The sequence below is a fragment of the Muntiacus reevesi genome, chromosome 22, assembly GCF_963930625.1.
Source record: "Muntiacus reevesi chromosome 22, mMunRee1.1, whole genome shotgun sequence".
Taxonomy (NCBI): Eukaryota; Metazoa; Chordata; class Mammalia; order Artiodactyla; family Cervidae; genus Muntiacus; species Muntiacus reevesi.
Window position 1 is genome coordinate 13,540,251 of NC_089270.1, and position 279,854 is coordinate 13,820,104.

General features: G+C 50.0%; 3 protein-coding genes and 1 non-coding gene across 5 annotated transcripts; 3 read left to right on the forward strand and 1 right to left on the reverse strand.

Moving 5' to 3' along the window:
- Positions 1-1,733: 1,733 nt before the first annotated feature.
- On the reverse strand, positions 1,734-150,248 carry JAKMIP1 (janus kinase and microtubule interacting protein 1). Its single transcript, XM_065914058.1, has 21 exons — positions 150,233-150,248; positions 71,263-71,527; positions 62,878-63,372; positions 55,031-55,240; positions 54,056-54,175; positions 50,069-50,215; positions 49,006-49,146; positions 47,264-47,323; positions 33,713-33,841; positions 31,464-31,592; positions 29,952-30,035; positions 27,160-27,222; positions 25,142-25,240; positions 22,214-22,315; positions 21,421-21,474; positions 20,828-20,893; positions 13,901-13,969; positions 12,430-12,507; positions 8,225-8,428; positions 5,230-5,295; positions 1,734-1,784 (listed from the first exon to the last, which is right to left on the reverse strand). The coding sequence occupies exons 2-21, from the start codon at positions 71,389-71,391 to the stop codon at positions 1,734-1,736; spliced, it is 2,496 nt and encodes an 831-aa protein (XP_065770130.1). The 5' UTR covers positions 71,392-71,527; positions 150,233-150,248.
- Positions 150,249-183,587: 33,339 nt separating this feature from the next.
- On the forward strand, positions 183,588-204,925 carry LOC136152724 (high mobility group protein 20A-like). Its single transcript, XM_065914118.1, has 10 exons — positions 183,588-183,620; positions 183,747-183,826; positions 184,837-184,960; positions 187,812-187,938; positions 191,181-191,239; positions 194,624-194,732; positions 199,445-199,648; positions 200,350-200,441; positions 201,778-201,907; positions 204,765-204,925. The coding sequence occupies exons 1-10, from the start codon at positions 183,588-183,590 to the stop codon at positions 204,767-204,769; spliced, it is 963 nt and encodes a 320-aa protein (XP_065770190.1). The 3' UTR covers positions 204,770-204,925.
- Positions 204,926-213,973: 9,048 nt separating this feature from the next.
- WFS1 (wolframin ER transmembrane glycoprotein) lies at positions 213,974-264,207 on the forward strand. Of its 2 annotated transcripts, none has more exons than XM_065914476.1 (8): positions 213,974-214,291; positions 239,297-239,529; positions 249,874-249,956; positions 250,432-250,576; positions 252,512-252,682; positions 254,375-254,455; positions 255,329-255,474; positions 261,445-264,207. In XM_065914476.1, the coding sequence occupies exons 2-8, from the start codon at positions 239,298-239,300 to the stop codon at positions 263,251-263,253; spliced, it is 2,667 nt and encodes an 888-aa protein (XP_065770548.1). In that variant the 5' UTR covers positions 213,974-214,291; position 239,297; the 3' UTR covers positions 263,254-264,207. The 2 variants fall into 2 exon arrangements, with proteins under 2 accessions (XP_065770548.1, XP_065770547.1); XM_065914475.1 differs by lacking the exon at positions 213,974-214,291 and adding an exon at positions 231,458-231,603.
- LOC136153134 (U11 spliceosomal RNA) lies at positions 249,036-249,168 on the forward strand. Its single transcript, XR_010660368.1, has one exon. It is a non-coding gene; the product is annotated as a U11 spliceosomal RNA (small nuclear RNA).
- Positions 264,208-279,854: the final 15,647 nt, after the last annotated feature.

Below are 279,854 nucleotides of genomic sequence, written 5' to 3' on the forward strand. Positions count from 1 at the left end.
TCCTGGCATCCACTGTCCACAGTGGGTGAGGCTCCAGCTGTCTCTCTCTGGCCTCCAGCTGCTGAATCCAGCTGCACATGGACCTGGAGGGCTTTGGTGACCGGGTCTTGACTTTGCGTTCAGATCACAGGGACATTTTCGAGTCACTCTGGCTGACAGACTCTGGGATTCACAGGGCACAGTTCATGGAGACTATGTATACAGTCAGTGTCTAGTCGGGCACACACACCACGGCTGGGGAGGCATGCCGTGTGGGGACAAGGAAGCGGGTCTGTCCCCAGACAGTGCAGCGGCTCTCCAATCAACCAGTTTCTAGTAATTGCACTTAGTTTCCTGGTATTCGGGTCTCTGCCCCTCGGGCTCTTGAAGGTGCCACAGCGGGGACTCAGATGTGGCCCTGAGCTTGACAAATTCCCCTTGGTCCCTGCAGAGCTCCTAAGCCCGACCCAGCCAGGACCCAGCCGTAGATCCTAAATGCCTCCCCTTTGGACTGTCATCAAGTATCCACAAGTTCTGGTTTCAGTCTCTGGGCTTGGAATAGCTTGTTTTGCTGTTGAATTTTGGTTCGAGTGGGGTCGGGGTTGCCATAGGACTCAATTTATTCCATAAGCTTTTTTTCTATCCTGGAAAATTAAAAAATAATTGGAAATGACAAAAGAATCCAGGGTTAGAATGGCTAGAGAAGTCCCTGCTTATCTGCCCTCGCCTGTCCCCACCACTGTCCTGAACCTTCCAGCTGAGCCCACTGAGGGACTTTCCCTGACAATCCAGGAAAGGAGGAAACGGGGTTCAGGTGGCCTGTCCTCCTGCACCCGCCCCAGCCTGCTTAGTGACCCCCCACTCTGGTCTGATGAGACCCGGAGTCTTTCCTTTACTTGCCACACAAGCACTGAATGAACATCAGCCACGTGCCAAGTGCGGTCCTAGGGCTGGGGCACAGAGGACCCAAGGAAAGGTCCTCGGGTGCAAAGGGTGGGCATCGGGCAGGGACACAGGGTCTGAGCTCAGTCTGCGGGTCCAGGCAGCTGGTGCGCTGTGGGAATCCCCGGAGCTCACAGGGCCCTCACCTGGGCTGGACTCGGGGGGCAGAACTCTAGATTCTAGGGCTCTTGGCAGTCCCCAGTTCGTGGTGGGCACTCAGAACAGGCAGGGTCCAATGATTAGAGAAGGACCAGCTGCTGGGATGGCATCAAAACCAGATCTGGGGTCAAGGGTCAGGGCAGGGGGAGAGGCAAGGGGCTTGGGATCTTTACACAGGCTTCCTGGGCATTTTGTATGCAGGCCATAGACTCCTGAGGACCCCTGACCTCACAAGCTAACTCTTTGGTGAATTTACTGGCCCACAGGAAATAGAGAGCCTATAGTGGGCCGTACGGTGAATTTACTGGTTCACAGGCAATAGAGAGAACCAAAAACCAAGGCCAAAACATTGAGGACCTTTGGATAAAACCATAACCACCTTTTCAAGATGAAATAACAATATGGCGACAATCAGGTCTCCACTGTCCAACCTCATTCACTGAGAACTCCCCAATCTCCCTCCGGGGTGGAATGTGCCAGCGGCCCCGGATGTCTCTAGCCCAGTGGGCCTGACCTTGAGCAATCTATCACAAGGCCACCTTCCATGTTGCCTAAAGGAATGTTACAGTCAGAGCTGGGAGGAAATCTCCTTTTTAGAAAATATGAGTGAAAATGAAAGGATACCAACCCGAGTTCTTGGCTCACTGAAGTCATCAAGGCCACAGAATGAATGCTAGTGAGAAAAACAAAAAAAGGAACAAAAACTATAAAATAAGACCAAAAGAAAATGAGGAGGGGGGGAAGAAAAGAAAGAAAGATGTAAGATATGTAGTATGGAACTCAATGACAGCATTTCACAAGAACTAGGGCACTGGGGTTGGGTTTGCAAAGAGACACAGGAAGTCAGTGGGCTTTAGAAGCTGCTTCCACCTGAGAAACCCGTTCTGTGGGATTCCTCGCCCAGGGTGGGTTATCCCCACACAGTCCGCAAACATCTGGCTAACACAGACGGGGGAGATGTACATTGTAGTGAAAGTGTTAGTCGCTCAGTCATTGCTGACTCTTTGTGACCCCGTGGACTGTGCAGCTTGCCAGGCTCCTCTGTCTATGGGATTCTCCAGGCAAGAATAAGGGAGTGGACTGACATTCCCGGATCAGGAATTTTTGGTGCTGGGGTGTGGCCTTCTTGAAGAATGTGGCAGGATAGTATATATCCAGGAAGAACCCTCTGATGGTCATGGTTGATGGTCCCATCAAAGGCTGGGCATGACATGCATACAAAGATCAAGGAAGATTCCACCCAGGTCCCAGGTCACCCAGTCCCATCAGAAGACAAAAAGAACCCTCCCCCCTCCCCCATTCCTGCCAGGGCCCACTCTCCCAAGAGATTCATTGTTTAAAATCTTTTATGCCATTGGTTTTTCTGCTTTAAAAAGAAAAAAAATATCAGGAAAAAAAGTGGCCCTAAAGGATTGAAAAATTGTTCAGGTCAGTTTGAAAGTAGAAATCTTCCTTAGCTTATTTATGACTTGACTTATTCAAAAAGAATGGATAGTGATTCTTTTTGGAGATTAGGTTAGGAGAAACGTGTCTGAATATTATCTGAGGTGTTTGAAAATAATTCATTGTTTTTTTCCCCCAAATCTCAAGGTAATAGCTCCCCTAAATTGTTACTGAAAAAATAAACATCCAGACAGCCAACAAGTTTTAAACACACTTTAGCATCACTAAAGTTAAAGCTAGAAGGGACATTTAGATTCACCCAGCTCTTGGTTTTCTACATGGGGAAACAGAACTGAGGATGGCAAGGTCCTGGCCAAGACCACCCTGTGGCATGTGGCGGGGAAAGAGTTCCTGACCGCTGACCACGGTGGTTGGAGTTATTTTTCCACCAGCCCAGGCCAACAGTGTCCGTGGGGAAGTCCTTGAAGTATCCTTGAGACCCCCTGGGCTGCTCCAGTCCGTGGGGTCACAAAGAGTCCGACAGACTGAGAAGCTGATAATTTCACTTCTACTTATCATTAGGGCTTCCCAGGTGGCTCTAGTGGAAAAGAATCTGCCTGCAATGCAGGAGATTCTGGCTCGATCCTTAGGTTAGGGAGATTCCCTGGAGGAGGGCATGGCAACCCACTCTGGTATTCTTACCAGGAGAATCCCCATGGACAGAGGAGCCTGGTGGGCTAGAGTCCATTGGACACGACTGAATGACTAACACTTTTGCTTTCACTGGCTGCTCAAAATAATCTCAGAAGTTGTGTGTGGGGAGTGGGGGGAGTGGTGAGCAGCTGTCTGATGGGGACTCTGCTGCGGCTTAGTTGCCTCAGTCATGTCCGACTCTGTTCAACTCTGTGAGCCATAGCCGCCAGGCTCCTCTGTCCATGGGGATTCTCCTGGTAAGAATACCAGAATGGGTCGCCATGCCCTCATCCAGGGAATCTTCCAGACCCAGGGATCAAACTCGAGTCTCCTGCATTGCAGGCAGATTCTTTACAGCTGAGCTGCAGGGAAGCCCTATGGGGACTCCAGTGAAAGTGAAAGTCGCTCAGTTGTGTCCGACTCTTTGCGACCCCATGGACTACAGTGCATGGAATTCTCCAGGCCAGAATACTGGAGTGGGTAGCCTTTACCTTTTTCAGGGGATCTTCCAAACCCAGGGATCAAACTCAGGTCTCCCATATTGCAGATGGATTCTTTACCAGCTGAGCCACAAGGGACTCTAGGGAACTCTAGGGGTCTGCTTAAACCAAATTCCTAGCGGGCCCAGATCCTCCAGCCATTACCCTCTGCTGCCCCCGTGAGGACACTGTCGGTTGTGCAGGCTGGGAGGCTCCGGGGCTCCAGGTGTGGGAGGGAAGACACTAGGAAGGTGAGTTAATCTGTGTAAAAGCTGACTTTTAGGAGGGAAAGCTGGTGTAGCATCTGAAGAGCTGCTCCATCTCTTTGGGTCATTGTGTTTGATTCCTTCTAGAAAGGGTGAGCTGTCATCCCATTTGCAGACAGCCCTGAATCTGCCCTCTGATGGCTTTCGTGACTTTGGCCCTACTCTGGAATGAGTCATGCTTCCTCTCTCCAAAGATCAGCCTCAGAAACCTGAAGCCCAGAAATAGCCTTTCTCCATCTCGTTTTCCACGGTGGCAGCACATCACCCCTCAAGCTTTTCTGTGGCACGTTGTTCCTAGTACACACCCCCCACCCCAAGTTGGTGTCAGAGTCCATCACCTATTCCCAAACACGAGTTAGCTCTACAACATAAAATATGCAATTGTGGATTTTCTGTGTGAGTGTGTTTGTGTGTGTGTATTAGTCGCTCAGTCGTATCTGCCTCTTTGCGACCCCATGGGCTGTAGCCTGCCAGGCTCTCTGTCCATGGAACTTCCCAGGCAAGAATACTGGAGTGGGTAGCCATTCCCTTCTCCAGGGGATTTTCCTGACAACCCAGGGATCAAACCCAGGTCTCCCATATTGCAGGCAGATTCTTTACTGCCTGAGCTACCAAGGAAGCCTGGGTTTTCTACTCATCTATTACTTATCCTGCAAACATTTGATGATGTCCTATTTCATGCAAGAACTGTCTTGGATAAAGAGATAAATAAAAGCTGGTCCCTGAACTCAAGGAAGTCCTGGCCACTGGGCAGATGAACAGGAAGTGGTGAGTGCCTTGACAAAGATGCCACGTATATGGACTCATTTATCTGTCTGGACCAGCAATGTGTGGTGGGGGCACTGGTGGGGTGACTGTGGAATCCCTGGAGATCTGGGTTATCCCCCCCCCCAGCTGTGGGATTGTGGACAAGTGTTTGAATCTTTCTCAGGCTCAAGTGTCCTCACCCGTAAAGTGGTGACAACCATAGGGGCCAGTGAGACTGGGCACCAGCCTCACTTCCTGCTGGAAGGAAGAGACGTCCCTGAAGGGAAGAACACTCACTGGTTCTGGGCATAAATGTCATTTAAGGGTAATGAACCCCATGTCTTATGGCTCATGAAGAAGGTCCCCTTGCCCTTCCCAGTGAGGTAGTGTCAGAGGGGTTCAGACTTTCTTCCCTAGTAAAGCACTTATTTCTCGGACTGCCAGTATGGGGGACACGGGCAGAGAAGAGAGGGCTGAACAGAGCCTGTTATTTAGGTTTCATGAAACTGACAGAAGAGAATATTCCATGTGAGTGGTTCATGGAAAGAAGCCAGCGGCTGGTGTGAGTTCACACCACCTACCTTTTCCTCCAGTTCTTTCAGGTGTCGCTTCTGGATCTCCAGCTTATCCTCCAGTTCTCGGACTCTCTGCAACACATTAAGTTCTGTATCAGAAAAAGTAAATTTTCCAGGTTCAAATCTTACTCTTTATCGTTTATCTGGTGTAGCGTGAAGCAGCGACTCATTGGAAAAGACCCTGATGCCAGGAATGATTGAAGGCAAAAGGAGAAGGGGGCAGCAGAGGATGAGATGGTTAGATAGCATCACTGACTCAATGGACATGAGTTTGAGCAAACTCTGAGAGAGAGTGGAGGACAGGGAAGCTGGGCATGCTGCAGTCCATGGGGTCGCAAAGAGTCAGACACAACTTAGCAACTGAACAACAACAACAGTAAGCAGCTTAACATACAAACACTAAGTGGGTAACTCGACTAACTCTTATACATGGACAGGCTTGTCTCTCCACCCCCTAAATCAAGACCAAGGGCCCCTTCAGCACTCAGGAAGCTCCCTCAGGCCCACATGCAACTCTATTCTGACCTCTCTCACTAAAAGTAGATTTTTGCCTGTTCTTGAAATGCATGGAAACAGACTGCACTCTTAAGGCAGGATCTTTAGAAAACATAAACATCAAGATCAGACCAAGACTCGGAGGTGCCTTTTGGGCAGGTCAATAAAGCTCATGGATTTGAAGCAGCACCAAATGACATGTCCAAGATTTATTTAGTTGGAGCCTGGGAGCTAGGGCAGAGGAGATGAGTGTTGATGGGGGGCATGGCTGCAGCATCCACCCAGGTTCTTAGAAGGTTTAAGGATGACAAACTGTCCCCGTGAGCCTGGGACATTCCTGGTTTTAGCAATGAAAGTCCAGAGTCTTGAGAACTCATCAGTCCTGAGCCAACAGGGAGAGCGGGCCACCTGCCTGGCTCTGCACCTGCCGAATGCTCCCTGGGCTGCACACCCACCCTCAGCGGTTTATCAATCTGCTCCTTCCAGTTCCAGGCAGCACCTCACCAGGAGTCTTGGCAGGTATGACCTTTCCCAGTTTGTCTTGTGTCCAATAGCGCTTCATCACCTGAGAGGGTTGATATGCCTGGACAGCTGCTAGAATCACCAGTCCTGAATGCAGATGGACACCTCATTCCTTGGGAGAAGGCTGTCAGACTGAAGGCCAGGCGATTCACATCAGCCCGAATTAAGCATGTAGACCCATCCTCAGGCCTGGAGAAACCTTCTGCCCAGATTCCTAAGCTCAGATCAGCATTACCTGGAGGCCCTGTGGATCCCCGGGGCCCTGCCTCAGGGTTGTCGACTCATCAGTTCCAGGGTGGGGCCTGAGAAGCTGTGTTCCCCACAGATTCCCAGGTGATGGGAATGCTGCTGGTCTGGAGACCCCACTCTGAGAATCACCACTGTGGGCACATGTGCCCACTCAACAGGTATGACTCAGTGGGCCCTGTGCCCACTCAGCAAGTATGGCTCAATAGAGGCATTGGACCTCGAGGGGTTTGTGGTCCATCAGGGTCCCCCGCATCCCTTTTTCACATGCAATGGGAATCCTCGCTTCTTAGTCCTAACCGGGGCCTCTGCTGCCTCGGACAGAAGGCACTTCACCGGCTCCTTCTGTTAGGGGAAGCACACTGACTGAAACCGCCCACCCTGGCCAGGCACCATAGTAACCATTTGCATGAGTTGTTTTATGACAGGAGATCCTGATAAGGAATACGGAACTAAAAAGCCACCACCAACCAGAAGAGTTCGGGAAAGGTCAAAAGGAGGCACCGCGTGTCTGTCCACTTCCCAGAATCCCTCTCACTAGCATCCACCTTGGCTGAGCGATGCATGCGCCACCAGGAAAGACTCTGAATTAGAATGATTGGCCAAAGACCACCCGGAAATGAATCCCATCACCATAAAACCCAAGACTGCGAGCCACGCGGCAGAGCAGTTCTCCTGGGTTCCCTTACCCTCCTGCTCTCCACCCGGGTGCCCTTTCCCAATAAAATCTCTTGCTTTGTCAACATGTGTCTCCTCGGACAATTCATTTCCGAGTGTTAGACAAGAGCCCAGTTTCGGGCCCTGGAAGGGGTCCCCCTTCCTGCAACACTTCCTCCAATTCTGTCTCCCTCTCCTTGGGTGCCATCGACTCCCACTGGTTATCCGTCCTCACTGGCAAGATTCCTTATGAGCTGTAGGGCCTTCAGGCACATCAGTTAACCTTCTTGAGTCTCAGCTTTCACTTCAGGGAAACAGAGGTAATCGTCCCACCCGCAGGAGTGCCATGGGGTAAGAGATCTAAAGCAGTGAGCCTCCAAAGACTGCCAGACCCTGGGGCCGCCTCAGCTCCATCAGCACCACAGGTTCTGGGAACCTGGCCCCCGTGTGCCTAGCAGCACACGAAGCTCACACAGGATGCCGCACACACTGAGGAAAGCATTAGGTGTTCAGAGGTAACAAGTGGTACAGCTTCCAGGTCCAGTCCTCAAAGCAGTCGTGGTCACAAAATACAGCCCCAAAGTAAACCGGCCAGCCGGCGCCCCTGGTTACAAGAACCCGAGTTTAAACAGAAGATGGATGCTGGAGGAAGCGGGGACGCCTCGCTTTGGTTTGTGTTACCATTTGGCAGGGTGGGGACTTTGTTCAAATGTATGATTCGAAATAGTGGGCAGTATAGTGTGCCCATAAGCAACCCCCCTTCATCACTGAGGGTTCGCCGGGCTACGAGAGTGTCCACGGGAAGACACCTCCACTTCACGGAAACCTGCTTTATGGCCAGCTCTCCAGCCAATGGGCCCTCAGAGGTGTCAGTGTGCCGACAGCGGGCAGGAGGGGTGGAGAAGTGGGAATGGTGGACAGGGTACCCGGCAGGGTGCCTACTCCTACCTGCCAGGTGCCCCTCCCCCTACCTGCCTGCCCCACCCCTACCTGTTGGCTCGTCTCCCTACCAACTGAGCCTCTACCCCTGCCGGCCCCGCCCCTTCCCTGCCGGCCCCTCCCCCCGCCGGCCCCTCCCTACCTGCTGGGCCTGCTGTAGCAGCTCCATGCGCTCCCGCAGGATCTGACTGTCGAACTCCCGGCTCTGCCGCAGGATCTGCCGGCGCAGCTTCTCCACGGCGGCCTGCAGGTCCTCCCGCTGGCCCTCACTCAGCGCCTCGCTGGCCCTCCGCCCCGGCTCCTGTTGCAGCGCGTCGTACAGCGTGGCCTCCAGCTCCTGGATTTTCTGAGCGACCCACATGACACAGACAGTGGGAGGTCACAAGGTGGCGGGGACAGGAAACCCCAGGACACTGCAGCTGAGCGAGGCTGAGCGGGGGATCTTGGGCCGCGTGGGGGCCGAGCAGAGTGGGGTGGGGTGAGGGAGCCCCTTCCAGCCCACTGCACACAGTTTTGAGAACGTGTCTTACTCTATTCAATCAAGATGCCCTGCTCTCTACATATAAAGAAAAAATAGTCATAATCTCTCCTTAAAATATCTGATTCAAAAAGAGGTTTGATTGGACTCATCTTTATTTTTATCCTTGGCTTCCAATTTACTGTCTCCAGCTTGGGAAACAAATCTCTCCTTTTATCTAGAGTAGCGTGGGAAAATGCGTCCCAAATTGCAGGCACTTGGCAGTTCAGCTGGCTCATTAGAAAAGCGACTGGGGGCAATGTCCTCATTGCTCCCTCCTCCCCGCAAAAAGCAAGGCTCCCTTGGTTAGCAAAGCACATGAGAGATTAGCAGCCAATAAAGGGGATCTTTGTGAAAGCTCAGAGTTTTCATCCTGAGAGGAAGTTATTTCTTTTCAACTTCACGGTGAGACACTTAAATACAGTTACCTTATAGGAATATCTAGGGATGAAAGAGAGAAAGAAGTATTTCCTTCTCTAAGTCCCCACCTGAATCCCTTGCTAGGAATAACCTCTTCTTTTCCCAAGATATTATCAACCAACAACTGGAATCAACCAACAATGGAAACTGCCAGGAAGAGACAGGAGGTGGTATGAAGCAGGGGGTCAACACAGGTAGCGCTCCGCGCCTGTGGCCATCTGCTCCTGTAGCCCCCTGCTTCAGCACAGCTGTATTAACTCCGCAAGGGAATTCCAGGCCCACCAGATCAATTTTAGCCAACAGGCACTGGCTTCCCCTCTCCCGATTCCAGCGGTCACCCCAGGAAACGAGAAGGTGGGAATGTGTCCACTGACATAGCCAAGGGGTCCCCATGGAGTGGGAGCTTGCCTGTGCCTGCCGGCTGCCCCCTTCAGCAGCCGAACTCCTAGGAGGCCCCCAAGTGGCCAGTTTCCAGCCAGGATCTCACCATCCAATTCCAGAAGCTCCACTGTGGCCCTGTGCCATCTTACTCTGCACGATGACAAAACAACACAGGTGTGCGTCTGGCACCTGATGTCCTCGCTTCTGCCTGGGCACATGGCCCTGCCACCCTCGGGAGCATTCTACTTCCTGACTCCTCAGGTCAGCCTCACACTGATCATAGCTCCAACCTCAACATGTGCCTGAAATTCCACGTGAGGCTTTGGAATAGTCTTTTTCCTTTTTTTTTTTTTTTTTTTGATGTGGATCATTTTTAAAGTCTTTATTGAATTTGTTATAATTTTGCCCCTGTGGTTTATGTTCTGGTTTTCTGGTCTTGAGGCATATGGCATCTTAGCCCCCTGACCAGGGATAAAACCCACACCCCACCCATAGAACCCACACCCCCTACAGAACCCACACCCCACACAGAATCCACACCCCCTACAGAACCCACATCCCCTACAGAACCCACACCCCCCATAGAACCCACAACCCCATAGAACCCACACCCCCTACAGAACCCACACCCCCTACAGAACCCACAACCCCATAGAACCCACACCCCCTACAGAACCCACACCCTACACAGAACCCACACTCCCTACAGAACCCACACCCCACACAGAACCCACACTCCCTACAGAACCCACAACCCCATAGAACCCACACTCCCTACAGAACCCACGCCCCTCATAGAACCCACACTCCCTACAGAACCCACACCCCACACAGAACCCACACTCCCTACAGAACCCACACCCCACACAGAACCCACACTCCCTACAGAACCCACACCCCACACAGAACCCACACTCCACACAGAACCCACAACCCCATAGAACCCACACTCCCTACAGAACCCACACCCCCTACAGAACCCACACCCCACACAGAACCCACACTCCCTACAGAACCCACACCCCACACAGAACCCACACCCCACACAGAACCCACAACCCCATAGAACCCACACTCCCTACAGAACCCACACCCCTCATAGAACCCACACCCCCTACAGAACCCACACCCCCCATAGAATCCACATCCCCTACAGAACCCACACCCCCTGCATTAGAAGGCGAAGTCTTAACCGCTAGACCACCAGAGAAGTTCCTGGAATGTTCTTTGGGTAAGAATGTTGCTTCTTCCAGCAACAGGATCAGCCTGCCCAGGGGTCTCCTCTACAGAACCAGGACTCGGGTAGGGCCTTTCTGTACACGGCACTTAGACCGCCACGGGCAAACACTGAGTTTCCCAGAGTGTTCTGGGGAACACCAGCCTTGGAAGATGTCCCTTGAGAAGAGGGCCCGAGAACCAGTGAACTTGACATATGACTTCCTCTGTTCCTCTTGAAGTCTGAGCCCATCCTTAAGCATATTAAGGAGCCAGAGGTCAACAAAATTACTCTCCCTCTTTTTTTGGCCACAGGTTTCCACGTTATCCCCTGAAATTGTATTCCTCAGAACTTACTGGGGAAGCCCAGGGGAGGACAAAGATGGTGTATCATGAAGAAAGGGTATTTGCAAAAGGATGGAGACTAGATAGAATCAAGGAAAACCCAAAAAAGTGAAAGAGAGGAAGAAAAGAATGAACATGTTCTCATTCTTTAGTAACCGTGACCACCATTACAACATTGTATGCCCAAAAATGACAATCAAGAGGAAAACGTCTTGTCGTGATGAGGCTCAAACCCTCCAGACCTTCTCCATCTGTAGCTCCCTGCCCTAGGGGTTCAAGCCTCGGAGCCTGGACATGAAGGGTCAAGGCTCACGGGGAGGTGGACCAGCCTTCACGTCCAGAATGTCCCGCCTGTGCTAAGTCCAGCCTCCTGCTCTCTGTCTTCATGCAAATGGGGATTGCAAGTTAATGTTTAGTTGTTAATTCTGCATTTGTTAGGTGGAAAGCCACAAATGATCTGGGCAAAGTCTTGCTCCAGATGTTGCTACTCACAGCTTCTTCCTGAAAAAGCAGCCTTGAACTCAAAGTTCCCTCTGATCGAGGGGACATCCAGGAAATGCCCCCTCAAAGCCATATGACCTATGAACCTGAGCATGGTCCCTCCTTACATTCATCATCTGGAAGCCCACAACTGATTCTGTGACCCAGGCTTGATGTTGCACAGAACCTCATGACAAATAATTCTTTTTCTGATGATCACCTGCCCTCCACTCGCTGCTTTACCTCTGTGTTCCTTCTTTAAAAAAATACTTTTGCCATGCCATGCAGCATGTAGGATCTTAGTTCCCCAACCAGGGATCGAACCCATGCCCCTGCAGTGCGAGTCTTAACCACTGAACTGCCTGGGAAGTTCCACCTCTGTGGAACTTCTTTGTGACTGTCTCTTTTTGCTACTTATGGGAAAACTTGCTCTGGGCTTTAAGCATGTAAATAAATATTAATAAAAATATTAATAAGCAGAAAGTTTATTTTCCTTCATCTCAAATGATTACTAGAACGGAGTGTGTGTGCTGAGTCACTCAGTGGTGTCCAACTCTTTGTGACCCGGAGGATTGCAGCCCGCCAGGCTTCTCTGGCCATGGGGATTCTCCAAGCAAGAATACTGGAGTGGGTTGCCATGCCCTCCTCCAGGGGATCTTCCCAACCCAGGGATCAAACCCAGGTCTCCCACATTGCAAGTGGATTCTTTACTGTCTGAGCCACCAGGGAAGCCCAGAAGTGAACAAGTATGCCCAGAGAAAATGATCAAGCTAAGTAAATATTTTGGAAAAATCATGACTGACTTGGAAAAAGTGACCATTTATCTGTACAGTCATTTGGGTTGAAACCAGTCAAAACGTGGAGGTGGCACTGGAATCTCACCCACGCAGCACTTCATGGACCCCAGATTCACCATCAGCCCCCAAGGGAGAGCAGCCTGTACTGCTGAGTCTAAAGAACCATAACATCCAACCCACTTCCGGTCCTACCAGGTAAGCCTGGTCTAGGGCTTGCTTCCTGTAGTCCAACTCCTCCTCCAGGTAGCCCTTCTGCCTGCTGAACAGGTCCTGAAAAAGAGGAGGTGCCCAAGGTCAAGATCAGCACAAGAACCCATCACCTGGCAGCTCTTCAGAGCCAGCCTACCCACACTCGCTGGAGAGTGACAGTCCCACCAAGGTGGGGACCCACCAGGTGCTCAGGTGAGAAAGGGTGTCAGGTCTGCCCTGCTCGCTCCTGTGTGAATCTCCAGCAGGAGCCTTCTGAGCCCAGGAACCTTCATCAAGCCTCTCCCCACTCCCCCCAGCTTTCTTCCTCTTGGGTGCCTGGCCTGGTTCCCAAGCCCGGGTTGCAAGAATCCTTCTGAAGACCATCTCAATAGTTCTCTGATGTGACTCTTTCTCCCCCTACCAGCAGCATCACCCACCTCCTAGGTACTCTTCCTGATGGACATGTCCTCCCCACTCTCCATCCCCCCAGGCATGAGATTTTCAGAACCCCAATATCTTCCTGTTACTAACTGGAAGGTTTCAGGGTTAGAGCTCAGCTATTGCAGCCACTTGGTTTTAGAGCTCAGCTGTTGCAGCCACTTGGTTTTGTAGAGGAGGAAACAGAGGGCCAGAGAGGACCAGTGCCTTGTTCTAGGTGCCACAGTTCACCAGTGATGGATGTGGACTAGACACCCAGGCCTGGGGATTCAGCCCAGGGCTCTTCCCATGCCACACGCTGCTTCCAGGCCTCAGTCTCTTCCTTCTTCCCCTCACTTCTACCTGGGGAAATTGGTCTTTGAAAGCTCAAGAACCACCTCTTCTGGGCAGCCTTCTCCAACATCCCCAGGCTGGGTATGACAGACCCTGCTCTACGCCCAGGGCCCCTGGTGAATAGCCACCATCACTGTTTATCAGGTGCCCACAGGTGCCAAGCACTATGTGAAAATGGGCTATGCGTCCAGCATCTCTCATCCCTCCAGCTCATCAAGGTGGAGATAGAAAACCCCGTTAGCCATGAGGAAACGGAGGTCCAGTGTGTCTCTCCCAAACTCATGTCCAGGAAGGAGCAAGCGAACACTGGAGTCCCTTCTCTGTGTCTTGGGAGCCCCTGGTCCATTTGCTTCCATATCACCGACCTGCCTCTCCTAAGGTTCTAATGCTGCACTGCGCCTGTCGGCTCCCACGCACATGTCCCCGTGGGCTTTCAGGCTAGACCCTCAACGTAGGGGCCCTGCTATTCATTACTGAACGCCTAATCCTGTCATAGTTTCCAGGATCACAGAGGCTTCAAAAATACGTATCAAGTGAATAACTGAGTGAATGGATGATGACCACACAGGATAGGGATGAGAGCAAAAGCAAAATTTAGAAATGCATGCAAATCATTATAAAACACACGTAAATCCTTCCCGGGAAGCAAGTTATCTGCGCTCTGTCAATCCCCTCCCTCCTGGGGTTGGAGTATGGCCTTTACCTTCTCCTTCTCCAGGTCTAGCATCTTCTGGGTCAGGGCTGCCTCCGTTCCCTCTATTTGCTTCAGCCACTGGAAAACAGCAGGGACACAGGGCGCAGCTGGTGAGAACCAGTGCCCGTCGTGGGGCCGCCCTCCTCGAGGAGGCTCCTGGCCCAGAGGGGTCCCCCCACATGTCCCACGGTGGTCCTCAAAATGGAATTTCACAGCCTGCACAGATGTTTCAGCTTCAACAGATGTTTGCTCAGAAGCCATGGGTACACATGTGTGCATATGTACGTGAAGGTGGGTGTGAGGTGTGTGCCCAGGTAAGCCTGTGTGTAGAGGAGGTGGTGGGTATGCACAGTGGATGCACGTGGAAGGTTGGGAGTGTGTGCCCTGAGAGCCCCCCAGGTGGGCGGGCGGGCCTCCCTGGGTTCTACTGTGCCGTGTACTGGCGGCTTCCCGTCTGGGACCTCATCCAGCCCCCTCACGACCACCCGCTGGAGGAGGCAGCGTCACTCCATGTTGCAGGTGAGGACACGGCAGCTGAATTAAGTCACTTGTCTAAGGTCACACAGGTGAGAAGCGGGGATTTTGAACCCTGCCTGCAGGTCTGCGCCCCCACAGCCGCCCCCTGCAGCTACCTGGGGCAAGTCTGAACAGCCAGGGGCACTGTGGGGTGCAGGAATGAAGAGGGGTCTGGCCAGGCAGGCTGTGATGGCCTGAGAGTACCGACCGGGGCACCTGCGTGGGCTGGCGATGGGGGTGTGTCTGCCCGTTCTCAGGTCTGGGCGGGCGGTGAGTGGGCACACGCAGCTGCCCTTTAGGTGTGGGCACGCAGGTGTCACTTTACGAGGAGCCCACCTGAGAGGCGGGGGGAGGCCCAGGTAACTGCGTGACACGCTGCGGGGGATGTTTTAGGGTGTCCAGGAGGGTCGGCTTTGACATCATGTATGAATGTTCACCTTCTTGTTGCTAAAGTCTACAGACGACCTCCTTGCCATGGGCCTGCCTGCCGCTCGCCTGTGGACTTTCCCCATCCCGACGCCGCAGACCTCTTGTCTCCTCGTTGCTAAGGCCAAGAGATGCCCTCCCTGCCGTGGGGCCTGCCGGCCAAGCAGCTGGGCCCCTCCCAGGCCCCTTGTCCTCTTCCTCGGGCCATGGCCGCCCCTCCTCGACTCTCGGGGCCCTCAGAGCCCCTGTCCGTGGTCATCCTCTCTCTCCTCGTGGGGTCCTCCTCCGGGGGTTCTCACCTCCCTTATGGGTTCTCCCTCTTTGAAATGTCTCTGAAATGCCCCCTTTAGTCCAGACACTCCTCCCACAGTCCGACGCCTCCAGCCCCTGGCAAAGGGCTCACTGGGCCCCCTCTATAGGGAAGAACTCCACCTCACCTTGACCCCGGAAGGGAACTGAAGCAGCCATAGCTCTTCACCTTGACCCCGGAAGGGAAAGCTGAGAGCAGGCATAGCTCCTCCCCCTTCACTTCCCGTTGTTGGTTCTACCTCCTCTTGGTTTCAAAACCCCGCCCACCACTCTCTATTGCCACCACCCAAGGCAGGTCCCCTCGCAGCCCCCAAGGTCACGTCTAACCCCAAATCCCCTTCGGCCAGTGCCTTCCCTCAGAAACACTTAGCATCTACTTGTGGACCTTCCCTGCTCCCACTGAAAGCCCACCAAGAGAGCCTAGCACTCCTGACAACGCTGGGGGAACAGCCCCGCCTTCCCTCACCTCAGGGCCTCTGCCCACCTCCTCTCTCTGCCCGGAACATCACCACTTCTCCCATCCCCAGCCTCCGCCCGGGTCTTTATAGAACTAACACTTACTCAGCCTGTGGACCTGTGTTAGGTGTCGCTTCCTCCAGGAAGGCTTCCCTGGTGGTTCAGACGGTAATTTGCCCACAATGCGGGAGACCTGGCTTCAACCCCTGGATCAGGAAGACCCCCTGGAGAAGGATATGGCAACCCACTCCAGTACTCTTGCCTGGAAAATTCCATGGACAGAGAAGCCTGGTGGGCTACAGTCCATGGGGTCGCAAGGAGTCGGACACGACTGAGCGACTTCACTTTCTTTATTTCTTTCCTCCAGGAAGCCTGCCCTGCTTCCTGAGTTTGTGGGGTCCGAGGCCTTCCACGGATCCCAGCACAGCACTCAGCTGACAGATTGCTTCTTTCCTTGTCCTGCCACATGGGGTGTGCTCTATTAAGTTTCCTCACCCAGCACGGGGCCTGGCCTGAAGCAAGCCCCTGATAGTCACTTCCTGAAGGAAGGGGGATACGGGGCTGTGGAGGTCTGTAGGCGCGTGCTGGCTCCATAGCAGGAATAAGCCTAGATAAAGCTGCACCCACAGGGCCTCCCACTAGAGTTCACGTTAGCTGGGCCCCCAAGAGTGGCTACAGAGGCAGCCACGGGAGCAGGTGCCCAACGCACCATTTCCTTCCTTAGACTAGGCTGAGCGGATGTGCAGTGTCTTAGAAACTGGGAAACATACTTTTGACAAGGAATGAAAAAAACTTTATTTGTACTATCCTAAGGCAAGCAGTCATAAAATGAATAAACCAAAATGGAAAAAAAGTTCAGTTTCGAAGCATTACAACAAGCTGCTCTTTGCTTTTATAGAACATGATGTCCAGTTTTTTTTTCTTATTGCTAAGAAAAAAGATTTGCTATGCACATTATGCATTAAAAAATTTTTTTAAATTTGCTTTGTACATTAGCTGTGCTGTACTTAGTTGCTCAGTCATGTCCAACTCTTTCTGACCCCATGGACTGCAGCCCGCCAGGCTCCTCTGTCCATGGGGATTCTCCAGGCAAGAACACTGGAGTGAGTTGCCATGCTCTCCTCCTGGGGATCTTCCCAACCCAGGGATTGAACCCAGGTCTCCCACATTGCAGGCAGATTCTTTACTGTCTGAGCCATCAGGGAAGGCCCAAAATACTGAAGTGAGTAGCCTATCCCTTTTCCAGGGGATCTCCCTGACCCAGGAATCGAACCGGGGTCTCCTGCATTGCAGGCGGATTCTTTACCAGCTGAGCCCAGGGAAGCCCACGCACATTAGTCACACACACAGAAAAACTTGACAGGTCCTTTCCAGCCACCAGGGGAGTAAAGTGAGGACAGAAAGTGCTGGCCCAGGGCACCCGGGCATGTGAGGGCATGGATTTCATATCAGAGTCCCACCAGATGTCTATGGGGCCTCACCGTGGGCGAGAACTTGGAAGTTCAGGGCTGTGCCACCCTCCAGGAGGAAGAGGTGTGGGGACAGGGCACCTGCTGCCCCCAAACCCTAAAGGAGAAGTAAGACAGCCCGCGGGGCACAGGGAGGGGGCCTCTCACGGGCCAGTGCACACCCCCACCCCAGTTGGCACTTTGCCCACCAGTGCAGGACTCTGGTCCCAGAGCCCAGGGGTGGGGAACTTCCTCCTCTAGGACCCAACCCTCCTTTTAGAGAAGGGTCCCAAGGCCTTAATTCTGGGCCTACTACTAGAAAACTTGCCTGTGACCTAAGCCACATTCTCCAATCTGTTGTTACCAGTGAGAGCCCGGATTTTTAAAAACTTCCATCTTTGACTGATTTTGACCTTGTGGGACAAGAGAAGTGACTTGTGATTGCTTGTATGCCCCCAGACATCCTGTGTTCTCTGCTCAGCCTCTGTGTGGTGATGGGCAGTGGGTCGCAAGGCAACACCCCTGATCTTGGACTCTGCTGACCAGAGGCAGGTCTGGTGGGTGCTGAGATGGGCCAGACCTTCCAGGAGGAGCAGGGCATCCCCAGGTGGTGATGGAAGAAGGGCGAGCTCCCCGGGCAGGACCCCATTTGCACACCCAGGTGACTCTAGTGTCCATCTACCAATGCAGGGGACATAAGCAATATGGATTTGATCCCTGGGTTGGGAAGATCCCCTGGAGGAGGAATAGCACCCCACTCCAGTATTCTTGCCTGGAGAATCCCATGGACAGAGGAGCCTGGTAGGCTATAGTCCATGGGTTGCAAAGAGTCGGACATGACTGAAGCGACTTAGCACCTAGCAACAGCACCCCTAGGAATGCCCAGGGCCATGCAAACCAGTTTAAGTGGCACTTCGCTCACAGGCTGTGAAAGGGGTTTCATGCTCTTAGAGAGAAGATTGAAGAGGACCTCAGTTTGGTCAGATACCAGAATGGAATGGCAATTTTCAAAATGACATATGACTTGGTTGAGAGGGGCTGGCTGAGGATGTCACTGGGGCTCTGGATCCCACTGCCAGCTTTCCTACAGCACCCATCAGCTCCAGGGTGTCCAGCTTGCCCCTGTTTGCCTGGGACTGTCCCCGTTTCAGCACTGAAATCCCACATCCCGGGCAAACAGGACACTTGGGCACCCTGGCTGACCTGTAGGTGCTTCCAGGGGTCCCACTGACCCACTTTTCCTCTGCGTGTGTGCTCTCAGCGCCAACTCTCTCTAAGAGGGAGACAAGGCACCTCCCAAACACTGGGCCTTCGATCACAGACACGCAGCAGAGAAAATGAGAAACGTCACTGAGAAAATGAGAAGACATCTGTCTCTAAGTCCAGTCTCCACGGACTGTCCCAAATGGGGATCTGGGCCCCTCTCACTGGCACAGAGTTCAGCTTTTAAGCACCAGTCCTGGATATTGTGCCAACCCTGGGTACCACCCCGCCTGCCGCCACCCTTGTGGGATGTCAGGGGGAGCTGGCAGGCAAGGGTGGCTGGCTCAGGTCTCTGCATTTAGGAAGCAGAGCATGGCGCTGGCCATCCATGGGACTTTAGGGTCAGTGACCAGCAGGGGTTGCTATAGGTGGGCAAGGAGTGGGCGACAGGGTCAAAGTAGATAGCAGCCTCATGCCAGGCAGGCCCCATGTTCTCGGTGTACAAGGGATCTATGCCGCTCACCTTGCACAACTGTTGAGGAGCCCTGAGGGTCTGAGGCGAGGCCAAGGCTGTGAGTCTGTAAAGACCACTGCTCCATGTGGGGAGGAGCTTATTGGGAACGGTCCGGGTGGGAGAATTTGATACCTGGCAGAGGCTGTTCTCAGTAGGGCTGGGGACTCCGGACAGCCTGCCACCCTCCAAGACGCTCGGGGGGTAGAAGAGAGGGAGACTCCCTCCGCAGGCCCACTGCTCCATCCCCACCCTGGTCCCTGGCGTTGCCTGCTCTTTGCTCACCATCCTTATGCATCAATCAGTCACCTCTCAGTACCCAGCCTGGTCCCAGTTAAAAGTGCGGTGTCCTGGAGTCCTGACGTTCACCAGCAAGGCTCAGGGCTCAGGGAGATGGAGGGGCCGGCCTGCAGCAGCGCCTGTAGTTAGCAGGTGTGGGGCTGAGAGCCAGCCTGGGAAGGGCCTCTGGGGGACCAGGAGGGAGTCCTGGGTGTGGTATCACCACATCCTCCAGGCGTGCTGGGCGCTGGACAGTCAGAAGCAGTGCATCTTCGAATGAACATGGAATAAACTGAAAGCGCCTGTCGGGTTCTCTCCGTGACCCTCAGGAGGCTCCACTGTCACATTTGGCTCTCCTGCTGAGAGGATATTTTCGAAATGCACGCCATATCCCTGTCACCTTCCATCACCTGTATCTGAGGGGCCAACAGCCAGCCAGGTGTGAGTCCTCCTGGCAGACTCAGCCAGGTACTGTGACAGTGATGTGGGCATCGCCACTTACCAGCTGTGTGACCTCAGCAAGGCTTAGCCGTAAGTCTGTTGCCAACATTTAGGGCCCTGTGCAGAGGGAAGCCTGGACAGGTGCTCAGGGGAAAACAAAAAGAACTATTTACATTTTAAATACCCTCCCAAAGATTCTGGAAGGAATCCTGATTAAAATCATTAAGACTTCATCATTACAAAAATAGCATTTTAAAATTTAACTCATGTTTACAAGAAAAAGATCCATAGACAAGACCACGTTGAAAAGTTGGGTATGTCTTAAAACACCCTAAATTAATGTAAAAGGCAAATCAGTAATGTATTTTTTAATAAATATGGCAAAAGTTATTATCTTTAGCATGTAAACTCACAGAGAAGTCAGCAACAAAAACCATTATTACGACCAAATTCATATTAAATAAGTGAATAGATGAAGGCATGATTGAATGAAGCTATGAATGAATGAATGAATGACAAACAAACGCAATGGAATGTAATTACAATTCTCAAGGAACAAGAAAATGGATAATACACACAAAATTCATTATCACTAGCACTTGAACAAATGAAAATTAAAATAATGACATCATATGATTTTTGCCTATCCTATCAACAGAATTCTTAGTGGCCACATATGCCTTGCTGAACAAGAAACTGGCAGAGATAGTGTTCATGTAGAAGGTGACTTGGTACCATTTTTCTGGAAACGACTGGACAGTATCAAAGCTCTTAAAAACCCTCGGCCCAGTGATCCCACTTGTAGAATCTATCCTGTGGAAGTATTTTAAAACATAGAAGTTTATGATTACAGATGCTTGCTCATCGCTGTATGATGATAAACAGAAAAAAAGAGCAGAAATACTCCAATATGTTGACAGCGAAAGAATATTTAGCTGAGGGCGTGGCTGTAGGTAGAATGATGCAGGGTCGTTCGATCTCATGAGGGGAAGCTTATGAAGCAGGATTAAAAGCTAAAGTCAAGTATGATCCCAAAGTTTGGTTTTTTTCTTTTAAAAAAAAGGGGGGGAGCATGGGGAAAAAAAACTGGAAGGAAATAAAACCAACTGTCGCAGATGGGTTTCCTCGAGGGAAGTTCTGATTTTCTTTCTCAGTCTCTAAGCTTTCTACCATAAGCATGAGTGACTTTCCCCTGGAAAATGAACAGGCGTGCACGTGCGCATGCAAACGCAGACAGGAAACCAGAACCATGCTTCCAGAACAAAGCGAGACGCCAATGTACAGTTTCTTGTATGGTGCCAGGAAGCTTGGACAAGGTGTATGGACAGAAATGCCGCTGGGCTCTACCTTTTCACACAGGGCAAGCACAGTTCCAGCCTGGATTATTGCAACCTGTTCTTCATTTCTCAAATTCTAAAACACAAAAATGGGCAAGGGCGTTTTACACTGATCCCACATCCCGTGCAGACAGTCAGCCCTACGCGACTCTGAAAGCAGCCTCCCCAGGGTCAGCCCCAACTCACAGAAGTGACAGGTCTGAGGACCGGCCCTTCGGGGGTGGGGACACCTCACACAGCATCCCCGAGCCTTTTAGAAACAGGGCCTCGCTCAAGCCCAGTCTCTTAAGAAGGCAAAAGTCTCACTTTGGGATTTCAGAGATCTTGAGTGCTTCCACTTTCTTTCCGGGCATTTATTTTTAGGCCTTTTTAACCCTCATCACTCACACGCTGTCAGGATGACCTAACTCCAGAACCCCACTTCTGACGGATGCGGACCCAGCCACCCACGCAGGAACATGGCCATACAAAAGCCTTACATTGTACTCAGTCGATCTCTTAAATCAGGAAGAAATTAAAACGGAAACGGAAACAAAAGCCACAACAGAGTACACCCGAATCAAAACAAGGACACGAAACCGGAAACCGATCGGTCATAGTTACCCCGTTATCGCCAAGGATATCTAATTTCTTCATAAGGTCAGAAATATTCACATCCTGGAAAAGATGTCAACGTTCATTTTGTGTGAGCTACAAAGGCCATCCACACCAATCTCTGGGGCCACAGCCCTCACTCCTGGAAAGACACCACTCCCTTCTTGTCTCTTAGTACATAAGGCCGGGCCGAGAGTTACTCTTGGTAGCCCCTTCAAGCAGAGAGGGCTGCTACCTGCTCTGTACTGGCTGAGTTTTACACCAGCACAAACAATGCTTTCTAGAAATTCTCATGGGATCCTGTGGGCCGGAAGGACCTCTCTGTGCCCGCGGGTCTAGCAGGATTCCAGGGTCACGGCCAACGGTTGTGAGAACCACCGCAGCTCCTGCCTCTAGAACACTCAGCGTGCTCTAAGCACTTCACTGAGTCTTCAGGTTCATTATCTAGTTTAAAAACTGTCACACCCCTTTCACGGTGTGGGTGTTGCCACTCAGATCTCCTAGATGGAGAGACTGAGGGGTCAGACAGGCTCTGAGCCAGAGCCAGGAAGTGGCCAAAGTGGGGTTTGCTTTCAAGGCTGTATCCCAAGGCTCTGCTTTTTTAACATGAATACAAATTTGGTGACCCGGCTGGAGTGATAAACTCTGACTTTCAAAACAGAGTGGAGCGACAGGGGGTTATCTTGTTAAAATCAGTTCTAGCCCTGGCACAGGCACACAATCCCCTTTCCAGCTGAGCCTGGCATTCGGGCGAGCGGGCCATGGCCGTAATAGAGTGGGGGCACCCCCCCGGGCACGCTACCTTAACTCCTTCCTGGCGACAGAACAGCTGGAGGGCGCTGCTGTTGTTCTCGGGAAAGGTGGTGATTTGGAGGTTAAATGCTGGCGACCTCCGCTCTCTCTCCTGGGGAAAAGATTTGGTTTAAAAACAGAACTTTATTGGATTATTTCACCACTTGTCATTTTCCCACGTTATTCAGCAAAAAACCAAGGAATTCCAGTTGGCAAAGGTGTTCCTAGTAAGCGCACACTCAGGCTATGGTCTCGTCCTTGGTGGAGATGCCGTCCTGTCTGCCCCGCAGCGGATCCCCTGTGGACACTGGGTTACTTCTTAGCCTAGTCAGCTGGGAAGAAATGGTTAGCAGAGTGTCAGGAGTGGACCTGTTGATCAAAGCCCAGGAAGTCACACAATCATCATTAAATACTTGAAGAATAATCGCGGGAAATTTCAATAGAAGTCATTGTTAGCTCACTTCATCCTCACACATCCCCAGGAGGTAGCCGTGAATGCTTCCGTTTTGTGGACAGAGAGAAGGAGGCTGTGAGACAGGGCCCCTCCGAGGTCCCATGCGATTGAGCGCCAAGGCCAGACCCCAGACCCTGGCTTCATATCTTTTTCAATACGATCTTCTGACTTTGTTCACGATTTTTTTTTTTCTGATCTGCACTAACCTTCTAATGATCATTCTACCCCTGCCTTAGATTGATAAATCAAATCTCAACTACTAAATAAGGAGAGCAAGCATTTTCCCAGAGGTGGTACATTAATCATACGTAAAGTGACATATTTTTAAAAAGGGACTGAGATGCCCAATTACTTACAGAAATAAAGGAGACCAGCAAAACAGTACTCTGGTCTCAAATGCATTTCCTACACAGAGCTGCCTTTAAACCCCGAGCAATGGACAAGTCAGCCAGCAGCCAAGGCCTCACCAAATGATACCTTGAGGTCAAACTGCTTTTATTTCCTCAAAATTACAGTCAGTAAGCTTGCTTTGGACCATGGATGCAGAATCGAGCCACAGAACCAAAGAGTTACTTTAGCCATTAACTAAGAAATGTCGCCAAGGCAGCACTGGATGGCAGGTCTCTAAGCAGATCCTCTAAAGGAGAGGGGAAGGGTGGGGCCATTAATTCAATCAATTTCCACCAAGCCCCAATCTGGCTAACCTGGTTTGAAACAGTTTAGATAGAAAACCTTATTTCCCTCATTAGACTAAAACAACCACATTCACAATGGTTCCGTGCTATAGATGTCTCTTCTACCTGTAATACTTACTTACAGGGGGTCTCCATAGAAAAGGTGACACAAGAAAGCTCATGTTTTATATGAATGAAGTCAGAAAACTGATTTCTAATGGGTCCTCCAAAGGATGGTGGAAACACTTGAAAGTTCTAGTAAAGTGACCAATGCTTATGGAAGTCTCATGAGAAATGGCGGGTAGCAAAGAGCCGTGAAAGGTTTTCTGACAGTGGTAGAAGTATTCACCGTAATCTTTCATAACTTCTACTTCTGCTGCCTGAATGAAGGACTCAGTTTATGTTCAGGCAAGAGCTGAATCGCACGGTAACACCTGGCTTTGAGACATTCAGGCCACGGTCCATACTGCACAACAAGGTACAGGATGAGATGCTCTAGGGAAGTGAAGTGAAGTGAGAGTGGTTCAGTTGTGTCCAACTTTTTGCAACTCCATGGACTATTCCATGGAATTCTCCAGGCCAGAATACTGGAGTGGGTAGCCTTTCCCTTCTCCAGGGGATCTCCCCAACCTGGGGATCAAACCCAGGTCTCCCGCATTGCAGGTGGATTTTTTACCAGCTAAGCCACAAGGGAAACCCTGTTCTAGGGAAAGCAGAATTTTAACTGAAGCTGAGAGGGGAAAATGAAATCTGAGAGACACCAACATCACCAAGGAGCTCACTTTTACCGAGGGTTCAGGACATGCAAAGTCTTCAGTCAAGGGAAAGGAGAGCTGTGTCTCCACAGATGCTTAGAGAAAAGCAGTCACAAACTCAGGCGATGTGTCACATGTAGATGAGTTTGAAATGGAAACAAATAAACGGAAAAGGATTATGAAGTCAGGTGGTAGCAAGGCAGTACAGTGACACACCCGAGGCAGGGTTCCAGTTGGAAGCAATAAAACCGTCCATGTCCTCACCCTGGACCCAGCTCTGTGTATCTGGGAAGTCACTGAAGGTTTGCAACAGGGTTTCTACAACAGTCACTCTCCCTTCACGCTAGGGGAATCATTCTGAGTTGCAGTTTGAGTTACAGACATATTTATCCAGTACTGCTCACGATGCCCAGGTTTGCATTCACTGCGTCAAGGAGGTGGAGTCATGTTACAAGCTTTCTCAACCACCTATTGCAAATACCTCCTCTTACCCTGTTTACTTACCTTGTGTTTACCTTTGCAAAGAGAAAACAGGCCAAACTAGCAGTAAACACATTATGGAGTCAGCCGCAGGCCAGGTCAGACCCCGCTCTTTCAAAAGGTGATATTCATGCATGCAAGGTCACTTTAAAAAGGTGTGTTATTAATTGCAACAGTGCTTCTGTTCGTGTTTGCAGAAGGCATACCAGGTGACTATGCATGCAGGAAAGAAGTAGTTATGGAAATGAAACACAAATAAAAAAGGCAAAATATTGCAAAAACAAATTATTTTATTAAGTGCAAAAACAAGCCGTAGGCAATAAATAGATTAGCTCTGGTACATGTCCAAAGACTTCAGTGAGCATTCTCTTCAGAACATATTAAGGCAGTGAAATTATTCTCAACGTACAGATTTAAAAAAAAGAAAAAGAAAAAGAAAGAAAGAAAAGAAAACAAGTGTCACACGTCCCCTTACACATGCTTGAAAAACATCTGGGACTTTACATGAATTTCAGTTTGGGCTCAAAGAGAATGTCTGCTCCGTTTGAGAGTTTACAACAGATAGAGTCTCTTACTTCGAGTTCTAGCACTCTGAATTCTAACAGCTCGTTCTGATCCTTTGCGTCTTGCATTTCATTCTTCAGCTGGTTCTCTTCCATTTCCAGCCTGTAAATCTAGACCAGAGACACCTGCGGGTTAATGGTGGGAGAACTACTGTTTCTCATCGGAGGTCATAAGAACATGTCCTGTCCCACGGACCCCCGGGGTGTTGACCTGGGGACACGGGGCCGTTACCAGAGGTAGGGTGGGAAGGGGAGGGTCTCAGTGGGTGTGCAAGATGGGCCCTTTCTGCTCCGGGAGCTGGGATGGCCCAGATCAGAGGCTGTGCCTGCTTTGTCCCTGCGGCCCAAGCTTGGCCCGGCATGGGGGCCAGGTATTTGCTGAATACACGAATGGTGGAGAAACTAAGGCACAGAGCAATTGAGTCCCTTTCCAAAGGTCAGTCCTGGGGAAGCAACAGTGATCCCCAAGCCTGTCTGAATTCCTTCTATCCCAATCTCCCAGAGTCAGCCCACCCAGGGTCTGGCTAGTTGCACTAGTAAGGTGCCCTGGACTCTCCAGAGGGCTCCTATGAGTAGGAGATCCAAAAGTCTGGGAAGTGGGGCTGCCTGGGCCCCAAACCCACTGGGAGACTCTGGGCCAGCTATGTAGCTCTTTGGATGACACAGAGGCACAGAGCAGCCCACACTTGGCGGCCTGCAGTGAGATCCAAGACAGTACATGGAAATGAAGGCCCTGATAGATATCAGTTGGTAAAGAATTCGCCTGCAAAGCAGGAGACCCCAGTTTGATTATCAGGAATATCCGCTAGAGAAGGGATAGGCTACACACTCCAGTATTCTTGGGCTACCCGGGTGGCTCAGGTGGTAAAGAATCCGCCCGCAATGCAGGAGACCTAGGTTCGATCCCTGGGTTGGGACAATCCCCTGGAAGAGGGAAAGGCTACTCACTCCAGTATTCTGGCCTGGAGAATTCCATGGGCTGTATGGTCACGGGGTCGCAAAGAGTCAGACACGACTGAGCGACTTTCACTTTCACTGGTGGGTCTTGGTCACCTTTACTCCGGCCTCCCCACCTCTAATGGGATAGTACTGCCCCCCAGGGGGACATCTGGAAATAGCATAAGAGTTCCCCGGGCCTCTCAGAATTTAGCCAGAAGGACCAGGGATCCGAAATCTCTCCCAAAGCCTGGAACTGCCTCACAGGAAGTGACCAACTCTGTCCCCAGATGCTGTGGGGGGACATGGGACAATGAACGGCCACACAACAGGTTAGCACAGGGCTGGGACAGGAGCCTGCTGCCCCCCAAGGGGGCAAAGCTGGGCTTGTCCAGTTGGGACATTTGAGGATGTTTAGAAGCTAAGGCCTAACACAGTCCACTTCCACCAGTACAGAAGGTGCAGAACGAGCAAATCTGCTGGGACAGAAAATAGGCTGCCAGGGGCTGAGGGATGAGAGACAGGGGTGACTACAAAGGGGCAAGAGAGATCCTAAAGCTGGAAATGATCTAAAAATTGCATGGTGGGGCTGGATGCACGACTCAGTAAATTTACAAAAAAAAAAAAAAAAATCACTGAATTGTTCACAAATAAGAAAAAAATAAAGCTGAGGTATTGTCCCAAAACATTAGATTTACCACTCAAGCCGACCCCCTATAAGTTCCATGACCACAGAGGGAAGGATGAGCTTGGCTCTGCCAGCACCACGGCCTCCAGTCGATGAACTGGACCATGATTGCCCGAGGATCTGCCCACCGACCCCTGCCTGGGGAGCAGGTGGTGGGGGTGGGGGGGTTGGGGAGTGGTCTGGAATCCAAGGCAACGTCAGAGGCAGCCTGGAACCTCGGCATCAGGAGGACTGGCAGCCCTCACCACGTCTGCAAACCAGCTCTGCGGGCCCCGACCCAGAGGACAGAGACAGGACCAGTGGGTGGGAGCCCTCAGGACGGGCGTGGGTGAGACTCCGGCGGCCAGAGCAGACCCCGGGCTCCATGACGCCCTGCGGCGGGGCTCAGGGTGTTGGTGCCACGTACCTTTTCCAGCAAGTCCTGGTTTGTTCTGATGAGCAGCTGCTTCTCTTCAACCCATTTGGAATCCTAAGGAAAAGTACTAAATATGTTCATACTCATTGAAGCAGACAGTTAAGTAACAAAGCATCAGTGGGAAAGGTTATTTCATATGAACCTTTCTATCAAAGGTCAGAGAGAAGGAAAGCAGTTAGAATGATCGATTGTCCCTCTAAACCAGGGGTCCCCAACCTCCAAGCCGCGGAACCAGACCTCTTGTCAGATCAGCGGAGGCATTAGATTAGGAATCAGTCAGTCCAGTCATTCAGTCGTGTCTGATTCTTTGTGATCCCATGTAAGCATGCCAGGCTTTCCTGTCCATTACCAACTCCTGGAGTTTACTCAAACTCATGTCCATTGAGTCAGTGATGCCATCCAACCATCTCATTCTCTGTCGTCCCCTTCTCCTCCCACCTTCAGTCTTTCCCAGCATCAGGGTCTTTTCTAGTGAGTCAATTCTAGTAAGTCAGATTAGAAATAGAGAGCACAATAAATGTAAGGTGTTGAATCATCGCGAAACCAACCCCCCCCCCCCCCGCCCCCGCCCCACACACACCCTGGTCAGGGGAAAAACTGTCTTCCATAAAATTGGTCCCTGGTGCCAAAAAGGTTGGGAACCACTTTGCTAAATGTTTAATCCTGAAAAAGAGAATTGGCAGGTCTGTGGTGCATTCCTCCTCCACTCATGTTCCCTAAATTTCAGGGAACTCATCTGTATCAAAGCTACTGCTGGTTTTTCCAGCAGTCATGTATGGATGTGAGAGTTGGGTCATAAAGAAAGCTGAACACCAAAGAACTGATGCTTTTGAACTGTGATGTTGGAGAAGACTCTTGAGAGTCCCTTGGACAGCAAGGAGATCCAACCAGTCCATCCTAAAGGAAATCAGTCCTGAATATTCACTGGAAGGACTGATGCTGAAGCTGAAGCTCCAATACTTTGGCCACCTGATGTGAAGAACCGACTCCTTAGGAAAGACTGTGATGCTGGGAAAGATTGAAGGCAGGAAGAGAAGGGGAAGACAGAGGATGAGACGGTTGGATGGCATCACTAACTCAATGGATATGAGTTTGAGCAAGCTCTGGGAGTTGGTGATGGACAAGTTCTGTCCAGGAACGTTCCACGAGCCGGGGGGCTAAGTCTGTCTTTATACCAGCATCTCCAGCACCCGACACGGTGCCCAGCACACAGCCGATGCTCAGTAAACGCCAGGGGATGGATGAAGATATAAACGAGGGAACTTTCTCCCTCCCTTCCTTCTACCCATCATGTATCACCCTGGGTCTTCCCAGGACTGACACACGTGCAGGCCCACGAGGCTGAGTCCAGAGCTGGGTCCATTCATCTTTTTTCCTGTGGGAGGTCATTGGCAATGTCCTTCCCATGGCTCTGCCCCTTTGCAAGGTGACTCTGCAGCTCCTCCCGAGGAGCAAACTCGCCGCTGGGTATGGCTGCAGCATTCTTTGGTGACTGGCATATTAACAAATGTGATGCAGGCAGAGGCATGGCCTACACTTGTGCTTTGGGGGCTGCCTTTTCTTCCTGCTCCAAGACCTTTAGTTAAAGGAGCCAGCTTCTTTGAGGACGAGAGACTATGAGAGCCTGGCCAACAGCTGGCATTAATGCACAGACACGACAATGAGGTTATTATTATAACCCTATTATTATAGGGACATCTAGCCCTAATCACCTGCAAAATGAAACCTCTAGAGTGACCCCAGGAGACACCAACAGAAGAACCACCCAAACTGCTGACCCATAGAACTGTAAGCACACAAAATTTCTGTTATTTGTAAACAACTCAGTTTTGGGGTGATTTGTTAGGCAGCAATAGCAAGCTGATACATTATCCCACATGCTGAGCACAGAGCCTGGCACAGGGCAAGGGCTCTTGGTAAAGTGCTCACTGAATGAATGGCCATGTGTTTTGTCTCAGACTGGTCCCTTTATTTAGCAGGAACTGGGGGCAGAGCATGCCCTAAAACAGGGCCTAGCACCTCACGTGGGAGGTTAACTTAATCGTAGACTGTGGTTGGGCAAGTTTCAACCTATGAGCTCAGCCTGAAAGAGGGAAGCTGAGGTCAATGGCAGGTGAGGACAGGAGTGTGAAAACAGTCTCATCTCTCACCTGGACTCCACCCAGGCTGAGTTGAGTCTCCCTCCTCCCCCATTCCCTATGTGTTAAGTACTATTACTAGCCCCATTTTAAAGATGAGGAAACTGAGGCACAAGGGATCATGTAATTTTCCCAGGGCTGTGCAACAGGTCAGGGGCAGGGCTGGCCTGTGGCTTGTTGGCCGCAGTGTATGTTCTGCTCTGCTCTCCTGCCTCTTGGAGAGTTTTGGACCAGCTCCCGAGGCCACCTCTGCCATCACTCAGAGCTAGCTGCAGGTTCATTTGCACAACTGAATTCTCATAGGCAGTGTCAGCTTTTCTTCCAGACTCAAGTCAGAAAAGATTCTGCTGATCACTTTACGTTTGGAGTTGTCTCCTATTCTTGTGCACTTGGCAAACAAACAAAGAAAAAGCCAAGTTAGATTCTCGTAAGTAATGTTGGATTTTTTAAAACCTGGTAAAGAGGCAAATGAGCTAGGCTAGGCCCTCATGAACTCTGCTAACATTTTTTTAAAATTTCCTCTCACATCTCCAGAGCAAATGATATAGATTGCCAGACCATCCCCCTGGGCACCAAGACCCCAGCGACCCCACCAAGGGGACAGAGATGCAAAGAGCTACAGGTCACGTGACCGTTTCTGCTCACCTGGCCCTTCTCAACCAGTAACTTCTCCAGATCCTCGATTTTGGCTTGACACCTCAGCAGATCAGCTTGGAGCTGTTCCCGAGTCTGAAATGAAAAGGACCAGGAAGTGAGCAGGTCACCCAGAATGATGACAGAGAAGGGGAAAAGACAAGGTGGAATCTGGTCCTGAGAAACGGGTCCTTTTTTTAGGAGCACACGTGTTGACTGGCCTGCCTGGTTCCTCTGTCACCTATGGGTGTGACACCTGGAAGAACTGCAAGGCCTTGAGAGGCCGTCAGCGCTACCCCTGCAGACTGCAGCCTGGAGAAGCGGCCAGCTTCTTCACGAGGGCAAGTGAGGGGCCAGCAGGTCAGCTCCCAGCTGCCCAGCTTCCCGATCCAGTGCTGTGGCTGTACCACCACCACCAGCCACACGTTCACCCTCGCTCAGCCCATCTCCTGACAAAGGTGTCACCTACAGCGAGGGCTGAAAACCAGATACCCCGAGGACCAGGCGGGTAGTATAAATTAGAGAGACTGACTGGGTGAGGAGTACTAGGGAGTGGTGGGGACTGTGGCAAACCAGGGCATATGTCTCAGCTCGGGGGGGCTGCCACTGAAGCCGCAGCCACTGAAGCTGCCACTGAAGCTGCGGCCAAAGGTGACTACACGGAATGGGAAGACTGGTGCTGCCAGATGCTCTGAGCTCTCAAGAGAAGCCAGGAACCCGGATTTCTACGTGAAATATCTTGACTTTTGAATGGTGCAAGGAGATGAAGTTTTTTAATAAGAAACCCATGCTTCAGCCCAAACCACCTCCAGCATTGTATTTCTTCTGACCTACAGGTTACAGGCTGACACTATTGTAGCTGAGGAGCTTCCCTGCACAGCCTCATTCGCCACCCCCTACCTCACAGGGCTGCTGTGGGAATGAAACGGGGGTGCGCTGGGGTGAAAAGTCACCCCAGCAGGAGCACTCCCAGGGGTCCCTCTTGCCTTCAGAGGGAAGGGCCAGCTGAGACTGGTCTGTGCGACTCCCGAAGATGGGCTAATGGCCAGTGAGTGGACGTTACTAGAAGGTGGAGGTCAGCCCAGCCATGAAGGCTGGTATGGTCCAGACCTGGGTGGCCAGCAGGGACCATAGCGAGCGTTGGGTGGGTTTCGAGCACTCGGACAGCCCTGCCTGCGCTCCTTAGGGACATTCTTGGGGGTTTCTCAGCCAGGAAACAGAGATGTCTATTTCACAGTGAGTCTGATTTCACCACCGAGTCAAATTTCTGAAACCCTTCTTGCCAACGGAAGGGGCACAGAACACTGGGAATGCAGCATTTCTTCTGCAAACCCCGCTCCCGCACGGAGGACGGGCAGGTAGCTCCCATCAGGTCTGCCAAACGCTGGAACGTCACTGCAGCGGAGGCTGCCAGGCACCCTCCCATCCCCTCTCAGCAGCCCTACAGAATCCGGCTGCCGGGAAGGGCACGCGCAGGACACCCAGCCTCTGTCCGACCCCCCAGCGCCTCCCCCTGGCACCTACCCGGGCCTCTCGCTCGGCGTCCAGTGTCCCGCCCACCTGCTCCTGAAGCAGGGCGTAGGCTCGCTGCAGCGCCTGGTACTCCCTGGTCAGCTGGCAGAACCTCAGGTCAGCCTCTTCTCGGGTTGTCGTCTTCACGTCATGGAAGAGAAAAGCGTGAGGAAGCCCGTGACTTGACGTGAACGGCGGTGCCAGGGTCAAGTCAGGCAAAGACAATGTCCAGATGTCACGACCGCTGCCAGCTGTCACGTAACGGACCGGCCGCGGCCAGGACCTAACTGGAGGGCTCTGGAGAGAGCTCTGGGGAGAAGACGCCCTTCTCTACCATCTTCCCCGGAGCTCCCCGAACCCCGGGAATCACTGAATTGTGTGCAGGGGAGCAAGGGTGCACCAGTCCTGACTGCACGCTGTAACAGGCGCCCCGCTCATCCCACTTCCTGCTGCTTTCAGACTTCCCTGGTGGCTCAGACGGTAAAGCGTCTGCCTATAATGAGGGAGACCAGGGTTCAATCCCTGGATCGGGAAGATCCCCTGGAGAAGGAAATGGCAACCCACTTCAGTATCCTGTCTGAAAAATCCCATGGATGGAGGAGTCTGGTGGGCTATAGTCCATTGGTTTGCAAAGAGTCGGACACAACTGAGCGACTTCACTTTCTTTCACTTTTCCCACCCTGCAGATCTCATTCTGGGGATTTCTCCTAAGGAGACAACCACCCAAAGAGCATCGCTGCAGTTGTGAAAAACTGGAATCCCCGTAACGCCTCTCATTAGGAGCCCGTGAGGCTGGACGCACAAGCAGATCCGTGGGGGTTTGCTCGGGACGGAGGATGACGACCGACACGGCATCTGGTGCTGAAAGATGCCTGTTACACGTTCTTGGTGAAAAAGGCAAATCAGAAAGTGTGTGTCTGACGTGATCGTGTTTGACTGGGGTTTCCGGAGTGAATCCCACGGGGCGGGGTGGGGAGGGGAGGGGGTGCTGCTCTTTGCCCCTGTGTGACTCAGGCTCTCGGGAACAGTGGGCAGGAAGGTGGATGCGCGTGCAGACGGAGCGTCAGGAAAGCATGAGAGAGGGGAGTCGGGGTGAGAGGCTCCAGCTGGGCCTCCCTCTGCTCTTTCTTGCTGCTCGCATCCTCTCCTACAGTGACACGCCATCTTTATATACACAGGTGTGTGTGTGTGTGTGAGTCGGGGTGAGAGGCTCCAGTTGGGCCTCCCTCTGCTCTTTTCTGCTGCTCGCATCCCCTCCTACAGTGACACGCCATCTTTATATACACAGGTGTGTGTGTGTGTGTGTGTGTGTGTGTGTGTGTACAAGCCTGGGGGCAGGCGTGGGCAGACCACCACAGGGGTGTGTGTGTGTGTGTGTGTGTGTGTGTGTGTGTGTGTACAAGCCTGGGGGGAGGCGAGGGCAGACCACCACAGGGGTGTGTGTGTGTGTGTGTGTGTGTGTGTGTGTACAAGCCTGGGGGGAGGCGAGGGCAGACCACCACAGGGGTGTGTGTGTGTGTGTGTGTGTGTGTGTGTGTGTGTGTGTGTACAAGCCTGGGGGGAGGCGTGGGCAGACCACCACAGGGGTGTGTGTGTGTGTGTGTGTGTGTGTGTGTGTACAAGCCTGGGGGGAGGCGAGGGGCAGACCATCACAGGGCTCTGTGTGTGTGTGTGTGTGTGTGTGTGTATGTACAAGCCTGGGGGGAGGCGAGGGCAGACCACCACAGGGGTGTGTGTGTGTGTGTGTGTGTGTGTGTGTGTACAAGCCTGGGGGGAGGCGAGGGCAGACCACCACAGGGGTGTGTGTGTGTGTATGTACAAGCCTGGGGGGAGGCGAGGGCAGACCACCACAGGGGTGTGTGTGTGTGTGTGTGTGTGTGTGTGTACAAGCCTGGGGGGAGGCGAGGGCAGACCACCACAGGGGTGTGTGTGTGTGTGTGTGTGTGTGTGTGTGTGTGTGTACAAGCCTGGGGGGAGGCGAGGGCAGATACCACACGGCAGTTTTAATGACAAAGGGCAAGCGGCACGGTCGTGGCTACAGGTCTCCGGTGTGAAATCCGTGCTGGGAAGGGAAAGGGTCTCCCCCAGGCTGCAGGCATCCCCTGCCCCATCACCACTCTCAGAACCCATGAAAGTGGGGACCCCCTCCCTGGGCACAGGCTGGGACCACACAGGTCCCGCGAGGTCCGTCCCGCAGCTACAGAGGCCGGGTGAGGCGGGAGGCACCCCTTTACAAGCACCCGGGGGTGAGGCCCGCTTACGTCGTCCAAGTCCTCCTCGGGCGTGGCCGGAGCCCTGTCCGTCCTGTCCGTGTTGCAGGACGTCTCTGACAGCGTTTCCGAGTCCACAGACTCCTCGTCAAATCCAAAAAATGTCTCCACAACATGCTTCTGTGAAAGGCAATTAGCACGGCATGAGAGAGGGACTCAAGCGTCGCCTGGATACCCCCACCCCGTCCTCCGCGGGCAGAGGGGTGACAGTGTGCACCAGGGCGACTGGGGCATCCCAGGAGGGGGGTGGGGGGGCGTGGCTGCTGAGGGGGAAGGAGGCGGCCAGAGGCGGTCAGAGGGTGGAGGGTGGCCGCAGAGGGTGCTGGCCCGACCCTGGCTCCAGGCTCACGAGCTGATGACCTTTTGCAAGGGAGCCACGTAGCCTGTCTGAGCACCAGCTTCCTTCTCCGTCAGAGGGACACAGGCCCCCCACCTCACCCACGAGCACAAAGTGAGGTCACCGAGCCACGTGCCCAGCGTGGTAACACATGGTGAACAGCATCCTTGCTGTACTGAGTTGGGAGAGGGGAGGGCGGGGGCAGGCCACGTGAGATGTCGGGTTCTCGGTCAGATAGAATGGTGAAAGGGGCAGAGTGGCCACAGGTGGACCTGGGGTTCTGACTGGTTGGGCAAGTTGGGGGGTGGGGGGCCCAAGTCCTCACTAGACGTGCCCTAAGAGGCAATTTTAGTTTAGTTTAACAAGCATATTTATAAAATTAGAAGGAATGGTGTAATGGACCCATATACACCAGTACTCAGATTCAGAGGCGATTTTGAGGCTGTGTGCTGGGCTTCCAGCTACCCTGTCCAGCACTTCTCTCACCCCAAATATTACAAGAGACAGGGCTTCATTCGCTCACTTATTCATTCATGCCTTACGTGAACACCTGACTGAGTGCCTTCTATGGGTCAGACCCTGGGTGGGGCCTGGGGGGCCACAATCGATCAAAACCAGGCCTGATCCCTTCCCCAGAGAGCATCTGTCCCTTGGGGCCTCAGACGCCAATGAGCAATCACCAGATCAACATCCCTTGTCCTAGAAACACTGGCTTTTCCCCCACCCACAAATAGCCCCTGAGAAGGATTTTTGTTTTTACAAATCAGGGGATGCTCTTGACCGTGAAGAAAGAACCATACCTAAATCCAGAGCCAAGCTCCCACTCGGTAATCTGAACCAGGTTCTCCCAGAGGTCCCTCCTCACCCGTCAACACACAGAGGCGCTCCCCACATGCTCAGGCACCTCCCGCTCTGCCAGAGCCAATGCCTGTGTGCAAGCTCGTGGGTCCAGATGGCAGGAAAATGTGGCTGGTGCCCCTAACGGGATTAGGAACTGATTCAGAAGCAGGAAGCAAGGGGAAGGGAGGCTCCTTTGTTATCCTGTACCGTTTAGCATCTCTCATGAGGCTGTGAGGGAGGCACCCGGCCACGGCTGTCGCCCACGATGGCCTTGCATTGGGCATCTGTGTTTCTGCAAACTGCTTTCGCCTTATGCTTTTTGTTTATTTAACACAGGTGGGGCATATACTGCCCCCTGAACTCCCAGGTCACATGTCAGCCACCTCCTCGACAGTTCCAGGGAGGCTGGTGCACGATGACCTAACACTCCCGAACCTGCTGTTTCCATGTTCGGACTAACCTGTGTTCACCACTGGCAGCTCCATCTTTACAGTTCCTCAGGCCAAAAACCAACCCCTTTCTCCACTCCATGCTCCACACCTCTGAGAGAAACCCTGCTGGCTCGATCTTCAACCCACGATCCAACCCTCCACGAACCAGCACCTCCCTCCTGGTCCAAGCCACCATCACCTCTCACTACTGGCCTTTCGGCTTCTGCCTTTGTCCCATAACCTGGTGGCCAGAGTGACTATTTTGCAACAAGAATCATGTTGTGTTGGTCCTTTGTTCAGAGCCCACTGGCCCTGCACTATACTTAAGCGGAAGCCAACATCGACAGTGCAGTCCACTGCCCGCTACTCTGCTCCAGCCTCATCCCCTCCTCACCACTGGGCTCCAGTCACACTGCCGGGCACACCTCCACCCCTTCCACATGCCTGCCACAGGGCCTTTGCACTGCCAAGATGCTGTCCCCCAGAACCCACATGACTCTCTCCTTCCCTTCCCTCCAGTTTTTGCACAAACTTAACTTATCAAAAGACGTCCCTGACCACCACATCAAAGTCTTAACTAGCCTGTCCCCACCCCCGCCTCTCTATTCTTCTTCCTTTATTTTTCTCCATAGTGCTCCTCACTGCCTAACATAAGACACATTGTGCTGATGTCAAGGCCTGACATGCTCGAGAAATACTGGTTGTTCAATGCGAATTTGCAAAGAACTCAGTGGTAAACAAACGTTCCCCCACAGTGGTTTTGGGTTTGCACGTGACGCCCCTCCCTTTGCTTCTGCAGCCAGCATCGGTGGGCGACCAGCTGGCTGTGCACCCAGCTGGGTGAGTCCATCAGGTAGGAACATGAGTCCCTACTAGACTCTGTCAAAGTCAAATGCAGTCCTCTCTGAGTGGAGGTTGGAGGAGACAATTCTATGCTCAACGGCACACTCCGACTGCCCCCCAGATTGAGAAACCCCCCCTGAGTTTGTGTCAATGATGCTCCAGACGCCACACCTCCAGGGAGCCGTGGCCATGACCTTCGATGGTGGACACATTCATAGCGCTCAGCTCCTCTGCACACACGCGGTTCACCTGAGCCCCAGGCTCCTTGTTTTTCTGGGCAGCCACTCAGCTGACCTTATTTCTCGTAAACACTGCTAATTGCAAGGCCTCCGGGGACAGGCCCGTTGTGCTCATCAGCAGGGAGCAGTGACGCAGTGAGGGCCCTGCTTGGCACACGGATTCAGCCCCAGGAAACATCAGACCTCACGGTCTCCACACGACCAGGACCCGAGGCCAGGCGGTGTCTCCCACTGCAGACATCGTGGGCCATTGTGGGGGGGTGATGACTCAGTGTTCCATACCTAGGGTGACCTGCTTTTTGAAACTTTGTGGGACTGAGAGTTAAATACTCAATTTCGTGCATGCTAAGTCACTTCAGTCATGTCCGACTCTCTGCGATCCTATGGATGGAAGCACACCAGACTCCTCTGTCCGTGGGAATTCTCCAGGCAAGAATACTGGAGTGGGTTGCCATGCCCTCCTCCAGGGGATCTTCCTAACCCAGGGATCGAACCCACGTCTCTATGTCTTGTGCATTGGCAGGCGGGTTTTTTACCACTGGCGCCACCTGGGAATTACTGAGCTCTAAAACAGAGTATTGGGCTTCCCAGGTGGCTCCGTGGTAAAGAATCCGTCTGCAATGCAAGAGATGCAGGAGATAAGAGTTTGATCCCTAGGCCAGAAAGATTCCCCTGGAGAAGAAAATGGCACTCCACCCCAGTATTCTTGCCTGGAAAATCCCATGGACAGAGGAGCCTGGCAGGCTACAGTCCACGGGGTTGCAAAAGAGTCGGATATGACTTACTGACTAAACAGCAACAGATAACAACGCAGGGTATTAACTACAGACGCAGCAGCTGTGCATTTAGATTGACCTGCTTAGACCCCAGTGGAGCACCTTGGAAGCATCATGTGGTTCCAGAGACAGAACCCAAGAAAGCACGCTGCAGGGAGGGCAGGAAGAAACAGCTCTGAAGGCGGGATCAAACTCACAAGCACATTCAAAATATAGAGAACTGACTTGTGGACACAGCAGGGGAAGGAGAGGGTGGAACAAACTGAGAAAGTAGCAGTGACAAACACACACCCTCATGCGTAAAGTAGATGGCTGGTGGGGAGTTGCTGTAAATCACAGGGACAGCAGCCTGACACTGATGACCTAGAGGCTGGGGGGGAGGGAGGCTCAAGAGGGAGGGGATATATATTATAATTAGGACTGATTCACATCGCTGTAGGGCAGAAACCAACGCAACACTGTAAAGCAACTTTCCTCTAATTAAAGAAAAAAAAACAAATAACCCTACAACCACAAAGGAGACGATCCATAAATCCACAGCACACATAATTTCCAAGGCAGCAGGGAGGTCACCATGACTCACCCCTACCTTGTATGACATATGGGTGGGGTTGGTTTGTTTCCTGAGAGTTAGGTGTTTGTTTTTTTTTTTAATTGTATTATATGGGAAGCCAAAATGCACCACGTAAATTTATGCCTTTATTAATGAAAAACAAGATTAAAAAAAAAAAGACATCTTAACACTTCAAGCGAAAATCTGGTGGCTGTCTTCTTTGGAGACCAAGCAACTCTGCCTTCCACTGCATGTTCATATACACGGAATTACACACAAGTCTCCAAGGAATGAAAGGAAAATCACCTGGAAATACTGTTTCTCAAACGGTCGGCTCACAATCAGCTTTTTAAAGAAAGGCAAGCACAATAGACACTGTCGACTTTTTGGAGCCTCCATCACTCAAAAATTCCCTGGGAATTTCCTAAGGAAAAAATAACTTTAGGAGCATAAGATTTCCATCTCTGCTCATTCCAAGTGCATCTTCTATGGAAAAGGGCCATCTCTCCGGACTTCCATTTTCTTTGCCACCAAAACCTTGCCTTGCAGACATCTTTCTATAAACCAACCCAAATGCTTGAAATGCAGTTTGGGCAACAATGACCAGAAAATAAACATTTCTTCTCCACTGACATGCTGAATGTACAGAGGTGCTCATTCTTAGCAGATCACGTGAACAGAGAGGAAAAGAGGAGGCACCCCCCCCAACACACACAAATAAACAGCCCCATGGCTGAGCCCAGCTTTGCACGGCCTCCTCTCTCCTCCTCCACGTCATTCCCAATAATCCCGGTCCCAGGAAGGAGCATTCCAATCACAGCCACTGATATTCACACGACTGCAACTGACCCCAAAGCTGGCCGCTTACCTTCATGCTTGTAGGTCATCTCCTGGCAGCCAGAGAAGTACAGACACACCAGGGTGCAGAGACAGAGGAAAAAGGAGAAATACAGGACAAGGAGGATGTATTCCATGGTGGGGATGGCGGGGTTTGGGGGGCGGAGAGTCTGGGACCTGCTAGCCCATGTGAGTCAGGGGAGCTGGAAGCCACATCACTGCCACCAAATTCCAGGCCTCTCTCGAGTCCTAGGAGGAAGCACCGATTCTTCTGCAGAGCACTCTCGTTTGCTCAACCACAGCAGGCCCACTGCCTTCCTTCTCCACTGCACCGTTCTGAGAACAACCAGGATGCTCCAGAAGGCGTGCCTTTATTAAAAGGGATGCCGACTCTGGGGCAGATTGTGGGCTGAGAGGAGTCAGTTTCCAGGGGCTGGGCCTGGGTGAATCAGTCACAGCAGATAGCCTTCAGGCTGGCTGATTCTCTGGGGGTTTTCCTCCCAGCCCCAGGCTCCCCGAGTCGCCCTGTTGTCAGGGCCCCTGGGAACAGCACTAGCAACCGTGATGCCGAGAGAGCCTTCTTCAGGACCAGAGCACAGAACAGGGAGGTGCCTCCTGTCTCATGTGCTTAGGAAATTTCTCTGTTCATCCCCTCACCCTGTGCGTGCCCCAGACTAGCTAAACTCATGGGTTCTCAGCAATTCTTCCATAAGCATTTGTTTCACCATTTATATCAACCGAAGCAAACCACCATCCAATAGAAAAATGCCAACTAGAGTGGTCCTCAGTTCCCATACCCATGTAGCACCTATGAAGGCACCTTCTTGCAGAAGCTTCTCTAGCTACAGATCAAATTTAAAAACCTTCCTAATGGGAAAAAAGGGTAGATTTTACCATTAAAAAGTAAACCTTTTTTATCTGAAAGGTATTAAAGCAACCCTGGAGGAGTGCATGGCAACCCACTCCAGTATTCTTGCCTGGAGAATCCCCATGGACAGAGGAGCCTGGCAGGCTACAGTCCACAGGATCGCAAAGAGTCAGACACGACTGAGCGACTAAGCACAAAGCAACATTAAGAGGCAAAGAATAATTCACAAAAGTGAGTGCTAAGACGCTTCAGTCATGTCCGGTACCGTTTGCAACCCTATGGACTGCAGCCTGCCAGGTTCCTCTGTCCATGGGGTTCTCCAGCAAGTATACTGGAATGGGCTGCCATGGACTCCCTGGACTGCAAGGAGAACTGAACTGAAGCTGCTAACGCTGTTTGGTGCTCTCCCACCACATGGGAGAGTCTGCTTGAGAAAGAGGCCAATCCAGAGGAAAGCACACTTGAAAGATGAAGATGGACAGTTCAGTTCAGTTCAGTCACTCAGTCGTGTCCAGCTCTTTGTGACCCCATGAACCCCAGCACACCAGGCCTCCCTGTCCATCACCAACTCCTAGAGTCCACCCAAACCCATGTCCATTGGGTCAGTAATGCCATCCAACCATCTCATCCTCTGTTGTCCCCTTCTCCTCCCGCCTTCAATCTTTCCCAGCATCAGGGTCTTTTCAAATGAGTCAACTCTTCACATCAGGTGGCCAGAGTATTGGAGTTTCAGCTTCAGCATCAGTCCTTCCAATGAACACCCAGGACTGATCTCCTTTAGGATGGACTGGTTGGATCTCCTTGCAGTCCAAGGGACTCCCAAGAGTCTTCTCCAACACCACAGTTCAAAAGCATCAATTCTTCAGTGCTCAGCTTTCTTTATAGTCCAACTCTCACATCCATACATGACCACTAGAAAAACCATAGCCTTGACGAGACGGACCTTTGTTGACAAAGTAATGTTTCTGCTTTTCAATATGCTGTCCAGGTTGGTCATAACTTTCCTTCCAAGGAGTAAGCATCTTTTAATTTCATGGCTGCAGTCACCACCTGCAGTGATTTTGGAGCCCAGAAAAATAAATTCAGCCAAGTCCCTGACAATTGTGTGTGAACATCTGGATCCAGCCGTACCTGAAACCAGTCCCCTAGACTTCTCAGTTATATAAATTTGTTTATTTGCTTAAACGACTTCGAATTTTTGGCACTAGCAACAGAAGAAAATCTCGGCTAATGGGGAGGAGGGAGATAATTCTAGAAATCAAGCCATCTGCAAACTGTTGAGTTCTGCAACAAACCTAAAGACTTGATTTCTCTCTAAGCTGCTCTGCAGTTGGACCCTCAAGAAAAACCAAAGATAGCCTCTGCCTGACAGAAGGATTCCTGGCTCTGCGGAAACCATGACATGTGTACAGTGTCATGACAGCCTCCTGATCTACTTAGACCCACTCTGCCAGAAATTCAAGAGTGAAATTTCCTCTGTACCCATCACCTGACGTTCTGTTTTGCCCAAGGCAACAAGATGCGCCAAGACAATGGTGAGAGGGACGGGGGGATGGAGGGGCTGAGAGCTGTTCTGCCTTGGCTGGATACGGGCTGCCACAGGGTCAGGGCAGGAGGTGAGCAGGACCAGGTCCCGGAAGGCCCTGAGGGCCCAGCCAAAGAGCCCTAGCTTCATGTGCTAAGAAAAGGAGAATCAGTGGAGGGATTTTTTAGGAAGAAGGTGGCAGGGTAAGACTTGTGCCTTAAAAAGACACCTCTGGTGGGAAGAAGATGCTGGAAGCAGGGGAGCAGCCAGAGAGCTGTGGCAATGGTCCCAGGGCAGCAGATGAGGACCCAAAGGAAGGATGTGGAGGCAGATGAGGCAAGGGCCTGGAGGGGAGGGTCTGGAATCGGGGAGCCTTTGCCTCAAGCCCCTTCACACTGGATCTAGGGTCCCCTCCTAACACCAGGCAGGGGGCCAGGAGCTGCAGACCTGCCTTTGAGCCAGGTCCTCTCTGAAGACTGAGTCTCACTCCCAGGCTCACTCCTTGTGTTGGGGTTTCCTGCCCTGCTAGAATACGTTGCCTGTGACCATCGTTACTTCCTGTCTATTCCAAAGTCTTTGGAAGTGATCTGGATGTCCCCATGGGCATTGCTATGTGAGATGAGGTGCCCCGGGCAGGCCAAATGGCCAAGTCAGGTTCCAATCCAAGCTCTGCTCTCCCTCCCTCCATGGCCCAGCAACCTGCGATGCTGCCCCAGGTAGGACAGTACAGATCGCACTTGTGTCTGAGTCACTCAGCTGCCTGAGTGGCCCTGTACCTTCAAAACTGCGCCCGTGTTCTATCTCAAAAGCCCCAGTCTTTTTCCGGGTCCTTTATCAAAGGGCCCACAAACCCAGCAGGCGGCCCTTGGAGCAGCTCCCGGGGTGGGGGGGGTGGGGGGCAGGCTTCACGTGCCTCTGATGCGAAGCTTAGCCAACTGCCTGGCCACTGAGGAGGGAACAAGGTGATGAGCTGCTGCCCAGCCTGGAAGGGCCAAGCCGTCAGCCCTTCCAGAGACCGAAACATGGAGCGAAAGCCCTTGGCTGCCTGCTGCCTGGAGGGGAACTCCAGCAAGACTGCAAGGATGAACAGCCCCCTTAGTCCATGCGATCAAGCTCCACAGAGTGGGCCGGGCACTGTGCTAGGGGCCGCTCATAACCCGGCAAATGAGGCAGGAGCTAGCCCTCCCCACGCTCAAAGGCTGATGACGGAGCCATGAGGAAAAGGCAGTCCAGGAACAAAGTCAACTGGAAATGACCAGAGATGGGAAAAAGGGTTTCTTTGGCTACTTAAAAATGGAGAAAGCGTGCAGGTGATGGCAAGCATTCAGGCGTGTGGCCAGGCTAAGGCATGGCGCCCCAGCTTCTGTCCCAGGGCAGCCTCGGGTGCCTGAATTCTTTCCCCCACAAGGCCGAGGGCTTGGCATCGGGGCGCAAGGTCAAGTTCGGACAGGTTTTAGGTGTACTGTTAAGAGTGAGTGAATGCAGGAGCCGCGGACCAGGAGTGACCTACGAGATCCCCAGGGGTGACCTGCGTCCTGGTGACAGCAGACCCCTGGTCCATTCAGGAGAGGGGACCACAGAGATGATGCTTGAATCCCAGGAAGGGCCTGTTCTCCGGTGGTGCTCTGATGTTTCCCAGCCTCCCTCAAAGGATGGGGATGTCACCTCGCTGCTGCCTGAGCCTCTCTCTCTCTTTCTAAAAATATAGTAGTAGTAGTGTTAGCCACTCAGTCGTGTCTGACTCTTTGTGACCCCGTGGGATGCAGCCCGCCAGGCTCCTCTGTCCATGGGATTCTCCAGGCAAGAGTACTGAGCGGGCTGCCATTTCCTTCTCCAGGGGATCTTCCTGACCCAGGGATCAAACCCAGGTCTCCTACATTGCAGGCAGATTCTTTACTGTCTGAGCTATAGGGAAGCCTCCTCTTTTAAAAATGGGGGCCATGAATTAGAGGGGGGTGGGGGGGTGAGGCAGGGCCTAGGAATCTGCATCTACCAGGCCCTCCAAAGGAAAGCTACTCATTTAAGATGAAGGAAGAAAGAAAAAGGATAATATAATTTACCGATCCCTGTCTACACTTCGGGCCTGGAGCTAGACGCTTCATTTGATCCCATAGATATGATGCCTGTTGTAAGAACCAGGAAACTGGGGTTCTCAGAGTTCAAGGCTACACAGCTAGGAGCTGGTCTGACTCCCTGCTGCTTCAGGCTGTGGTTCCTGAGCCTCGTCCAAGATCTCAGCAAACTGTACTCATTTTAGCCATTCTTAATGGGCCCAGCTCTCTCCTAAGACACATCTCTCCCTTGCGAGGCTGCATGTTCCAATGGCCGACACACTACCTCCTGCCACTTCAGGGCAGGGGCTCTGTTTCCAGTTAGGTCCTGATCACACCTTCCACAGAGCAAGCCCTGAACCCCGGACAAGGCCCAAGGAACCACTTGGGGTCCTTCTCCTGCAACCACCACTCAAGGCTGAAAAATCAACAGCAGGGTCCCCGGGCAGGGACAGCCAGCAGTCTTGTCCCCAGGAGCCCAGTGAGACAGGTCGGGAGCCGGTGGGGACATGCTGGCCCCTCTGGAAGAGGACCTCTGTGCCCTCAGAGCATCTCCAGCAGCTGGGCTGTGGTATGGAAATAGAGGAGCCCCTTTGCAGGGAACTACAGGGTCCAAAGAGGCTTGCAACAGCTGGAGAGCAGGGACGGAAAGTTCTGGAAACTTTGATGCATTCACTGAGACACTCTGTCACACAAAGACCCGGACAAAGTGATAAAGCGCATGGATGCATGAGGGACAGAGTGCAACGAAGGTCATTTAAGGAGAGAAAAGAAAGTACTGATCCCTCCGACATATGGGAAAGAAGGAAGTGAGGCCGCCCAGGCCTGAGAGGCGAGCCCTGGGGACTGAAAACCTGCCCAGGGCCCCGATGAATCCACATGTCCATCCCGTCCAGCCCTGGACTAGCTGGGATTAAGCAGGAGCATAAGGGAAAGAGCTATACATTGAATCCTGAGAAAAAGGAAGATGCTGGTGGGTCACAGTAAGTAGGAAAGACCCCAAACCAGGTCAGGAAATTTCCCTCGAGGTTCCAAGACTCTGCCTTCTAGTGGCATCAAATTCTTGTAATCACAGTGACCAAACTTCCGCATCCTGGAATGATCCACTGTTAGGTAAATGAGCTTTTTCCAGTAAGAGCAATTTGTTTATTCGGTCAACAACTATTTAGGGGCACCCACTCTGTGCCAGCCAGTGACCAGGAAGGACACAGTCTGCAGGACACAGCTCCTGCCCGCCTTGCCTGCAGTACATGCAAGCCTAGCAAATCCTAAGTCCAGTCTAGGCCTTTGTAAAGCTCTCTTCCCATAGACACATTCAGAAACAGGAAAAGTGGAAACAATCTCTTATGCCAGATGTTCTGATAACATTTAAAAAATATAGTCACAGCACAAAACTGGGGTTTCCTGAAACCCTTTCTGGGGTATATGAGGCCACAACACAGCCGGTTCATAATAAACTGAATTCCTTTAGATGGTTACTTTTTAAGCATGTCTTGTGGTTGAAAGTGCCCATCATGTACATTACTGACAACTGTGCAAAATGACACAACCCTTCTCTACTGCAGACAGAAGGGTGAATGTTCTTGGTTGAAGCCTTCACATCCACTGACCCGCATGTAGACTTCCGGGAATCTATCCATGAGAACTATACAGACCATGGACACAGTTTTCTGGACAAAAGGAGTTCACTGTGGTTACATTTACAGAAGCGGGGAGTCCAAGAAGACGGAAGGAGCGGTCACTCAATGAAACATTCAGCACTCAGGGAATCTAGCAGAACTGGCTGGTGAAGAGCGGTCTGCTAAGCGTAGACACACGTACTGCAGCATTATTCACAACTGTGAGGAGCTGGAAGCAGACACGCCCGGTGGACACAGAACATTAAACAAATTTATGGCCCATCCACTCAACAGATTATGTAGTCTTGAACATTCATATTTATGATGATAGCGTCGTAACATGGAAAGAACGCTTTATAGTATAATGGTAAGTAAAAACCCAGGGTACAAAAACATATTCCACAATTACAGCTACATTATCTAAAAATATTGAAGCAGAACAAGGATGGGGGGAGGAGACTGCATTAAAACGCCAACATTGATTGCACTGGGGAGGTACTGCCATGATGGACCACTTATATCCCAGATAGTCTATAATGTGGCTATACTACTTCCATAATAAAAATATGTCTCTAAATATAACCAAGTTCTGCTGAACCACTTCCCATTTCTGAGAGTCTAATGTCAGTGCATAGAGACTTGTACCTCGTTCAACTTGATTTGGTGGTATAAGATTGGGCCTTGGAGCTCCAGACTTGAGTTTAAATGTCAGTCTTTTACTTTTCCTCTTTGACTCATTTCTATATTTTATACCTATATACTTCCTGTAATTTTAAAAATAAAAAAAAATAACACCAACCTCACAGGGTTGCTATGACGATTAAATGAGATGTTATAAATAAACATTTATCCAAACGCACAAATTTGGTTCAAGATATATTTTATTTGGCCCACAGAGTGTACTATAAATGATTTGCACCAACATTCACAATCCTGAGATTTTACATAAAAGTGTTAGGGGTTGAGCTGAGCATCCCCCTCCCAAAAGGTTATATTAAGGTCCTAACCCCCCAGTACTTCAGAGTGTGACCTCACCTGGAAATAGGGTCATTGCAATAATCAGTTAAAATGAGGGCACAGTGGATTGGGGTGGACCCCTAATCCAATGGGATTAATGTCCTTATGAGAAGATGGCTATGCAAAGACAGAGACACACAGGGAAAAGAGCACACGACAAGAAAAGTAGAGACTGCAGTTGTGCAGCTTTAAGACAAGGAACGGATGGGGGGACAGGCAAGCCTGGCGTGCTGCAGTCCATGTGGCCGCAAAGAGTCGGACACAACTGAGTGACCGAACTGAACTGACTGAACTGAAGACAAGGAAGGTCTTGTCAAATGATACCAATTTGCCAGTAAATCACCAGAAGCTAAGAAGAAGCATTTCCCTAAAGGTTGGGATCTTGCTGCCAACACCTTGATTTTAGACTTTTAGACTCCAAAACCTTGAGCTAATTCATTTCTGTTCTTCTAAGATACCCAATTTGTGGTACCTTGTTACAGAAGTCCTAGGAAACTAATGCAGAGATTTCCTAGTCTCTCTCTCTTTTTTTTTCTTCCTCGTCTCTTGAATAACTGAAATATCTGACACCACCTGGCTCACTTTCTTACAGCAGCTGATATTCTGGACCCCGTTTTTCACAGTCACCACCACTCCCTATTGTCTCACTGACACCAAAGCCATATATCCGTGGTCATTTGGTAAGACATCTGCACGGCTGTTATCTTTATAGATGAGAAATATTTCTATATAGCCATATCTCTACCAAAAGATAAACCAGGAGAGTCATCTGGTTTAAAAAGGTGACCAGGCCCACATCTTAATGGAAGTGAAAAATGTTTGCAGATGTTAATGCAAACTAAGACTTTTTTAAAAATAGCAATTTGAAGGACTTCTGTGGCAGTTCAGGGGTTAAGACTTCACGTTCCAATGCAGGAGTGTGGGTTCTATTCCTGGTCGGGGAACTACGATACCACATGTTCCCTTGTCAAAAAACCAAAACATAAAACAGAAGCAATAGTGTAACAAATTCAATAAAGATTTAAGAAATGGTCCACGTCAAAAAAAATCCTAAAAAAAAAATATATATATATACCAATTTGCTCTTTTACTTTCCACCTTGGTCCCTGTGGGCATCTGAGTTTTCCAAGACAGCCTCTACTCATCTCACTGTACATTTGGACAATGTTTCTATAAAAAGGGCAAAACCACATTTTCCAGCAAGAATGCATTCTGCATCATTTCAAAAAAGCCTGAAGCTCCTGATTCTTCAAAACAGGATATATAGATGTTATAAACCAAGACCAGGTATCCTTTAAATCCTTCAAAAGGTCTAAGTATTTATGTTTTTAATTTTGGTCGCACATCCCCAGAGGTCTAAATACAGGATATGTCTGTAAATTTTCCATGAATAAATGACAGTAGCCAGGTCCAAGGCCTAGTTATTTATGTTGCTTGGAGAAGTAGTTATAACAGGTTTTTCCGCATCAAACTTGCAGAGACGCGAGGGTGTCTGCCTTCAGGGCCCCTCTATGGGTTGCTCACTCCCCTCCCCCACCCCTGAATACCCGCCTTGCAGACCCTGGCATGCAGCCAGAGCAGGGCAGCTGTGCCACCGCTAGCTCACCTTGGGAGGCTTCAGGCCCTTCCCGCGATGTCTTCTGGACCGCAAGAGCCGTTCTCTCTCCTAGAAGGAAGCACAACCGTTCACATCTTCAGCCAGTCTTCACATCACGCCTGCCGACCCACTGGCTCCAAGAGGGTGTAACTGACAAAGCTGCCGTGCCTACCTGTCTGCACCGGGCCTGGGTCGGCCCAGGTTCTGAGCACCCAAGGCACGGCTGCTTCTCAGAACTGACAGCTACAGAGCCACACCTTGAACTGGGCTTGACCCTCTCAGAAAAAAAAAAAAATGCCAAGGTTGGCCAGCACCGTAAAACTCCACCCTGGCTGCCTTTGGGGCTGGAAGCTATAAAACTTCAGGCGGTGTTGACTAGTTACCTACTGTCAGTAACCCCAACAGAAAATAAATAATCTCGTGGCTTCGATCTCACACAGAGCTGCGGCCAAATCCCCATGGGGCCTCCTCCTGGCCAGATGACACACACCTTGTTTCTCTGATTCTCAGCTTCTTCCTTTGCTGTAAGCGCTAGAACCTGCCCTGCAGGAGACTGTGATGACCTGTGGCTTCTGTCAGTAGAAATGGCACCCACAGGGGTAGTAGCAGGAGTAGCAGCGTTCTGCCCCAGAGGAAACCGGAAAATTCTCTCCTTCCTGATTATCTCCTTTCTGATAGGATGTTCCTATCCTCTTTGGCTGTCAGGAAACCCAGAGACAAAATTCGGTGCCTGGCAACAGCCCTTATGTTCCACCCATGTGTCCCTCCTGATCTTGACTGACGCTGCCATCTTTATTTTCTCTCGTCTTATCTGTTTATTCTTCTTTCGATCCTGTCATCGTTTCATTGGGTGTGTTTTTTCACCTTACATGGCATAAAGACTTTTATGTGTAATGAAATAAAGATGAATGGAAGGTTGAATGAGTAAATGGAGAGGGGTGGAATAAAGTCACGATGGAGAGAGGAAGGAATGGATGGGAGACAGGGAGGATGGGAAGGCGGATGGAAGGAGGGGAGGGAGTATAGATGGGTGAGCGGAAGGAGGGAGCAGAGATGGAGAGAGAGGCAAGCAAAGTGAATTGGACAACTTACAATCAAAGTCTTTTCTAGAGCTCTGGTCAATGGCTTTTCTATTTTTTGAAGTACTCTTTGCTTCTAAGATGCAACTAAAGTTCACTATAGATGCTCCCTACCTGGTCCCTAAGCTCCTTCCACAAAGAGCAGCAGAACTCTCTGGATGTCACACTCCACCTCCTTAAGACATACTCACACTCCTCCCTCCTTGATCTTACACACACACACACACCACACACACATATCTTAGCAAGTCCTTCAAATTCTGGTCTGATTATAAGGTTCCGGTTTTCGAGTTCACAGTCTGCAATAATAGGCTAAAAAAAACCATCAGACTTCTCCAGGACAGATCGATCACACCCACTCTGTAAAGGCCAGAGACTCTTTTCAAAAGAGGCTGATGCTGCTTCTTAAGGGCAGCAAACTCAGGAAAGGAGCTGAGCAAAAAGAGTAACCATGGAAACCGCTCCCGGATACCAGGTGATGTCGTGTAAAGCAAGTGGAGGCCGCCTTCTGGAAGAATGGAGCAGGAAGGCCCCATCACCAGGAGGAGCTCCGTGACACACTCCCCTGCCCGCCCTGTGCCCCCACATGCCTGCAGCCCTGACGCCATCCCGGAGGCCCATGTCTCCTGGCACCCCACGGAGGGCTTGGCACCGGCGCAGGCGCAGACATACCAGTGAGAGATCATCAATGACGTGCTGCTGCTCCAGCACCTGCAGCCTCAGGAACTCGATCTCCTGCTCGTCCCGTGTCAGACTGAGGTCATTCAAGGAAGTGTGCCTCTTCAGGGATGCCTGGGCTGACAGTTTCTCTTTCTGCAGCCAAGGGAAGGGAGGACATTGCAAAGCCGCTCATCCACAGCCCTGGTCAGGGACCCACCGTGCATCAGGGCATGGAGTGTGGGCTTGGGGATATGGGATGGAAGGATGGAGGGAGGGATGACTGCTCCCTGGTCCCCATACTGGAGGAGCGGGACAGCTGCAGACCAGAGCCAGGCTCGAGGTGGGGCTGACTGTGCCCACTGCCGACAGGAAGGGCTAGCAGGCAACGGGGTGGGAGAGGTGGACGTCTGCCCTGAGCCTAGAAAGCTTGGGTGCTGGGGAACGAGAGCACGCCACGTGGTAACAATGCACACTCACACCTGGACCTTCCAGGGAACAGGGAGAAGGGTATTCTATCTCCCGGAGCCTCAGTCTTCTTAGCTGTACAATAGGCATGCTTGAGACTACTTTGGACAATGAAATTCAGAGTATTCCTTAAACCATCAGCTGCAAGACACCACTCTGACCACAAAGACCAATCATTCTTACTGGAGCAAATGAAAGGCCCTGATTCAAAGCACTTGGAGCAAAACCGTAATCACTGACCCACTGAGCTGCCCCAATGTGCCAGGTCTTCTGTGAGAACCTTCTGTACCATCCTCCACCCTCTTCCTGACCCTACAGCACTGATGTTCTCAATCCCATCTCAGGGATGAGGAAGCTGAGAGAAGAGGGCTGGGCCTAAGGACCCCACATGGAGATGGCAGAGCGGAAGTGCAGACCCGCTGTCAGGCCACCTGGTACACGCTCCATCGGGCACAGATGCCCACAGCACTGTGAATACTGGGGACAGAGGCGGGGGGGACAGGTTGGGGTGAGGGGGCAGGTGGGAGGTGGCCCCGGAGAACTTGGGACTGCTTGGGTCCGAGGCTGGAGGAGCCCAGGTGGAGACAAGCGCTCTGGGTCCCTGACTCACCATCTCCACGTTTTCCCGCGTGAGGTTCTTAATCTTCTCTTCCATCCTCTGGATGCTCTGTAGCAAGTCCTCATTCTTCTTGTTCATCCGCTTGTTCTTCTCCACCAGGGGCTTCAGCTGGACCTCCGTCTCGCGGGAGCGTTTCAGCTGTGATCAGACAGGCACAGAGGGCAGCAGCTGTAAGACTCAGTTGTGGAGGCCAGCGGAGATCCCACCTGGCTGGAGCCGCCCCTGTGGGGACCATGTGGCCTGCGTGATGCAAACACCAGGAAGAGCCCACAGATACCTGGCTTCCAGACACAGGCTCCCACCTGAGCCTCACAAGGCCTCAGGCAAGGCAAGAGGAAGGGGTACAGCCCAACACGGAGACTCGGAGATCTGCCTCAGGTCACCCTGCTGGCAAGTGGCCTGAGGGGCATCTGCACTTTCCTTACCTCCAGGCAAAACCCCCAGAGGTCAAGGTTCACATGCATAAAGGTCAGTCCGGCCATCTAGCTCCTCCTGGCCAGCATTTCTCGCCGGGTACAGACTTAGCTGAGAGTTAAGCACTCTTCAGACAACAGAGGATCCCTGGGCCCGGCTCAGTGCTGCGGGTATGAGATAGATGGGATAGCACCCGGCTCTGAGCTGCTTCCCGAGTCTTCTGGGCATGGTCCCTGTGACTGGTGGGGTGTCCCTCCAACCTCTCATCTGGTCAGCATCTGGAGGGCCCTTCCTGGGCCCAGGTCCTTCCCTGGGGGCTGCGTCAAAGGGAAGACACCATGGGGGTGACTGTCCAAGAGATGGGGGAAGAGAGCAAAGATGGTAGCAGAGGTAAGAACACAGTGAGACAGGTCCTCATGGATGTTCCAGACAGGAGAGACACACTCTTAGGGGTTCAGAAGGGGCAAGAACATGGCTCGTCCAAGGAGCTTCATGGATGGCACTGGGAACACAGAATGTGGGGGATGGGAAGAGCTGGGCGGGCCTGGTGAGGCCTGATTTAGGGAGCTGAGAACTCTATCATTGGTTTCCACCCCCAGCTCACCACCCCTCCCCACCCACCCTCCTCTGGCCAAAGGCTTTGAGGCACAAGCATTCTGTGGTTGAATATGCCTTCTAGAACAATCCATCACTCTGACTGGTGTGTGCAGGCCAGTCCAGTGAGACAGAGACACGAGAAATGATGGTGGAGGGGGACACGGAGCAGGGACTGGGAGACTGCACAACTAGAAGCACCCACTCTTCTTCCTCCTGCATACAGTGTCCTCGGCGACACACACACTAGCTGCAGGACCACAGCCAAACTTTCAGCCTCAGTTTTCTCATCTATAAGATGGGAATAATAGCAGCAAACCCTGGGAGATAGTGAAGGACAGAGAAGCCTGGTGTGCTGCAGTCCATGGGGTTGCAAAGAGCCCAGCATGGCTGAGTGACGGAACAACAACAGTGGCAGTATCTGCCTCAGACACTTGTTGCGAAAACTAGATGCATGGGTATAGCTTCTGCAGGGTAATTTTAATGGATGAAAATTAGAAACACATATTTATCAATATGATGACAGTTACAAGACCCACTGCACCTATCAGGTATGTGTTCAGGCATCCCCTCTCCTTTAACCCTCACCTCGATCCCAGGAAGGGCTCCTTCCCATCCCCATTTCACAGACAACCTGGCCACAGAGAGGTGCGATGACGCGCTCAAGGTCACACAGAAAGTGCCAGAACCAAGAAGCAAACACAAGGGACTGACTGCAGACCTCTGCTTTGGGTCACCAGGATGTGAAAGCTAAGATGAAACACTGATGGTAGCCATCAAGATGTAAAACGTGCCTTGACTCATACATTGTACCTCTAGACATCGATCCTGCAGAAATAAAGGTTCAAGGGAGTAAAAGAAAAAGTGTATCGTCTGTGGGGCATTGTGTACAATAGCAGAGAAACTTGAAATGGCCTAAATCTTTACCAGTAGAGGAGTGGTTGAACAAACCATGGTTTGGCCACAGTCAGAGTTCAACACAGCTGTTACAAAGATGAAGGGAGATCTTCAGGCATTGCTGGTAAATGGGGTAATTGATACTCAAGGGGAAAAAGCAAGTTGCAGAACAATAATACACAGGGAAGCTATCCTGTGTGTAACCATAAAATAACAATAAAAAAAGGCTCTTCATGGGTGTCAAGACATTCACACAAACATTAAAAGCACGTCAGACATGCCTCAAACTATCAACAGTAGTTATCTCATGATTTTAAGATCCCAGTACTGTTATTTACAGTATGGAAACAACTTAGATGTCCTCTGACAAATGAATGAATAAAGAAGCTGTGGTACACATATGTAAAATGGAATATTACTCAGTCGTAAAAAGGAACGAATTTGAGTCAATTCTAGTGAGGTGGACAAACCTAGAACTTGTTATACAGAGTGAAGTTAAGTCAGAAAAAGAAAAACAAACATTGCATGTTAACGAATATATATTAATTCTAGAAAAATGGTACTGAGGAACCTATTGGTAGTGGAAAAACAGAGACGCTCACATAGAAAGCAGACTCGTGGACACAGCAGGAGAAAGAGAAGGTGGGACGAACTGAGAAAGTAGCGCTGACGCATATACACTACCACGTGTAAACAGATTTTTTAAAAAAAGATAGATTAAAAAAAGATAGCTAGTGGGAAGTTGCCATGTAACACAGGGAGCTCAACCTGGTCCTTTGTGACAGCCGAGAAGGGTTGAATGGTGAGAGTGGGAAGGAGGTTAAAGGAGGAGGGGACATACATACACATATGGCTGGTTCACGCTGCTGTATGGCAGAAACCAGCATGACACTGCAAAGCAACTATCTTCCAATTAAAAATAAATTTTACAAAAAGATCCCAGTTCTGGCAAGTTTATTGATTCTTTCTTTAAATACTTCAGAAGGTCTGAATTGTTTCAAACAAGGTATTTTTTCTAATCCATTTAGCAAACTATTTTGCTTCTCATGAGGGATTTTTTTTTTTTAAGCTCATGAATATTTACACAATAAGTGGAGACATAATATGAGATGGACTGTCTGATGAAAGCTATATAAAAATATGCCTTTAAAAATACTGGAAGGAAATGAAATTATTCTGATCCTGTTAAAACCATGAAGAAGTGACACTTCTTAACACTTTTTATCTCCATGTGTTTCAAAAATACAGATATACTTACTTTTATAATAAAGTTTAGAATAAAGAGAAATACTATGAGGTATTTGTCAAGAAGTTTATATATTGACTACCACTCCATAAAAATTAGTTTAACTGTTTATCCTGCAAATTTAAACATATTCAAGAAGTTACTATTTTTACTTGAGATTTTTTTTTAACCAGAAGCCCACATTGACTACTTTTAAAATTACAACTATGTGAACTTTTATGCAAAAGAAAGTAAGTAGATAAGCAAAAAATAGAAACTGTCCATAATCACACCACCTAAAACAACTTCCAATATCCAGAATGATGATAATGTATTTTTGTTCTGTAAACCGCTTTTATCATTTAATTCACTGTGGACAAATTTCCACGGCAGTTAAATATGATCTAAAACACCATTCTTAATGACTGCATGCAATTCACTGCATAAATGTTCCATAATTATTTTTATCAGTACTCGAGGATCGAACAACTGGGGTTTGGTTTCGTTTTGGTTTAGTTTTGGTTGCTGACTATAAAGAGACAACACTGAAATGAACACCCTCTCCATGGACCCCTCACTGAACTTCTCTGATTGTCAACTCAGGATAAATTCCTGCAGAACTAAAGGTACTAACAGGTTTCTTAAACAAGCATGTGGTAGTTGTTTTTTTTTTTTTTTTTTTTTTTTTATATATGTTAGATTTTTAATCAGGAAAAATCAGGGGTAAGTAGAGAAAATCAGACGGCCTGTGTATTAACTTCTTGTTTAAGGCTTGGTTTGTGGCTCCAGGACTGCTCTCCCGAAACCCACAGGCTCCATCTGCCTCTTGGGGTGGGGGAGCTGATTACCAGTTCATTCCTCTCGTCTGCCAAGAGGGTATTTCTGTCTTCCAGCTTCCGTATCACCGAATTCAGCTCAGCAATTTTTAGCTGAAATCGCCGCACGTCTCGCTCGTCCATATGTTGATCCTAAAATAGAATCAAGACATGAATGTACTTTGGAAAAGCTTAACTGAGTCAGAGTGCTTCATGGACCCTTCTTGGAAAACTCTCAGGACAGAGGTGAGCTCCTCATTAGGGGGACTGTCAGCCGTGCTGGGGCTCCCCTAAGTCAAGCAACATGTGGAAAGACCAGCTCCAAGGCAATGAGACTGCAAACCCTCCAGCGGCTCCCTAAGACCTGGGGACCTTTCATCCCAGCCCCTGCTCTCTGAGCATCTCTGATGAAGGCACATCACCAACATGCCAGGATGCTCCTCAAGGGCAGGCACTGTGCCCACCTCACTCACCACTGAGATGCCAGGACCTCATGTGGTGTCTGCACACAGCCTGCCCGACAGACACTTGAGTATTTAGTGAACGAATGAGTGAATGAATGAATGCCTGTAGCTTCGGCCTCCTCTGTGCCTCTTAATTACCACCTGTGGCCCCAGGTATCCTGTCTGCTGGCTGATCCTTCTCCTGGGCAGGGAGCTCTGCCTTTAAACCATGTCCTATCCTCACCGGGTCCCTTTCTGAGCTCTTACTGGATACTCAGCTCTCACGCTTTCCTTTCTTTTCAATTGAACTCTAAGACCACGAGAGGCAAGAGCAGCCCGTTCTTCACCTCCGCACTCCCTGGGCCTAGCACTGGGCCTGGCCGCAGTCAATGTCTGCACGTGTAGCGGGAGGGGTAAGGGTGAGAAGGAAGGGTACGCAGATGGATGGGAAGGAAGGAGGAGGGATGGGGGGAAGGCAGGCAGGCAAGTTCGCCAGAAGAATGACCAGTGGGAGGAATGGGTAGGAGGTCGGCTTGATGGCCCCAGTGGTTCGTGAGCCCCTCACCTGGACGCCCATGAGCTCGGCCATGTCCCCTATGCCGGGCGGGAGCTCTCTCTTTGGACTACCGTGGTACCGCTCAGCCTCTCTGACCTGAACCAGCTGCTCATCCAAAGCCTCTTTCTGAAGCAGCAGCTTCTGGGTCTGCCCAGTCTGCACACCGAGCTCCTTCTCCAAGGCCAGAATCACACGATCTTTCCCCTTGATCTCATCCATCTGAAAAGAGAAAGAACAAGCAGCTGACTGTAGGGGCTTGTGACCAAGGAGAGCTCTCCCCTGCTGGCCTCGGGCCCAGGGAAAGGTTCAGCAGCTCCGTGGATCCAGGGCGGCTGGACTCGGCAACATGGGGCAGAGTGATGCCGCAGGGCTCGGCCCAGGCCCCGCTCCCCCAATCACCGGCCCCAGTACAGAGAAGCACAGAGCGGAGGGTTCAACCTACACCATCAATCAGACACTTACCCCGAAACTGATCTATGTTTCTTTCTCTCTTACCTTCATGAAATAAAGCCAAATCCTGACCTTCCAGGGCCATCCAGCCACTCCCCCAGCTTGGTCGGGAGTTGGCTATCCTCCTGTCTCCCACTCCCGTCTGGCTGTGTCTCCTCCTGTTGCTAAGTCGCTTCAGTCGTGTCCGACTCTGTGCGGCCCCATAGAGGGCAGCCCACCAGGCTCCTCTGTCCCTGGGACACTCCAGGCCGGAACACTGGAGTGGGCTGCACGCCCCCAGTAAACAGCTCTCACTAGGGTCTCCAACCCTCTCCTGGCCTCCAAACTCACTGAACAATGTTCTGTCCTCTCTTCTCACCCCATCTGACACTCTCACCAACTCCCTGCTTCATCAACTCCTCCCGCTCTCCTGCCCTCCGTGGGACTGTCTCCATCTACTTTACAGACTCGTCCTGCCCCTGGTCACCATGGAAGTCTTTAGTTTCCAAGTAGTTTCCTCTTCCCATATGTAGCCTCTCCCCAACCAGCCAAGTCCTCACCCGTGACACTAACTCCCTGTATGCGGCTGGAGCTCCATCCTTCTCCCCCTGCCCTGACATCTCCCAGAGTCCCACAGTCAGAGAACCGACCGGCTGCTTCTGGGGGCCCCAGAGCACCTCGGTCTCCCCATGTGCGAGCCTCGGCGTGAGCCCCGGCTCGCCCAGCCTCGTCCCTCATTCCCCACGGGAAAGAAGCTTATGAAGTTCCCGGGAAGCTTCTGCCACACACCATACACTTCAGTTGTTTCTGGACACAAAAGCCAACAGCTGGGAAACTGCTCCAGGAAGGGTGCGGTGCTGGCGTGCCCGTTCCCCAGATCCATGCCCCTCTTACCACCTGAGAATGTGACTTCATTCGGAAATAGGGTCTTTGCAGATATAATTAGTTAAGATGAGGTCACAGTGGAGTCAGGTGGGCTCTAATGACTGGTGTCCTTATAAGAGGAAAGACAGACAAACACAGGGAGAAGATGACTGCAGAGAATGGGGTGATGTGGCCACAAGCCAAGGATACCTGGAGCCACCAGAAGCTGGAAGAAGCAGGAAGCACCCTCCCCTAGAGCCTCCAGAGCACAAAGTCCTACAACACCCTGGAGTTTCAATAACTGACAAAAATCATAATAGTTTCAACGACAGTGATTATCACCATGGGATTTAGGAATAAATTCTATCTGAGATAAGGTACACAAAAAAGGTTCTGAGAAGAATACGAATGCTTTAGTAAGAATGGTTTCACCAAACTCTGGATAGAGTCTTCACGCATGGTGTTATCTAACACATACCTGTGCATGCCCACTATGAGTGAGCCTGTATGTAAGGTGATAGAACGTGGATATTGCCTTGATTACCCAACACAGAGGTTAAAGCCGTGTGCTATAAAACAGCTTGCCACAGAGGGAAAAGCACTAGGCATGGAGTAAGAAGGTATGAACTGGAGACTAAGGCCCCACTGGTGGGCTGTGTGACCTCTGGCAAGGCATTTGACCTCTCCAGGCTTCAGGCTCACTTGTAAAATGGGGGAGGAGGCACCTCCACCTAGAAGTGGAACTGTGAGGGCAGAAGGGGACAGCAGGCAGGCAGGCTGCTTAGGAGCAAGGCCACTGGATTGCTGGGTTCTGGCCCTAAGGCCACCATTCACTGGCTCCATTACCTTGGTTTGGTTACCTGATGTCTTCCTATGCCTCAGTTTTCTCATCTGGGAAATGGGGATAATCACGGGGATGCTGTGAGGGTGAAATGAATACCTGGAAAGTGCCTAACACACGGTAGGCATAAAATAAACAACTCTAATTATAACTGCTGCAGGCACATAGTAGGTCTCGGTAAGAAGTTGTTCCTGTCCTTTTTAGACTTTTATCTCCTCTGGTGTGCAAATGTGAAGAACACTGCAGTGGTTTGAATTGTGGTTCCTAAAATGGTATGTCCACATCCTGACTTCAGATACCTGTGAACAGAAACTTGCTTGAGAAAAGGGTCTTTGCAGCTGTAATTAAGGACCTTAAGATGAGGAGATCATCCTAGATTAACTGGGTGGGTTCTAAATCCAATGACAAGCATCCCCACAGGACAAAGAGAAGATGCAGAGGAAGAAGAAAAACACAGAGGAGAGCTATGTAAGAGGGAGGCAGAGATTGGAGTGATGCAGGCAGAAGCCCAGGAACGCTTGGAGCCCCCAGAAGCCCCAGGAGACTTCAGTGGGGCACAGCCCTGCTTGAAACCTTGACTTTGGACTTCTGGCGTCCAGAGCAGTGAGGGAATAAACTCCAGTGTGCCTGTGGCCATTTGTTGAGGCAGCCCCGGAAAACAAATACAAATGCCCTTCTCACTCAGCACGCTCTCAGAGGGTACAAATTGAACTTGATTATAACCTGAATCAGAAGTTGAAACTCCTACCTCTGAATCCTAATACCTTGAATTGATTCACAGATTGCTAAAGCAGAGAATACTGGTTAAGAGCCCTGCCCTGAGGGCAGACAGAAGCCAGTTCAAACCCCCGTCCCCAGCAGCCATGTGACTCTGGGCAGGCTGGGTCACCTCTCTTAGCCTCAGCCTTTGTAACTCAGGGACACTGAGAACATCCTCTTTAACCAAGGGGAGATGTGGATCAACCACGGGAAGAATCTATCACAGAGCCTGGCATCTTACAAGCACACAATCAATGTTAGCTGCCATCATTAATCTAGTTTAGCTCCTGGCTATCTTATTTAAACAGCAGACCATGAATAACTGATAAAATATAACCGAGATTTACAAAGGAGGAAAATGGTACCCCTAAAACTCCAGACTGAGGTTTTCAACCTAAGTCCCAGAGTTCTGACACACTCTTTGAGTTGTCTTTCTTTGGAAAAAAAAAAAAAAAAAGGTCTCTCCCCTTCCTTCTGCATCCCTTCCCGCCCCCCAAGACAATCTTCTGGATCTCCAGCCAAGGATGCGCCGGGTGCAGTGTCTCCTTCAGCATCTGCAGAACATGCCTGCTGCTCCCCCTGGTGACGGTCCGTCTGCAGCTCCCCGCTTTGACTAAACCTGCTCTGAAGGTGTGGGGAGCAGCTCCCCGCTGTAGGGAAGAACTCTTAATGATGCGGGAAACATTGTTGCCACTGCCGATTTCAATCCAGAAACAGTAAGACTGACGGGAAAGGAGTTCATTAATTTAAACCACTTAAACTTGTTTTCGTGAATTCAACATTACTGAATTGAGTGCCATCAACAGATGCTGGGAAACACTGATAAGCAAAACAGATCAGAGTCCCTGCCGTCAGAGCTTTCATTCCAGAGGGGAGGGTAGCTGAAAGCAGAAGTCAATACTAGAGTAGACTAGAGCATGCTTAGTGCTAGGAGAAAAAAATAAAGCCAGGGGAATTAGTGGTGCGAGTTGTTATAAGTTAACAGGTAGGGTTCCAGTCTGTCCCCCTCATCATCCTGGCTGCACACTTCTAGAAGGCTTTGCTCTGGGGCCAGGAAGCACTCCCTTCCACCACCACATTACACTAGTCCCTTCCACAAGAGGGCACAGCATCACAAGCAAGATGTCTCCGGAAATTCTCAGCTTAGAAGAGCATCAGTTCCCTACTTCATTCCAGGAAGTGAACAAAGGGCTTAAACCCAATCACATGGCAGAGGTTCCTAGAAAACAGCCTCCACTAGTGGAGATGGCATCCAGGAATGGATGGACCGTGTGAAACAGATTCTGGAGCCAACATTTTCTAGGTTGTCACATTTCCCCAGCCAGAGTCCTGAGGTTCCAGAGGTCAGGAGACCTGCCAGCTCACACAGCTGTGCAGACACTCTTTATTTGTTGACTCTGGTCTGGTTCCCAGTCTGATCTTAATGGTCCTGCCCCCTGCCCTGAGGATGGTGATGAAGGGTGAACTTCTGACAGTGACCTTCTTGCGTGTCCCTGAACCCCATCACCTGAGTGTGCGGGACATTCCTGGATTGGTCCCTGCATCCATTTCTCCTCCTCCCACACTCTCATTCTCACCGTGTGGTTCAGGAGAGGGGTGGGGCTGAACCACTCCAAATTCCCAGGGCAGGCCCTGATTGGCTCACACCACCTGCATGGCCCCACCCCTTAATAGTAATTGGTTCAGGGATGAATAGTGACCCACTCAGAGCCAACAGCCTGAAGAGGGTGTTGCCAGGACCCTCCTATTTCTCCTTAGGAGCTAAGAAAGAGCTTCTCTCACTTTCTCTGGACTGTTTCTTGTGAGGAGGTAGAGTCTGACACAACGATGGCATCTCACCAGCTCAGTGAGAATCTAAAGTCTGAGAACAATAAAAGACAGGGCAGAGCCTAAGAAACCCAGGTCTTGGGTGATATCGTTAGTCCCACTGGGGCTGTGCCTGAGGCTAGTCCAGCTTCTTTAGTCAAGAAAACTGGTCTGAGGTAGAATTTCTGTCACTTGCAACCATAAGATTCTAACAGACAGGGGGAAAAAAACAGTCTGGATGATGGCTATCACCTCTTACTTACATGCTACTGTGAGCTCAAGACAACATTTGTACTTAAGAGACATGCTCTTTCTCAGTCTTTAAAGGACCCTCTATGTAGATATTATCCCATTTTACAAATAAGCTTGAGGCCCAGAGCAGTGAATGTGTCCGTACTCTAGGCAGCAGCAGATCCATAAATCAGACTCAAGCCAGTCTCTCCAGAGCCCTCCCTGTGCCCTCTCTCTGCCCCAGAGGCACAGAATCTAGCCACTTCTCAGCAAGCACATCCAGCAGCTCACATGTCTCAGTGAACACCTCAGTTTAGCCAGCTCCCAACAAATCCATCTATTTGGGGATAATTTTGTTAGCGCTTCTTCACTGCAAAGTCTGAGGAATCAAGCTGCTACCCCCAGACCCATTCTCTTCTCCTCCTTGGTACCTGTGGAGGAATGGTGTCCCCATCTAATTTCACATCTACCTGGAAAATCAGAATATGAACCTGTTAGAAATAGGATCTTTACAGATGTAACTTAAGATGTTAAGCTGAGATGAAGTCATAACAGATTGGGGTGGGTCTTCCCTGGTGGCTCAGATGGTAAGGAATCTGCCTGCAATGTGGGTAGACCTGGGTTCAATCCCTGGGTTTGGGACAATCCCCTGGAGAAGGGAATAAAAACCAACTCCAGTATTCTTGCCTGGGAAATCCCACGAACAGGGGAACCTAGTGAGCTCTTGGGGTCACAAAGAGTCGGACACGACTAACTAACACAACTAATGCAACTAACACAACACAGCTAGATCCACTAACGGGTGTCCTTATAAGTAGAGGACAAGACACAGCCACGTAGTGAGGAGAAGGCCACATGGAGGCAGAGGCTGGAGTAATACAGTGTGAGCAGAAGAAGGCCAAGGATTCCCAGCAACCACAGGATGGTGGAAGACTACACCCTCCTTCATCTGTCCTCCTACTGCCAACCCAGGATAAAGATGTGATGACTGGCACTCTGCGGCAGGTGGGGCCATGAGGAAAGGGCCGCCGTGCAGAGCCCCTTCTGAGGGGAGAGCTGAGTGGCCCTGTGGCCTGCACGCTCTCTGAAGCCCTTTCCAGACTCTGCACATCACAGCGAAATAAATTCCAGATTTTAAGCCCCTGTGTAACAGAGTTCTCAGACCTAATCCTAATTGATCTAAGAAATGAGTCCAATGGCCCCACACTGACCACAACTGCCTTTTTCTCCTCAATTGTTTCTTAAGAGGCATGTTAAATGTGTAAGCGGAAGCCTGGAAACCTTCCTGCATTTCTAATCCAATTCAGCTGACAAAGAAACAAAATGCAGGCCACCTTCTGAACAGTCTGCCAAGAGGCCTGTCTGCGGAGGGACATTTATCAAATGGGGGAATAGCTGGAGAAATGGACATTAATTCTTTTCACTCTATTCTCCTAAGAGGCCCCCACACACTGAGACAATCGGAACTGGGGATATTTCTACTTGGCACTGGAACAGAGACAGATACCAAGTCCTTGGGCTTCCCTGGTGCCTCAGATGGTAAAGAATGTGCCTGCAATGTGGGAGAGCCAGGTTCAATCCCTGGGTCGGGAAGATCCCCTGGAGAAGGAAATGGCAACCCACTCCAGGATTCTTGTCTGGAGAATCCCATGAACAGAGAAGCCTGGGGGGCTACAGTCCATGGGGTCGCAGAAAACTGGACACAACTGAGTGACTGACACACACACAGACACCAACTCCTCGGTACATTTTAAATTAAGCTCAGTCCATCTCTTGGGCAAATACTTGTCTTCTCCCCATTCTATTTCCCTTAAATATACATTTGCTGGGGCTTCTCTGGTGGCTCAGCCAGTAAAGAATCTACCTGCAATGTGGGAGACCTGGGTTCGATTCCTGGGTCAGGAAGATCCCCTGGAGGGAGGCATGGCAATCTACTCCAGTATTCTTGCCTGGAAAATCCCATGGACAGACGAGCCTGATGGGCTATAGTCCATGGCTATAGCAACTGAGCGACTAACACTTTCCCGTTTTTTTATACATTTCCTATGACAGAGAAGCATATTTTATATGTCTCCTATTACAGAAACTATAGGCTGTTGATAGAGGCTTAACTTAATTCTCAGCACGCTGGAACAGATATGGGATCATTTCTCCTTCTGCAGATGAGGCACCAGAGATTTAATGACCGTATGCAACCTGACTAGGGTCACACAGCTGACAAGTGAAGGAGTCTAGATTCACACCCAGAAGAGACCTTCTCCAAAGCCTTCTCTTCCTATTAGGCGACAACACCGCCTCCATACACGGAGGGGGAAGGGGCTGCGTAAACCTCTGAGACCTGAGTCCTGGTATGTGCTTAGATTTTCTATACATTAGAAATTGAAAATCAGTGCATCTCTTCTGCCATTCTTGGTAGTGGATTGTTAAGATGTGAACTGATGCTCTGTCACTGGCTGGTGACCAGTCTAGGGATGGGCAGCTGGACAGGACTTCAAAAGGACACCTGGTCCTTCCGCCTCCAGTCCTTCAGTTTCTTACGGTGTCTCCCACCAACAGGAGAGCCCTGCCAAAGCCTCCATTCCGCACCCAGGATGGGAGGGACTTTGCTGGAAGCCTAGGGCCAAGAGCCAGGCCGGGAGCTCAATGGCAAGTAAGTAAGTAAGTAAGCCCACTTACTTACTCAATGGTAAGTAAGTAAGTCCACTTACTGCTCCAAGAGGGGAGGATGGGGCACGTGCTTGCAGAGAGGTCACGCGCATGCGTCAGGGATGGATGAGGCGCGTGTGCGCGGAAGGAGGGGTTGTCTGTGGGCAGGGAGGACGGGGTGCCTGTGTACAAGGACAGGGTGCGCATGCGCGGGGAGCACGGGGATGCATGTGCAGCAGGACCGGCGCGCGCACGAGGCGGGGCGGGGCCGCGCACGTACCAGCCGGCGGATGTCGCGCTCGCACTCGCGCTTGATGCGGTGCACCTCGTCCTGGTGCGCCTGGTAGGCGGCGCGCAGGTCGGCCGCCTTGGTCTTGTCGGCCTGCATGCAGTTGCTGAGCGCCTCCTCCGCCTGCTTGCGCGCCGCCTTGAGCTCCAGGATCTCCTGCTGCAGCCGCAGGCGCTCGCCGTCGAAGGCCCTGCGCGCCTCGTCGCGCGCCTCGGCCAGCAGCGCCGTCTTGACCTTGTCGGCCGCGCCGTCGCGCAGCACGTTCAGCGTGGCCTGCAGCCGCTGCAGCTCGCCCTCCTTGATCTTGGCCGTGCGCGCCGCCTCCTGCTCGTGCTGGCGGATGAGCACCTCGCGCAGCGCCTGCAGCTCCTTGGTCTTCTCCTCGTGCAGCTTGGCCCTGAGCTCCGAGATGTAGGCCGTGTGCCGTCGCTGCTCCTGCTCGCGCTCCAGCTTGGCCTCCTGCAGCCGCTCGCGCAGCTTGCCCACCTGCGGCCAGAGCGGGGAGACTCGGTCAGGGTCAGGGCCAGGGCGGGGGGCGCCGGCCAGGCTCGCTGCCACCTCCCCAAGTCCCTGTTGTGTGACAGGCCCCTGAGACCCTCCTGGGCCCCCACCCTCCAATTCCCCCTGCGGCCACCTCCGTCAGCCCCGTCCAGACTCTTCCCTGCTGTTTTACTGAGATTTCCCCAGTCGTGGAAAGCCATCTGAAGGTGTTGGAGAGGAGGGTCAGGCTCTGACGTCTCCTCCGACTTGGAGTTTTTCCGAGGAAGGACAATTTATCAGTCACAAAATATGCCCTGCAGTAATCATCTGTCTCATCAAAGTGTAGACCAGAAATACATTTCCAGTGCTCCTGCCCTGAGCTCTGGAGTTAGAGGAGATGGAGCAGTTGGAGGTAGAAAGGGGTGGTGGGGGAGGGGACAGAGTGCCCTCACTCCCCAGCCGGGACTGGGGGGCTCCAGCGCCACAGCGGTATAAACCCCTCACTACCCCAGGATGGGGGCAACTGTTTTGCCAGGAAGCAGCCACGATTCGGACTTCCCAGGTGGCTCAGTGGTAAAGAATCTGCCTGCCGATGCAGGAGATGTGGGTTCGATCCCTGGATCAGGAAAATCCCCTGTAGGAGGAAATGGCAGCTCCAGTATTCTTGCCTCAGAAATCCCATGGAGAGAGGAGCCAGGCAGGTGACAAAGAGTTGGCTATGACTGAGCACGCATGCAACTAAGGCTCAGAGATGTCCCAGTGACCTGCCTGGGGTGAGGAGCTGCCAAGGGGCAGAGCCAGGCTTTACTCCAGGTCTCTGGCCCCAGAGAAAGTGTTCTGCAGATGCCAGGCTGCCAGTCCCACCAGAAAGTATTTGTCTATTCAGCAAACAACGTTATTTGTAAAATGTGCCAAGGGAGTGTTTTCTTCTCCCAAAGGCTTTATTCGATCTTTCCATTCCAAATATCACACAATTACACACATTATACAGGAATCCATTTGTTTTCTAAATGACACCAATCTCCAAAGAACCGAAACAAACGCGTCTCTCATGGACAGGCTGTTTCCATGGGAAGTGGCATCATTTCCCCTGGACCACACTGTTTATAGCACACCAACATGCTGAAATTAATTTTAGGTGAGGACTTTTACAATGTTACCTGGGGTGGACAAATCCTTACTTAAAACAGCAGGGAAAAGAGCAAATAAAACCTACCAGACAAAGACACGAGTCTCCTTACATCAAACACAATCACGGTCAAAAAACGAGGACCCAGTCAGAAGGCCCACCTTGCCTGAGAGAATGGGCCTCTTCTTAAGGGACCAAGGGCCAGGATGCCAGAACTTTAAATACTGAACATGATTTCCCAGGGAGGAACTAAGTGCTTCCAGCATGCTCCTGAGGGAGCAACTCTTTCCTGACTTCCTGGGTTAACACTGACAGTGATCTGAAGTCAAAAGGATGGGCTCTTGTTGGATTCTGAATCTGTGCCGATGAACGCATTTCCCTTGGCAAATTACCTAACCTCGAGATGGTTAATGGTTACGTGGTTAATGGTTACGTGTTCACTGGGCAGGGCTGTGGTTCCAAGTCATTCAGCCAGACACGAGTCTAGATGCTGCTGTGAAGGTATTTTTTAATGATTAATATTTAAATCAGCAGCCCTGGAGTAAAGCAGATGAGCCTCTATAATGTGAGTGGACCTCACTTAAGGCCTTAAATCAGCTGAAGATCTTATCAGAAAAGACTTCGATGCCCTGATGAAAAAGGAATTCTGCCTCATTACTGCGAGATCCATGCTCCCTGAAGCTTCCAGCCTGCCTACTATGCAGATTTCAGATTTGTCAGTCTCTGTGGGCATCACGGCCCAAGTGTAGCACGGTGAGGCGGGGGCGGCCCCCCGTGTGCACAGAGCACCCCCTCCTTACTCCATCCAGCTGAGCAGGTTGACAGAAGTCAGGGTGTCACTGTACTCGCCGGACACCTCTAAGCTGCCCCACAAAGCCCAGAGGGGCAGCAGGAGAGAGGGGACCCTACCAGCCTTGTCTCAGCACCTGGGCTCTATATGCAACAAGAGCAAAATGACCGAGAAAGGGCACGCATCGAGGCGGGAGGGGCTGGCAGGAAGAACGTTGCCCACCGGCCCTGAATCAGCACAGTGAAGTCAGCCTCTGCTTGGCTGTCTCCCCCGCTCCTCAACCCATCCCCGCAACCACCCTGGCTCAAGCGGGCAGCTGCAGCCCTCTTAAGAGACCAGGGCCGTCACCTCCTCACCAATCGCCCTGCCTCTGCCCCTGTGCACTCGCCCCTGAGTCGCCCCCTGGTGGCCAGCACAGGCCTCTGAACTCATATGTTAGATACTTTCCCTCCACTATCCTCTGAATCCACATGCAGGGTAATTGTTCTGAAACCCCTGTGTGCGCAGAGTGTTGAGTAACTAACTGGGTGGTGGGGTCAGGCTCTCTCTGCTGGAGAGAGGACACCATAAGCAAGGGGAGGAGGCCAGAGGATCCAAGTGGTAGTGGATTAGGCTGGGGACGTCAGGAAGAACTCACCTTTAACTTAACATTCATTTAGATGTTACATTTAGAAATATCTTAGATATGTATACATGCACAGTTAGTATATATGCATATACTTCCTTGCTCTTCTAGCTAAGCCCAGAAGTAACGGCATGCCAGCGGTGGTGAGCATCCCCAGTGCCCAGATCTTGGTTTCTCAAGCCATTTTCCAATAAAAGCGACCAGAGAGCCTTGGTGAGTGGCTCTAGGGATGGGGCAGGGAACATCCAAGATGAACCAGGAGCACCTTACAGGACCAGAAAGTAGGGGTGTGCCCGAGAATAAATTAACAATAAAAGGCCACAGTGGTGGGGGTGTCAAAGGGACACAGGAGCCAGCTAGAAGAGATCCAGTGGCCAAAGCTGGAAAGGTTTGAGCAAAATAAGGTATCAGGTTGGCTAAAAAGTCCACTCGGTTTTAAGTGAAAATAAAAGACATTTTTCATTTTCACCAAGAACTTCGTTGAACGATGTATTCATTAACCAAACAAACTTTTTGGCCAACCTGATAGTATTGGATGACAACCCAAAGTATAAAATGAGAGTTCGTAGTGATATAAATGATTGAATGAACACATACAAAAAATACAAAAGAACACAAACAGAAACCCTTGAGAGCTCTGTCGCATGCAACACACAAGCCGGAGTCCTCCCCGGCCCGCAGGACTGACCCTGGTTTATGGCTCTCTGGTCCTCTTCCCTGACCGCCCAGCTCAGGCCACCTCCCTGCCCGCTGCACCTCAAACACGCAGGCACCTTCCCACCTGCAGGCCTTTTCCCGAGCTGTTCCCTCTGCCTGGAGGGCTCGCGGCCAGGTCTCTGCAGCCTGCCCTCCCCCACCTGCAGTGCCCCTGTGTTGCCGACCACCTCCCAAAAGAGCCACCCCTACTCCAATCCCAGGCCACCTGCTTCTCCAGTCTTACTTTCTTGGCACTTTTCACTATGGAACAAATATCACATGTTCATCTCCCAGCCTTTGCTCCCCACCTCCCCCACTAGACAACAGCTTCGGGAGAGGGTCTCCAGGACAGCGCGGTTTCTGGGACAGGGCATGGCACACGGTAGATGCTCAATAACCAGCTGTGGACTGAGCGAAAGAAAGAATGAAAGGATGATGGGCCTGGCAGTTTGTAAATAATCATCCATTCCCCCGGGGGTCCCGGCTCCTAGGCTTTCTGGTCCCTCTGCCTGGTGCCTTCCCTCCATTCTCCAGGAGGGTCTGGAAGCCTTCCCTGACTGGGTCAGGGCCTCCTCTGGGTCCCTGGGGTGTGATTCCCTCCATCACCGCACAGAACACATCCCAGTTCCAACCCTCCCAGCATACCCACTAGGCCAGCCCCTGCAGAGCAGGATGGAGCCTGACTCGCTTCTGTATCTGGATTAGTCCCTGACACAGGGTAGATCCAGACAAGGATGGGCTGCTCACTGCAGGAATCACCAGCTGTTGAGTGGTGGGCAGCAGCTGGAAGCTCCATGGCCTGTCTTGAGCCCGTGTATTGACCACTGCCCTCTCTGCTCCTACCCACCCCAGAATGTGAACCTCAACAAGTCAGGGACTCTGCCCCCAGTGACCTGGTACCCCAGGTGACACTGAGGAAGCCCCCAGGTGATGCTGGATACTTGGGATGGTGTGAATCCTGCTCCCTTTCTCACCAGCTAGCAAAATCCTTCAGAGCTGGCTCCAGACCACCTCTGCAAAGCTTTCTCGGGCCCTCTGACCACTGCATGGTTTCCTAAGATCCCTGGTACCACAAGCCAAGTACTATCATCCGCCTAGCTCCCTGAGCATCTGAGCACCCGGCCTGTCTGAGAATGGGGTCATTTCTGAGTCACCTCCAAATGCCCAGCTCAGGCCTGGGACACAGGCCCAGGGGGGCTCAAAGAACCAACAGGTGTGTTCCCAACAACCCTTGATCCTATCAGCTCCTCTACTGAAGCAACAAGACTATAAATGTTGCAGCGTCAAAACTGGGTATCACGAGATCATATAAATGTAACAGTTAAATGCAGTTGTAAGGTTTATATGTATGTTTGTCGTGATAGCTTAGTTGGTAAAGAATCCACCTGCAATGCAGGAGACCCCAGTTTGATCCCTGGGATGGGAAGATCCCCTGGAGAAGGGAAAGGCTACCCACTCCAGTATTCTGGCCTGGAGAATTCCATGGACTGTATAGTCCATGCGGTCACAAAGAGTCAGACACGACTGAGCAACTTTCACAGGTTGTCATACCAGCCAGTAAACACATTGCTGAATTCTCCAAGAACAGAAACCCCTCTCCACACACCCTTGGAAGGTCCACGAGGTGGCTGGATTGAGAACACGGCAGCCAGGGCATATGATGGCAGGAGGTTCTGGGGACATGGAGGCTGGGGTTCTCGTAGGCCAGGCTTCCAACCACATGCCAACACTACCACTGGAATGTCCTGCTGTGATGGGCTGAATCATGTCCACCAAGTTCCTGTGTGGTGGTTCTAACTACCACCCCCCCCCCCAGAACCTCAGAATGTGACTGTATTTGCAGACCGTCTTAAAAGAGGTCACTAAGTTAAATGAGGTCATGAGGGTGGGGTCCTGGTCCGATACAACTGGTGCCCTTATAAGAAGAGATTAGAACACAGACCCACACGGAGAAGATCATCTGAGGACACAGGAAGAAGACAGCCATCTATAAGCCGAGGAGAGAGGCCCCAGGAGGAAACCAACTCTGCCTGAGCCCTGATCTCAAACTCCCAACCTCCAGGATTAGGAGGAAATAAATTTCTGTGGTCAGAGCCTCCAAGTCTGTGGTATTTTGTTTACGGCAGCCCGGCCACCTCTTCTCCCTGACCCTCAGCCTGCTCACCTATCAAGTGGGGAGAAGGTGGCTTCCCAGGTGGCCCAGCAGTAAAGAACCTGCCTGACAATTCAGGAGGTGTGGGTTCGATCCCTGAATCAGAAAGATCCCTTGGAGAAGGGAATGGCAACCCACTCCAGTATTCTTACCTGGGAAATCCCATGGCCAGAGAAGCCTGACAGGCTACAGTCCATGGGTTGCAAACAATCAGACACGACTTAGCAACTAAAGGACAACAAAGTGGGGAGAGCCTCATCTAACCTCACAGGTCACTGCGAGGGTCAGGAGGCCCTCCGCGGTACCTGGTGCGGCCTGCATAGCAGACACACAAGAAATGTCTGCCAACCCCTGAATAACTACACATGACAGGCGGTACCCTGGGCTCTGGATATGACTCTCATTCATTCCTTAGACAACCGAGGGAGGCAGACACATCAGATGTCCCCATTTAACAGATGGGGAAACTGAGGCATTAGGCAGCTACCTGGCTTGCCCCAAGACCTCAAGGCGGGTTAGGTGGTGGAGGTGGGATGGAGACCTGGTCAAATGACACCGGTCCCACAGACACAGCTGCTGTTGCTCCTTCCTAGTCAGCGGCTCAAGCCCAGCTGGGCAGAGGATAACCCCGGGGGATCCTGGCAGGAGAATCCTTCCTGGGCTGGGCAGGGTGTGGACAGGCTGCACCACCAGCAGCTGTGCTGAAAGACTGTGGCTGCACTGCCTCTGGAACCCGTGAGAGTCTGGGCACGGGAGGGGGCACATGTGTCCCCAAGCTCCAGAAGCCAGTCTTCATCGCCCCAGCTCGGGAACTCTGCCCCTGTTTCCCATGCAGCTGTCTTGAGCTGCACTCAGAGCCAAGGACCAAGCCTCAGCCCCCTCCCCACCCAGAAGCTGGACCCTGCTCAGCACTGTAGCTGCTGCCAGAGTCCCAGCTCTCAACCAGACACTTGCAGCTATTCCCGGGGCAGGCCCTCCCCGCCCTCAGGTCTATGGGCAGGGAGGGAGGGGACCTGCGGGGCTGAGGGTACAACCTTCGTGTCTCCAGCCAGACAAGGTCCTTAGATGGGTCCCCAGGAGCAAGCCCAAATCCCATCCTCTTTCTCTTCTCACACGAATGGCGGCTCCTCTCTGGGCTGGCAGAGCACCTCCCTCCTTGCCTGCTTTTGCCCTCAAACCACCTGGGTCAGAACCACACCAACATAAAGGACCGTGGCTGTGCAAGGTGGGCTTTCTTTGTTTCCATCACCTGAGATCTTTCAGTTCAGTTCAGTCACTCAGTCGTGTCCAACTCTTTGCGACCCCATGGACTGCAGCACACCAGGCTTCCCGGTCCATCACCAACTCCCAGAGCTTGCTCAAACTCATGTCCATCCAGTCGGTGATGCCATCCAACCATCTCATCCTTTGGCATCCCCTTCTCCTCCCGCCTTCCATGTTTCCCAGCATCAGGGTCTTTTTCAATGAGTCAGTTCTTCCCATCAGGTGGCCAAAGTATTGGAGCTTCAGCTTCAGCATCAGTCCTTCCACTGAATAGTCAGAACTGAGTTCCTTTAGGATGGACTGGTTGGATCTCCTTGCAGTCCAAGGGACTCTCAAGAGTCTTCTCCAATACCACAGTTCAAAAGCATCAATTTTTCGGCACTCAGCTTTCTTTATAGATCTTTGGTGGTGGTTTAATCGCTAAGTTGTATCTGACTCTTGCAACCCCGTGGACTGTGGTCCGCCAGGCTCCTCTGTCCATGGGATTCTCCAGGCAAGAATACTGGAGTGGGTTGCCATGCCCTCCTCCAGGGAATCTTCCCAACCCAAGGATCAAACCTGGGTCTCTTGCATTGCAGGCGGATTCTTTACCGACAACTACTATGGAAGCCCAAGACAACCTTAAATCGGGCAGTCATTATGATACCATATCACAGATGAGAAAATGGAGGTTCAGAGACTTTAGGTAACTTGTCTAAGATTGTGAAGTCAGTCAGGAGCCTAGGTGAGGTCTAAAGCCAGGTCTGCAAGATTAGAAAGCCTGGGCTCCTCCTACTGTCACTGGCTGCCCATCATGCCTGCCCTTTGACTGGCACCCACCTGGGCATTGTACTGACTGGCTCCAAAGCTCATACCTGCCTTACCAGAGCAAAGGCTCCCATCACAGAGCCAGGCTCCGTACTGAGCCCTTCATGTATGTGTATTTACACCCTCACTCCTGACCACCAGCCTATCAGGTGGTCTTATTATGATCCCATCTTGCAGGCAAGGGGAGTTATGGTATGGAGAGTGAAGTAACTGGCCTGAGATCAGAGCCAAAGGTAGGGGGTGGGACAGGATTCACACCCTCGTGGCCTCTATACCAATGTTATACCCATTTTATTGAGAGGCAAGTTGAGGCTCAGAGAGGTGGAATGACCAATCCCACCCCAGCCCGGGGACACACCCTCCCGAGGCAGTCTGTCCACCAGGAATTCACAGCCCACCCCTCACCTGAGCCGGGAGACCCGCGCCCCTCCCACCTTGCTCTTTTCCTGCTGGAACTCGATCTGAATGCTGGTCAGCTTGGCCCGCAGCTCCTCGTTGGCCATCTGCACCGGGTCCATCTCCATCTCGGGCTTCTCGCCCTTGCTCCGGCCTTTCTTAGACATGCTTCCTCTCGAGTTGAGACGCTGAGATCTCACGTTCACTCCCGCCAGCCAGCAGGCACCGCTCCCAGCTCCGCCGTGCTAACCAGTCTCGCAGGGCTCAGCTCCTCCTCCGTGTAAACCACCATCACTTGGGGTCCTGGGAGAAGGAGGAGACCAGGTCAGCAGAGGCGCGGGGCAGGGGGGTATTGTCCCTCTTGCCTGGGGCACTCTAAAAGGAGTGCAGCCAGCATTCACTGAGGCCTCCCTCCCTGAACTTGCACTGCTAACCCAAGGATGCCCTGCCATCCAAAACCAACCGAGCACTTCTCCAGCTAGGGCTGCAGCAGAATCACCTGGAAGCTTATTATGGTCCTGGGATCCGATTTGCATGTCTCCCATGCTCCCAGGTGAGGTTCCCCGTGACCACTCCTCACTGAGTAGCTCTGTCTGGTCCAGGCCTGGCCTCGTCCAGATGAGACTATGCCACCTACGCAACTGTAAGCCTTGGTCTGCAAATGTCACTGAGCCTCAGTTATCGGATGCCTGCTCCTAAGGCAGGAGCCGAGGGGGTCCCGTGGTATCAAGGTACAGCCCACATGGTATCACACTGTGCACCGGGAGCACAAAGCCGGAGCAGGTTAAGGACTGCACGCTGAAAACTGGGCTTTTAGACTTCCTTATGGAGTCTAACCTTTATGATTAGTGGTTCCCTCCGCACTCCCAGGACTAGCCCAGCACTGGTTGACGAGAACCGCTAGCTCTGGGCCCAGCGGAGGTGCCCAAGCCAGCCTGGGGCGAGGCAGCACGGGCTCCCAGCTCCCAGTGCTGTGCCCAGCCAACCCCAGGCTGCTCGGCGCTGTGAGCCTGACTCTGGGCCCCCTGCTCCTCGCTCTGCCCTGTTACTGCTTTCCATGTGACAAATGGACATTCACTTACTTCCTGTCTATTTCCCCCACCCCAGGATATGAGTTTCAAGTAAGCAGGGTCTACATCTGTTTAGTTCTCTCGGTGTTCTCCGCGCTTAGAACAGAGCCCAGCATGCAGGAGGCGCCCCATCAACACTTGCTGAGTGAATCAGAGAATGAATGAGTGACCACAGAAGACAGTTACAAGGCACCTATCACATGCTGAATGATGAGAGAAGGGAAGCGTGTCATCCTTGCAGGACCTGGAGAGGTAGGTAGTTATCAGACCCATCATAGAGATGAGGCAAGTGAGGCGCAGAGAAGCTACGTGAGCTACCTCAGGCCACACAGCTAGTTAGTGGAAAAGAAAGTTTAGTTGCTCAGTCATGTCTGACTCTTTGTGACCCCCATGGACTGCAGCCTACCAGGCTCCTCCATCCATGGGATTTTCCAGGCAAGAGTACTGGAGTGGATTGCCACTTCCTTCTCCAGGGGATCTTCCCGACCCAGGGATCAAACCCAGGTCTCCCACATTGTAGGCAGATGCTTTACCGTCTGAGCCACCGGGGAAGTCTTGGGAGAAAATGGAGAGAGGAAAACAAGAGAGCATTCCAGAGTGGTGGCAGACCAACCTTGGGAGGTCAGGGAGGAGATACAAAATCAGCAAGAAAAATGGTAAATAAGAGTCTGTAGACTGAAGGAGAAAAACAGAACCAGGGAAGCTAAGAGAAAAAAGTGCTTCTAGAAGAAGGAAGGACTCGACGGGCAGCTCCCGAGAGGTAAAGAGGAAGACTGGCCATCAGATTCAGCAGCATGGGGTCCGTGGCCTGGGCAGGGGCTGCTTGGTGGGGTGGGAGTTGGGAGGGGGCCAGGGGGCGGTGTGGGGCAGGGGGTAGGGGGGGGGGGCTCGTCAATGCCAGTGGGTCTGGTGAGCTAAGGATGTACAATGGCCATGAATTCCAGTCCAGCGTGACCTGCTAGCCCTGGGGACCCGGGATGTCCATCCAACTAGGAATCTGGGAAGGCAGTAATGGAGGCTGTCTCTCAGCATGCCATGGAGGTTTATTTGGAGTAATCAACCTCCCCTCCCGACCCCGGATCGATTCCAGAAAGGTACATTCTGTCTTCAGAGGAGGATGAACTCCATTTGCTCCGATTGGACTTAGGAAAGCACAAACCGTAATTCATTCCTCTCTCCTCTGACCTGCCTGCTCCTGCAACCACAGCGCTTCTCAGAAATCGGCCTGGGCCTCTGCCTGTGTCTCCCCCACAGCCCAAGGAGCAGGAAGCATCTTCCAGACACCCGGGAAAGGGGAGGCTGCCCCTTCTGTTCCATCCTGTGGCCCCACAACGCCCCTTCTAGGAATGCACTTTAGCTAAGCAGAGATTCGGTCTCTGGACGAACACGCGGATGTTCTTCCCAGCGACAAAACGCTCAGCCACAACAGACGGGGCAGGTAAATTACATCCAGGCAGTGAGAGCAAATCCCACAGGGAGAAAGGCCAGCATCGTAGAGTGGAAAAAGGCCGCGTCAAAGGACAAATATGATTTGTGATCACAATTTTCTGAACTGCGTTTGTTCATCTTTTTCGTTTGGTCATAACTATGTGTTGAGCAGTTGCTCGGCGCCGGGCCCCGCGTTCTGGGGACACAGAGGTGAGGAAAAGGTAGGCGCACCTCCCAGGTGTCGGCAGGGACAGCCAAGTGATGATGCGACAGCAGTTCCTTTTTCTTCTTATACTCTTCTGAGTAAATTGAATTTTCTATTACTATTTAACAGAAAAAAAATGATGCCGTTTTTCTTAAAGGAAGTGAAGCGAAGTGAAAGTCGCTCAGTCGTGTCCAACTCTTTGCTACCCCATGGACTATACAGTCCATGGGATTCTCCAGGCCGGAATACTGGAGTGGGTAAGCTGTTTCCTTCTCCAGAGGATCTTTCTGACCCAGAGATCGAACCTGGGTCTCCTGCACTGGCAGGTGGATTCTTTACCGTCTGAGTCACTGGTCCTGGGCAAACTCCTGAACTTCTCTAAGACTCAGTTTTCACATCTGTTTAACGGGACCCACAGCACTGACTTCACAGGGACCAGAATTTGAAGTGCTGGCAAGGTGCCTGGCCTGGTGAAGACACTAAACAAAACAAAGCTGAATCTATTAGGAGGGGCGATGCCAGCCTCCAGTTGTCTCCATGAAGGCCAAGGTGATCTGTGCTGGGACTGGGCACCGCTAGAAACCATGGTATCAAGGCAGAGTGTACCTGGTTTCATTTGTCACAGCCTGCCAGCGGCCTGACAGATGGGAGGACCCCTTTCCTTCCCAGCAGCCCCTCCCGTGATCACTGAAGGTGCTTGGGAAAAAGGAGGTTTCAGATGAGGCTCTGGGCTCAGGGAGGTAAAGCATCTGTCCGAGGCAGCGCAGCAGGCTGGACACAGGTAGCCAGACTGGACCACCACTCTCCGTGAGGCCCTGGGACGGCAATCTGGCCATGGACAGCAGTGGGAACGGGAATGGAAACCCAGGAGTGTCTGGGGGTCATGAGAACAGTGGCTATGAAGTCTCTGGGGCCAGTCCCAGATACCACCTTTTTATCAGACCCTGGACCGGCTGGACCCAAGGCCCCCTTGCTCAGGCTTTCCTGACCCCAACAGCAGAAGAGCCAAAGGGCAGAGACAGGAGGCCGTGCCTGGGGATGACCCAGTTTCTTTCCCAACCGCTTGGAAAAGTGCGTCATCTCATTAGAAGCTCAGCACACATCCCCCACTTTACAGATGAGAAAACTGAGGCCTCAAAAGGGAAAGTCACAGAGACGCTCCTGCTTAGAAGCCATCTGAGGCTCAGGCTGCCTCTGAAGAGAACCCTGACCCCTGGAGGGGTGCAAGCCTTCAGGGTCTGAGTCACGCCAATGCCCCACCCCACCACCTTTCCCTTGCCCACCTCACACTCCAGGCCCGATACACTCCCCTGCAGGCCATGGTGAATGCAGTTCTCTGACAGAGAAAGACAATTCCCCACCGCCTTTCACAGTCAACTCCCATTATGCCTCCTCCAGGAAGCCTCCCCAGATGCCCTCCACGGTAGTCAGGTGCCTCCTCTGAGCCCCCACAACTACAGATTGAAGCTGGCCTGTGTGTCTGCTCATTTGTCAGCCCCACCTGATGATCAACCGCTCAGGGACACGACTTGACTGCTAGCTTTGTCTGCTTCATCCTGGGCTCGGCCCAAAGTCTGAGCTCAGCCTTTCCAGGAGGAATAAACTCCAATAAGGCCAAGCCCACAGCTCTCAACACCCACCTTCAACATCTGCCAGGCCAGGGCCTCAATTAATGTTGAGATGAACGGGATACAAGAGGGGAAGGTACCCAGGGTTCTGGGCCCAGTCAAACTCGGCCTTGTGTCAGGGACACACCCAAGGCCAGTCCGGCCCAAGGCTTAGAGTGCCACACAACGTCACTGTGATCAGCCCACAGCCAATGACTTCTGCAAAGGCCTCGTCCCCCCACCAGGAGCAGCTGTGGGTCATGCTTCCACCTGAGATAAGCCTGGTGCCCGATCTGTGCCAGGGCTTTTCGTTTAGAGCTCATGGCGGCCTGCAGAGCCAAGCACAGCCCAGTCCTCACAGAGGAGCCCAAGAGTCTCAGCCAGGAGGTGTGACTGCTCGGCGCCACGCTGGGAAGGACAGCGGACCCGAGAAGCTACATGCCAGAAATCACGCTAGCCCTGGGAGGCAACGGTGGACCAGACAGGGTCCCGGCCGTCATAGGAGTTTCTAGCCAGGGAGATAACCAGGGAAATGAACACATAAATAACCCTGGATTGTGACTGGTGCTAAAAAGAAAGAGGAAACAGGGTATTGGAATCTATAACAAATATCACTCAAGTCATCAGTGGAGGGAGACAAGGGGTGCAAATGTGTCAGACCTCCTGGGGCCTGCAGATCACAGACTGGGTCAAGACCAGCTTTAGAATGTGCAGCCCAGTGCGAAATGGAAATGCAAGGGTCGGGGTTCAAAAGCTATTCAGACTTTCATGACGGTGATGCCGACCGTTAAACCAGGGGTGGACCCCCAGACGGCCTCTATGACCTCGCTGTGCACCGGTGACGCTGGCCCTGGAAGGAGTTTAACGTGACTCTGCGGGTGCTTGGTTGGGCAGCAGGTCCCAAGCAACGTGGGTCAGCTTTTGGCTGATGAGAACTAGAGTGGGCTGAACGGTGGCCCCCAAAAGATATGTTCACATCCTATTCCTGGCAGCCGGGAACATGCCCTGATTTAGAAAAAGGGTCTCTGCAGATGTAGTCAAGTTGAAGATCCCAAGATGAGAGCATCCAAGATTAGGGTGACCTTGACCTTGGACTTCTGACCTCCCAAACGTGTAAGAAAGTAAACTTCTGTTGTTTTAAGCCACTCCGTTTGTGGGAATTCTTTATGGCAGCCACTGGAAAGCAATACATTGGCAAGGAGGGGGGAAAAAGCTCAGGGCACACAGTCAGCACTTTGTTTAGTGACTTAAGATAACTTAGCTTCTTAGCGCTGAGTCCTGCCGCTTTCCCGGCTGCCTTTCACATCAGTCATAAGCCAGCACACACCACCCCGCAGGCAACCCTCCTGTCCTTCCCTCCTTCATAGCCTGCCAACTCATGATTTACACACAAGGTTAGCGAGCTGAGGGGTCCGCCCACCCAGCCCAGAGCAGAAGGGAGACAAATTCACTTCACCGTGCAGCAGAAACTAACATAACACTGTAAAGCAATTACATTCCAATAAAAAAAAATTAAAGATCAAGGACATTAGAAGGACAAAACAACAGCAGAACACACCACACAACTGGCAGATGGTATTCTGCAAGAGGCAAACAGATAGGAAAATGAAAAGAGAGCAGAGATTTTTCTAGAGAGCAAAGTTTTTTGGCCACACCCTCCCACCCCTTGGAAAAAAATAGAGTAAATAATAATTCCTTTAACACTTAAAAAGCCTGCAAGGCCTAAAATATTAACATTCTGAGGACATCTCGTTCTCCAGTTATAACAAATTAATAAGGTGCTCGTGCTCACCGTCCACGCTCTTTTCTTATACAACACGGGTGTGAAATAGTCAATGGAAGTTTCAAAACAGTTGTAAGAAATGATAAGGAAAGTCAACGGAGTCAGGGCTGTCCTGACACGTTTTCGCGGCTCAGGTGTGAAGGGCTGGAAGGGGGACCCAGAACGAGAAGCAGGGCTCAGTCACTCAGCCCAGCCCTGCCACCACCCTCTGTAATTTCCGAGGACTTTCCAGCCACAAAGTGGAGCGGGCCACGCCTCCAGTGTGTGGGGACTGGCATCACAGATACCTCCAGAGCAGACCGCCTGCAGCCAGGATTCCAGGGCCTCTGCGTCCCGTCACACATCCCAGGACCCCGGAGCTGGCGGGTCTCAGAAGTGATGACAGAACAGCCACCGGCCCCAGCAATCCGGGAGCGCCTGGCCGCCTGGGCCCTGTTCTACAGCCTCTGGGTGGCGCTCAGCCTTCACCTTGGCCCCCAGGGCTCCTGACCCTCAAGTGTCCAGGCCACCAAGCCTTGTTCTCACCGGTTCTCAGTGGTGTCCCCTCCCGTGATGGCTCTGGCCAGCCCTCACCCCTTCCTGCCTGACCGTAGCTTCCCCTGTCTCCTGGCCTGCACACGGCCCCCTCACCCAGGGGCAGTGGGGTGACCCTCCCCACCACCCCCTGGGCTGACCACCTATGGGGGATAGAGCCCTCGGGCACAGAGGGCAGCCCTTCATGCAGCCCCACGACCCAGCCCGAGCCAGCAGGAGCCACCGCAGGCCACGCCTGCCGTCCCCTCCAGTCCTCGGCACACGTCTCCCCTTGCCTGACAGAGCCACCCCCGGCCACCTCCTAACTGGCCCCACAGGACTCGACCCAGGCCAGGCCTCCTCCCTCTTTGGCCCCACAGGCAAGGTCGGAGTGTCCTTGCAGCCCAAGCCTCACCAGGACGACTCTCAGCCACCACCCGGACTAGGAGACCAGCGGGGTTGGGGCTGCCACAGGGGAACAGACCCATTCTACAGATGAGGAAGTTGAGGCCCAGACAGGTGCGAGCCTGCCTGGGGTCACTGGGAGTGGCGGCCCAGTGGGGAGAGGAGAACTCATCACCCCACCAACCCCACCAGGTGGTCAGCAGAGCTTGCCAGGCGCTTCAGAGGCTGTGGGGTGGGTCACCCACGCAGTCACCACGGGTGACTCAGATGCCCTCAGCTTGCATGGCCCCCACGGCTGGGCAGTGATGTCATTCATCATAGCAGCTGGGTGCCCCCTCCTGGGCTGGCTGACCCTTCACCTAGTACCCCCTCATTCCAGGGGCCACCAGAGCCAAGATTCCACCCTCGCCACAAGACTCTCCCTGCACCCAGGGCCACCCACTCCCACCGAGCTGCGACTTGCGGCCCTTGCTACGAAGTCTCCCAGCTGTGGACCTTCCCACCGCGGGGCCTGCAGCAGGCTGACCTCCTTTTGCTAGTCCAGGTTATACATTTTGTACCCAAGGAACCTCTGACGATCCCTCTAGTGATAGGCAGGGGTAGATTCTGTTGATGTTCTACAGACATCACGCAAACACACACACACACCTCACAATGCACACATTATACTGAAACACACACCCAACATACAAGCCACACATCCATGCAAAGAAACACACACACACACACACACACACACACACAACATAGATATACCACAATACACACATTGCCCTGAAACACACGTGCAATGTACACATCACACACATACACCACAAAGGACTGAGTACACACACACAGGATCATGACTGAATGCTTGTGTGTCTCCAATATCCATAGGTCGAAATCCTAATGTCTGATGTGATGCTATTAGGAAGGGGACCTTTGGGAAATAATAAGATCAGGAGAGTGGAGCCCTCATGAAGAGGATTAGCGTCTTTATGAACAAATAAGGTAAACAAAGATGAGGCCAGTGGGTGGGGAACCTGCGGCCTGTCATAGGAGCCCTCACACAGGCCTTCCAGCTTCTCTCCAAAGTCCTTCCAGGGACAGGAAGGCCCGCATGGGGTCATCTGCTCCCCAGGGCAACCTTACTTCAGAAAGCACACACACAAACTAAAAGGGCCACCCTCTTCTGTGAGTGCCTCAAGCATCCTGAAGCCGCCCCAAATGAGCCCACTTTCCCAGCCACACAGAAGGCTCTTTAGAGACTGAAGATGCCCATCACACATTTCACATCTTCCTCTCCTCCAGGTGATGAGGCATAAGAAGCGCGAGTGCTTACTGATGGGAAAGGCGATCCTGCCAATCCGCGCCCCTCATTGGGCGCTGTGGTCAGCCTTTCACAGGACAAACCCATCGAAGTCTCCCAATGATTATGCTGCAGGTGCTATTATTACCCCATCTTGTGGATCTCTCTTGAGAGTTCCTTGGACTGCAAGGAGATCCAACCAGTCCATCCTAAAGGAAATCAGTCCTGAATGTTCATTGGAAGGACTGATGTTGAAGCTGAAACTCCAATAATTTGGCCACCTGATGCGAAGAGTTGACTCATTGGAAAAGACCCTGATGCTGGGAAAGATTGAAGGCGGGAAGAGAAGGAGAAGACAGAGGATGAGATGGTTGGATGGCATCACCAACTCGATGGACATGAGTTTGAGCAGGCTCTGGGAGTTGGGGATGGACAGGGAAGCCTGATGTGCTGCAGTCCATGGAGTTGCAAAGAGTGAGACACGACTGAGCGACTGAACTGAACTGAACTTTGCCCCTCTACCAGAAAATAATCAAAACAACAACATTAGTTATAACAACACCATGCCAACCTGCTGTGGTCCCACTGCCTCAGAGGAAAGTCTGCACATAGTGGGGAATGCCTTGCAAGGCTCCTGCCATCGGGCCCAATGGCCACATCTCCTTGTCTGCTTGCCCAGCTGGATTCTCAACTCCTGTGAAACCATCTTATTTGCTTGACTCTCCAATACCACGCAACGTGCCTTCCCAGAGAGGTGCTTGGTGACACCAGGACCCCTCCTGGACATCTGCTGAACTGTGAAAGCATTACACACAGTCCTTTCACATCCAGCCTAGGCATGGCTTCACAGCTACGAAGTTCAGGCAGGACATACCCTTCAAGGGATGCAGGATTCCTGAGTCCGTGGTAAAAATAATCCCCCAACCATGAAGCCAAGCATCACTACATAAGAACAGACTTCTGTGTGGACAGAGATGCGAGTGTCCGGGATAGTGGGCTCGGCTCACTGGCCAGCTGAATCCACACCCACCTCCCATAGTCAAATATGGTTCCCAGCAAAATGACAAGCTCACAGCATCAAGGGCCTTGGTCTTGCCCTTGGGTAACCATGTTGGGTGTTGAGAGTGGCTTGGCAGGTTGAACACATCACTCCCTCATTTGCTCAGCACAAGCTCACGGCTTGCCTCCTACAGGCAGGCATTGTGCTGGGCATGGGGCCACAGTACTGAGTATCTGTTCTCCCCTCCCTGCCCTTGGGATGCTGACAGCCTCTCCAGCCCAAAGCTCTCTCCTCTCAGACCCCTTGATGCTTTCCATATGCAGAATAGGAGGAGACCTGTCTTTTGTACCTTAAAACGGTCGAAAGATTATCAGAGTGAAATTTCTCCAAGGACCACCACTCTTCAATCTCTAGAAAAGGAACAGGAGGTGAGGACAGCCCTCCCTCATGGCAGCATCACCCGCCACTGTCACTCCGGTCACAGAATCAGCATGTTCACCTCAGAAGTCAGGGTCATGGGAATGGCTGTGGCCTTCACAACAAAGGACACCACCTTCGACAAGGATAGGAGGGCCTAGGAATCTTTGGACAGCCTCGGTCACCTGGTTCTAACATGTCCATCTCGACATGTCCCAAAGAAGTAAAGTGCAGCCAGGTTCAGGGAAGGGAGGCCTTTCTGAACTCGGGAGACTCTGGAACAGCAAGACTCAGGCTCAGGGACCCACAGCGGGCACGTCTAAACTCGTGGGTACCACCTCCCCAAATACCAGGGAAACTGAACAGTAAGGTCACACTGCAGTTATTCGCCCTGTGGCCACTTTGGCAGAGTCTTGCCAAAGGAAAAGGGTGGAGGGGCCCTCCATAGGAGGAAGGAAGGGAGGAATGATGGAAAAAGTATGGGGGGCGGGGAAGAGAAGGAAGGGACGAACACAGAAATAATGGAATCAAACTTCCAGTTTCTGGTCTGGTGTGTAGGAAACTTGGGAGTCATCACTCTCATTCATATAATAAAAAAGCTGAACAGGTGGAAAATCAGTCACTTTTCTTGTATCCATCAGAGAACTGAGGTCATAGGGCAAATGGCTGTAGATAGGCAAACACAAAGAAAAACAACTTACCAGAACAGTAACCCAGGAACAGAGACCTTTGTGGGAACCAGTTCAGGTTCCTTTTACCAAATACTTCCTGTCCAGCTTTCAACAACAATAGCAACAACAAGAAAATGACAAGGCATAGTAAAAGGCAAAAAAAAAAAAAAAAAGGTTCGAAAAGACAGAAGGAGCATTAGAACCAGTCTAATATATGGCAGTGATGTTAGAATTATCAGACTGAGACTTTAAAATAATTCTGATCAATATGCTAAGGACACTAATGGAAAAAGTAGACAACATGCAAGGCTAGATGGCTCATGTCGGCAGAGACAGAAACTCTAAAGAAGCACCCAAAATGCTGGAGACCAAAAGTACTGTAACAGAGATGAAGAACGCCTTTGATGGGCTCCTTAGTAGACAGGTCATGGCTCAGCAATCAGTGAGTTTGAAGTTACATCAATACAAACTTTCCAAACTGAATGCAAATTTTTAAAAACACTGAAATAAACAGAACAGAATACCCTATAACTGTGGTATAATTGCAAAAGGTATAACGTATGTATAATGGGGGAAGAGAGAAGAAGGAGCAGAAGAAATATTTGAAGCAATAATGTCTGAGAATTTCTGAAAATTACTGATTACAATCACAGATCTGGGAAGTTCAGAAAACGCCAAACAGAATAAATGACCCCAAACCTACACCTAGGTGTATCATAGTGAAGCTATAGAAAATCACAGATAAAGAAAAATCTTGAAAGAATCCAGAGGGGGAAAAAATAACATATATACAGCAGAGCAAGGATAAGAGTTAAATAGGAATACTTTATTATAAGGTACAATGAAGCAATATGGTGCCATTTGAAAGGAGACTTGGGTTAGTTATGTTGTGTACTGCAAACTAAGGGTGACCACTAAAAGATAAATTTTTTAAAGAGGTACAACTGACATACTAACAAAGGAAAGAAAAAAATGGAAACATGTACAATGCTAAATTAAAACCACAGAAAGCAGAGAGTGGAAGGAAAAACAGAAACAAACAGGGTCAAAAATAGAAAACAATAACAAATATGATAGACATTAATCCAACCCTATCAATAGTCACTTCAAACATCAGTGGCCTAAGGGACATAACACACAGCAAGGTGACTATGGCTAGCATAGTTAATAATACTGTGCTGCATACTTTAAAGTTGCTAATAGAATGGATCTTAAAGTTCTCATCACAAAAACACTAATTTTTGTAAATTTGCCTGGTGACAGATGAAGACTAGATTTATTGTGGTGATCAATTTACAATATATAAAAATACTATATCATTTGTTGCCCACCTAAAGCTATTATAATGTTACATGCCAATTATACCTCAATAAAAAAAAAATCAATGGTCTAAATGCATCAATTAAAAGACAGAAACTGTTAGAAGGGCTCAAAATACAAGAGCCAACTATGGGCTACCTACAAGGAAACACTGATCTTGTAGGGCTTGCATGCGAAAAGCCAGTCAACTTCTATGCATTTATTGTCAACAAAAGGAAATGAAAGCTCAAATTGACACCCAGTGTTAATCTCTCAATGTTGCCACAATCTCCAAGCTACAACCAAAAAGGTACAACTCACTCCTTTTGAATTAAAGAAAGATCTTTGTAATACATTCAATAAGATTAATATCATATTATAAAAATAATACTCAAGAAGCACATATAAAATAATGTGACCCAAAAGAATACCAGCAATCATGATGGTCTAAATTAAATCACAAAGACAAAACTCATGTCAACTAGAATCGTGAAGTTACCTATTTAGGAACCTCAGTGCGTGCTCCTGAATAGTTTATGAGAAAATCTCACCCCCAGCATCTCCCACCATAAATGGGATTGGAACCCTGCTCACAACTCCTCTGTAAGGCTTCAGTTCAGTTCAGTCATTCAGTCATGTCTGACTCTGTGACCTCATGAACCGCAGCACACCAGGCTTCCTTGTCCATCACCAACTCCCGGAGCTTGCTCGAACCCATGTCCATTGAGTCGGTGATGCCATGCAATCATCTGTCGTCTTATGAAAGGCTTAGGAGACTCAAATACAAAGATTTTGTTTCCATATGAGAAAGCTTATTTATGTTTTGAGAGGGAGAGAGGGAGAGCAAGAGAGAGGCGGGGCCAATGTTACCCCAACTCCTTAAAAAATGTGTTGAAAGTCTACAAACAGATTAATCCTTGTATTTTGTGATCAGATTCCCTTTACTTTCTGAACTCTTGTTCTGTCCATGGGTCTCTTTTGCAACCATGATATAAATACTCAATATGGGTGGGGGAGGGGGTTAGTTTTATCGAGTTTCTTGCAGAGCTTAAAGCTCTGGGGCTGGAACCACATTCTCTGAGGCCCCGGCACCTGCGGAAGTAGGGTCCCTGCATGCTCAGCAAATCCCTCCATTCACTTCCCTCCATTTCCCAGATTCCCCTGCAACATGTGAGGGTCACATGACTGCCTGGTCAATGATGTGTGAGCAGCAATGTCCTCTCTCCCTTCTGTGCAAAAGCACATAAGAGCCCGTGTGTGTCCTCCTCTCTCTCTTCCTGCTGCACAGACCTCAGAAGCCATGTGTAGAGATGGTGGCCTGAGCAGACGGGGAGGGCTGGATCCCTGAATCGCTGCTGAGGAGAGCCCCAGTGGGCCTGCCCCAGCGCATGAGTGACCTAGAACTGACCTTTCAGGGTTCTTTTGTTACCGCAACACAGCCTCACAAACCTTGCTGATACTCTCCTCCTTAAATGCCTGTCCCCCTCATTTCCACCTGTCCATCTTCTTCAAAATTCAGCGCGGGCATCACCTCCCCAGGTAATCTCCCATGGGCGCCACTTCCTAGCCCCCCGGAAGGGTAGAGGGCTTCCTCTTCACACCCACAGTCCCCTGGTTCTCTTCCTCACAGCCCTGATCACACTGTGTTGGCACCGTCTCCGCCATCAGACTAGGCACTCTGCAGCAGCGAGACCTTGGCGTTTGCCTCGGAGCAGCCAGCGAGTGCCTGTGAAAGAGGAGATTGCACGTACACTCAGGTGACACTGCGGTACCCTCCTTTAGGCACACTGCACATGGCCCTGGGGCAGAAAGATAAACCTGATCCCCTGACCTACCAGAACTTCAGGTCCAGCAGGGAAGGGGTGATGTGTCCATGAACTACTGCAGCCCCAAACAGAAAATGATAATGAGGGATGACCCGCTGGGGAGACCCAGAGGCAAGAGAGGTGGCTTCCAGCTGGGGGCTGGGTGATGGAGGCAACGTCTTGAGCCCTGGCCGGACAGCAGGACCTGGGTAGAGGGAGATGAAAGATGCAGGCCCATCTGTTTGGAGTCTGGGGCTCGGGCAGGGCGGCTCAGCCTCCTCAGGAACCACTCCTCCCCATCCCCCAGCTGTGGGAGGTCACCAGGGCTGACCCATCCCATTCCAGGGATGGGCATTTCCCAGACGCAGCCTGGCCCATCCTTAATAAAAATGCCATCATGAACATAGTGCTTTTAAGAGTGAAACACTCTAGTGTCCCTAATATTCACTGCATTAAAACTCTCACAAACCCTCTGGGAAGTCATTTATGGCCCCATTTTACACGGAAGAAGAGAGAGGATCTGAGACCCACAGCCTGCCTGGATTTGAACCCAAACCTTCGACAGCCAAGTTCACTGGTTCCTCCCCAAAGCACTGCACAGTAGAACTGCTGCCTCCTACAAAAATGCTTACAAATGTTTTCAAATCATCACCTAACACCTTGATAGAGACCGGTGTCTTGGGGATCAAGAAATAATGGGAAGAGAAGAATCACATAGTGAATGGACCACTCCTTCAGCACTTACAAAAGTGTTCTGGCTTCCAGCAGGCACCTGTGAATCCATATTTAAGTCTGTTTACACCCAAATAAACAGAATGGCTGAATTTAACTCAGATGATCATTATATCTACTACTGTGGGCAAGAATCCCTTAGAAGAAATGGAGTAGCCATCATAGTCAACAAAAGAGTCCAAAATGCAATACTTGGGTGCAATCTCAAAAATGACAGAATGATCTGTTTCCAAGGAAAACCATTGAATATCACAGTAATCCAAGTCTATGCCCTGACCAGTAATGCTGAAGAAGCTGAAGTTGAATGGTTCTATGAAGACCTACAAGACCTTCTAGAACCTACAACCAAAAAAGAAGTGCTCTTCATTATAGGGGACTGGAATGCAAAAGTAGGAAGTCAAGAACTACCTGGGGTAACAGGCAAATTTGGCCTTGGAGTACAAAACGAAGCAGGTCTAAGGCTAACAGAGTTTTGCCAAGAGAATGCACTGGTCAAAGCAAACACCCTCTTCCAACAACACAAGAGAAGACTCAACACATGGACATCACCAGATGGTCAACACTGAAATGAGACTGATTATATTCTTTGCAGCCAAAGATGGAGAAGCTCTACACAGTCAGCAAAAACAAGATTGGAGCTGACTGTGGTTCAGATCATGAACTCCTTATTGCCAAATTCAGACTTAAATTGAAGAAAGTAGGGAAAACCACCAGACCATTCAGGTACGACCTAAATAAAATCCCTTACAATTATACGTGGGAGTGAGAAATAGATTCAAGAGATTAGATCTGATAGAGAGAGTGTCTGATGAACTATGGACGGAGGTTCGTGACATTGTACAGGAGGCAGGGATCAAGATCATCCCCCCAAAAAAGAAATGCAAAATGGTTGTCCAAGAAGGCCTTATAAATAGCTGAGAAAAGAAGTGAAAGGCAAAGAAGAAAAGGCAAGATATACCCATTTGAATGCAGAGTTCCCAAGAATAGCAACGTGAGATAAGAAAGCATCCTCAACGATCAATGCAAAGAAAAGAGGAAAACAGTAGAATGGGAAAGACTAGAGATCTCTTCAAGAAAATTAGAGATACCAAGGGAACATTTCATGCAAACATGAGCATGATAAAGGATAGAAATTGTATGGACCTAACAGAAGCAGAAGATATTAAGAAGAGGGGGCAAGAACACACAGAAGAACTATACAAAAAGATCTTCATGACCCAGATAACCATGATGGGGTGATCACTCACCCAGATGAGTGATCACTCACCCTAGAAAGTGAAGTCAAGTGGGCCTTAGGAAACATCACTATGAACAATGTTAGTGGAGGTGATGGAATTCCAGCTGAGCTATTTCAAATCCTGAAAGATGATGCTGTGAAAGTGCTGCACTCAATATGCCAGCAAATCTGGAAAACTCAGCAGTGGCCACAGGACTAGAAAAGGTCAGTTTTCATTCCAATCCCAAAGAAAGGCAATGCCACAGAATGTTCAAATTACCACACAACTGCACTCATCTCACACACTAGCAAAGTAATGCTCAAAATTCTCCAAGTCAGGCTTCAACAGTACATGAACCATGAACTTCTAGATGTTCAAGCTGGATTTAGAAAAGGCAGAGGAACCAGAAATCAAACTGCCAACATCTGCAGGATCATCGAAAAAGCTAGAGAATTCCACAAAAACATCTACTTTTGCTTTATTGACTACACCAAAGCCTTTGACTCTGTGGAACACAATTAACTGTAGAAAATTCTTCAAGAGATGGGAATACCAGACCACCTGTCTTGCCTTCTGAGAAATCTGTATGCAGGTCAAGAAGCAACAGTCAGAACTGGACATGGAACAACAGACTGGTTCCAAATAGGGAAAGGAGTTTATCAAGGCGGTATATTCATTTAACTTATATGCAGAGTATATGAAATGCCGGGCTGGATGAAGCACAAGCTGGAATCAAGATTGCCAGGAGAAATATCAATAACTTCATATATGCAGATGATACCACCCTTATGGCAGAAAGCAAAGAACTGAAAAACCTCTTGATGAAAGTGAAAGAGGAGAGTGAAAAAGTTGTCTTAAACTCAACATTCACAAAATGAATTCACAATATTCACAAAAAGATCATGGCATCTGGTCCCATCACTTCATGGCAAATAGATGGGGAAACAATAGAAACAGTGAGAGACTTTATTTTGGGGGGCTCCAAAATCACTGCAGATGGTGACTGCAGCCAGGAAATTAAAAGACAGTTGCTCTTTGGAAGAAAAGCTATGACAAATCTAGACAGCATATTAAAAAGCAGAGACAATACTTTACCAACAAGGGTCTGTCTAGTCAAAGCTATGGTTTTTCCAGTGGTCACATATGAATGTGAAAGTTGGACTATAAAGAAAGCTGAGCGCCAAAGAATTGATGCTTTTATAAACTGTGGTGTTGGAGAGGACTCGAGAGTCCCTTGGACTGCAAGGAGACCCAACCAGTCCATCCCAAAGGAAATCAGTCGTGAATATTCATTGGAAGGACCGATGCTGAAGCTGAAACTCCAATACTTTGGCCATCTGATATGAAGAACTGACTCATTGGTAAAGACCCTGCTGCTGGGAAAGATTGAATGCAGGAGGAGAAGGGGATGACAGAGGACGAGATGGTTGGATGGCATCACCGAGTAGACGGACATGAGTTTGAGTAAACTCCAGGAGTTGGTGATGGACAGAGAAGGCTGGTGTGCTGCAGTCCATGGGGTTGCAAAGAGTTAGACATGAGTGAGCGACTGAACTGACTGACACCCAAATAACCATGAGAATATTTAAGCACTTTTGAAATATCCTATTTCAGCACCCAAGTGATAATATCTCTTCTGGGAATGAGGGAAGTGCCAATTAGGGACTGAGGAGAATGTGCTAAGTGTGGGCACAGAGTCATCTCATCAAGTCTCGCGAGCCTGAGAGGGAAGGCCGTGTGTAATACTTCATACACGAGACAGCTCAGGCCCAGAGGGGCTCAGCCTCTGCCCCTGCTCACACAGCCAGAAAGGGACCCTGCCATCACCACTCCACCTTTTACTCCTTTCTTGCTTGTTTTTCTTCCTTTTGATGGTGCTTAAAACTAGTTAAGAGTCAAACTAAGGTAAAGAATCTCGATTTCCAAGAAATGACCAGCCCAGGAAAAAAACCAAACAAATCAGGTCTGCTCCCCCTCCGCTGTGGTCATCTGATTGGAGCCCATGGGGCAGCCGGTCCTGATCGCACCCAGAAAGCTCCTTCACCTTCCAGCCGTGCCATCAGCACTCACTGTCCTGTTCCACACCCCTATTTAGAAGAGCCCGACAGAGTTGCAACTGAACACAGATGGAGACGGGGGTGCCCCAGAAAGCTGAGTTAAAATGAAAGAGGAAGACAGAGCAGTGTTAAATGACACAGTAGAAAATCCAGTACTTTGTTCATGCTCACTATGAAAAGACCCTGCCTCACTCTCCCTCACCTTCACTCCACTGACACATCTCTTTCTAGAACCTCAGGATTGCAGTGGAGTGGAGGGTTCCCAAGGGCTAGCTCTGGCATCAGACTGAGTGAGCTATATTCCTCATTAGCTGTGTGTCTCTGAGCAGGTTACCTGCCCTCTCTGAGCCTCAGTTTCACCACCCAGGAAAATGCAGAAAGTAATAACCCCCACCTCACGGGGCTGGGTTGTTTTGAGTACAGCATGAGCTGCATTAACTTGTTAATTAAGTCACAATTTAATTTTTGTGATTAATATTAATGAGTATCAATAGTTAATAAGTATTACATGTTCATTGTGGAAAATATGAAGAAGACAAAGATAAAATTAAAGATCACTTATTTCCCCACCCCTCTGGGAACAGTGGAGACAATCAATTATTAACTAGTAACCATTTCATCAGTTAATATTAATAACTAATACTGTGACACCCGCACATACACACACATGCAGATACACACACACACACACACACACACACACACACACACACACACACACACACACGCTACAGTAGAGGCCAGTCCCACTCACCTCTGGACTCCTCTGAAACCTGGGTACCTCTATCCCTCCCCAACTTTAACATGAGTTTAAGGGTGCCATAGGGACTTCAACATTTCATTGTTAAAAGGGTTCCACTCTAAGTACAAAAACAGTTGAAAACCACAATGTCAGAACATTTCATGATACTGAGAAATGTTCTTGATGTATGTTACAGGTTAAACTCCTCATCCTCCTGTAAAAATCTGGATTAAACTCCTCACCCCCTGTAAAAATCTGGATGTTGAAGTCTTAACCTCCCAGCATCTCAGAATGTGACCTTATCGGGAAGAAAAGGTCTTTAACAGAGTAATCAGGTTAAAGTGGCATCATCAGGGTGGGCCCTAATCCAACATGACTGGTGCCATGTAGAAAGGCGACGTTCGGAGAAAAGGCACGCAGGAAGGACACGGTGTGAAGATGAGGCAGAGATCGGGGGGATGCATATAAGCCTGGGAACCCCAAGAAGGGCCAGCAAAGCCCCAGGAGCTGGGAGAGGCCTGGAACAGATCCCTGCTCACAGCCTCAGAGGGAGCAGACTCCAGCCCACAGACCTGGGAGACAGTAGGCTTGCGTCATCTCAGCCGCCCAGTGCGTGGGCCCTTCAGCCCGCAGGAAACCAGTGCAGACTACTGACTAAGTAATGGCAACAGCGCATGAACCGCTGTCCCAGTGTTTAAGGGAACCACTTTGTACACACGGGGAAAGAGGCCGGCGGGAGCAGGACAAAGGTGAACAGCGGTTCTTCAGCTGGAGGTTCAGCTAGAGGTTGGCCCCTGCTGTTCCTCTCCTTTCTGCGTGGGGGACGGGCTTGTTGAGAGACAGACAGCCTTCCCCACACGCCTCCCCCCAAGGAGTGGCTGGCTCGGCTGTGGGGGTGCAGCGCCCACCCCGCCCCCTGAAAGGCTGTACCGAGGGGCTTCGCTGGAGCATGTACCAAGGGCCTGCTCCATCAGCACGGGGCCTGACAGACATCCAGTCTCCCCAGGTCAATTTAAGGCTGTTCCGTGGGTGCAGACTGGCCTTTCTCAGGGTCCTCTGCTGGGTCAGAGACGAGCCCTCCTGCTGCGGTAAGAGAATGGACTTGACAGTCACTTTGCAGGGAAATCAGTGACTTTTAATCTCTTTGTCTCCTCCAAATTTTCCACATGAACATGCAATGCTTGTACATAAAAAGGGGGTTAAAAAATATGTACTATGGCTGATTCATGTTGAGGTCTGACAGAAAACAACAAAATTCTGTAAAGCAGTTATCCTTCAATAAAACAATACATTAAAAAGAAAAAAAAAATGCTCAGACATGGACTTCCCTGGTAGTCCAGGGGTTGGAAATCTGCCTGCCAATGTAGAGGACATGGGTTCGACCCCCAGTCTGGTAAGATCCCACCTGTGGCAGGGGAATTAAGCCTCTGTGCCATAACTACTGAAGCCCTTGCACCTAGAGCCCCGGCTTTCCAATGAGAAGCCTGTACACCGCAATTAGAGAGTAGCCACCGCCCCCACTGCAACTAGAGAAACCCACATACAGCAAGGAAGACCCAGTGCAGCCAAAAATAAAATTAAGTAGTTAACTTAAAAGGAGCTTGCAATGATGGGCCATACCTCCTCCCTTTAAAAAAAAAATGCTCAGACAATTTGATACAATACCATTTCTCAGATCTGACGGAAGGTATCCTTTGGGCAGGAGAAAGAAGTAATTAAATAAGAACTGCAATCAAGATAATTAGTGTCAACTGAAAACTCTTTAGGAGGGGCACCAGTGAGAATTACTTCAGCCCTGGTGCTGTAGCAGACACTCCAACACAGTGTCCTTCTTCCCCACCCTTCAGAGAATCAGAAACTGAGGGTTTGAGAGGGTGAAGCACTGTCTCAAGAGCCCAGAGCTGAGCCATGATGGAGCCGGAGGTGTGGGGCCATGATCCCAGCAGTGTGTGCACGGGGCCCGGCACTCATACTGAGTGGGACATTCCTGAATGGAGGGCGTCTCCCCACCTTCAAAGGTTGATGCTGAACCACGAAAGACGCCAGGATTCTTGGCCTCCGGAGGAGAAGAATTCAATCCAGGGCCAGAGATAAGGCTTGATCGCTCAGAGCTTTTGTGTAATAAAGTTTTATTAAAGTATAAAAGAGAGAAAGTGTCTGATATAGAGGCAGATATAGCCCCTGATATAGGGGCAGAAAGAGTGCCACCCTCGCTAGTGTTAGCAAGGGAGTTAGATACTTTTTAATTAGTTATTACAATGAATCAAAAGAATGTCTGGAGGTTGTAAAGATCTTCCTAGACCCACTCCCATAATTTACATTTTAAGATAACAGGATTAGCCACAGAGTTTTCAGGAAGGAGAAACTGTCCTCAAGCCGGATACATTGTTTTTTTTTTTATTTTTTTTTATTTTTTTTATTTTTCAGTTGGTTTTGTCATACATTGATATGAATCAGCCATAGAGTTACAGGTATTCCCCATCCCGGTCCCCCATCCCACTTCCCTCTCCACCCGATTCCTCTGGGTCTTCCCAGCCCACCAGGCCCCAGCACTTGACTCATGCATCCCACCTGGGCTGGTGGTCTGTTTCACCACAGATACATTGTTATTATATAATCCTTAGCACAGAGTTTACACTGAGTTGTTTGTTGTGTAATCATCAGGCTTAAAGATAAAAACATTTTATGTGACTAAGACTAAGGAATGTAGAGAAAAACCAGTCTGTCCTTTCCTCCACCTTGAGAACCCCAGACCCCTTTCTCCTTGGGGACCCCTGAACTTCTTATCAACCTGCCTACACCGAGGAACCGACTCTCTCAGCCTCAGACTCGACCACCCTAATCACACCATGTAGAATGAGAAACGGCCCCCAGGGTCAAACATGGTATATACACTAAATCCTTCCCTACAGTACACAGAACAAATACTGACTGTGCTCCTCACGACCCCTCCACAAGGTCAGTGCCTGGCCTGCAAGTCCCCCACCCCCCTATTCATGAGTCTCCTTCCTCTTAACTTGCTGGGAGCTATTTGTGCACCCAATGGAAAGTCCCCCAGGATATGGATGCTGAGGACTGCTATTGACCATCACAGCTCTAGGTGACCTTGGCAACCTGCATGATGGGGAAACTGCTCCAGGCTCTGTGAGGGAACATCCAGCCCTCAAGGCGTCTAGTGGAGTTTTAGACTTTGAAACAGTGCTGATCAGCCTTTTCCCTTCACTTTACAAGTCCATCTACTCCACTTAAAAAAGCATGCCCAGGGGTGCAGTGGTAAAGAATTCACCTGCTAATGCAGGAAACACAGAAGACATGGGTTCGATCCCTGGGTTGGGAAGATCCCCTGGAGGAGGAAATGGCAACCCACTCCAGTATTGTTGCCTTGAAAATTCCATGGACAGAGGAACCCGGCAGGCTACAGTCCATGGGGTCGCAAGGAATCAGACACAACTGAGCGACTGAGACCACTACTCCACTTAAGGGATGTGGGAAAACACAGAGAAAGAAGAAAAGAAACTTCTCTTTATCCCCACAACCCACCTTGAGCACTGGTAGCATTTTGATTTCTTCCTCCCAGTCTGTCTTGTTTTTCTAGGTGTAGAGTTTACTGTTTACTTATTTTTCAAACTTGCGTCCACTGATCATTTTCTATCTTGTCTTCACCATTTCGCATCATAAAATAAGCATTTGTGTGAGACTCTGCAAAGTGGCAACACCATAGAGTGTATCCATTGTGATTTTTGGACACTGGGTATTTCCAATGCTTCTTTGTTGACTGGAGCTGCACTGAACCTCCCTTTGCAGGCACTTTGTGAATATTTAGAATTATTCCCATCCCAGGAGTGGGTTCTGTGGCCAAACCTTGCAAACTTTCCAGGGGGCCTGAACCCATTTAGACCTGCACTAGCAACGTTAGCCAGCCCAATGTGGCAGTCCTATGTTTTCATAATGGTTTAGTTCTGCTGCTCAGTCGTGTCTGACTCTTTGCAACCCCATGGACTGCAGCACGCCAGGCCTCCCTGTCCATCACCAACTCCCAGAGCTTACTCAAACTCATGTCCATCAAATAGGTGATGCCATCGAACCATCTCAACCTCTGTCGTCTTCTTCTCCTCCTGCCTTCAATCTTTCCCAGCATCAGGGTCTTTTCCAAGGAGCCAGCTCTTTGCATCATGTGGCCAAAGTATTGGAGTTTCAACTTCAACATCAGTCCTCCCAATGAATATTCAGGACTGATTTCCCTTAGGATGGACTGGCTGGATCTCCTTATCATCCAAGGGACTCTCAAAAGTCTTCTCCAACACCACAGTTCAAAAGCATCAATTCTTTAGTGTTCAGCTTTCTTTATAGTCCAACTCTCACATCCATACATGATTACTGGAAAAACCATAGCTTTGATTAGATAGACCTTTGTTGGCAAAGTAAAGTCTTTACTTTTTAATATGCTGTCTAGGTTGGTCATAGCTTTTCTTCCAAGAAGCAAGCGTCTTTTAATTTCATGGCTGCAGTCACCATCTGTCAGTGATTTTGGAGCCAAGGAAAATAAAGTTTCTGTTTCCATTGTTTCCCCATCTATTTGTTATGAGGTGATGGGACTGGATGCCATGATCTTAGCTTTCTGAATATTCAGTTTTAAGCCTACTTTTTCACTCTCCTCTTTCACATTCATCAAGAGGCTCTTTAGTTCTTCCCTTTCTGCCATAAGGGTGGTGTCATCTGCGTATCTGAGGTTATTGACATTTCTCCCGGCATCTTGATTCAAGCTTGTGCTTCATCCCGCCCGGCATTTCACATGATGTACATCTGTATATAAGTTAAATAAGCAGGGTGACAATATATAGCCTTGATGGACTCCTTTCTCGATCTGTTGTTCTGTGTCCAGTTCTAACTGTTGCTTCTTGACCAGCATACAGATTTCTCAGGCGGTTTCTCTGATTCTGCTGAGTCTAGAGCTTTCAGTGTGACATTTCATTTGCAACTTCAGCCAGAGCATTGCACTGATCTGTCACACAATAAAAGTTCCAGGTAAACTTGGTGATACTAAAAGCTATATATTTTTATTTTATTTCATATGCAGATGACACCACCCTTATGGCAGAAAGTGAAGAACTAAAGAGCCTCTTGATGAAAGTGAAAGAGGAGAGTGAAAATGTTGGCTTAAAGCTCAACATTCAGAAAATTAAGATCATGGCATCCAGTCCCATCACTTCATGGCAAATAAATGGGGAATCAGTGGAAACAGTGGCTGACTTTATTTTTCTGGGCTCCAAAATCACTGCAGATGGTGATTGCAGCCATGAAATTAAAAGACGCTTACTCCTTGGAAGGAAAGTTATGAGCAACCTAAACAGCATATCAAAAAGTAGAGACATTACTTTGCCAACAAAGGTCCATCTAGTCAAGGCTATGGTTTTTCCAGTGGTCATGTATGGATGTGAGAGTTGGACTATAAAGAAAGCTGAGCACCGAAGAATTGATACTTTTGAACTGTGGTGTTGGAGAAGACTCTTGAGAGTCCGTTGGACTGCAAGGAGATCCAACCAGTCCATCCTAAAGGAGATCAGTCCTGGGTGTTCATTGGAAGAACTGATGTTGAAGTTGAAACTCCAATATTTTGGCCACCTGATGCGCAGAGCTGACTCATTGGAAAAGACCCTGATGCTGGGAAAGATTAAGGACAGGAGGAGAAGGGGACAACAGAGGATGAGATGGTTGGATGGCATCACTGACTCAATGGACATGGGTTTGGGTGAACTCTGGGAGTAGGTGGTGGACAGGGAGGCCTGGCGTTCTGTGGTTTGTGGGGTCGCAAAGAGTCAGACACGACTGAGCGACTGACCTGAACTGAAACTAACATAGCAAAATGTTGGTATCTGCATTCCAATCTTGAATTCTTAAAACATATCCAGAGTCATTGCCCTCAGACTTAGGAGGCAGCTGGCATAGGGGTCAAGTTCATGGCTTCTGGACTCTGACACGAGGGTTCCGGGAGATGACGATGGAAAGCTCCTAGCACAGGGCATGGGCCACAATCAGCATTCAATCTACAGGGGCTGAGATTAACCTATGACTAAACCACCAAGAGACACATTTTTCTAAATACTCCCAGTGCAAGGTTTCTATGAAGTGACAAATGAGACCGTGGGAGTTACAGTGACCTCGGAGATAATAACTCAGCGTCGCTGTCCACTGAGGACGCTGAGGATGGAGAAGTTGAACGATGCAGTGGGAAGTGACAGAGGTTAACCTGGGGTCCCGGTTCCCTCAGTCCAGCAGTGTACGAGTGTGTGTGTGCACGTGTGGCCTCCTGCCTGAGGCCACACAATCAACATAAAGAGAAAAACCACCCTGATACCGTAGGGGCGCTGGGAGACTCAGGTTAGCATACACTCTGGCCCTGCCTGGCTGGGTGACTCTGGGCTAGTTATTTAAACTCTCTGAGCCTTAGTGGCCCGTTTGTACAGACGGTGACAGCTCTCACCTGCAAGGCTTAGATGAACTAATACATGTAAGGCACTGTGTATAGCACCCTGACACCTCGTGGAGCTTGCAGAAAATGTTAAGTCTTTATTATTCTGTTTCTATTTGCCTTTGGATATGTTCTGAAAGCTTTCTGAACAGACTTAGGGACTTTGCTGCCTCCCATCTGAATTTGGATCTGCAAGTGGGAGACCTGCTTTTGCCATCACCAAGGCTCGAGTCTCAGCTGCCATAGACTCCTTCTGGGGCCCACTCTGAACTCAGGCTGATCAGAGTGACCAGGGCCCCTCAGGGGTCAGCCCCCTCATACTGCAAAACAAAGACAAGAGGTAGGCCTGCTGTATCCACCCCAGGTCCCTCTTAGCCGCTTGCAGTTTCACCTATGGCTAATGGATAATTTTTTTTTTAATATTAACTTTGGATGCCTCCTCTAGAAAAGCAGTTCTCAAAGTGTGGTCCTTGGACCAGCAGCAGCATCAATTGGAAGCTTGTTAGGAATTAAAAGTCTTCGACCCCAACTCAGACCTACCAAATCCAAAACTGGGGGTGGACCCAGCAATATGAGCTTTAACATGCCCTCCAGAATATTCTAACACTTGCTGCTCTGGAACAGCAAGCATTATTTATTATTTTTATTAAAATGGAGAAGAAAAAGAATACTCTCACAGTGACTGTTTCCAGTCATGAGGACAACAGAAAGTCTGCGGATGTGGGGCCAGGCTAGCCTGCTCCCTAGCCACTTACTGACTCGTGGATCTGGGCTGGCACCTTCCTTTCCACACAGTCTCCTCATCTGAAAATGGAACCACAGTGTCACTTCACACACCCATTAGATCAGAGGGGAGATGCTGACCCAGGCTCAGACAGAGGCTGGCATGGGTAGACAGGCTCAAGAGGAAGGGGCTTTATCATGATGCCAGCAAAGGTCTGATTTGGACAAAAAATCCACTACTTCTGCCTATGCATTTTTATAATGCATGCGTGTGTGCTCAGTCGCTCAGTTGCATCTGACTCTTTGTGACCCCATGGTCTGTAGCCTGCCATGGGATTCTCCAGGCAAGAATACTCGAGTGGGTAGCCATTCCCTTCTCCAGGGGATCTTTCTGACCCAGAAATCAAACACAGGTCTCTTGCATTACAGGCAGATTTTTTATCATCTGAGCTATCAGGGAAGTGCTAAAGGGTGAAAATCTGATGTAAATTTATCCTTTAAAGCTCTGGACAGAGAAGTCTGGCAGACTACAGTCTGTGGGGTCGCAAAGAGTCAGATACGACCAAGTGACTAAACAACAATAACAAAAAAGCCCTAGCCATGTCAGCCATTCCTTTCCAACCCAGGGAAAACTGTAATGCCACAATAAAGATGAAAACTATTATATATTAAACACACTTTACACCTAGATACAAAGCAAGTCCAAGCCTAGATGGCTTCGTGGGTGAATTCCACCCAACACTGAAGAAGAATCAATACTTTGCGTGCATGCTCAGTTGTGTACGACTCTTTGTGATCCATGGACTGAGCCCGCCAGGCTCCTCTGTCCATGGGATTTTCCTGGCAAGAATACCGGAGTAGGTTGACATTTCCTACTCCAATACGAAACTCTTCCAAAAAGTAGAAGAGGAATGAACAGTTCCCAATTCATTATATGAGGACAGCATTACCCTGATACCAAAACGAGGCAAAACCATTACAAGAAAACAAGCCATTCCCTTCTCCAGAGGATCTTCCTGACTCAGGGATCAAACATGGGTCTCCCACATTGTCGGCAAATTACCGTCTGAGCCACCAGGGAAGCCCCACAAGAAAACATTACAACAAACTAATATCCCTTACAAATATAGATGCAAACATTTTCAACAAAATATTAGAAAAATAAACCCAGAAACATATAAGAACCATATACCATAACTGAGATTAATCCCAAGAAAGCAAAGTTGGTGTAACATCCAAATGAATCCATTTAATAACTATATTAATAGAATAAAGGACAAAATCCTCATGACCATCTCAATGCATAAAAGGCATGTGGCACAATCTCTCACCCTGTCATGATTGAAATACTCAACAGGCCAAGAACAGAAGGGAACTTCCTCAACCAAAAAAAAGCAGCCATCATACTCAAAACCCACAGTCTAAATTACTCTCAATGGTGAAAGACTAAAAGCTTTGCCTCTAAGTTCAAGGACAAGTCAAGGATGTCTATTCTCATCACTTCAATTTAACACTGTACTAGAGATTTATCCAGGGCAATAAGATCAGAAGAAAGAAATAAAAGGCATCCATATTAGAAAAGAAAAATTAAAACTACCCTTACTTGCAAATGACATGAACTTCTGTATAGAAAATCCTAAGGAATCTACAAAAACCTCCCCACAAAACTCTTAGAACTAGCAAGTTCAGCAAGGTAGCAGAATACAGGATTAGTATACAGCAATTAATTGCATTTCTACACATTAGCCATGAACCATGAGAAAACACAATTAACAGAACAGTTACAGTGCAGAAGACACAGGTGTATCTGTGCATCCCACTGGACTGGCAGGATTGTTAACAATTAATCATAAAAGCAGCCACAACAGCACACGTGCCTGCTCCATCCCAGGCACTAAACCAGGCTCTTCCCGCGCGGAATCTCCTTCCACTCTCACAGCCCTGCAAATGGTGTTTTCCTCATTTGACTGATGAGGAACCTGAGGGTCAGAGAGGTGAAGGGACCTGCCCAAAGTCACACAGTGGAGAGAGGAGGCACCAGGCACTCTGGCTCTCAAGCTCGCGTCTTGTCCCTCTGCTGGACCCCCACTGCCCTCATACACCAGTGGTTCCCACGCAGAGCGCCTGGCACATCAGAATCTCCCAGGACTCAAAAACACCCATCCCTGGGCCCCACCGGAAAGAATCTGATTGAACTGATTTTGGAAAAGACCCTGATGCTGGGAAAGATTGAAGGCAGGAGGAGAAGGGGACATCAGAGGATGAGATGGTTGGATGGCATCACGGACACAATGGACATGAGTTTGAGCAAGCTCCGGGAGTTGGTGATGGACAGGGAGGCCTGGCGTGCTGCAGTCCATGGGGTTGCAAAGAGTCGGACATGACTGAGCAACTCAACTGACTGAGCGGGTAGGGCACAGACATGGGCATTTTTCTAAACTTCCAAGGAGATTCCAGCGTGTAGCCTGGGTGCCGGGGTTGAGGCTCTGCTCTGGACATCCACAGAAGTGGAGGCTTCTCCAGGGTCTTCTCCCACGTGAAAGTGAAAAAGTGAAAGTGAAAGTCACTCAGTCATGTCCGACTCTTTGCAACCCCATGGACTATATAGTCCATGGAATCCTCCAGGCCAGGATACTGGAGTGGGTAGTCTTTCCCTTCTCCATGGGATCTTCCCAACCCAGGCATCAAACCCAGGTCTCCTGCATTGCAGGCGGATTCTTTACCAGCTGAGCCACAAGAGAAGTCCCACTTGACCCCACCTGAAAGACACAGGCTGCCCTGGGGCAGCAAGTATGCTTCCTCCCAGATGCAACACCTAGAATTCACATAGGGAGGGAGTTTGGACAAGCTCAACTTAGGCACACATTTGGCACCTTGTAACTTGTAGAAACCTACCGTAATAACAAATCTGCGTGGTGACTGTTGTAAGCAGTCATTCTTGGCTTTTAAGCATCAGCGTAAATGGAACGTCTAAAAGACATGCAATTGTTATCTCAAAAACGCAGTCCAGGTAAATAAGGTGGAGGTTGCAAGACCCGGAATCAGAAGACTCCTGGCCAGCTCTCAGTTTTGGACTTCTCATCTCTGCCCCGGCTCTCATGAGATGGAAATTATCACTATGCCCAGTTCCTAGGCTAGGAAACTAGAAACTCAGGCCCAGAGACATCACACGGTTCACACGTGGCAGCACAGTGATTCAAATATGGGGCGGATTCATGCCAAAGCCTGGCCCTGCCCACCAGGCCCAGCTGCCCTCTGTGCAAATGGCAGTCCAGTATGTGTGAAGGAAATGACCTCCAATCACTGGGTAACCTCTTCCCTGAAGCCAACTTTAATTAGAAAAGCCTGATCAATACAGACAACACTGACTCCATCGGATCAGATGTATCATCTCTGGTGGGCGGGGCTTATGGCGGACATGCTCCAGGCGTTATCCCTTGTAACTATCACCTCACCTGCCACCTCCCGTATCTCACAGCTCAGGACACTGAACCGCAGAAAGGTCAGCAACGCCCCCCCACCCCCCAACCCAGGTCACACAGCTAGCACGTCATGGGAGCAGGATTTAAACCCTGATCTGAGTTCTTCCCAACATAAGCTAGAGGTGATGCGAGAAAATGACACTTCACTTAAATAATGGCGTAGGGATTCCGAAAGGATCAACCCCTAAAACTCATTCACTGATGGGACCTAATTTCGAGTTTTGTTTTTTTTTAAGTACACATCGGTAAGTCAAAAAGAAACACGGACTGGCTGTCCCAGAGAACATATTTGAGCCAGTCACAGAAATGTGAAAGAACATTTTGGCAATGCCATGGTGAACTGACAGCTGAGGAAGGCTGGTCTCTGAATGAGGGTCTAGTCTGTTCCCCAGGCTCTGGGGGCCCCAACTGTCCTCCAGGTTCCCATCACGTCATCCCACTGCCTAGAGGACTTCACAGGGTCTTCCAGGTTTGGGGTCCAGCCTCAAACCAACAGTCAAGGCTCCACCCACCTGCCTCCACTTCCTCTGATGCCACGGTGTCAGCTCTCCAAATGCCCACCCCCCTCCACGCAGTTCACCCCAAAGCTCCCAGGTCCCACCGGGCGTGGCTTCTGCCTCCGTGCCTCCCTCTGACCAGGGGTCCTGTTCTCAGTCTGGACACTATCTTCTCCTGAGCTCAGAAGTCTCCTCCCCTAGAAGCTTCCATAATCTGCTTCAGGGCACCCACAGCTCCTGTGCTTCCTTCTGACAGGGCCACTCTGGCCATGCCCGGCTGGCATCAGCTACTGCTTGTTCCCATGTAGTTACTGGTCTGGTCGGCAAAGGATTATTGAGCCTCTACTCTAAAGGACAAGGTTCTCGGCACTGAGATCATGAAACAGACAGAAATCCCTGCCCTTGCAGAGCTGACCTGCTCTGAACATCCACTCCTTAGGTGCTAGGACCTGGGCAGGTCAGCTCTATGCTCCAGGATCGACCACAGTGCATGTGGGCAGAGGAGGAACTCAGAGAACAGTGAGGGACAGTAAGACAAGTCAGGCAGCATTTCCATCACCGAACGGCTTTCCGGAACTGCTGTGGGTTGGGTAATACATACATGCTAACTGAACTCTGGCATATTCCAAGTTGAATGCAGGCTGGAGTGGAGTGCGATGACGTGATGGCTACGGTGTGGCAGGGCTGGTGTATTTCCTAATGAGATGCTCCATGCAGCCGCCTGACTTACTGTCCCCAGTACTGGCTCACACCCAGCAGATTTTTCCAGAGCAGAAGACGGGTGCCACTTTGCATTTGTTTCTTCCTAAGCAAATGAGGGTTTTATTCAAGCTTCAGCTCCTGGACTGCAGGAAAGGCATGTGAACACCTGGTTTTGCAAAGATGTGTGCATGATCATTCACTCAGTTGTGCCCAACTCTTTGCAACTCCATGGACTGCAGCCACCCAAGCTCCTCCATCCATGGGACTTTCCAGGCAAGAATACTGGAATGGATTGCCATTTCCTCCTTCAGGGGATGTTCCTGACCCAGGGTTCGAACCCCGGTCTCCTGCGCAGGCAGATTCTTTACCACTGAGCCACTAGGGAAGATTTGGAAAGGTACCAGGGTCCAACCAAGTGTCTCCCTTCCTCTGGGTGCCCGGGAATTTTCAAAGCTTTGGAGCGGCACCAGGGCATGGGGCCTCCTGAGTTCCACACCTGCCACCACTGGGCATAGGGCCAGTCTGCAGAGGCAAAGGCCCAACTGAGCAGATTGCCTGCTGGGGCTTTTCTTTGTCAGTCATATTCTTCATTATAAAAGCAAAATCATGCTAATCGAAGAAAAAAATTGAAGGGTTCAGAAAAGAAAACAAAATTAATTTACAATCCCATCCTCTCCCCAACACATGGTGTCTTTGCAGCTTTTCTTCCCAGAAGGAAAGGACTGGCAGTGAATGGGCCCGGCTCTGGGAGGCCATCCCACTTGACCCTCAAGCCTTCTGTTCACAGAATGACTCTCACACTTTACAAATGGGAGAAGAGAGTTTCCGTGAAATTGTGACATGGCCTAAGGCCACCCAGGTAAGAAACGCTGAGTCGAGGATCTGAAACCAGAACTGACTGGGAAGCACTGTTTGTGCCATACGTGCTCAGGATGGAAGGAAAGTTCATTTCATCTCTCCTCCAAGTTAAAACAAAATGGCAAAAAAAAAAAAAAAAAATCACCTAACTTAAAATTCAATATTTATATATCTGCTCACAAATTCCAAATGATATCAAGCTCTCTTTCTACCTGTGGGATCTTTTTCTCCTGACCAGGCTGTAAACTCGGGGTATGCGGCAAGGCTGCGCCTCTCAGCTCCCAACCAGCATGAAGCAGGCCTCCTTTTGCCACCAAGCTGGAGAAGATGAGGATACACATCTCTTGTTGTTGTTGTTCAGTCACTAAATCATGTCTGACCCCATGGACCATTGCCCGCCAGGCTCCTCTATCCATGGGAGTGAGTGCCATTTCCTCCTCCAAGGGATCTTTCTGACCTAGGGATAGAACCCACATCTCCCACATTGATAGGTGGATTCTTTACCACTGAGTCACCTGGGAAGCCTAAACAACTCTTCCCCAGGCTCAAAAGACCAACTCAGAACCTCAGAGAGTATCCAGCTGGTGGTCAAGAGCTGCAGTGCAACCCAGCTGATTTCTCCCACTCCACTTCCAACTCTGAAACCGTTCTCCAGCCAGGCCACTCTCCTCACCCCCCGCCCAGGCCTCGGGGTCTCCCAACCCCTGCACCTCTGCTTCCTCCATTTAGAACCCTGCTTGTCCCGAACACACCCTCTCTTCCCAGGTCTCCACTCGCCTAAACGCCAAACCTCCAAGGCCATAATCACGTTCATTCTTCCAATAAACACACCACAAAGTTTGCTGTATGCCAAGCTCTGGAGATAAACAGGTGAGTGAGATGGTAAGGGCCCCCCACCCTGCTTCTACAGCACAGAACATTCTGGAGAGAGAGAGAGGAGCAGCTCCCAAGAGCAGGCTCCTGCTACGTGCTCAGTGATCACCATAATTCTTTGAAAGAGATGCTGTCATTCGCCCCACCCCACTCCCATTTCAGAGAAGGGGAAACTGTGACCCAGAGGAATGAAGTAACCCGCCCAAGATCACGGGCTGGGAAGCCGCATCCACCCATCAGGGTTTGGTCCACCTAAACCTTGACTGTCGTGCCCTGAGCTTCAAGGACAGCGTGTACGCTCATCCACCTCTGCGTCTCCAGGGCCCTGCCCAGCGCCTGACACAGCAGAGACATGGCCCCGCTTGCTGAACTGAGTGGTTTCCACGTCCAGGAATAGACACATGCTTCTACTCCTGGCTTCTGAGCAGCATTCCCCTAAACGGCCTCTCTCTGGTGATGAATAACCCAGGGAGCCGACAGCGCCTGGATCAGCGTCTGCCTGGCTTCCCCCCTGAAACCCGACAGGCTCCATCTGGGCCCCAGAAAAAGCCCCTGATGCTGCCGATGAGAAGCAAAGTCATTGCAAAGCACCTTTGAAAATGCCCGTCTCTAAAACCAGCTCCCTAGACTGACGGTCAGGGAACAGTGACCAGGGAAACAGGTTCCTGTTTGTCTAAACCCCAGTCTCGTGTTCCTCTGTTTTATCGGGGCAATTGTGTCTCCAGTCAGAAGACTCCCAGCTCGCCACCTGAAGCAGGTGGTCCTTCAGCGAGCTCAAGGGGATGCACACCTGAAAGATGGGATTCTTAAATAACCATACCCAACTCTCACTGTTGTTGTGAGAAGTAAACGGAATAATATAAGTAAAAGCTTAACACAGTGCTGGGCGCCTGACACACCCTCGCAAATATGAGCTGACGTTACTGTGATAACACGGTACCCATTATAGTCCTCACCACTCTGGCTGAATCGCCGTGAACCGCTTCAGAGAGGAAGGGAGGGAAGGAGGAAGGAAGAATGAGACCAATCATTCTGCCGGGAATACAACCACGTAACCAACAGACAGTGCCCCAAAGGGCAGCGAAAAAAGGCAAACTTCTTCGAATTCTGGCCATGACACCCCACAGCTGCTTTGATGAACTATCCTCAGCCTGGTGGCTCAGAGGGTAAACAGTCTGCTTGCAATGCAAGCGACACAAGAGCCGCAGGTTCGATCTCTGGGTCGGGAAGATCCCCTGGAGGAAGAAATGGCAGGCCACTCCAGTGTTCTTGCCTGGAGAATCCCACGGACAGAGGAGCCTTGTGGGCTACCGTCCATGGGGTCACACAGAGTCAGACACGACTAAGTGACAAAGCGCACACACAACTTATCCGAGCCTGACTTTCATCCTCTTTGGTGAAAACGGCATTACCTGAGCTGGGAGCCTCTGCTCTCAGTGACCCTCCCACCCCGCCCGCTGCACCCACCCTCGCTCCAACCTGCTGAGGAATGCCACGTGCCATGAATGAAAAGATAAGACCAGGCACCAGAGCTGGGTCAGACCACAAAACGCAGGAGGTCAAGAAGAGGGAGCCGTAACATCTGAGACCTGAGAGTGTTTACGTGACGCTTTAACTCCCAAGTTAATCTAAACTCTGGTTCTCTGGTCTTCACTCTTGCCATGGGAATGTCTTCAGAATCTTCTTGAAGAAGCAGTTATTCCTAAGCAATTCTAATAACCCACACCACCGCCCTGCTCATCTGAGGACCACCTGTTTTGCTATAACCAGCCACACCCAGGCACATCCACCACTCCCGCCCTCCTAGACAAATAAGCAGGCAAATCCACCCTCCAGGTCTCAAACTCGAGCCCCACCCAGACTGTTGTGCACCTGCTCCGCGTCCCCAGCACTCAGATTCCCCCGCCACGGCAGCCTCCACTCCGGACATTGCTGCACTCCAGACTCCAGTGATCGCAGGCCTTGGAGGCAGGGCGGATCTGGGGTGAGAAAGGGAAGCCTCTGAGCTGAACGCCATCAGCCCTGGGTTTTGATTCCCATTCTTCCCTCATAGGCCTCTGTTGACTCAGACAGTAAAGAATATGCCTGCAAGGCAGGGAGACCCAGGTTTGATCCCTAGATTGGGAAGATCCCCTGGAGAAGGGCATGGCAACCTACTCCTGGTATTCTTGCCTGGAGAATTCCATGGACAGAGGAGCCTGGTGGGCTACAGTCCATGAGGCCACAAAGAGTTAGACACAACTGAGCAATTTACACTTCCTTCAAAGCACTGTGTGACCTTGGGCCATGAATCGCCTCTCTCTGAGCCGCAATTTCATCCTTTGAAAAATGCACATTTGGGCTGGACATTGTTTCAAGTCGTCCAGTTGCAGCTGCTGTAATTTTTGCATAAAACACATACAACGTGTACTACTTTTAAAAAACCAACTTTAAAGTGGACGCCTCAGAGGGCTTTTGCCATTGAGATAGAGAATATTTGGGGGAACCTCTGCCAAAATTCCCTCATGCCCATTTGCAACTTCCCTTTAATTGCTTAATATTTTTCTTTAAAATGACTGATGTCTTAAAAACATAACACTGCTTCAGCTTGATTCTAAGCAATAATATCCACAAAATCACAAGCTTGATGGGCTAGGTATATTTTCTCTTATACACACAAAAATAATTCCTACTAAAATAAAATGTCAGGACTCCCCTGGCAGCCAGGTGGTTAAGACTTCACCTTCCAATACAGGGGGTGCAGGTTCGATCCTTGGTTTCAGAGCTAAGATCCTACCTGCCTCTCGGCCAAAACATACAGCAGAAGCAATACTGTAACAAAGTCAATAAAGACTTCAAAAATGGTCCACGCCAAAAAAAAATCTTAAGAAAAAAATACCCAAGTGCTACCTAAAATCTTCTCACATATCTACAGAGCCATGCGTGCCCCATGGAGAAATACTCAATGAAACGACCACTCCCTCCCGAGGCCTCTTTAGCTCTGAACGTCTGGATTCCATTTCTTGTCACTGAGTCTGGCCTCATGTCCTGTATTCAGAATGCATGCATGCACGCATGCATGTGCAGATACTCAGTCACGTTCGACTCTTTGCGACCCCATGAACTGGGAGCCACCAGTCTCCTCCGTCCATGGGATTTCCCAGGCAAAAATAATGGAGTGGGTTGCCATTTCCTTCTCCAGGGGATCTTTCCAACCCAGGATCGAACCCGAATCTCTTGCGTCTCCTGCATTGGCAGCTGGATTCTTTACCACTAGCGCCACAGCATGCATGCTAAGTCACAGCAAGTGCTTGCTAAATACTGGCTGCCCAACACAAGGGAAAATCCACGGCCCATCTCTTTTCCATCTCTGACCGACGTGACCGACATCCACCACCCCCGGTGGGAGGCAGCAGCTGGTATTCCTCAGAGCTGATAAATGCTGCATTCAGAGAGATGGCCACCCCGGAGGGAGAAGGGTGCAGATGCAGAGCCAGGCAGGAAACCAGGTGGGCGAGGAAAAGAAGCAAATCAGTGAAAGTGCGGAGGCTGCGTTCGGGGAAGCTGCTCCTAAGTCTCCACCCTCTGCTTGCATGTTTTTAGCCCACGAAGTTATTTTAATAACTCGGTCGCTTTCACAGCAAAACCTTTTGCTAGAAAAGCCCTCCAAGATGTTGCATCTGCATTCCCAGAAGGGATTTACCACAAAGAGCGCAAAGAGAGACTGGTTGCCTTCCAAAGCCCCAGTTTCGCGACGAGCTAAATAATTGAAGGGAAGCCTTCTGTGTCCTTAGCAACAGAGCAAGGAGTTTGTCAGACGTTTACAGCCCTTTAAATACTAGAAATAGAAGATGAACGGAGAGGTGACTCGCAGCTCAGAAAAAGGCACTAATGAAAAGGTAGGCAGGGAAACTTAACATGATTTCAAGAGCCCTGGCATGGCAGGTCCACTGCGTGTAGGAACCATGCCCCAACTCTGCAACCCAGCAACTGGAGCGCCTTCCGATCCAGCTCATAGCTGCAACCTTCTCAATATACTGATTATCCAGCCCCATCCCAACACCCCACACTGGGCCGCAACGATCTACTGACATCACCCCAAACATTCAGTTACACCCTTGCATGTGTTGGTTCAGCAGCCAGGATGGCCCTTCTTCCTTCCTCCACCTGGAAAACTCCTATTCATTCCTCAGAGGCCTAGGAATGATGGCCAACCATCACCTCCCACCGGAAGTCTCCCCTCAGAGCGTCTCTCCCTCCACAGAGCAGCACAGAGTGAATGGGACGGGGTGGGGTGGGGGTGTTCCTTGGGGCTGGGGCCAAGTTCTAAGGGCCTTCCATCACTGTCCAGTGTGGAAGGAACTTACAGGTCATTCTCACGCAGGGTGGGAAGTCAGGGAGGAGCCGTGAGCAGAAAAACACATCCAGACCAACGTGGTAGGGAATTTCTGGTGACAATGTGGGAGACAGACTGAAGCTGGATCTAGGATGACAAAGTGAGTCTCCAGCATCACATCGTAGCTGCTTGGCTGCTGGTATCCAGAGCTTCCTTCCAGAGTCACTGCTGTGCCCAGACAGGGGCAGAGAGAGCAAGACCCCTCCCTCACTCCAACGTGGTACCACCACCACCATAGCTCAGACGCACATAGCATAGCCTTGCCCTTTATCAGCCCTGCTCTGAGTACCTACACTGACTCCTTACAATAGCCCGAAAATGTAGCTACTATTACTGTCCTATTTTAGGGATATGAAAATCAGGGGAAGATTCAAGAAGCTGCTCAGAAGTGCCCAGCTAACAAGTGGGAAAGGAAGGCAGGCAGTCAGGCCAGAGTCAGATATGGTGGCTGGGAGAACTACGGCAGACCCAAACCTCAGCCTTAGAAAGTCAGCCCAGGTACCCGATGTACCCGAAAGAAACTATGGGGGATTCAGCTCCAAGGACATTCACGGATGTTCAATTCACCAGAGGAAAACCAAGAAACAACTAAGTATCTGCCAAACATCCAAATATTAGCAAATACTCTGAACTACTGTGGAGCAGTTACTCAGCGGGCTGCTGTGAAGTCCTTAACGTGCTAATAGACTTGTAAACTCTATTTCTCACATTTCGGTTTGAAGTCCTCCTGATCTCCCAGGGCGCCTCTGAAAATGCAGATTCCTGGGTCCGTCCTGGACCTGAGGGCCCCCCTGGGTGGCTCAGTGGTAAAGAACCTGCCTGCCGATGCAGGAGACCCAAGAGATGTTGAGTTCGATCTCTGGGTCGGGAAGATCCCCTGGAGAAGGAAATGACAACCTCCTCCAGCATATTCTTGCCTAGAAAATCCCACACAGAAGCATGGCAGGCCACAGTCCATGGGGTTGCACAGAGTCAGACACGGCTGAGTGCACACACATCCTGGACCTCCTGACAGGCCATGCCTGGAAGTGGGGCCGGGTAATCAGACTCTTGGCATGCAGACTTTTCTGCATGGTAATGTCTGAGAACCGCTGCTGGAGATGAATACTCACTGCCATGGAAAGGGTCAGCTCCGTGAGCAGTTTTGTTCACCTCAGCATCTCCAGTGCCTAGAACAGGATCTGGCACATAGCAGATGCTCACGAAGACTTCGGTGACTGAATGAACCCATCAATCAATAAACGATTCTGCCATGAGCTGCTGGCAGATCTAAGTATCTGACCAGTCTGTGTGCCTCAGAGGAGCAGGGCCTGTGCACGTAATTTCACCCTGCTGTACCCAGCGCAAAGTCAGCCCTCCGGCACGATCCGCCAGCACGTGAACACGTGAACACTGTCGTGTGCCTTGCTTCTGAGCTGCATGCTCTCTCACTTTAGACACGGAATGTGTCTTATGACCTAGCCCTGTCGTGGTTTAGCTGGCAGCACTGTTTCTTCCCTTTCCTTAGTGGTACAAAAAACAATAAAGCACCTCTCAATTGGTGTCATCTTAGATTTATTCAAATATGGGAACTGAGTACATCATTCTGATTTCACAAAAAATTCAAGTCAGATGCCAACACGGCTAACAGATTGCTGTGCATTCCCTTTCTCATGATTTGCAAAAATCTACCCAATGCCATCTGTCCTGAGCTTTTGGCTGCAGGAGGCCCCAGTAGTCCTGGTCATCCAACCCTTCGCTGCTGAGGTGCAAACCCATAATCTGATACGAATGACAGGCTCTCATCTGTCTTCACCTGGGAAACTTCTGACAGCATCGTTTGGAAGGCTTCTCAACATCCCTGGAGGCCGCAGGATGTGCCAGAGGATGGTTCTGGCCCATTCTTGTGTTCATCCCAGCCCCACCACTCTCCGGAGGTTCATCCTGGCACGTGGTCTGTCCACAACAGCTACTGGTCCTCTCGTGACTTCTTGGCACTCGGAGGACTGACGCCCCTTGGCCAATGCTATACAGCCCTACATGTGCTGTAACTGGTCCCAGGATTAGAAGAGAGCCGGATGCCCTAGGCTGGTTACCCTCATGTGCAAAAAGAGGGATGGGGATGCGAATCTGGCCCACTGCACAGGGTCGTTCTGAGAACCAAATGAAGTTCATCTGAACATTCTCTAGAGAGTAGCAATGTCTATACTGGGTGATTCGTGACATTTAGAAAGATACAAATGTGTAGAATATCTCAAATTTAGAGATGAAACTTTAGCACCTAATTTCCATTGTACCTGCCTTCTTTTGACTAAAATATACCACTGTCTAGACCTTTTTATGAGCCAATGGCCCAAACTGTCAGAGCATCGAAGGGCCAGGAACTCAGACCAGAATGCCACACTGTCGCCCTGGGCTGCCCTGGACACCTAAGCTCCCCGAGGCGCCGCCTCCTCGTGCATAGATGGGCTCACTGTCTACGCTGACCCTTTCCCTGTCCAGTTAGAGCCGCCTGTCTGTAAAGCACCCGCAGGGAGCCTCCCACAGTGCGTCTGCGTGAGGGAGTCCACTCCCGGGATGTCCTCACTTAAAGCAACAGCGCTAGGGTGGCTCAGCTTCTCTTCTATGGAGCATTTTATTCCCCCAAAGAACAAAGCTCAGCCGGTAAAGAATCTGCCTGCAATGCAGGAGACCCAGGTTCGATCCCTGCGTCGGGAAGATCCCCCGGAGGAAGAAACGGCAAACCACTCCAGTATCCTTGCATGGAAAATCCCATGGACAGAGGTGGGCTGCAGTCCATAGGTTGCAAACAGTCGGACACAACTGAGCGACTAACACTTTCTTTCAACCCAAAGAACAAGAGCTAACTAAGCTTCTACAGCTTCGCAAGTTATTTGGGCCACATTTCCAGGGCTACGGCAACAGAGAACAGTGCTATGGCATAGGGCCCCAGTTGTAGGCTGGCTCCGCCCCTTCCTCTGTGGGGAACCCTGACCGGCTTCCTCTGTCCTCGCTTCCCGGTCTCCATCCCGCAACCTGGAAAGTGAGGATGAGGGTGGAGCACCTCCCAGGGATGCTGTCGGGACTGCGGACAGACAAGGGTAGCACAGAGGGAGTGCTCCAGACACCCCGGCTTCCCACAGGGATCTGCCAGCTTCCCACAGCCTCACACACGAAGCACTTGAAGGCCAAGAGCCTTCCGGCACAGGGTCAGCAGTGGGGTGGTGGTGTCTGCCTGCCCACCTGCTGCCAGGTAGGAAGTGTCAGAGGTGCTGCGAGTGAACACAGGCCCAGAGGTTTTGTGCTGGGTGAAGCAAGTGTGCAGGGGTCATGGCTTCTGAAGCCCCTGCTTAATTCATGTGGCTAACCTAGTACAGGGTCTAGCGGAGGAGGTGGCAAGTCAATGTTTGTAAGTTCAATAAAAATTTAGTTTTGGAGCCACTGGTGAGATATGATTAGGCAGAAAGAAGGTATGAGAACATTTCAGAGGGTCGGAGGTATACGGGTGATCACCTTCACAGGGTCTTCTGGGCTCCTCCAGACTGGCTCAGTCAATAAAGAATCTGCCTGCAATGCAGAAGACCTGGGTTTGATCCCTGGGTCAGAAAGATCCCCTGGAAAATGGAATGGCAATCCACTGCAGTATTCTTGCCTGGAGGATCCCATGAACAGAGGAGCCTGGTGGGCTACCATCCATGGGGTTGCAAAGAGTCAGACATGACTGAGCGACTTTCACACACACATACACACACAAACACACACACCCCACACACAGAGTTGTCATCCTCAGACAGGAAATCTATCTGTTCTGAAGGAGAGACAAACCTGGTTTGAAAGCTTCAAGCTGTGCCTCTTTCCTAAGGGATGCCATGTGGGTTGATCAATAGATCAGTGAGATAGGAGAGAAAGTCCAAAAAACAGATCCAAGGACAGACACAGGAATTTAACCCACACAAATGGAGAGAGACAGAACAGCTCACGCACTACCACTGGACTGGGAGAGAAGACAAGCTATTTGGGAAAAATAAAACTGGATCTATCTAGGTCCTTATAGTAAAACAACTTTCATGTGGATTATACACTGAGATAAAAACAAAGCCCCACCGACAGATGAATGGACTAAGAAGATGTGGTACACACAGATGTGTACGTACACATACACATATACATACACATACACATATACACACATACACATATACATACACATACACATATACATATACATCTGTGTATATTCACATACCCATGTGTGTATACCACACCTTATATGTATATATATGTACATATACACACTGGAATACTACTCAGCCATAAAAGGAATGAACTGATGTCATTTGCAGCAACATGGATGGACCTAGAGATTATCATCCTAAGTGAGGTAAGTTGGACAGAGAAAGACAAACATCGTATGATATCACTTTCATGTGGAATCTAAAATATTAATACAGATGAACTTAGTTACAAAACAGGAACAGACTTACAGACTTAGAAAACAAACTTGTGGTTACCAGTGGGGAAAGGTGGAAGAGGGAGGGATAAATTAGGGATCTGGGATTAACAGATATTTACACTACTATGTATAAAACGGATAAACAGCAAGGTCCTATTGTATTGCACAGGGGACTATATTCAGTATCTTGTAACAATCTATAATGGAAAAGAATCTGAAAGAATAGACCTGTGTGTGTATATATATACCGAATCACTTTGTTTCACACCTAAAACATTGTAAGTCAACTATACTTCAATTTAAAAATACATTAAAAAAAAGAAAAGAAAAGAAACCACGAAACAAAGAAATCTCCTAAAAACAAGTATTAGAGAAGGCCAACAGTTTAAGCATCCACAGAGGGCACTAAGGTTAAACTTCTGTTGGGGAAAAGCATCCAAGAGCGAAAACATCAAGAGTCCAAGATGGGGAAAAAATTATTGTAACATATTAAAGAGCAGGGGTTAATATCCCTTTTAGGTTATGAAGCTTTACAAATCAAATCTGCTTTAAGCAACGTGCCAACAGAGAACTAAGTATAAATAATGAAGAAGCTATTCTCCAAAAAAAAAGCACGTGGCCTGTACACAGGCGACAAGATGCTCAGCCTCACTGAAATCCAAAAACGGGACAGGGGATGAGAATCCTCACTTATCACGCTGGCGAAGGTCTGCACTGTCGGCAAGGTCCTGGGACATGGCTATTCCCATTCAGTCCTGGTGGGTACAAACTGGTGCAACTCTTGTAGAGTGCCATTTGGCAACTCCTGTGAAAAATTTTAAATACGGATTGCTTTCGCTTAGTAGCTTCACTTCTAGAATCTTTCCTAAGGGAACAATCAGGCAGGGAGATAATCCATAAAGATGGGAATAATAAGGGACTCGTTAAATAAAGCCAAGCAGCAGAGGCTGTGGCAAGATTTCTTTGTGTGAAAAGCTGGTCACAAATCGAGTGATCCCTTTTCTCAGGGGAAAAGCCCCATGTCGAGACACTCACTGGCATCACAGCTCTAATGAGCAGGATAAGCCAAGAAAGTATTTCCATTTAGGGGCAGGGAAGGCGGCTGTGTGAACAAAGAGGATTCTTAGAAAGACAAGGTGGAAGGCTGCTGTCAACGGTGGGGAGGGAGAGAAGAACCAGGAAATGGAGTCAGGGCAGGGTAGGTTTGGGCCAAGAAAAAGAGAGGGAGAATAAATTAGGCTGCAGAGAAGTGACAATGGCACCAAGAAGATGAAATATACTAAATATCCAAATGGGACTAAATATGCTAACGGGACTTTTAGAATCTCCCAAAGTAGATGAATACGTCTAACTGACAAAAACAATAGCTTCCTTTCCTATATACCAGCAATAACCAATTCATGGATAAAACTGGAAGATGATTCCGTTTGTAACTGAATCAAAATGAGCTAGGAATGAACAGCACAGATTGTTCAGGAGAAAGGAGAAAATGGTATTTTTCTATAAGGGACAGAGCAAGCTGAACTGAGAAGCAGACAGTCACTCCCAAGCCTGCACTCCCAAAATCAACACCTGCTTCTTCTCTGGCCTTAGACCCCTTCTCATTCCCATCTTCTCTGAAACCTCCCTCCTTTGTCCTAGAGACTACAGTGTCACCTCCCTCCAGGGCTCCTCACCATCAACTTTAGCTACTCTAGTCATTTCCATTAAAATAAACAGACCTCTCTCTGTCCCCAACACCCCTAACCTCTGCCTCTCTGTCTTTGAGGCTGTCATCTAGACTGCCTCCGCATTTCCTGCTGACTATGAGCTTCCTGGGGGCAGGGACTGGGTCTAAGTCACCTCAGTCTCTATCCCTCAGCACAGAGGGACATGTGGGATACCCTGGAGATGGGGTTAAAGAGGGGGGAGGGTGAATGGATGGAAGGATGGATGGATGGATGGATGGACAGATGAACACAGAAATAAACAAAAAAAAATGACTCAGTTCAACTCAGAACTTCAATACAGCCCAATACAGGTGTCAGGGTCCCTGAGATTCCTTCCAACCTGAGCTTCTAAGACTTTATGAAGCAGTCCCCCTGATGCCTGGGGTCTGGACCTCAATTCCTAGGCTCAGCTTAGAAGGAAAGTCTTCAGATGAAACAGTACTCAAAGGAGAGAAACAATCATTTCTCAAACTGGAGGAGTCTCTCCCAGTGGGAAATTTTGTTTTGGGGACAACCTCTAAAAATAAATAATATTTAAAAGAATAAAATGGATCATATGGCAGTTTTATTCCTAGTTTTTAAAGGACTCTCCATATTGTTCTCCATAGTGACTGTATCAGGGGGAGGTGGGAAGGAGATTCAAGAGGGAGGGGACCATACGTATACCTACGGCTGATTCATGTTGATGTGTGGCAGAAACCAACACAATATCATAAAGTGACTATCCTCCAATTAAAAACATAAACAGAATAAAATGGATTTGGTAAAAGACTGAAAATATAAAATATTGTGGAGAGAAATTAAAGATGACCTTAATAAATGGAGAGGCATCCTATGTTCATGAATCAGAAGACTTAATATAGTTAAGACCAGATTTACGTACTGATTCTACACAATTCTTATCAAAATCCCACTGACTTCTTTAAGAAGCTAGTCCTGAAATTCATGTTGAATATTTTCACATTTCAATGTGAACCACCTCTAAAACAAACAACAAAAAAAGTTTGAGGACACAAATTTCCTGATTTCAAAACTCACCACAAAGCTGCAGTGATCAAGATAATGTGATACCTGCATGAGGACAGACATAGAGATAAACGGAATAGAACTGAAAATTCAAATATAAACCTTTACATTTATGGTCATTTTTATTTTTGACAAGAATATCAAGATAAATTGATAGAAATAATAGCCATTATAACTAATGGTGCTGGGACAACTAGATATTCACAAGCAAAAGAGTGAAGTTGAACACCCATTTCATGTCATATACAAAAACAAAAACAAAAAACCCTTAGAAGAAAACACAGGAATAAATCTTCATGACCTTGCACTGGGAAATGAATTCTTAGATAAGATATGAAAAGCACAAATGGCAAAAAACAAACAAACAAACAAACAGATAAACTGAACTTGACCAGAATTTTAAAATTTGAAGGACCCTGCAGTGTTTTGAACAGTGTCCTTCAAAAATTCAAGTCCACCGGGAACCTCAGAATGTGACCTTATTTGGCAATGGAGTATGTGCAGACATAATAAGTTAAGGACCTTGAGATGAGATCATTCTGGAACTGGTGTCTATAAGAAGAGAAGAGGACACCAGAAAGGCACGCAAGGAAGAAGGCCATGTGAAAACAGTGGTGAAAGTTTGGCGTGATGTGGCCACAAGCCAAGGAATGCTTGGGGCCACCAGAAACTTGGAAGAGGCAAGATGAGACTTCACAAGGAGCATGACCCTGCTGACACCCTGGTTTGAGGCTTCTGACCTCCAGCACTGGGAAAGGAGGGATTTCTGTTGTTTTAGGACCATACCGCCCAGTTTGTAGGTATTTGTTATAGCAGTCCCAGGAAACTAATACAGACAGCACAAAGAAGATTAAAAGAAAACCCACAGAAGAAAACATTTGCAAGTCACATATCCAATAAGGGGCTGTCAACTACAAATTGGCACTTACCAAGGGCATTGCCAATGAGTGAACAACAGAAGCATTCGCCATCTGCCTCTAAGAAGACTGAACCCCATGCTGCTGCAGCTGCTGACCTTCAACAACCCCTGAGGGAGTTCAGGCTGGGGTGAGGCACTCTGCTCCAGGGAACCTGGTGGGACAGGTCTTTAGATTCTGGATGTTTTTAGGAACAAATTTCATGATCTCAATCCTTGCATTGCCTCATATCCAGAGAAGCACTAAATCCCTTCATCAGATCAGTGACTTCATCAGATCCTCATGACTAACAAAAAACTTCTGTAAAATACTGAACTCCCCCTTCACCAAAAACTTACATATTGGCCTTCCCCCACTGACGCTTTGAAACACTCTCCCAGAGCTATCCGAGGTGCTGCCTCCTGGGCTGCAGTCCTCATTTTGCCCCAAATAAAACTTAACTCGCAACTCTCAAGTTGTACATCTTTTTTCAGTCAACAGGGCCTATATCCAGGACATAGAAAGAACTCTTACAACTCAACAATCGAGACGAATAATCTCATTTTTAAACAGGCAAAGGATTTAAATAGATATTTTTCCAAAGAAGATATACACCAACAGCCAGTAGACAGATGAAAAGATGCTCAGCTCGTGAGTCATTAATGAAAATCAAAACCACAGTGACACTGCACTTCACACCCACTAGAGAAAAAATATGTGTTTTAAGCCACCCAGCCTGTGGTATTTTGTTACAGCGGCCCCAGGAAACTGAGTGTGTGTGCACACACATATATATGATTTTTTTAATATTGAAGTTTGATTTACAATATTGTGTTCATTTCAGGTACACTGCAAAATGATTCACATATACATATATGTACATATATATTTCAGATTTTTTTCTGATACAGGTTATTACAACATATTGAATATAGTTCTCTGTGCTATACAGTAAATCCTTGCTGTTTATCTAATTCATAGAGACACGGATTCGATCTCTGGGTCAGGAAGATTCCCTGGAGAAGGAAATGGCAACCCACTCCAGTATTCTTGCCTGGAAAATCCCATGGACTGAGGATCCTGGTGGGCTATAGTCCATTGGGTCGCAAAGAGTCGGACACGACTGAGTCACTTCACTCACTTAGTGTATATCCATTAATCCTGTACTACTAACTTCTCCCTCCCCACTTTCCCCTTTGGTACTTGTTTTATTTCTATGTCTGTGAACCTATTTCTGTTTTGTAAATAAATTCATTTGTATTGAATATTATTTTTTAGATTTCACATATAAGTGATACCATATAACATCTGCTTTTCTCTATCTAACGTCACTCAGCATTAGCAATCTTCCACACTGAAGCAAATGGCATTTCATTCTTTTGTGGGGGGAGCAGTATTCCATTGTCTGTATGGACCACATCTTCTTTATACATTCAAAAAATAGACATATAGGTTGTTTCCATGTCTTGCCTATTGTAAACAGGGCTGCAATGAACTTTGAGGTGCATGTATCTTTTTGAATTATGGTTTTCTCCAGATAAATACCCAAAAGTGGAATTGCTGGATCATATGGTAACTCTATTTTCAGTTTTTTAAGGAACCTCCATACTGTTCTTCATAGTGGCAACACGAATTTATATTCCCATCAACAGTGTGGAAGAGTTTCCTTTTTTCCACACCCTCTCCAGCATTTATTTGTAGACATTTTGATAATGGCCATTCTGACCAGTGTGAGATGGGACCTCATGGTAGTTTTGATTTGCACTTCTCTAATAATTAGCAATGTTGAGTATATATGATTTATTTTTAAATTGACTTTTAACCATTAGGCAAGGGGAACCAAACAAAACCCTCAAGACTGAGAGGAGCCATGTCCATGCCCAGAGCCTACCAAGGACAGCTGTGACCAGGCCTGACCCAAGACATTAAACCATTTACCGTGGCCTCCAAGAGGCAGCCTCCGAGGGGGTGTCGGGGGAGGGAAGGGCAGAGAAAGTGAGGCAAGGGGTTGACAGTGCTCAGGGGAAGCAACAGTCAAAGTGTTGAGAGCCACGCCTGAGGCCCAAAGCAGGCCGTAAGCAAGACCCAGAGCCAGTTCATGGCACACAGCAGCCCATCAGATTCTGCAAATGCATCTCGCTCACATGACCAGCTGTCAATGTCACAGCGCAATACAAGAAGCTCTAAGTGCTGAAAAACCAGAGCCTTTCCTTAGAGATGGTGGGAATACAGCCCAGGACTGTCTCATGTGTTTCAGACTCAAGTCTCCAACTGCCATCCGTACCTTCCCGCTGGCCCACAGATACCTCAAAATAAGCAGCCCAGAACAGGGCTCCCCACGTGCCATCCTTACCTCTGTGCTTCTCTCAAGTTTCTCACCCCAGGGAATACCCCACCAGCCCCCCGGGCCAGAAATCTGGGTGTACTTCCTGGGCTTCCCTAGTGGCTCAGACAGTAAAGAATCTGCCTGAAATGCAGGAGACCTGGATTTGACCCCTGAGTCAGGAAGATCCCTTGGAGAAGGACATGGCAACCCACTCCAGTATTCTTGCCTGGAAAATCCCACGGACACAGGAGACTGGCAGGCTACAGTCCATGGGGGTCACAGAGTCAGAGGCAACGAGCGAGTCCTTCTTAGCTACTAGCTAATAACCACCACCAGATTATTCTAACATCGGTGGTTTTCAAACAACTGTGCGCCAGAAGCCCTGGAGCCTAATGAATCTCACAGAAGCCTAAAGTTCCCCCATGATTCTCCTGCCCCTCATGTTTCAGAGCCGCTCCATTTGATGTATGACTCCAACCTCATTTAATAAATAAATGATAAATAAATAGAACACAGCTACTGATCTTGAGGGGCACTCCTGGGTGTCGGGTGCTGCACAAGCCATTTATAAACATTATTTCTCAGGCAACTCCTTGGAGCAAATAGTTCATTTCCCTCACTTTATAGATGAAGGCAGAGTTCCGGAAGCTCCAGGAGGTCACACAGTCCAGTGGGGAGCAGCAGAGGCGGAGACTCTGCAGAGTCTCTTTGAGAGCAAGGCGCTTCACCTCGCCAAGGGCAGAAGCTGGAGGCCTGGAGCGCGAGGCCAGTCCTCAGGACCTACGGCCAGCAGCACAGGAGCCTCAAGGGGCCAGGCACAAGCTGTCAGTCCGGGGCAACTGCTCCCAGCCCTGCTGACCACTGGAAAAGCCCAGAGAACTGATTGCTCATACCTGTGCCCGGCTCCACCTGGCCACTGTATTTCAGAACTCTCCAGGGGCCAAGATGGTATCATAGTCTCATCTCCCCAGGAAACTAGGCTTAAAAAAAAAAAAAAAAAAAAAAATTGGCTCCAGCAGCGGTTCTCGACCTTGGCTGAAAATTCCTGACGCCCAGGCCCTGCTCCGTCCCAGCGACTCAGCATCGTGGGGTGGGGTGCAGGTCTCAGTGGTTCCTTAAGGTCCTCAGGTGATTGCAACGTGCAGCCAAAGCTGCAGCCGCTGGCATCGGGCCTTGCCTGTTCCAGGTGTGGCCTCCAGGTCCAGAGCACTGGCACAGCCAGGGAGCTTGTTAGAAATGCAAGATTTCAGGCCCAACCCAGTGCTGCTGAATCGGAAACGTGGGGGTGAGTTCAGCCACTCCTTCAGGAGCCGCTGATGCTAGTTCAAGGGGGAGAAACTCTTGTAACTCAAAGTGGGTCCACAGGCCAGTAGCGACAGCATCCCCGGGATCTGGTGAGAGATACAGGGTCTCAGCCCCCCATCCCCAGACCCACTGACTCAGAACCTGCTTTTTAACTAGATGCCCAGGTGAGTCAAGCACACAGTAAAGACAGGATCCGCCCTTCTTCCCATTTCTCTGCTCCCTTCTGCTTTGGATTAGCTCTCATCTCACCAGGAAGGAGGCCACGGTCCTGATGCTCTGGTGCACGCAGGCCACTCAAAGGTTAAGGCCAGAGACGCGTGAGCCTGGGTTACACACTCACTGGCTGACTCAGCCACTGAGAGCAGTTTGCTTCTCAAACTTTAACGTACTTGAGGACGACAGGCTCCCTGAATGTCCCTTAGCTGGCTCATCCCCAGCAATGCTGATCAAATGGGTTGGGCCCATGAGTCAGCATTTCCACAGGCGATGTCATGCCGGAGGCCCCAGGATCACACGTGACTAACCCTGATTGAGTGTCAGCTCTGAAGCCAATCTATCAGGGTTCGAATCCAACTTTTGCATGCACTAACCGTGCAGCCCTGTGTCTCGCCTGGCAGAGGAGCCTGGTGGTGACTCCAACCTCATTACTTGTCATGAAGCGGCAGCAGGTTGACAACTAAAGCGCTTACATGAGTGCCGAGTACAAGTGGACCCATAATTTTAAGTTTTACTACACACACAGGGCTTCCCTGGTAGCTCAGGTGGTGAAGAATCTGCCTGCAATGTGGGAGACCTGGGTTCGATTCCTGGGTCAGGAAGATCCCCTGGAGAAGAGAACAGCTACTCACTTCAATATTCTGGCCAGGAGAATTTCATGGACCATCTAGTCCATGGAGTCACAAAGAGTCAGACATGACTCAGTGACTTTCACTTTCACACTACCACCAAAACCACAGCCACCACCATTCCCACCATCAGCAACTCCCACCACCAACCCCACTACGACATCACCCTCACCACCACCACCATCCTCACAAACACCATCATCACCATCACCACCCTCGTCATTTCCACCACCAGCACAATACTACCATCACCGGTAACACCCCCACCTCTCTCCCCACCCCCATCACTACCACCACAAGTAAATCCTGTGCAGCTCCAGTCCTGGCCTGGGCTTCTTCCTCACCCGAAAGACCCCGAGGGGGCCAGCCTGTACTGGGCCTGGGGGACGAGAGAGGACCCAGCTCTGCCTCACCCGTGGTCACTCACGACCCATCCCACCAGCCTGGCCCACACAGGGCATTAGTGCTAGGACAGCCAGCCAGGGCACGGGAGCCTCAGGGTGACAGTGGCCAGGGTCCCCAGAGTGACTTTCTGTCCCAGATGCCCGGGGCCCTGGGACTCTCTTCCCTGGGGCTAGAAGGAATGTTTGAAGGAGGAGGCATCTCTTACCTTATCAGTAACCAGTACCCATCACCACAACCACCCTCATACCACCACCACCAACACCATCACCATCACCAGTATCACCACCATCACCAGTCTCCCCACCACCCCACCACTCTATCAGCATCATTTCCACCATCACTACCATCACCACCACCAAATCATCATTATCACCAACACCCATCACCACAACTACCCTTAAACCACCACCACCACCGATACCACCACCATCACCAGTATCATCACCCTCACCACACTCCCCACCACCCCACCACTCTATCAGCATCATTTCCACCATCACTACCATCACCACCACCAAATCATCATTATCACCAACACCCATCACCACAACTACCCTTAAACCACCACCACCACCGATACCACCACCATCACCAATATCATCACCATCACCACTGTCCCCACCACCCCACCACTCTATCAGCATCATTTCCACCATCACTACCATCACCACCATCAAATTATCATTATCACCAACACCCATCACCACAACCACCCTCACACCACCACCACCAATACCACCACCATCACCAGTATCATCACCATCACCACTGCCAGCACCAAAGCCGCTTTCACTGCCACCTCCATCATCAGCATCACCACAATGACCACCAGCACCATCACCCGTACCACCACCACCCTTATTACCACAACACCATCACCATCACCACCCTCCCCAACACCCTCTCAGCATCACCATCACTACCACCATCACTGGGTATTCACAATACAGTCCCCATCATCAAAGACTGTCAGCCTAGGTGGACAGGCAGACAGGAAACAGAGAGAGAGAGAGAGAATATAGAACCTACTGTCATGCAGACCATCGGTCCCCAACCATTTTGGCACCAGGGAGTGGTTTCATGGAAGAAAACTTTTCCACGGACCTGGTAGGGGGATGGTTTGGGGTGATCCAAGCACATTACATTTACTGTGCACTTTATTTCTACTATTATTACATCAGCTCCTCCTTGGATCATCAGGTGTTGGATCCCAGAGGTTGGGGACCCCTGCTTGGTTAGACCAACTCATTTCAGTTCAGCATTTGTTCAGAGACAAATGCCAAGGAAATGAATGCAAAATAGTGATGGGTGTAGGAAGGTGGAAAAGGAATCTTTACATGTCCTGCATGTTGGTGATTCAACCTCAGAAACCACCTAGGCCAGATGAGATTAGGGCTGTACTTCTTTCATCTCCAAATGTCAACTCCCAGTACAGGGCCTGGCCAAGGAATCAGGAATGAATCCACAGACTTGACTTTTCAAAGTCACTTTCCTACTCAGTTTATGCTTCCATTAAATAGGGAAAATGCTAATTTTGAAGTTGCTGAAGTGTATATTCTTACAGAGCTATGAAGATATCTAAAAATTAAGCATTACTAATATTCATCATTAATAATTGAAACTAACAGAGAAGTTGAATTTCTCACTTCTCCACAGGCTCCCCAATTGATGCTGACCACTCTTCCCAGGACACACCATGCCACTAGAGAATTCTCAGCCCACTCTCTTCCAGTAATGCAAATCCTCTGAATTCTCAGTCCTGGGTTCTAATGTCTATAGTCCTGCCTTCAGGGGAGCTGAGACCCCTCTGGCCTGAACCGGCGGGAGAGCTCAGGACAGCTGCCCAGAGCAAGAGATGTTCCCGTCTACACTCCCCAGCACACTGGCTGAGACGCCAGCCCCTCAGCTTTACATCCTGCTGATCTTTCAACTTCCTCCAGCTGGCAGTGCCCTGGTCCCTTGGTACCAACTGGGCGATCTGCAGACAAGATTAATAAACCCCAGCTGCAGAAAGCAGTCCCTCCTCTAATGAGGACGGAGCCGGGACAGGGCAAGATAACGAGACCCAGGCCAGGCCCACGTCTAAATCCTGTGCTGCTCCAGCCTTAGCCTGGGCTTCTTCCTCACGCCCAAGACCCCCAGCGGGCCAGCCTGTACCGGACCTGGGGGAAAGGAGAGTCACCCATGGTCACTCATGACCCATCATCACACCAGCCGGGCCCACACAGGGCATCAGTGTTAGGACAGCCAGCCAGGGCACGGCAGGCTCAGGGCGGCAGTGGCCAGGGTCCCCAGAGTGACTAGATTCTGTCCCAGATGCCCAGGGCCTTGGAACTCTCTTCCTCAGGGCTAGAAGGAATGCTTGAAGGAGGAGGCGTCTCTTACCTGCAAGGCTCTGCTCAGGCAGCATCCTTGCCCAGGATGTCAGCCCTGCCCATCTCTTCACTCCACAAACACTGACTGTACATCTCCTGGGCTCCCGGCTTGAGCACAGACAATGAAATGGAAACAGCTGCTGCCCTTGCATTACCCACGATTTGGCAGGGGCGGTGGCTTATAATCAGATGACTGCAATGAAGTAAGGTCAGTGCTCAGAGCCTGGAGGGCTTCTTGGAGAAGGAAACCCTTAAGTCATGTCTTCACGGAGAGGTAGGGATCCCAGGTTAGCAAAGGATAAAAAAACAAAACAAAAAACAAAGACACCAAGCCCTACTAGATGTGTGGGTGAATTTCTATGTGTTCCCACAAGCACAGGGGAAAGTTCTGGGGTTCCACCTACCACAGGTTACCCCACATGAGATGCAGAGAATTTATTTATTTCTTTATTCTCCTCTTTGTTTGAATAGTTACGATAAAAATATGACTTCGGTAATTTTAGAAGTCAACACAATAAACATGTAAAGGCAGAAGAGAAGTGAAAAATTTAAGGAAAGTTGACCCAAAAGGAAAGATTCTGAAAATGAAATGATTTTTCTAAAGGTTGAATGAACTTTGTCAAAAGTCTGTGTCTCTAATTCAAGACTGGTCCCCAAGAGGCTGATCAGAATGGAACTGTGGAGTGAGTAGCTCTCTCCACCTGGAGGTGATGGAGATGCCGAAGAGGCCGGAGACCAAAGGGTGGATGGTGAACATAGCTGAGCCTCCAAGCCTCTCCCGCTAGGAGTACAAATTGAAAAGTACAAACTTTTCAATTTACAAATTTTCAAAACTGCAGAAAAGTCCCAAGAATAGTATAGTGAACTCTTCACATCTTCCCTAGACTCACCAATTGTTCATAGTTTCCCTCTGCTACTTTATCTATAAAGATGTTTCTATACATAAAAGTCTATTTTTATGAACCACTTGAAAATAAATTGCAGACACCACGAAAGCTCACCCTCAGTGCTGTAGCTTTCATCTTTAACATCAAAGACATGATGTGATCACAACACAATTACCAAAACCCGGAGATTTTATCACTGATACGTTTCCCACTCCAATGTATGACACCAATTGCTGCAGTGATGTCCTACTTAGCAAAATAATTATTTTTCTTGACCCAGCACTTTAATTAAAGAGCAGTTGTATTCAGGATGAGGTCGTGTCTCTGTCAGAGGTTCTCCAAACCACAAACTTCCCTAAATAATCAAGTGGAAAAGCAAAACATAAAGACAGTTAAGAATAATAAGCCTCAATAGAATAATCTTTGACAAGTAGTAGGACAGGGCAGTGGGAAAGGCACCGTGATCGAGGATGATGAACCCTCAGGTGATACCAGCCCTGGTCTTCAGCTCTATGTCTAAGAAACCACATACCTGCAGGCATGACAGTGGGGTCCTTGTGTCCTTGGGAGCTGGCAGCCTTGGTCAGGTGGGCCACAGTACAGAAAAGCAGGGGATCTGGGCTCCCACCTCTCAACTCCTGAGTCTACCTGGAGAAGTCACACAGACACTGTGGGCCTCAGTTTCCCCATCTGCAGGGATGGAGTCTGGCCACTTCCTCACCCTCTGCCCCCTCATTCATGGCCACCCTGAGCCCTGCTGAGTTCTGATCCAGGATCCCTGATCTGGGTGTCCACCACTACGTTTTTGAGAATCTGAAACAGTAAAATATGTTCGCAGACTGTCGTTGGCGCCTCACTGCCCTCAGGGTGAAAACCAAACTCCTTGGCTTGGATAAAGCCCTTCCTCATCTGTCCCCTCCTCCTCCTCCTCCCCATGAATCCCCTGAGGCTGTCCTCACCAGTATCCCAACCAATGTCAGAAAGCAGCAGCCCTAACCAGCAGGGGTGTTTTCTCCAGAGGACTGATTGCTAAGGCCATGGAGGCCCAGAGACGTTGAGGAACTGGCCCAAGTTCAACAGCTCACGAGTAACAGAACCGAGGCACCAAGAAGTAAGCTCCAAACTAGAGCCCTTCTGCCCATGTGAAAAGCAAAAGGTTTCATCGACACAGGTCTCGACCTGCATGCTGCCTCTGGACAATGCTGGAAAAGACACTAAAACAGTGGCTCAGAAGGTGCTGGGAATAAAGGTGAATGCTGATGGCTTTTTTCTTTATGAAATGCTTTCACTACTTCTGTATAGCTTTAAATTTCACAGTGGAAAAATAATAGTAACTAAAACTTCACAAGCACTAAGTGATGAAGACTCCTACAAGCACTCACTATCACTACATCACTGACACGCTATGCACAGGAAGCGGGACTGGTGTCCTGATGTCAGCTAGGAGCTCATCCCAGCATAGTGGACACAGGCAGACTTTCCCACTCAGCTCTGCCCAGGCAGGTGAACGTTAGACCAGGACCCGGCCTAAACTGGAGCATGCCTACCAATCCTGGATTCTCTCTGCACCTGGAAAAGATTTCAGATCCTCATGTGTGTGTGTGTGCTCAGTTGCTCAGTTGTGTCTGACTCTGAGACCCCTTGAACTGTAGCCCCTCAGGCTTCTGTGTCCATGGAATTTTCCAGGCAAGAACATTGCAGTGGGTTGTCATCTCCTACTCCAGGGGATCTTCCCAACCCAGGAATCGAACCCACATCTCTTGTGTCTCCTGTTTTGGCAGGTGAACTCTATCACTGTGCCACCTGGGAAGCCCCAGGAAATGCCTCATGGCTCCCTCTAAAGAGCTTAAGAGATTAACTGTGTATTTATTTAATGATCATTTTGAATTCTGTCAAGACCCATTATCCTCTCTGAACCCCAGATTCTTCATCTGTATAAGAAATAGGAACACTGGCATCCAAAGGGCCATAAGTGAAACTCCTAATAGCAGAGGATGTGTTCTGCTCAGAAGGTAACAGTGCCAGGCAGCATCACTACCACTTCCTGACAATCTACTCAGTGTCAGATACCAGGCACTAAAGGTACACAGAAGGCACAGTGCTCCCCTGGAGTGATTAGAGGCCTAATGTTGGGGGTGGGGGGGGTGGGGCACGGGGGGAGGACAATAAATTCCTAAAGGGCTAGTAGTTGACCTTAAGCACAGCAGGAAGCCACTGGAGAGGTTTATGGCCAGGAGGACAAGGTCAGACACCCATGCATTTCTGACTGCTTACTCAGGGTCAACAGGGAGGGCTGCCTGGAGGGGGGGCCCCCAGAGGCAGAGACAGTGTCCTGAGGCTGTGTGTCTTTACCTGGTAGGGGATGAAGAAGCCTGAGGGGACGTCATGGATGTGAATATTTCAAGAGGCAAAACCTTAGGAGTATAGTCCAAGTGAATGAGGACAAAGAATTACTAAAGCTTGAATTGAGCTGTGTTTTACATTTTGAAAAGTGATTTAAGTGAAAGTTGCTCAGTTGTATCTGACCGACCCCATGGACTGTAGCCCACCAGGCTCCTCTGTCCATGATTCTCCAGGCAAGAATACTGGAGTGGGTTGCCATTCCCTTCTCCAGCATATCTTCCTGACCCAGGAATCAAACCTGGGTCTCCAGCATTGCAGGCAAATTCTTTACCATCTGAGCTGCCAAGGAAGCCCTATATTTTACATTTTAATCTAATTTTAAATCTCTTCAAACATTTACCAAGCTCCTTATCACTCCTACCCCAGGGCTACTTTTCTACAGAAATGGGAAGCAGCACAGTTTCAAGAAAACCAAGAGGACTGGGGCAGGGGTAGGGGGTAGGGGGTGATGGGCGGGGGTGTGGGGTGGGGAAGTTAGGGGATTCGGTGAGATAACACTTCCCTGTTCACAAATACGGAAATGGATGTTCTCTGAGTCAAAGAACTGGCATAAGGTTCCACTGAACATGCAAGAAGGTTGGGATCTGAACACAGGTCTGTCAGGCCCCAGGGCTTACTCCATAACATCACCCAGTGGGTGAATCTCCTAGTATCACTGATAGCCTGTGTGGCCAGCCAGAGTTAAGCATCTTTGAAAATGGCGGGCAGGGCACAGTCTTGTTGTCATGAACAGGGACACCCACCTGGACACCCACTGACATCCTGCAATCAGGAAGGGAGCTCAGGAAGGGAGGCTGTGTTGGCAGTCAGACATTAGGTTTCCTCAAGAGAAAACTATTTAGCAAACACTTATGTAGAGAAGGAGTGAGCCCCAACTCAGAAGGGATGCTGAGAAAGGCCATCTGGTCCTACTTCCCCATTGTACTGACAGGTCATGGAGCCCAGAGAGGGTGTGTCTAATGCAAACGTACACAAGGAGGTGGGAACTGAACCCAATCCTCTGCTCTCCTTACCCTAGCCTCATGCTTAACCAAGTAAAGGTGTATAAGCCACATTACTGCCTGCTTCAGGAAGTCCTCCATGGTTGCTAACGCTCCTGCCCCTGAAAACCTGGGCTGCCCTAAAAAAGCCTGGACTTCCCTGTCAGACCCCAAGTTGAATCCTGGCTCCATTTCTTACAGGCTGTAGGACCGACATCAACTCCTGTTACCTGAGCCAGAGAAAACTGTCTCCGGAGAATGCTCCATGGATTACGAGAATTTAGGCCAGCCCTGTAGGGTCTGCTAAGAAAAGCAACCCCTTCCATGGATGGACCCAGAGAGCAATCACACAATAATGGCAGCCTTCCCCTGAATATCTATGCCAAGCCCGGTGCTCTCCCATGCCACTACCTACATCAGAGCCACCACCTTATCTTCTCATTGGCCTGGGAAGCACTCGGCTCTGTCCTGACTAAGCGTCTCGCACGCTGCAGGTCGTCCCTCTATCCAGGCTCCCCTCCTCTGCCCCTGCCAAGCCTCCTCAACTCCAAAAGCAAATATCTGCACTAAAGCGCTGAGGCTACCCCTAGCACCCCAACTCCGACGCCAGCCTCTCCCACTTCCGGCCAGTCCAACATCACTTCCTGCCACTGACTTTTAAAGTTGAACCTGACTCCTCCCCTTCCGCTTCCTGTCAGCTCCTCACCTCCTTGGCCACGCCCACCACCTGCTTCCTGACCCTGTTGCAAAGGAATATTATGATGGGGATATCTTCAACACGGATTTCTCCACTTAAAAAGGAGGCAGGCTACAAAGTTGGTGCAGTATGAACTCCAGTAAAATATAAAGCTAGCATATGTGTTTAGAGGGCAAAATACATACATACATACATATATATATAAAGATGAGAGGTACTTTTCAAATACTTTTAGCTTCTTTTTTTTTTCAGGAAATGAAATCTTTTTGTGCAGTCCACATGAATCTGCTCTGGAAGGACCCACTCCCAAACCTCAACCTGTTATAATCCCCTTGCTGAGCCCACCCAGAAAGGTCCAGCATGGGTGGAGAGAAGGCAAGGCTTTCCTTCTTAGGGTCCACCATTCACTAACTCTGACGGTTAATGTCTTATGTAACCTCCCACAGCATCTATTTCTTCCTGCCTTCTCCGAACGATGGTTCAGAGACCCATAGAGGAGCACAAAGCATCCATCCAGGGGTTACTCAATAAATATCACAGCTAAGAGGTAGACTGGATGGATCAGGACAGGATGGTCCAGACCAAGTCCAGGGTGACTGGCTTGGAGACCTCGTCCCATCTACCACCACCTGCTTCCTCCACCTTCCAGAAACCCGCAGGTGCCATCAACAGGACAGTGCTGCAAAGCCACAAACCCACAGGAAACCAGGCCTCTCGCCCCACACACAGCCACCTCCTCTGCAAAAGGTGACCCTACCCATCCTGCAAGCCAGAGAACAAGAGAAAAGTGACTGAGGGTGGCCCGGAGTCAGGCTGCATGGGTCTTTTGAGGCCTGACTTCTTTCCCTGAACCCTAAAAGCAGCAGTTAAACCAAGAGCTGCCACATGTGGGAGCCTGCTCTATGCCAGGCAGTGTATTGGGGACACTCATCTCAATCCATCCTCAAAACCTCCTTGTGAAACAAGTAACAGTATGATCCCCATTTGACAGATAAGGAAACTGAAGCTCAAAGAGGTGAAGTCGCCTGCCGAAGGCCCACAGCTTGTAAGTGGCAAAGCCAGGACTGAACCCAGGTGTGTCTGACTCTAAGGACACTTTTCAGGTGCCCAAAGAATTGTCAGTTTTGTCTTCTATCCCAAGGACCCAGCACGATGCCTGGCATGTTCTTAGAAGGCATCTAAGACCATTTTTAGGAATGAAGAGCAAGGCGCCTTCCTGCAGATTGTGCCATCCCCTCGAAGAACAAAGAATACTGACAGCATATCAAACATCACCAAATTAATACCCAGGTAGTCTGGGTCCAATGTCCACGTTTGTACATGCTCTGCTGTGAAGATTCCAGGTATCAGATATTGTGCTAAGTTGTGAAGATAGAGCCACAGGCTAGCCTGCGCACTGCCTCATCCACAAAAGTCAAAGAAACTATGTTTAGAAGACTAAAGAAGCCACAGCTATTCTGCATACCTGGGGATAGATGGCTGCCACTCCTTAGGCAGCAAGAAGGCATCAGGTTTTTACATACATAATCCTGGTTCTCACGAGGTCCTGGAGAAGCACAGGTTATTTTCCTCATTTAATAAGGACACAATTTCAGCTGAAAGCAAGTAAAGGACTTGCTCAAACCCCCACCTGAATACAAAGCATTTGCTCTTTCTGCTGCTACTTGCTGACTCTTCACAAACTCCCTACACCATTTTGGAATCTCCCCTTTATTAATGTGCAAGGGCCCCTTAACAAGTCCCAGAAAAGGCCCCAGCCTTTTCTCAGGCCATTTCTCTCTCACCTCTCTTGAAATGAATCACATAATCACACCGCTGAGAACAAGCAGGGTGACTGGTGACCTCCAAGCTAAGAGCAACTTCTTTTGTGGTTTCCACATCCTTTGTACACCAGCCACTGAATGGGGCTCGATATGCCTAGGGCACTCCTCACCAGCCAACTACAGAGCACCTGCTGCGTGCGCAGGCTTGGAGGAGGGCTACACAGAGCTCATCCACATCCTGGCTTCTCTCAAGAGAAGGACTCCGAGCTGCTGCACAGCAGTGAGCTGAAGCAACCAGGCTGAGACCAGGGGTTTGCTACAGGGCTGGGGTGCCTGGACCAAGATGAACGTATGGCCAGATTACTAACTACCAGGTTACTGCCATCACAGGGAAGGAAGATGCTTAAGGATGATGTCACCTGGTGCAGATGTTTGCCCAGTCCCTTAAACGTGATGGCTCAGGACTGTGTCCCCCAGTGGTGGGCCCACCCGCATGAGGAGTTCCAGTTGAGTCAGGGAGGCAGGCGAGGAAACAGAGTGTAGCAAGCTCAGGTGATAACTGAAGACCTAGAGCTGTGGATCCCAGGAGAATGGGAAGAAAGAGACATCTGAAATAGACCCTGGCAGGAGCGAAATGCAGACATGCAGAAAAGGCAGCAGGGGTCTAAGGAAGGTTGAATGGCACTGAGGCAGCAAGAGAGGCAGGAGCACAAGCTCCATTCATTCATTCATTCATTTGTTTATTCATTCATTCATTCAACATCCCAGTGGCTGTCCATTTTCAGGCTCTGTCCTGGGCACAGAGGCCTCAGACACGAATCCCACCCAGGTGCTGGACTCCCACCAGTGTGGAAGAAAAACTATGAAAGACAATAGGCTCAGAGTTTGGCCAAGTTTGGGACAGAAAAATATGTAGGGCCTAGGGAGTCAAGAAGTACCCGAGGATATGAGCCTGAGCCACCTTTAGAGGGGGCATAAAGGGCGTGCTGTGGCAAGGAAACAGATGTACAAAGATAGGAGGAACAAGGGCAAATTCAAGGAAGACAGATTGTTCCATAAGGCAGGGAGCAGTGTTATGGACTGAATGTTTGTGCCTCCCACAAATTCATATGTTGAAACCCTAATCCCTAACATGATGGTATTTGGAGATGAAGCCTTTGGGAAGTGATTAGGCTGACATGACAGGATCAGTGTCCTAATAAGCAGACACACAAGAGAGCTTATTTCCTCTCTCTGTCCACCTCGTGATTGCACAGTGAGAAGGCGGCCACCTACAAGTCAGAAGAGAACGCTCACCGGATCAGCCAGCACCTTGATCAGCCCTAGAATTGTGAGAAATAAACTTCCGTGGCTTAAGCTGCCCAATCAATGGTATTTTTTCTTACAGCAGCCAGAGCAGATGAAGATAAAGGATGAAAGCAAGAGCATCAAGAGATGAGGCCACAGATGTGTTGACAGGGGGTGTAGGCTTCATCCTAGGACACGGGGAGCCCACTGAACAGAGGGGTGATGCAGCCAGGTGTGTGGTTTCTGAAAGACATCGGCCTTTCTTGGTATGATTGCTCATCCTTCCAAACACTCCCAGTAACCCACGATCCGTTTTGAGGAAGAAGTGGGTGGGTAGCACCCTTAGATTCTCCTTGGAGAGCACTGGACACTCAAGGTCTGTTCACAGAGACCTGGGAGGTGAGTGTGGTTCTAATGTGGCTCTTTCTCCAGCCCGGCTCAGCTCCATCAATGACAGTCCTGGAGGCTCTTCCTTCCCAGGACATGGTCCTAGGGATGTGAGGACATTTGGAGGCTGAGACAGAACAAACAACCCAGTGTGATATACTGAGGAGCAGATGGCAACACAGAGACACAGGTGTCTGTGAAGAGATGGCGGCCGGTATTGATCCTTTTTAACTGTGGTGCTGAAGAAGATGCTTGAGAGTCCCTTGGACTGCAAGGAGATCCAACCAGTCCATCCTAAAGGAAATCAGCCCTGAATATTCACTGGAAGGACTGATGCTGAAGCTGAAACTCCAATACTTTGGCCACCTAATGCGAAGAACTGACTCATTGGAAAAGACCCTGATGCTGGGAAGGATTGAAGGTGGGAGGAGAAGGGGACAACAGAGGATGAGATGGTTGGATGGCATCACCGCCTCAACGGACATGAGTTTGAGCAAACTTGGAAACGGTGATAGACAGGGAGGCCTGGCGTGCTGCAGTCCATGGGGTCGCAAAGAATTGGGCAGGACTGAGCGACTGAACTGAACTGAGCGACTAAACTACAACAACAACAACCACCTAAAACAGAGCAGACGATCAGGACTGAGGGGTACCGGGAGATGGTGACCAGGCCTGGGTTTCAAACCACATTCCATGGAGCCCTGGTGCTCCCTGAAGGTGCTTCAGGATGTCAAAGATCAGGGTGCTGGAGCAACAATGTTTGATTCTATTTTTTTAGGTGCAATAATTTTAAGCTACAGACAAGAGCATACAAACTCAAATGAGATGCACGCCAAAAGACTCCACCACATGGGCCTGAGCTTCTCGGTAAACACTCAGCTTTGTGTACCTCTTAGGGTTGAGACGCTCCTGTCCTGTCCAGGAAAATGGGTCCCCAAACGGCAAGACGAGTTGTTGACAAAAACGCTACCATTAGCAAATGTGGTGGGTAAAAGATTCTCAAACCAGAGTAGCTTCACACCCACAATAAAGCCCAAGTAACACTCCAAACTTAATTTTGAAAGTTATATTCATCAGACCAACCTCCCTGTTCTCACGGGCTGACTCATAACTTGAAACGCTGTTAAGTTTAAAGTCATAAAATAAATGTGATGGTAAATTAGTGCCTCCCTGTTTTGGGTATTGGGGGAGGAGAGTAGCTGTTAAAACAATTAAAAAAGAAAAAAACCACTTCATTATTATAGATGGGGAAGCAGACCCAGACAGAGGGAAGGGTATTGTGTCATTCTATGATTATCTTTGATTATCACTCCTGTTCAGTGGGCTTCAGGAGGGCAGAAAGCAAATGTCCAGCACAGAGCAGGCAGAGGAAGGACCCCTGCAAAGCATTACAGGCAGGGTGTGGGCAGAACCCAAACCCAAGCCTTGTGACTTCTGGCTCAGGCTTGGTTTTACACTCCGCTGCCTTCACTCCTTTCCTAGAAATGATGAAGCAGTCCACGCCCAGCACCCTGAGAGACAGAGCATAGTGTAACAGGGCCAGGTGGCCCTCCTTCTCCTGCAGGAAGCCACGGACAGCTGACACACCCTTCACTCTGAGCACCAATTTGAAATGTGTACTGTTTGGGTGGTTTGTTGTTATTCAGTCGCAAAGTCACGTCTGAACACAGCAGCACACCAGGCTTCCCTGTCCTTCACTATCTCTCAGAGTTTTTTCAAACTCATGTGCACTGAGTCTGTGATGCCATCCAAACATCTCAACCTGTCGCCCCCTTCTCCTCCTGCCATCAATCTTTCTCAGCATCAGGGTCTTTTCCAATGAGTCGGCTCTTCACATCAGGTACTCAAAGTACTGGAACTTCGGCTTCAGCATCAGTCCTTCCAATGAGTATTCAGGGTTGATTTCCTTTAGGATAGCTTCCCTAGTAGCTCAGTTAGTAAAGAATCCGCCTGCAATGCAGGAGACCTCAGTTTGATTCCTGGGTTGGGAAGATCCCCTGGAGAAGGGATAAGCTACCCACTCCAGTATTCTTGGGCTTCCCTTATAGCTAAGTTAGTAAAGAATTTGCCTGCAATATGGGAGACCTGGCTGCGATCCCTGGGTTGGGAAGATCCCCTGGAGAAGGGAAAGGCTACCCACTCCAGTATTCTGGCCTGGAGAATTCTATGGACTGTAGAGTCCATGGGGTCACAAAGAGTCAGACATGACTGAGCGACTTTCATTTCATTTCATTTCCTTTAGGATTGACTGGCTTGATCTCCTTGCAGTCCAAGGGACTCTCAACAGTCTTCTCCAGCACCACAGTTCAAAAGCATCAATTCTTCAGCACTCAGCCTTTTTATGGTCCAACTCTCAAATCTGTACATGTTTGGGTGGAGAACTATCCTTTACACTCTATGAATCAAGGTCCCCTGCTGCTGCTGCTGCTGCTGCTAAGTCACTTCAGTCGTGTCCGACTCTATGTGATCCCATAGATGGCAGCCCACCAGGCTCCGCCGTCCCTGGGATTCTCCAGGCAAGAACAATGGAGTGGGTTGCCATTTCCTTCTCCAATGCATGAAAGTGAAAAGTGAAAGTGAAGTCACTCAGTCGTTTCCAACTTTTCGCGACCCCATGGACTGCAGCCCACCAGGCTCCTCCATCCATGGGATTTTCCAGGCAAGAGTACTGGAGTGGGGTGCCATTGCCTTCTCCGAAAGGTGCCCTAGTCTCACCTAAAAGATTCAGCAAGATGATATATGCGATTCATCCTTATTGGAGGGAATCAACAGTTGTCAACTATTTTAGGAAAAACCAGATTGTGTAACTATAAGAGAAGTGGAGGACCAGTCCTGCCTACTCTGATTCTCAAACTGGAGGGAGGGAGGGTATCAGAATTCCCCAGACAAATTTAGTTAAAAGCCAGATTTCTGATTTTTAACACAGTGTTTCTGATCCAGCAGTCCAGGGTGAGGCTTGAGACAGTGCATTTCTGAAATGTTCCCAAGCAATGATGCTACTGCTGGTCCAGGACCCTACTTGAAGAACCACTGCTGTAACCTATTCATTACAAAGTCTCCTTAGTGTGGCTCATTAAGGCAGGTGGTCATGTAAACCTGGACAGGTAGGTCCTCCTAAGACAGGGAGGGTGGAGAAGGCAGAGGACGAGGCATTCCAGGAAGTGAGCAGCGTGAGCAGACACACAGCAGCTGGAAACAGTGGGTAAGGAAGTCAGTAGTTCACTGCAGTCCAAGGAGTGACAAGGAACACTGGAGGATGAGGAAAAAAAAGTGGGGCCTGGAGATGACAGGCTGACAAGGGTGAAAGAGCATCAGCTATGAACCAGGCCCTGTGTTTGCTGCTATTGATTTCTAATTTCATTGCACTGTGGTCAGGGAACACCCTCTGTATTATATCTACCCTTTAAAGTTTATTGAGTTATTTGACAGCAAAGCATATGGTCTATCCTGGAGGTTGATCCATGGGCACTTAAGAAGTATATTCTTGGTGAAGAAGTGGAGAAAAGGGAAACCTGTGCACTCTTGGTGGGAATGTAAACTGGTGTAGCCACTATGGACAACAGTATGGAGGTTCCTCAAAAAATTAAAAATAGAACTATCACACACACAAAAAAAAGAACTATCACATTTTCTGCAGCATTTTCTGCTTCTGGGTATTCATCCAGAGAAAATGAAAAGACTAACTTGAAAAGATATATGCACCTCTATGTTCACTGAAGCATTATTTATAATGCCCAAGAAATTGAAAAATCCTAAGTACCTACTAGATTGTCCACTAGGGTTTCCCTGGTGGCTCAGATGGTAAAGAATCTGCCTGCAATGTGGAAGACCTGGGTTTGATCCCTGGGTTGGGAAGATCCCCTGGAGAAGGGAAAGACTACCCCCTCCAGTACTCTTGCCTGGAGAATCTCATGGACAAAGGAGGCTGGCGGGCTACAGTCCATGGGGTCGCAAAGACTTGGACATGACTGAGCAACTTTGACTTCCAAGTGTCCATTAGTGGATGAATGGATAAAGACAATGTAAAATAGATAGATATAAAATGGAGTGTTATTCAGTCAAAAAAGAATGAAAGCTTGCCACTTGTGAAACATGGATGGACCTCGAGGGTATTATGCTAAGTGAAATGAGTCACACAGAGAAAGAAAAATACTGCATGACCTCGCTTATATGTGGAATCTTAAAACAACAACAACAAACTCAAATTCACAGACACAGAGAACAGATTGGTGGTTGCCAGAAGTTGGGAGGGTGGGTAGGAGAGTGGGCAAAATGGGTTAAGGAGGTCACCAAGCACAAACTTCCAGTTGTAAAATGTAAAAGTCGTGGGGATGTAATATACAGCATGGTGACTATAGCTAATAAGACTGTTTTGTATATTTGAAACATGCTAACTATAGTTTGTAATACTGTGTTGTATATTTGAAGTTTGCTAAGACAGTATATCTTAAAAGTTCTCATCACAAGAAAAAAATTTTTTGGAATTATATATAGTGACAGATGTTCACTAGACATTGCTGTTATCATTTATCATTTCACAGTATATACAAATATCAAATCAGTATGTTATATACCTGAAACTAATATATTTTGCCTCAATTATACCCCAGTTAAAAATATGTTATTTATATATATATATACACACACACACACATGGAAGTTTTCCTGGTGGCTCAGATGGTAAAGAATCCACCTGCAATTGCTGGATTGATGAGTTTGATCGCTTGGTTGGGCAGATCCCCTGTAGGAGGGCATGGCAACCCACTCCAGTATTCTTGCTGAGAAAATCCCACAGAGAGAAGCCTGGTGGGCTACAGTCCATAGGGTCACAAACAGTCAGACATGACTGAATGACTGGACACAACACATATATACACATACATATTCTGATGCTGTTGGTGGAGTATTCTATTGCTATGTGTTAAGTCTGATTGGTGTATAGCATGGTTCAAGTTTTCTATTTCCTTACTGATCTTCTGTCTAGTTGTTGTATCCATTATTGAAAGTATCCAACTTTCAATAATTTGAAAGTATATTTTTGAATAGTATTTGAAGTATTTTGAATAGTATTTTTCAAATAGTATTTGAAGTATCCAACTATTACTGTTGAATTATCTATTTCTCCCTTCTTTTCGATTAGTGTTTGCTCCATATATCTGGGTGTTCTGTTGTTAGGAGCTCATGTGTTTATAATTGTTATATCTTCTTGTTGAATTTACCCTTTTATCATTATAAAATCTAATTAAACATAATTATAAAATATCCCTCCTTCTCTCTGCTTTTTTCTTTTAAATCTATCTGGTATGATAGCAGTGAGTAGGGCATGGCAACCTAATCCAGTATTCTTGTTTGGAGAATCCCCATGAACAGAGGAGCCTGGCGGGCAACAGTCCATGGGGTTGCAAAGAGTTGGACATGACTGAGTGACTAAGCGTACACATGGTATCAGTATAGTCACTGTTACTTTCTTTATGATGTATCTTTTTCCATTCTTTTACTTCCAATCTATTTGTATACCTGAGTCTGAAGAGGTATATCATCTGTAGACAGCATAAAGCTAAGTCATTTTTAATACAGTCTAACAATCTCTGCCTTTTGATTGGTTTGTTGAATCCATTCACATTTAATGTTATTAATATTATTGATATAGTTGAGTCTACATCCTCTGCGTTACTTTTTGTTTCCTGTATGTCCCATGTCATTTTAGTTCCTCTATTCCTCCTTTACTATGCTATTTTGCATTAGATGAATCAGACCAATGTCACAGCAAGAACTTCAAAGAGCTAACTCTTTTTAATTCAAATACAAAATCACCTCTCCAACAATTTTTAGGTTCTTAAACTGTTCACTTTCTAATCAATCCTGATTTTTCGCTCTGGTTCCAGTAAACAGGAGCAAATCAATTATTCACCCAATAGCCATGGAACACCAACTACAATAATGTCCATTACCAGCTTCCTGGGGTGGAGAATTTGAGGCTACAATTTGACCTTCCCACACAGAGGAGGGATAGAGCCATTCACAACATTTTGAGGATCACGTTCATGACATGTGATGATGAGAAGTGTCATAACAGTTCAGTGCTTCAGACCAAGGTGGAAAAGGACGGTTCCATGGGTATCTTCAGGTGTTATGGCATTGCTTTCACAGACACCTGGCACAGATGCTAACAAAGATCTAATGAGTAAGGACTTTTCTGTAGCTGCTACAATGAACAGGTAAGACACCACAAAATGATCAGTGTACATGTCTGCCTGGGAGTGTTAACACCCCTCCCCACCAATCTCCTTGTCACTTGACCTCTTAGTTTACCTACAAAGCCCTCTGTTCCAGAAAGCAAAACTACAATCCAGGAGTTTGTGAATAATGAAGTCCAAAATTTACAATTCATGTTGTAAACACCTGAGGTTTGGGGTACCCAGAACTCCTCCCTTATTTTCTAGCACGGGGCACGCCCGATTTCTGATATCCTCTCCAGCTACAGGACTTGTTCACTTATTTTCGGTATGACGTGTCTTGCATCCATCTTGCTAGTGGTAAAGAACCCACTTGCCAGTGCAGAAAACATAATGACATGTGAGTTCCATCCCTGGGTCAGGAAGATCCCCTTGAGGAGGGCACGGCAACCCACTCTAGTATTCTTGCCTGGAGAATCCCATGGACAGCTATAGTCCATAGGGTCACTAAGAGTTGAGATACAACTGAATGGACTTAGCACGCATGCATGAACGTCTTGCATGTGCCTTTAGCCATGTTTATAGAAAACTCAGGGGATCTGTAATGCCCAAGCCCTTATAAACTGGACTCGTCCTGGGTATCTGGAAAATTTCCAGGGAGAGACAGATCATGTAAGTAAAACATCCATTTGCCCAATAGTTTAAACAGATTAGGCAGAATCCAGGGGGCATCCGGGCCTTTGTTCAAAATAAGGTGTCTGGTGGGCAAAAGAACCTCTTCTGGCCCTGATCCTGAAAGGCTCCAAGACTTGCCACAGAAACTCAATTGCTGCCAGGCTTAGTGAGCTCACTTGCCCAGCTGCCCTGGCCCACAAAGCAGCCCTGCCAATTTCCAAAGAGATGTGCCTTCCACAGCACGTTCTGAGGTGCAGCTCTGGAGAAATGGAAAAATCAGACCACTTTAACAAGAAGTATGACCTGTGAACACAAGAACATGGCTTGGATTCTGAAGAACAGCTTTCCAACGTTTTTTTTTCTGCCCTAAAATAAAAGCAGGCTGCACTGCAAGGCAATGAAATCCCTCTGTGCAGAAGGAAAACTTTATTAAGTTACATAGAAGCTGTGCTCAAGAAGGAAATGGCAACCCACTCTAGTACTCCTGTCTGGGAATTCCCATGGACAGAAGAGCCTGGCAGGCTACAGTCCATGGGGTCACAATGAGTTGGACATAACTTGGACATAACTTAGACATAACAAACAACAACAATGGAAGCTTCACAACTGTCATCTCAGGACTAATGGGACAACCAGGGGTGTTTCAACCACGAGTACTGAGGCATCGAAGTTTTGGAGAGTTGATGTCACTAGAGGTGGCCGCTGACAAGGAAGGAGTGGGGCTTATTAAGGGCAGAATGGACTCAATGCAAACAACAGAGAGAACCAATAGCACACGGATAAGGTCCCTCCCAACACTGACATTATAGGCAGATGAAACATACTCATTTTTCATTTCTTGGCTCAGAAGTGAAGGCAAATCAGTCATAATACTATCAACACCAAATACTGAGGCTAAAGGCCAAAAGCTATTGACCACCCACTGTGGACCGACCCTGTGCCAGGCTGTGGGAGCCCCCCTATGGACCAGGCAGCACCTCCACTTCCTGGAACCTTCTGTCTAGCAGAAAAGTCAGGCAAGTCACTCGAAGCTGGAATACAGAGCCCTGGGGACACACGCGACGTAGCCTGCAAATGTGGAAGTGTTGTCAAGGAAGGTTTTCTGGAGGAAATAAGGCTGATGATGAACTCTCAGCCCATGCAGAGGATGTTCACCAAGTGAATGGGGCAGGGAAGGCTAATGGGCAGATCTGCCAGAGGGAACAGCATGTGCAAAGGCCGGACTCACTCAGGAACGGCGGGCAGATGGTATGGCTGGACGCATGCTCCGGTGAAGACCTGGCAGGACAGAGGCAGGGGCAGGCCACGACACCCTGGGCAGAGCAGGAGGAAGCCTCTTTGGCCTGCTCCTCTGCCTCCAGGCTCTTCCTGTCTTAATCCAGCCCCACTGACTTCATTCACTGTGTCTTCACTCATAGATCAAGCTGATAGGTCCCTCCTGGGGCCCCACCATCCAACCTGGGCTTTGGAGCCTGCAGGGTTTCACAAGTTGGGGTCGGTGAGAGGTGTTGCATGCAGAGGGAGCTGGCAAACAAGGGTCTGGGAGGAGGGACAGTGCTTAGGAGAGGGGTACCATTCACTGGGGGAGATACGGGAATTGAGTTGGAAGCAGGCCATGGGGGCCTTGAACGGAGGTGAAGGTGGCTGCACTCTTTGCAGAAGTAATCAGCAACTGTCAGAGGAGCCAGAGATCTGACCCCCACCCCACCCCCACCACTGCGACTTCCCCGTGGGCAACCTCGGGTAAGTCACTCGTTCTCTAGCAGTAAGTGCAGCCCAGTGAGGGCTGGACAGGAAGACTGACTGTCGCCCACAATAACCCATTTCCACTTACACATGAGCAAGGCCCACCCCTAAGCCCCCACCCAGCAGGTGCACAAGATCAGGCACCTGCTGGCAGGTGTGTGTGTGTGGAAGATGAGAATGTCCCTGACCCGTGAAAAACCGGGACAAAGCCTCCCCTGGCATCTCTCCACGTGAAGCACACGCATCCCTGGTCAGGGTCCGGGTGTGAACGTCACCCCAAACGCCAGAGCTCCCAATGGTGAAGTGATTTGTCTCCTTCGTGGCTTCTGGCAAGATGGAAAGAAGCTCAATACAGTCTCCCTCCCAAGTCTGGCAGAAAGCAGAAAAGATGCGGTCTCCAGCAGAGAAGGTGCGCAACACCAGAAGACAGCCTTGCCACGCCCAGAGCATCAGTGACCCTCATCCAATCAGCGCTGACCATGGGGCAGCGCCACCCACGAGATGCTCAGGAGAGATCTCTGTGTTCCACGGTGAGTGAAAGTTGCTCAGTGGTGTCCGACTCTTTGCGACCCTACGGACTATACAGTCCACAGAATTCTCCAGGCCAGGATACTGGAGTGGGTAGCCTCTCCCTTCTCCAAGGGATCGTCCCAACTAGGGATCAAACCCAGGCCTCCCGCACTGCAGGGGGATTCTTTACCAGCTGAGCCACAAGGGAGGCCTGCATTCTGGGGGACCCTCTGGGAAATGAAATGCAAATTCTTCACAGGACATAAAAATTCTGGTGCAGTTATATGCAGAGGGATTAAAAAGGCCAGAGCCGCTGAATGGAGGCAACTCTGAGTAGAGTGGCCCAATGTTCCAGAGCTCTCAGATCATCCCAAAGTGTCCATCTTGGCTGCCAGTTATGCAGAGCTTATCCTGCTTCAGGCTGTAGGTGGATCCACCCCAGCTCTCCTCTCAGTTCAGTTCAGCAGTCGCTCAGTCATGTCTGACTCTTTGCGACCCCATGGACTGCAGCACGCCAGGCTTCCCTGTCCATCACCAACTCCTGGAGTTTACCCAAACTCATGTCCATCGAGTCAGTGATGCTATCCAACCATCTCATCCTATGCCGTCCCCTTCTCCTCCTGCCCTCAATCTTTTCCAGCATCAGGGTCTTTTCAAATGAGTCAGTTCTTCACATCAGGTGGCCAAAGTATTGAAGTTTCAGCCCTGATCGCTCAGAGCTAGAGACCCAGCCCTCTTTACTCTATCACTGTTTGCCAGGTACCCTTACTTAGACACTTCAGAGGCTTAGTGGCGGGGTTTGTGTTTTATTTGGGTCTCTCCTCTCTCAGATTGAAAGTTGCCATGGGCAGGGACCTAGCCACTCGTGTTCATGGGGTTATAGTTCCTTTCAGGGGCACACAGGAGGCCCTCAAAAGTGCACTGTCATTCTTTGTCATCAGATTGAGCTTCTTGTTTACAGAGGAGGAAACTGAAGCATGGAAAACATGTGACTCACTTGCCCAGGGCCACACACTTCACAAAGGCAAACCCACCAACCTCTGGAACAGCACTGTCCCCCAAAATACAATGGGAACCCCACATGCAATTTTAAACTTTCTAGTAGCCACATTAAAAAATGTAAACATAAACAAGTGACACTAATTTTAATAATACATTTCATGTAGCCAATATATCCAAAATGGTTCTGTTGTAATAAGTAATCAGTGTTCAAGTTATTACTGAGATCTTTCTCATTCTCTTTTTCCTACAAAGTCTTTGAAATTCAGACTATGTTTTCCACTCTCCAGGGCACGCGAGCATATGACTTAGGAGACTCATTCACAATTATTATGAGCACTACTTTTGGCACCACCACCAGCAGCAGCGCTAACTAACATCTGTTGTACACTGACAGGCTCTGGGCCGTCTGCACGGTTACTTCTGACTTCCACTCTAACCCCAAGGGCTTGGGACACAGGACTTTTCTCCATACTGAGCAGAAGAAAAAAGTGAAGCTCGGAAAGATTAAGAAACAGGCTCAAGATCACCAAGCTAGCAAGGTGAAGTTAATAAATTAACTCACATCTGACTCCAAGCAGTAACACTTATTTCCTGGGCACCTACTGCATGCCTACATCCTGCGCTGGGAGACAGAAAACATGCCAGATGAGGTTCCTGCCCTCGAAGTGCTTTCGGTCTAGCTTATGAGGACCAGGGCAATGATCACAAATGGGGAAACAAACCCACTTCAGATCTTGATGTCAGAAGCAACAGGGGGACGAAGGGGACAGTAACAGTGGAGGGGGCAGATGGGCATCTCCCAGGGAAGGGCAGGGAAGACCTCTCCAAAGAGGGGCAATTTAAGCTGACATGAAGGATGAGAAGAAGCCAGTTCTGGAGAGGGCAGGAGATGAAGAGGCCAGGAAGCAAGGGGCAGACCCAACTGCAAAGCATCTGGCACATTCCAGGAACACAGAGAAAGCTGGCTGGGCTCCCTGTGTGGTGCCAGCTGCCTCTCTGGGCCACTCGGGTGCCCCGTGCCGGCCCTCCTGCCTCTGGGTACTCCCACACTCTGGCTTGGAAAATGAGACATCAATAAACTGTTCTCCAGATGTCAAGAGCAAGTCAAGGCTGGAGGTCCCCAGCGCAGAGCTGGGCGTGGAGGACACGAGTGTCCGAACAGATGAATCAGTGAGTAATGGGAAGAGAGTGGTAAACACCAGAACAGAACCTTGGCAGCCAAGGCCCCAGGAAGAAAGTTTTTTAACACTTTAAGCCAGGCTTCAAACAGTCTGCACAACAGCCAAAAGGTGAAAACCACCTAAGTGTCCATCTGGAAACAATGAATGGGTCACAAAATGTGGTCCATCGGAACATTACTCAGCCTTAAAAAGGAGTGAAGTACGGATGCATGCTATGACCTGGATGAATCTTGAGGGCATCACGCTGAGTGAAAGAAGCCAGACCCAAAAGGCCACACACTATATATTAGTCCGTATATGTGAAATTCCACAATAGGGGAATCAGACAAACACAAGGCCGGTGGGTGGTTGCCAAAGGCTGCAGGAGGGGAGGGGTTTTCCTTGGGGGTGATGAGTGTTTTTAAACCCACAGAGGTGTTGGCTGTACAACACTGTGAATATATTAATGCTAAATGCCACTGACTTGTATATTTTAACATGGCTAATCTTGAAGTCCAGCTCAGCTTTAAAAAGGAGAGGGGAAAGGAGGAAAAAAAGAATTATTTTGACAGAAGAGTCAGGTGGTGATTCTGTTAAATAAAATAAAACCCCATGTCTCAGAAAGCAGGCAGGAGTGATCAGCCTCCAGAAGTACCAGAATAGAAATGGAAAAAAGAGAAGATGGACTTTCCGAAGCTAAAAGAAGCAGAAAGCGACTTTACCGGATCACTCTCGCCTCCACTATTTGTTGCTGTTCAGTCACTCAGTTGTGTCCGACTCCACGACCCCATGGACAGCAGCACGCCTCCACTGCAGATGCCTGTAATCCTCAGGGTCTGTCCCGCAAGGGAAACAGGACACTCCTGGTGGTGTGCCCCACTCCCCCCAGCCCTGAGGAAGGGACCAGGGCCCAGTCCAGGGCTCCTGTATCAAAATGCAGCCGAGATGGAGGCTCGGGGGCCAGCAGGCCGAGCCAGTGCATCCCCTGACCTGGCACACACAAGGGCATTACTGCCACGATGGGCGGCCCTTGGCAGCCCTGGGATGGCCGCAACAGAACCTCCTTTCATTCCCTAGAGTGGCCCTTCAGCCAAGTCTGGGCCACAGGGGAGAAAGGACAGCAGGAAACCTGCATCCACACAGCACACAGGTCCCCTGAGGTCTAGTTGGGGGCTTTAGGATACACCAAGGGTCCTGTGGATGATTCCAGGATCTGGAGAGGATAAAGGAAACACCATGAGCCACGCAGAGAGGACAGACTGACCTCACACCTGTTTCAGGTGTGGCTGTTCCAGGGACAGCATCATAGATACTATCCAGAGCATGAGGCTCTTCACCTCTGTTCTTTATTTCCTCCTCGCACCCACGTGGTCGGCAGGGACAGGGACTGGGGCTATGCACATTTCACAAATGAGGCCACTGAGCCCCAGAGGGTTCAAAGGGTACAGACGATCATCCACGGTCAGTATGTTGCAGAGCCAGCATTCATTCAATCCCAAGGCTTCCAGCAAAGCCTCCTGTGCTAAATTATAATGCTGCTGATGCTTGCTTTATTCTACAAAACTCCCACAAGGCAGGAGGGGGTCATGGTTAAGAACGTGACCTGCCAGTTTGGGAAGACAGAAAAGTGCTGAAGATGGATGCTGATGGTGGTTACACAACACTGTGAGGTATTCAATGCCACTGGACTATATGGACATATTTTAAACAAAGATATTTTAAGAAGTCATCAGGTACCGGGACATTAAGAAATTGTGGGATCGAAATTTTTTAAAATAGGTATCATACAGAACCACATTCTCTGAACATGTGTAAGATTCAATTAGCAGCTAACAAAAAACATAAATTATCCCCCTCTTCAAAAAAAAGAAAATAACATGGGCTGCCAGTTTTGTGACCCTGGGTAGGCTTCAGAGCCTCTATGTGCCCACCAATAAAATGAGAAATGTAAACATCTTCCTCTGGGGTTGTGTCCAAGTGAAAATCACTCAGTCGTGTCCGACTCTGTGGCCCCATGGACTATACAGTTCATGGAATTCTCCAGGCCAGAATACTGGAGTGGGTAGCCTTTCCCTTCTCCAGGGGCTCTTCCCAACCCAGGGATTGAACCCAGGTCTCCTGTATTGCAGGCAGATTCTTTACCAGCTGAGCCACAAGGGAAGCCCAAGAATACTGGAGTGGGTAGCCTATGCCTTCTCCAGTGGATTTTCCTGACCCAGGAATCGAACCGGGGTCTCCAACATTGCAGGCAGATACTTTACCAACTGAGCTATCAGGGAAGGCCCTGGGGCTGTGTCCAGGACTGGGTGAACTCAAACCAGGGAGACAGCACAGACCACGGGCAGCAAACTTCTGCAAAGGGCCAGGTAGTAAATGTTTGACTTGACAGATGTCTGCCCCAACTGCCCAACTCTGCCAGTACAGGGCAGAAGCAGCCATAGACGACAGGTACACAAACTGGCATGGCTGTGTGCCAATAAAACTTTATTTACAACGTCCAGCACCGGGTGGATGAGCCGGAGCTTGCGGATAGTCTGGCACTTGGTAAGTACTCAGGCAATGTTAATAGCTACCATTAAGGAAAACAGCATTTGTCTCAATTCACGTCCGTAGACCTCAGTGAGAGGAACAGTATTCCCTGTGGTTCTGAAAATAAATACTATCACCAAAGACAAGAGCAGAGCCCTGCTCCCCACTAGGGAGCTGGCTCCTCCCTCACTCTGAGAACCCCAGTGCCCTTCCTCTGCCGCCCCGTGCGGGATAAATGGCATCAGTCCTGTTTGACTCTTTGCAACTCTATGGACCATAGCCAGTCAGGCTCCTCTGTCCATGCGGTTCTCCAGCCAAGAATGCTGGAGGGGGTTGCCACGCCCTCCTCCAGGGGATCTTCCCAATCCAGGGATTCAACCCACCTCTCTTATGTCTCCTGCATTGGCAGGCAGGTTCTTTACCACTGGCGCCACCTGGGAAGCCCCGCTGCTGGGTACCAGCACGTTAATTCTGTCCTGGTAATTAATCCCTCTTGGGCGATGCCCTGCAAGTGCTAGTGCCCCTTCCCACCCGCTACAGGCGAGGCTCCTGACCCCTGCCCCTCACACCATGAGGACCCCAGGACCCCCTTCCTGGCCCTTGCCCCTCACTGCTGACCCACAGGGCCTGGGCTGTCCCTCTGGCTTTGGAAAGGCATAAGCCAGAAAACATTTCCCAAAGGCATTGAGCGCTAGAGTGACAAGCCAAGGTCCCTCTGGTGGCCAGCCTGCAGGCCTTTTTCTGAGCCTCAGGCTACAGCAACACCAACAGCTACTACTGGCTTTAAGGTAACGTGTTTCTATTAAAAGCACTAAGAAGGCTCTTCTGATCGATTTCTCACACCAGTCCTGTAGGAAAGTTGTCTTTCTGTTATAGGAATCGGCGTGCTTCATGGAGCAACACCTAAACTCTGGAGGGAGACCATCCCCCACCCCCACCACTGCTTAATTCTTCCAGCTCCATCTCCAGATACAGCCCCTGACAAAGGGTTTCACGCAATCCTGACCTTGCCTGCTGCTGGGCAGTTTAAATTAAGATAATTCATGGCAGGAGTGGGAGTTTAAGCAACCACAGAGAGCTGTTTTCCTTCAGGGAACATCACGAGAAAGGAACTGAGCACAGAGAGGTTAAGTGACTTGCCCAAGGTCACACAGCCAGTAGGATCTGAGCTGGTTCTCAGGGCAGGTCCTCTAACTCAGCCCTGTTCCTTCACAGCCCACCTCACCCAGCTGGTAGCCGCAGCCTACGACCACTATTTTCATTAAGGGTTTTCCCTAAAACAGGGAACCAACCAACAAGGAACTACTATACAGCACAGAGAACTAGGCTCAATATCTCGTAATAACCTAGAATGGAAAATAATCTGAAATATATATAACTGAATCATGGTGCTGCACATCTGAAACTAACATAACAATGTAAATCAACTGTATTTCAATAACTTTTTTTAAAAAAAGAGTTTTCTTAAGAATTGGATGGAGATGACTATAACCGCTACACTCCAGCAGTGAGCAGGAAAAAGTCCAGACAAAAGAGGCATCGGAGGATCTTCTCTGGGGCCAGTGGCCTCTGAGTTCAAGATTTTGGCACCACTGTCAGCAGCTTCTCACACAAGTCTGCACAGTTGGAATGTCAACATGGCACCCATCCCCTTCATCTTTCATTCCTGCTTATTGAATATTTAGTTTATTGGCCTGATGATGTTAGCTTGGGAAGGACAAAGAGGGTGAGGGCCTTTAACCAGGGCATTTACTCTGTGACAATGCTAAAGGGTTTATTTTTCCAAATCACGTATCACACATTCCTTCATCATCATATTGTGGCTGTTCAGTCACTAAGTCGTGTCCAACTCTTTGGGACCACATGGACTGCAGCATGCCAGGCCTCCCTGTCTCTCACCATCTCCCAGAGTTTGCCCAAGTTCATGTCCATTGAATTATCATCATGAACACTTATTTAAGTGACTCGGATGCCCAGAGACCACACTTCTGACCCCCACACCAATTCAGCCAATGACGGACCACTGCCCTTATTTGCATAGGAAATAGAGGCTCAGAAGGTTAATCCTCTTGCCCAAGATCACACAGTTGTCAACAACAGGATACCGATGAGCACAGCTTCAGGAGCCCAGCAGGTTGGTCCAACCACAGTGGGGAAGGAGGCAGAGAAAGAACCAGGATACACCCCAGACTCTTATGTCTCCTGCATTGGCAAGCGGATCCTTTAACACTTAGAGAAACAAATCACAGCACGCAGGGGCAACTGCTGCTGGTTGATGCCGTCCTCAGAAATGGTTCCTTCTGCTGCTCATCTCCCAGCCCCAGCGTGCTCTGTGCACTAAGGAATCAGGCTCCAGGGGCCTCCCTGGTGGCTTGGTGGTAAAGAATCCACCTGCCAACGCAGGAGACATGGGTTCGATCCCTGGACCAGGAAGATTCCACATGCAGCGGAACAGCTAGGCCCAGGCGCTACAGCTATTGAGCCTGTGCTCTTGAGCCCAGGAAGGAACCGCAACTACTGGAACCCACGCACCCTAGAGTCTGTGCTCCACAAGAAGAGAAGCCACTACAAGAGGTCCGTGCACCAGAACTGGAGAGTAATCCCAACTCTCTTCAACTCGAGAAAAGCCCTCACAGCAATGACGACCCAGCACAGCCAAAAATAAATTTATAAAGAAAAAAAAAAAGGGCTCCATCCTGCCTCCTCCTCGTGAAGCCTTCAGGTCGGGGGAAGGGAGCTGTCATGCTCTCTCTGCACGTGTCTCTCTTATAGCGCTGACAGTACAGGTACCTCCCCAGAAAGACAGAGCCCCACCAAACAGGTGCTGCCTCTCACATCTCACTGTGCCTCTCATCTCTGATGGGCAAGGTCTTCTTAAGGAAAAATGACATAAATATTACACAATGTACGGATATAAGGTTCTGCGAGAGCTAAGTGTGTGTGAGTCGCTCAGTGGTGTCCGGCTCTTTACAACCCCAGGGACTGTAGTCAGCCAGACTTTTCTGTCCATGAAGTTCTCCAGGCAAGAATACTGGAGTGGGTACCCTTTCCCTTCTCCAGGGGATCTTCCCAACCCAGGGATCAAACCCAGGTCTCCTGCACTGCAGGCGGATTCTTTCATCGCCTGAGCCAGCAGAGACGTGAGAGATAAGAGACCCACACAATCTGAGCAGAATCGAGGAACACCACAAGACGTAACATGAGAGCTGGGCCTTGTCGTATGAATAGGAGTTCTCCAGACACACAAAGGAGGGGAACCTTTTTGGAGAAAACACAGCCCGTGGGGAAACACTAAATGTGAAGACACACCAGGGGACACAGAGGTGGCGTGTGTGCCTGAAACAGTGTGGCAGGGAGAGAGAGAGGTGGTCCAGGCAAGCTGGGGTGGGAAGAACTTGTGAGGGGGTCATGGAGGCAGGGGGAGCTGTAGGTGGTTTGTGGAGGAGGAAAAATGGCAATGAATTCATTTGCTGGACCCACATTCTGACCCTTTTGAGCTTCTCACTAGGATAAGACTCAAGGCAAGAGTGACCCCACCCACCCACCCCAGACTCTGAACAGGGATGTTTAACATTACAAACCACATGCAGGAGTCTCAACAACAAAAGCTTTGCAATCATCCATTAGCCTCCATCGAGCTGTACAAAACAAAAAGATTGCTCAGACCAGTGGGTCTCCAGGAGTTAACAAATGTCCTGCTGGACAAGCATCCTAGGGGCAGGAAGGGGGAGGGGGGGCTCCTAACCACCCCATCCCATCTCCAAATCTGCCCCTCCTCCTCATCCATTCCGGCTCAGGGGAGAGCCACCCATCTGCCCAAGGCCCTGGAGAAGAAACCAGCCCCTTCCTATAGCCTCGGCCCCCACCAGTGGGTCACCCTGAGATGGGAGGCGGGACGCCCTTAGGCCTGATATTTACTCTCGGTGACTCCCCCTGTGAGGGGCTGAGGCTGCCTGCACCCCACTCCAGGACCTCTTCGTCTGATCAGGGAGGCGGAGGCTATCGGATAGGACGGCAGCGTGTCCAGCCCTGTCATACAGGGACACTCAGGCGGGTGATGGGGGGGGGGGGTCAGCCCGCCAGACTCTCCCTGCCTTGTTCTAGAACTGTCTAGTTGAAGGAAGGATGTTCCCGGAGAGGGAACAAGCAAAGGCCAAGGACAGTGTGCCTGTGAGTGTGCAAGAAAGGGGTGGGGGTGGCGGAGGAAGACCAGGGTTAGATACAGTATCTCTGGAGCTTACAGAACTGGGCAGAGGCTGGCGCAGAGCCCAGGCCGCCCCAGACGTCCGGAGAAGGGCAGACCAGAGTGTGTGGGGAAGGGTGGTGCTGGCGGTGTGTACGCGGGAGGTGGGGGTGGAGGGTGGGTGGTGGCTGCTTTTAGGTAAAAGGCTCCAGCGTGGGAAGCAGCCTCTATCAGGGATGACAAGACCGGATCCTCAGGAGGGTGGAGTGATGGAGCGATGGAGCGAAGGGGCCAGGGGGTGAAGGCGCGGCAGGCCCGAGAGGCCGCTGGCCTGAACGCAGGGCATCCGGCAAGGTGCCGGGCCCCGCGGGAGCCAATCCCTGTGCGCCATCTCCGGAGGCCGAGTGCGCCCAGGGCGCGCCGGCCAGGCGGGAGGGTGGGTACCAGCCTTTCTTCGCGTTTCTCCAGCCTCCTCCCCGGCGCCCACGTGGGCGGAGCAGCGTGGGGGTGTGCAGTGCGTGGGGTGGGGCTGCCTCGCCCTCCCGGCCCCCAGCCTCTAAGGCGCGGCCCCGGGGTTCCATCCTCTGGGCCATCTCTCCCGGCTGAGATCCGGGGGACCCAGACCTACTCAGTGGGTGGGACATCCAGGGAACCGGCCGACCACGCCCCCCCATCCCCCGCGCCACTCCCGGGAGGCACCCGGTGGGTCCCCATCCCCCTCCACAGATTGGGGGCGGAATGGGAAGAGGAGTGGAAATGGGGGTGGCGTGAGGAAGAGAGGCGGGGGAAGCGTCTGTAGGGAGGCGACGCAGAGTCCTCCGGACGGGATACGCCGCAGGGGGATTTGGAGGGGAGTGGGGGATGGGAAGGAAAGGGTGGGGGACCTCGGAGGTGAAATGCGAAAGTGGCAGCGGTATCAAAGGGGGCGCGAAGGCTAAAGGAGGGGAGAGGCAGGTGGGTGACGGGGCGGGGCGGCACCGGTCACTGCCTCCCTTGCCACTGTGCCAGCCCCATCGATCGCGGGGTCCGCGGGTTCCCTTTGGCCAGCGCGCGCCTCCCGCCCCCCGGCGCACCTGTACCCACCTGCTCGGTGCTCAGGCCCGAGCCGGGCAGCAGCAGCAGCAGCAGCAGCGGGCGTAGCGAGCGCAGCCCCGCACCGCATCCTCCGGCCGCCCCCTCCCCGCCCTGAGCTTACGCTGCCACCGCCCCCGCCTTAAAAAGGACAAAACGGAACGGAAGAAGGATTCATGCAAAATTTAAAAAAAAAAAATCGAAAGAAGCAAATGAGGAAGAGGGGCTGATGCGCGCGTGGCTCGGCTGGGCGAGGGGCGAGGTGCAGCGACGCCGGGTGACCGAGCTCCGGGCAGCCGGCCGGCGCGTGCCGCACACTCCCGGCTGCAGCTCGCTCCGCCGCCAGCCGCCAGGCTCGCAGCGCGGCCCCGCCCCTCACCCGGGGCGCCCCTCCGGTTGGCCCGTCCTCCTGCCAGTCAGAGGGGAGGCCCGGCGCTTGCCCCGCCCCAGCCTGGGGCCGTTGCCGGGAGCTGTTCTGCCGCCAGGAGGAGAGTTTCGAGGAGGCCTGAGTTTGCGCAGTGGACCCGGCTACTTGTGCCCCGGAGGGGCCGGGGTCCCGCTGCTGAGCTCCTCCAAGCGAGCAGCTCTGCCGCCGGCTGAGTCGAAGGTGCTGTTGCAGGCAGACGGCTCCGCCTAGAGCTAAGGGCCCCGGGAAACTCGTCCCTGGCCTCAGGGGGTTCACACCCATTTTGGAGGGGGTGTACATCACCTGGAACTGCGGCTGTCTGCCATCCAGGGTCTGGAAGACACAACCAGAGATAGCAATCTGAAGGTCAGGGGTTAAAGGGAAATACTGACGGTGTCACAGCCAGCAGGTGGCACAAACTTCGCGACTAGGCAAAAGAGCATCACCCAACAGTAGTAAAATGGACCATGTGATGTCCAGCTGAGGCTTGAAGGAAGGGTAGGATTTAGTTAGGCAAAGATTCATTCATTCGCTGTCGTTTTATCTCCTTTCGTTCATCTCCTTTCGCTTGATCTCTTTGCAGTCGAAAGGGACTCGCGAGGGTCTTCTCCAGCACCACGATTTGAAAGCATCAGTTCTTCGGCGCTCAGCCTTCTTTATGGTTCAACTCTCACATATTGTTACATATCTGAGAATCCAGAGTGTGTGGGATGGGAAGGTGGGCAGAAGCCAGCACATGCAGGTTACAAGAAAGAATTTGTTTATCCTGAGACTATCTCACCAGGGAAGGTGGTCTGTAGGACCACTGTCAGATTTGTGCAAGTATACACATCAGGATAAGCTATGTGAAGCCCAAGTAACAAATGAACCCAAATATCACCATCTTATTTCTTGCTCACATCCTACCTGAACCAGCAGGATGCTCTGCTGGCTCTAGTCAGTCAGGAGCCCAAGCTGAAACCGTGTACCCATAATATTCTTGGCACTTTGAATGAAACGTGGCAAATTTTACCAGCTTTTAAAGCTTCCACTTGGAAGAGACATATCACTTTGCCTTATGGCTCATTGGCTAAAACAAGTCATCAGCCATGCCTGACTTGAATCAGGGTGGGAAGTGCAGACCTCCCATGTTCCCAGTAGACCTGGAATATCTGTGAACAGATCTAAGACTCATTAACAGATACACTGGCTGTCTATGAATTTCAGACTGAAAAGGCAAGTGGAGATCAAAGAGGTGCGTGGGCATAGCTTCCTGACAAGGGAAGAGGAGCATCAGAGAGGGTCAGGCAGTTCTTGGCAAGACTTACTCAATGCTTTGTCAAGAGGCACCCAGAGAGTGGAGGTACTGGGGTAGGGCTTGGTGTTATGAGTTGAATTGAGTTCCAAAAAAACCAAACATCGAGGTTCTAACTCCCAGTGTCTCAAAATGTGACCTTTTTTGGAAATAAAGTCATACAGATTCATTAGTTAAAATGAGGTTGTCCTGGACTTTCCTGGTTGTCCAGTGGTTTGGGAATCCATCTACCAGTTCAGGGTACACAGGTTCGACCCCCTGGTCCAAGAAGATTCTGCATGCCAAGGGGCAATTGAACCTGTATGCCACAACTGCTGAAACCTGTACACTCTAGAATCTGTGCTCCACAAGAGAAGCCACTGCAGTGAGAAGCCTGTGCATCTGAACTAGGTAAGGAACCCACCTGCAATGCAGGAGACCCCAGTTTGATTCCCGGGTCGGAAAGATTCGCTGAAGAAGGGATAGGCTACCCACTCCAGTATTCTTGGTGTTCTCTGGTGGCTCAGCTGGTCAAGAATCCACCTGCAATGCAGGAGACCTGGGTTCAATCCCTGAGTTGGGAAGATCCCCTGAAAAAGGGAATGGCTACCTACTCGAGTATTTTGGCCTGGAGAATTCCATGGTCCATATAGTCCATGGGGTTGCAAAGAGTCAGACACGACTGAGCAGCTTTCACTTTCACTTTCTTGCCTGCTCACTGCAGCTAGAGAAAGTCCGTGTACAGCATCGAAGACCTAGCACAGTCATACATAAATAAATAATCTTTTTTTAAATGAGGTTGTATTGAGGTGGAGTGGTCCTTAATCCAATATGTCTGGAGTTCTTATTCAAAGGAGGTTTAGATGCAGAGACACACACAGGGAGAACGTCGTGTGAACGTGAAGGCAGAAAACGGGGTGATGCATCAGTATGCCAAGGAACGCCAAAGATTGACAGCAAGTCCCCAGAAGCTAGGAGAAAGCCCTGGAATAGACCTTTCCCTGGCACCTCCAGAGGGTGCATGGCCATGCTGACACCTTGATCTCAGACTTCTAGCTTCCAGAACTGAAAAACAATCAATTTCTCTTGTTTAAGCCATTTAGCTTGGGGTACCTTGATACATGTATATTAGTTAGGGGTCATGTTTGACTGTGAGTAATCAAAATGCGGATATACAGTGGCTTAAACAAACTAAGTATTTTTTTCTCACTCAGGAAGAAACCCAAAGGTAAACCTCCCTGATTTTATCCTCTTTCACTCCTTCATCCTCAACACATACTTTTCTTCCTCAGAGTATCTTCATGGTGGCAAGATGGCAGCCCTTCCCCCAACACTAATAAGTCAAGACCAAAGGGCAGGGCAAAAGGCATATCTCAGCTGAGCTGGCTCCCTTTAACCACTTTCCTGGAAACTCTTCTCGGAGACTTCTTTTTTTTTTTAATTAATTTTTTAATTGAAGTATAATTGCTTTACAATTTGTATTAGTCTCTGCTATACAATAAAGTGAATCAGTTATATGTATGCATACACCCCCTCCCTCTTGGGCCTCCCTGCCACCCCTCCAATCCCACCCCTCTAGGTTATCGCAGAGCCCCGAGCTGAGCTCCTTGCCCTGTATGGTAACGTCCCACTAGCTAGCTATTTTACACTTGTGTGTTAGTTGCTCAGTCATGTCCGACTCTCAGCGACCCCATGGGCTCCCCGCCAAGGCTTCTCTGCCCGTGGGATTCTCCAGGCAAGATTACTGGAGTGGGTTGCCATTTCCTCCTCCAGGGGATCGTCCCGACTCAGGGATTAAACCCGGGTATCCTGCATTGCAGGCAGATGCTTTACTGTCTGAGCTGCTAGGGAAGCCCAGTAATGTCAATACTACCCTGTCAATTCATCCTACTCTCTCCTTCTTCACTGTCCACAGTCCATTCTCTGTGTCTGTGTCCCTACTCCTGTCCTGCAAATAGGGTCATCAGTAGCGTTTTTCTAGATTCCATATATATGCAATAATATTCAATATTTGTTTTTCTCTTTCTGACTTGCTTCACTCTATAGGACAGACTCTAGGGTCATCCACATCACTACAATGCCCCCAGTTTCATTCCTTTTTGATGGCTGAGTAATATTCCATTGTCTATATGATCTACCAGGTCGGTATCACAAGGCCACCCCTGGCTTCTTGAAAATTAGAAGAAAAAAAAATTAAGGAAGGTCCATTGTTGCCTGAAACAAAATCAGGGTTCCGTTGGTAAGGAATTGGGGAGAGGATTCTGAGTGGGCAGCTAGCAGTGGTGGACCAGGTTTCATAGCACCTGGAGCTTTCACAATTTTGGAGGTTCTCTTTAAGAAAAAGAAATTTTAAAATTATATAACAAAACTAGGTACAAGAGTGAACATTTCTTTAGAATAAAAAATCAGAACAAATGTTTAAATGTTTTATGTTGTCAGTTATCACATGCAATATAAAATCCAGGAAATAAGATAATAATTTTTTATAAATTTATTTATTTTTAACTGAGGATAATTGCTTTACATATCATGTTGCTCTCTGCCACACAGCATCATGAATCCCATAGGTATACATATGTTCCCTCTTTCTTGAACCTCCTTCCCATCTCCCACTCCTTCCCAACCCTCTAGGTTGTTACAGAGCGCTGGTTTGAGCTCCCTGAGTTATGTAGCAAATTCCCATTAGCTATCTCTTTTAGATATGTTAGCGTATATGTTTCCATGTTACATTCTCCATTTGTCCCAACCTCTCCTTCCTCCCCTCTGTAAGTTATAATAATTTTTAACTAACTAATGCTCACCTTTATAATATCTTTCTCTACATTTTTTAATTTTTGATTTTTCATCCTTTTGGATTGTGTCTTCATAAGACAATTTTGCAATATTTTTTTCTACAGAGAAAAAAGATAATTCAGAGTACTACTCTGATGATGGATTTTTTTAAAAGTGTTAATTAGGAAATTTTCTTTCATCTTCATAATTCACCACTAGTAGTCATGGACATTTTTAGGATTGTTGTCAAATTTGGGACAACCTCTATCATTCTTTCATAAGTAAACACTAGGATTTGGAAGAATTGCTTTTTCTCTTTTTTTCACTTTCTCCTTGTGATTTTATTAATTTGGGGGATAAAAGGCAGTTATCCAAATTCAAATGAATCTTCTGGAAATCGTATAAATCTTCCAGAAGATGACTCTGCTAGTTCTTCCAAACTTCAGTGCCCCTCACAGGCACATGGGAAAGCATATAAAACTGCAGATCCTGGCTCTTCTGCTCCACTCTGAAGTGGGGCCTCAGAATAGAAGGGCCCAAGAATCAGTATTTTTAAGTGCCTCAGGTGATTCCAGTGTCTGCTGAAGCCTGAGAGGCCCTGGATTAGGTGATTCCAAAGTTGTCTTGTGACTCAAGTTCTGCAAATCCAGGTCACCCTATGGGAAGGACTCCCTTTTAAACATCATTCCTCCTTTACCCATATTCTCAGGCAAGGTGCCCCTGGACTGGCACAGTGGAGGGGAGGGCACACTTGGCATTCATCAGAGTCGCTCAGGGAGCAATAACTCAACCTACACGTATCGGCTGAGGATATAAATGTGGCCCACGAAATGCATATCAAGTCATCCTCCAGTCAACTTCCCTTCAGCTACATCCCCAAAATGCCTTCAGCCACCCCAGCACTTCCCAATAGGAGAAGTATGATGATGGGAAATCGGTGGGAAAGAGGGGGAGTTGCAGGCTGAACTGGTCCCCCCGCAAATTCCTATGTTGTAGTCCTAGCCCCCAGCATCTCAGACTCTGACTGTATTTAAAGATAAGGTCTTTAATGAGCTAATTAAGGTAAATGAGGTCTTCAGGGTGGCTCCTAATCTGTATGACTGGTGCCCTTATAAGAAGAGGAGATTAGAGACACAGACACGCACAACAGGAAGGCCATGTGAGGACACAGGGAGAAGACGGCCATCTGCAAGCCAAGGGGAGCGGCCTCGGAAGGGACCAACCCTGCCGACACCTTGATCTTGGATTTGTAATCTCCAGAATTGCGAGAAAATGTTTCTGTGCCATCCGGTCTATGGTACCTTGTTGTGGCAGCCCTAGTCGTGGTCTTGACCAATTGCAGCTAAAATATCTCATGTTTGCAAAATTTTTAAGACTGTGTGACAACCTGAACCCATAGCTCAGGCCCCCTCAGGGCTTGGAGGCACCTGCACCTTCACCCTCCTCAGTTTTGCAGTGAATCCACACCCTTCTGCCACCCTGTGCTCACTCCACACCCTCAGGACAAACCCACGAGGCAGGTATGATCACTTCCTTCTCACTCGTGCTGAGGGTCCCCAGGACATAGCAAGCATCCACTTGGGGGCAGGGAACCCATCCTCTCCTCCAAAAAGCAACCCCCCTGGCACATGGACTTGTGGTATGTGACCCAGGCCAGGCTGTCACGGGGGGTAGGTCTCAGCTCAGCATCATAAGGACATCATGCCTGTGATGACCATGAACTTCAGAGAGGATTCTGCCAGGGTGAACTTGAGGCTCCTGCTCGTCTCTGCGGGAGCCAGGCTGCCTGCTCTGGATCCTGGTTCTGCCCCTTCCTAGCTGGTGACCTTAAGCAAGCCATTGCCCTTTGACTTTCCTCGGTTTCCCCATCTGTAAAGTGGAGCTTATAATGGTAATAACCTCCTAGCTTTGAGTGGAGATTAAATAAGTTAACATATTTACATCTCTATTGGTTTCCTAAGGCTGCCATAAACTGGGGGGCTTAAAAAGGTAGGACTGCCACAAACTGGGAGGCTTAAAACAACAGAAATCTATATCATTGTTTTAAGCCTCTCAGCTTATCGTAATTGATTATGGCAGCCCTAGGAAACCAATAAATGTGTAGATGTAGAGGGTAGGGGAGTGGGATGAATCAAGAGGTTGGGACTGACATATATATGCTACCATACATAAAACAGATAGCTGGTGGGGACCTGCTATATAAATATAGCACAGGGGGCTCAGCTCAGTGCTCTGTGATGACCTAAAGGTCAACAGTAGTGGGATGGGGTGGGAGAGGGAGGTCCAAGAGGGAGGAGATATGTGTATACATATAGTTGATTCACTTCGTCATTGTACAACAGAAACTAGCAACATCCCAAAGCAACTATACCTCAGTAAAAAATGAAAACAAACAGAAATGCAGGCTTCCCAAGTGCCGCTAGTGATAAAGAACCCGCTTGCCATTGCAGGAGACATGAGAGATGTGGGTTCGATCCCTGGGTCAGGAAGATCCCCTGGAGGAGGGCACGACAACCCACTCCAGCATTCTTGCCTGGAGAATCCCATGGAAAGAGGAGCCCGGCAAGCTACAGTCGATGGGGTCGCAAAGAGTCGGACACGACTAAAGCGAGTTATTATGCACCCACAGTGTTGTAAGGTGGAAGTGTCAAATGAAGGTGTTTACAGGGGTGTGCTCCCTATGGAGGCTCCAGGGGAAATTTCTTTCTTGTCTCTTTAGCTTCCGGAGGCTCCCGGTGTCCCTTGGCCTGTGGCCACGTTGCCCTGATCTCTGCCTCTGTCTTCGAGTGGTTCTCCCCGTGTCTTGTCTGTTTTATAAGGATACTGGACATTGGATTTAGGGCTCACTCAGATAATCCAGTATGAGTTCATCTCATGATCCTTAATTATATCTGCAAAGACCCTTTTCCCAGATAAGTTCACGTTTACAGATTCCAAGATGTTGTTATAAATTATACAGTTGTTTAACTACATTGTGATCATTCCTAAGAAGGAGGAAAGGGTGCTAGAAGATCATGTAACATGGAGCTTGGCCTGTCTGAGGGTCAGAGAGTCTTCCTCAAGGAAATCAGCTCTGAGTATTAGCTAGCTAGAAGAGGAAGAAAAAGAGAGTGAATAGTGGCATGAAGTCTCCAAGTTTGGACTTGACCTTGCAGTTGAAAGGGAACCACTGAGAGTTCTTGCTGCTGCTGCTGCTGCTGCTGCTAAGTCATGTCATTCGTGTTTGACTCTGTGCGACCCCATAGACGGCAGCCCACCAGGCTCCCCCGTCCCTGGGATTCTCCAGGCAAGAACACTGGAGTGGGTTGCCATTTCCTTCTCCAATGCATGAGAGGGAAAAGGGAAAGTGAAGTCACTCAGTCGTGTCCGACTCTTAGTGACCCCATGGACTGCAGCCTACCAGGCTCCTTTGTCCATGGGATTTTCCAGGCAAGAGTACTGGAGTGGATCGCCAGTGCCTTCTCTGGAGAGTTCTTGAGGAAGGACTTTGGTGACAGAATTAAAGGCGGCCTGATGAGCATGTGTAGAAGGGCAGGCCAGCCCCACCAGCTCCACTGATGATTCTGCAGACACCCATGGGCATCTACTGTGTGCCCGTGCTCTGCCTGGGTGACTGGGACATGTTGTGGAAACAGCTCTGCCCTCAGGGCTGATGGACCAGATGGAGAGACAGAAGAATACATGGACCACTATTGTGGGGTAGCCCAGAATGACAGGAGTGCAGGAAAAGGAATTCTTAGGGCCACTTAGGCAGTCAGGAGGGGCTTTCTGGAGGAGGAAGCAGGCATTTCAGGTAGGGGACAGCATGTGCTGAGGGATCACAGAGGCATGAAGATCAAGGCATGGATTTCAGCCCACTGGCCCCTAGAGGACACTGAAGGTTAAGAGACTCCAGATGGGGGCTTTCCAGGTGGCACTAGTGGTAAAGAACCTGCCTGCCAATGCAGCAGACGTGGGTTCAATCCCTGGGTCAGGAAGATCCCCTGGAGGAGGGCATGGCAACCCATTCCAGTGTTCTTGCCTGGAAAATCCCATGGACAGAGGAGTCTGGCCAGCTACAGTCCACAGGGTCGCAGAAGACCCTGGTTTGATTCAAAGGTCAGAAAGATCTGCTGGAGAAGGGATAGGTTACCCACTCCAGTATTCTTGGGCTTCTCTGATGACTCAGCTGATAAAGAATCCTCCTGCAATCTGGGAAACCTGCTTTTGATCCCTGGGTTGGGAAGATCTCCTGGAGAAGAGAATGGCTACCCATGGAGAATTCCATGCTCTGTGTAGTCCTTGGAGTCACAGAGAGTTGGACACAAGTGAGTGAACTTCATTTCCATCCCTGCAGGGCAGGTGCTGTGGTTCCCATTTTCTAACTGAGACAATGGAGACTCAGAGAGGCCAAGTCACTATAACAAAAAAGATCTGGAAACTACAGCCAAGTCTCTGCAATCCCAAGGTCATGCTCTTCATCAATTCACTTTAAAATCCAAAGGATGGTGATGAGAACTATGCTGAGTAAAGGCAGCTTCATGATTCCATATATATAATTGTATCAAAATGATAAAATTCTAGAAATAGAGAACCGATTAGTGGTTGCCAGGAGTTGGGGAAGTGCATGTGACTATAAAGGGTTAGCAGTGGGGATCTTTGTCTTTAACTGCTCTGTATTTTGACCATGGTAGCCGCACACAGAACTGCATACATAAAATTGCATAGGAGTTCATATAAACCCAGGGAAATCTGAATAAGGTGGATGGCTGGTACCAAGGTTAATTGTGATACTGTGTTATACTTTGGCAAGATATTACCATGGGGGAAACTAGGTGAAAAGTACAGTGAACGTTGCTCTGTATTTTTTCTTACAACTGCATGTGAGTCTACAATTATCTCCAAAAGTTTGCAAAAATCACAGTGGTGACCATTAAAGTAGCTGATCAGGGCTATTGCATTGGACAGGGTTCTTCTCTTTGGCAGGCATATGGCACAGGGTGGGAGGGACTCTCCTCCAGAAAGAGGGTGGAGCAGCCTTGGCGGGGGCAAGGCAGGAAAGCACCCTAGTTCTCCACCACCGTCAGTGTGGGGGCTCCGGCCTTCTCAGCCACAAGGTCCCTGGGCCAGGACAGGCTTCCTTCATCTCCCTTCCCCCTTTCAATGAAAACAGCTTTCTGTGGGCTATTTCTGGTTCTATGAATAATACATGCTCATGTGAAAAGTTCAAACAGTACAGGCAGATATAAAGAGGAAAACAAAGTTCACCTTGAATCTCAATGCACAGGGCAACCCTCCTGGGCCCTCGGAGACTGGTCTTCATGCAGCTCCCCCAGTACAGATACATGTGACTAATTTACATGAACGGACTGCTTTTATGCAGCATATTTTATTATGGAGGCTTGTAACTATATGCTATATACATCCAGATGTACACACATGCACACACACATACAGGGATTTGGGGAGTCATTGAACCCATCGTAATTACATTTATCTGCTTCTAACTTTTCATGCTCACCAACACCTGGTGAAAATCCCTTCCAGCATCTAGAGGGAATGAGACTCACCCTTTTGAAAGGTTGAAAGGATGGCTCCCATGATTGCAGACATCCTTTTTGCCCTTGCCAGCTAAGAACTGTGGACAATAAACACCCTTGCGTGTGTATCCTCACATAGCTTTCTACAGATGGATTCCCAGGCATGGAATCACTGGTTTAAGGTTTCAACTTTTAGAAGACATTGAGAGGTCACCTTACCAAGATTCTGTGACACCTTACCCTTCTGTGTCAATGTGGTTATTTCCCATCATAAACCAATGCTGATGCTACAGCATACTATAATTGTTGCCATTGATGATGAGTGTAAAGTGATATGTCTTTCTTATTTTAGTTTTCATTTCTCTGTCTATTGGGAAATTTGGCAGAATTTGAATATATACATAACTTTAAATTTGTTCTTTTGAGAATTGTCTGTTCAACTCTTTTTAGTTGGGGCTTTTTTCTTTTCTTTTTTTGGGGGGGCGGCTTTTTTCTTTTGTCAATTTTTAAGAACAGTTACATCTTTGCCTGTCATGACTATTCAGGCAATTTTTCCGAATCCAGTCTTCATTGCTGGATGAACTGTGAGTTTTTCTTCACCTGTGGCATCTTTGTCACATAACAATAAACTTTTTATATAATCAAATATATAAATATTTCTCACTTTACCTTTCTTATTAAATATAGTTTCTGAGTTTTATTCATGATTAGAAAGTCTCCAAGATTTCTAGACTGTACATGCAGCCTCTTAGATTTTCCTGCAAGAAAAAAAACTGATTTCATTAACAGTTATTAGGTAGTGTTTACTCACAGTACAGCAAATTGAAAAGTGCTTGACTGGCAAATGTGACCCTATAAAATACTAAAATAGAAGTTTCCTATTATTACAAAAATATTTTCAACCTGAAATATTGCAAGAATGCCAAATAATATATATAACGTATATATTCGCCAAAGCTCAATAGAAAAGTTTCAGGAAAAGTCAGTTGCATTATATTCTGCCTTAGAAAGAAAGATTTCTTGAAAGAAAGAATGAAAAGAAAGAAAGGAGGGAAGAAAGAAAAGGGGAAAAGGTACACACAAAATCCGTGATGATGTACATATATGTATATGCATGTATAAAAGAATATATACGCACATAAAAGGAGAAGGAGGCAGCAGAGGATAAGCTGGTTAGATAACATCACCTACTCAATGGACATGAATTTGAGTAAATTCTGGGAGATAGTGGAGGACAGAGGAGCCTGGTATGCTACAGTTCATGGGATCCCAAAGAGTCAGACACAACTTAGCGAGTGAACAACAACATACACACACACACACACACACACACACGCACAATGTAATATTACTTAGTCATAAAGAACAAATTTTGCCACTTGCAGCAACATGCATGGAATTGGAGGGTACTATGCTAGGTGAAATAAGTCAGGCAGAGAAAGACAAATACCATATGATTTCACTTATATGTGGAATCTAAAAAATAAACTAGTGAAAATAACAAAAAAGAAGCAGATCTAGAGAACAAACTTGTGGCTGCTGCTGGGGACTGCAATATAGGCGTAAGAGAGTGAGAGAGATTAACTTTTGGGTGTAAGACAGACTAGAAGGATGTATTGAATAAAATGAGCAATAGAGCCAATATTTTGTAACAACTATAAGTGAGGCGTAACCTTTAAAAATTATATTAAATTTTTTTATTTAAAAGAAAACGTGCAATTAAAAAAAACAGTGACATTATACTGCACATAAGCAGTGTAGCCCCATAAGGACTTGAGCGAACTTCAGGTGACCATAATCTTTCAAATAGTAAGAAATTTTGATTGCCCCTTCTGAGAATAAGAGATGAACAGAGGATTCAATCCACAACTATTAAGCAGAAACTGGTGTGATCATAGGATTCATTACTTTAAGATTTTACTATAGTCAAGGAATACAAATATTAAAAAAATAATTGTCATTGTACCCACCACTCAACTTAAGAAATGGAATGTTTACCATGTCACGTAAGCCCTTACCCAGTTGGTAACCAATCTTTTCAAGCATGTGTTCATCTCTTTCCTAACTTCATACACATGGTATCATATATATTAATATCAGTATATATATTAATATAGTGTTTCCCAGGTGGTGATAGTAGTAAAGAACCCACCTCCCAGTGGTGGGGGACATAAGAGACTTGGGTTTGATCCCTGGGTCAGCAAGATCCCGTGGAGGAGGCCATGGCAATTCACGCCAATATTCTTGCCTGGAGAATCCCATGGACAGTGGAACCTGGTGGGCTGCAGTCCATAGGGTCGCAAAGAGTCTACCGTAAGTTGTGCTGAGACAACTTAGCACATATATATTAATATATGTTCTACAAAGCTTTACTTTTTACATGACATTGAGTTTTTAAAATTCATCCATTTTGACACAGGTGGTTGAACTGTATATAGATAGTCTGGTGATTTTTTTTCCTATTTAAACAGTGCGTCAGAGGACACAAGGATTCATATCTCCTGAGGCAAAAAGAGAGATTTCTAGAGCAGGGTTTCTCAACAGCAGAACTATTGACACTTGGGGTAGGATAATCTTTGGGAGGAGGAGTTGTCCCTGGCCTCTGAATACTAGATGCCACTAGCATCTTCCCACTGACATGAGACAACCAGAAAAGCCTCCAGATAGAGACAAATGTCCCCTAGACAGCAAAGTCACCCCAGGTTGAGAAGCACTATTACACAGTATGTACCCTAGGGATGGAATTGCTAGGTCATGATGACCATGAACATCTTCAACTTTACAAGATAACTGCCAAATAGTTTTCCAAAATGTTCATGCCAATTAATTTTCCAACCCACCTTCTACAAAAAATTCCAGTTCCTCCTCATCTTTGCCAATAGATACTATTGGCTAAACGTTAAGTTCTTGCGGATCTAGTGAGAGTAGAGTGGTGTTTCAGACCCATTTAATTGTGAATTTCTCTGACAGCAGCTCTTCCTGTGTTTCTGGCTTCTCACACTTTGTCTCAATGAACGTGCCTTTCCATGTATCCTGCCTATTTTTCTACAGGGTAGTCTTTTTCATATTATCTCAGGGAATGTTTATACTTTGTATATACTAATGTCTTGTTGAGCATATGTTTTACATATATCTTCTTTCAGTTATGGGTTTGTCATTTCATATTAATATAGTTTACTTGGGGTGAATAAAATATTAATTTTAATACAGTCCATTTTCAATCTTTTCATGTATGATTTGTGCCTTTTGCATTTTAAGAAGTTCTTCCATATCTTGAAGCACTAAAAATATTCTCCCATATTCCCTTCTAAATGTTTTAAAGTTTTACTTTGTCGTTTTAAGAATTAATGCCCTTGGAATTGGGTTCTGTGCGCATTGTGAGCTAGAGATCCTATTTCAATTTCTTCCCTGATAGGAATAGCCAGTTGTCACATCATCACTTATTTAAAACTCCATCCTTCCTCACAGTGAACTGCAGTGCAACCTGTGATATATATCAAATTTCCATGTATTCACGGTCTGCTCATTTTGTCCCATTTGTCTATCTCTGTGTCAATATCACACTGTCATAATTACTTTAACTTTATAGTAAGTACTAATATCTGTCAAGGTTAATCCCACATCATTTGTACATCTTTTAAAGGAGCATTTGAGAAAAAAAAAAAAAAGGAGCATTTGAGCTATTCTTAGCCCTTTGCACTTCCATATACATCTTGGAATTAGCTTGGCAAATTTTGCAAAGAACCTTATTGGGATTTTGATCAGAACTGTGTGAAACTACACAATTTGGAGAGCGATGACACTATATAAAGTCCTTCTATTGATAAATACCTCTATTTATTTGGATCTTCCTAAACATCTTTCTATATGAAATTATAATTTGCCACGTTGAAGCCTTGCAAATTTGTCAGTAAATATGTTTCTCATTTTGTTTTGCTATTGTAAATGGTATCTTTCATAAAATGACAAATGTTCTCTATATGATAAGTTGAGGATTCTCTATGTGTTCATTAAATAAAGCTGATTATAAATGTGTAGTTTAGATCTTCTCTATGTTTACCTGCTCTTTTTTTTTCCTCTTTGGCTTACAAATTATCAAGAGGTACATTGAAAATTCACACTCATTTTGGATAGCTACTATCAAAAAAGCCCAGAAAACAACAGGTGGTAGGAGGATGTAGAGAAACTGGAATTCTTATGCACTGTTGCTGGGAATGTAAAGATGGTGCAGCCATGTGGGAAATGGTACAGTGATTCCTCCAAAAGTTAAATACAAGATTGCCATGGTGGTGGTTTAGTCACTAAGTCATGTTGGACCCTTGCAACCCCACGTACTGGAGCCTGCCAGCCTCCTCTGTCCATGGAATTTCTTCAGGCAAGAACAGTGGAATCGGTTGCCATCTCCTTCTCCAGGGGACCTTATCGACCCAGGGACTGAACTTGTGTCTCCTGCACCATAGGCTGATTCTTTACTGCTGAGCCACAGAATTACCACATGAACTAGCAATTTCACATTTATACACAAAAGAAGTGACAGTAGGGCCTTGAACAGATATCGGCACACTCATATTCTCACAAGCATTAATTACAACAACCAAAGGGCCGTTGTTGTTCAGTCACTAAGTTGTGTCTGACTCTGTGCAACCCCACGACTACAGCATGCCAGGCTTCCTGTCCATCACCATCTCCTGGAGCTCACTCAAACTCACATCCATCGAGTTGGTGATGCCATCCAACCATCTCATCCTCTGTTGTCCCCTTCTCCTCCTGCCCTCAATCTTTCTCAGCATTAGGGTCTTTTCCAATGAGTCGGCTCTTCACATCAGGTGGTCAAAGTATGGGAGCTTCAGCTTCACCATCAGTCCTTCCGATGAATATTCAGGATTGATTTCCTTTAGGATTAACTGGTTGGATCTCCTTGCAATCCAAGCTACTCTCAAGAGTCTTCTCCAAAACCACAGTTCAAAAGCATCAATTCTTTGCCACTCAGCTTTCTTTATGGTCCAACTCTCACATCCATACATGGCTACTGGAAAAACCATAGCTTTGACTGGATGGACCTTTGTTGGCAAAGTAATGTCTCTGCTTTTCAATATGCTGTCTAGGTTGGTCATAGCTTTTCTTCCAAGGAGCAAGTGTCTTTTAATTTCATGGTTTCATTCACCATCTGTAGTGTGATTTTGGAGCCCCCCAAAATAAAGTCTATCACTGTTCTCATTGTTTCCCCATCTATTTGCCATGAAGTGATGGGACCAGGTGCCATAACCTTATTTTTTGAATGTTGAGTTTTAAGCCAGTTTTTTTTTCACTCTCCTCTTTCACTTTCATTGAGAGGCTCCTCATTTCCTCTTCGCTTTCTGCCATAAGGGTGGTGTCATCTGCATATCTGAGGTTATTGACATTTCTCCTGGCAATCTTGATTCCAGCTTGTGCTTCATCCAGCCTGGCATTTTGCATGATTTACCCTGCATATAAGTTAAATAAGTAGGGTGACAATATACAGCCTTGACATACTCCTTTCCCAATTTTGAACCAGTCAGTCATTCCATGTTTGGTTCTAACTGTTGCTTCTTGACCAGCATATAGGTTTTTCAGGAGGCGGTAAGGTGGTCTGGTATTCCCATCTCTTTAAGAATTTTCCACAGTTTATTATGATCCACATAGTCAAAGGCTTTAGCATAGTCAATTAAGCAGAAGTAGATGTTTTTCTGGAATTCTCTTGCTTTTTCTATAGCCCAATGGATGTTGGCAATTTGATCTCTGGTTCCTCTGCCTTTTCTGAATCCAGCTTGAACATCTGGAAGTTCACAGTTCGTGTACTGTTGAAGCCTAGCTTGGAGAATTTTGAGCGTTACTTTGCTAGTGTGTGAGATGTGTTCAACCGTGCGGTACTCTGAACATTCTTGTCATTGCCCTTCTTTGGGATTAGGATGAAAATTGATCTTTTCCAGTCCTGTGGCCACTGCTGAGTTTTTCAAATATGCTGGAATATTGAGTGCAGAACTTTCACAGCATCATCTTTTAGGATTTGAAATAGTTCGGCTGGAATTCCATCACCTCCACTAGCTTTGTTTGTAGTGATGCCTCCTGAGGCCCACGTGACTTTGCACTCCAGGATGTCTGGCTCTAGGTGAGTGATCACACCATTGTGGTTCTCTGGGACATTAAGATCTTTTTTGTACAGTTCTTCTGTGTATTCTTGCCCCCTCTTATTAATATCTTCTGCCTTTGTTAGGTCCATACCATTTCTGTCCTTTATTGTGCCCATCTTTGCATGAAATGTTCCCTTGGTGTCTCTAATTTTCTTGAAGAGATCTCTAGTCTTTCCCATTCTATTGTTTTCTTCTATTTCTTTGCATTGTTCACTTAGGAAAGCTTTCTTATCTTTGCTTGCTAATCTATGGAACTCCGCATTCAGATGGTATATCTTTCCTTTTCTCCTTTGCCTGTCACTTCTTTTCTCAGTTATTTGTAAGGCCTCCTCAGACAACTGTTTTGCCTTTTTGTATTTCATTTTCTTGGGGATGGTTTTGATCATCACCTCCTGTACAATGTTGCGAACCTCCATCTGTAGTTCTTCAAGCACTCTGTCTATCAGATCTAATGCCTTGAATCTATTTGTCACTTCCACTGTATAATCATAAGGGATTTGACTTAGGCCATAGCTGAACAGCCTAGTGGTGGTAGCAACCACATATTTAGGTCACACCTGAATGGTCAAGTGGTGGCAGCAACCCAAGTATCCATCCATGGATAAATGGATAAATAATATATGACTGATACACACAGACACATGCACCAGGGTATTATTCACTCTTAAAAAGGAGGAGAATTTGACACATGTGACAACATGGATGACATTATGCTCAATGAGATAAGACAATCATGAAAGGACAAATACTGTGTGATTACATTTATATGTGGTCCCTACGGTAGACTCATTGGAAAAGATGGCTGGGAAAGATGGAAGGACACAACAGATGATGAGTTGGTTGGATGGCATTACCGATTCAATGAACATGAGTCTGAGCAAACTTCAGGAGATAGTGAGGGACAGGGAAGCCTGGTGTGCTGCAGTCCATGGGGTTGCAAAGAGTCGTAAACGACTTAGTGACTGAACAGCAACAACAAGAATAGTCAAATTCATAGACACAGAAAGTAGAATGGTGGTTATGACGGGATTAGGGAGAATGAAAAATGGGAAGTTATTGTTTAATGGACGTAGAGCTTCAGTTTGGGATGATGAAAAAGTTTTAGACATGGATGGTGGTGATGGCTGCACAGTGTCAAAGTGAATATTCTCAGTACCACTGAACTGTACTCTTAAAATGGTGCAATTGGTAAACTTTATGTTATATTTCACCACAATAAATAAAAATTTAAAAAGAGGTATGGTGAACTGCCCCACTAAGACAGTGGATTTGTCCATTTCCCCTTCTAGTTCTCTCCATCTTTGTTTCGTATACCAAGCATGTAATTCTAGCTTGTGGCCTCCTGCTGCTGAATTCATTATGTGATAGTAATCTTCTTTATCCGAATGATGGCTTAATTTAAGGTTTATTTTGTTCAATAGTAAAAGCTACCACAGCTTTCTTTTGCTTCATAGATTTTGTTTCATCCTTTGACTTCCAAACTTCCTGTGTCCTTCTCACACTTCAGGTGTGGCTTGTGTACTTGGGTTTTGAATTTTTACAACAATAACACTTTAGCCTAAGCCAATCAGCTTGTTCACCTAAGCATATCATAAGTGTAGGTCTTTTTGAAGCTATTTCTACCCATCTAATTTTGTCTTGCTTTTTTTTTCCTTCTCCTTTTTCTCTTTTTTCTTCTTTTAGATTACATGAACTTTTTTCTTATTCTATTTTCCTCTCTTTGAAAGGTTTAATTTATTTTCATCTTTTCAGTGATTAACCTGAAAGTTCTACCATATTTATTTTGCAAAGCCTAAATTAATCAAACCTTCAGTTGTCATCTCAAATGACAAGTACTTTAACCTCAGTCACTTCCCTTTCAGGTTACATAGTTTTGATCCAGTAATTTAATTATGGCTTCTATTCTTTTAAACTCAATTAAGTAGCTCACTAATTTTATACATATAATATGTATGATTCAATTTTAAATATTTTGTTTCCCCTTGTTTCCAGTCAATCCCTTAATTTCTTCTTTGACCCACATATCAATTACAAACGTGTTGCTTAATTTCTTAATATTTGGGGGATTTTACATACATCTTCTTGTCATTGAATTCTAATTCTGAATTCTAATTTAATCCTACCATTGGTGAAGATCATACTCTGTATAGCTTTAGCCCTTTTAAATGTATTGAGATGTATTTTATGGTCTGGCACAGGATGTATCTTCATGAATTTTCCATTTGTACTTGAAAAGATCCAATAGCTGCTTTCAATGGGTAGAGAAGTCTGAATGTCAATGAGGTCATGTTAGTTGATAAGGCTGTTCAGATCTTACACACTTACTGATTTTTGTCAATTACCAAGACAAATGAGTGGTGTCATTTGTGAGTGGTGTCAAAAAATCTACAACTATAATTGTGAATTTGTCCATTTCTCCTTTCAGTCCTGTCACTTTTTCATTCGTGTATTTTGAAGCTTTGTTATTACAAATATACATAACTAAGGTTGTCATGTCTTCTTCATGAACTGATCCTTTTATCATTTTGAAACCTCTCTGGTAACAGTTTTTGCTGTAAAGTCTGTTTTTTTTCTGATATTTGTATATCCTTATGAAATTTCTTATCCTTAAGAATATTGAATGGTCTATTTTTTGAAAGACTTTTACTTTCAGCTCAATTTCTTCATATTTAAAGAGGATTTCTTGTAAACAGCATATCATGGGTCTTCCTATTTATTCCTCTTCCATGCAGTGGTAAATCCATCCATTTTTAATGTAATCGTTAATACATATGGGCTAAAGTCTGCCTTCTTGGTATATGCTTTCTGTTTTTACCACTTATTTATTCCTTTTTTCCCCCCTTTACCCTTCTTTAATTTTAAATTAAGTGCTTTTAGTATCCCATTTTCTATCCTCTAGTAACTTTTCAGCTATATCTTTATTTTATTTCTTATTCCTGGCTGACTTAGGATTTATAACATGCACCTTCTATTTATCACAGTCCAGTTCAAATAACACATATCACTTCACATATAATGTGAACCATAGATTTCAGTCTTCTCCCATCCTTTCCTTTGTGCTAATGTCCATTATTTTACTTCGATATTTCTTATAAATTGAAAAAAATGAAAGTCACTCAGTTGTGTCCGACTCTGTGATCCCATGGACTCTAGCCTGCCAAGCTCCTCTGTCCATGGCATTCTCCAGGCAAGAAGAGTGGAGTGGGTAGCCATTCCCTTCTCCAGGGAATCTTCCCAACCCAGGGATCAAACCCAGGTCTCCCGCATTGCAGGTGTGGTATAATTATATTTGCTCAAAGCTGTCAATTGTAATTTTTGTAACAGCTTTATCAAAGGAAAATTAGTAAGGATAAGCTGCACATACATAACATGCTGATAAACATTGACACATGTAGATACCTATGGAGCCATCACCACAAACCAAGATAATGAACATATTCATCCTTTGAAGGCTTCCTGGAGCCGTTCTATGAGCCCTCCTTCCTGCCTCTACCCCTCCCCCACACCCACCTCTCATTTCCTGATGTTTTCCTGGTCTTCTTTCACTAGGCAGTTATTTCGAGATTCATGCAGGTTGTTGTACCAGTGAGTAGTTCACTCCTTATCTTGCTCAGAAGGATCCTGTTGGATGGATACACCACCGTTTGCTTGTCCATTCACATGTTAACATTTGGCCTGTTTGCAGTTTTCAGCTGTTATAAATCAAGCTGCTGAGAACACGTATGTATAAATTTTTGTGTGAACATATGCCCTCCTTTCTTTTGGATATGCATCAAAGACTGCAAGATCCAGGTCAGGTAACAAATGAAGCTCCCCGGTGGCTCAGTGGTAAAGAACTCGCCAGCCAAAGCAGGAGACACAGGTTTGATCCCTGGGTTGGGAAGATCCCCTGGAGAAAGAAATGACAACCCACTCCAGTATTCTTGCCTCGGACATCCCAAGGACAGAGGAGCCTGGTGGGCCACAGTCCACAGGGTCACAAAAGAGTCAGACATGACTGAGCGGCTAAACAACAGGTAACAGATGTATGTTTAACAGTTCTAAGAGCTGACAAACTGTTTTCTAAAGTGGTTGTACCATTTTACATTCCCACCAGCAGTATATGAGGGCTCCAGTTCCTCCACATCCTGGCCAAAGCCTGGCATGGTCTGACTTTTTAATTTTAGAATTCTCGTAAGTGTGTAGTGGTAGGGCATTGTACCTTTAATTTTCATTTTTATTTGCATGATTAATGCTGTGACATCTTTTCATGTACTTACTTGCTGTCAATATGTCTTCTTATAAAGTGTCTATTCAAATCTTTTGATATTTTTAAATGGGTTTGTTTTCTTGCAAGAGTTGATACACATTTATTTATATAACCATACAGTTTCTCCTAGTATGTCATTTGTCTCTTCCCTGTTTTATCAACGTCACATGCTTTTGGTATCGGACTTTCCTGGTGGCTCAGTGGTAAAGAATCTGCCTGCCAATGCAGAAGACTTGAGGTGCCAGTTTGATCCCTGGGTTGGAAAGATCCCCTGGAATACAAAATGGCAACCAACTCCAGAATTCTTGCCTGTAAAACTCCTTGGACAGAGGAGCTTGTTGGACTACAGTCCATGGGGTCTCAAAGAGCCAGACACATCTGAGCAAACAACCTCTCATGCATTTGGTATTGTACCTAAAATCTATGCCCAAGCCTAAATCACAGCAATTTTTTCTGATGTTTTCTCCTGGAATTTTTATAATTTTTAGTTTTACGTAAGTCTATGATCTATTTTGAGGTAATTTTCACGTGGTTCAAAGTATGGATCACAATTCATTTTTATATAGATATCCAATTGTTCTGGCACCATTTGTTGAAAAGACTGTCTTCTCTACAGAATTTTCTTTGCACCTTTGTCAAAAATCAATTGACCACATAATGTGTCAGTCTATTTCTGGAGTCCATTCTGTTCCATTGACCTATTTGTCTGTCTTTGATGCCAATACCACAGACTTCACACTGAATCTTGAAAATTCAGGTAGTGTAGATCTTCGACCTTTGCTTTTCTTTTGATGTAATATTTTCTCTGACCGCTTTTAAGATTATCTTTTTTATTAGTGATTTTCAGCAATGTCAGACATGGGTTGGTGTGTGTGTGTGTGTGTGTGTGTGTGTGTGTGTGTGGTGTGCGTGCTTCTTGGAGTTTGTTGATATTTTTGGATCTTTGTGTTTGTAATTTTGATCAAATTTAAATTTTTTACTGTTATTTCTTTACATATTATGTCCTGTTGTACTTCTTCCAATACTCTAATTATATAGCCATTTGATAACCCACACGTCACTGAGGCTTTTTCATTTTTTTCAGCTTAGACTTTTACATTCTATCATGTGTGTCTTCAGAACTCTCTCTCCTATTTGTCACTTCCTTGTCTTTGAGTTGCATTTGGGTAACATCCTGAAATCTGTCCTTCAGTTAACTAATTGTATCTTCAGACAAGCGATCTGCTTGATCCATCAATTGAGGTTTTTATTCTTGTGATTATATTTCTTATTTCAGCTTGCTTTAGTTGGTTCTTTTTCAAATGTTCTGGATCATTTTGTTTGATTTTGATCTTTGAACTCTTTTTATTTTGTTTTTATTTCTTTTAAAATTTTATGTTTATACATGACTAATTTTAGTCTGAGATTTAATTGTCTGCTCTCAGAAATGCTTGAGGATCCTAAATTAATGTTAGGATCCTAAATTAATGTTAACTGCAGACTCTCTAAGATCATGGCATCTGGTCCCATCACTTCATGGCAAATACATGGGGAAGCAATGGAAACAGAGAGACTTTATTTTCCTCAGCTCCAAAATCACTGCAGATGATACTTTGGCCACTTGATGAGAAGAACTGATTCATTGGGAAAGACCCTGATGCTGGGAAAGCCTGAAGGCAAGAGAAGAGGATGACAGAGAACAAGATGGTTGGATGGCATCACCGACTCAGTGGACATGAGTCTGAGCAAGCTCCGGGAGACCGTGATAGACAGGGAAGCCTGGTGTGCTGCAGTCCATGGGGTCGCAAAGAGACAGACATGACTGAGCTGAACTGAACTGCAGACTCTCACTTATATTGCATTATTTTTTTGTGTCTGGTAATTTTTATTATGAGCTCATATATGGTACATGGTGAAGGGCCCAGATTGGAGATGTCTCTTCTCCAGAAAGCATTTGTACCTGCTTATTTTGTGCTCCAGGGGGTGATGTGCGTTTGTGCTAGGTTCACTCAGTCGTGTCTGACTCTGCGACCCAATGGACTGTAGTCTGCCAGGCTCCTCTGTCCATGGGGTTCTCCAAGCAAGAATACTGGAGTGGGTTGCCATGCCTTCCTTCAGGGGTCATCCCTATCCAGGGATCAAACCTGCATGTCTTACATCTGCTGCATTGGTAGTCGAGTTCTTTACCACTAGCGCCACCAAGGGGCAATACTAACTTACAACTATTTTAATTTAGTTTGATAGGTGTTTACCTTGGGGTAAGGGCAAGTTTGAAACTCAGACACACAGGGGAGCTGTCCTCTGGCTTCAAATTATCAGGAGAGACTATCATTTGTATCATTTGTGGTTTTTCCTCCCAAACGCAGCAGATAGGAGCAGATTTTTTTCATTGGTCCACTGTACCAGCATGAGTCCCTAAAACCTGACGTTCATGTTGTAGGTGGTTATACCCAGTGGAGCTCAGACGTCTGTGTTAATAACCACTCTAGCCTAGGCTGATTATTCTTTTCTTGTGTTGGAGACGTGGTTGTTGGGTATTTCCCTGTGGGTTCAGGAGAGCCTTTTGTTAGAAATAATCCTCCATCTCAGTACTTTCATCTGGGAGGGTATTCCAGTTGAGCTGTCTAGCTGATCATGCTATTGCGATCCCAAAGTCTTGTATTATTTTTATTGTTCACTTTATTAATTTAGGTCTATAATCCATCTAGAATTTACTTTTGTATTTGAAATTAGATTGAAGTCAATCCTTTTTCTTCTCAGATGGCTAGCCAATTAATAGTATTGATTAATAATTCTATTTTTCTGAATTAATTATGTTTGTCATAAATTAGCCTAATATGTGTTCTTGGATTTAACATATTTAACCATTCCTCTATCAACACTTTACTGATTAGATTCCAGAGACTTTATGTAGTCTAATGTATGAAAATATAAATCTCATTTGAATGTTCTTCTGTTTCATAGTTTTCTTAGCTAATCACAAGGATTTAAGAGAATATTCTTAACTCAGTTTTGCAAGGAGGGGAGTCTCATCCTGCATTTACTGCATTTAATTAGACTGAACTGAGAAGATGCATGGGGAGGTGGAAGGACCATCACTTAGGGAAGCCACGTTCCCTGTCCAGGACTCAGTTTCCTCCACTGGTGAAAGAAGGACTGGCACTCTGGATTCCTGGACTCCTTTCCTGCTCTGGAGTCCCAGCCCAGGTTCACTCAGCCCTGGGGCTTCCCTGTGGACATGGACAACACCAGCTAAGAGTAGCTATTTATGTCATTAGCTAGGAAATACTCACCAGGCTTGGTACTCAGCAAGTCTATATACTCCTCACATCATCTCATTTAATCCTCAAACATCCCTGTGATGCTATTAATACTATCTTTATTCCCTATAGGAAGAAACTGAGGAACAGAGAGCTTTAGTGGCTTATTTGTTGAAGCCACTGGTTGGTTAAAAATAAAAACAAGGGAATGGAGTGGGGAGCTGTGCAGAGTATGAAAAGACCAAATTATGTTTTTACACAGTTATTGCTCATTACCCTTGATACATGCAGAGGAAGGACCTCAGAAACAACAACTAACACGTTCGTTGAGTGCCTCTGATGTACTTTAGGAATATTAACTCATTGATCCCTACAACCATCCTATATAATGGGCACTATTTATTATCCCCACGTCTCAGATGAAGAGAGTGAGGCCCAGAGAAGTGAAGTAACCAGCCCAAGATCACCCAGCCAGAGGTAGGCTGGTGAACCCACATCCTTCGACTCCAGGGATCGTGCATTCCTATAAGTAACCTCAAAAGTACACACAGAGTGTGTTGAACTCATGACTGCCTTCAGGCCACCTGCCACAAGCTGGATGGAGACATGTGAATGTGAAAGGGTTGCCACTGAAGGGGTGGAGCTCGTAGCCAGATCTAAATGTTTAGAATTATCTTTGAAAGTGTATTTTGATTTTTTTTTTTTTTTTAACGTAAAGGAAGCACTCCCGTAGATTAACAGGTTGTTGGCTTTGAGGGGCAGGATTCAGGGAGACGGGGCTGGCTGCTTTGAGCTTTCTAATTTCGCCACAGTGCTAATACAGTATGTATTCCTGCGTGGCTTAAAAATATTCAGAGACGTATAAATAGGGGCACTTATGTAACTGAGGGGGCGGGTGGAGGGACCCGCAGCAACCGAGGCGGGGGTTCGGTAGCGGGGCGGGGCTGCCCACTCCTTCGCCCCGCCCACTCCCCGCCCCTCCCTCTCTGGCCCCGCCCAGTCCCCGGCTACTCCGAAAGCCCGGAGCCCGGAGCGGGCTGCGCAGCTGGAACTCTAGCCCACGCGCCCGCCCACGTCCCGGCGGCGCGATACCGTCCAGTGCAGACAAAGCCCATACCCCGGGCACTCTCAGCGGCTCAGCGAGTGACGCCTCCAGAGGGCCCGCCTACGGCGCACGGGGCGGGTCGGAAACTGAGCCCCGGGCGCGGGGTGGAGCGGCCGGCGCTGGGCGGGTGCACCTGGTGGGCCGAGGCCGGGCGGCGGCCCGGGCGGGCGGGCGACATGCAGCGGGACAGCGGCCAGGCTGCGGGTCAGTGGCTGGCCTTGCGGCCCCTCCCCTCGGTCGCGCGCGCCCCGCTCCTTGGGAGTTTGGAGGGTCTTCCCCGGGACGGGGTGGGCGCGGCGCGGGTGTGGATGCCCGAGGCGGTGCCCAGGGCCTAGCACGTGACTCGGGCCTGCGTCCGGCCGGTCCGCTCCCCGCGCGTCCCTAGGAGCAGGTGCCCATCTGTCCGCCCCCTGCTGCCGTACCCGTCGTCCCCGCGCCGATGACCTCCTCCCATCCCCAGCGCGGCCCCAGAGCGGTCCGGCGCCGTCTGCGGCCGCCGGTGATGATGGAGGGGCGACCCCGGCTCCCGTGACAGTCTGAGATCCCGGCCCCCTCCGCCGTCACCAGCCGCTGCTGGGGCCGGACGCGCGCGCGTCAGCCGGCGACTCTGCTCATAAGAGCTGTTGCGTTGTTCGGCGATCGGGCAGGTCCCGGCTCAGCGAACCTGTTCTCACCTGTCCCGCGTAAAGACCCGGCGACCTGGGGGAGGGGACTGTGCTCCACAGGGAAAAATAGAGGACATTCGGTGACTCAGACGCGGCCCCACGGGTCCTTACGTAACCAGAATTCGAGCCCAGGTCGGTGGGTGTTAGAGCTTCGGAGTCTACCGCGCAAATGTTGACACTGATGCTGGAAAGATCTAGGTCTCAGTCCAGAACCTTCCTTTATGCAGAAAAAGCCCGTTTCCTGCCCTTCATGATAAGCCCTGTGATTTGCTCCTGGGTAATGTGTTTCTGTCACCTGCGGGCAGGTGGCATTTGAACTTAAAGTTGAACTGGCACACCGGATTATCACGTTCCATTGCGGACTTTGAGAACGGTTAGGCTACCAGCAGTTCTTAACTATAGCCCGATTCCTGGGTGCCAGGCACTATAATAACCAGTGCCTCTTAGTAGCCCAGTCCTGCAGCTGAGAAAACTTGAGGAACAAGAGACCATGTGGTTAACAGGTGGCAGAGCTGGCTCTGAGATCAAAAGTTCTAGTTGAGGTATAGGTGTGACCACTGTACTGTCCAGCCAGTGGGGAGGCCAAGGACCCAGGACAAGCACCACTTGTCTCAGAATTGGAGATCTTGAGCAGGTCACAGAACATTCTAGAGCCTCAGTATTAGGCAAAGCAATCACCATTGCAACCACTTTGCCCACTTAGGAGCTGGGACTTAATATGGACTTAGAGCTCCCTGAAGTCTGCGTTGTCAGTCACTACTGTTTCTGCAGCTGCTGCCTCTGGCCTGGCACTCTGTCTGAACCTGGTCGTAATGCCTGTCCACTGAATAAATGAATCAGTTGAGAGCTGTTCCCCCAAATGAGCTCCTTCCAGCTGAGCCTGGATCCTTGGACGAATGGGAGGGGGGAGGCAGGGGAGATTTGGGGCTGGCCCAGCCAGATGAGGGTATCTGAAGTCGGGCTGTACTGGATAGGAGAGGATTACTGCTGTAGGGAGATGGCTGGAGAGATGTAAAGAGTAGGCAACCCAACTGGGGGTCCTATCTGCCCTGCCCTGCTCTGGGCACTTGGGAGAGTCACTGACCTGAACTTCTTTCCCTACCTGTGGGTGTTGCCATGGCAACTAGAGTCATGCTGAAGATTAAATAGGATAACATGCATAAAGGCTCTGATTATCACCCATTTTTATCACCACCTTTTGGAGTCAGTTATATCATTTGGATGCATGTGAGACTAGTTGAGACATGAGGGCCCAGCCTCCTGGAGCTTTGAATACCAGGCTAAGGGGTCTGGACTTCATGCCAAAGTCAGGGGAAGCCATAAAGAGAGATGAACAGAGAGGGAGGTGGTGGGATTCTCACCTGTGGGTCCAACGGCAGGGATCCTCGAGAGGAAGTTGAGTCCTGCACTGCTGGTGGTCATAAAATGGATCCAGCCCTGTGGAGGGGTATGTGCCATCCAGAGTCTATCTGAATTAGAAACACACATGCCCTTTGACCCAGCAACCCAATTTTCTAGAGAGCCCGCTGCATGCATGAAATGCTATGTGTGCAAGGCCAGGAGGAACATGCATTTCTTACTGGGTCTGCTAACTGCTCTGTGACGCCTCCTCACAGCAGAATTCCAGGCCACCTTCACCAGAAAATGCAGCAGCTCTAAATGGGCCGGTGCAGAAAGTACTCAAAGACATAGTCAGCAAAAGAAGTAAAGGAAGTTCAGTGCACCCGGTTTGCCATTATGCAGGGTACAGATGTGTTTGTGAATGCACAGACTAGCTCTGGAAGGGCACATGAAGAGCCTCCTAATGTAGCCTCCAGGGAGGGGGCTGGGTGCTGGAAGACCAGGGAGGGATGCTCTCTGCCCTTTACCATCACCCATGGGAATGCTCCCCCCCCATCCAGTTCTGAGTCATACCCACAAGTTATGATTCAAAACAAAAATACCATTAAAAAAACAAGAATAGTCCTAGTGATGAATTGCAAGACTGGATCAGACTTGGCCATGTGGATACAAGCCAAGGAAAGTTCCAGAATGCTGGGTTTTATCATCACTCTTTGCTGCGTTTCCCCTTGCCAGGAAGCCGAGAGGGAAGTCAGTGGATACCTTCTTGTCTTTCCTCACCCTCAGACAAGTCAGCATCCAGAACTGTCTGGCAGGGTCTGTTTCCTGCATTGTGGTTGGTAAGTAATACTTACCAAGACAGAGGATGAGATGATTGGATGGCATCACCAACTCAGTGGGCATGAGTTTGAGTAAACTCCAAGAGTTGGTGATGGATAGGGAGGCCTGGCGTGCTACAGTCCATGGCGTTGCAAAGAGTCAGACACGACTGAGCGACTGAACTGAACTGAACTGAACTGAACCGGGATACCACTTCAGAATGGTAACTTGAAAGTTGTTACCGCCACCTCCCCGTGAGGAAGCACAGGGGTTGCAGGTTGAAGGCAGAGGACAGACCTTGGACTGGCAGCCAGGAGGCTTGGGTTCAGTCACACCTGCCTTTCCCACCTATGTGATTCTAGGCGTCTTTCTGGAACCAATCTGCTTCCGGGTACTTCATCTACAGTCATAGCTACAGTCAAGTGTGTGTTTGCGGGGGGGGGGGGGGGGTGGGGGGGTGGGGTGGGGTGGGGGGGTGGGGATCATGCATACATCTAACAGATTTGAGCTGTTTGTTGTTCAGTTGCTCAGTCTTGTCTGACTCTTTGCGATCCCATGGACTGCAGCACACCAGGCTTCCCCCTGCTTCACCATCGCCCGGAGCTTGCTCAAACTCATGTCCATTGAGCCGATGATGCCATCTAACCATCTCGTCCTCTGTCATCCTCTTCTACTCCTGCTTTCAATCTTTCCCAGCATCAGGGTCTTTTCCAATGCGTCGGCTCTTTGCTCTTTGCATCAGGTGACCAAAGTTTTGGAGTTTCAGCCTCAGCTGAAGCTTCAGCCTCAGATCTGAGCTGTCAAGGGTCCCATTCCCACCTCCGATCTGTAAAATGGGATCATAATTACCATTCTGCCTCCTTCACAGGAGGTCAGGAGTTTATTTGACTGCAGACAACATCCTCAACATTCTCAGAGGATAGATTTCTGTAAACGCACCGATTTAAAATGTCGGTAAAATAAGTGACATTACTGAGAGCCTATTAAGGGCCATGTGCTGCTCTGAGGACTGTATAAGTTTGGGTTTAACCACCCCCCCCCACCCTCACAATGTAAACTCCAGGGGGTCTGGTTGTCAGTTCTACACTGTTGTCTGCCACACCCAGCATACAGTTGGCACCCTGTAAATACCTGTGGTGTGAATAGACCTTTCAATAACTCTGTCAAGTTGGTCTGAAGTTTGCCCTGACTTTGTGAAGAGGAACCCATGGTCCCAGCAGGGGATTGTGTTGCTGATGGTGTGAAGCTAACTCAAGGGATTTGGGGGCTAAACCAAGAGAAATGACCATCGACTCAGGTTGTAGGCATTTGGTATCACTTGTGGGCATTTGAAACACAAATGTTCACATCACAGAATCCCTGTGCTGGACAGACTCTCGGTGGGATGGTGATTTCCGTATCTCAGACCTTATGTGGCTGTTTCTTGCTGTTTTAGTGCCCACAGAATTCCTTTTCCCACCTCCAAGTGGGACGGGCAGCCTACTACCCGGGAGCTCTGCGATCCAGACCTCTTGCCGGGACCTGGCATCTCTGCCCACGCCGCACATTATGCTGACTGACCCGGGGGACCCAAAGGAACAGGACTCAGAGGAACCAAAGGCAAGTGTGGTCCAGGCCAGGTTGGAGGGCCTCCCATGCTACGGTGTTGTGGCATCATAACACAAGTGGTAACACCTGCGTGTTAAACATGCTCTGTGCTCCAGGTTCTGGGCTGGCACTCCTGGGCATTATTTTTTCAAACCTTCACAGCACTGCAAAGCACAGAGAAGTCAAGGAACCTGCTCAGGGTCACAGAGGAATTGGCAGAGCAGGACTTGACCTCAAAGAGTTTGGCTCCTGAGCCTGACTACTCCAGGAAACTTGGGGGTTTGGTGAAGATTCTGGGGTGAGGTGAGCAGTTCTTACCTGGGAGGATGACCTAGTCCATTTTCTGTGCGGGAAAGGCAGTTGGTGAGGGTTGGCATGGAAGGCACTGTGGTGATTAAGTGGTGGCTAAGTGGGAAGAAGGTGGGCTTGGGAGGCAGACAGATGGGTATTGGAAGCATGGCTCTGCCATCTTCGAGCTGTGACACTTTGCACAAGGTGTATTATTAACTCTTCAAGACTCATTTACTTTTTGGTGAAACAGGGATAACATTATTTGTGTGCATGCTCAGTCGTGTCTGAGTCTTTGCAACCCATGGACTGTAACCCGCCAGTCTCCTCTATCCATGGGATTCTTCACGCAAGAATACTAGAGTAGGTTGCCATGCCCTCTTCCAGGAAATCTTCTTGATCCAGGGATTGAACCTGTATCTCCTGCATTGCAGGCAGATTCTTTACCCCTGAGCCACCAGGGAAGTCCTAAACATTACCTACTTCAAAGGAATTTCTAAAGACTAAACAACCTATCGCATACTGAAAGGTCTGGTCCATAATGGGTGCACAACAAAATTTTTTTTCTTTTTCTTTTTACTTTATTATTGTGAAAGTACAGCAAGAGATAACCAGGTCTGCTGAGAAATACTAAAAAGAAGCAGTACCCTGCACCAGTTAGGATCAGGCTCAGCTTCACATAACGAAAACTCCCCAGATAATAGTAATTTGGGCTTCCAAGGTGGCTCAGTAGCAAAGAATCCACCTGCCGATGCAGGAGATGCAAGAGACATGGGTCCAGTCCCTAGGTTGGGAAGAGCCCCTGGAGAAGGAAATGGCAACCCCACTCCAGTGTTCTTGCCTGGAAAATCCCATGAACAGAAGTCTGGTGGGTAAGGTCCATTGGATTGCAGAGGTGAATGAACTAGAATTTTAAGTTAAGACCATGGTATCTAAAGGTGGGAAGCCAGCCTTTGACAGTTTACCTTTTCTTGTGGTGTCTAAACATGTGATGCAGATAACATCTTGTAATAAACATCTTCAGCATCCAGGTGAGGGTGGGGGATGCTGCATGCCCTCAACAAAGCTCTGCCCACATGAAAATCACCAGGACTTTTCTGGGCGAGTTGTAAAGCCACCGGGGCCAAGATCCTTTTTCTAACCATGATTATAATCATCAACTGAGCTTTGGTCTGGTTCCCAAATGATTGACATGATTAGTTACATACAGGAAAATATTCTTCTCCTTGAGACCTGCTCAACTGCCTTGTAGAATCCGGTTCACTGATTTGTTCTTGAGTTTCTTCTACCTTACAGGTAAAAAGAACACATGCACTGAACCTGTTGTATGCTGAGATGTCCTGGCCCTTTACAAACGTCAGCTCACCTACTGCAGTGCCACCTTTTGTTGTGTCGGTTAGGAGCTGCAGAGGTAAAGGGGTCTCAGGTTCATGGTGTGTCCGACCCAGGGACTCAGCCTGTCACTCAAGCCCCCACACTGTACCTTCTGCTACACCCTGCTGACTCCCAGTGGACATTTTCTTTGTCATAGAAAATTTGGTGTGTAAAACTAAGTATCCAAAATTCACTGTCTGTTGCAATCTGAACATGAAAGGTCCATGCTAGTCAAGAATCCTACTGAGATGGATTTTATTTCCCCCTTGAATTTTGCCCGTCCATTGATCTTCTGCTCTGCTGACTGCACTTTTTTGCAATGTCTGTCCTTGCTCAGCCATGTTCTACTTCTGCTTTTCCTTTTAAACTAACGTACTCAAGTGTGTGGGAAATGTTCTCCACATAGTAACACCCGGTGCTAATGATCAGCTCACTGTGGACGTGGCTCTATTTAGGGCAGAGTCAATTTGGTTTAAATCCTGTGTGAGAAATTCAGCAAGAACAAAAAAGCTTCAGAGAAAAACATCCCCGCAGCCTTTCCAAGTGTCTTTGTCTCTGTAACTATGGTTTCTGGACAAACGCAGAAAACGCTCAGGAAGGATTTTCTTTGAATAAAGAAGCTGAAACAACGGGCCAAGGATGGCAGTAAAATGATAAGCACTTTTATTTTGATATTTGATTTATAAAACTAGAGTATAGAGAAGTAACAATAAATATATGAAAGTGTTTCCTCCAATTAGAAACAAACAACTTTCCCTGTGTCCTTCAGCAGAGGAGCCGAGCAGGCAGACAGGAGGAGGCCGCTGTGACGCAGGGCGCAGGTGACCTGGTCTGCCTCCCATGTGACTCCAGGCAGCTGTGGGGTCTCGCTCAGAAGGCACAGCTCTAACAGAAGCCGTGGTGTACTCTGACTCTCAGCCTGGCCATTCGGTGGCCAAGTCACGTCATCTTTCTGAGAGTCTTCCTGTGTTTTGGGGTGATTAAAAGAGTTCCTTTGAGCAGGCAATGTGAGAGTCAAATTCAGGAACATGTGTGTTGGAAAGTTCCTGGTGAACCAGACTGTAGAGGTGGTTTCAGCTTTTATTACCAGAAATCAATGCTGATCAGAGGACCCGGGAGCTCTCCAGGGTCCTGAAAGACTTGTCATTCCCTTTCTGACTCCGGGGCTCAATCACGTTGGAGTAAGCAAAGGAGAGTGTCATTTATTGTGCACCTGCTGCATGCCTGGTGCCTTGCTAGGTGCTCTGCAGAATTCTCTCTCTAACATGTGTGGTTCCTAGCCTGGCTCTTTGCCTCTGCATGGCCTGAGCTCTATGTTCTTGTTCCATAAGTCCCCAATGCCAGGCGCTGCCCTGACCTCCTCTGTCCTGTGGCCCCCAACACATGTGGCCTGCCTGTGGTGGTATCAGATCCTCTCCCAGCCAGCCTGCTGGGTCACTGACCAGCTGTGTATCTCCTGGCGCTGGGAAGGCTGAAATGGGCACATCTGGGAGGCAGTTTTGAAAACTGGAAAACTGGAAAGCTGAAACAGAGGATTTTAGGCCACATTTGGATTATTTGCCACCATTTTTGGCACCTGTGTGTGTTTGGTTTAGGGAAAATTTGAAACTGAGCCCTGAATGCAAGGGTGTTCAGACTGTCATTCTATAACCCTTAGTCCCTGAAATGAGTTGTTGCCGTTATTTATATGCCCCAGGCCTCCTCCATCAGACTGAGGCACTTGAGGGCCAGGCCTGCATCTTATTCAGCCCTCTAGCCCCCAAACACGGCCCAGCATCCCAGTGGCAGCAAGGGTGCAGGCACTGTTGATGAACCAAGAAACACACTCCACAGAGGAGAGAGCTGCAGCTCGGGTCTCCCTCCTGAGAGCTGGCTGCCACAGGAGGGGCTCTGCATGTGACCGTGGCAGCCTGCATTTAGTGAGCACCTGCTGTGTGCCTGGCTCTGCTGTAAGAACTACATGATTGTTTCCACATTTAATCATCATTACAACCCACAAGGTTCAGGCTATTATGATTCCCATTTTACAAGTGGGGGAAACAGAGGCACAGGGATGTTACTAATTTGCCTGAGGTCACACGACAGAGAAGTGGCAGAGCTGAGATGGGAACCTAGGCTGAGCTAGTCAAGCTCAGAGGTTAACGCCCTGCCTCCAATACCAAGGCCTGGCCCCATCCCCACCCCCTCACCTTGAACCTAGTCACCCAAACCTCGTTTTGCTTTCTTGTGTGCCCAATCACGTGGCATATGCTTCCTGGTGACTGGGCTTCCCTGGTGGCTCAGATGGTAAAGAATCTGCCTGCAATGTGGGAGACCTGGATTCAATTCCCGCATTGGGAAGATTTTCCAGAGAAGGACATGGCAACCCACTCCAGTATTCTTGCCTGGAGAATTCCCATGGACAGAGGAGCCTGGTGGGCTATGATCCATGGGGTCGAAAAGAGTTGGGCACGTCTGATCTACTAAGCACATACGGTCATAACACTATGGGAGGGAACATCCCTGGTTCCTGCACCTACTGGGGACACCCAGGCAGTGATTGCATTCCTCCAAGCCTTGGTTCCCTCCTCTTCGGGGCATGACCATCTCTCCTCTGCAGAGCTGCCAGGAGGTCAGAGGCCACGTGGGGCGAGTGTGGCGAGGACTCTTTAGCGTGTTGCCGTATTATGGACTGTTATTCAAATATGGTCAATCATTGTTGACAATCCTGAGGTCTTCCTGTGTATTACTCTTTCAGAAAAGGAAAGGAGGCTGGCCTAAAGGCAAGAAAAGGAAACCCCCGAAGGATCTTGCTGTTCCCCGTGCTCCTACGACAGGGTAAGATGGGGAGATCACCTGACCCACTGTTAAGGTAACATTTTGGGCTCTCCAAATGGCCTGCGCTATGTGCCGAGCCTGGATGGCCTCTGTCCCTTCTCAGCCTTTATCTGTTGTTCAGGACCCTTGATTGTTATGGGGTCTCACACCACAGGGAGCGAGAGAGGGTTGTTTAGTTCTTTAAGCTGGAACAAGGTTCTGATACTCAAAGGAGAGCTGGGCTTGAGTCACAGACAGGAAAGTGGGTGACTGTGGGGCCAGTGTGTCTGGTTTCCCTTCCAGGCTTGTGATACCTGCGGCTCCACGGCCTTGGGTGAGCTAGTGATCATTCATCAAGGCTTAAAGTGCAACCCCCAAGTGTCCTGAGACCTGTCCCTTACCCCCTGGCATCTTGGGCTGCAGAAAAGAGGCCCAAGGACAGTCACTTCCCACTGCTCTGAGGGTCACCTGACTCTTCTGGAAACTTGAGTGTTTTTCTCTTTATCCTCAAGGTTCACACATTTCAAAGGGTGAAGTTCTTTTCTCAGTTTTCCTATAACTCCAGTGCACATGACTTTTGGTCCAAAGGCTGGTCTGTCTCACTCCAACACCTGCAGACTTTCTCCCTCTGCCTTGACACAAATCCCTCGTCAGGCGGGTGGGAGAGCTTGTACCTGGAGCATCTGAGCCACACAGCAACCCCATGAACAGGTGATATTATGTCCATAACACAGAGGGGGAAACTGAGGCTCAAGTAGGCTTGAGTGAGTTGCCCACCCATGCTTCAGCCCTTCCTGTGGGAGGGGGGGGAATCCCTCTTAAGTCTCCCATCAGTCTCTGGATAAGTCAGCCATTCGAGTATTTCCCCATCTTCAAATAGCCCCCATTTCACTGGTTAGAATGAAACATGGGCAAACTCATGACTATTGATTTTCATGAAAACCTAAAAGTGGGAGTCGCTGCAGCAGGCCCCAGGGCCTCCCCTCCAGCAGCAGCTCAGCACTGTTGTGTGTGTCCCGTTCCCGGTGCAGTTACGTGATATTCCTGAACGAACAGAGGAGCCAGCTGAGGAACCAGCACCCCAATCTGCCTTTCCCGGAAATCACGAAGATGCTGGCTGCTCAGTGGGCTCAGCTACCACAAGAGAAAAAGCAAGTAAGTCTTCTTCTGCGTGGAGTGAACAGAGAATTGGGTCTGGCTGTCTGCAGCCTCGATTAGGGGCTGCTCCCCCCGGGCCATCTTTTCATACAGGAGCCAGAGGGAATGTTCCAGAAGGCAGGCATGCAGTGCCTCCTACCTCACCCCTTAAAAGCAATTACTGGTCTCTGTGGCTTTGGCATCCACTGTCTCCCAAACTGTCAGGCAGAATGGTGAATCCATGAAAAATGGCTAAATTGTCCAGTAAGTTTAGGAAATTCTGGAGCAGATCAAGGGAAATAGATTTTTCCCTCTGCAGGGCTTTTTTGGAGCCTTTTGGTATAATTTGATTCACTTCAAATATTTCAGACGAGGTCCATGCTCTCCTGGAATGAGGTGTGGAGGGAGAGATGGAGAACAGCCCGCTAGGGCACGAGAATCTCTGCTACCTCTCGTGAAAGGCTTTCTCAGACTAATCCACCATGGAGCCCCTTATGCACAGAGCTCCTGTTAACCTCCTATGGAAGTATGTTCTGGGGTCACAGAGGAAGCAACACCAAGTTAGAGGATAGAGTCATGCTTTTATCACGCCATTTATGTCCAATGTCAACTTCTGCCACCTTGTCCCCACTACATTCCAGTCACCCTGATCAAGCCATGCCTGCTGTGGCATCACCTCCTACAAGAAGCCCTCCCAAACTCCTTCTAAGTATGTCTGACCCCAAAGCCCATACTTTTCCCAGAATAGCCTGTGGCCTCCAAAGCGTCATTTCTTTGGGTCAAATGCAAAAACTCTGAGATGAGCTTCTTTAACCCCTGCACTTCCAACTTTTTTGCCATGGAAAACCTTTGGTTCAAATGAACTATTACAGAGAAATCCTAATTTGAGAGCATGGTATCAATTAATAGCATCCCTCCCTTTGCTACTCAGATCTGCAACCACTCAGGAAGTAGTTCCAGTAGCCAGTCAGACAGTTGGACAAGACCTGGCCATCACAGTTAGGGCAGGCCCCTGACTCTGGCCAAGAGCAGCCTGGGGCCCTGGCTGTCTCTCTCCATCAGGTCTCAGGGGAGGAGAGAGGAGGGGCTCCATGGAGCATCTCTGGTTCTGGCTCCCAATTTACCCTTCGACAAGCCTCTCCTCCCACCCGGAGGGGAGGGTGATCCTGGAGAGGCCAGCAGGATTCAGCTTCCCGCTTACAGAAGGAAACATCAGGAATGGGGAAGAAATGTTCTCACCACACACCCCCGCTAACATGTAAAAGAGATGAAGGCAAAACCACCGTGGTTAAGTTGGGTGAAGATGGTTAGGGTTAGTCCCCACCTGTCAAGTGGCTTAAGCTGCCAACATTTCAGCCTGAGTGGCTGAGACAAAAATGACAATTGTCTTTGGAATAAGCATGGTAATTACAAAGCATAGGACAGCTCTTATGGGTCAGGGAGGGGCAGAACCTGTGATCCAAGATTTTAGGGAGTCTCTGAGCTACTTGCACGATTTCAGAAATCCTTCCCTCTCTCCCTGCCCCGGCTGCTGTATCTGGAGCTCCTCCAAGTCGTAGTTTGAAAAGCCCTGCTGCAGCATTGCCAGCTGTCTCCTTGGTAGAGTCAAGTCCCTGCAGGAAGGGACAGAGGCCGTGCACCACGTGCCCAGTGGAAAGAGGGTCCAGAAGCCCGAGGAAAGAGGCCATGCTCAGCTCCATACTTTGTTAGGACCAGTTCAACCTGTGTGTGCTGTCACTTCAGTCATGCCCAGCTCTTTGCCACCCTATGGACCATAGCCTGCCAGGCTCCTCTGTGCATGGAATTCCCCAGGCAAGAATATTGGAGTGGGTTGCCATGCCCTCCTTGAGGGGATCTTCTGACCCAGGGATTGAAGCCAAATCTCTTACATCTCCTGCACTGGCAGGTGGGTTCTTTACCACCATGCCACTTGGGAAGCTCCTAGTTCAACACATCAAAGCTTTAAGCTTTTTGCTTAACATGATAATTTATTTCAAATTACCAGGTGCATAAAATAAATAGTCACTGTGAATAATAACTACTTCACAAGCATTCTTAGAGTGAATTTTGGCTACACACACACACACACCAGTCCCTGGGTTACACCAGTTGGTGCCAGCCTCTGTGGCTGAAGGTGAGTCCAAGTCCCTGCTTTCAAGGAGTTCGTAGTCTAGGGGGCCAGGACCCCCAAAGTGGACACATACAATCCATGGTGAGGAGTGTCTGGGACAGAGGTTTCTACCAGGGTCGGGGGGTGGTATCCAGGCGGCATCTAATCCAATGTGGAGGTGCCCGAGCCAACCTGGGGGCATCAGAGAAGGATTCTCCAGGAGGTGAATGTTCTGTGATAGATCTTGAAGGATAAGTAAGATTTGGCCAGGGGAGGAAAGCTGAGACAAGTGTTCCAGATGGAGGGAAAACAATAGTAGATGAGGTAGCCTGGGGCTGGATCTGATTCCCCTCTTTATCACCTATTCTCCACCCAGCACCCTGCAAAAAGTTAAGCCCAGATGTCTTAAGCACTGCCATAATTGAATAGAAGTGTAAGGTCCCACAGTGAGGGTGGGGGCCACTGATAGAGCTACCCTCCCCTGCAGTCATCAGACCACACCAGTTGTGGTGAAAGCCACAGGGAGGCAGGTTCTAGTTGATTGGAAGGAAGACCTTCCGTAGGGTCTGCATCATTCGAACGAGGCGTGAACTTGCTGTTAGGTAGTGAGGTTTCCATCCCTGGAGGTATGCAAGTAGAAGATGAGCGATAGCTTCTTGGTACCATGCTAGAGAGACCAAGGCAAGTTGGACAAGGGGACGCCACCGGTCCCCTCCAGATGAGGGGAGTCTCACAGGATCTCTGTGCTCCTTGTTCCAGAGGTATGTCTGTGAGGCGGATGAAGACAAGCAGCGCTACATCCGCGAGCTGCAGGCCTACCAGAACTCTGAGGCTTACCGAGCCTTCCTGCGGAGGCAGACCGAGCTCAAGGTGCAGGCGCTGTGCGGTGAGTGAGCTTGGCCAGGGTGGGCTGCAGTGGCTGTCTCCCAGGCTCGGGGCTGTGAGATGGATGTTCTGCTGCAGATGGAGGTTTGGAGAGCCCTCTGGGTTAGTCCCAGCCTCTGTCAACATACACATCCTTATGTATTTGGGGTATTAACCCCTTGGGAGATGTACGGTTTGTAGGTGTCTTCTCCCATTTCGTAGGTTGCCTTTTCACTGGAGTGTGCAGCGCAGAAGCCTTTTAGTTTGATACAGTCCTAACTTGTTTGTGTTTTGCTTTTGTCGCTGTGCTTTTGGTGTGCTATCCAAAACACCATTGCCAAGACTGGTGTCTAGGAGCTTTTTCCTGACGTTTCCTTCTAGGAGCTTTTTTTCAGCTTCAGGTCTTACATTTAAGTCTTTAATCCATTTCATTTTTGTGTGTGGTGTAAGATGTGTCCAGTTTCATTCTTTTGCATGTGGTTATCCAGTTTTCCCAGCATCATTTATTGAAGAGACTGTCCTTTCCCCATTGTGTATTGGATTTGCTGAGAGTAGATCATAAGTACCCACTCAGGAAACACAGGTTTGATCCCTGGATCAGGAAGATCCCCTGCAGGAGGAAATGGCAACCCACCCCAGTATTCTTGCCTGGAGAATTCCATGGACAGGGGAGCCTGGTGGGCTACAGCCCATGGGGTCACAGAAGAGCCTTAGTGACTAAACAACAAGATCACAGGTGCTCTCACCACAGATACAGAAAAGAAGACTATGTAAGATGAAGGGTGTGTTAATTAACTTGATTGTGGTAAGGTATACTATATCCAGTCATCTGCTTTGAACACTTGAAGTATAGACATTTTTAAATTTGTCAATTACACCCGAGCAAACCTGGGGGAGGGGAAGGAGCCATGCCCCCACACAAAGCAGCTGGCATCATCCCTTTGTGGCTTTTTCTGGGGGGGTTGAGACACCTTGTACCTAATTACGGAGGAGGCACCCCACTCCCTCCTCCTCCTGGGGAATGTCAGAGTGATGCTGGGCCAGTGATTCCATTTTAATCCTCAGGAGGAGGAAAGGAACCCACAGTTACGAAACTCAGTTATGCCAAGTGCCCTGGATCACCCCGAGGCCTTTTAAAATGCAGGTTCTGACCCAGCAGGTCTGGAGTCTGCATTTCCAACACACGCCTGATTCAGTCCATGCTGCTGGTGAAGGGACTCAGCCTGGCCCAGCCTGAGTCACGCCTGATGTACCAGGAAGTAAGACACTGAACGCCCCTAAACCAGCGCACGCAAGAAGGGCAACAATGGCGGGTAAAGACCTCAAGTCGCCCCTGCCCGCCTTGCTGGAGTGTGTCCCATGCGCCCCCTAGAGGCTCCTGGTGGGACTGCGCCCTGTTGACTGGGCCTCGGCTCAGCGAGCGCCAGCCCCACCCCACCCCTGCACGACTGGTTTTCCCCTCTCCCCTGACCCACTTCCCCTCTCCTCTACCAGCATTTCTTGGGATCACTGTGCAAAAAAAAAAAAAAAAAAAAAAAAAATGCTTGCACCAAAATCCTTGTAGTGTGCCTCTGAGGGGTGCAGGCCTAAGGCAGAGACAGGAACTCCACCCTACTTGTGGCACGTTCCCCACCAAGCGGCCCATGACCTAGAGCAGCACTGGGCATTCTCACCAGGGCTCATCACTGTCCCTCCTAAGGGTTCTTCCTGCATTCCCCATTCTAGGGGCTGACCGACATCCCAACAGAACCTGTCAGTTCTCCACTTTGCTGCTTCTCCTTTCCACCTGAGCCTGGCAGAACACCGTCTCCATAGTGATCAGGTGTGGGCTCAGTGGGCCAAATGCCTGGGGTCAAATTCTGGCTCTGTCACCTTGCCCAAATCATTGAAGCATTCAGGGCCTCAGTTTCCTCATATGGAAAGTGGGGCTGTGATAGGACTTCCCAGGTCCCAGCATCGGGCCTGGTGCTCATTGAGCAGGTTAAACCATTGGAGCTTGGCATATAGTGAGCTCAGCAAATATTCATGCTTTGTACCCTTTGTTCTGGGGCATGAGCCCCCCACCATAGCTTCATCCAGAGCAGGGATCTGTGAACTTCTGTAAAGGACTAGATAGTAAATGCTTTGCTCTTTATGGGTGCCATGGTCTCTGTTGCAACCACTGAACTCTATGGTTGTAGCAGGAAAGGAGCCATGGAAAATATGTCAACAAATGGGTGAGACTGTGTGCCAATAAAACTTTATTTACAAAAACAAGCAGAGGGCCGGGTTGGTCCACAGACAGTTCCACTCTGGTCCATTGTACTTCTTGGGTTTCCACTTAATATGTGTTTTCAGTGAAGCACCTCCAGATAAAAATAATCCTCTAAAAACTACTGGTCTAGCTTATAATTGGCATTAACAAAGTGGGGTGTTGGATGGTTCCAAGGGAATTGTGAAACCTCTGGTCCTCATGTGCAAAGTTAAGCAGATCATGCCCTGAGACCTCTAGCTAAGGATCCCCAGAGGGCAGTTGTCATTCTCTGTTCATGTATTTCTCCCTAAAAATGCCATTTGTCAGACTTAGCAGAGAACACCTCATCTTGTTTCATTCTTCAGCCATGTTGGTCTCCTATTGCCTTCTTATTTTTGTGGTTATTTGTAGATTGTCATCACATGACTAGTTGCCATGTTACAAGGAAAGGCTACTCCAAGAGAACTTGGTTTTTAAACAAGATGTATTTCTACCTTATTGCAAACATAGTATATTTTAAAAGTTTCCTATATAAAAATTTAATAATTATAATGAACAATTTTTTAAAAGACCGCCTAGATTCTGCCATGCTAATAAAAAATGAATTGTTTATATTTCTCCTTGTTTCTCTTTAATCTTCATTTCATACCTGGCTGGCTGTTTATTATAAATTGAAATCAGAGGTATCTGGTGTTTCTTCTTGGTTTATAATAAGGTATTTTAAGACCTCTTTTTAAAAAAAAAATTTTACACATTTTCCCTGAGGTTTTTAATTAATTGATTCTTAATTGAAGGATAATTTCTTTACAATATTGTATTGGTTTCTGCCATGTATCAACATGAATCAGCCAGAAATTGAGCAACTGAAGTCAAGTACTGATCCTCCAGCAGGAAACATGGAGACCTCTTAGGATAAGTGTTTTCATCCTCAGAAGGCACCTCTGACCCTTGAATTGATTCTCTCCCAACATGGCTGAGGCCTATTCTGACACAGATGTTTTGTAAAATGATGCTATTTGTTTTTCTATCAGGAACAGGTGTGCCAGGACGTGAATTTGAGGGCAAGGGCCTTGACTTCTCGGCAGTTGATGTAAGTACTGGGGGAGTGTGGTTTTAAACTAATCAGCCTCATTTGGTGTGGGCCTCCGAGAAACAGTGCCTCCCAAAGGAGATCTGAATTCTAATTCCTGCGGCCTGTGAATGTTACCTTATATAGGTAAAACTGGGTAGGTCCTTGAAGTTGTGATTAAGTTAAGGATCTTAAGAGAGGGGTATTATGCAGAGGATGAGAGGGTTAGATAGCATCACCGACTCAATGGACATGAATTTGAGCAAACTCCGGGAGATAGTGAAGGACAGGGAAGCCTAGCATGGGGTCGCAAAGGGTTGGATATGACTTAGCGACTGAATGACAATTATGTGGTCATAAGTGTCCTTACAAGAAGGAGATGGAGGGAGATTTGACACCAAAGAGGAGGAGGCCACATGACCACTGGCAGAGATTGGAGTGATGTGGCCCCAAGCTAAGGAAGGCATCAACCACCCCAGAGGCTGGAAGAGGTAAGAACAGCTTCTCCCAGAACCTCCAGAGGGAACTAGGCCCTGCCCACATCATAATGTTGTACTAGTCAGGTTGATTTCAGACTGCTGGCCTCTGGAACTGTGAGAGTGAACTTCTGTTATTCTAAGCCACTCAGCTGGTGGTACTTGGTTATGGCAGCCCAGGAAACAAAACTTCTGGGCACAGGGGTTCAAGCATCGCTGGAGTGTGGCTCACACATCAGTCCCTTATGGAGGCCTTTCTTTGAGGTTCCTTGGACAAGTATGTATGAAGCCCAGCTCAGTGGGAGGCAGGGCAGCAGACTCAGGACGCAGATGTGGATGAAGCACGGCCCCACGACTCCGGTCCAGGGCGAACTGGCAAGTGTGCAACACGTGACACTAGGATCTGCTGTGATCGGGATGCGTGCACAACGAGAGGGACCCCGCCCGAGGCTGTCTGGGCCAGTCTCAGGGCAGGTGATTCTGAGATGATGCTCATGAAGAGGAAATGGGAAATTCCTGGAGAAAATACTGGCCAGATGGAAATGAAGCAAAGAGGGAGCTCTAGGCTAGGGAACAGGACGTGCAGAGGCCTGGGGATAGGAAGCAGCTCAGGGCATGTGGGGAACCGTGAACAGTTCTGGATGCCTGGAGCAGACAGTGTGCGTATAGGGTCAAGGACTGGGCGGTGGGGACCTGGGTTGTCAGATGTCCAAGCTAAGATATAATTCATAGGTGCTTCCCCTTTGAGTTTTGAGTAATGATGAGATAGATATTTAACAAATGAAGAACAACTGAAAGTAAATCTTAAGGGGCCAGACAGATGCATTTATGGGGCTTCCCAGGTAGCACTGTGGTAAAGAACCCGCCTGCCAATGCAGAAGACCCAAGAGATGTGGGTTCCATCCCTGGGTCAGGAAGATCCCCTGGAATAGGAACTGACAACCCACTCCAGTATTCTTGCCTGGAAAATTCCTTGGACAGGGGAGCCTGGTGGGCTACAGTCCATGGGGTCACAAACAGTCAGACTGAGTGACTGAGCACAGACACACACAAATGAGTTTATATCGAAACTTTCTAGAAGGCTCCCCAAGAAGCTCTTGCCTACAGTGAGTAGAAATGGGATGTTGGATACCTTTGACTTTTTATGCATCCCTTTTCTATTACTTTCAATGTGCATTCATAATAACTTTAAACATTGTTTTAAGTATAACATTCTTTATCATTAGAAGATAATTCGAGACTCAGAGGGCGAAGGACTTCCTGAGTTAATTGTCCACCTGGAAAGGCCAGCCCCTCTATGACCCAGGCTGGAACCTCTATGGCAGGAGCCACGTGAGTGGAGTTTACCTCCCCCGCCCAGCAGCCCCTCCGCCATCCAGCTACACCCCCACCAGCCCAACCATCCTCTCCCTGGAGCCCGCACTGGCTCCTAGTGCCTGCCGTGACTTGGCCTCCATCTCCCTGCTGGGCTCACATCACTACCATTTTCCCCACCCGCCATGGATGAATGCCAGCAGGGACCATGCTGTTCCAGAACCTCATTTTTTTCCCCTACCCACCCTATAACCTTAGTCCAGCACCTGGTAGTCTGAGGCTGGCCTTCGTCATACCTTATGTAGCTTAAAGCTTGATTATGAGGGGATGTTAAGAGCTGACACTTCAGGCCTTTGCTAGGACCCATCTCTTGTCAGATCTTGGCAAGTTTTTATATCTCTGAATTAATACATGTAATCAAATATGTATACCTCTTTTAAAATTATTTTTCTGTTAAAAATAATACATGTGCCTGGTTTTAAAAATGCAAACAGTGCACAGAGGTTTACAGTACAAGGTGGGTTTCTGCTCAGCCAGAGACCCAGTCCCTCCCTCACCCACCCTGTCCTTGCATCCCCAGGTGTCCACTATGGTCAGTTTCTGGTGCATCTTCCAGAGGTAGCCCATGGATAGGCAAGCACCTACAGGTTGGTGCATATGTGTTTTGATAAAAAGACACATCTTTGTCATTTAGCCATTTAGAGTTTGTTCAGGATTGCGACGTAAACTGAACATATGAAAAACTCAGAATTGGTCGTGGACTCAGATAATACCACTGTCTCACTAATCGATGAACCCAAGGTAGGCAAGATGCGTGCAGGGAAGCTGGAAGAAAATTCAAGGAACTGTCGGAACTGCAGACGTACTCTGTTCACTCATGGCTGATGCAGCAGCAAGGGATGTTCCGGGTGGTGCTTATATAAGTATACAGGAACAAAGGCGGCACGTGGCTAAGCAATTACATCATGATGTATGTGCACAGTGCTATCGATGATCTCAGCCATTACATAACCATGCAGTCATTGTTTATAGGATGTAGGCTGAGAGGGAAAGGACATAGGGCCAGAAAGCCTGACCACCACTGTCGTGGCTAATTGCTAGCCCTCTATAACCGCCAATTCTCAAACACTCCTTGTTGTACCCACTTTGCCACATTCCTAATATTCTCTCTCCCACCCAATGACACAGACCTTGGGATGAATTGAAATTCTCAGTTGTGCTCAGAAAAGCCCCAAACCAGCCGGTGATTTCACAGGTGGAAAAGGGACTAGCTGGACCCGGCTGGACCCACCTGAAGCCCATCTGCCACTTTAAGCTAATTTTATGTTCAAAGAGGGGGCTTCCCTAGTGACTCAGATGATAAAGAGTCTTCCTGCAGTGTAGGAGACCTGGATTCAATCCCTGGGTTGGGAAGATCCCCTGGGAAGGGATTGGCAATGCACTCCAGTATTCTTGCCTGGAGAATCCCATGGACAGAGGAACCTGGCGGGCTACAGTCCACAGGGTCGCAAACAGTCAGACATAACTGAGTGACTAACACTTTAACACTTATGTTTGGAGAAGGCAGGATCCCTGTGCCTCCCCCCTGCTCACCAGGAACTCTCTCTGTCCACAGGGCGATGAGAACGATGACCTGTACTGTCGGACCTGCAGGCAGTTCTTCAGTTCGCTGCATAACAAGAGGGAGCACCTGCTGGGGAAGCCCCACCTGCAGAACCTCACAGGTAACCAGCTCAGCTGTTGTTTAGTCGCTCAGTCGTGTCCGACTCTTTGCCACCCCGTGGACTGTAGCCCACCAGGCTCCTCTGTCCATGAGATTTCCCAGACAAGAATACTGGAGTGGGTAGCCATTTCTTTGACCACCTGATGCCAATACTTTGGCCACCTGATGCGAAGAGTTGACTCATTGGAAAAGACCCTGATGCTGGGAAAGATTGAGGGCAGGAGGAGAAGGGGACGACAGAGGATGAGATGGTTGGATGCCATCACCGACTCAATGGACATGGGCTTGAGTAAGCTCCAGGAGTTGGTGATGGACAGCGAAGCCTGGCGTGCTGCTGTCCATGGGGTCGCAGAGTCAGACGTGACTGAATGACCGAACTGAACTGAACTGAAGCCGTTTCCTTCTCCAGGGGCTCTTCCCAACCCAGGGATCAAACCCACATCTGCACTGGCAGGTGGATTCTTTACCACTGAGCCACTAGGGAAGCTCAACCAGCTTAATGCGGCAAGGCAAACCTTGACTCCATCTATGCTAGGAGTTCACCAACCCACAACCCAGAGACTCCTTGTCATTTAAATTTAATTTTAAGGCAGGGTCTATTCAAACACTCTTAATGCTAGGTGGGTGTGTGGGAGGGGAGTGGGTCTTCCAAGGAAGTGCAGATAGACTTGCCTCTTAATTGACAAGGGCCCTCCTGCTCTGGCCGTGCCCCGCAGGGGCCTTAGAACCTCCTGGAGCCCCGCGTTCCCCTTGACGGCTCCCAGACCTTGCTGCCGCCCTGTGTGGCCTCCAAGCCTGAGCACAACATCCTCTCTGCCTGGAGCACTCAGCCTGTCCCTGCAAGGCTCGCCTCTCCCCTTGACCTTTGTCTTGTTTAGCTGACCTCTTCCCCAGGAGGCCGCGTCTGCCTACAATACTGGAGATCCAGGTTAAATCCCTGGGTCAGGAAGATCCCCTGGAGAAGGAAATGGCAACCCACTCCAATATTCTTGCCTGGAAAATCCCATGGGCGGAGGAGCCTGGTGGGCTACAGACCATGGGGTCTCAAAGAGTCGGACACAACTGAGCGACTTCACTTTCCCCAGGAGGCCAGCCCTGGCCTTGCTGCACACCTCCCGCCCCTCCCTGGGTCCCTCTCCAGCTTTCTCTCCCTCCCTGATTCCATCATCTCCTATCAGCCTCTTTCATCTGTCCATCTTTGTTATTGTTTGCTGTCTCCCACCAGCATACAAGCCCCTCATGTTTGGGGATTTATTGCCCGTTTTAATCACTGCATTATCCCCTGGATCTACAGGCTTGCCTGACACTCATAGCCAGTACTCACTGTGTATCTGTAGAGGCATGAATGAATGAATATGTTCAACAAATAACTCCTGGGTACTTATTCCCTCCTGGCACTGAGCCAGGTGCTAGGGACACAGAAAGAATAAGGCAGAGCTCTGTCCCAAAGAAACTAAAGTATTAAAACGTCTTGCACTGAAGTGAAAGGAGACTCACAGAAGACAGAGACCCTGCAATGGTTGGAACTACGTGAAGTCAGAGGTGTGCTCTGGACTAGGGAAGATCCTCAACCATCATGTCAGGTGCAGGACTAGGGGGTGAATCTTTTCCCACCTATTCTTTAACGTTGTTAAAACAGAAATAGATCTGACTTAAGCCTCTTTTCTGCACCCTGCTTGCTGAGTGGCCTGGGGCCAATCACTTAACCTCTCTCTGCTTCCACCACTGCATCTGTAACATAAGGATGAACTGCTCGCCTCACAGGGCTCTTGTGAGGATGGACATCAGAGCCTGAGCCCACTTCATGCCGCTGAGATGCCGCCTCCCCTAGGAAGGTTGTTCCTGGTCCCAAACTTGGGGGAAGGGGTGCTCCTGAGCCTCCAGCATGTACCCTTTGGTTAGAAATTATCTTCCTCTTCTACTGTTCCATCACCCTGTACACACGTGTGCACATGCATGCAGACACACAAGACACGCTTACACACAGACATGCTGACACACACAGACACACCCACATAGACACACACACACGTCTGCTGTCCTGGAAGGAGGGAGCCATGTGGTTTAGGACATATCTCTTGCTCATAGTAGATTCTCGATAGACATTTGATGAAGGAATGCACAGATCTACAGGAGGCTGACCTTCATCTGGGGTTTGTAAGGCAATAAACTATCTTCAGTAATGTCTTGTTGAAGGTGAATAATGGCAGTGAAGGTGAAAATGCATCTCAGTACTTGTAATTGAGTATAATGCGTGAGCTCAGACACCTAGAGTTATGCCGTGTAAATTACCCGCTGGAGAGGATTACGGCTCGTTTCAAAATCAATAAAATCATGTGCTGGGAGACGTGAGGCTGTAGATACATGTGGCTCTGATTCCGTGTGACTCTCCGAGGACCTCTCAAGTTATTTAAAGGGAAACAGACATGGGCACACTTCGCTTAGGGTTCCCTCTAAACAGCCTGCAAGTTTTATGTTAACAGTCAAGCTCTCGAGAGCGTTTCCACATCTGCCTTTACTGCTGTGATATTGCTGGAAATCAGGGTCTCGGGCAGCTGCACTGTCTGAGTCTCAGTGCTGATGGGAGGGGGCATGAGCCATGAGTCCCTTTGGAGCTGGATCTCACGTGGTTCACGGTGCCCTTCGAGGCGAGTGTAAGCCCAGGAATCGCCTGCTCCAGCCCTAGAAGAGGCTGTCTCCTCCCCAGCTCTCTCTTTCCTCTCACCAAAACCAAGGCGTGGCACAGATGGGAAGCCAGGGCCCAGAGCTCATTGTTTTAACTGTGTTACTGGGATCTTATTCACACACCATAAAACGCACCCACTGAGAGTGGTTTTCCGTATATTCCCAGATATGTGCAACCACTTTAGAACATTTCCATCAGCCCAGACAGCACCGTACCCGTGAGCAGTCACGCCCCATTTCTGGGCAACCACTAGGGTGCCTTCTGCCTCCACAGGGGGCTCTGGAGGTTTAATTCTTGCTGTCTCCTTTCTGTGATGACAGTAGGCATCCCTGCCTTTCTGATATCTTAGATGGGCAGAGCCATGTCACCACAAATGACCTGAGTTTGCAGCCCTCCTCTGCCACTTACTGCCTTTATCACCTTGGTTGAATTTTCTACCCACTGCCTTCTCTTTTTCAAGTGCAAAATTGGGAATAATGATAATACTACTGACCTCAAGGGGCTGCTATAAGGAAACAGGATAATTCTGTGATGCTCGGCACACTCTGGGGTCTACTATTATTATTATGAGCTTGGGGGCTGTAGCGGATGAGCGGAGCAGTTCCCTACCCCACTTACCTCCCAGGAATCTCACACTGCTAATGGTCCCCAAAGTTCTGTTCTCTGCAGTCTCCTTGTCTCTCCCCTCAAGCTGCCCTTCTCTAGGAATGGTTTTTCCCCCCTCTGTGCACCTGGTCTCCCTCCTGTTCACCCTCCAAAGTCCTAACAAAAAGGTGAATAATAGCAAGTTTTGGAGAAGATGGGGAGGAATTGTAGCCCTGATTCACTGCCGGTGGGAATGTCAAGTGGGGCAGCCACTTCGGAATGTAGTCTGACAGTTCCTCAAAAGGCTAAGCATAAAGTTACTATTGAGTTGGTGAAAAAGTTTGTTCAGTTTTTTCCATAAGATGTTACTGAAAAACCCGAATGAACTTTTGGCCCACCCAATATAGGATCCAGCAATTCCACTCCTAGGTATGTACCTAAGAGAGCTGAAAATGTATGTTCACACAACACTATGAATGCGCGTAACAACATTGTTCATAGTAGCCCCAAGGTGGAAGCAATCCAAACATCCATCAACTGATGAATGAATAAACAAAATGTGGTCCCTCCGTGCAGTGGAATATTATTCAGCCATGAAAAGGAGTGAGATACTGATTTGTGCTGTAACATAGATGTTCTTTGAAAACATGGTAAGTTAAAAATCCAGTCACAAAGGACCACATATTGTAGGATTTCCTGTATATGAAATGTCCAGTATATGGAAATTTGTAGAGACAGAAAACAGACAAATGGCTGCTTAGGGTTGGGGCTTCCCAGGTGATGCTAGAGGTAAAGAACCTGCCTGCCTAATGGAAGGAGACATAAGAGATGCGGATTTGATTCCTGGGTTGGGAAGATCCCCTAGAGGAAGGCATGGCAACCCACTCCAGTATTCTTGCCTGGAAAATTCCATGGACAGAGGAGCCTGGTGGGCTACAGTCCATAGGGTCACAAAGAGTCAGACATGACTGAAGTGACTTAGCACATATGCACAGTGTTGAGAGAGTGGTGGGGGATGGGAGGTAATGGCTGAAAGGAACCAAGATTTTCTTGGGGTGGTGATGAATATATTTTAAAAATGATTGTTGTGGTGATTGCACATATATACTAAATATACTAAATATTTTAGAGTATACTAAAAACCATTGAACTATATCCTTTTAATGGGTAAATTGTATTGTATGTGAATTAGATCTCAAAATTGTTTAGAAAAAAGATACCAATCTCAGCCAAGGAACCCCTCCTCCAGGAAGTCTGCCCGCTGGCCTCCACTCAGCACCAGTCCCAGTGCATTCTTCTTTTACATCTGGGGACCTGGCACAGGGAGGGGGGTTCGGAACGGACAGGCTTGCCCACATCTGGAGAGAGGGCCGGGTCCAGAAGAGCCACTCATCTTGTACTCAGGGGCTGACCTTTGACATGGGGTTTCTTTGCTTTTTAAGGGGAATTTGAAAAAGACTCTGCTGAGTGCTTGAAGCATCTGGAGCTTCTGGAGGGAGAAGAAGGACAGAATTTGAACAAAGGGGACCCAGAGGAGGAAGCCGAGTATCCTGACCCGCTTCTTCTCGGAGGCCTGATTCCTGAGAAGGGTTTTGCTTCATTTGACTTGTGTTTCTTGCAAGAGTTCATTTTTAAGCTTCTGCAAAGTGAGTAGTCAAGTTCCACCACTCGCTAGTAACTTTGGTGACTGAGGGTTTTATAATCGTAGGAAGAACAGCCTACCTAATAGGTTATATTATAATATTAAGTGGGAAAAATAAAAGGTTGGTATTAACATTAGGAGAATAGCAATAAATAAAGATAATCAGATGGGAAATAACTGAGGGCTTCCAATGAGCCAGGTACAGGTCAGAAGTTTATAATAATTACCTTTTAATTGTCATAAAGGTACTGTGAGGTCGGTTATTGTATCCCCTCCTTTTAAAGATAAGAAAAGTGTGCACAGAGAGGTTGAGTAACTTGTGCGTGGTTGCACAGATAGTGAGCTGAGATTTAAATCCAAGTCCTTGGGTTCCAAGACCCATGTTCTTCATAACTTCCTTATGATCTCAACTATATAAAACTACGCATGCGTGAATCCATGCAAATGTTAACAGTGGTTATCTCTGGCAGGCAAGAGGAGGGTGTTTTTCTTCATTCCTTTTTGTATTTGCCACATTTCCTCCAATGGATAGATGTCCTTTCTGTTATCAAGGGACAAGATTAACTCAATTTAAAAGGGTTTTGACGTCACCTGCACATATTAGGGTCCCAAATGTTGCCCATGTGAGGTGTGGTTCAAAGAAAAGGGGAAGTTTTGGATGGAAAGGAACAGATAAAGTCGGTCTTCTCTCCGCCTTCCTCCCAGTCAGAGAATCTGAGCTCAGAGAGCTGAGGAAGACTCTAGAAAGAGCGCAAGCGGAGCAGGAGGCCCTGCAGAGGCAGCTGCTGGAGGTCCAGGTGAGGCGCCTCGGAGGGAAGCAGCCAGTCCCCATCTCTGCAGCCCGCTGCTCAGCTCGGCCCGGCCTGGTGGGCCAGGAAGCTGGAGAGGAAGACCACGTGGTCCGATTAAAAGAACACATCGAAAGCCACGGTGCCGCTTCCCTCCGCACGGTTCCTGCTAGAGCACACTTGTTGCGTATTTTTGTAAAATACGGAGTGTCTGTCTGTAACATACAGAGTATTTCCGAGGTGCAGAAATCATGCCGTGGGCCTTCTTGTGCTGCCTGCTGGCTTCACTCAAGGCTCCGTGGCCATCCACGCTGCCCCGTGGCATCTGGCCTGCTATTTCTGCATGTCCCTGGCCCGCTGCCCATGTTGGGCCCCCTGGTTTGCCACACTCCTTTGAGTGTAGTTATTAAAGAACAGTGAGTGTTTAAAACAAAAAAATAAGAGGGAACACCCCAGTTATTGTGCAATGGCCCATCTGACGCAGGTCCCTGGCTGTCAGCCCAGCCAGGGCCCCTGGCTCAGCAGCCTGGCCGGTGGGGAGGGCGTGAACCGTGGGGCTGGGAGGGGGTGTCCCTTACGGTCCGGGCCCTTCTTAGCAGAGCGGCTCGCTGAGCTCCCAGGCCACATCTTAGAGGAGGACAACCACGTCTACCTCGCCAGGGATGTTGAGAGGGGCTGAGGGCCTGGCTCACAGTCATACTTGATCTGCAAATCGTGCCCTCGCCCTGGGGCTGCCCCATCCCGGGGCATCCTGGCTGGGGGCCCTGCAGATGGGAGCCCGAGAAGGCCCGACTTGAAAATCAGGCCCAGCCGTGGGTCTGGGCTCCTCTCCCTGGCCGTGGGGCTGGGGCAGCTCCCTGACCCTCAGGGAGCTCACTCCCCAGGCCTACTTATATAATAGGAGGCAGGGACACCGCCTGGGCAGGCGGGCAGGTGAGATACTGGGAGACATGAAGAGTCCAGCCCCAAGTAGTATTTTTAACAAAGGGGTGGTGCTCTGTCACTGGGACAGCTGTTTATTCCTTGGACTCAGGGAGGGGAGACTGACTATGTTCATGGCTTCTGTGTGTGCCTTACAAGAGCAGCTGCAAGACCCTTTTTGTCTAATTGTTTGCTTATTTGATTACTTATTCACTTGGTGCCTATTTATTTACATGTGGACTTATTTCCTTATAATTATGTACTTATTTATTGGTTCATTTATTTACTTCCTCACTTAGATACATAGTGATGTACTTATTTATTCACTTGCTTATTTACTCATTCATTCAGCTACTCATTCATTCATTCATTCCATTGGAAAGTTTTGGGGCTAGCCATACGAACACCTTGGTGTTCCTTTCAGAACCGACAGCAGCGGCTGGAGGTGGAGCTGGCCGGCCTGAAGACCTACGGGGTCGTCCTGGAGAAGGAGTTTGAGAACCTGAACACGGTCATCATGCTGTCCCACTTCGGCCTGCGAGTAATGGACATGGGTGAGCCCGCCGTCCGGGGCAGACCCTCTCCCCCTCCTCTGGCCTCACACATGCTTCCTCCAGGTCCTCACTGGTCCGTGAAACTGAGGCCCAGAAATTCCTGTCTGTTCACTTAGTCATGCCTGCATTCCTCATTTCTTCACTTAGCCTACGTCTTGCATGGCCAGCATATCCAGTCTTGGTGATGAATGGTGATACTGTCATCCTAAGTCCAGCACCCACTGGGGGTCAGCCCCTGATCTGGGTGCTTCCAGGGGATGAAAATATGGAGAAGTCCTTGGCCTCCAGCTCTAACTGCCTGGACAGACCCTCAGTCACTAGACTGTTGGGGTGCAATGTGTCCCAGAGGAGAGCTGCCCCCCATGGACAAGATGCCGTGGGCACTCAGGGGCAAGGCAGTTCCCTATCTGTGGAAGGTGGGCTTCTAGAAGGACTTGACAGAGGAAGGACCCAAGAGGACAGTTCCAAACTCCTGAGACAAAGAACGGCCCAGAGGTCCACCCGGTGGGGAGAGGTGAGGGAGGGCACAGAGCGTGTTCATGGCTGTATCTCATGCAGGCCTGGTGCCTACACCCTTCTCTGAAGAAAATGCCATGAGTACCACTTCATTATAAATATCTAAACATGACTGTTGGGAGGAACATAAAATGTGAACATCCCTCTTCACTCCCCACACCCCTGCCCATTAGTTTCCCTAGAAGTTTTTACTGTTCACATCTTGCCATGTTCTGTTTATGAATGAGGTGGTGGTGAGTGATGTGTCCTAAGTCACTTCAGTCGTGTCCAGCTCTGCAACCCCATGGACTGTAACCCGCCAGGCTCGTATATCCATGGGGTTCTCCAGGCAAGAATACTGGAGTGGGTTACCATGCCCTCCTCCCGGAGATCTTCCAGACCCAGGGATTGAACCCACGTCTCTTATGTCTCCTGCATTGGCAAGCAGGTTCTTTACCACTAGCACCACCTGGGAAGCCCGAGGTGGTGGTAAAAGTCATTAACAAGGGGGATCTTCTCGGGACATGGCTGCCATGTTGCTATAATGAGGCAAGGGGAAGGGGGCAGTTCCCAGGCACTTACGGGCCCTAGGACAGTGGCTGTGTACCAATCAGTCTGGCAGATTTCAGTACTTTCAGACCTGTTACCACCTCACTGGTGCATTACTGGCTAACCACCAGCACGGTGCTGGCAAGAAACAGCTGGACTTGTTCATTGTCAGCTTATCTGTTTCCTACAAATGGGACGGCACCCCAGCCCCCTGCTAATTCACGCTGAGGTGGGGGACCCCCGGGGTTTCACCATCATGGTGAAGCAGTGACTCCAGAACACACCACATCAGGTACAAGGTGCCTGTTCCATAAATAGCTCCATAATATCCCTGCTCCATAAATAGCTAAGCCTCAAGGTCAAGGGTCCTGGCAATGAGAGGGATGGAACAGGTCCTGCTGCTTCAGGAGCTTGGAGGCCCCTCCCCTTCTTCCTTCCGTTCTCCTCTCCTCCCCATCCTTGCTTGAAAGCATTTGCCTGGCCTGCAGAGTCAGACACCACTGAACAACAACATGTAAGTATCAAAATTCCCATGGAGTCAGGCCGGGGCAGATGCTCTCAAGCAAGGATGGGGAGGAGGGGGGGAGGGAAGGAAGAAGAGAAGGTGCACAGCCACTGTCCAAGGGCCCCTCACTGCCTAGGACCTGCCCCACTCTCCCCGCCCCAATCCAGCAACCTGGCAGCCCTGTCCCAAGAATCAACTAGACAAGTGAGATTTAGGGAGGGAGAGGTGCCAGGTGGTGAGTGCTCCTAAGGGAGAAGGGTTACCCAGGCTCAGGTTCCAGCTGGATGCGGGAAGCAGGTGGGAGGCGCGTGTTCTCTAGTCTTGATAAGCCCATGGGCCCCTATTCTTTCTCCCGCCCTGTGGCCTCTTCCTCACCTTGTGAATCGGATCCTCTTACTGCAATCGTGACACCGGCAACTCTGGGGAACAGAAGAAAGATGCTGCGGGGGTTGGCTAATGTCGAGGTGTGTTCACATGGGTGTCCTTCCCAGGGAAGGCATGCTGGAAGGCATGGCATGTGGTGCCTGTGTAATGTGTATACAGCATACAGTATAACATGAAAGAAGGTCACCTTTCAGACAGCGTTTCTTGATCATTGGGTCCAAATTTGTCAATTCAGCTGGCATCAGGTAATGTCCAGGAAGCAGTTTTGAATGTTCAGCTGCTTCTCTGCTCCTGCAGTTGGGTACTCTCTACTTCCTGAAGTTCCCCTCAACCCACTCAGTTCACTCCATCCTGAGATGTCCTTTGAGCCCAGGGCTCAGTGCTGGGAAGCCAGAAATTCAAGGAGATGTTTTACAATCTCAGAGGGTGACACTGGGGAGTAAATCAGGGCTCATGGTGTGACCTGCTTCCCAGGTGGCCCTGTGGGAAAGAATCCGCCTGCCAGCACAGGAGACATGGGGGGTAGGGGTTTGATCCCTGGGTCAGGATGATCCCCTGGAGAAGGAAGCGGCAACACACTCCAGTGGATTCTTGCTTGGAAAATTCCATGGACAGAGGAGCCTGGCGGGCTAAGTCCACGGGTTCACAAAGAGTCGGACACGACTAAGCAAGCATGCAGCATGATGTGACTCAGCCATCCTATCTGAGCCTGAGCTGTGTGCGTGGGGTACCAGGCAGGCCCTCCTCTCAGGGCCCTCTCTTCCAGGATCCTGTCCCACTTCTCCATCCAGGACACAGTTGTCTCTCCAGGAGCATCTGGGATAAGCAGAGCAGACATGGATTGGGCTCCATCTGAAGAGGCCCTTGGGCTCCACAGCTTTTTCCTGGTAGTAAACTATCTTCTCTCCCTTTCCAACTCTGCAGCATAAAGCAGTGCCCACCTTTCACCAGTGGGGACCCCAGGATGCATCCCGGGCGCACAGAGGTTAGCTTCCAAAGAGCCATCTCCCTTGGTAGAAGAAGGGTGGAGGAATCCTGGGCCCTGAGGATGGGACAGCAAGGATGAGTCAGGAGAGCTGTCTACTCTATTGACCCAGAAGAAAATAAACCATGCGCGTGTGTGTGTTTGCACAACAGACTCAGTCTGTCTTTTTGTCTCGGGCTTGGCAGTGTCTGCCCTGTAAGTACTGCTCCCAAGAACTGTAAGTTGAGTAGCTTTGATCTGGGAAGATGTTGGTGGAGTGTGTGTGCCTCTGCAAGCACAGAAAGTGAGTACCACACACACCTGCTCTTGGAGCCCTCGTGCCGAGCATCCCTGAGCCCATACCCGCCCCTCCCTCTCATGGTGAGTCTCCGTGGTACACGTATGCTTTGGTTTCCTCTACTGAATTATAAGGACACTAGCGCTGCCCATCAACCACAAGGGGTGGGGTGAAGATGAAGTAATACAGCCAGACCCCAGAAGCTGACCTGCAGGCAAGCACGTTGTTTGGGAGGTAACCCCAGGTAGAGGAGTGGGGAAGTGAAACAGGGAGGGGAGGACAGACATGAGGGGGCACATTGTCCAAGCAAGATACTGTGGCTGGGCCCCTGGGGAAATTCTGGGAGCCAGGGTGGGACACACCCCTGGGAGCATCACACTCAGTGGCCTGGGAAATGGGGGTAGTTATCCACCAACTCCCCTCAGACTCTGCTAGAGGATGACTTCTGGGAGGGGTTAATTCCTTTTCCTTCCTGCCTGCTGTGCAGATGACATGGGGAACACAGGAGACCAGAAGAGCCTAGGGCAGGGAAGGCTAAGGTTGGAAGGCTGGCCAGTGTGCCCCTTGGGGTGGCAAGGACAAGGGATGAAATTGGGACCCAACTGTGTTTGTTACAGGGCTGCTGTGGGGCTTTGTAGGCTATTAATCAATATACATCTGCAAAATAGGGGTGAGCATGGTGGTTCCTGCAGACAGAGGTGTAGACGTCAGGGATTAGGTCTGCCTGCCTGCAACAAAGACGTGACCACAATGGCCTCAGCACATAACAGATGGTCCCGGGGTGAGCAGTGGGGGCTAGGACAGCAGTTCTTGTGTGTGCATGCATTGCCCACAAGGTCTCCCCCCAACCTCCAGCATTGCTTCTGTGCTCCAGGCAGGATGGGGGCAAAGGGGGGAGGGTAACAGCTGGCCTGCCTCTTTTTACAAAGAGCTTCCAGAAAGTCCCCATTTCTAGAAGGAATTTCCAGAAAGCAACTTCTATTTGCATCTCAGGGACCAAGGTGACAGCATTTAGTCAAGAGAGCTGCAAGGGAGCCTGGGAAATGTAGTTTTAGCTGAAAACAGGGCTGCCCAGAGCAAAGATGGGTTGGGTTAGTGAGGAAGAAGGGGGTAGAGAAGAATTGGGGGGGGGGGCGGGGACAGAGGGCAGTATCTGCCCCAGTGAACACTGTTTCTAGAGGAGGAAGCCAGCTTGTAACCCTGCAGAGGTCTGTGTGCAGTCTGGCTGGAGTCCTGGCAGAGGATCCCAGCATCTTTCTCTCTGCTCAGCAAACATTGATGGGGTGTCTCTGAGCACTTTTATGGCAGGTGGTCAGCCAGAGTGATGCTGAAGGCCTGCTCTGTACTTGGTTTTTGTACACACTTGATGCTTGGCAACCCACTCCAGTATTCTTGGCTGGGAAATCCTATGGACAGAGAAGCCTGGTGGGCTACAGTCCATGGGGTTGCAAGAGTCAGACACAACCTGACAACTAAGCCACCACCACCACACACATCCAATCTCGTTGCGCGGCAGGTCCACTTGAGCTACTTACAGATGGAAAGAGAGAAGCCCAGTAATTGGCCAGAGATGCCATCAGCGAGGAGATCCGATTTGGTTTCCATGACAACTGTATCCTATGGAGATTCAGCTCTTTGCTTTGACCACATGGGCCTACAGGACTGGTAGCTGCTTTGCAGGAGGACAGTCGTCTTTCTCTTTCAAACCAACACGGCCTCTCCCTCCCTATAGTGACCCTGTCCTGCACCAACCTACAGCCAAGGTTACTCTCGATGACGTTTGCTGAATAAGAATACCTGGATTATCCAAATTAGACCACAAAGAGAACTTTCAGATTTGGCAAATAAAAATACAGAACACTAATTAAATTTGAATCCAGATAAACAAGAACTTTTAGTATGTCACATGCAGTATTTAAGACACGCTGGAAAAAAAAAAAAAAAGACACGCTGAAAGTGGTTTAAAAAATTTTAACTGGACACCCCATATTTTATCTGGCAGCCCTAAATACAAATGCCTCAATGGCCATGTAACTCATCAAGCTCAGCCCTTTATTCCATCACAGGACAACCTGGATTTCTCCCGGAAGGGTACACAGCAGCCTGATGGTGAGCCCTGAGCTGTGTCCAGGTCCCAGGGTCTCAGGCCCTGACCTTTGGACCAAACAACCATGAGAAGCAGGTAGTAGCAGGTTCTAAGTGAGGCGAGGTGGGCCCAGGTGTCTAGGAGGTGAGGGTGAGTCTTCTCAGGTTCAGGTGGAAGACTTAACCATGGCGGGCAGGGTTGATCCTCGCCTCAGCTCTGCTTCCCAAAACCTATGGGGCCTGAAATTCATCCCTCCATCTCCATTTCCCCATTTGCCGCAAGGGAGCTGGACTAGCCCGCGTCTAATACGTCGAGTCTGAATGTCCAAACATCCCTAGACATATGTTATCTCCACTTAGCTATGGGACTCTGAGCAAGGCACTGCCTGCATGAGCCTCAGTTTCCTGCTCTGTAAAATGGGATGCCGACACCTGGTGGGGTCATTGTCAGGACTGAGGAGCTGTGCCTTCTAAGTCACCCTGCCCAGGACTGCATGCTGCGGGGGGCGCTGGACATGGGTGTGCCTGTTGTTCCTGACAACTGTCCTGCCGGGATCCGTCCCGTGGCGACAATAACACCTGCATCAGCTGACAGGTGCTGAGGGGATGCCTGTCTCATGCTCATCCCCACAGCCGGGCCTCTTTGCTGGAGTGAATCCATTCCCCAGGCACCGTGGGGACCGGCTTGGGTTTGGGTTTCTCATGCCCCTCATAGGAGCTGAACCCCATGCCACTGTCCCAGGTGGGATGTGGGGACCGGGGTGGGAGATGATGCTGTTGGGGTGGTCCTGATGCAGAGAGGCAGGGTTTCAGAGCTCAGTGATGCCTCCTTCAAGAAGCCCTGCCCTCCACAGCTGAAGCCTCATCTGTGAAATCTGACTCCCTCCAGATCCAGTTACCTATGCTTCTGGGCAGTGCCTCCACAGCTCCCAGCCCAGCCTTTGCAGAATGTACCCAGGGAAACCAAATCGCTGGGGGTGCTGGGGCTCACAGGGGGGCCACGGTGCCCGCAGATGGCAGGAGTGGCCACTGCACTTCTGTAGGTGCCTAGGTGGATCCCCTGGCCAGAGGAGCTGAAACATAATTATCTGAGATGGACTTGTTCAAGGAGGCACAGAAAGAAACAAAATTGCCGTGTGACCCAGCGCATACAAACAGAATTAAAGCCAAACTCATGCAAAGCAATAGTCAGTCTACTTCAGAGGTGCACTCTGACACTTGGTCTTCTATTTCATGTTTTAAAACTGCTGGGCACAACCCCCTAAGTTGATTTCAGGGCTTCCTAATAGGTGATGACTATAGTTGAATAAATCTTTTTCAGATATCCTCACTATAGGCACTTTATGTTTGATTATTGGGGTCTATGACTGAGCAGGTCGGAGTTCTGACCTGAACTTCTTCCTCTCTTCATGCTGGGAGATAAGAAACCTGGGCATCTAGCTCTGCCTGCCTGCAGAGATGGGCCAGAGTGGGTGAGACGCTGAGGACTCTAAGAGTAGAAATGGTGGATAATCCTCCTGCCCTAGAATGAAGTAGAGTAAACTGTCCAGCTGATGTGTTAGGAGCACTGGCTCTGGGGCCAGACTCGGTGCCCGGACGCCACTTGCTAGCTCTGTGACCCTGCATAAATCACTTTACCTCCGGGATGCTCAGTTTCCCCATCTGTAGCATGGGGGTGATAGCAAGACCTCATCAGATTATTGTGAGGATTGCATGGGTTCCTAGACCAGGTCTGGCATGTGGGGGACTCAGTAAATATTGGCCAGGATGGTCACCAGGGCTGGCTTCACAGGTGTGCAACCTCTCAAGTCTCAGAGCGCTGCTCTCAGAAGGACTAGGTTTAACGCTTTGCTCTTACCATCTTAAAAGTCCTAATAATTTTTTCTTTGAACCTGCGCTTTATAATTGACGTCTGACAGGACGACAGAGCATGCTCAGGGGATGTGCCAGGTGGTAACGCTGTTCTCCAAGCAGTTAGGTTGGTTGCTGGGCTACCAACCCACACATGTGCCTGCGGTGGCCTGGGGCACTGTGGGGTCCTGGGGAGGTTGTGACCGGGGCTGGGACCTAAGCCTGGGCTGCTGGTGGTGATCATGGTGGCCAGTGGGAGACCCTGGAAGAGAGGAGGAACTTCATGCCAGGAGTCTGTCCCAGGGGGACCTCTATAAATATCAACTCTCAGGCCTGAGGGCTGGGGTAGGAACTGCTGGGGTTCTGGCAGTAATCTTTGTCAGTAAATTATTACAGAACTGAAGTGTACACATGGACATGGCCACACAGCGTGCCAAGAATTATTAGAATGCTTCAGGGAGCTTAGAATCTCTGGCTTTGACAGCTATTGCAACACTGAAAATGTTCAAGGGCTTATAAATAGAAATTAAATGTAAAGATGGTCACTTTTGATGGAAAAAAAGCATTATCTCCATATCAAGTTTTGATGAACCAGTGATTAAAGAGGAAGACAGTTTTAAAATAAATTTTCCTTATAATTAAGATATAGTGAAGAAATGCATAAATAGGTGATTGAACTATATACAAGTCATGAAGTCACTTTTGGTTTCTGTTATAACCTCCACAAATCGGGAAATGAGTATGTCAAGGCTGTATATTGTCACCCTGCTTATTTAACTTACATGCAGAGTACATCATACGAAATGCCGAACTGGATGAGGCAGAAGCTGGAATCAAGATTGCTGGGAGAAATATCAATAACCTCAAATATGCAGATGACACCACCCTTATGACAGAAAGCTTAGAAGAACTAAAGAGCCTCTTGATAGTGAAAGAGGAGAGTGAAAAAGTTGGCTTAAAACTCAACATTCAGAAACCTAAGATCATGGCATCTGGTCCCATCACTTAATGGAAAATAGATGGGGAAACAATGGAAACAGTGAGAGACTTTATTTTCTTGGGCTCCAAAACCACGGCAGATGGTGACTGCAGCCATGAAATTAAAAGATGCTTGCTCCTTGGAAGAAAAACTATGACAAACCTAGACAGCATGTTAAAAAGCAGAGACATTCCTTTGCCAACAAAGGTGTGCCTAGTCAAAGCTATGGTTTTTCCAGTAGTCATGTATGGATGTGAGAGTTGGACTATAAAGAAAGCTGAGCGCCAAAGAATTGATGCTTTTGAACTGTGGTGTCAGAGAGGACTCTTGAGAAGTCCCTTGGATGGCAAGGAGATCCAACCAGTCCATCCTAAAGGAGATCAGTCCTGGGTGTTCATTGGAAGGATTGATGCTGAGGTTGAAACTCCAACACTTTGGCTGCCTGATGTGAAGAACTGACTCATTGGGAAAGAGTGATGGGAATGCAGGTGAAAAGCACCGTATAAGCTGTTAGTGTGCTTAATATTTTCTAACATGTTGCTATGGATGTGGGGGCTGCTGGCTTTCCAAGGTGCTCAGTATAAGTCACCACCACCAACAAAAGGACTAAACTCAAGGGACAAAGAACTCAGACAACTTCCCCAAACAGTTTATCTAAGGTTGTGACGCTAAGACTCTCACATGCTTGTAGATTCTGCATTTGTGACGAGCTCTTGGGTGATGTTTATGCAGCTGGTACCTAAGGCAAAATTTTGAGGAGGGAAGAGATGGGGAACTTTGATATACTCACCTCTGAGTACAGAGGTGCTTCCATGTCCTACCTCACCACCCTGATATCAGAGAAAAGGCAGAGATGTGACTCCCCTGAGGATACACAGCTGGTGAATGTGGGACTTACACTGAGGACCTTGGAAAGCCAGCGGCCCCCACATCCATCAGTTTGTTGTAAGCCTGAATCTAGTTTTGAATGTAATTGTATACAATGGTATCTTAATGTTTACTGTCTGACATTTCCTGTAATTTGTGGAGGTTATCAGTTCAGTTCAGTTCAGTCACTCAGTCGTGTCCGACTCTTTGCGGCCCCATGGACTGCAGCACGCCAGGCTTCCTTGTCCCTCACCATATCTCAGAGTTTCCTCAAACTCGTGTCCATTGAGTCGGTGTTTCCATCCAACCATCTCATCTTCTGTCCTCGCTTTCTCCTCCCACCTTCAAACTTTCCCAGCACCAGCTTTTAGGAATTTAATCCTAAATATTGCTATTAAAAGTGTGTCCACTAGAGGTCACCAGAATCAAGTGGTTAATTGATTTGCCTACCGTTTGCTGGGAAAGATGGACGGCAAAAGGAGAAGCGGGCAACAGAGGATGAGATGGTTAGATAGCATCACCAACTCAATAGACATGAATTAGAGCAAACTCTAGGAGATAGTAGAGGACCAAAGAGCCTAGTGCTGCAGTCCATGGGGTCACAAAGAGTTGGACACAACTTCGCAACAGAACAACAACAACCATTTGCTTGGAAAAAGAAAAAAAATGTCAGTAACAAGGCTGGGAGTAACCAAGAAGAGTTAAATCCTCCTGCACACCCACCTCCCTCAATGCAGAAACGTTCTGCCCACCTCCTCAAAGGCAAGTTTAATCAAAAATGTGCTTTTGTAGAGAGCGAGCCATCAGAGGTCAGAGCACTGGTCTTCAGGTGAAAGCCCTTCATGGGGGCCAGCCTGGTGGGATGGTGGGCCCAAGGGCTGGCATGCTGAGTGCTTATGCTGCCCCCACTGCCATGGGGTGACCCCAGGCAAGTTGCTTCCGCTCTCAGCCCACAGGACTCCATCCATAAAGTGTAGGCAGTCAGACTGTGAGATTCCCGGGGTCCCCTGAGCTTGGATGATGTGGGTCTCTTCCTGATGCAGCTTTCTATATTATGCCCCAGAATTTGCCAAGGAAATAGAACCCATCTCCAAACTCCTGTGTCTACCCGTAAGCTTTCTTTCTGGCTGTCAAGGACGTGGCATCCAGGGTGTCTGGCCAGCCTGGAGGTTTAAGGCACCTAGCATTCTAGAGGTAAAGACACATTCTTCTCTGTGCTGAGTGGAGTGGGTTCTGAGTGTGGGGAGAGACGTGTAAGATGATGGCGGGACAGAGCTGGAGGCTCCAACCCAACCATTTCACAGATGGGGACTCTGAGGTCCAGGGAAGCATGTAACTCTATACCAGGTCCCAAGAGCTCAGAGTCAGTGGTGGAGCTGGGACTGGAACACAGGAATTGCAGGTTGAGAGGGCTGAAGGATGCTTATTTTCATGGCTCACTTCTGTCTTTCTGGTCTCCTCTCAATAACTATAAGCATTCCTTTTGGTTTGTTTTTAGAGGTTTAGTTACTCAAGTAATATCCTAGTCTGCCCAGGAAAACCCCTATGAGGATACATGTAGTCTTGGGCCTGTGGCCATGAGGGCATGTGGCCCAGAGCAGGAAAGTGACAAAGATTTGTTAGGTAACCTGAGAAAGGTACTGGGTTTGGAAGGGGAGGGAGTTGACTTTGATTAAGGCTACTTAATGGATGCCAGGTTTTGTACAAATCACTTTACATGGTTTAGTAACCTTTTACACTCTTCACAACAACCTCTGAAGGCAGGTATTACTCCTGTGTCATAACCGAGGCTAGAAGAACAAGAGATACTTGTGCAAGCCTAGGTGGCCAGCAGAGCATTAGAATCAGGTTTGTCTGTATGTCAATTAAACAATGCTAGCTGCTGTAACAGATAATCCCTGGATCTCAGTAGTTTAACCAGTAGAAGGTAGTTTTTGTTCTCTGACAGTGCAGTCTGGTGATCCTGATTGGTGGACAGCCTTCCTCCACAAGGTGATTCAGGGACCCAGGCTCTACCAGTCAGTGACTTCACTATTTCCCTGGCTTCACGGACCTCCTGCCTGGCTGGCTGTTGGTGAACGAGTGTGTAGAGACGGCACATGCTTCTTTATACCCACAGCCTGGAAGTGACATCACTTCTCATGCAGTTCATTGGTGAGAAGTAGACCCATGACCACATGCAGAACCAGGGGTGCTGGGAAATACAGTCCTTGCCTGAGCAGAGGTACTATGGAAAGAGGGGTACATGTTTTTGAAGGATAGTTCATCATCGCTGCCAGAGTGTGACACCAAAGGCCATGCCCCACCGTACCTCCCCGGGCCACCATGCACTGGGCTGGAAGGAGTGTCGGCACTGCCCTCTGGGTGTGACTGGCCCTGCAGTCTTGGTTGTGATAATAAATCACACAGCGTCTGGATTAGAAAGGCTCTTAGATTCTGCTCATCCATCTGAAGCTCCTCAACAGAGTCCCTGGCAAGATGGTGATGCAGCTGTTGTTGGGCAAGAGGCACAGATGCCCAGTGACCTGGAGCTCCCTGCTGATGAGGCAGCCATCCATGACCAACGTTCCTGGGACACTCCTGTCCTCTCTCCACCGGCTGAACCGAGGCCTGACTGCCAAGCCTACTGGGTCAGTGAAATAAGGAAACGTGGGCGCACGCTGGCCCCTCTCAGTCACCACTAGCCCTTACTCCTTTTGAGTTGAAATCTTCCTCCTTGACTCTTGCTCCATGTCCTGTCCTCTAGAACATTCCAGAACATATATGCTCACTCTCCATCTGCAGAAAATGGTCATCTGGATAATTAATTGATTGAGTCATTCATTTGTTTAACAAATACAGTGGACTGCTAGCCAGGGATAGTGGGTGTAGAGGATTGAATAGCATTGCCCCCTTCAAAATTTATGTCCACTTGGAACCTCAGAATGTGACCTTATTTGGAAACAGTCTTTGCAGATGTAATCCAGTTAAATTGAGGTCATCCTGGAATAGGATGGGCCCTAATCCAAGGATTTACGTTCTCTTATAAGGAGGGAGAAATCTGGACACAGACACACAGAAAAGAACACCATGTGAAGATAGAGACACCTGGGGAGAAAGTCATGTAATGACAGAGACAGGGACTGGGTGATGCCACCACAAGCCACGGTCACCAAGGACTGCTGGCCGCCACCAGAAGCTGGGGGGAGGGGAGGGTGGGTGGATGATGCCTGGACTGGATCCTCCCACTGAGCCCCCAGGAAGACACCTCCCTGCCAATACCTTGATTTTAAACTTCTGGCCTCCAGAACAGTGAAGGAAGAAAATTCTGTGTTTTAAGTCCCCTCGCCCCAGCCTTTTGAGGGACTTTACTAGGCAGATACAGTGGAGTAACTGAAGTTCAGCTCTGACCATCAATCTACCTACAGGTGAGTAAAGAAGAAAGATTAAAAATATGGTTCACAAACAAATAAGGGATACTTAGAAGAGCCTGCATCAGGGTCAGTAATGGGCGGTGTTGGTGGGAGAAGCATGTTGTGAATAAAATGGTTTGGCAGGAAGGAGAGCATGGGGCAACCGCATGAAGAGTAGGTCAGGGAGGGCGTGGGGGTGGAGGGAATAGCATGGGCAAAGGCCCTGGGGTAGGAAGGGCTTGGTACCCTCTCAGAACAGAAGGGAAGCCAGAGTGGCTGAACAGGTGGGAACCAGGGAGATGGGTGTGAACTCAGTGGGGCAGCATCACTGGGGGGCCAGGAAAAGGCGTGAATTTTTTCTTCTAAGTGGAGGGGCAAGGAGGTCTTTGGATGGTTTTCAAGGAAGAGGATGATATGACCAAACATGTCATTTTGACTGGTCTGTGGAGAATTTGAAAACATTTCTCACTCCATTCATTTATTCATTCAATGATTGATAATACAAATAAATAATCTGGAACCATTTCATCTTCAGGTTGCAGATGAAATTAAGTGGCCAAGAGATGGGTGGTCAGGGTGGTCAGAGATCCCCACAGTGGTGTAGATTTTAAAAATATCCACAACCTAAAAGTTGAGAGTGGTGTTTTATTCATTGGGAATTTGGGGGACTTCAAGCAGGAGAGGCAGCATCTGAAGTAACCCTGAGAGAACTGCTCCAAGGAGGGGAGGGGAGGAGTCAGGTTATAACAGAAGTTTTGTAACAAAGGACAGGTAATCTGAACATCAAAAGATTATTGTGAATTAAAGGAAAACCAGATATCTCAAGTTAAGGAATTTAGTGAATTTAGTTAGAAATTTTCTATTATGGGAAGATGCAAATGGACTCAATGAAATCATTCCTTTGCTATGCACCTCAGCTACCTAGGGCCAGTATCTGGTGTTTTCACATCCTGAGTTTCCTTAGGGCTCACTGTGTGGAGTGGCTGCAGTCTGATGGCTGCTAGATGGCAGGTGTTCTTTTCCTTCCTGCGTTTCCTCTGAGCTCACTGGCTCACGTGGAAGGCTGCAATTGCTGATGGTTGTGACATTCTTTGTTACTGATTTGGCAGGAAATATTCCATTTCTCGATGGTGAGAGGAGCTTCAAGCAGAGACCTGCTCTGCCAGGAGAGGGTCAAGAGACGGTGGCGCTGGCAGCAGGCACAGTGGGTCAAAGTCTCCACAACCTGCTCTTGCTTCCACAAGCCATCTCTTCTCCAGGCTGGATGTGGCAATTCTTGCAATTATTTCTCAAAATGCCTTTTTCATATTATAATAAATTCCTGAAATGGCACTGTCAGCTTGCTATCCAAGAGCTCAACTGTTCCACAGGCCTTACTAATCAGAAAGTTTATCATAACAAGTTTTTATAAACACTTTATAATTTGCAGAGCCCTTTTGCAGTTCTGATCAACACATCCCCCTGTGTCCTAAGGTGTGGGGAGAAGGAAGACATGCAGACAGATCTTATTTCACCTCCAGAGAAGTCTCATTTCATTCCGTCATGCAAGATAACTGCCTGCAAGCTCCAGAGAGAGGCATAGATAAAGACACACACCCAGAGGCTCTAACATGAGGGTTCAATTGTCTCTGAGTGATAACAGCCACAGTGCCTAAAAGGCAGCAGTCTTTGAAGACCTTAAAATCTGGCAGGCTGGGTAGAGAGCTGGCTCTCAGGGTGTGGACTCAGGCACAGAGCCCCCAGCCAGGAGGAAAAGACAAGATCTTGTCCCTGGCTCAGTGGCCTGGAGCAAGTTTCTTAACCTCTCTGAGCCTCTGCTGTAAAAGAAGGATGCCACTTGAATCTCACAGGAGGACCAGAGGGAAGCACTGAGTGGTTGAGAGTGAGTCAGGCTTGCCTCTGCCACCAGGATCTGCACGACCCTGAACGTGTTGCTTAAAGACTCTCTTCCTCCAATCATAAAATGGGGGGGGGGGGGGGGAATACCAGCGCTTGTTCCATGTGGCTGTTGAGAAGAGCAAATGAGACAATACGTATTAAGTGCTCAGTGAATGCTAACTAGCACTATCCTGGTTTTGAGATGAAGACAGGTGAAGTCCCTAAGTTACTTGGGTAATTTTCTGCTCTATTTCCTTGTTGATGATAAATGGTGATGAAAGTGGTGGTGGTGATGATGGGATGGTGGTGGAGATGGTGGTGATGATGGTGGGATGCTGGTGGTGATGATGGGATGGTGGTGGTGATGATGGGATGGTGGTGGTGATGGTGGGATGGTGGGGAGGTGATGGGATGGTGGTGGTGATGGTGGGATGGTGGGGTGGTGATGGGATGGTAGTGGTGATGGTGGTGGTGGTGGTGGTGATAGTAATGGTGGTGATAGAGATGGTGGCCATGGTGGTGATGGTGGTGGTGGTAATGACGATGGTGATGGTGGTGATGGTGGTGGTGATAGAGATGGTGGCCATGGTGGGATGGTGGTGGTGATGGTGGGATGGCGGGGTGGTGATGGTGGGATGGTGGTGGTGATGGGATGGTGGTGATGGTGGGATGGTGGTGATGGTGGGATGGTGGTGGTGATGGTGGGATGGTGGTGATGGTGGGATGGTGGTGGTGGTGGTGGTGATGACGATGGTGATGGTGGTGATGGTGGTGGTGATAGAGATGGTGGCCATGGTGGTGATGGTGGTGGTGGTGGTAGTGGTGGTGGTAATGATGACGGTGGTGGTGATAGAGATGGTGGCCATGGTGGTGATGGTGGTAATGATAGTGATGGTGGCCATGGTGGTGATGGTGGTGGTGATAGTGATGGTGGCCATGGTGGTGGTGGTGGTGGTGGTGATAGTGGTGGTTGTGGTGATGATGGTGGTGGTAGTATGGATGATGATGGTGGGGTAGTGATGACAGTAGTGATGGTGGTGGTGGTGGTGGTGGTGGTGGTGATGACGATGGTGGTGGTGGTAGTGGTGATGGTGGTAATGGTAGTGATAACAAATGGGTTCCTGTGTGCTGGAGTAGTGATTTCCTCAGCGCTAGGATCCACTACGGCCTGGGATGCCTGGAGTCTTTGAGTCCAGTGAGCTCCCACAGGAGCAGCCTCACCCCTTTGCTCTAATCTGCACAAGTACCATTTTCTCTGTGAGCTGTGACTTCACAAAGGCTGGGAAGCCCTATTTAATTTGATGCTGTTCATATCATTCTGCCTTATATTTGTTGCTTGGTAACACTGACTCCCACTTCTTTTCTTTTTTTTCTCTAAAGACAAAGACTTCCCCTTTTGCTCTTTTCATTCATTTCTGCAGACTCTTTAAAAGGTCTCTGGGCACTTGGTGGAAGGAGAAAATCAAAGCCCCAATCCCAACAACTTGCATCTTTAGATGGAATATTTTCCTTTTGTGATAAGTACCTTTGAAGCCTGTGTGTTGAGGAAAGACCTCTGGCCGGGAGCCAAGGACTTGAACCTGAGTTCTGATTCTCCACTATGTCAGCCTGACCCTGAACTGATTACTTAACTTCCTGGGGGTCCCATGCTGCAGCAGATTTGAAATGACTGAAATCTCTTCATCTCCCATCATGTGGAATGTGGGCTGACTCCCCTGTGACTCATTTTGAACAATAACTTGTGAACATATGATGCAAAGAGATGCTCATTTCTGAGGTTGGGTCTTAAGGGATGTTCAGCTTTCTTCCCCATCTTGGACCCTTCCCCTGTAAACCAGCCGCCATGTAAGAAGCCTGACTGCACTCGGCCATCACGCCAGGAGGAAGCCAAGCAATCACGTGGAGAGACAGAGGCCACGTGCAGGAGCCCAATGTTCACTTTATATGAGTGAAGCTGAGGTAGGAGATCAATGGGTTCCAGGCTAGACATTTACAACTGGCCTCCTGGTTGCATTTCATGCAGCACGAAGAAGTGGGCTTCAGGCTGGATCCTTAAAGTTGTTAGCATCTCCTGAGACAGCGTTCTCCAGTTAAAGCGTTTACAATCAGCCTCCTGCTTGCCCTCTGAAGTAAAGACAGAAACGGTGAAAAGCCGGTCTTTGTCTCCTATAAGTACCTTAAGGTAATAATCTTGGCAAGGACAAAGAGGGGCAAGATCCTGTTTGAGTGAAGGATTAAGGGACCTCTGCTCTCCCTCTTTTTGAAACAAGGAAGACACTATATATGTGCAGAAGGGCTCCTTAGGGGTCAAAAGTCCCAGAAGCCTTCCCTTTGAGATCTATCTTGACTTGGGCATGCAGGCGCAGCCAGGGAAGGGTCCCAGGATAGGCCAAGTGTGGAAAAAGAAACCAGATAACTGGCTAAAGGTAAACAAAGAACCGGAAGAACTGACCTACATAAACGAGTTAACTGCCTGTTCACTGCTCTCCTCCTCACTAGGGGGACACTCACACCCTTTCTCTCTGGGTGTGCATCTCTGCCTTCCTGCTGTCTCAACCAAGCAAACCATTTCTCAGTGTGTTCTCCTACTTGTTACTGTGCTATATCTCTAATAAACTTTGTAGCTGCATTCACAGTTTCTGCCTCCATGATAAACCCATTTTTCACTGAGGACTGATGCTGAGGCTGAAACTCCAATACTTTGGCCACCTGATGCAAAAAACAGACTCATTTGAAAAGACCCTGATGCTGGGAAATATTGAAAGCAGGAGGAGAAGGGGACAGCAGAGGATGAGATGGTTGGATGAAATCACTGACTCAATGGACATGAGTTTGGGTGAACTCCGGGAGTTGGTGATGGACAGGGAGGCCTGGCATGCTGCAGTCCACGGGGTCACAAACAGTTGGACACAACTGAGCAACTGAACTGAACTGAACTGAAAGATCCAGGAGAAAAGAGCTTCTAGCCTCTAGCCTTTGCTGGTCAGGTGACTAGGATTCCTGGTTTTCATCCAGGCTACCCAGGTTCACTTCCTGGGCAGGGAATTAATATCTTGCTTCATGTCACAGCTCACTACTGCCTCGCTGAGATCAACGCCTTCTTGGACCTTCCAGCCCTGCTCAGCCGCCAGCAGAATGCTGCCAAACGAAGGACCCCAGCTGACCCCTCACTGCCCCCTGCAATGAAAGAACCACCCAGCTGATTCCTGCCCATATCCCTGACCCCAAATCAAGGGCAGGTGAACAGGTTGTTTTCAGTTACTGAGTTTGGGCATAGATTCTTACCTAGCAGTAGATAACTGATTATCATGAAACATGCCTTCTTCCTCTCCAGGGGACCACTTTGGGACATCGGGTGTTGGGGAAGGGGTTGCTATTCCTTCACCAATTGGGTAATCTGCAAACTCCTCCGAACTCTTCACCATGCAGCCCTCTACAGCCTCCTGGGCCGCTGCTCCCACCCCCTTGGCTTTCATCAGCCCAGATCTCTGCCTGGCCCAACCCTGCTCTGTCTGTTCTCCATCCCTTGCGTCCATCCTGACTTCTGCCAGAAGAGCCTTTTCCTCCTGCTCTCCTACAGCAACTCTGTCCCTTTGGGATCTAGCTCAAATGTCACCCTTTCTCCAGCTGCCCCCAGGCTACCTCTGGACTCCACAGGCCCTCACGAAGATGTCTGAACCTTATTCTGATAATAACACTGCTGCCCTTGGCGGGGCACATCCTGGATCCTGGTGTGTCTCCAGGCACTGTATGTGCTGACATCAGGCCAGACTGTCCACTTGGCTCAGGGACCAAGATGGATGTGCTCTGGAATGGCAGCTCATAGCCTCTGCGTCGGGGCAACTCAAAGACCACCTGAACCATGGCTAACCACCGATACTCTTATTTTCTCCAGGAAAAAAAATTTCAACACATTCATGCATTTCGTGTACCACACAGTCTCAAAGAGCCAAGAGAATCTCCTGTACCCAGGCTCCTTCTCCTTTCTTGTTCTCAAAGTTCTTTTTGCAAGTCACAGAGCAAGTTGCAACCAGAGTCTGACAGCTTCCATTGTATCAAAAACTTCGGGAAAACAATTATCTGCGATCACAGTAAGCTCTCCAGGTAACTTATATTTCTAACAATTGTCAAAAACAATATCTCTTTTTTTCTAAACTGTCCAAATTGCTCCCACAAATATCAAAAGTGCTTTTTTTTTCTTTCCGCCCAGCTTTCTCTGCCAGTCTCCGCGTTGACACCTATCTATGGTGTTCCTATCGCTGCTGCTAAGTGGGTGTCTGGAAAGTTTTGGGGAGGATTTCGAATCGTGTAATGTTCAGCACTTCTTGACATTGCTTGAGTGCGGCGCGCCTAAGTTTTCTTCTATTGTTTTGTGCTAAAGTGAGTGATAAGTTCCCTCTCCCACTAACTCTGGGTATTGTAAAGATGACAGCAGGGACTCAGACTGAGAATGTGTCGCTTCGGAAGGGAGGGAGGAAAAGCTGAACCCCTTCTCCCAGGAAGGTACACGAGGAAGTTGGGAACTCACAGACTGGGGGTGTTTGTTCAAAAGGGCGCTTTTGGTGACACGTTTTATCTTCCCTAAAGCCACCTGAACCTCTGCCCAGGTGAGCTTGTTAGGGTTCAGACAGGGGGTCTGGGGGTGGCATGACATCACAGCAGGGATTGGGGACAATCAAACCAAAGAGCTGTCATGGCGTGACCCTGGGCAGGTCCCTCCACCACTCAGAGCTTCTGACTCTCTGTCTATAGCCTGGGGATAATACCCACCCTCAGGGTCAAGTGTGGATTTAATGAGCCACCAGGTGTAGTGACCCTTTGCAAGGGGTACTGATCATTTCTGGGATGATGTGCAGGAACCAGAATCCACTGGTCTGGCCCTGTACTGGCCACAGGTTAGTTCATGGACCTTTCCAGCAACCCACGGGTAAAGTGTGTGCTGAGCTGATGCTCAGAGAGGTCCCTGAATCTCCTGTGCCAGACTCACCTAAGGACCCTCTCTGCTGTGTTCTCTGATGTCAGGTCTGCACCTCTCGGGATCAGCCATGATGTCCTTCAGTAGGTGATGGATAGATCAGCTGATACATCCTTACCTGGAACACCATACAGTGCTAAAAAGAGATGAGCTATTGCGGGAGGAAAGGACACGGAAGGACCTTACATGCATATTACTAAGTGAAATAAACCAATCTTATGAAAGATCCCTACTATGTGTTTCCAATTATATGACATTCTGGAAAAGGCAAAACTATGGAAACAGTAACAAATCAGTGCTTGCCAGGTTGATGACGGGGGCCGGGGGATGAATGGATGGGTACAGAGGATTCTGAGGGCAGTGAAACTGCTCTGGTGTGATGCTCTAATGGTGGATACACGTCGTTTTGCATTTGTCTAAATCCACAGAATGTATAAGACCAAGAGTGAACCCTCATTAAACTATAGACCTTAAACAATATAATGATGTCACACTATAGGTTCCCATGTGGCATTAGTGGTAAAGAACCCACCTGCCAAAGCAGGAGATACTAGAGACATGGGTTAGAGCCCTGGGTGGGGAAAATCCCCTAGAGGAGGGCGTGGCTACCCTCTCCAGTATTCTTGCCTGGAGAATTCCATGGACGGAGGAGCCTGGCGGTCTACAGTCCATAGGGTCGCTAAGAGTCGGACACGACTGAAGTGACTTAGTACAATGCAGGTTCATTGATTATAGCAAGTGTACCACTCTGCCGGGTGGGGGTGGGGTGGCTATTGACAGTGGAGGGGGCTCTGGGTGTTGAGGAGTAAGGGGTATATAGTAAAACTATCTGCACTTTCTGCTCAGTTTTACTGTGAACCTGAAACTGCTTTAAAAAATAAAGTCTACTTTTTAGAAAAAAGAAGAACCAAAAAAAGGAAAGAAAAAAACCAAAAAAAAAGTATGTAAAGTCAGCACCTCCTCCAGGGAGCCTTCCCTGACTGCTGTAGCCAGTGGCGATGTCTTCCCAGGCTGGGAATCTGCATGCCAGCATCACTTCTCGCTAGTTACCTGCTCATTTCTGTTCTGTAGCAGGTGGCTGGTGTTTTCCAGCTTCTGCACCAGACCAGTCCATAAGCCCCTCCAAACAAGGAAGTGGCTATGCCTCAGACTCTTCCATCTCAAGCCGCAGTGCCCAGGAAGGGAAGAAGCGGGAGGTTCTTGGCAAATGCGGCCGCTGCTGGTGCCACAGAGCGCTGTGGCTTGTTGGCCGAACCATCAGTGGCCCCTGAGCTGCCCTCAGTGACGCCATGGGGAGGCCCCGCGTCGGTGGCTTTCGCGGTCACCTCTCCCCGCCCATCGCAGGGCAGCAGGCTGGGCCCGTTTCTCAGGAGAAGGAGCCGGCGCTGGGGGAGTGGGTGTGCCCCCTCCCGGCGCCGCAGTGGCTGTGATGGTTAAGTTTATGTGCCGACTAGCCTGGGCCAAGGGGTGTCAGAGAGCTGGTAAGGCCTTCTCTCTGAGAGTGTACATGAGCTTGAGTTGGGACTGAGAAAGTCAGACCACCCTCCCCAGTGTGAGCAGACACCCTCCATCTGTTTAGGGCCTGAACGGAAGAGAAAAGGCAGAGGAAGGGCGAATCCACGCTGCCTGAGCTGGGCCGTGCATCTCCTCCTGTCCTTGGACCTTGGCTCAGGCCTTCTGACTTGGGTTAGAACTACCACCAGCCTTCCTGGGTCTCCAACTTTACAAAAGGCAAACGGTGGGACTTCCCAACCTCCGTAATTGCATGAGAATCTCTCTAAGGCATTTCTCTCTCTATGTCCATATAGGTCCTATTGGTTCCGTCCCTCTAGAGAACCCGCCTAATGACCTAGGGGGTGATGGGGAGTCGGGGGGGAGGCCTGGGCCTTGCTTCTCCCCTGCGCAAGCATTTGTCTGTCTTCTGCCCCAGAGCTACCTTGGCATGTTGGGAGGTCTTTTTTCCAGTATGAAACTTCTCCATGTGCTCGGTGACTCACCCATCAGAAGGCCCTTAAGAGCGGCAGTCACACTGCCTTCAGAGATGAGTAAATCACGACTCAGACTCATGGGGGCTCAGAGCTCCCCGGCAACAATGCAGTGTAGGGGGGTGGAAGTGCAGGCTGGCGTGGGTAGGTGAGGTTGGGGGGGCCCTCGTGTAGCACCCGGCCCTGGTGACACAGCCATGTGACTGGCGCCAGCCCTCTGTCACAACTCTGGACACTTCTGCTGCAGTTTTAAGGACTCTGCAGAGTGGACTCTGAGCTCAGACTGATAAAGGCACAAAGGAAAGGAGGGTGGTGGGGGATGGTTAGAGCAGTGGGGATAGAAGGGGCGGGGCTCGGGAGCCCAGAGATTCTGCCACGGACCCGCCCTGTGATGTGTGATCCTGGGGAGCCTCCACCTCCTTGGGGATGGAGGGGGGCAACCCTGTCACGGTGTCAGGAATATCCATTGAGATGTAGCACCAAGAGAGCTTCCTGTCTTAGACATGGTCAAGGGTGGGGGGAATGGCCTCCAGCAGGGAGGCTGGGAAGGGGTTGGAGGGAGCATGGCTGGAGTGTGCTCCTCAACTTGCTGAGTGCCGAGCGTGGCCCCTCTGCTTCTAGCTATCCAGGACCCCCCATAAATCCAAACTTCTGACTCCTTTGACCCGGGCAAGGTGGGCCTTCCAGGTGGTTCTTAGATGCATGCAACCTGGGCTGGGACGCTGCAGCCCAGAGCATGACGCCTGCTACTTTACCATCCACACGAATCACAGGGTTGTCTCTCTGAAATGAAGACTCTGACTCAGGAGGTCTGAGGTGGAGTGGGTTTTTGCATCTCTAACAGGCGCCCAAGTGAAGGACGAAGATCACACTTTCAATCATGCACCTTTACAGTCATGGGCCTTAAACTTCCCTGCACATCAGAATCCCCCATGGGAATCTGTGAAGCAGGGCACTCAAAGCCACAGCCCAGAGGGATGGAGTGGGGAGGGAGGTGGGAGGGGGGTTCAGGGTGGGGGGACACATGTGCACCCATGGCTGATTCATGTTGATGTATGGCAAAACCCACCACAATTATTAATAAAGGAATTATCCTCCAATTAAAATAATTAATTAAAAGAAATGTGGATACCTGAGTGGCTCTAGGGTCTCACAGTCCTAGACACCAAGTGTGTGGCTGACATGCCTCTGTGTTGTTCTGATCTCACTAGCCCAGGGGGCTACACACTCAGGACCTAGGTCACGGGGTCTGTGGAACTCTCAGCCTGGTCATTCAACGGCACTACCCAGCTCTCAATACAGCTTCTTTATCTTCCTGGTCCCTTGATTCCGTGATTTTGATGAGTACGGATTTGAATGCCAAGGGGTTGGTTCAGTGCTCTGGTTATGTTTATCCCAAGGCTGTGCTTGCAAAGGTTGGAATTTCCATGCCTCACTCCAGCTCATCTGCAGGACCCTGGTGGACAGCAGGTGACAGCAAGACCATAGAAGTAACATAACATCAGGATTACATTAGTTTCCTGAGGCTGCTGTGAAAAATTGCCACAAACTCAGTGGCTTTAAACAACAGTTCTGGAGCCAAAGGTCGGAAATTAGTGTCACTGCACTGAAATCAAGGAGAATCCACTTCTTGCTTCTTCCAGCATCAGTGGCTGCTGGCATTCCTTCACTTGTGGCTGCATCACTCCGATCTCTGCCTGCTTCATCTCCACATCACTTTCTGTGTGTGTGTGTGTAATCTCCCTTTGCCTCTCTCCTTCAAGGGTATCTGTGACAGTCTTTGGTGCCCACCTGGACAATCCAGGATAATCACCCCATCTCATGTAATGACATTACATGTCACTTGGTCACATCTGCAAAGACATTATTTTCCAGATAAGGTAACATTCACAGATTCTAGGAGGTAGGGGCTGATATCTAGGGGACCATTTATGACCTAATAATGATCTGAAAAAGGCTCCAACTCTGCTGTCCTTCAGATGATAACTCACCAATGTCCTTCCTTATTTTTCCTTGTATACTTGACACGTAGCCCAAGGCCTAGAGGTGGTTCAGTTCAGTTCAGTTCAGTCATTCAATCGTGTCTGACTCTTTGCGACCCCATGAACCGCAGCATGCCAGGCCTCCCTGTCCATCACCAACTCCCGGAGTTCACCCAAACCCTTGTCCATCGAGTTGATGATGTTATCCAACCATCTCATCCTTTGTTGTCCCCTTCTCCTCCTGCTCTCAATCTTTCCCAGCATCGGGGTCTTTTCCAATGAGTCAGCTCTTCGAATCAGGTGGCCAAAGTATTGGAGTTTCAGCTTCAACATCAGTCCTTCCAATGAACACCCAGCACTGATCTCCTTTAGGATGGACTGGTTGGATCTTCTTGTAGTCCAAGGGACTCTCAAGAGTCTTCTCCAACACCACAGTTCAAAAGCATCAATTCTCAGGCGCTCAGCTTTCTTTATAGTCCAACTCTCACATCCATACATGACCACTGGAAAAACCATAGCTTTGACTAGACAGACCTTTGTTGGCAAAGTAATGTCTCTGCTTTTTAATATACTGTCTAGGTTGGTCATAACTTTACTTCCAAGGAGTAAGTGTCTTTTAATTTCATGGCTGCAATCACCATCTACAGTGATTTTGGAGCCCAGAAAAATAAAGTTAGCCACTGTTTCCACTGTTTCCCCATCTATTTGCCATGAAGTAGGACATCACTGAATGTTTGCGGAGTAAACTGAAGTGGTCTTCCCTGGTGGTTCATCAGTAAAGAATCTGTCTGCCAGTGCAGGAGGCCTGAGTTCGATCCCTCGTTCAGTAAGATCCCCTGGAGAAGGGAATGGCAACCCACTCTAGTATTCATGCCTGGAAAATTCCACGGACAGAGGAGCCTGACAGGCTACAGTCCATGGGGTCGCAAATAGTCAGACATGACTGAACAACTAACAATATCTCAATATCTTAAATAGGAAGGAAGTGGGCAAGCACATGAATTCAGAATCTGAAAACAGTGAGGCATCAGAGAACTGCAGTTAGGGAAGTAAGAATGAAGTGTGGGAGGACTTTTTTTTTTTTTGGCTGCATCGTGTGGCATGTGGGATCTTAGTTCCCTAACCAGGGATCAAACCCATGCCCCATACAGGGGAAGCATGGAGTCTTAACCACTGGATCACCAAGAAAGTCTGTGGGAGGCTTTTTTTAGATATTCCATTAAAGAGTCTGGACCTGAATGCAAGAAAGAGCTCCTTATGAAGCCATTCATTCATTCAATACTCAACAACAAGGCACAGAGTTATTTCGACTTTGTGGGGAAGTGAAGACAGGCCTCCTAGAGAGATGGCATTGAATTAGGACAAGAGCTGTGTTTCAGTAGGTTCTCTTAGTAGGTCTAAGTTAGTGCCCTATGAGTTTGGGTGCTGCATCAGTCAGGGTTCACTAGAAAAGCAGAACCAATGGGAGATATCTATATCTATCTATATCTGTATCAAAATCTGCATCTGTGTTTAATATATGTATGTTGTTTAGTCACTAAGTCTTGTCTGACTCTTTGTGACCCATGGACTGCAGCACACCAGGCCTCCCCGTCCCTTACTATCTCCTGGAATCTGCTCAAATGTATGTCCATTGAATTGGTGATGCTATCCAACCATCTCATTCTCTGCCACCCTCTTCTCCTTTTGCCTTCAATCTTTCCCTTGGTGAAAGCACCAAGGTCGTTTTCAATGAATTGGCTGTTTGCATCAGGGGGTCAAAGCATTGGAGCTTCACTTGAGCATCGATCCTTCCAATGAGTATTTAGGGTTGATTTCCTTTAGGATTGACTGGTTTGATCTCCTTACTGTCCACGGGACTCTCAAGAGTCTTCTCCAGCACAATTCAAAAGCACCTATATATATATATAGAGAGAGAGAGACAGAGACAGAGACAGAGAGAGACTGAGATTTCGAGGAATTGGCTCATGTGATTGTCGGGGGCTGACAGGTCCAAAATCAGCAGGGAAGACTGGAGACCCAGTGAAAGGTTGATGTTGCAGCTCAAATCTGAAGGCCATCTGCTGGCAGAGTTCGCTTTTCCTCAGGGGACCTCAGTCATTACCTCTTAAGGTCTTCAACTGATTGGGTGAGGCCCACCCACATTACAGAGGGTCATCGTCTTTCCTCAGAGTCTACTGATATAAAATGTTACTCGCATCTAAAAAATATCTTCACAGCAACACCTACACTGATGTTTGACCAAATCTTGGCCCAGTCAAATTGATGCATAAAAGTAACCATCGCAGCTGCTATATTTTCTGGTGAATTAAGATTTATAACTATTGAATCTCTGCAGATTGTATCTTGCTGCATTACATAATAGCCCTCTTTGTTCCTGTGAATGCTTTCTGCCTTGAATTCTTTATGCAACATTAATTTGTCACTCTTGTTACATTTTAAATTTCAGTTTTCAAATGTAGTCCACTTTGGACCTCTGTCAACATTTTGGGTACAGTTCTTGGAAATAGCACTTAAACTGGATTTTTATTTATCTCCCCAGTCTAATGGACTTTAGATAGGAAATACAGCCCATTCATATTTCTTATGAAAGTTGATGTTCATGGTTTAAAATTTTTCATCTTTTATTATGTTTTGTTGTTACTGCTGTTTCTTTTTTCCCTTTTCTTTTTGTCTCTTTATGCATAATCTCCCAATCCTCCCAGCTTCCACTAATTAAGTCAGAAATTCTACTCAGCTCCTTGAACTTTTCCATTCCACCCCTTGCTCCCTCTTCTCCTGGGTTTTGCTAAGATCAATTCTATTTTTTCACTTCCAGGCTACACAGGTTTCCCTTACAGTATGTGGCTTATGTTTTAAGAATCCCTACTTAGCAATTATGGTACAGAATCCCAGGCATATTCAGATTAAACCATCAATTTTGCAAGGGTCACTGCTCACCACCATTTTCTGAGTTCTACTTTGGGATATAGACTCTGACTGAACTGTGTTGGTGAGAAAGAAACTTCTGTGGGTAAAAGGGATCTTCTCTGTGCCCAGCCATGTAAGGTATTTCCCTTCTTTTGCCCTGACACATGAATTTCATCACAGGAGGGAAAGTCTCAGTGTCTGACATTCAGAATCCCTAGATACTGTCCCAAAGTCACCTAGGAATATGACTCTGCTCTGATTCTCCTTCTCTTGGATGTGACTGGCTCTTTCTGGAACTCTGCAAGACTTTCTGCTTATCCTTGGAGTTGGAGACTTTATGGCATAGCTTTAGCCCCCAAGACATTTTTTTCTAGCATTTCTTTCATTACTGCTTCCCCTCAAGCTCCTTTTGGAGTACCTGTTCTTTAAATGCTGTATCTCTTAGAACTGCCTGCAAGCCTCCCATTTTCTCCCTGATGATTTTCATGTGTTTTTCCTCCACATTATGTCCCAGCTTTTTACTTTTTTTCCACCTTGACTGTTTTCTTTCTGAATTTACCTATGACTTTTAAAGTTTTTCATTCCACCTAAAGTTCTTAGGTGCTCAATCATGTCCAACTCTTTGCGACCCCACAGACTGTAGCCTGCCAGACTTTTCTGTCCATGGGGATCCCCACGCCAGAATGCTGAAGTGGGTTGCCATGCCCTTCTCCAGGGAATCTTCCCAACCCAGGGATCGAACCCAGGTCTCCCGCATTACAGGCAGATCCTTTACTATCTGAGCCACCAAGGCAGCCCATAGGCTTATGTTAAATGTTTCTGTGCTCTGACTGTAATTCATTTTCTCTCTTCCTTTCCCAGGAGGAACCGTTTAATCTGTCTTCTTCCCTCTATTTATTGGGTCCTTTCAAAGGTATGGTCCTCTACTTGATGGTGGTCTCCTAGGCAGTGGCCAGCCAGTGGGAGTGGATGACAAGCCTCTTATGTTCTTATAGACAGTGATGAATGAATTGGAAAAGTCCTGTCGAGACGCTGGAGGAGGCATCTCTGCATCCAGGCTTGCAGGTGCAAGGAGGGCTGCTGGTTCTCAAGGGGGGTCTGCAGGAGCCATTCAGGTCAGCCTCCTGACCTGAGCTGAAGGAGAGGATGGGCAGTAAGGATGAGGGCATATGTGTGTGCGTGCTCAGTTGCATCCAACTCTTTACAACCCCATAGTGAGTAGCCTGCCAGGCTCCTCTGTCCACGGCACTTTCCCGGCAAGAATTCCAAAGTGGCTTGCCATTTCCTCCTTCAAATATACTCATCTTCGGGTTAGAAATAAAAGAAACTCATTTGATTAGTTTTCAAAGAGCCTCTAAGCTCCCAACAGATAAATGAGAGAGTGAATGCTCCTCAAAATTAAGAAATATATAATGTCCAGCCTCTGAGTTACCATGGAAATGCAGATTGCAATTGCAAAGAGACCATTTTCCACTTACCATATTAGGCAAGAGTAAAAAATAAAGTAATTCCCCAAGCTAGTGTGTGCCCCTCGGAGATAAACTGGAAGCAACTTTGAGAAGCCTGTTTTAGAAAAATGTATCTATAGATGTGAAGAATCCTCTCAGAATCTAGTGATTCTGCTTCTAGGACTTTGCCCTAGTGCCTTGGCCCCCAGCCTTTTTGGCACCAGGGACCAGTTTCCTAGAAGACAATTTTTCCATGGATGGGTGGTTGGGGGGGATGGTTCAGGCAGTAATGCGAATGAAGGGGATCAATGATGAGTGGCAGATGAAGCTTTGCTTGGTTGCCCGCCGCTCACCGATACCGGTCCACGGCCTGGGGGTTGGGGACCCCCGCCCTAATGCACACACACATGCACCAACACGTGCAGTGTAATCACAGTGATTTCTGGAAACCCTCCCTTAAATATGCATAAACCATTACAAAATGTGAACAGTAATAGCCTGTGATTTTTTTTCTTCTTTCTATTTTGTGTAATCCTCCAAGTTTTCTGTAATTAGTATATTGTAAGGGGGAAAGAATTCTGTGTGACTCTGGACAAATAAACCATCTATGCCTGAGCTTCAATCTTCTCATTAGGAAAGATGAAACCAATGCCACCTGCCTCACAGGGTTATTGGGGGTGAAATGAAAAACATGTGAAAGCCCCCCAAGCTGAGCCGGGAACAAAGCAAGTGTTGTTGGATGCCTGGTTCCTTCGTCCCTCTGTGGGCCTCACAGGGTCACACGAGAAGATGGTGATTTGTTGGAAGGGGGCACCTGGGAATAAAGTGAGGGAACTGATATGAATTGCGAGGCTTTAAAAATTCCCTGAGGTAGTGTGTTCAGCAGAGAGACCTCATCTCTGGAACCATCTGGAATCTTTGCTCCCAACCTGTTGGTGACATGTTTCCAGTGGCCATTCTGAGCCACAGTCTGCAATGATAACCCTGATAACCCAGGACAGGCATCTCAGGTTGGCTGTGAGGATCAGACACAGAGCAGACACAGCCCAAGAGGTACCCCTGCCGCCAACCCGGGCCTCTCTCAGCCCCAAGGCCTGGCTTAAGAATAGACCTTTGCCCTCATCTCCAAACCACCCCTCTCAGACCCCAGGGGTAGTGTTAATCGCTCAGTCGGGTCCATCTCTTTGCGATCCCACAGACTGTAGCTCACCAGGCTCCTTTGTCCACGGAATTCTCCCGGCAAGAATACTGATGTGGGTTGTCATTTCCTCCTTCAGGCTCAGACCCCAGAGCAGGACCGAAAGAAGAGGGTTTCCAGACTGCCTCATCCTTGCACCACTCCCTGGTCTGGTAATAGATATTTTTAAACGAATCTCACAATTACTCTGTGAACGCAAACTACATTGCATTTGATCTTGTGCTTTTAAAGCAGCCTTTGGTTAAATGAGTCACATTTAATGGAATTTCCAATCCGTGCTCCTCCATTAGGGCAGCCCTCTTAGACCATCTTTGATGGGGCCGAAAATTAAGGTGTCTGGTGCATAGTAGGCACTCAACGTGACAGTTAAGATTGCAAGAGCAATGATAATAAATCTGAAGTCGGGGAGCCTGGGGCTAGAGTAGTGGGTGAAAGGTCGTCTGAGCCTCGCCCGTGGGCGTGCAGCCGGGCATAGCAACCCAGACGCCCTGTCGGTGTAGCGTGGCGTGCCAGGGTTCGGGCTGGGCCGCACTGCCCGAGTTAGCTCGGAAACTTTCGCAGTGGGCGGGCCGGACCCGCCCTCCCGGCGACCTCGAGCTTGGCCGCGCCGTGGGCCCGTAAGCAGTAGCCCGCCGAGGCGCTCTTTGATTGGCGGAGGTGCGGAGTGATTGGCAGGCAGACCGGCCGCTCAGCGGGCCGAGTCGGCGCCGCGTCCTCCGGGCCGCGTCGGGAGTGGAGGACGGCCTGCGGCCCCGCCCCGGCCCCGCCCCGGCCCCGCCCCTCCCCGCGCTGTTGGTCGCGCTCACCGGCTCCCACTGAAACCAGCACACCCCGCTTGGTCCCGACTGCTCTCCTTCGGCCCTGGTCCCTCCAGCTGCTGCCGATCAACTTTGTGGCGAGCTCGGAGGCCCAAGAGCGTCGCAGCGCCGCGTGAGGCCCACTCGCGGGCCGGTGAGTACTTCGGGGCGAGGGGCGGTCGCAGCGGGACCTGGAAAGGGAACCGAGAGCACCTGGACTGGCCGCGCGCCTTGGCCTCAGTTTCCCCATCTGAGCGGCGGACGGCTGGTACCAGTGTCCCCTGCAAGTTCCCCGGAAGTTGGAGGGCCAGGGTCCCGTGCTCTCCGCGACACTCAGGGCTTCCCCTGCCCGGGCCTGGATCGCGGCTTCCTCCCGGGGATGTGCGCCCCCTCAGCCCCAAGCCTGGGCTCCCCGGGCATCGTCGGGGCACCGCGCGCCCAGAGCACCGTCACGCCCGCGAGCCTGGCTTCGAACCCCCCCCCCCCCCCCGCCCCACCAGCGGGAAAACCGGCCTCAGAGGAAGGCGGCTGTTGGCGCTGGGGTCCTGGTGGGTGGAAGGAGGCGCCCCTGCCCCCTGCGACCCTGCATGGTTCTCGGGTTGCCCCGTCATGATGGCCCTTCCCCCGCGGCCCTCGGCTTGCTCGGTGAGACCCTGGGCTGCCCTCCGTGCCCCTGGGGCCGCTGGAAGGCGCTTGTCACCGCCCCCCGCCCCCATGAGGGCTGCTGATTGTGTGTGTTTGTATTGGGGGTCCAGGTGATCCCAGCCCTCGGGGGAGCATCAGTTTCTGCTTTGATGGAAACTTTCTGGGAAATCTGACCCACCTCTTTTAGGTGTGATGGATCTGGGACCTCTCACACCGGTGGTTGTAGTTGATGTTAAGAAATTCCGAGGAACTAACACTTATACAGTATTTGACTCTCCCAGTAGTCTTAGGGGTATGGGATTATTGGCCCATTTGACAAATGAGGAAACCAAGACTCACTGGGGTTTGATGACCTGCCCAAGACCCCACCGCGGATCAGACAGAGCCTGGTGGAAACCTGTGCCCCTCTGGGCAGGCTCTGAGAACAAGTGCCTGCCTCTCCTCACCTTGGACAGTGACCCCTGGCACTGGGCCCATTGGTAAAGGGCTTTCCCTTCTTCCGGGATCCATCACTCAGGGAGCAGTGCCCCGGGTACCCGGTGTGCTGACTGCCTCCCTCGCTGCAGCCCCAGTGAGGAAGCCACGCCAAGAGAAGCCCAAAAGTCACTCTTCCCCGCTGCCCGTCTCCAAGGGGCTGTGATTCTCACTGGTACCCCCTTGGCATCTGACGGGGATTCGGAGGAAGATTCCTTTATATTCTCACTCCCCCCAGCAGCTGGGCCTTGACTGGACACAGGAAAGGTTGCCCAGAGGCCACATCTCATCTTCTTTCCCAGGATAGAAGGAATCTGGAGGGCTCCCCACTCAGGCCACCCCTGCCCCTTGCAGACCAAGGCTGGATAGGCCTTTGGGGGCTGGTCACAGAGGGGAACCTAGTTCAGTCCCCAAAATGCCTGGACAGAGACCAAACCCTGGTCCATGATGCTGATGATGAGAGTGGTCTGGTGGAGAGGTTGCTCCGTGCTTCAGACGGCTCCGTCCTCTCCCCTAGATCCCCTCCCCAGAAAGTGGCACCCCCACCATGGCCCTGTGCCACCAGTCAGACCACATCCTGCTTCCACACCCTCTTGTTCAGTTGGGGATGCTCTTGTCTCTCCTGGCCCAGGAGCTGTCCTCAGATGCCTGCCCCGGGCCAGGCCTCCTCATTTTCCCTGGAAGGCTGCCCGGCTCCCTCCTCGATCTCCCTGGCCTGTCCCCACACAACCTGATTGGGTCTCAAACTGCCGCTGCCCTGTAGCCCGACCCTCAATTTTCCTTCTGCCTGGGACCTCAACCCCAGCACCAAGCCTGGCGCTTGTTTAGGGCCTGCCCCAGCTTCCTGGCTGTCCGTTCAGCCTCTTTTCTCCTCCCCGTGTCCTCTGCCCAGACTCAGTTTCAGGCCCCTCGCACCTTCTCCACCACGTTGCCAGCCCCTTTTCTCCTGGGCAGTCCCCCACTGAAATGCCCACATACCTCCCTTCTTCCCCCTCCTTCCCCCTTGCCTGGCTTGTACTGGCTTGTTCTGAAGGCTTGGTCCAGGCCTCTCATGGAGAATCCCCACCCTGCCCCTTTCCCATGGCTGAGGGTGGCCCCCTTCTGTGCCTGCTGCCCACCCCACCCCCCCGACCAAGTGCGCCATCCTGGTGGTTGTCTGTTTAGGTGCCATCCTTCCCATCCAGGCTGAGTTTGCAAAGGCCAGCCCTGCAGGATCCTCAGTGGGGTAGGGAGGCCCAGCACAGGTCGGGCACAGAGTCAGCCCACAGTTCATGCCTACTGACCCACCCTGGCCAGGCGGGAGCATCCCCAGCCTGATTCCCCCTTAGTCCTGTGAACTTGGCACATTGGTAGAGCTGGAATGTTCCTTGGTTTGGCTCTTAAGACTCTGGGGCAAAAATAGGTACCTGGGAATCTCCAAGGGCTTTGTGTCCTTGTCTTGAGCAATCCTGTGCCAGGCGGCTGGGCTGTCCAGGCCAGGGCAGACATCCCAGACCCTGGGAACCCCTGGACCCTCTCCCTTTGGGCTCAGTCACAGATGGGTTTCAGAGTTAACATTTTATTGTAATTCCAGAAACTTTCACATTCGTTATAGAAAATTAGGGGAATATATTTAGAAAAAAGAATAAAGCCACCTCAGTGGCTCAGTGGTATAAAGAATCTGCCTGCCAATGCAGGAGACGCAGGAGACGTGGGTTCAATCCCTGGGTTGGGAAGAGACCCTGGAGGAGGAAATGACAACCCACTCTAGTATTCTTGCCTGGGATATCCCATGGACAAAGGAGTGTGGCAAGCTGCAGTCCATGGGATCACAAAGAGCCGGACACAACTGAGCGACTGAGCACACACCTAGCCTCTTCACCCAGACATAGACAGTATTGCCATCTGTGGGAGCGGGCGAGGAGGGGCATTTCCTTCCATCTTTTCCTGCAGATGCATTTTGTTTTCATCTAAGTAGACTCAGGGCAGTATCTCATGCTGCTTTAAATCCTGCTCAACAGAGTTATACAAACACGTGCTTACCTTTAAATATTCTTAAACAAGTCGTGGCTAATGGCTGTACAGTGTGGCAGCATCTGGAGGGGCTGTGAGTTTCACACCTGCCCTCTCTGGATGGCTCTGGAATGTATGATGGACACACCTGAGAGGTGTCCTGTAAGAGCAGAGACATGGAGGTCCGCAGCTGGGTGTGGATTTGGGGTGGGTGTGAAACAGTGGGCATCCCAGGTTATTCCCCTGCAGCTGGCATCAGAGCACGTGAGCGTCTTTGAGACCTCTCCTGAGGGCTTGTTTCTGAGGTGGGGTGGTCCCCTGGGGGTCGAGAGCAGAGTGGGTTCAGCCCTTATAAGCAAGGGTTAGAGAGCTTGAGCTGAAATCCACATGCTGCCGTTCTCCACCTGTCAGTAGTCATGTGGTCCCAGCAGCCCCCTTCCGGGGGTGGCAGACCCACAACCAAGCTCCAAGCTCTGTGATTGCTGGCGTTTTTGTGTTTTGCTGGGGTAAAATTATGCCTGGGTGCTCATGTGGAAAGAATGCCAGCCACTCTGGATCTGACACAATGACAGGTTCCAAGCCACCACTCTGACCATGGGGTGGCGGTCGACCGCCCCCGCCTCCTTCCCTTGTAGGCATCGGAGGAGCCTTGGACGCGGGGTGGAGCGTGATGCTGGTGCTCTTGTTCTGTGGTTGGGATTCAGGATGCCGGGCCGGGCTGGAGGGAGGGACCTGTTTTCTTTGATCACACAGTGAGATGGGGCCGGCTCTTCTCCAGCGAGGGCTCCTTCCCCCAGGCCAGACTGCCTCAGATGTACCTTGCAAAGCATGGAGGCAGGTATTCCAAGTGAATGAGATGCCGGAAAGAAGACTGTCAGAGAAGGAAGGACCAGATACCACTGTGGGTCCCTCCACACCGGGAGAGCGTCTGTGGTCTTCTCTGTGACCCATCCATGGCAATGGGTCATTTCATTTGTTTTTAAGTGTCAAGGCCTTTGATCCACAAAGGGTTTGGCCGACTCTCAGGAAACCTGAAAATTAATCCTCTTCTGTTTGTCCATTCTCGCTAACTAGAAATTTCACTTTAAAAGTTTCATTGTGATTGTAATGTGACATGCAGGATATTTAGCCCAAGAGGCCAGGCAGAAACTACCTGTTCTCCTGAAATTTCTATTATAAGGTGTCTCTCAACTGAATGTGCCTTTGTTTTGCGCTTGGGAGAAATGGCTTTTTTTTTTTTAATGATTGATAGTTTGCAGACTGCTTTCTCTTTCTTCACACCCTTACGCCCCAGAGCACCCCTTCATAGGAGGCGTTATTCCCTCTTTACAGATGGGGAAACTGAGACCCTGTGAGGTTATGTGCTCAGTCACTCAGTTTTCCGCCTCTCTTCAACCCCATGCACTGTAGCCCGCTAAGTCCCTCTTTTCTATCGGATTTTCCAGGCAAGAATACTGGAGTGGGTTTTCATTTCCTCCTCCAGGGGATCTTCCCAAAGCAGGGATTGGACCTGCATCTCTTGCATCTCCTGCATTGGCAGGTGGGTTCTTTACCACTAAGCCACCAGGGAAGCCCTGAGTAGCTACTAATGAAAGGTAGAACTGATGTTCACTCCCTGTGTTGGCTTTTGGTGGAAAAATTGTGTCCTGCTGGTGAGGGATGGTGCTGTCCCTCCTGACCCATCCTTCCTTGTAGATGGGGAGACAGACAGGTGTGAATCCTTCTTGTCCACCTGGCAGAGAGAGGGCTCTCCAGGAGACATGCCCTGGGTGCTGAGTGGTTACCTGAGAGCAGGTGATGGAGACAGCACTCGGGGCAGAGGCAGCTGGGAAACTCCCAGAAGAGGGCGAGTTGGGCCCTTGACTTGAACAAAGAGTAGGATTGGTCCTGGGGCAGCGGGCATTTCCAGGAATAGGGGGACTTGGAGAGCTGAGGCGTGGGGGGTTACAGAACCACACATTTGGGAGTGAGTGATGGAGGAAGAGAAGGCATGGTAGGGGTCGGATAGCAAAGGCAGGTGGGCAGATTTTGAGAGGCCTGTTTCAGAAACGAGGTCTTTCTGAATGAGAGGTTCTGTGGTTTTCAATTCTAGCTCCAAGACTGAGCTGCAAGGCCTTGGGTAGGGATCTCACATTTCTGGAGCCGAGGTTGCTGTCTGTGAAAGGGGGTGAGCGTGGAAGGACAGGTTATCTCTCCATCCACTGCAGCAGGGCAAACAGCAGGACCCTCCTCCTGGGCCAGCCCTCACCCCGCACCCCCAGGAGAAATCGGTGGGAATTGCTGAGAAGGGCACATTCCAGACATGCTTGTTGCGTTGTTAGTAGTGACAGAGGATCCCTGGTGTAAGTCTGCCCTCTGAAGGCCAGCTGCCCTCTGCCACTCCAGAAAGGTGGCCCTTGATTCCAGAGCAGTGGGAGCCACAGGAGATGGTGAGGTCAGACGTGACTCCACGTAGCTTGTCTCGGATCGGCCGGGGACCCGCACAGCTGTGTCCTGTCTGTCTGCCGAATCCGTGGCTGACTTTCCCCGCCCCCCTGCAGCTGGCCGCCTGCCCACTGGGCCTGCCTGCCCGTCTACCCAGATGATGGATTTCACAAAAGTTGCCTCTTTGTTTGGTTCCCGGAAGCCTGGCGTTCGGGAACAGCACCGAGCCCTGCACTGGTTTCCAAGCAGAGATCCGTGTGGCTTGATGCGCTTTTGGTTCGCAGCCAAGGGGATGTTTTAAAATAAGGGCTCCATCCCTCCGAGGGAGCCCTGCCCAGATTGAAATCTCCAGGGTCCTTTGGTGGATGCAGGTCCAGTCTCTGGGATGCAGCCGTAGCTGGGAATGGTGCAGATATGGATGTGTAGCCCCGGGGAAGTGGTGTGGCCCCTGGGGCCTCCTCTGACTCTTCCGGTGACGGCGGTCCCTAGGCACGCGTTAGATACCCACGCCTGTAGGCTCAGGGGAGCCGAGCTGGGCACTTTGGATACCTGGGAAACTGGCCCTTCTGGTCTCTGATTTCATGTAGTCCTCACAGTACCCCCATTTACAATTGAGGAAACTGAGGGGCAGAGAGGAACGTGGCCCGCTCAGGACTCCAGAGCTGGCAGGCACAGTGGCTGTGATGGGTTAGTCTGGGAGCCGGATTCCTCACCCCCGGCCTTTCCCCGCTCTGCTCTCATTTCTTCATCTCAGCGAAGAGGGTGGACGTGGCCTTGAGGCTGGGGTGGGGGCCGTGGGATCCTAGGGGATCCCCGGCACAGTGCACGTGGTCCTGTCTGCTTCAGCGTCTGTGTCCACGGAAGCCCACCGCCGGTCCCCAGGGCCCCGGTCTGGGGTCCTGGGGCTGGGGCAGGCCTGGAGCTCTCAGCCTCATAGTCTGGGGCTTGTGGTCACCCCCAGTTGTGTCATTGGTGATTTTTGCCTTGTTTCTAAACAGTCGGTATTGACTAATCGAGCCCTTTGCCCCCGTTGGTCATCGGATCTCTATGCTTGCCAATTTGTTCCCGTCATCGGTTCCGACACACCAGCCCCTCGGTTTCCATCACCCACGTCTAGCATGGGCTCATATCCGGTGCTGTCAGGCTCGCTGAGTTGTGTCTTGGGGTTCAGGCCTGGTGTGGAGGGCTTTGGAGTTGCCCAGGCCTGACCACATCCTGCTCCAGGGGCTGTGTTCCCCCCGCACCTGTCTTCCACCCCCTCTTCCTCTCCCCCTTTCCCTCCCTCCCTCTGCTCCTCATGTTTATGTTTTTTAAAATATTTTATTATTCATTTATTTGGCTGCACCAGGTCTTTACTGAGGCATGAAGGATAATTTTGTTGCAGCGTGTGGGATCTAATTCCCTGACCAGGGATCGAACCTGGGCCGCCTGCATTGGGAGCTCAGAGTTTTAACCACTGGACCACCAGGGAAGTCCCTCTCAAGTTTATTTTAAACTTTCACTTTGTGCCAGTGTATTCTTTTCCTAGGGCTCTAATAGGAAATTGACAGAAACTTGGTGGTTTTAAAGAACAGAAATTTTTTATCTCGCAGCTCTGGAGGCAGAAGTCCGCGATCAGGATGTCGGCAGGGTTGGTTGTCCAGGGGGACTCTGTGGGAGAGTCCATTCTTGTCTTTCCTGACTTAGGGTGTTGGTGTCCCTGGGCCTGCAGCCACGTCTCCCATCTTTGCCTCCTCCTCCACGTGGCATCCTCCTCTCTGTCTGTGTGTTACCTTCTTATAAGAACCCCGGTCCTTGGATTAGGGCCCACCCTAAGCCAGAATGCTCTCTTGTCAAGATCCTTGATTGTAATCTGCAAAGACCCCCGTCTTCCAATTAAGGTCCCCTGCACAGATTTTGGGTGGACAGACTGGGAGACCAGCTTCATTCCAGCGCAGCCAGACGCTGTGCCCAGGGCTCCGTGTGGACCATCTCACTGAATCCTCCTGACCTTCCACATCCCCATTTCTCAGATGAGCATACCCGAGGCCCGGGACTCAAGGCCTGGAGACTGAGGGCCCAGCTCATGGCTGCTGTGGGACCTGCCGAGCCAGTGGGTCTTGAGTGAGTTTCCTCCCTCCGTTTCCTCATCTGTGAAATGGAAGTGTCTTTGGGGGAGCTGTCGAGAGGTTGAGTGAGATCACATGGAATGCTGGGCAGCGCCCACCCTGTTTTCCCTTTGCCGTCTCGTCTCTCCACCAAAAGCTAGAGGCCAGGGCAGCCTGGGCTTGACTGGCTTCATGTGTTTGACCCCCTGGTTTTTCTCACCTCAGGATGGCTTCCAGCGCCCCTCCTCCGAGCCCCTCTGTCCCCCAGCCTCTGCCGCCACTGCAGCCCCAGGCCCGCTCACGGCTCAATGCCACCACCTCGGTGGAGCAGGAGATCAGCGGGGTGCCCCCCGCTCCTGGACCCCAAGTTGGACCTGGATCAGATGGGAGAGACCCAGCCGCCCCGGCTATACCCCAGGCCTCGCGGGCCAGGAGCCGAGAGAGGATGGATGGAACAGGTAAGGGACGGGGCCTGGGATGCCGAACTGTCCTCCCCTGGGGGGTGGTATTCTGTAGGCAGCGTAGACACCTGGGTCCTGGCACGTGGTCCAGATACCCCTGCAAGGTTCCTTCCACAGGTGGGAGTCCCCTGAAGTCAGGGGCCCAACCACTCCACCCAGGCCTGTCGACTCCCACCTCCCATCAGGATTTGCTCCCAAGTTCACAGACTTGGGCTGCAGCAGATGTCGTGTTTCTTTCCTTTATTTATCATCGAATGCACCAGCTCCCACCTGCTCAGGGACTCGGCAGGTGGTCTGCACCAGGCACTGTGTGGTGGGAGATGGTGGGAGGCAGGCTTCCCTCTGGTCCCCCCCCCAGCACTCGGGGCTGCCCACATCATCATCCCTTGTCCACTGTGGCCACTTCTCAGGTGGCCATTCGGTCAGGTCGCTCTGCCTGGTCTGGGGGCCCCATGTGGCCACTCCCCTTGGAGGCCGGCTGACACCCTGGAATTCACCTGGGCCCCTGGCCTAGGTCCCCGCTGCCCTCTGGACCACTGTCCTCCATGCCCAGGCCCGGTGCCCCGCAGGTTTCCAGTCTGCCCCAGGAAGCACTTCTCAGGGGCCGAGATGAGACAGCCTGAGGCCCCAGGTGGGCTGGGACCGCTGGTTGTCGTGCCGGCCGCCTCATTGACACCGGGGGAGGGTTGCCGGGGTTTGGTCGGTCCACCTGCTGCTCACTGAGCACGGCCTCCTGCCAGCCTGAGCGTCATCGGTGGCACAGGTGAGCCCTGCCTCTGAGGGGTCCACAGTCTCGTGGAAGCACGGGGCCTGGGGAGCACAGAGGTGGCCCTGGCCGGGCTGGGGAGGGAGCTGGGCGCCTGCCTTGGGAAGAGACGATGCCTGAGCAAGTTGGAGCCTGCGGGGGGAGACAGCACAGCACGGGCAAGGGCCAGACGGAAGAACTGACCTCGCCTGAGGTGGGCTTGGCCTGGAGAGAGCCCCGGACCGCCCAGGTCACCGGGTGGAAGGAACGGGCAAGGGCCAGACGGAAGAACTGACCTCGCCTGGGGTGGGCTTGGCCTGGAGAGAGCCCCGGACCGCCCAGGTCACCGGGTGGAAGGAAGGAGGGAGGGATCGGAGTGGTGATGCTCATGTGTCAGGCTTGCAGTTGAGCTACAGCAGGAGTGAGCCGGGTCAGGACCAGGCAGCAGGCCATCACAGGAGCTGTCCTGAAAGGTTCTCTTGCGCTTCGGGGGCTGTTATAGGTAAAAAGCCTCAAGCCTTGCTATGAGTTTCATAAAAGCAAGGATCTCTGGGTCTCCAGCTGTGATGTTTGGGAAAAATATAGCTGGCATCAACATTACTTTTTCTAATAACCCACGCAGTGCTTCTCAGTATGTCTGTCTTATACTCACAGTGACCAACCCTGTGAAATAGGGACCTTGGCTTCCACTGTAGGTACAGTGATCAAAACAGAGCCCGCTGGGGACACAAGCTCCAGGGGTGGTGAAAGCCTCACGGCTTCTCTTCGTGGCTCACCACCTGTTAGACTTTCTGACCTCTGCCCACAGTAAGAAATACATGTACCGTAGTCATAACCTGGCGCCCACGCCCATGTGCCTGCATGCATACAACACACACACGCACATGCACATGCAGTGGGAATGGAAATTTCCAAAGCAATACTTGCCTTTACTGTGTGCCTGGCTGTCTGGTAAGTCTCCATGCTCTTGCTTTTATGTGCAAACAAATGCTGCTTTGGGCAGTTCAGTTGGTTCTGTGACCTGGGTTGACGTCTGCAGTTTGAAAACTGCTCTCTGGTTTGGCGCCAGTGCTGGTTTCCTGCCCCCCCCGGCCGGGACGCCGGAGCACACGTCTCTCCATAGGAGCTGTTTATGTATGGAGCATCCAGGCCCACGAGGTGGTACAGGAAGGGCAGAGACAGCCGGGGTGGGAGGCTTGGCTGGGCTATCGACCTTGAGCTGTATGCCCTCCAGGGAGTCAGGAGGCCTCGCTGAGACGGTTTCTGTAAAGCAGAGCAGCCATGTGGAGCCTGCATGCTGGGACCTCGTGCTCATCAGCCCGGCGTGTGGGACGCGGTGCTGAGTCAAGGCCTCTGGTCCCTTAGGTGCCTGGGTGGTGGTGCGGGGGAGCGGGTCCGTGCCTCGAGCTGCAGAACCTGATGTGCTGCGTGGGTGTCTTCAAGCCTCCTCCCCCCCACCCCTCCCTCTTCAGACCCCTCCTGGGGTGTCACCATGCATGTTGAGATATCTGTCCAGTTTTAGGGCCCCACCCAGTCCCTCTTGGGTGACCGGCCTTAACCTTGGCTTCGGGCCCAGTGTGTCTGCACGCAGGGGCTTCGTGTGAGTGTCAGGCTTTTCTCTCCCCCGGGAGGCTTGTGCTGCCGACTGTGCGTGTGTGCACACGTGCATCTGCTTTCTCGTGTCTTGCACCACCGCAAGGGAAGATGCCGTGACTTTTGTGGTCACAGGGTCCTCCTCTCCCCCAGGAGCTCTGTGTGAATTAAGGGGGCCCCAGCCCCACCCCGCCCCTTCTTCTGCTCACTCAGCCTTGTCGTTTCGTTTTTCCCCTTGAGAAGCTGGCTGCCTGAGGTGACCACCCCCAGCTCAGCACCACCCCTGCTCCGTGCAGAGGTCCCAGACCCGTGGTGGTGACACCTGCCAGGTGCTCTGTGGACCGGAGGCTTTACGTGACCCCATATGGCAGCCCCAGAGGGAGGTTCTGTCCTTGTCCCCATTTAGAGACCAGGAAACTGAGCCCCTGACTTCCCAGAGTGGCCAGCATTGGTGATGATGGGTACGGGGGTGACCCCAGTCTCCTGTCCCATGAGGCCCCCTGCCCCCAGCGGAGCTGCAGGGACCTCTGGACTCTGGAGGGTGAACCAAGTCTGAACCCCCTGTGCAATCGTGCTGGACCAGTGCCCACATTACCCTAGAAACACACCCACTGGGCCCTTCTGAGCTCCGCATCTCCTTCAGAGATCTCTGCTTTGTATCCAAGGCCTTCGGGCAGACCCGGGCCTGATCTGGAATCTCGGTCCAGCCGCAACCACCCCGCAGCTGCAGGGCATGGAGACCAGGGCTGGAAACATGCTCGGTTTCAATCTGGGTGAAGCGAAACAGCCTCAGAGGACAGACCGAGTCAAGACTGCCGGTTTCAGATAAGGAGAGTCAGGAAACAAATGTGGTCTCCGTTGGCTTCTGTCCCCAAGGGGAGGGGCGGAGAGTACTGAGCGAGTTCTGGGCAGGTTGGCAGCCTTGGCTCCCGACCCCACACGTCTGGGCTGTGCTGCGTCCCTCTCCTGTGCCGTCACCATCGCGGAATTGAACACAGCAGACCCCGCCCTGCCAGCCCTGCACAGCCCAGAGATCATCCACCCAGGGAGGGATTGGGGTTAGTTTTAATTAACTCCCCTGTTCACCTAGCAAAGTTCTGCTAAGCATCAGTCAAGTACCAGTAAATAACAACAAGAGGAAGATGACATAGCACTTTCCAGGCTAGGCATCACCTGTGGTGCTTTTCTACGTTAACTCACTTCTCCAGCCACATCCAGTTCGGTTCCATTCAGTCGCTCAGTCATGTCCGACTCTTTGTGACCCCACGGACTGCAGCACGCTAGGCCATCCCGTCCATCACCAACTCCCGGAGTCTACTCAAACTCATGTCCATTGAGTCGGTGATGCCATCCAACCACCTCATCCTCTGTCGTCCCCTTCTCCCACCCTCAATCTTTCCCAGCATCAGGGTCTTTTCCAATGAGTCAGTTCTTTGCATCAGGTGGCCAAAGTATTGGAGTTTCAGATTCATCATCAGTCCTTCTGATGAATATTTGGGACTGATTTCCTTTAGGATTGACTGGTTTGACCTTGTTGCAGTCCAAGGGGCTCTCAGGAGTCTTCTCCAACACCACAGTTCAAAAGCATCAATTCTTTGGTGCTCAGCTTTCTTTATAGTCCAACTCTCACATCCATACATGACCACTGGAAAAACCAGAGCTTTGACTAGACGGACCTTTGTTGGCAAAGTAATGTCTCTGCTTTTTAACATGCTGTCTAGGTTGGTCATAGCTTTTCTTCCAAGGAGCAAGCATCAGGGGTTAAGTAGAGGACCCCAGGCTGCCAGCCGGTGAGGGGTCAAGTCGAGATGGAACACAGTCTGCGAGTCTGTGCTCAGCCTCCGTGATGGCCTCCCGTGGCGGCAGTGACCACAGATGGAGCTCTGGAGTCCCCGGGGCCCTGGGCCTGCCTCCTGCATCGCGGCTCAGAGCAGCAGGGATGGCCGGGATTGGAGCGCAGGCTGGTCTTCAGACTTGGGGGTGAACGCTCAAGGGGAGAGAGAGACAGAGGAACCAAGTAACTCTGTCCTCAGTGGGGAGCGCCAGGCAGGGGCCACGGCGCCCTATCTACTGACGTCAGTGGGTTGCAGGGTTCACAGGCTCTCAGGAGTGTGAAGTCTACAAAGCCTCAAAGTTCTGAGTGTGGGGCTGGCACTTGTTTAGGTGGCTGCAGGGCTGCAGACAGGAATGGTGGCTGGAACCCCTGGTGGGGGGTTCCATTTGCCAGGAAGCATTCACCCCGGTGCTAACTGAGGGCCTGCCCAGCGGGTGCAGGAGACAGTGGGCAGGGCCTTCAGGAGGGAGACCCCAGTTCAGTGAAGGGAGCCCCAAACGGTGCAAGACATACAGGAAATGAAGGGCTCCAAGGTTGATGGCTCTGGGCAGCAGTTGGATGTGGGGGTCACGAGGTCAGAGAGTCTCAAGTAGGGCCTCGAGGGTCAGGGTAAGGAGAATGGGTGTTCTGGGGAGCGTTAAAGCCTTTAAATGAGAGGAGCAGCGTGATTTCTGTTATATGGAGGTGACTGTGGACAACCGTGGGAGTCGAGGCCAGTGAGGCAAGGCAGGGCAGTGGGTGGACTGGGCTTCAGGGGAGTTAGACTGATTCCAGGCCTCTGGCTGGAGCCATCAGGTGGGCCTGGGGGGGTGGGCAGGCAGTTTCGCAGTGGGGTTCAGAGCTGGATGGCGGGAATGGGCCCCGAGGAAGGCCAGGAGGTGATGGAGTGAGGGGGTGGATGCAATGCGCTGTGTCCCTGCTGCCCTGGGGACAAGTCACAGCCATAAACACTCAGCTTCTCCTTGTCTGGTGGAGGTGCTGGCTGGATGATCTCAGGAGCTCTGTACCTGGATTATTTATCCTGACTCTGACAGAAGCCCTGGTCTGGCTGGTTGCCGTAGCATCCTTGTGACCCCCTCACTCTAAGGTGTCCTGTCGTGAGGACAGTTGGCTGGGGCAGTGAGGCTCTCTCAGGTCTGGTGGCTTCCTGAGACCTCAGGAAACTTGTCAGTGTGTCCTTCATCCCTTACCTTTCCCCTCCTCTTTGTATTCCGAGTCTTGGGCGTCACCTCCTCTGAAAAGCCTCTCCCATCAGGATTGATGACTCCCGGCACCTCCATAGATTCCCCTGAGCCTGCACTGTTGGACTGTGGCTGTCCTTGCTGGGCCCCTGGGTGGGTAGGGAGAGCGGAGGTTCCTATGTCTTTCAGCTCAATGCCCTTGGCTCCCGGCACCCAGACCGGTCCAGGGCCGGTGCTCGGTAAATGTCTGCTGGGTGAGTGATGAGGGGCGAGGTCCATGACTCCCGCTTGGGCCCACTGGGACCCCCCTGGCTGGGACCTCCACCTTAGAGCTCAGCCAGGCCCCTGGGAGAGACAGGGTCGCAAGGCTTGTCCTTGCTGTGTGTTCATGAGAACCAGGGTCAGCATCTCGAAGCTGATGGGGCACCCCCGGATGCAGGGTGACCCAGCTGCCCACAGTGATAAGAAGGACACACGGGATGCCCTTGGGTTCTTGTCACCTTTCCCTCGGTTCAGCCCATGCGGCGGGCGTCAGGAGAGGACTGGGGACTCTGGGAGGCCAAGGCCTTGCCCTGGGGCCAGCGAGAAAGGATACAGAAGGGCAGTAGCCCCGAGAGATGGGAGCGTAACAGTCACTCACTGCGTGTTTCAGATTGTGCTCTTCTTCTCAGAGCCTTTGGCATGCATTCAGCAATTTATTTATTTATTTTTTTTTAAAATTTTTTTATTTTTCAGTGGGTTTTGTTATACATTGATGTGAATCAGCCATAGAGTTACACGAATTCCCCATCCCGGTCTCCCATCCCACCCCCCTCTCCACCCGATTCCTCTGGATCTTCCCAGCCCAACAGGCCCGAGCACTTGATACATGCTGTTCTTTCGAAACTTCCCACCCTCCCCTTCTCCCACAGAGTTCAAAAGTCTGTTCTGTACTTCTGCGTCTCTTCTTCTGCCCTAACATTCAGCAATTTAAACAATGCGCTCCAGCCAATCTGGATTGCAGCGGCTGGGTGAAACTGGAAGCCAGCTTCTCTCTCTTGCTCCCAGCCGGCTCCGGGAGAACTTGGTGGGCATCAAGGGGCTGGCAGAGCCCTCAGGGCTGCTGGGAGGGGGTGCCTGAGGCTCCCCAGCCTACAGGCCCAGGGTGGTCCTGAAGAGTGGGAACGTTTGACTTGCTCAGTACTCATCCTTGTCCATTTCTGCTTAGAACCTGCTCAGATCAGGAAGGTGAGCCTGGCAGTTCAATTCCCAGGCCACACGTGTTCCAGGCGCTGTGCGAGGATTTGGGGAGACAGAGCTGGAGACCTTCCCTTGTCGGTCCCCCATCCATTCATCCCTCTGTCTGTCCAGCATTTGCTGATCTGTGTCCTGCCACGGGGGATGGAGATGGGCCAGACCTGCTGGACACAGATCGTCTCCATTAAAGGCATGTGGGGCCATGAGAGACGCAGGAAAATGGAGATGGACTGAGCCGGGGGAGGGGACAATTTCCGGGGCTCTCCTTTCATTTCATAGCAAAATGTCAGGCTATGAATAACTTCTGTGGAAAATTAATCATGGACAGAATAATCTTTTTAGCCAATAGGTCTATGCTTGAATCTTCCATGACCTTGGACTTGTGATTTCAGTGGATCAGGAAAAGAGCTGTGAACTCGCAGGAGGTACCTGGTGTTGAACTGGGACACGCGGCCTCAGTGATCCAGGGAGGCCCTGGGTCAGCAGAGAGAGGAAGGGCATGGAGTGGGGAAGGGGACGAACCCTGAGAACACCCAGCTCTGGACCGGCACCTAATCCCAAGTGTCCCATTCTTCACTAACAGTCCTACCGGCTGGATATTGACGACAGGATTGGAAATGAGTCTCAAACAGTCACACAACACTTTGATGCTGTCAACTGAAAAAAAAAAAAAAATACAGCCTAAAAGTTGAGAATTATGTTTTATTTGGTGGACAAAATTGAAGACTTAACCCTGGAACACAGCCTCTCAGATCTCAGATTGCACAGAAATACTGCTCACAGGAGACAAGGGAGGAGCCAGGATGCACAGGAGTTTTTGCAACAAAGATCAGGTAGTCAGAACATCAATAGAGTACTGTTAATTAAAGAAAACCAGATATCTTGAGTTAGGGAATTTAGTGCTTTTCTGTGTACGCGGAAGATGCAGGAGTCTGGGCTCACGGAAATCATTCCTTTGATCTGCCCCTCAGCCCTCTGAGGTCAGTATCCTGTGCTTTCTCATCTTGTCTCCCCAGAGCGCATGGCAGGAGGGACTGCCACATCCTTTGTTCACTGAGAGATGCTCCATCACTCAGTCGGACCTGACTCTTTGTGACCCCATGGACTATAGTCCCCTGGGCTCCTCTGTCCATGGAATTTTCCAGGCAAGAACACTGGAGTGGGTTGCCATTCCCTTCTCCAGTTTACCGATAGGGTAGCAATGTTCTTTCACTTCTAAGGCTCAGAGTGCTAAAGGCAGATTCACACTCGGGTCAGATTTCTCTAACCCCGCACACCCTCCTTCCCTGCCCTCCTCTTTGTTCTCTTAGTCTGAGCCCTTGGCCGGAAAGTGCATTCCAGGCCCGGCAGAGAGTGTGACAGCAGCCAGAAGGGAGAGCTGACCTTGATGACTAAGATGCACCGAGGTCCGGGGCGACTGGGCTGGGGAGGGTGTCCTGGGCCCAGGGCTTCGGTGAGGAGGCTCAGCAGGGGGAACTCTACAAGGGGCGGGTATCATCATGTTTGCACGCCGTCCACCAAGAGGGGTGTGGTGCAGGGGCCTGACCTGAGTCTCAGGGAGAATCTTCCCCTTTGAGCCACCCCCAGCACCCTCTCCCGCTCCCGCGTGCTCCAAACTGGACGCGACCGCTCTGCCTTTGATCTTCAGAGCTGTGTCACCGTAGGCCCTGCCCTGCTGCCTCCCAACCGGGCCCCTGGGTGTGTAGACTCAGTCACCCTGCACAGAGGGGCTAACTCTGAGCCTGGTGGACGGAGCTGGTCCTGGGAGAGGTCTGGAGGAACGGATCGGGATGGCTAGACATCCAGCACTGTTCCTAGGGACGGCTCTTATTTCCCTGCGTTCTTTTTTTTGTTTTTTTTTTTTGCATTTTTTGCATTTTTTTTCATCTATTTTTATTAGTTGGAGGCTAATTACTTTACAGTATTGTAGTGATTTTTGCCATACGTTGACATGAATCAGCCATGGATTTACATGTGCTCCCCATCCCGATCCCCCCTCCCACCTCCCTCCCCATCCCATCCCTCTAGGTCTTCCCAGTGCACCAGCCCCGAGCACTTGTCTCATGCATCCAACCTGGGCTGGTGATCTGTTTCACTCTTGATAGTATACTTGTTTCAGTGCTATCCTCTCAGAACATCCCACCCTCACCTATCTTACTCAAACTTTTCCAGAAAATTGCAGAAGAAGGCAAACTTCCAAATTCATTCTATGAGGCCACCATCACCCTAATACCAAAACCAGACAAAGATGCCACAAAAAAAGAAAACTACAGACCAATATCACTGATGAACATAGATGCAAAAATCCTTAACAAAATTCTAGCAAACAGAATCCAACAACATATTAAAAAGATTATACATCATGACCAAGTGGGCTTTATCCCAGGAATGCAAGGATTCTTTAATATCTGCAAATCAATCAATGTAATACACCACATTAACAAATTGAAAGATAAAAACCATATGATTATCTCAATAGATGCAGAAAAAGCCTTTGACAAAATTCAACATCCATTTATGATAGAAACTCTCCCTGAATTCTGCCTTCTGTTTCCAGAAGTGTCTAGATATCGAGAGTCTGTTAACCCCAGATAAGCAGCTGCTAAGATGGGAGTTGACCGTGGGTGGAGGCAAGTTGTAGTGTCCAGGATAGGTCCCCTGTATTGGTTACTTAAACCAGAAAAATGTACTGGTGAAAAGTGATTTAAAAAAAAAACAACACTTTTTGTTATACTATGCACTGCAGGAGAGGTTGTAGTGAAATCAGTGGTTACATGATGCTTTTGTAACTTAAGATAACGTTTTACGAAGTAAATATTGCACGAGTTATGTGATATTTGGACCCTTGGATCAAGTAATCCACCTGAAGAACCCATACCAGGAGAATGCCCCCCAAATAAAAATACACGCACAAAAAAAGGGCTTCTGTCGTGAGTGGCACACGTAGGGCAGCTCGTTTGCTCTACGTGCGGAATTGACATCAAGAGATTTCGGAAGCATAATTTTTGCTAATAGGGCAGCTGGTGATCGTTGGTCCTGGCGCCCCCACAAAAAAGAAAAAAAAAATACATGCACAGATTGGTTTGTGGCATCATTTTATAAAATTAGGGAGTCTAGGAATAATCTAAAGGTCTGATGGAGAGGAGAGGCCCAGAGGCCCTGAGTGTCCCCTCAGTGGGATTTCTGAGACACTGAAGTGGTACGTCTCATGAGCCACGTGCAAAGTTGGTTGTGATTCAATATTGCAAATATATATGTGTATATTTCAAAATGTATGTACTGTGATTATGACTTCCCAAAGTCAATCGTGTGTAGATGACTGTCTTGGAAAACATAGATTTGGTTTGTTTATTGGGATGCTTGGCATTAGGGTGCAGGTTCTTTAAATCATTAAATAAGGAACCTCAGGAGCTTTCATTCCATCTCTTGCATCTTTCTAGAGCCCTGTTCAAACCTGAGATCAGCCGCTCTGACTGCAGTGAGCCCTGGGGGTGACGGTGGTTATTGGTCTGGCCCCGCTCTTTCCTTGGGCCTGGAACAGGGGTTCCTTCTTGGAACCCCTCAGCAGCTTTGTGGTCCTTGCTCCCTGGCTGTGCAGCAGTGGAGGGAGCATCCTGGCGGCTCCTCTCCACCCCTACTCTCATGCTCCTGACTTGGGGCTGAAGTCCGTTCCTGCCAGCCCCTCTTGTCCTCCGACAAGCAGCAAGGACCAGCATGGTGACTGTCCATCTGCTTGCTTCCCTGTGTTAAAGGACCTGCTAAGGGAGATGTGGATACCCCCTTTGAGGAAGTCCTAGAGAAGGCCAAGGCTGGGGACCCCAAGGCACAGACGGAGGTAAGGACCAGTATCCGTGCGGAGGCTCGGGCTGCACTGCCCTCAGCTTGGGGGGCCCGGGACAAGCTGGTGCTGAGCGTGCTAGTGGGCGTGGGTGCAGCGTGCCTGCACCTGCCACGCGCAGGCCCCCATTGGTGGTGTTTCCATGTTTGTGATGTGTTGCTTTCCTTCCCACCACCCTCCAGGGAGCATGTATGCGTTCACCTCTGTCCAACTCACTCCTGAACTTGGGCATCACCTCCTCTGATGCCAGCCCTGCCTCCCGCCTGTCCGCATGCCCCCACCCCCTCTCTCATCTCATCAGTGGGGGTTGGAGCCCCCACACCCTGCTCTGGCTGGGAGCAGCGGGCAGACAGGGTGAGGGAGCCCGAGGTTGCCTGGCTCTGGGCAGGGGCAAGGCAGGACGTGGACTGGGGCTCGGGCGCTGCACATGGAGGCCGCCGCAGCGTGTGGTGTGACCAGATCCCGCTTGCAGGTGGGGAAGCACTACCTGCAGCTGGCCGGCGACGGGGACGAAGAGCTCAATAACTGCACCGCCGTGGACTGGCTGACCCTTGCCGCCAAGCAGGGCCGGCGCGAGGCCGTCAAGCTTCTCCGCCGATGCCTGGCGGACAGAAGAGGTAGGTGGCGAGGCTTGGAGGGACCCACGAGGGATGCTGCACTACTCTGCTAAATTAACAACCGAAATAGCAACAGGGAAACCTGGTTCTGGCGACGCTGTTAGAAAATGAGTGTGGTTTCTGTTGTACTCGTGGCTTTGTCGTGTAGATGATGTTGGAGTATAACATGGGATATGTAGGAACAAAGCCATTTTCATCCTCTTTAACTGGTGGTGGGGTCTACAAAGAGATATACCATCTGGGTCCTCATCCAAATTGAGGAGTAGACCGTGGAGCCAAGTTGGAGGGCGTGACAGGCCTGAGGTTGGAATGGCACTTGCTGAACTGACTTTCCATCTAGTCTGGGCGGAGCAGCTGGGGACTGGGGGCCAGTGAAGGGCCCGCCCAGGCTAGCACACGCTGCCAGGACGGGCGTGGGAGTTGGGGGGCAGTGATGTGCAGCCTGGCCACTTGTGGACAGTTACTGTGTTATCCTGCCCAAGGGAAGTGGTTCATTCCTGGTTTCAGGGAAAAGTGCTTCCAGAAGGTTCAAACCTCAGAAGGAAGGTGAAAGTGTGTGTGTCATAAAGGGGCCCTTTTTTATCCTGCTCAGATTGCAGAAGTGTTTACGGTATTATAGAAAACTTGAACTATATAGAAAACATAAAGATAGAAGTTATTTTTAAAAATTATCTTGAAACCCAGAGAGAAGTGCTCCGTAGTTTACTGTTTTTCCTTCTGGTTTTGTATTGGAATTTTTTTTTTAAACATTAGGGTTGTCATATAGATATATATAAAACAAAATTTATATTCATTTTATGTACATATGTATTTATTATGTATGTATATATATAAGATATATAGAGGAATGATATTTATTAACATCATTTATTATTGTATAGAGTCTCCTTTCTCTGGACATTAGGCTGATGTCTTTAGTCACTTAGAACGGTCATGTTCTGCTGGCCAGTTTCTTACCAAGCTGGCCTCCCCTGCTCCAGGGCAGGTGGGATGGTCTTGCACTGGCCAATCGAGTCAGTGTGGGCCCCAGAGTTCACTGTTGGGGCCAGTGGTCTTCCCAGAGGCCCTGAGGGGGCCAGGGCAGGTCTGAGGACTGGCCGGCGTGTGAGGGAGGGGGCCTGTCCTGGCCTGCACCCTCCACCTTCTCACACTGAACGCTTCCTGATCACACAAGAAACGTGGGCTCCGGTGAAAGGTTAGGGAGATGCTCCAGAGAAGAAAAAGAATATCAGTCCTCTGCCCCCAGTCTCACCGTCCCCTGGGGCGGGGTGGGGGCCGGGCTGATGTCCCTGGCAGTCCCCGTGCAGGGGGAAAGGCAGTCGCTAAACAGCCCATGAAACCTGCTCCCCGTCTTTCCGTGGGCGAGCCTTGCCTCTTGGGAAAGGGCCGTCTATGCGGAGACACTGCTCCCGGCTGCCCTTGGAGGGTCTGATGCTGTGAATGTAGGGGTGCCCCCCGTCTTGCAGCCTGGCTGCTCACTGCAGTGAGACTGACCAGGGTTTGAGACCAGCTCCATCTCTCTGACTCTGTGGCCTTGGCACCAAGTCCAGGCCACCGCCCCTGGGTGCCTCAGTTTCTCCATCTGTGAGATGGGAAGAGCAGCACCCCACCAGAGGGGTCCTTGTGAGGGGGAGACTGGGAGGCTGGAGTGAGCCAGGAAGGTGGGGAGGCCTTGCCCGGCGCCGGCCCTCTGTGGCCACTCGGCGAGCGTCTGCTGAAAGGCCGGGCCAAGCCTCCCACCCTCGGGGACTCAGGCCAGACAGGGCCGGACGTTTATTTCCACCGTGGTGACGAAGATGCCTGCAAAGTCACTCGTGGGAATCGCTTCCCAAGCCCCTTCAGGTGGGGCTGGCCAGGGCTGGCCGGGGCTGGGGCATCCCTGCCAGCTTCTGGGCGGGCGGGCGGCCCCAGGCCTCTGACGCCTCCCTCTCTCAGGCATCACCTCTGAGAACGAGCAGGAGGTGAGGCAGCTCTCCTCTGAGACCGACCTGGAGCGGGCCGTGCGCAAGGCGGCCCTCGTCATGTACTGGAAGCTCAACCCCAAGAAGAAGAAGCAGGTGGCTGTGGCGGAGCTGCTGGAGAACGTGGGGCAGGTCAACGAGCACGGTACGCGGTCTGCCCGTGGGGCCTCCCGGGCTTCGGTGCCGCGATCCTGGGGGCGCCTCTGTGGGAGCTGGCTTGGGGGTCGCCAGGGAGCTTCTCGTGGGGACCTCGCAGGTGTCCTGTAAGGCTCCGGAGCGTCCTTCCTGGGTGTCCTGTTTCTGGAGCCCCTCAGGGCCCCCCCCAGCTCTGGTTCTGTGACTCAATCCATCCCTAGGGTTCTCTCGCCTGCTGCCCACGGGCAGAGCTGCAGGGCTTGGCGTGTCCAGGGTGTCCTCCTCCTCCCGAAGGGGACAGGGAGTGGGGGAGGGTGAGAGGTGCGGACAGCGACCTGGATCCCCGAATCCCCGAGAGCCTCTCCAGGGCTGGCCCCATCGCCAGTCTCGTCGGTGCCGCCACCTCCTAACCCGGCTTTCCGAGCAGGGCAGGGGCAGCCAGGACAGAGGGACCAGGAGAATGGGCATCCCTGACTGGGTGTGGTCTCTCCATTTCCGGGGTCGGGGCTGACTTTTGTCTCCTCGTAACCTTGAGAAGCACCTGCCCAGGGCTCCACCCAGCTGGCTCCTGCCCCAAGGGGGAGATGCTGGCGGGTGGGACTGGGGCCACCTGCCGACGCATCAGAGAAGATGGGTGGGCGGCACCTCTGCCCCTTCTCCGGGCAGGACTCTTGTCTGATCTCTGATCCTCTGGGGCCTGACCGAGGCGGCCGTGAGGCCTGGGGCTCCAGTGGCAGGACCCCCAGGAGGCATGCCGCCCCTCATGGAGCCCCGGTGACCGTGCAGGGCCACGGCCCCGCCCCATTCCTGCTGCCCCCCTCACCCCGCTGGGCTCACCTGGGCTGCTGTGGCCCCTCTCGGTCACAGCGCCCCCTCCACGCGTGTTGTCTCGCCCTGTGGCCCAGCCCCTACCTGACCCGACCCTGCAAAGGCCGCCTGGAGCCTGTCATGGGGAGAGCCTGGTGAACGCCTGCTGGGTGTGGGTGTTGGCGGGGAGGGTGTCGATACCTCAGTCCTGGCTCGGTGTTCACCCACTGAACTGACTTCTGCACCAGGGCCGGGGACACAGGAAGGCCTGCCCAGTGGCCCTGGGGAGCTTGGTCTCTTCCAGGGGAAGATCACACCAAGGGACAATGCCAGCAAAGGTGTCCAGGGGCAGGCTGCCTGATCAGAGAGAGTGCTGCGTCCAGGGCTCGGGGTGTGCCCAGCGGGGCCCGAGTCACCTTGTGATGGAGGTTGAGCAGTGGTGGTCCCAAGGCCTGGCCCTTGCACAGCCCTCCAGGGCTGCATGGAGGACACTGACAAGTTTCTAGGGGGTTTGCATGGGATGGGGCTTCCCTTATAGCTCAGTTGGTAAAGAATCCGCCTGCAAGGCAGGAGACCCCGGTTCAATTCCTGGGTTGGGAAGATCCGCTGGAGAAGGAATAGGCTACCCACTCCAGTATTCTTGGGCTTCCCTTGTGGCTCAGCTGGTAAAGAATCCTCCTGCAATATGGGAGACCTGGGTTCGATCCTTGGGTTGGGAAGATTCCCTGGAGAAGCGAAAGGCTACCCACTCCAGTATTTTGGCCTGGAGAATTCCATGAAGTGTATAGTCTGTGGGGTCACAAAGAGTTGGACACGACTGAGTGACTTTCACTCACTCACTGCAGGGGATGGGGCAGTCAGCCGGCCTTGACTCTAGCCTGCTTTGTCCCTGCAGATGGCGGGGTGCAGCCTGGGCCCGTCCCCAAGTCCCTGCAGAAGCAGAGACGGGTGCTGGAGCGCTTGGTCAGCAGTGAATGTGAGTACGGCCGCCAGTCCTGTGCTAGCGACACCTTTGGCTATTCTGTCACCCCCACCGCCCTGGGCATCATGTCTGTGCCCCCCATCAGTCCAGGCCTGGCCCCCAGGGTCTCAGAGGCTGATGGATCTTCCATCCAGCCCCTTTGGGGCTGTTGGTTGGGTGTCGGTGTTCTGAGCTCTGGGATTTGGACCCCACCCACTGGGAGCATACACTGGAGGGACGAGAGGGCAGTATAACTGTCCCTGATGGAGAAAGATGCTGGGGGCTGTGATGGCTGGGGGTGGGGAGGTGGGTAGCCTGCAAAGGGCAAGGAGGTGGATGCTCCAAGCTGAGTGAGCGAACCTCATTGGCAAAGGCTCTGGGGGCACCCAGCTGGGAGTGGGGGCTGCCCCCAGCATGGGCCGTGGGGAGGTGGGGGTGTCAGGCTGAACTTGGGCGTGGGGGGTAATGAAAGTTTGAGCACATGCCTGGCACATAGTAGGCCCTTGGAGGATGCGTGTTGGCTGGAGGGGCTGGTAGGTGGCTGGGCTGCAGGGGTCAGGGCCGAGGGGGCAAGGGGGTCAGAGCAGCACGGGTGGAAAATGTTCTGAAGAAGGGTTAGCATGGAGCCTGGCTCAGGCAGCCCCCCAGGACTTGAAGGGTGAGGGGTTGGGAAAGGGACGCTTCAGGGGAGGGACGGCGGGGTCCCCAAGGCCAGAAGGCCTCGGCAGGCCTGCCTGCTTCTCTCTCCTCTCATCGTCCGGGCCCGAGAGGGGTCGCCCGTCTCCGGCCTGACCCTGGTGCAGCTGCTGCCCGCCGCATGCCCATCTCCACGGGGTGGCGGTGCTCGCGGTCTCGCCAACCCCACGTGTATCCTCTCCTGTGCTTCAGCCAAGAGCTACATAGCCCTGGACGACTTCGTGGAGATCACCAAGAAGTATGCCAAGGGCATCATCCCTGCCGACCTGTTCCTGCAGGACGACGATGACGACGAGGTGGCGGGCAAGAGTCCCGAGGACTTACCCCTGCGCCTGAAGGTGAGTCCTGGACCCGGGCCACCTGCCCGCCTGGGTGCCCCCCGGGAAGCTGTAGGTGGGAGACCTCGCCCAGCAGGGAACCTCACGGGCTGTGTCACTTGTCCTGGGGTGACCTGTGCCCCCAGGTCATCCACGTAACTGCATAAGGACGCGTCCTCGTGAAAGGAAGCCTCCCTTATATGCCCAGGATCTGGAGCCAGGGGTCCTGATGGGGTCGGGTGGGCCCAGTGGTTGCTAGACGTGCATAGGCACCTTCGCATCTTTCCCTGCAAAACGCCGTGTGGGGAGCAGGGTGCCATACCCTGGAGACCGCCTTTCACCTAGGTGCCATCCTTTGGAAAGATTGTCCACTTATGGCCCAGAGGGGAGGTCGGTTCCTTGAAGGTGCCTCCCAGCAAAAGCAAAGTGCGGTCTTGTGTTCAGGAGGGCCCCGTGGTGGTGCCTGTTTATCTGGATCTGCAGGGGTTCTGGGAGCGAGCGGGTGTGGAGAGGGTGGCAGGGGAGGTGACCGAGGGCGACCTGAAGGTGGGTGGGGGTGGGAGGGAGCTCGTGTTTGCTCGCCTCCCGCCAGCGAGCAGCCGTGATGACAAAGGATGAGCGCGGCACGTCCAGATCTGTGCCGACAGCCAGGAGTGGCCGCTCGTGCCCCTGGAGTCACAGCTTCTGTTTTCCTGGCCACGTGGTTTGTGACTAAGGGGGCAGATATAAGCCTTGGTGAAGTGTGACCATGCCCCCCGCTTCGCTGGTTCCCCCAAGTTCAGCTCAGGGGGTTGAATTCATCATCTGTATCTCCCTTTGGTGACAGCACTAGGATTTTCAGAAGTCTGGCCGCCTGGCCCCAGACAGGTCCATCCCCACGAGTGGCCAAGGGGACCCGGCCAGCACAGGGTGCCTCTGAGCAGACAAAGCATCACAGAGCCCCTGGCGTTGGTCCCCCAAGAGTCTGTAGGGTTCTGTGCTTCCCCAGCTCCTGGGCCCGTGTGTGACCTGCCCAAAGTGTGGTTGGAGTGGGCTGCGGGTGTGTGAGCAGGGTTGGGGCCGGTGATGGGAAGTGTGCTGGTGTGTCCCCATCCCAGACACGTTCTCAGCGTAAGCCCCGTGCTAGGGGCTGAATATGGAGGCTCAGAAAGCTGTCCTCGCGGGTGGGGAGGCCGCCTTGGGAGCAAGTTCTTAGACAAGTTCCAGCCCAGAGGGTAGGTGTGAAGGCCACGCTCCGGACCAGCAAGCTTCCTGAGAGCCCCTGAGGGCAGGTAGGGTGTCGAGGTGAAGGTTCTGAGATGCAGGGTCAGGACGGCCTAGGAGCTCGACCAGGAAGTCACTGCTCTTATTGAGGGCCCACCCGGGGGCAGGCCTGGGCTAAGTGTGTTCCAAATGCCATTGGATTTCTTACTAACATGAGAGAGGAAAGGTGGAGCGTTTGCCATGGTTCTTGGCTAAAGAGGAGGTGTTTCCCAAATGCCAGTGAGGGTTAAAGGTGAACGGGTGCATGAGGGAAGACCTGTGGGCCAGGCGGTCCCGGCCTGGACATCCTAGTTTGTGTTTTCCTGGCATAATTACTAATAATGCCCACTTTCGAAAACATCTCAGTTTGGACAGCAAGTTATGTCACGTTCCTTACGGGTGACAAGCTTAGTGCTGTAAGATATCTGAAACTCCTTTTTGTGAAAAAGAGATTTAAAGTATCCTGACAAGAAATAAGGGTTGTTTTTTGTTTTTTTGTTTTTTTACATTTTTTGCAATTGCTGTCAGAGCCCTTCGATTGCTTTACAATTTATCTCATTCAAAGTGTTTTGAACCTGATGGCTCAGTGGTAAAGAATCTGCCTGCCAATGCAGAAGACACAAGTTTAATCTTCTGATCCGGGAAGATCCCACATGCTGTGGAGCAACTTAACCCGCAAATCCAATTACTGAAGCTTGTTCACTTAAAAGCCTGTGTTTCACAACAAGAGAGGCCACTGCAATGAGAAACCCACGAACTGCAATGAAGAGTAGCCCCTGCTGTCTGCAACTAGAGAAAAAAACCCTCGCAGAAACAAAAGACACAACTCAGCCAAAAAAAAAAAAAGTGTTTTGGAAAAGAGAGAATGAATCGGAGCAGAAATGAATCTCCTGGAACTCAAAGCTGTCCCAGCCTTTATTAACCACCCTCCGGGAACAGAGAAGGGCACGTGCCTGGGGAGGGCCCGGCACCCCCAGTGGAAAGTGCCAGACACCCCTCTGCAAGCTGACGTGACCCCCAGGGACGTTCCAGGCTCCAGGCTTCTTCAGCCTTTGTGACAGATGAAACCTTCTTAAAGATGGATTCAGAAATGCCTTAAAATCATAACAGTGTTTGCATCACATTATTGAAAGTCCAGCACGTGGACGTTGGCTCAGGTCTGTGCAGGGTCTCAATGAACCAGCTTGGACTCTCCGGGCGAGCGCTGGCCTCCTTGGTTGGCTGCCCAGGGCGGTACCGGTCTCTCACGTCAGCCAAGCGTGTCCGGGGTGACGGCTGCTGGTAACCGCAGCCCCTGCTCAGGGTGCCCTCTCCTGTCCTGTCGTGAACGACTCTCTGCTCGTTTTTTAAAAACTTCTTTCCTGCTCGAAGTAGAGTTCACTTTAATTTGCTTGGACTGCCTCTACCAAAAAGGTTTCTAGTCTCACAAATTGGTGCGGCCCCAAGTAGTAAGGCTTGGGTGGAAGCGACAGGGGACAGAACGGGGACCTTAAAAGGAGAGCTTTGGTCACGGCGGCCACGGGGCTCACTGTGTTGGCAGAGGCCAGCACTGTTGGACGTCAGGTTCTAGAAGCTTCGTTGTCTTTCAGATGCTCTCTCAACCATGTGATTGTGTGGTCTCAATAGGCAAAAAATAAATAAATAAATAATGTGAATGGTTTTGAGCTTTAGGAAGGAGTTTCAGATTAATTTTAAGGTGCCAGCTAACTGGGGTGCCTCCAGGCCAGCTCCCCCAAAGCTGCCCAGCACCGACTGTACAGACAGAGAACAGGTGAGAACAGGAGCTCTGGGTGCCTCTTGGCTGTCTGGTTAGCGCGGCCCCGTCCACAGGGATCAGCCGAGCAGACAGCGGCTGACGCGTGCACAGGCTCTTTCCGTTGCTGGTGTCTTAGCTGGTGTGTCTGGTTTCTGGCCGAAGGCGCTCCTCCTGGAGAGCTGAAGCAGGTTCTTTTTGATTTGCTGTCTGGCAAGTGTCAGATGTGTGGGTGATACCACTCTAATGGCAGAAAGTGAAAATAAACTAAAGAGCCTCTTGATGAAGGTGGAAGAGGAGAGAGTTAAAAAGCCGACTTGAAACTCAGCATTTAAAAAACATGGGATCATGGCACTCGGTCCCATCACTTCGTGGCAAATAGAAGGGGAAAAATTGGAAGGAGTGACAGGTTTTATTTCTTGGGCTTCAAAATCACTGAGGATGGTGACTGCAGCCATGAAATTAAAAGACACTTGCTCCTTGGAAAGAAAGCTATGACAATCCTTGACAGCGTATTAAAAAGCAGAGACATCACTTTGCTGACAAAGGTCTGGATAGTCAAATCTATGGTTTTTCCAGTAGTCATGTGTGGGTGTGAGAGTTGGATCATAAAGAAGGCTGAGAGGTGAAGAATTGATGCTTTCAAATTGTGGTGTTGGAGAAGACTCTTGAGAGCCCCTTGGACTGCAAGGAGATCAAACCAGTCAATCCTATAGGAAATCAACCCTGAATATTCATAGGAAGGACTGTTGCTGAAGCTCTAATACTTTGACTGCCTGATGTGAAGAGCTGACTCATTGGAAAAGACCTTGATGCTGGGAAAGACAGGGCAAAAGGAGAAGGGGATGACAGAGGACAAGATGGTTGGATGGCATCACTGAATCAATGGACATGAATTTGAGCAAATTCCAAGAGATAGTGGAGGTCAGGGGAACCTGGTGTGCTGCAGTCCATGGGGTTGCTGGCATCTTAAAAGTCAGGGGGGACCTGACTTAGCAACTGACCAACAACAAGTGTCAGAAGTCCCCACCAAGGCTGACTTTATGGTATCCAAAGTTCCTTGATACCCCCTCCAGACAGGGTGAGCACTGGGTCTCCTCCTGGGAAAGCTGGTCCCAGTGAGCTGGGGGAGCCCTGAGCTGGTTTGTTGGTTTCATCATTTTCTTGCTTGTTCTGAAACAGAGGTTAAGTGAACTGTCAGTTAAATGAGAAGGAATGCAGCTCTTTGAACATATACAAGTGGGGTTTCCCAGGTGGCTCAGTTGTAAAAGAACCCGTCTGCCAATGCAAGAGACTCAAGAGATACTGATTCGATCCCTGGGTCAGGAAGATCCCCTGGAGCAACCCCATCCAGTGTTCTTGCCTAGAGAATCCCATGGACAGAGGAGCCTGGCGGGCTATATAGTCCATGGGTTTGCATAGTCAGACACAGCTGAGCATGCATGCACTCCCCCATGTGGGTGTCTACAGAAGTGCACACACACATGTTGTTAAACACTCCTGCTTTCCCTGTAAGCCCAGGTCCCTCTTATCTGGAAAACTCACTCTGCCAGCTCCTCCTGGGTGTCCTGGTCATCCAGAGTTGACACCCCAGGCTCTTGGGCAGATGACGGCCACACCCATGTTGCCCCTCAGTTGTGCTCACCCAGGATCCCAGCTCCTCCTCTGCCCTTGTGTTCACAGGGCAGGAGCGTATCCCCAGGACATAGATGGAGGTGGTGCCGCCCACCTCCCCCGGCTACTGACCAGGCTTCCATCACATTGCCCCTCAAATGGGCTGTGGGCTCAGCTGGGCTTCCCTGTCCCCACGTGGGTGTTCCTCACAAGGACCGCCCCTCTTCAGTGTGGTCCATGCCCCTCTTCAGTGTGGGCCACGCCCCTCTTCAGTGTGGGCCACGCCCCTCTTCAGTGTGGGCCATGCCCCTGACCTCCTTGCGTGAGCCCTAGCACAGTCATGGACACGTTCTCTTCTCAGCTCCTTCAGCTTCTCTCCCGTCTCCCCAGGACCCTGGTGGAGCCGAGAGCCTCAGGGATTCTGTATAGAGGACCAGGCAGGTGTGGGGGCCACCCTGGATGGCAGGATCATCTCTGCCTCCAGCCCGAGGCTGGTCCTCCCCTCGCCTCCCTGCCAGCCCCTCATTCCTCTTCTCTTATGGGAAAGGACGAGGGTTCCCGCTGCCCTTTGCTCTGTGTACAGTCTGGGGGTGGGTGGGTGGGACGCAAGGCAGGGAGCAGGGCTCCCCCAGGGGCTGTGTGTCTGTTCTGAGCACACGGGTGTGCAGGGGTGGGTGGTGCAGGCGGCGGGTGTCGGGGCTCCTGCTGCAGTGAAAATGTCGCATCAGCCCTGTTACAGCTGAATCATTTCCATTCACATGGTGCAAACTCTCCTTTCTGGAGTCCCCGCTCCTGGGACGGGCAGGGCCCAGGGTAGGCTGGTAAAGCTGCACTTCCTCTCCCCCTTGGTGGATCACCCCCCACCCCCACCCTGATCCACCAGAGGCAGAGGCTTGGGAGGTAAAGTCCTCATCACAGGGGTGGCTGAGATGCAAGTAGCCTGGTCCTCTGTTGTCTTTGCAAGTGTGAGGCCCCATGGGGACAGAAGAGGAGGCCAGGTAGGCTCCTTGAAGCACCCAAGATCTTGGAGAGGAGACTGGCACTCATGAGCCTGGAGACCTTTGTGGACAGTCAGGGGTCAGGGATGGGCAGCAGATAGAGGGCAGACCCTGCAGGACTGGGTAGAATCGAGGGCAGGTTTGTGGGGACCACGTGGAGCATCACCACCTAAAGAGAGAGCTACAGGTGGAAGGACTTTGCAGACCAAGGAGGGACCAAGACCGAGGAGGGACCAGCCATTGGTTGAAACATTGGGTGTGTTCACTTGGCCCAGGGCCAGGCCCGGGTTTCGGGGAGAATGGAAGGGCTAACAGGGAGCAGTGACGCGGCGCAGAGTGGTCCGGGTTCTAACGCCCCTCCTTCGCCTCCACCCCTCCTCCCAGGTGGTCAAGTACCCCTTGCACGTCATCATGGAGCTCAAGGAGTACCTGATTGACCTGGCGTCCCGGGCGGGCGTGCACTGGCTGTCCACCCTCGTGCCCACCCACCACATCAACGCCCTGGTCTTCTTCTTCATCATCAGCAACCTCACCATCGACTTCTTCGCCTTCTTTGTGCCCCTGGTCATCTTCTACCTGTCCTTCGTCTCCATGGTCATCTGCACCCTGAAGGTTTTCCAGGACAGCAAGGCCTGGGAGAGCTTCCGCGCGCTCACCAGCCTGCTCCTGCGCTTCGAGCCCAACCTGGACGTGGAGCAGGCCGAGGGGAACTTCAGCTGGAACCACCTGGAGCCCTACGTCCACTTCCTGCTGTCCGTCTTCTTCGTCATCTTCTCCTTCCCCATCACCAGCAAGGACTACATGCCCTGCTCGGAGCTGGCCGTCGTGTCGGTCTTCTTCACGGTCACCAGCTACATGAGCCTGAGCACCTCGGCCGAGCCCTTCACCAGGAGAGCCCTGCTGACCGAGGTGGCGGCCGGCCTGCTCTCCCTGCTGCCCACCGTGCCCGTCGACTGGCGCTACCTGAAGCTCCTGGGCCAGACCTTCTTCACGGTGCCCGTGGGCCACTTGGTCGTGCTGAACGTGAGCGTGCCCTGCCTCTTGTACGTCTACCTGCTCTATCTGTTCCTCCGCATGGCCCAGCTGAGGAACTTCAAAGGCACCTACTGCTACCTGGTCCCTTACCTGGTCTGCTTCATGTGGTGCGAGCTGTCGGTGGTCCTCCTGCTCGAGTCCACCGGCCTGGGGCTGGTGCGGGCCTCCGTGGGCTACTTCCTCTTCCTCTTCGCTCTCCCCATCCTGGTGTTCGGCCTGGCGCTGATGGGCGTGGTGCAGCTGGCCCGCTGGTTCGTGTCCCTGGAGCTCACCAAGATCGCCGTCACCCTGGTGCTCTGCAGCGGCCCCCTGCTGGTCCGCTGGTGGACCAAGGCCAACTTCTCGGTGGTGGGGATGGTCAAGTCCCTGACGCGGAGCTCCGTCGTCAAGCTCATCCTGGTGTGGCTCACGGCCATCGTGCTCTTCTGCTGGTTCTACCTGTACCGCTCGGAGGGCATGAAGGTCTACAACTCCACGCTGACCTGGCCGCAGTACGGCTTCCTGTGCGGGCCGCGGGCCTGGAAGGAGACCAACATGGCCCGCACCCAGATCCTCTGCAGCCACCTGGAGGGCCACCGGGTCACGTGGACCGGCCGCTTCAAGTACGTGCGCGTGACCGAGATCGACAACAGCGCCGAGTCGGCCGTCCACGTGCTGCCGCTCTTCCTGGGCGACTGGCTGCGCTGCCTCTACGGGGAGGCCTACCCGTCCTGTAGCCCCGGCAACGTCTCCACGGCCGAGGAGGAGCTCTGCCGCCTCAAGCTCCTGGCCAAGCACCCGTGCCACATGAAGAGGTTCGACCGCTACAAGTTCGAGATCACGGTGGGCATGCCCTACAGCAGCGCCAACGGCACGCGCGGGCCCGAGGAGGACGACGTCACCAAGGACATCGTGCTGCGGGCCAGCAGCGAGTTCAAGGACGTGCTCCTTCACCTGCGCCAGGGCAGCGTCATCGAGTTCAGCACCGTCCTGGAGGGCCGCCTGGGCAGCAAGTGGCCCGTCTTCGAGCTCAAGGCCATCAGCTGCCTCAACTGCATGGCGCAGCTGGCGCCCGCCCGGCGGCACGTGAAGGTCGAGCGGGACTGGCGAAGCGCCGCGCATGGGGCCGTCAAGTTCGCCTTCGACTTCTTCTTCTTCCCCTTCCTGTCGGCGGCCTGAGGACGCGTCCCCTGTAGGAGCAGCAGTTGGGCGTGGCTGCCCGGACCTCCCCCGTGTGCACCCCCCCACCCCCAGCTGGATGGCGCAACACTCATCTGTGTGTGTATGTGTGTGTGTGTGTGTGCGTGTGCAAACACAGGGCTTCGGAGACCCTCAGTCGCTCGCAGTCAGCTCACACCTCCGCGAACGGGCTGACCGCTGTAGCTCTGTTCACCCTGAGCGCCCGGCGTGGTTGGAAATTGCATGCACAGCCTCCACCCGTAGCCCCAACTTCTCCGCGTGCAGCTGGTGTGTCAGCCAGACTAGGATCCCGGCGCCCGGAAAGCACTTTACAGACACTTGTCCCTCCCGCACCGCCTCCACGCACGCCCCCAGCCAGCCCTAGCCCCGCCCCCAGCCCCTCACTTACTTCCGTTTGAGTTTATTTGAGGAACCAGTAGTGCTGCAGTGTAAACTTGATAGCCTTTCTTATTTATTTGATCGCTGCTAAGCCTTGACAGCTGTTCTCCGAGCCCGGGGGCCTGCGGAGCTGCTCTGTCACGTGGCCGGGGCCCTGCCTGTTTCTGAGATGGAGGCCACGTGGGCAGAAGCCCTGAGCTCTGCATGTCTCAGCCTGCGTGCCGCGAGGCTCTCCTGTCTGGTGGGTAGAGGGTGAGTTTTTCAGGGTCTTGCCTGAATCAACAGGGACCATCCCTGGGTAGATGCAGGTTTGATCCCTGGGCCAGGAAGACCCCCTGGAGAAGGAAATGGCTTCGCACTCCAGTATTCTTGCCTGGAGTATCCCATGGACAGAGAACCGAGGTGGGCTACAGTCCATGGGTTCGAAAAGAGTTGGAAATCATGGAATCTGGATTGCGAACCCTTTCCAGTGCTCAGAAAAGCTAGACCGTGTTCAGAGCCAGAAAGCAGAAAGTCAAGGTCCCAAAGCAGCTGAAATAAAAACCTTTGATGAAATTTGCTGTCCTTTAAATCTTTTTTTTTTCTTTAAGCTCATGCTAGAGAATCAACACGTGTCTACACTTACACTGAATTACACAGAAGTACAGTTTGAGTTACAAAGAGCGGAATTCTCAATAAGCAGCCCCAGCCCCACTGGGCCAGGGACCCCACCACCCAGCTGTCCACTCAGGCCTTACTAGGTGTGAAATGCACATGGTTACAATGATTTAAGAAACTCAAAACACTGCTGAGAGGGTTCATACATGGTTGTTCGTGACTCAGTAGCTGCCGCCTTGTTCAGGAGTGTATATCCTGTGTTCAGAGATGAATAATGATAATCCCATAGCATTATCGTCAGAACTTGAGCCATGTGGGCGGGGGTAGCGGCTAGAGCAGCTCGGGGTCCCTCAGAAACCTTAGCGCCCTGGGTGGGGGTGCCTGTCTGTCCAGGTCCCTTGGGCAGGAGGACGTGTCCGCCTGGGTCCCTGTAGTCCCTGGCAACCTCTCCTGCCCCCTAGTGGGCCGTGCCCCCACGCACTGAGCAGCAGGTCCGGTTCGTTGTGTGGTCAGGAAACCTGGAGTTGTTCACACATACATCTGTGGTCAGGAGTTGGTTCAAGGAGCGGCTGCCTCCGTTTTGAAGACGCATCTCAGCATGGTGATCGGCAGGTGTGTCCTTGTACAGCCAACTCTTCCTGTTCTGTCCTCCAGCGTGGTCAGGCCTGCCTGAGATCCCACGTGTTGGGAGGTGCTCAGGAGGGCAGTGGCCCTCTGATGTGTGTTTGCTCCCAGGTTTCTTTGCAGGCAGAGAGATGAGGTTAAAGGTCAGCCCCACCCCTCTTCTGATCTGGAGGTTTGCGAGGCCCTGAAATGAGTTCATAGTTCAGCTTTGCCTCTCAGACTCCCCACGGATGGTTCAGTCTGGGAGAGCAGGGCGGTGGAGCTGCCTGGTTTTCTGAGTGAATGCAGATGACTTCATCTCATCCTCCCTGGGCTGGGGAAGTCCTGTGACAACACTGATTCACAGAAAACAGGTTCGGGAGAGGAGGTCACACTGAACAACAGGGCCAGAATTAGACCGTGGTCCCCTGGGCCACGCTATTACTCTGCTCCCCAGCAGAGCTGCCCCCTAGGAGCAGAAGGTGGTGTGGTCTCACGGGGGGGCTTGCCCTGAATCGGCCGTTCAGCCCCTGTCCCCAGGTTCCAGTGTCCTGATCTATAAAATAGTGTTAGGTTAGGTCAGTGGTTTGGTTAGGTTAGGTTAGGATAGGGTTAGGTCAGTGGTTTGTAAAACTACTGGGTTAGCCAAAATATTCACTTGGGTTTTTCCATAGGAGGGTACAGAAAAACCTGGACAGACTTTTTGGTCAACCCAATATCTAGCAATGAAACCCTTTTTTAAAAGTTAGATGTACAGAACTCCAAGTGAAAACTGTGTTACATTTGTAAGTTTTGGTGTAACCTACACAGCAGATGAGAAAGGAGGCCTCCAGGCTGGTTCGAACCCCTCGTCCTAGCTGTGTGACCTCAGACAGTTTCACCCTTTCCAGGCCTCTGGTGCCTCTTCTATGACGTGGGAATGTAAGAGGGCTGGCCTCTGGTTGTTTTTACAGACCAGACTAGTTAATTTTATTGCAGGGTGGTCACAATAGTGTCAGGCACTAGTAAATACTCATTTGTGAATGTTTTAAACATAGTTAAACATTGATGGAGCTTCAGAACCGATTAAGAACCTTATATAGGCCCTTGGGCTCCCAGGTGGCTCAGAGGTAAAGAATCCTCCTGCAATGCAGGAGTTGCGGGTTTAATCCTGGAGATGTGAGTTCAACCCCAGGTCCATCCCCTGGAGAAGGAAATGGCAGGCCACTCCAGAATTCTTGCCTGGGAAGTTCCATGGACAGAGGAGCCTGGCAGGCTACAGTCCATGGGGTTGCAAAGAGTCAGATATGACTGAGCTCACACATACACATGTATAAGCCCTCACCAGAAGAATGTCCCTTGCAGCTTTTAAAAAACTTAACCTTTGTGAAAATAATTCATGTTTAGCTGAACAGAACTTAATGGAGTGGCTGAATCCCAACAGGAGCCTGGTGTTGGATGGTGCTCTGTCTATACCGCCTCCCCCAACACCACACCCCCTGGGACCCACCATCCTGCCTTTCTCTGCCTCACGACTTTAATTCCTCATGACTACACATCCAGAAAAGGTTGGCTGGTACGTGTGGCTTATGATCTCAAACATTCCTTATTTAACCTAACTAATGCGCTTTGGATGCGTCGCTGCCGCCCTCGAACAAATATTTATGGCACTGTGATGCTGAGCAGATGTTGTAATTCCACAGTTTGAGTCAAACCCAAGTCCCACCCTCGGGAAAATCACCCAAGTCAGATGTGAGTGGGCCCCTGATTCAGTTAGAAGTGCCTCCCTGCCTTCACACACAGGAAGTGCTGTGGGGGCCCAGAGAGGGTGGAATTCCAGCCTAGGGTGGGAGACGGGGCTGTGGGATCTGCCCTGTTTTGATAAGAAGGGGAAGGGTTGGATTCGGCGAGGTCAGAGGAAGACTGTTCAACCTTCAGGGCGCTCATCAGAGCCTCAGGCATCGCCCTGGACGCCGGGGGTCCCAGAGGATAAAGCCTGGGGTCCAAAGGCCAGGGTGGGATTGAGTCTTGGTCCTGGAGGCAGCTGCTGCCCCTCTCTTGGCTCTGAAGCCAGGGTCTTGGTATAAGGTCAGGGCTGACCTCAGGAAAATGGACCTGAGGGCCCTTTCAAGTACAGTGTGGAGGAGGAAAGTGACAGTGGAAACCATCCCCACTTCCCCAGCAGACCTGGCCGGCTGGCCCTTCAGAGGCAGATGCTGCTTCTTTGGACAGTTTCCACGGGACAGTAAACATCAGAAGGCCCTTGGCCCCTGTGGTCCTGAGAATCCCTGGCCTGTTCACCATCCTTCTTTCCTGTTGATAAACAGGCTGCTGCCTGCAGGGCCCAGGACCAGATGGTAGACACATGGAGGGATTTACAGAGGTCAGGCTGTTGGGAGCAAAGGCTCCTGCTGCAAGGAGGACCTAGGTCTCTGAGCATCACTATGGGTCTGGCACTTTGTGAGGCTGTTTGGTTCTGGGAACCAGGTCCCATGACCTGCCACCTGACCTCCCAAACATATACACTTGAGAATTAAAGGTTCATGTTTGTGTTGTATGGACTTGGTCAAAGTCACACGGCCAGGAGGTGGCAGAGCTGGACAGAACCAAAGCCTGTTCTTTTTACAGAGCCGTGAAGAAACCACCATTTACCTGGGCCATAAAATCCCTCTTCAGAACAGAGGGGTCACCCTTAGACCTGCCAGGAAAGAACTGTGCTGACCACAGGGGCCACCAGCAGATTACTTCATGTCTGAGCACCCGCAGGGGCCTTCACCCTCTCTGGGTCTGCAATGTGGTGGAGTGGGGAGTGGGGTCTCATGATCTACCATGAAACCATCACAGCCTTTGTGCTGCACAGGGAAGACGCTGTTGAGGCCTGGAGAGGGTTTGGTACCAGTTTCCCATACAGTGCAGTGAGACCACCAAATGCCAGGACTTGGAGGGGCATCTTTCACGGAACCTTCCCTGTCCATCTTCTCTGGGGGTGGAGAGCAGTATCAGAAAGACTGCCCTCAAAAAAATAAAAATTAAAAAATAAAGAAAGACTGCCCTCCCCTTGTGAACATGCCTCTAAAGGCCAATTTTTGAGGACTTCCCTGGTTGTCCAGTGGTAAGAATTCGCCTTCCAATGCAGGGGAACACGGGTTTGATCCCTGATCTGGAGACTAAGATCCCACATGAAAAAGTTAAAGAAATAGTGAACGTCCTTAGTCATGTCTCACTCTTTGCAACCCCATGGACTGTAGCCCGCCAGGCCCCTCTGTCCATGGGGATTCTCCAGGCAAGAATACTGTGCTGCTGTCCAAATTAAGCCTGCGCCCGCAACTACTGAGCCTGCGTGCTCTAGAGCCCACGCACCACACCATGGAAAGCCTGTGTTCCACAACGAAGACCCCGTGCAGCCAAAAAAAAAAAGACCAATTCTTCATCATTCATTTATTCAAATGCTCTTTTCCTTTTTTTTTTCTTTTTTTTCCCATTTCCATTCCTGTATCCTGATCACATCTCATGTAACTGCAAAAACTCAAATATCTCCAAGTACCTATTTCAAAGGTGCCCATAAAGCAGCACCTTATCGTTCCTGAATGTGCCGTGAGACAACAGAATCCGTTAACCCTCCCAATTCCAGATCTGTATGTCTGGGTATCCGGGTTGAGTCCACACCAGCCTGCTGTGAGCACAAGAACCTCTCTGTGAAGCTCTGGGAGAGCGCACTTCAGCTGGCTGGGTCTCCACCTGGGGACCGAAGCTGCTCAGTCATCATGAAAAGGAAAGAGTGTTCATTTGTTCAACAAATTGGTGAAGAGCAATTTGAAGTTCTTCTGTTGTTGAAGCTGACTACTACTGCTGCTGCTAAGTCGCTTCAGTCGTGTCCGACCCTGTGCGACCCCATAGATGGCAGCCCTCCAGGCTCCCCCGTCCCTGGGATTCTCCAGGCAAGAACACTGGAGTGGGTTGCCATTTCCTTCTCCAATGCGTGAAAGTGAAAGTGAAGTCGCTCAGTCGTGTCCGACTCTTAGCGACCCCATGGACTGCAGCCCACCAGGCTCCTCCGTCCATGGGATTTTCCAGGCAAGAGTACTGGAGTGAGGTACCATTGCCTTCAGCAGTGCTGGTGGAGGAGGAGAGTGGCTGTCCTCCTGTTACACGGAGGACAGAAAGGCTCGGTGTTCTGACGACAGTGCCTTTGACAGGTGGAAATTCCCAGGGGCCTCAAACCCTTACTGCAGATAGGGGGAGAAGGGGTTATAAATCATATATGAAGTGGATGGATGAAAAAATAAAATATACACAGTAGCTACTTTTAGAAAGTAGCAAGAGGAAGAGATTAGGATAGTCTTCAAAGGCTATGTAGTTAACGTTTTTATAATAAAATGTTGGGATGAAAAGTTGCCCCACAATCTACAATTTGTGCACCCAACCCCTCGTATTTTGACGTGTCCTTGGGAACTTGCTTATGTCACTTTCTTAAAAGTGGTGTGAAGAACTTCCCAGATGGTCCAGTGGTTGCGACTTCACCTTCCAATGCAGGGGATGTGGGGGTTCTATACCTGGTTAGGAGTCCACACGCCTCACAGCCAAAAGACAAAAAAAACCAGCAACACCCAAAACATAAAGCAGAAGCAACAAATTCAACAAAAGCTTTAAAAACAGCCCACATTAAAAAAATCTGTTAAAAAAATAAAAAGTGATATGAACCTAAAATTCTCCACCATTAGTGTGGGAAAGATCTCTAGGTGGGTTGAGGGCCCCATTCCATACCCTTCTTCACATTGGTTGGCCTCCTTTGCTGAGTGTTCTTGGGGTACTTCTACTCCCTCTAATCTCTGGCCCAAGCCTGGGTCAAAACCCTCTCCCTGGGTTCCCTGTTCCTCATGTGAGCCTGGACCAGGCTGGCACACGGCATTGTGAGTCCGGCTGGCTTACGGGAAGGTAACACGCTCCCTGGGCCCCTGGGCCGTGGATCGCTCTTCAGGGTCCCGGGAGGAGAGGGCTCGCCCCAGCCCCCTCGCCCCGGCCCCGCTCGCTGGTTTCCCACCACGCGCTGCCCTGTATCCCTGCTGGGCAGGAGCCCCGTGCTCGACACCCGGCGGAGACCTCAGGCTACTACCTGTTCCACTTCGCCTTCCTTCTTGGCTCCTTCCCGTCCGGCTTCCAGGTAGAAGCCCTTGTCCACACCCTAAGAGCTAAACACCCTAAAATCGCCCTACCCCGGGTAAGCCCAGCATTTATATTCTGCTCAGTCTCACCCCTGCCTCTCCCGGCCTCTCCGCAGTCCTGGTCCCAGCACTGAGCTTCCCGCCAGCCCCACCGCAGGGCTGCAGACCACCCACTGAAGCCAGGGCTTGAGGACAGGGGAAGCCATGGATGGGGTCTGGCTCCTGGGCTTGGGACCCTTCTCAGGCCTGGGACGCTGGCCCAGTCTGTGCTTCTCCCTAAATCCTGGACCTGGGTACTCACTCTCCTTTTCTTTTCACTTCCGGGCTGCCTCCCCCATTCTGCCCTTGGGGATTCCGCACCCTCAAGGTGGTGTCTGGTTGCCCCAGATCCCCTTTGAATGCTGCTCTGGGGGGGCCAGGCCAGGCCCTTTGATGGTGACCAGTCCCCCCAGGCAGGAGTGATAGGGACTTGCATGTGGGCCAGTGGTAGGGTCCGAGTCCCCAGATCCCAGCACCAGCACCCACAGGCCCTTGGCGTGGCTCCTGGGACTCCACCCTCACCCAGAGGTGCCCCCCCGGAGACCCTTGGAGTCCTGCTGTCTGCCTGTTATCCCCTAAAATGAGGGTTTTTTGGTCTTGTTTTTATTAAAACTCCCCACCTCCCTACTTGGCCTCCTTGAGGGTCTCTGTCCCCACCATGGGGTCTGAAGGCCCCACCCAGGCAAGTAATTGACACCCATGGTACCTAGAAACTCTCAGAGGTTCTCAGCACTCCGGCTAAAGCTGGGTCCCTGTACGACCCCCTCCACCCAGGGGTGTCTTGACCTCTCCTCACAGACTCACCTGTCTGCCTGTCCTCAGGCTGGATCCTCACCCCAGCTGCCCCTTCTCCTGAGTTTCCTGTCCTCTTCAGGACTTGCCGGGCCGCGTTCACGGTCAGTACCTTTGTCGAGTCATTTTCTGTCCTGTGTGTGTGGATGTTTGATGGTGACTCATTGCCACCACTGCAGAATCAGACCCTGATCCCATTGTAATGGGCACGCTGAATGGGCATCAGTCTTTTCCATCACTGGGACTATTTGCTGGCTGCTCACAGAAATGAACTGGCCGACTCTGGCTGAAAAATCCTACTGGAACTGAAAACAAGGGCTTCTTTGCGAGTTGTTTGATCACAAGCATTGCTATAGAACTTAGGTCTGGCTGCTTGCTGCTCAAAAATCAAAACACAAGTGGCAAATAATGGTAGAAATGGAAAACACTGCTTTTAATCAGAAAGCCAACAATTTGGGGAGATGAGGATCAGGGTCCGCAGAAAATCAACTCTAAATGTTTTCCTTGGCCATGAAAGTTTTTCAAAGATAAAATGGGATGTAACCTTAGTTAATCATTGAGATGGGAGAGGGGTAGGGTCATCACCCTCTCCCCCTTCTTCCTTGTCGAGTCCTTGTGATCTTTCTTTTGATACTATCTTGTTCACATACTTTGTCTGTGAGATCACTGAAGGAGAGGCCAGGGAAGAGATCAGGTCATCTGTTAATTACTTATTCTTTATTTCTACCCTTTGGATCTACAGAAGAAACCAACTCATTAGGCAAGGTATTGTGTGATTAAAAGATCTGAAACGTGAGCTTGGGCTGTAGGTGAGTAGACCATGGTGGGGAGGGGGCCAGTGGCCTCGTTTAAAAATTAGTCTCAAAAAAAAAAAATTAGTGTCAATGTAGCTTTGCTAAAGTGACAAGAGAAAAGGAGTTTCCTGCTGAGGGCTATTTCCTGTAAAGAAATCCCCCTCCATCAGATAATCATTTCATTTCTAGGGGGTTACGGATGAAGGTCCATCTTCTGTAACCGCGTCATGCTGAGATTGGGGGCCGAGGTCTCAGCTGAAAGATAACATGAGTTTGAAGCGTCTCTCCGAGGACAGTTTTAGTTGCCCATTTACATATATAGCAGAACAAGCAGCTACAATTATTTTGATCCTCATAAAGATATAGATGATGAGCAATAGCGTTCATCTCATTCTCTTGAGGCCAGTTCTTGGAATTGTCCTAGCCCGAGATTCAGTGCTGCTCAGGATGGAACGTCTTAGGTCACGGCTGCAGCCTGGTCATCATGCTGTTCCCTCTGCTGGCAGCTATAGCATCTGTAAAACGGCTCAGGAATGTACATCAGATACTGAATCTGTGACTGTAGGGTCCTAATCTTTGACTGCATGAGCCTGCTCGAGCCTGCTCTTGTGTGACTCAGGGAGGCCCGAGAGACTTCAGTATCTCTGTGAACCAGACGCCTGGGACACAGAGGGGCCTCAGTACTTGGTAGGGCCCACAGGGTTCTGCTCAGTTCCAGCATTGGTGTTATAGCCATGCTTTCTGGGAAACAAGCTCACTCAGGAGGACAATGCAGATAGTGGAGTGCAGTTTATTACACCGGCGGGTCCAAGGCAGAGTCTCCTCTTAGCCAAGGACCCCGACCAGCATTTGTGAAAATCTTTTATACCCCATGTGTACGTGTCCAAACCCACCACCCCAATTCCCTTGAGACTTACATAAACAAAGGAAGGGTAAATACAACTACAATAACCCCATCATTCACGTGTTATGTGTTCAAACAGTCAATAATCAATAAGCCCGCAGTTACATTCCAGACAGTTAATAATCAATAAGCTTGTGGTCACATTCCAACCAGTTAATAATCGATAAGCCTGTGATTACATCCTGATAGATACGGAAAAAGTTTAAGACCTGTCCGGAGACAGGGGTGATTACGGTATGTTTCCTCTTAGGCAATGAGTAACCTGGATGTGGTCTTCAAGATTCCCCTGTACGGAGGGGGCCTTATCCTTCCATTGTCGTTCCCACAGGCGCTAAGCAGAGAGTTCAGAGTCCACTGGAGAGGCAGCAGAGCAAGATCAGCACAGATAGGCCTGAGATGGAGTCCTGGCCCTATGAATTCCTTCTTCATTGGAAGGAAGCAGCATCACCCCGTTTTCCTTTATCTCTCGGAGGTCCCCTTCTTCTCTGGTAGTGAAGCCCTGATCTTGAGCTGGACCTTTGGAACAGCCCTGTTTCCAGTCTCCCCTGCCATGTCCCTAATTTCTGGCTACTGGGAGCGACAAGAACATTCTCCTCCTGGCCTGAGAGTCAGGGGAGACGTTGGGTTGGCTTCGCTTGGGTCATCCACTGACCCCATGACTTAACAGGTCAAGACACCCGGGCCAACACTGCACCCAGCCTGCACACATGAGGGAACAGAAATTTCTCCCAAACCATTTCATAGCCCAGTCACCAGTAGGAGGGAAAGTGGCTGGTGCTGGTGATGAACTGCGTTGTTGCCTTGCCCTCTCAGGTTGCAGGGAACCCAGGCTCTGGCCAGCAGTGCCAGGGGTCCCAGGGATGCATGCAGACCTCAGACCATCCTCCTGGGGAGTGTTGGTGGTCCTGCTCAGCCTCCTGCAGCAGCCACTCTTTCTCCCCCTCCTCCGCCTCCCCCAGCCCCTCCTCCCTCCTTCAGGCTGTCTTCCCCTCCTTCTCACAAGGTCTCCATTCTCAGCATGGACACGTGCTACCCTGATTTCCCCCAGGGGACCGAGCTGCAGGGTTTAGCAAGACTTCCCTGAAGCTTGGTCCCAGTGTGAGGGAAGAGCAATGATGTCTTTAAACAGGCTTTCAGGGGCCTAGCTTCTGTGCTGACCACTTATGCAAGGATCTTCTTGTTTAATCTGCACTACCCCATGAGATAGGCACTAACATTCTCCATGCTTTGCGGATGAGAAAACTGAGGTGTGACAAGGATAAGTAATGTCCCCAAGATCCAGAGCTGCCATCAGGGCCAGGATTTGAATCCCTGAGCTGGACACCAGCGTCCCCACCCTGAACCACTTGGCCTCTGTGCTGCTCACCGAGTGGGTGCCCAGAAAACCGTCGTTGGACGAACAAATGAGCGATTAAGCAAAGACAAACGGTGAAGTCACTTCTCGTTTGGCACATCTATAAATAATGCAGTCATTTGCACCTCGCATATGCATTACACGTGTGTGAAATGAATAAGTCACTTCTCCAAACAGCCATCTCCATTTTGCGTGTTTGGACGTCTTTTTGCTTAATTTTGCTAATGGATTCCGTTCCATTTTTATTTTCACTTCTGCCCTTCCAATATTGCTGCCTTTTGTGGATGTCAGTTCTTCTTTGAAATCCATCATGTCACTTGACTGTGTGGGCCCTATGTGGAAATCTTACAGCAGCCAGGTAGAGACAATGGGGCTTTGTTTTTTAAAAAGGACACGGCTGTTTGAAATGAATCACTCACAACTGGGGCAATTATCTGGAGCTCTGAAAGCTTCTCGGTTGCTAGGAAACCACCTCTCCAAGCTGGTAAGCCTTTGCTGAAGTTTTCATCAATTGGTTGAACTTCTGCAGGTCCTGACCCAGCCTGCCATTCTAAGCGGCGTTCCTGGTAGAGGACAAGCAGGAATCATGGCCCGAAAACATCCCTCAGACACCACCCGTGGGGACCTAAAGTGGTTCAGTGGTTCAGGACCCAAAGTGCTTCAGTCCAGGACAGAGTTTGGAGACACGCTGCCTGGGGTCAGATCCTGGCTCACTCACAGGTGTGTGGCCTTGTGAGAGGCACCCCTTCTCTCTTGCTGCCTCCGTTTCCATCTCTGTTAGATGAGCATCCTCTTTCATGGTGAGTTGCAGATGAAATGATGCATGCGATGTTCTCAGCGCAGTGCCTGGAGCAGCCCACAGCCCAGAAGTATCCGCTGTTAATACAATAATGACTAATGACCTGACCTGTGCTGGGTAAGAAAGCTGATGGGGCAGCTGGGCAGATCACTAGAGGCCCGCATTCCAGGTCAAGCCTCAAAGAGTGGCTAGTGGGCATCAGGAGCCTCAGAGCCTTCAAGGCTCAGGGAAGATGGGGTGACAGCTAGGCTTTCATCTGAGCAGAGGCTGGTCTGTAGTTGGGAGAGATTGGGCAGGGAAACAGAGTTTAGGCCTTATTCCACGCACCTTTGAAGAAAAGTTATGACCAACCTAGAGAGTATATTAAAAAGCAGAGACATTGCTTTGCCAACAAAGTTCCGTCTAGTCAAAGCTCTGGATTTTCCAGGGGTCATGTATGGATGTGAGAGTTGGACTATAAAGAAAGCTGAGTGCCTAAGAATTGATGCTTTTGAACTGTGGTGTTGGAGAAGACTCTTGAGAGTCCCTTGGACAGCAAGGAGATCCAACTAGTCCCTCCTAAAGGAAATCAGTCCTGAATATTCTCTGGAAGGACTGATGCTGAAGCTGAAACTCCAATACTTTGGCCACCTGATGCGAAGAGCTGACTCATTTGAAAAAACCCTGATCCTGGGAAAGATTGAAGGCAGGAAGAGAAGGGGGCGACAGAGGATGAGATGATTAGATGGCATCACCGACTCAATGGACATGAGTTTGGGTAAGCTCTGGGAGTTGGTGATGGACAGGGAAGCCTGGCGTGCTGTAGTCCATGGGGTCACAAAGAGTCGGACATGACTGACCGATTGAACTGAACTGAACTGGATTGCTCACCCTGTGACCTGCCCATAGCTCAGCCCAGCGCCTGGCTTGGAGGAGGGGACCCATCCACACGTGCAGCTCCCCACTGGTCCCTGGCCTTCTAGGAGCCCCACTCACCCCTCTCTGCCACCATCTGGCTGCCAGCCCCCGAGTATTGCCCAGAGCACCTTGGCAGGGCCCTCTGCCCTGGCTACCCTCAAGAAAGGCAAGGTGGAGGCTGGTCCTACTTTTACTGCTGGGGTTTAGGCAGGGGTTTGGATCTTTCTGGGATCCTCATCTGTGAAAGTGGGCAGGAATCTGCTGAAAAGGTTGACTGTGAGATCAGAATGAAGGTACCTGAGTGCGTTCGTTTCCCAGGGTCACTGTGGCAAAGGGCCACAAACTGAGTGGTTTAAAACAACACATATCTTCTCCTACAGCTGGGGGCTCAGAAGTCCCTCGTGGTCTTATGAAGTGAAAATGTCTCCTGCCATAGGAATCAATAAGAAATGTGCGATCACTGGCCTCCAAACATGAATGAGGGCTCCCAAAACTGCAATCCAACGGATGCTGCCCCTCCCCAACGGTGATGGCTGAAGAGCTGGGGGAATGCAAGAAGCAGCCACTTGCCACTCCTTAAGGTGAACGAGAAAGCAGGATTGGCCCCAGGGAGCTGAGGTGCACGGGAAAAGAATGAATTCAGTGAGCCCACAGGCTTGCATCTCCGCATACATAGAATGCTTAATTCTGCGATACCTGATCTTTGATGTTCAGACTGCCTGCTTCTGTTGCAAACTTATATATAGCCTGATTTCCCCTCCTACCTCCTTGGAGCAGTTTTCTCAGAGCTAATTGAGATGTTGTCTTCCGGGTTCGGAGTCCTAAACATTCCCACCATAACTGTCAACTTTCGGGTTGTGACTGTATTTTTTAGTCGACAGTCTCACTGGGCTCCTGCTGGAAGCTTTAGGGGAGAATCCACTTTCTTGCCTTTTCTGGCTTCTGAAGGCCACTCACGTTCCTTGGCCTGTGGCCCCTTCTTCCATCTTCAGAGCCAGCAGTGGAAGGGGAAGTCCTCATTGCTTTCTGCCTCTCCCTGTGAGTACAGTCAACAGAGGTTCTCTACTTTCTGGAAGTCCTGGGACAGACTGGTCTCCACTGGATAACCTAGGATACACTCCCCATTGTGGAGCCCTGTACCAAGGTCGCAGGATAAGAATCTCTGAAACTGACCAAGCTGCATAGCAACTGTTGCCATGAGCCTCCAGATCTAGATCTGCCAGTTCCCTGACCCCATATTATGTAAAATACCCACCCTACTATCCACCTGATAGCATCCTAACCAATCACCTAATGCCACCATTCCAGGAGAAATTTCCTCTGTCTTAAGGCTATGAATATTAGCTGCTAGCCTGTGAAACGGTTCAGCTCTCCCTTGGGCCGGCCCTCTGTGTCTCCCATTCTAATAAACTTTTTTCTCCTCTCATTCTGCCTCATGTCTGGAAATTCTTTTCCAACCCACGCACGACCACAACATCCATCTCAGGTCCATAACCTTAATCACACCTGTGAAGTCCCAGAGGGGGTGCTCAAGTCAGTGCTGGGTGGGGCTGAGATCGTGGTGTCATCACTATCGTCTATCATCACTATCATCTGTGCTTTCATCATCTGAGTTTGAATCCAGGCTCCTCCACTTATGTTCAAGTTCTATGAATTTTGGCACAAGTTAAATCTTAATCTCCCTAAGCCTTATTTTTTTCATGTATAAAATGGGCTTAGCAATAGCACTCCCCCTTCTGCCACAAAAGGCATACATGAAACCTAAATGAGATACTATGTATAAAATCCCCATACAGTGGGGCCACAGAGCTTAACAAGGCATTTTTTAATTACCTCATTGGTTTTCCCTCAAGAAGAAATGGCACCACCCTCTATTTTTAATTTTCCCTCATGGCTCAGATGGTAAAGAGTCTGCCCGCAATGTGGGTCAGGAAGCTCCCCTGGAGGAGGAAATGGCAACCCACTCCAACATCCTTGCCTGGGAAATCCCATGGACAGAGGAGCCTGGTGGGCTACAGTCCGTGGGGTGGCAAAGAGTCAGACACGACTGAGTGACTAACACACACACACACACACACACACACACACACACACACACACACCTTCTATTTACACACGGGGTTCAGAGAGGTTAGCCCCGTGTCCAAAGTCACACAGCCCGGAAGTGGCTTTTCCTCCTTTCTCCTCTGTCCTGGAGTGGAGAGGTTGATGGAGAAATAAGTCAATCAAAATCCTGCCAGCAGACCCACTAGGGCAGCTGCTGACTTCCTCCTGCTGGGCCTGAAGTTAAAACTTCCTCTTGAAAGTAAAGAGGTGAGGCCTGGGCTCCCAGAAGGAGTGCAGAGAAACCACTCGGGACGTGAAGGGCTTTGCCACACATCCTCTGGCTTATCTCAGCCATCGCAGCAGGCGGGGCTGGCCTCTCTGCAGAACTAATTCAGATGCCCTACAGGCTGGCTTCTCCCAGCTCTTGTTCGTTGGGACACGGAGGCATGTGTGTAGTGGTACGGCTGGGTGAGCACCAAATTAGGAGTTAGCTGGGCCAAATGAGAAATTTGGCTCCAGCATCTCCTAGCTGTGTGATTCTGAGTCAGTTTCCTAACTTCTCTGAACCCCAATTTCCTCAACTGTGCCATCATCTCAAGTTGGATGTGAGGGTTAGAAATGATCATGGGAGAATCGGAATATTTGTAAATCATGGTAGGCTATGCTAACTTGCTCCAAAACATAACAAAACAAAACAAAATAAAACAACTGCCATTTATTGAGCGCTTATGTGCCCGGCACTGTGATTTGCAGGCCGTTGTCCAATTTAATCTCGCCCTTCCTCCCACAACCCCCAAACCACAAGGTTGGTATTATTATTAGCTCCATTTCCTTGGTGATGAAATCAGAGCTGAAAAGGTTAAAAGCTGCATTGGGAGCTGGAGACAGGAAAGCCTGGAGGTGAATCCCGCTTTCCACGTATGTCCCCACCTGCCATGTGCCTCTTGACGGGACCCATGACCCATTAAAAACAGCATCCTGAGCCTCATTTTCGATGTAACATTTGTTATTTTATTGGAAAAAGCTGGTATTAACATATTTATAATTTTATTCAACAGTTGGATAGTTTGTGAGACACCCAAGAAAACAAGAATGCACCTATGAGTTACAGAGTCCAAAATGGTCAGGCCTGTCTAATCTACCACCACGTATCCGAAGCCACCGAGCAATCAGTCCTCAGAGAGTATTGAAAATGAAAACGAAAACAACCCAACAACTTCACAATGACTATGTGAACATTCGTACATTCAAAAAGAGCAGGAAATTTAAACAGGAAGGAAGCAAAGTTTGTGACTATGTTACTGGCCCTTCTGCCATGTCTAGTTTTACCTCTTCCCTTGTCAACATCATTTTTCAACACACATTTTTATTCACAATGCTTTTATTCACTACGCTTTGGACATCATTATTTTCCAGGGATCCAAAGACATGCTTTTTCTTCTGAGAAGATCTTTTCCTTTCTTCTCCCTTTTCGGTTTGCTGTCCACAGTTTAAAACAGAGTAAGGAACCAGGAACTGTATTAAGACCTCCTTTTGAATGCAGTGTAAGCTGTGTACTTTGTAGAAATGGTCCATGTTAAATCTATGATCTGATCAGTAACCTCCTTCTGCAAATGCAAATTGCCTCTCAGCATCTGAATCACAAAAGGAAATGATCGTGCCAAATATCCGAATAATTGTATAAGGCCCTCAGAGCTGGATTTTGGCTTCAGCAAGATTTCTATACAATTTATCACATTCTTGAACCTCTTTACAAAGGGAAAAAAGGAATCCAATCCTGTGATTGTTAATTTTAATTAGAATAGATATGTACATATAATACTATCCAGGTGACCTGGATTTTACAGTGATATATAAACAAACATTCTTCATTCATGTTGATTAAAAAAAAAATCAATGGACCCATTTCCTTGTGTATTATTGTATGGCTGGAAGTGAGTGCACATGCGTTCTGTGCTTTAACACACACAAAAGTAGACCATTATCCGCTGAGAAAAATCTTGAGTTGGGTCTATTTCCTGGGTTAGGTTACATCTTGTTAAAAAAAAAAAAAAAGGTTCAGTCGGGCCTCTGCACTCTGCTTTCTGAATCAAAATGCAAGCAAGCCACGTGGTTCCGCTGGGAGTTCCAAGGGCAAAGACAAGCTGGCGTGGTCGGCGGGTGGACCAAACCGATCCTGACGAAGCAGGAGAAAACCGTCTTGGAAACGCCGCATTCTCACTGGTCGGCGAGGGGT

What these genes read in the sequence shown, in the direction of transcription:
- WFS1 (XM_065914476.1), top strand. Translation starts at nt 239,298, where the DNA reads ATGGCTTCCAGCGCCCCTCCTCCGAGCCCCTCTGTCCCCCAGCCTCTG. An exon ending in AGAGAGGATGGATGGAACAG is followed by an intron (nt 239,530 to 249,873) that starts GTAAGGGACGGG and finishes CCTGTGTTAAAG; the next exon opens with GACCTGCTAAGGGAGATGTG. An exon ending in ACTTACCCCTGCGCCTGAAG is followed by an intron (nt 255,475 to 261,444) that starts GTGAGTCCTGGA and finishes CCCTCCTCCCAG; the next exon opens with GTGGTCAAGTACCCCTTGCA.
- LOC136152724 (XM_065914118.1), top strand. Translation starts at nt 183,588, where the DNA reads ATGACCATCTCTCCTCTGCAGAGCTGCCAGGAG. An exon ending in TACCACAAGAGAAAAAGCAA is followed by an intron (nt 184,961 to 187,811) that starts GTAAGTCTTCTT and finishes TCCTTGTTCCAG; the next exon opens with AGGTATGTCTGTGAGGCGGA. An exon ending in CATTTTTAAGCTTCTGCAAA is followed by an intron (nt 199,649 to 200,349) that starts GTGAGTAGTCAA and finishes CCTTCCTCCCAG; the next exon opens with TCAGAGAATCTGAGCTCAGA.
- JAKMIP1 (XM_065914058.1), bottom strand. Translation starts at nt 71,391, where the DNA reads ATGTCTAAGAAAGGCCGGAGCAAGGGCGAGAAGCCCGAGATGGAGATG. An exon ending in CAGACGAGAGGAATGAACTG is followed by an intron (nt 50,216 to 54,055) that starts GTAATCAGCTCC and finishes GTCTGATCACAG; the next exon opens with CTGAAACGCTCCCGCGAGAC. An exon ending in TGAAAGAACTGGAGGAAAAG is followed by an intron (nt 1,785 to 5,229) that starts GTAGGTGGTGTG and finishes CTTATTTTATAG; the next exon opens with TTTTTGTTCCTTTTTTTGTT.